The sequence below is a fragment of the Rousettus aegyptiacus genome, unplaced genomic scaffold, assembly GCF_014176215.1.
Source record: "Rousettus aegyptiacus isolate mRouAeg1 unplaced genomic scaffold, mRouAeg1.p scaffold_m13_p_1, whole genome shotgun sequence".
In the NCBI taxonomy this organism is placed as follows: Eukaryota; Metazoa; Chordata; class Mammalia; order Chiroptera; family Pteropodidae; genus Rousettus; species Rousettus aegyptiacus.
The window spans coordinates 102,132,096-102,414,386 of NW_023416284.1; the positions used below are offsets into that span (position 1 = coordinate 102,132,096).

General features: G+C 38.1%; 1 protein-coding gene and 5 pseudogenes across 3 annotated transcripts; 3 read left to right on the forward strand and 3 right to left on the reverse strand.

The window, feature by feature from the left end:
• Positions 1 to 5,540: 5,540 nt before the first annotated feature.
• Positions 5,541 to 235,248, reverse strand: RCAN2 (regulator of calcineurin 2). 3 transcript variants are annotated; one of them, XM_016158919.2, is made up of 5 exons: positions 234,953 to 235,248; positions 197,252 to 197,478; positions 27,905 to 28,078; positions 24,453 to 24,624; positions 5,541 to 8,096 (listed from the first exon to the last, which is right to left on the reverse strand). In XM_016158919.2, the coding sequence occupies exons 2-5, from the start codon at positions 197,474 to 197,476 to the stop codon at positions 7,936 to 7,938; spliced, it is 732 nt and encodes a 243-aa protein (XP_016014405.1). In that variant the 5' UTR covers positions 197,477 to 197,478; positions 234,953 to 235,248; the 3' UTR covers positions 5,541 to 7,935. The 3 variants fall into 3 exon arrangements, with proteins under 3 accessions (XP_016014405.1, XP_016014404.1, XP_016014406.1); XM_016158918.2 differs by lacking the exon at positions 234,953 to 235,248 and adding an exon at positions 234,472 to 234,743; XM_016158920.2 differs by lacking the exons at positions 197,252 to 197,478; positions 234,953 to 235,248 and adding an exon at positions 95,174 to 95,456.
• On the forward strand, positions 69,818 to 69,936 carry LOC118606736 (annotated as a pseudogene).
• LOC118606573 lies at positions 138,062 to 138,180 on the forward strand (annotated as a pseudogene).
• On the reverse strand, positions 140,390 to 140,507 carry LOC118605216 (annotated as a pseudogene).
• LOC118605546 lies at positions 148,739 to 148,857 on the forward strand (annotated as a pseudogene).
• LOC118606752 lies at positions 231,688 to 231,803 on the reverse strand (annotated as a pseudogene).
• Positions 235,249 to 282,291: the final 47,043 nt, after the last annotated feature.

Sequence of the window (282,291 nt, forward strand, 5' to 3'; positions counted from 1 at the left end):
CTCTATGTTGGAGGAGGTCATCAAGAGGGCGTGACTGCCAGTTGACCCGAAAGCTGGACCTGGGCAATTGGAAGCTCCCACCTCCCTTTCCCAGTCTTTGGATTATATGTCCTGCCCATCACTCCCATGCTAGGAGATGTTTCAAGGATGCGGCCTTGAGAGAGCAATGCATTGGTCACTGTATACAAGAGTGAACTCATTTAAGACCTCTAAACCAATGTTTAAGATTCTGACAGGTGGATGTGAAGATCTACTCATCTCACGGCCCCCAAGACAAGCCTCCTATGTATGTTCCCCTGCTTATTAAAATGCCATCTACCGATCTGGAGTAGTCTGTCTCTTTCTTTGGTCTCTCCTTGCCCATTGTTTATGGGAGACTATTTTGGATTTTACCTGGGAAACTCTTGAGGTCAAGAACCAACACTCTATAACTGGATTCATAAGTGTGGGAACAATAACATCATTTCCCACATTTGGAGTTTGGTATCTGAGAATAAGAAAAAAGCCGTGGTTTTCTTGGTTGTTCACTTATTCTGGCAGGAGGAAATATCTTTATTTTTATGTTAGCCTGGTATATACTGCTTGCTTGCTTAAAAACATCCTGTTATTCCCAGTATCTCCAGGAGCAGCGATAGCAGAACCCTCAGAACTCCTGGGGTAACTGCCTTTCTGGAAATAACACTGTAGCTTATTCGGAAGTACTTTGCCTAGAGATCCTTGAAATGGCCATTGGCAGAGCTTTATCAGAGCCGGAAGCATGGCAGAATAGACTATGGATAGCAACAGAGAAGGCAGCTTGGTCAAACTAATAATTACTATGGAAAGGAAATCGTATACTTTGAATATTTTTTTTTGATGACTACTGTATACATAGAAGCAGTTAAAAGTATCTGCTCTGCAGTCCTAGCTCTGCTAGTGGTATGCTTTAACCCTTGATCTTGAGTGTTTTTAAAACTATACTGCGCATAGGAATAATGAGAGAGAGGATCTTGTTAAAATTCAGATTCTGATTTAGGAGATCAGGGGTGGGGTGAGACTCTGCATTACTAACCAGCTCTCAGGGGATGTTAATGCTGATACAGACAGTGCATGGAACACTCTGAGTATCAAAGACATAACTCTTCTGGAATTTGATTGCCTCACCTGTAAAATGGGACATCAGTACCATTCTCATAGGATCACCGATAAAATTAAATAAGAATGTAAAGAACTTAGAAAAGGACCTGACACAGAGTAAGCACTAAAACAATGACTATTACTTATGAAAAATGGGAGCGATAAAATCACCACCATGAAGATTAAATGAGCATATGAATGTCAAGTGCTCCACATGGAGCCTAATGTATCAAAAGCATTGCTTGTGGACTTTCTATGTACCCAGCTCTTGATGTGTTTTCTCATTTAATCCCTCCTAACTCTATGAGATAGGTACTAATATACTGCCTCTTGGCAGATGTGTATACCAGCACTTAGTCTAAGAAACTTGCAAAAGACCACGAGTTTACTAAGCAGCAGAGCTGGGGTCATCAAAATTTTTGAATTTAGTCACTGATAATAATCACTACTGTTATTAGTATTTAGTACCTTATTAAGTCCTCATGACAAAGGTGAGGTATTATGCTCATTTTATAGGAAAGGAAACCAAGTTTCAGGGACTTTAGTAACTTGCCTAAAGTCATGTACACAATCTCTATCCCTTCTCTATATACAAGGCTGGGCTAAGGGCGGTACACAGGGCAGAATTTGGGTCCTGACCTCTGGGCCACAGACCCCTCTGTTTTTCAAAATGGCCCCTGACACCATCCTCCTCACACTGCAGCAGTGTGGGAGAAGACTTCCTTCCTTCACCGTGGGACTTGTTAGCAGCACTTTTCTACCGACCTTGCAGTTAGCCGTATAACACAGAGAAAGCATGGAATGGAGCTTTGCTGCGTTGCTTTTGGAAAAGCTGCTAACCCCTGTTATGACTGATCCATATTAGGAATACAAAGGCAATGGGTGGATGGAAAAGAGTTGTACAATTCCAGAGATCACGTGATGGAGAGAAGGCTAATAAAGATGTGTCAGGTTAGTTTCTCTGAGACACAGACTCTGAGGGGGAGATGTGAATTTAGGAAGTTTATTGGGGAGCCTATAATGTCCCAACTTGTGTTGGTGTGAGGGAAGTATGTTTAGGGAGAGGGAAGAGTTGAACTGAGATGCAGAGGCCTCACCAAACCCACAAGTAGCTCTGGGGCTGAAGGGGCCCTCCAAAGTTATTGGACAGAGACTTTCCACTCCCCCATGACCAGTCACTGCACGCAGGCTCTCCTTACAGTGTGACCTTGGGTGAATGGGGGATCTCTCCAGATGAGTGCAATGCCTCAGTACCTGGGGGCATAAGTGCCTCCACCCTGAAGGAGCATCTGGGACTCATACCACAGCACCCACTATAGCACATTACATGGTCTGTCAGGTGCTGAGTTTGGCAGCATTATGGAAACATAAATCTTGCTCTAAGAATAAAATGATGCCATAGGCAAATCAAAAGTCTGTTTGGGGAGCAATAATGATTTCACTAATGATTGCAACTTGTCAAGGAGGCCCCAAGTCCTACCCAGCCCTAAAAGTTTTCAAACTCAGTTACTGGATAAGAATTGAAAACAGTACAAAGGAGCCATGGGGGTATGACGCATGAAAACTTTTTTAGCACAGAATGTTTCAACCATTTCAACCTGTACTGAGTTTCTCATTTCTAACTTATATCAAATGCACTTGGACACACACACATGTGCACGCACGTGCGCGCGCGCACACACACACACACACGCGCGCGCACAGGAACACACAATCTTGGATGTGGCTTCCTTTTAGAGACATAAAATCTCCTGAATCAACTCCAATCACATTTCCCCAGACTTTCTTTGAAAGGAATGGATGAATGAGTTTGACAGAAAACTTTTTGCTTGAAATTTCCCCTTTCTCAAATTGCATAAATTTAAGGGGAAAGTCTGCCAAGTGTTCAGTGACGCTCTGCATGGTAGCTTCTGGCAGGAACACTGTGTACCAGCAGCTAAATGAATGTTTTCCTGAACCACTGACTTATCATTCTTTATCACCTGCTCTGTTCCCCCTTGCCTGCGCCAAGGCCTTCTAAATGACTTGGGGAGGGATAGAAAAAAAAGCAAACTTTTCTAGAATCGTGAAAAACATTGCATATTGTCATTGGTTGCTGAGAATTCATTTGGTAGATAAGACTGCAGTGATGAACACAGCTAATCAAAGATATCTTTTCAAGCCTAAAGTGAGCAGTAGGGGGTCAAGCCCCGATGCTAGAGTATCTAGACATTTAGGGCTATAGATTTGTGGTAGGAAGCATCCATTAGAACAGGATGCCTTACAAGATGAATTGAGTCATATAACTCCTCTCCTGAAGCCCTCCTCATTGTGTTTAAAATGAATTCCAAACCCCTAGCTTGGCCTACCAAGCTCTACAGAGCCCAGACCCGAAACCCTTCCCCAGCCTCATTTGGGGCCACATTCATTCTCTGTGCTTCTGCCATAGTGATGACATCCTTTAGGTCCCTCCAACATGAAGAGGCCTTCCTGAACCCATGGGCTTCATGCCTACTGCCTGGAATACTCTTCTAGCACTTCAGTGGACAGTTCCTTCAATGTCACCTCTTTGGAGAGCCTTCCCTAACCATGATCTCTCACTTTTATTCTCTATTCTCATAATGCATTCTTGCTTTTCTTCATTGTGCTTATCTATTAGAATTTGTAATTCTTTTTTGACTTATTTCTTTGTTTATTATCTCTTTCCCACACTCTATTCTATTTTCGGAAATGGCAGGGACAACATCCACCATGTTCACCACTGGAAACCCAATTTCAGGCACCTGGTAAGTTCCTGGTAAATATTCATCACCTGAATGAACAGTGCCTCATCCAGTGCTTAACTTCTATGCTTTCTATTTTATAAAATATTCATTTATAGATTTGAATATATGGAAGGCTTTGTATATAAGGAAATGTCTCATGGACATAAGATGGATGTGTTCTTAGGATGAGGGGACATTCCACATTATTTTCACTCTTTCCTTTTGTTCTCATAGTAGTTTTGTTTCAGTTGTATAATTTACAGATGGTACATTGCTCGCATTTTAAATGCATTTTACATATGTATACCTCCCTGGAGATCTAGATGGAGATGTAGACTGTTTACAGCACCTCGGAAGGGTCCGATGTGTCCCCTTCCAGTCAATACCCTCCAAAAGGTGACCATTATTGTAATTTCTATCTCTATAGATCAGTTCTGACGACTTCTTAACATCATAAATGGAGTTGTACATACATTGTATACTCTTTCATGTCTGTCTTTTGTTAGTCAAAAGTATAATTTTGAGATCCACTATATTGTTATATGTCTCAGTAATTTGTGTGTGTTTTTTATTGCTTTATAATATTCCTTTGTGTGAATGTAACACAGCTTATTTATCCCTTCTACAATTGAAGGACATTTGGTTTATATCCAATTGACAGCTATTATAAGCAATGTTGCTGGGGACATTATTATATTGTACGAGTCCTTTGGTAGAGACGAAAACTTGTATCTACTGAGTATGTGTCCTAGAGTGGAATGGCTCCCTGGTAGGCATATGTTTAGCCTTGGAATATACTATCAGTGTTCCAAGGTGGTGTTCCCAGCACAGACTCCTACTTGCTCTATATTGTCACTAGCATATTTTCCCATATTTGATTTTTGCCATTCTGATAGGTGTGTGGTATATACCTTTGAGATTTTGACTTGCCTTTCTCTGACAGAAAATGATATTGAACCCTTTTTTAATGTTTATGGGCTCTATGGGTATTTCAGATATGTGCATGCATGAATTGTCTGTATATGTGAAGTTCCTGTTTAAGTATTTTGACTATTTTAAAGAAAATGAAATGAATTGTCTTTTTCTTGTTGATTTGTAAAAGTTTTTTTTTTTTTTTTTTTTACATTTTGGGTATGAGTTATTTAACTACATGTATTGTAAATATCTTCTCCCAGTCTGTGGTTTTCCTTTTCATTCTCCTAATGGTGCAATTTAATGAGCAGATGCTCTTAATTTTAATGAAATACGATGTATTGATCTTTTATTTTATGATAGTGCTTTTTTTGTGTTTTAGGTAACAAATTTGTACCTATTTTGGTTCTCTTATAGTGTTTTAAGCTAAAGAATAAAGTTGGGTAGATGTTAAAAGAGGGCTCTAGTACACTTGAAGTGGTTTTTAGGAGCAAGATGGTGGACACATGACAATAAAACAGGGCTCTCCCACTTTCCCCTGCTGATCAGAGCCCAGCTGATCTTTCCAGGTCTTGCTCAAATGCCTCTTCCCTAGAGAGACGGCTGCCAACCAGCTCCCACTCTGCTCATTTCGGGAAGAACTCAGATGAGTTAACCTCATCTCTGGGTAATGTCTTAGAAAGATTATAGGCTGAATGCCACTCCTCCACAGTTACGACTCAAAAATTTTCATCTCAGGCCGACAACACAAAAATTACACCACATGGACAAAGAGTCATTCACCAGATATATTTGAAGTCTAAGCTCTTTGAGCTATACACGTGCACAAATGATTCAGTTGGTGGAAATCTCCCCATTCCCCGCCATATTTAAACTTTTCAAACTTAAAATAGTGCTAAAGAGGTTTGCATAATGTGCATCATGGAAATGCTGAGGCAATTCTGACATTCACAGTGCTAGGAGCTTTCAGTGAAATACTTCAAGGAATTTTTCCTGTTTCTTATCACTCCCCTGGGAAAAGTTCCTCTTCCTCCCTCCCAAAATCCAACTTAAGGAAATAATTACTGAATCTGAGACAGATTAACATTGCCACTTTGCATTCAAGTTCATCAAGACTAAATACTTGGGTCGTACACTCCGCTGAATCTTTATGACTAAACAGAACAGTCATTTCAAGTTTTACTAAATTTGGTCGGAAATGTCAGATGTTTCTGTTTTAAATCATTTAACAATCATTTCCAAACATTTTCTCATCCAGATTTTGTTAGAACCTGCATCCTAAAAATTCTGAATTGCTTAAAAATTCAATAACTCTCAGATGACAGATTCAGCAGAAAATGGCTGATACCCGCTGGTCTCCGTTCATCTCAACGGCTGAGGGCAACATTTCTTCCACTAGAGGGCAATATTTCTCCACTATTAATCTAGTCTTTCATTTGTCAATGAAAAACCAAAAATCTCCACAGCAAAGGAAAGTCAAAGCATTTGCTTATTAAACTCCTCAGATTTTATTACTAAAAGGAGCCTTCATTTTTCTTTTGGAAACTCAGGATTTTACAGGTAATGCTGTCCTCAGTTTCACCTGTACTGTGTCCAGTACTATATTGCTATATTCACAGTAGAACGGACTTTAATATCTGCGTGATCAGTCTAAGTTTCTGATAAAACTAACATACACCTTAGTCAAAAACCACAATAATCCTTCCATCAGTTGGCTGTGTTATTGTTCTTGGGTGTTTTTCTGAGGCTTGGGCAATGAAAGTATTTCCCCACTCTGTCGTAATTAGCATCTGCTTCTAAAGGAATTCATTAATGTACAGGAGTAGATGGCACATATAGCAGAAGGTAATGGTTCTATAGGTGTATCTTCTGTAATGCACTTTGGGCTAGAGAAATAGAAAAATCACATGTAACGAAAACTAGTAAAGTTTTTGAGCAATATGGGCATTGCATGAGTAGGATCAGCATACATTAATCTGTCATCCTTTCCTTTTTAATATGCTTGGTGGCTGCTACGTTCTGGAGATTCAGGTTCATCCAAACTGTCTACAACTGACATTTGCATCTTCACTTTATTTAAAAACAAGTTATCTTGATAGCAAAGATGTTGGCTAATCAGGTATATATTGGCATGAGAAGTTTTGTGATCTTTCAAAATTCAGCACTATCCATAATAGAGCGTAATATTATCAGATTATCTGTATTAGTATATGAAGTCATTCATAAGCAATGCACATATTATGCTTTTAAGCAGCTAACGGCTGAACAATCACTAAATAAAAAACATCCAGATTTTAAAAGCACAGCTGAAACATTTGTACAAATATACAAAGAGAAAAACAATCGTTCAGACACCATGAAACTTTTGTAATAAATAGGTTTGTCTGAAATCGGTCTCTATCACCCTGGACAAGCCTCCCCAGTGAGGCTGGGAAAGTCCTATATGGAAGTGGTGTTCAAAATCTACTGAGGAGTATCTTTGGGGCCAAGCTCAGGTTTGCCTTCAAGAATTTTAACAGAGTTGTGAAGTATTGACTCAAAATAGTGAATATACCCAGGCTTGTTGAGCTGGACGACACTGATAATTTTCCTAATCTAAATAGGACATGGCCGGATGCTGACAATCGGTGAGTTATAGTATCTCCTCAAATCATGAAAATAAATGCTGGTGATCATGCATGTCCTGGGAATGTTGGGATGCAGAGGACTGAGTGAGACCAGATAGGAATATCTCATGCAGTCAAGTTTACTTATGGTCCTACTTAAGTGGCCAGGAAAAAAACAACACATACACATCAGGACTGGGACCGAAACAGCTCACAAACAACAAAAGTGCTATTTATAACTGATGTCTCTGGGTTGGATCACCATGAGAGAATGAAGATATAGACTGTACTGATTGTTTATTAAGAAAATACTACTTTTTTTCCTATAACCTTCTAAATAATGGATTATACTTTATGAATATGATATGATCAGGAAACGCATCACCTTTTCCTAGCCCTTTTGTCCGAGAGGCTTGATTACAAGGAAGGAATCTCAAACAACCAAACACCCAGGGATTTAAAGGCAATTCTTTTTTTTTTTTTTTCCGACAAACAATAGAGGGGAAAAAGCATGATAAAGAGGAGACGGATATTATCATTGAGGCTGAGCAGTGAGCTCAGTTGGACACGGAGGGCGGCAAGCCAGGACGCCGGGTTTGGATGATTTTTGGCTTTGGGGACGTCTTTGGATCCTCCTCCTCCTCGATGTCACTGTCACACACATGCACGACGACACTTGGGGTGGACTCAGTCCCTGCATGGAGTTCATACTTCTCTCCTGAAAAGCAAGAAAAGTAGGGGTAAGAAAGGCGGTGGGCTTTAAAAACAGGTTCTTTGCTGAGGTTTACTTAGAAAGTGAGAACAATTTACAGTGTCTCAGGAAACCTGGGCTCTTGCCCACAGATAACACGGGGCACTGGAAAAGGAGTGAGATGGATCTGTCCTTGTATCCCAGCCCTACTACCTGTCAAGGATACAACACTGAATAGCCCCCTAAACCTCTCTGAGCCTCAGGTCCTTAACCCTGAACATCGAAAATGGCAATACCTTCACTCCATAGGGTTGTGGCAAGGACTGAAATGGGTCTGGAAGTTAGTTTTTGGTTTCTCTTCAATTTCTGAGCATTGCTGCTAATTGCTGAGTAACCTTGAGCCATTCTTTATTCTTTATCTTTTGGATAAGGCAGTCTGTAAGTTCTCCTCCAGGTGTATGTGTCTTATAGCAAGAGTTGCCCCAGAATGGAATAAGGTGAGATCATTGCTTATCTGGGATTTGCAGTAGATATTGGGTAGCTAGCTGGGTTAGATAACTATCAAGGTCCCTTCCAGTCCTTAAAGTCTATCATTCTTGACTTGCTCATCTTACAATCAAACTGCTGTTAGCAGACAAGATTCCTGTCTTTGTTTCACTTCCATAGGTATTTATTGAGCATCTCTCATGGTCTGGCCCATTGTTAGTCATAAAGGCTACAAAGCACAATATATATATATATGCTTTTTACAAAAGCACAGCCCAGTGGTGGCATCTGGAAATAAAAAGTGTTCCAATATTCCATGGTAAGTACTGGGATGGCAATATATGTCAAGGAGTATGGTACCAGATTGTAAGGAGAAAGTAATTCTAAAAGGCTTCCTAGTGGAGGTGACAGTTGACCTGGATCTAAGAGACAAGTAGAAGACCAAAAGGGGTTGTGGCAGGAAAAAGGGGCGTTCTCAGTCTGCATGCTCGTAACTTCTCAACTGCTGACATATTCTACTTAATCTTCTTCTGACATCCTATTCTTCAATCCCCATCCTTCAGGAATCAACAGAAAACTCTAGAGACAATGTCTCCCAGACATTTTCCTGCTCAGTGGTTCCCTGGATCTCACTAGAGATGGAGTCTTAATTTTTGAGAGTAGGACAGAAGACTCCACAGTCTTATCAATCTTTTTTAGTGCTGCCTCCATCAATTTCCTGTTTGCTTTGGTCAAACTGGTTTACCTGTTGGCTGGCTCCTAATCATGGCAGCCATATTTTTGTATCCACCAAACTAACTACTTTTATTTGGCATAGCATCACCTCTCTTTCTGAGATTCTCTAAATTCAGAACACCACCCGGTCTAGGAACCGTGCCTGTTATCCTTAGTCTGTAGTGGAAAGTACCCTTTCTGGGAGGCTAGAGAAAATGTTGTCAATTTCAGGTCCAGGGTACTATTTATGTGCTACTGTGTACACCTCTGTGATAACAGTAAACTCCTGCAATGTACATTGTTAAATTCTGGTTGCTGACATAAGGGAATGAGGAGCACTGATAATGCAGTAAGTATCAAAGCTCTTCTAAGTCATGCTGGGAAGGATGTAAACATGCAGAGTGAGCTATTGTTATGGGTTGAATAATGTTTCCCCAAAAGATGTTGAAATCCTAATTCCCAGTGCCTGTTAATATGGCCTTTCTGGAATTAGGGTCTTTGCAGATGATTAAGTTAAAATGAGGCCATTAAGATGGAGTCTACTTCAAAATGACTTGTGTCCCTATATAGAAGGGGAAATTAGGATGCAGGTGCTCATATGTACAGGGAGGATGCCATGTGAAGATCAGAGTTATGGCTACCACAGCCAAGGAACTGCTAAAAGCTAGAAGAGAGGCCGGGAACAGGTCCTTCCCTAGTATCTTCAGAGGGAGCATGGCCTTATCAACACCCTGATATCATGCTTCTAACCTCCAGAACTTGAGTCAATCAATTTTAGTTGCTTAAGCCACTCAGTTTGTGATACGTTGGTATAGCAGCCCTAGAAAACTAACATAGTCATACCCTGCTAAGAGTATTCTCTTTCTGTTAAGATTCGGAGACATCTTTATTGGTGAGTAGAGCAAAGACTTTCCAGGGTGAGGACAACAAATATTTCACAAAAATAAAGCATTACACCTACAGTATTTCCCTGGAAAATGGCAATAGCAAAAAGGGATAGAACTAACCAGAGCCATAGAAATATGGCTCAAAAAAACTACAATTTAAAGTCTAGATTTGGTGAAAATTGTAGGTAGAGAGACTTGTGTCAACAAATATTAAATCTCACAAAAGTGGACCAGTTTGGAATCAGAAGAGGACAGTGACAAAAATGGGGAACACAGAGCAAAACCGGGAAGGAGATACTTGACTAGATCATTCAAGCTACACTTTGCTCGTCCCTCATGGAGAATAAGAATTGATAGTTAGCACTCACCTAGCCACACTGTCATCCACTCTGAAGTTATTATCTTACATATACTTGGCAGTCGTGGTGCTATTTGTAGCTCATTTAATTGTGTTTGTTCTGTTCTCCTTACAATATTTTGTCATTTTTATCAAAATCCATTTTTATCAATATCTGAAGAACCACTTCAGATATTGCTAAGGAGAGGAACCTACATGAAGCTGGCTTTACCTGAGAGTTGCATACAAGGCTCTGGGCCAAAGGTGGGCAGAGCTGGTTGGTGGCATCTTTGAGCACTGATTCTCAAGTACCTGACAACTTACTAAGGGTGCTTGTTAAAAACAAAATTTATCAGTATGAGGATAAAACCCTGAAAATTTAAGTGACGTCTGCATTGGTATTCCACATTCCCAGGTGTTTCTCAGTGCTTCAGTGTCTGGGGGGGTCACTGTTTCAGGGCTTTGTGTGCAGGTGGGAGGGCACTGGAATACACCTGATGGGCCCCCTCCCTTATGCAGCATGATTTTTCATTTGAAAATGATACTAGTGGCGGTAGAAGGTAGTGCGGGGAGAGGCATCAAGGACACATAAAGGAAAAGAAGCAAGGAATCCAGATCAGCTCTGCAGCCACTCCCAGCCGCCAGCACTCCTTAACCTTTGGCGTTCTCATCTATGTTGCTGGAAGAACAGGAAGTCCCTCAAAATCCCGTAGCAAACAGTGACTGAGTTCATTTTATCCAGGGTTTCTAAAATTTTCTCTTTTCTTCAGGAGCGCGTTGCAATTCTGAATGAGAGATTCCCTCCAACAAGAGACAGAGGAAGAAATGGCTTTCGAGTAATTAAACGAGGTGGTCCCTGTTTTTGTGGGTAGGACTTGTTCCACATGTTTGGAGAAGCAGCACCTTCTGAAGGAACACTAGCGGCCTCCACAGCCCCATTCACGGCTCTGACAGTTGTGATGCGAGGATGAAGGGGATGGCAGTCTCTTGTCCTCTGATGTGGGGATGGCAGGAAAAGAATCTGCCATAGCAGAGTAAGTGTGGAGATTGTGGGACATGGGGGTGAGGGGGTGATGCGGGGAGCTGACCAGACACCCTGCCCTTTCCTCATCTGTCAGTAAGAAGCTAACTTAAAAAAAAAAAAGTAAAGTATACATAATAAAATAAGCCTTTTGATTAAATTATTTCTTTGCCCTGGCTTGGATAAAGAACATTCCCTTAAAGCCCCCTTTCGTTGTAATGTATTTACTGCTTCAAAAGCCGATGATTCCCTCTCAGTCTAGGTGTGTTGGGGGACTGCTCGGGATAGGGGAGGGGGCAAGCACAGGGCGCCCTGTGCAGATCAACTTTCGCATCAAGTTAACAAAGTCATATTGCTTGGTAGTAGAGGTATTTTATTGCTGTGGTCCCATTAACTTTGACATTTCACTGTTCTATTTTTGAAAACTCTCTTACTATCAAAATCCAGCAAAGCTTAACAGCTGCTGAGAGCCCACAAAATAAAAAGAAATAGCTTCGTCTTACTGGATGAAATTTTTCTTTCTTTCTTTCATCCCTTTTTTTTCCCCCTCCTTTCTTTCCTTTTGTGCTTCAGCTTATTCCTCTACCATAATGGCGGATGTTAATGCCGTCGCCCTGAGCAGGGGCCAGCAGGGCTCAGTAGGGGACAAGAGGCAGGTCGTGCCCCAGTGTAGTGAGCAGAGCCACGCAGAGCAGAATATCTTGCAAAGGACAAACAGTCACATATCTATCACACTCTCATTCCTCTAGTCTATAGTCTGTGAGCAGAAAGGAGGCCAAGACCAAAAGCCCTCAGAAAATGCATTGATCAGGGTTTTCCAACTATCGCTAAGAAACAAATTACCAGCCACGCAAAATGCAAAATCCTCTAGAACACGGTCAAATGTTAAATCCTCATTCAGCTCTTTGGAACTGATGTAAGCTTGGCCTCTGCTCAAAATAGATGTACGTGTGCACAATGTAGTTAAGTCACCAAGCATTACTGAGTATCACTTTGAAACATTCTCTGTTTGCTGCCTCCCCACATTCTGCTCGTAATGACTTATCCATGGTTCACCTCCTCCCATCCAGAAGACTCTTAGATGGTTTCTCACCACAGGGAGTAATCTTTCCTGTCAGAATAAACTTCCTAAAAACATTCGGAAACTTCGCCTTTTTGCTTACTAGTGACGTGACACCGAATGTTACATAACATTTCTAAGGCTCAGTTTCCCTCGTCAGTAAGATGGAAACAACCACTACATACCTGGGCCATTACAAAAAAAATATGTGTCAAATACTTATATAGCCTTCCTGAGATGCATGATATAATTATTTAAGGTGATATTGTGGTCAGAATAATTTCTGGTTTTCAATATGATGAATGAATCCAGTCACACTACACAATAAAGAACTATTAAAGAAGCAGCTAAATAATTGCAAAGAGCCTTTACTCAATGGAGTACGTATTGGAAACAGAAATAGGGGGTGAAGGGATCTCACAGTTCAAATAATAGTGGGGTTTTATAAATTCTGATCCTCAAAATTGAATAATCTTTTTCCCCCTTGACCACTGCTCCATTTCTCTCCTCATTGGTAAGTTTCTCTCATTTTTTTCTTTCTTCTCACCCATTTCCACACTTCTATTCCTATGAGAAGGAAAATCTTAAGTTGCCTTTTTAATGAGATCTCTGATTTTCTTTTTCTGAGACAGTGTGAATCATATATTTATAATGCTTGATTATATCACCTTTTGTATTATTCATTAGTCATTTTATCTGGTAATTTCTTATATTCAAAACTGCTGAAGCCAGGACTTTAACTTTGTGATTGCTGCAGCTTCGGGTGCATGTAAGTGCTCAATAAATATGCCATTTATTTATAAAAGCATTAAGCGTGACCATTTATGACCTACTTATGTAATGTCCAGTACATACACATACATGAATTTTTCTCCTGTAGTTAAACTAGTATAAGTTTTAGCTTTCGACTGAGCTGAAAACTATTTATGGGCAGCTATTTCTCTTTTTTCAGTATACATTCGGTGCTAGGATATAGGAGATGTCATAGAAACTTGCTATCTGCCTTAAACATAACAATTATTGACTGAGCACTTACCAAATGCCAGACACAGCTTTAAGTACTTCAGGTAAGTTAGATATTTAATTATGACAGCGATTCTGTAAAGTGGGTTTTATAATGTCTAGTTTATATAGGGGGAGGGTCAGATCATCATGTAGGTAGTAAACGACAGAGCCAGGAGTCAATGAAACTCAGGCAAATCCTGTCTGACTTCAAAGAATGTGCTCGTAATCACTCTCCAGCCCTACTTCTTGTTATTCGCACTGTTTTCATATTCTATAAGAGACTCTACTGAAAGAGCATAGTTTTAACCTTTACTTTTAATACATTTTCACGGCAACTCATATTTTTAATGAATATTGGTTCTCTAGCTAAAGAAAGACTATTGATTCCTTTTGCATCTTGCCTCCTTTTGTTTGGCCAATTGCTAGTTTTTCTAGGCATGGTCTCCTTGGCAACAAATTTTCTCAAAGGACAATGCTTAATAAATTATAAAAATAAAAGGACTACGAATTATATAGACTGAGTTAATTTATCTCTTTTGTGGTAGCTTTGGATCTGAAAAAAGATTTTCTCTGTTTCCTTCTTGCTTTAACTTTATTATCTCTCATGTTAAAGGTGAATTCTCAATAGGAAAACGATGTGTTGTATCAGATTGATTGTGTTTTGTGAATGTGGTCATAATATTTCCTGCCCAACATTACTCTTCGAGAACCTAGAATCTTGCCACTCCTTAATCAAGGACTGTCCCCCATGTGTTTCCTCCCCTCAAATCTAGGCAGGCCTTTATGACTGTCTTGACTAATACAGTATGGCAGAAGTAACCAGTGTGACTTCTGAGTTAGGTCACAAAAATGCTACGTACTTGACCTTGCTCTATCAGAACGCTCACTCCTAGAACCTCACCTCCATGTTGTAAAGAAGCCCAAGCAGCCCATGAAGAAGCTCACAAGGAGAGAAACCAGGGTCCCTGACCCACAGCCTGTCTGAGCTCTCAGCCAACAGACACCTGCCAGCCCCGTGAGCGAACCATCTTGAAAGTTGATTCGCCAGTCCCCAGCTGAGCGACAACGCATGCACGAAGCAGAGATGAGCTCTCCCCGCCCGAGCCCTGCCCCAAAAGTAGACGTGGAAGTAAAATAAACAGTTGTGGTTTTAAGTCCTTCATTTTTGGCTAGTTTGTTACATAGCAATTGATAAGTAATGGGTCATACAAATTCCCTTTGTTTGGAAGCAAGCTAAGCCACTACACTTGAGTTGAAATCAATGATCTTTTAGCATTCTTTCTTCTTTTTCTCCTACTCAAGTGCTGTGTTAGAATGGGTACTTCGCCAGTCCCAGTGGTTTCTTGCATGTGGAGGGAGCCCCATTAACATACCACAGGGACCTCTCTCTCTGGTCCCTCCCTTACTCTTCTCTGGTGGAAGAGGAGTGACACCTGATAGGTAACTTTGGGAAAAGAAACTGGAAATGCTCAATTCCCCCTCTCCCACCTTCTTTGAGCCAGCCCTGCCTGCAAAGGGCCTGTGTTCTGCTCTCAGCCATATGCTAATAAGCACAACAGAAAAGACACTGCTTTGTGTGGGGCAGCCTGACATTTTCCGTCTATGTGACAGGGTAAGTCAAACTGCATAGTTCTGGATTTCAGCATTAGGAGCTACTGCTTGACTAAACCACATTCTCAGCCGTAGTCTTTTATCAGACACAGAGCTGGCATTATTGAGCTCATCTGTCATACTTCTTAACTAACTCTCAGTGAGTTCTGAACCAAACAGGGAAAAAAACACATGTCTGTTATTAATCTATAGAGAATTTTAAGAATGGGTGATGGCTTATCAAGGCAAGTGCTGGGACATTTCTAACAGAATCTTTGAACAGAACAGTGCTGGGCTGTTTGCTGAGCACTAAATATTCGTTTGGATTAAGAATCTTTTATATTTGATTAAGAAGAATGGAAATTCCAATATTAAAATCATTTTAGACTTGTCCATGCTTAAAAGGCACTGCAATCTTCTACTCACAGTATTTTTTACTGTAAGTGTCTTTTTTTTTTTTTCAGGAGGAAGTGGGAATATCAGTCCTGATCTATGAAATAAGTAAAATGGAATTTCTATGTATGTTTCCTTTTATAGAACATGCTGCCTATTGGTGAGATTAAACACAGAGATTGGGAAAAGAGTTCAGAATGATTTGAAATGTGCTTGAAAGGTGTTCACATTTAGATTTCCTTTCCCTTCACATGTTAAGTTTAGGGCTTAATCAAATTCGGTAGGCGGAGAAAGGCCTACAAGGCTGCCACGCCCCAGTTCGCTGCTCCCTTGTCATTTGTAGAGACCACGCAGGTGCCTGACACTGATCCAGCTCTCAGACACCTGGGGGAGGAGGGAAAGAGAGTGACATGCCGGGAGCAGGGAAGGCGTGAGGAGTGAGGAGTGACTAGCACTTCCTTCCCTCTCCCCTGGCACTGGCCAGTATTTGAGCTCACCACGTCTTTAACTTTCTGTCAATCCTGGTAGGGCTAAATGCTGGTTTGGTTGGGGTCCAAAAGACTGAGTTATAGCAAAAAACATCAGGAAATTTCCCAAAGCTGCACCCCCCTCCCATCCAGATATGCTAGTTAACACTATATTTAAGTTATCTGCTGGCATTCTTGTCTTCCCATATTTTTCCAAAGAGAAAGTGTGTGTGTGTGTGTGTGTGTGTGTGTGTGTGAAGGGGGAGGGGAGTAGGTGACACTTCTCCAATTCTCTGTACTGTCCACTGTTCCCCTCTCTTCCTCTCTACTGTCTCTTCCACACTGGTACTTCCAATTCCTTCCTAGGCACCCCTTGCCTCTATGTCTCTGTCACATGTGGGAACCACATGATACATAGTGCTAAAGTATAATTAGTGTGTTTCTCAAATAAGGGGGCTATTTTCCCAGTGGTGTCTGGAAATGTGATGGGATTTTTTTTTCTCATAGAAAAGAGTGAGTGTGGAAACTGGAATTTAGTAGGTGAGGCCCAAAAATGCTAAGTGTCCTGCAGTGTGTAGGACTGTCAGTTCCAAAATATCACAATGAGCCAAGAGCCTAACATAGGCACTGAGATTTTAATAGGAGACTAAGATATGGTTTGAAAACCAAGTGACAATAAATAGGTAATGCACACTGAGCATTTACTATGTCCAGGGCTGGATATATGGATGTGTATAGATGATCTCATTTGAAGCTCCTAATAATCCAATTTTACCCTTCAGGAAGCTGAGGCACAGAGAGGTTAAGAAAGTTTCTGAAGGTCACATAGCTACTAAAAGGTAGAGTCTAGATTCAAACTCACATCCATGATGCTTTTTAATCATCATCCTAAAGCAAGAGAAACACCTCTCTTCATGTTGGAGCTTCATTCATAGCTACAAAAAAGAGGAGATGTTTCAGGGCAGAGCGACTTATTGGAAGCTTAAAATCACGGCTGTCTGGTAGCTGCCTATTCACAAGATCAGTATGAGGGGGGAAAAAGAACTATTTCCTAAGTAGAAGTAGGAGGGATTTAGGATCAAAAGAAATATTGCAGGGAGGAAGGAATACTACAGGGAGGGAAGTCCTTCGCAAAATTTTTTCTCTCTGATTCTTCTGTGTTTCCATGAGCTCATATTTAATTTTGGTAAGTCCTGGGGAAAACATTATAGGTAGACTTGAAGGCAGGACCAATTACCGAATAGCGACTCTGCCCCTTTTCCTTTGTGCAGCAGCTATTTCTATCAAAGAACGCCTCTACGCCTGGGTGCCAAAGAGTATAAAGTAAAGCACACACCAACCCAAATATTTCATTGGAAGTTCAGAGAATAGGGCCATTTAAATAACCACCACCACCACAAAGGTATGCTCATCGCTCTTACTGGCTGGTAGACACCATTCTGAGTGCTTTACATATCTCGATTCATATACTAGCAGAGGAAACATATCTCTGAGGGTACCTTGCTCAAAGCAGAATGGTCATCACCATGAATTTGATAGTTTCGATGTGCCAGCCCTTGGGCTAAGTGCTTTACATATATTAATTATTGCATCTCCAAGATGACCTTGCAAGTTGTCAAATAATCACCATTAAAAAAAATGCAGAGGGTGAAGTAAATTGCTCAAGGTCACCACAAACAAGTGGTGGAGCGAGGAGCCCAATCCCAGTCTGCTGAGGTCGAAGCATATTGCCTCTGATGTTTAGGAATAAGGTTGAGATAGTGCAGAGAAGACATCAGGGCTGCACATCATAGACTTCCCTGCATCAGTAAGTCTAGTATGAAAATAGATCTAGTGACCTATTTTCCTATAATAAGAAAATATTGACGTGAATGATTAGAGTCTTCCCCCATACCCCCATCCTCAGTCCTGACCAACATCAAAGTAGGAAACAAAAGGAGTTCTTGGTAAGATGAAGAGGGGCAGAGAGAGAGAGAGAGAAAGACTACTTCTGCAGTTTCATTATAAGAGGTGCTCTGCTTCAATAAAAGAAAGTTTGCTCATCTTCTGGGGGTTTCCATCTAAGACTGGACTAGTGCAGCCATTTTGTCTTCATTTCCTCCCAAATCGCTTAGAATCTAAAGTACTTTATAGAGACAACTGATTGACTGAGGGGATGAATTAGTGGATCAGACAAGATGTGGAGCCCTAGAAAAAAGGTAAGAGTAAGAACAGGTGGCAATGTCAAGGGAGACCAGAAGAGAAGAGTTCTCTGAAGCTTGTGAGGAGGGGCTCGCCCACGTAGGGTGAGAGGAAAGTGGCCGACATTAAAGAAGAAAGAGCTGTCTGTCTGAGCTCTCTGTATGCTTAGTCACAGAGTCATGAGGTTTTCCTCTCTGGGAATGGTTACCCTGTTCTACTTTCTCAATATTAGGGGCCAGGCTAGGCTGTCAGATGTGTGAGCACACTCGTATTTTGGTTGTGTATCTTTTTTATTTTCTACAATGTGCATATTTTACCTGTGAAATAAGAAAAAGAAGTATTTCATACTGCTGCTCCATAATGATTAAAAATAATTGTGGAGTATATGCTGAGAAAAAAAGTCCTTTAAAATTTTTCCAGGGAAAAGTCTTCAAAAGGAGATGGAAAATTATGAGCATGTGTTCCAGGATCTGAAATCCGTGTCCCTTTGGGGGAATGACACATAGAGACTGCACTAACTGGCACTCTGGAGACTGGCTGTTTTATTTGCTTTTCATATCTGTGATCAGAAAATAGCAATTGTCAAGCAAGAATAGAGTCTTATATAATAGTGATACCACATGCACTCAAAACATAGGTGTCCATCTATATTTTAAAAATGGAATTTTCTGTACCTTTTGAATCAATGAGCCCGGAATAGAAAATGTTTCTTCCTTTTAAGTTACATGAATTAATGAAATATATTTTCCATTTGGAGGAAACAATATATATTAAGCAGCAAAATGGCAAGATTGCTTTACTATGGCATGTTTTGATGGAGAAGAATTTGTTAAAAATCTAAATATAGCAAGATGCACGCAACTTGAAACTTGAGCTCTGTTTTTAAGCCTTCCTCTGCAGTTAACTAAAATTGATCTCCCTAACAAGAGCTAAAAATAGCAGGTGGAAAAAAGGGAATAGACAATGACTTTTCATATCACTCCCTGCAGGCATTTTCAGTGACAATGAACACGACCTTCCAGAGCCATTCTGGAGAGAAGAACAAGGCTGGCATTTCACATCCCGCCTCTGATTTACCACCCATTTAGTACGGTACATCTCTATTTTGCCATTTTTGCTGATTGGTATAGATAATCTGTTTTGCCAGGTTGGGTTTTGTTTTTCCTATATTGTTTTACATCCAAAAAAGAACACAGCACTATATCCTTTCTGGAGTCAGGAACAAAGGGTATTATACAATAAACCAAAATAAATATTCAATTCATTCTTCACCTGGTCAAAGTGCATCTTATTTGATGGGCCTCTTTAAATTCACCAGGGGGACTAATACAAATGTGGAAAGCTTCTGTTTTATAGAGATGATGACTGTCCTTTAAACAGAACAGAGGAAGATAAATTCTGATCTGCATGTCCCAGTGGATAAAAGAAGAAAACATCCAACATGCCCTAAAGAACAGGTGCAGTGGATGTGTTTTTTGTTTGGAGGGTAGTGCCAATAAGTAGAGAAACGAAATTGGGAGGAATAAAATGTGTTAGTTGTTTTGTATTTTTAAAATTTTCTTTTGCAGCGGTCTTGAATTTCTTCTGGAGAAACTAATTTTACTCTTCAAGAAACATCTGTGGTTTCTCAAGCTTTTGATTTCTCAGTCTACTTCTTGCCATTGGTAGAGGGATATATTTTAACTTGCCAGCTGTGCAGCCCTGGGCAAGTTACTTAATCACTCTGTGCCTTACATTCTCCAGCAGTATAAACGAAGAGAATAACAATGCCTGACTCAAAGAGATGTTGTGAGTAAGTTTTAGCCATTGTTTTTATTTAAGTACCCCTGCCCCCTTTCCTAATTTTCTGTTTTACTTACTTCTTGGATCTAAAACAGAACATACAGTCATGAGGACAGTGATTAAAATGTTTGAAATTGCACCCTCAAATTTTCCAGAATATAAACTTGTTTCCACTAGGATAAAGAGAACTGAGAGATGCTTCTCCAGTGTCATGTGGTCCTGGTCTCATGTTGTAACATCCTGTTAGGAATTTTAAAGGAAACTCACAGTTTTGAATTCATCATGGCTCCTTTATAATTGCATTGCTCTATCTGTTTCAGGAGCCTCTCTAGAAGTCCCAGGGTCACCCTTGTTCCTTTCTTAAAGAACAGGGGTGTTGTTTTACCTCTGCTTGTCTGAGCCCAGTCCTGTGTCCTCACCCTCATATTCATCCTTCATGAAAGGGTCTTAATAATGCACATCGCTGCCTTCGGTCTACAGCTAGACATAATAAAGCTCCCATAAGCCAGCCCTTTTGCTGACGTGACCCTGAGCCTGTGGACTCCTCTTCCTGGATGCCAGCTCCAGGATGTGCTTTCTTTAGACTCACTTTTTCTCAGCATCTTCAGATTTCTGCTTCTCTGCCAATTTAGTGCTAGTAATCACTCCTGCGAAGCAAAACTCCATTCCTCGGATCATTTGAGTTGCTTTTCCTTGGTCTCTTTCTAGTTTATTTCTGGACTCCTGAAACTGAGACCATTATCCTTCAACATGAATGAGTTATATATAATTTGTTACTAAAATGATTCTGCCAAAGGATTAAAAATGAATTTTACTAATTTTTATCTCAAATAGAATGTTGGAAGTCTTCTTGGCAGAGAATGCATTAATTTAGTGGTGCCTGGTTCAGTCTGCCTAAAGCCATAAGAAAGCAACAATTTGCCAGTGAAGAAATTATCTCTAGGCAGGCTAATAGCTTCATTCATTCATTCATTCATTCATTCATTCATTATTTATTGAGCATCCACCATGTGCAAGGTGCCATCAGGCACTGGGAATACAAAAATGAATAAAACATGCATTCTCCCCTCATAAAGTAGAAGAGACAGTAAGTTGAATGATAGAAAATCACCATAAGAAGAGTCGAATATTTGTGAAGGAGCAACTCCTTTTCTTGGCTTCTCACTGGGGAGGGGGCAGGGATGTGGGTGGGGGAAATGCAGGGTGTGGCCCTGTTCCCTCATCTTTGCAAATGAGACAGCTGGCAGAGGCCAGGTGACTACTGTAACCTCTGTGATATTTTCAGCTCAGTTGATGGATACAAATCATTCATCTGTGTGGGGTGAAGAAGGACACAGGAAAAGGACAAATGGATAACCAAATATAGAGAAAAAGCTTCAAATTGCTGTCAAGGAATGGAGAGAAAAGTATCCCAGGGAATACAGCCTAACTGTAGCTGTTCCATGGGACACGATATCAGTCATTCTTAAAAAGCAGGAGACCTTCATATTCACTCTTGCTCATGGAGTACATGGACCCTCATTTGCGTACTTATCAGACCCTGGGTTAGGCTTTCTGCAAGTTATAGTGGGGTTAGAAATAACTGTCAATTCAGGGTTAGGATAAATGTTGTGCCCATGTCAGAGAAGTGTAAGACTAAAGTCCACTGAGGCAGCCACTTATAGAAGGCCACTGGATGTGGCCAAGTAGGGGGTCAGAAGAGCCAGCTTTGGTATTTGCCTCTGCCGCCAACCAGCTGTGTCAGCTTGAGCTAGTATGTTCATCCCTCTACAGCTCAGTGTTCTGATCTGTAAAACGGAGATATCATTTGTTCCTATCTCTGTGCTTATTGCACGGCAGAGCACTTCAGAAATGGTAGACACACATTTAATTGGTAAGGAAAAGTAAAGCTCATAGGTTAGCAGCACAATTAAGGTTAAAGTCATGAATTTTAAAAAATATTATTGATAAGTTATTTGCAGCTCTACAAAGAACTCCCTTTTCTTAATCTGCTTCTTTAAGACCATTTCTTTCCTCCTCCTCCCTCCTTAGTGCCAGACTCTGTGAGCATCCCTTCTGGGGCTGAATTCCCACTCTGTCTGTCCCTTCTGCTTCCATCAATTCCAGGTCACACTGGTCCCTGGAAGTGCCTTCCAGGCCTGGATTCGGGTCCATTAGCCAGTGAGGGTGTGTGAGACTTGCCCTTATCTTGTTTTTGCATTAAGCTTTGTGAACATTAACTACAAATGAATTTTCTTTCCTGTTCTGAATAAAAAATGATTTGATTTTACGGAATTACCAGCTCAAAGTGAGTGGACCAGAGGCCAGCTGGGATCTGCTGGTCAGAAAGTCTGACTTGGCCTGAGCGTCCTTTACAAAAAGTGAATCAAGAAGAGCACTGCATTGGAAGCCTTGTTCTTGGCAAGTTATTTCTCACCATCTCTGGGCTTCTGGGTTTTTCCTCCTGTAAAATGCAAGTTGGCCAATGACTCGTAGGTTCTCTAACCAAGACCTTTGTGATTCAATGAAGACCTCTGTTTGCAGACATTCAAATAATTGCACAAAGGGTTCAAATGTGTTCTTGTTACTACCTGTAACAAGAATCAAACAGGCAGCTCCAAGAACCTTGGCTCTAATCAGTCCATTTTGGGCAGGAGTGGGGCAGGGAGGAGGGGTGCTTGCCTGCTTCTGAAATGTCCTGAATTACTGTCAGAAATGGTTTTACAAGGCTCAACTTGAGCAGACTCAACTTATTTTATACAGTCGACATTAATCCATATCATAGACCTGGCTCTCCTCAGACAGAGAGTACACAAGCTCAGGATTCCTGTATGTGAACCAGACTTTCAAAGAAATCACATTTCACACATATCTCCCTTATCTTTATATTGCTACTTTCATCGGCCCATTTTAGTTAGACACCTACTGCTCCTCACAATGGCTCTTTGATGGTGAAACCGTCTTTGACGGCCATTTTAAAGGCCCTAAAAGCCGAGCGACTTGATAGTGTTTACAAAGAAACCCCTAAGAAGCTTGTTCTTGAGAGTCCTATAATTCAGCTTCCAGACCACACAAGAGACAGCAAGTACCTCTCTTGCAGGGAGTGCTTTATTAAATCAGCCTCATCCTGACTGGAGGACCCCATTAGGTGACCAGCTCTTCCTGCTTTGCTTGGGGATTTCCTGGTTTTAGCACTGAAAGTTTCCAGGAACCCCTGAGTCCTGGACGAATGAGGAAAGTGGGTCACTCTAATACCCAGGTATCTTGAATTTCAGTATATGCAAGAATGAACATATGTGATGATTAAAACTGCAGATTTCTGAGGTAGGTGATTCTGGTCCAAATGTTTTCCTGACTATACTAAAGAATACTGGTTAAGTCTTATAAATTTGTCATCCATGGCATTTGGCATTTGGCTACTTGTTGTTCTAGAACTCATCAGCACCTCAGAATCATGTGGGAGTTTTTGAAAAATACTGATGCCTGGACTTGACCCAAATCAATAAAATTAGAATCTCCTGGAGTACTCTCAAGGCATTGGGATTATATTTTTAAAGCACCCTCTCCCATCAGGAGAACTACCAGTAGATAGGGTAGACGTAATGGCCATTATTTACCTTGGGATCCACAGTGCCTAAAACCTCAACAGGCAACTGGCCGCAGCCCCTCCTCCAGTTCCCACCATTCCCCCTCCTGCTATAATACAGGACACATACTTTGTAGTACAAGGTGGCAACATTTGCTGAAATTGAGGAGAATATCACTTCTAGGTATAAAACATAAAGCAACTTTTGGATAAGTGTATAGGAGATATGTATGAGAATGTTAAACTGTAGTTTAACATTCATGTAATAACAAGAAACTGAAAACAATCTAAATGTCTACCAACCCGAAACTGGATGAATGAAGTGTGATGGTATATTCACCCAACAGAATGCAATACTGCTGTGAAAATGAGTGAATCCAAGATACATATACTAGCGCTGGAACAAAGTTACCATAAGATTTTTCTAGTTAGAGGCTACTGTGACCAGCTCCATGGAGACTTAGAGACTTCACTTGGGCAAGCAGATTGTCCTTTAGCACAGGGTTCCTGACATCAGTAACACTTGGTTGCACAGCACAGAAGCCTCATGCCAGCTGGTAGAGCTCATTTTGCCTGTTCTCAGGAAACAAATTTCTTTTGGTATAGAGAGAAATCCCATAAGAATTAAGTAGCTCTTTGCAATCTTAAAATATCTGCATTGCAATCCAGAAGTTTCAAAGACTGACATTTTAGTGCTGGTTCCTGAATTGCTTTTAAATAGGTACAAAGTCTGATGCTGCATTCTCATTCATTATCCTCTCATTGTCCACACATAGCAATAGATCCATCAGAAATGAAAATGTGTCCTTGAACCCAGGATTTCAAGGTTGTTAATCTTATTTGGCTTTTCTAGGTTGCTGACAAATGTTTATGTTTAAAGGGCTCCAGAGCTTACCTGGTCCTAGTTTGGCCACGGCATAGAGGAGGTCGTAGTTGAGGACTGGCGTGGCATCGCTGATGGGCTGCCAGCCAACGGGAGGAGATGCAGGCGGTGAGATGAGAAACTGTTTGGCGGGCTGTGGTGGAGCCAGATGAAGTTTGTCTCCATCTGTCTCTGGAGTCTGAACCTTTCGAATAGAGTAGAAATGAAGACCCATGATTTATTACGGCCTCAGGTGTGCTATGTTGGTACACTAAGATAAAGAGCCTCACTCTTAGCCTGTGACAAAAGAAGCAATGACCCAGGCTGTAATAATAATAATTATTACCTCACACTACATGCTCAATTATCTTATTTCATCCTTAAAACTGTGAATCTTAGCCTTTAGTGTGCATCAGAATAACCTGGAAAGCTTATTAAAACACAAATTGCTGCGCCCCCTCCTGGAGTCTCTGATTCAGTAGATATGGGTTGGGGGCCAATAATATGCATTGCTAACCAGTTCCTGATGCTGATGCTGTTGGTCCTCAAACTTACCTTTTCCTACTATCCTCTTTTCCTCCCTTCCTTCCTTTCTTCCTGCTCTCTCTCTCTTTCTCAATCTCTCTCTCTCTCTCTCTCTCTCTCTCTTTCTCTCTCTCTCTCTCATTCTCTTTTGCAGTTGACATGAAATTCACATAATGTGGAATTATCCATTTTGAAGCAAACAATTTGGTGGCCTTTAGTACACGCCCAAGGTTGTGCAATCACCACTTCTATTTAGATCCAAAGCATTTTCATTACCTTAAAGGAAAACTTGCATTCACTAAACAGTCACTACCACTTCTGTCTCAAGTCAGAACCTGGAAACCACCGATGTGCTTTCTGCCTCTCTGAATTTACCTGGACATTTCATATAAATGGAATCATAGAATATGTGACCTTTTGTGTTTAGCTTCTCCCATTTAGCATAATGTTTTCAAGGGTCATCAATGTTGTAGCATGTATCAATACTTCATTCCTTTTTATGGGTGAATAATATTCCATTGAATAGATAGATCACAATTTAATCTATTCACCCACTGATGGACATGTGGGTTGTTTCTGCCTTTTGGCTATTGTGTGTAATGCTGCTATGAACATATGCGTGTACGTATTTTTTTGAGACTTATTTTTCATTCTTTTTGATATATACCTATGAGTGGAACTGCTGGGCCAGATGGTAATTCTATGTTTAACTTTTTAAGGAAAAAAGTCAGGTTTTAATAGATAAGAAAATTGAGATTTCTATAAGTCACCCAAGTAATTAGCAATGTGGGATTTGAACATGGGTCTGATGTCAAAGTCTAAGTTCTTTTTCTTTTTTAGTTTTTATTTTATTTTATTGTGGTAAGAACATGTAGCATGCAAGCTACCCTCTTAATCAATTTATAAATGTACAATATGTTATTGTTGATTATAGGTATGGCAGATCTCTAGAGTTTATTCGTCTTGTTTTACTAAAATTTATATCCATTGATTACAAACTCCTCATTTTCTCCTATTCCTAGTCCCTGGTAACCACATAAGTGGAATCATGCAATATATGTCTTTCTGTGACTGGCTTATTTCACTTAGCTAATGTCCTCAAGGTTTATCCATATCACATACTGCAGAATGTCCACTCTACCCAAAGTAATGTACAGATTCAATGCAATCCTTATTAAAATTCCAATGAAAACTTTTTTACAGAAATAGAAAACAATAATTCTAAAATTTATACATAATCACAAATGACACAAGTCAGCACATTTCCTTATTTTAAAATATATTAAAATCTACACATATAGAGTCAACTGATCTTCAACGTGGGTGTCAAAAATACACAATGAGAAAAGGATAGTCTCTTCAACAAATGGTGTTAAGAAAACAAGATACCTATATGAAAAAGAATGAAAATTAACATTATTTTACACCATACACAAAAATCAACTTGAAATGGATTAAAGATTTAAAATCTAATACCTGAATCTGTAAAACTCCCAAAGGAAAGTATAGAGGAAAGGTTTCATGACATTGGACTTGGCAATAATTTCATGAACATGACACCAAAATCACAGGCATCAAAAAACAAAAATAAACAAATGGGACTATATCCAACTAAAAGTCTTCCATTCAGAAAAGGAAACAATCCACAAAGTGAAATGGTAATCCACAGAATGGAAGAAGATATTTGAAAACTATATATAGGTCAAGGGATTAGTCTCCAAAATATATGAGGCAATCCTCAATAGTGAAAAAAACCAACAACTAATAACTGAATTAAAAAATGAGTTAAGGACTTAAATAGACATTTCTTCAAAGAAGACGTAAAAATGACCAATAGGAATATGAAAAAAATGCTCGGTTTACTAATTATTAGGAAAATGTAAATCAAAATCACAAGATATTACCTCACACCTGTTAGGATAATTAATTTTGAAAAAAACAAAAGACAACTAGCGTTGGCAAGGATTTGGTAAAGTTGAAATCCTGTACACTGTTGGTGATTCCTCAAAAAATTAAACATAGAACCACAATATAATCCAGCAATTCTACTTCTAGGTATTTATTCCAAAGAGTTGAAATTCAGCCCTTGAAAAGATATTACCACTTCCATGTTCACTGCAGCACTATTCACAATAGCCAAGATTTGGAAATACCCTGTCCATTGACAGATAAATGGATAAAGAAAGTGTGGTATGTACATAAAATGAAATACTATTCAGCCCTAAAAAGAACCAAAGTCTATATTCTTTTCACTGTATCATCTTTCCAAAGATGGAAACAATGCTTACTGACCAATAAGAGGTGAATCAAGATACCTAATGCCGAAATGAGGATACTGATAGAACATTATGCACACTGATTTTCTATGCTGTGGACTTTGTGTACCTTGCCAAGAATTACCATCCCTTTTTGGAATAGCCAGAATTTATTTTTTTGGATTAAAACACAAAATTGATTTCCATATGTTTGTAACCTTTTCTCATAAATGTGACTCACTGAAAAGGTATACAGTCCACTATCATATAATTTAAATTTTAATTATAACCCTTCCAGTAAGGTTAGGAGTAGTTATCAGAGCACTCTTGACAACTATTGGCTAGCATTTATTGTGCATTTACCAAATGCCAGGTACTTTAATACTCAATAATTAATTTAATCTTCAAAACAACAGTATAGGGGTGTATATCATCATCCCCATTTCATAGATGAGGAAACTGAGAGCCTCTGAGTTACATAACTTACCCAGGTTAGAGCCCAGGCTCTCAGCCTGCATAGATTGCTTTCTAAACCTCTATGTTGTCTCTGCCTGGGAATCATAATATAGGTTTGTTTGTTTGTTTTCCTCAGTGGGCTAATTATAGACTACAAACCAATATGAAAGTAGAAAAGAGTTCCATTTACAATTTTAAAAAGGAAAAAAAATAGGGCAAATGGCTTAACTTTAGAAAGAATTACCTTACCTGTGCAAAGTAGAGTTTTAATTTTTTCCCTCTAAACTGAGTTTCATGAAGCTCTATCCTGGCTCGGGCTGCAGATTTGGGATTGCTGAAGTTTATCCGGACACGTCTGAAACTCTTAAATAGCTGGAACGTCACACATTCATCATAAGTCCGGAACAAACCCTCAAATTTTTCCTGATAAAAACAAACACAGAGGAAAATTCATTGGTCTCATATCTTACATGATGCCTGATGTGACAAAAACAAATGTCTAAGTATATAAATAGTCTGTTCCTAACATAAAATTAAAACAAAACACTGGTTATTTTTTTTTTTTTTTAAACTGTTCATCTGTTACCAGGTGCTAAACATGCCTGAAGATTCAGTTAAAGGACTCAAAATCCAGGTTCAGGGATCTGTAGAGGATAAGCGAATGAGGTCTGAAGTGCATGAAAACCTGAAAATTATGCAAAATGTCGAGTAAGTTTCTGCTATGTGTTTCTTTCTGGGGAGAGATATCATAGCTTTCACAAGGTTACCAAAGAAGTTTATTATCTCCAAAATATTAAAGCTATTGAGCAAAGCACATGGAAGACATTATTAATAAGTCTCAATCTTGGAGGCACTTTTCTTGCATAAAGACATGAGTTGAGAGCCCACACTCTCCAAACCCTTCTAGCCAGACAGTGCCATGTGATTAGTCCTGGTCAATGAAATGTATGTAGAGATAGGAAGAAGCCCTTAAGAAAATTTTCAGTCTCTTTCTCTGAAGATACCATGTGATCCAGATGATATAACAGTCAGAAGCAGAAATTTTCTTCAGCCTGGCTTCATGAGTGGCTGTATGGAGTACAGATACGGTTCTCCCTGCTCGCACCCCATCCTATAGAAGACTTTGCCTTGACAAGGCAAAAAAATGGACCTCTATTGCATTAAATCACTGAGATTTCGGGGTCCTTTTATTCCTGCATCATAAACAAGCCTATCACAACACAAACCTATCATTTAAAATTTTAATTCAATGCAATTTTCAATTCAATTGAATAAATCTTTATTAAATGCTCATTTTGTACAAGGCTTGGTTTTTAGGCTTTAGGAGGATACAGAGATGAGTACCTTTTTGTTTTGACTCTCAATGATCTAATGATCTAATGTGAGAGGTAGACACAGAAACAAATAAGAGAATGCTCATATGACTTGGAAAGGCATAAAAGGAAAATTAGAGAATTTAAAATATATACGTATATATTAATGCCATCTCTCTGGTGATTCTTAGCTTTAAAAATAATCCTTATTATAAGTAACAAAACCAGTGCATGTTAAGTTACTGTGTGTTCTTAATGGAAAATTGCCACGAAGGAAATAACTTTTATTAAAAAAATAAAAGCTCTGATTCTTTTACTTTCACAATAAAAGATATTTTGTCATAAGAGTGAGTATAAGTGGGAATGAAGGTGCACAAAAGATTAATACTGCAAGATTCATTCAATTTTGATTTGTAAGGGATCTAAGAGATAATTAACTCAACCTTTCCCTCCTCACCTCTATCATTTTACAGGTCAGAAACCCTGAGGCCTGAAGAGATAAAGGCCTGTCCATGGCCACATGGCTAGTTAGTAGCAGAGCTATGACCCAGCCAATGTCCTTGTGACTCTGAATAGAGAGATGCTTTTAACTACAGAAAAAAATTACACTGCTAGAATGAGAGAAAGAGAAAGTTGCTCTAATAAGAACAAGAGATGGATAGCAATCAAATGACCCAAGGTTCACATGGACCACATCTAAGAGGATCAATGATGTGATGCAGGGCTCCGAGGTTGCACAGGAAGAGGCTCCCCACGTTAGAGAAGGTCTTCCTGCTTCTTGGGCATCCCGATGAGCTCATCTCAGACCCCCAAGCCCCTGGCTTTTGATCTTTCCAAATGCTGTTGCCCATTTCTGAGATTCCCAGGATGCGGCCCTCCGTAGTTCCCCCATTTTTGTCTCCTGTGTCTGCACATACGCTCTTTCATCCCATGTCTATCCAGTCCAGAACATCAAACAGTATACTCAAAGCATTTTTTTTTAAGTTTTATGATACATGTAGAGATTTGAGGAGTTCTTTCTCCCCTTTTTAGACCCATTCTTACACCCCTTTCTCTATCAAAAGTGAAACAAGAGACTCCTTTACTAATCCTTGGATAGTTGTTTCTTATCTCTCAAGGTTTGGATCAGCCAACGACCAGGCCTGGGGCCTCAGCTACTACTCCAAGTGGTCTAGTTAATGCATTCTGGTCAAATCATAGCTGGTGGTTTGATTAATTTGGGGAATTTTCTGGAATGGAAAGAATTAGATTAAAAACTCTTATTTCTACATAGAGTATCATCTTTTTCTTTAGGACAAAATCCCTGGGTATTCTTTGTGGCTCTCTGTTTTTCCATTTGCCATTCGGGAGCTCCACTTCCATCCCCACCCCAAGGCCTCCACACTGGCATTAAGACAAGACTTGGAGCGGGAGGCGCTCTTTTCCTTTGAGTCTAACTCACTGCTTTTTCATTTTATAGTTCTTTTGAATGCCTCACATTCTCAGTTGTTTAAAGCTGTTTGGCCTTAAAAGCCTGGAATAAGAGAAAGAAATCAAGAAGTCCAGGCTTTAGGCTTAGGAGAGGGGTGACAATAAATGGCTTGTGTGCTGCCTCTGTTAGGAGTCCTTGCCAGGTGTCAATAATGATTGCAATTGTTTTCTCCACTGCTCTTCAAAAGAGGGCTCCAGGCAGCACAAACATCAAGCTGGAGTTGGCAAATGACAGAAACCTTGTTGATATTCCTTTTTGGGCCTAGGCCAACAAGTCAAAAAATTCTTTTCACCACATCTGGTGCTCAGCCCAGAGCTCAGGGGCCAGGATATTGATTGGACCACCTGGGGACCAAACTCTATTACTATAATAATGATAATAATAATAAAGTAATATTTACTTGACCTGTCCTCTCTGCATAGGTCTTTCGGGAACTCGTGGGGGTGGGGTTGGGCAATGACACATGACCATGAATTAGGGACTTGCTAGCCATCCCCATTTTTTTCATAAATGACACGACAAACTTTTCATTTGCTGAGGCAATATAATACCAGACCAAATTGGGTAGAGGCAGATTCAGTACAGTGAACCTGCTAGATATCCCCTTAGGCAAAACAGTGATGTGAACAGAGTCATCCATAGGGTTCCTCCGCCTGCCCTTATAGCAAATCATCCATGGCTTTGATGCCCAGGTTCCGACCAGTACACAGTAATATTTTGCTGTCCACTGGCTGGCATTTCCTCTGGTGTGGTGCCACACAAACCCAATAAATTCCTCATTTCCACAATAGTTAGTTCTCCTTGTAGTCACTGGTTTGAGTAAAGTTCTACAGCAGCAATCTGAAAGGTCTCAGGACCTTGTTATATACACTCTTAAAATTTATGGAGGATTCTAAAGAACTTTTATTAATGTGGGTTTCATCTATCAATATTTATCATAGGAGAAATGAAAACTGAGAAATTTAAAAATTTTTATAAATTCATTTAAAAGTAATAATGAACTCATTATATGTTAAAATACTCTTTTTATAAAAAATAACTGCTTTCCAAAAGAAGAAAAAATTTAATAAGTGGCATTGTTTTACATTTTTGCAAATTTCTATAATTTGTAACTTAAAAGAAGATACCTAGAATTCATATCTGCTTCTGTGTTCAAGCTGTTACACTATGCTGTTTTATATGAAGAGTATGGAGAAAAACTGGCCTCACCTAAATATATGGTTGGAAAAGGGAGGAGTATTCTATGGCTTTTCAAAAATTATGAATATTTGTCCTTGATCCATCATTAAAACTAGATGAGCGTCAGTCTCTTAAAGTATATTGCAATGTTTTTACTTGATTGCATCAAATCCATTTATCTATTTTGCACTTTAAAGGATTTTTTTTTTTAATCTATGCATGATTTTATAACAGTGTGCAGTGGTCATTTGGAAAATATTCGTTCCCTGAGTTATGAAGCTTTTCCAAATGTTGACACATTTCATTACACAATATCAAAAATCACATTCATTGATATTACTACTTATCTTATCAAAAAGTCCTTAGAGATTGGAAAGCTGTCAGATTCATGTTGGTGGATACAAATTTTTCAAAATTATAATTTTTGCTTGAAAGTTCATTTTTTATTATTGGCAACAAACACTGTAGGCTATTTTCCCTGAAGTAAAATGCCCACTCATTCATTTTTGAGAAATAGCTGTCAAATATTAAAATCTGCATAATTCTTGTTTGTCTGTTATTTGTTTTTTCAAGTCAAAATGGTATTCGATGAGAAAAATTAGTGCTTAGTTCAGCTTAAAACATCTTAAAATGTTTCCTCAAGTCAAACATTGTATTTTGGCATGCTACAGAAGTGCTTTATGTGTACTCCTCATTTCATTATTTAGATTATTTAAAAGACACAAGGGCAAAGAGGTAATAAAATTAACAATTTCTGCTGCTTCGTCAAGAACATTCTTATGTAAAATTGGTATTTCCTTTTTTTTTTTTTAAACTGTGGGTTTGTGACTGTGAAGAATACAAATATTGCTTGTACAATATGGTGCCACCACATTGATTCATATCGAAGTTATAACTACTACTGCTTTTGTGCCAGGGGTATAAACGTCAACATGGTTGAAGAGGCAAATCATATCTTAGTATAGTATAAGGATAGTTTTGACCTCCAGGGAAATGGTCTTGGGAATTCCTAGGAGTTTGGAGCCTATCCTTCGAGGACTGCTTGGGGTGAAAACAAGAGGTCTAGTGAGAATCTTCAGGAAGAAGACAGATCATGCAAGAATGTGTGATGATAGCAATTGAAAGCTTCAGGGATGTAAATAGGATGAGGGTGGTCTTGGCAAATGTGAGGCCACTGGTGATCCTGAGAGCTGTGTGAACACATATGGAGGGGAAACAGATTATTATAGACTGAGGAGTGAATGAAAGGGAAAAAATTTAAGAAAGAGAGTTTGGCAATGACAAAGAGAGAGCTTGGATGATAACTACATGGGAAGTCAGGGTCACAAGAAGATGTTTAGTTGTGTGGGGAGACACTTATTGGTTGAAGAAATAAAGCTACCGATGAAGGAGAGAGAAGAGACTGGAAAGATGAGAGGGTAGTAGATGGTGGAGAAAAGGAGAAGAGTCTTCAGGGAGAGTTGTAGGCATTTCTTCTTATGAGAGAGGAGGCAACTAAGTAAAGGTGGATGAATTTGGACATGGAGCAAACAAAACTGATGATGACTTTTTTCTCCCTCAGAGAAGTGGAAAATGAGGTCCTTTTCTCAGAACAGGGAAGGTGAAGGGAGACTGAGGGCTTGAGAAGCTTGAGGAAGATTTAGTGGTCAGAAGTAAGGAGTGTCAATGTGGATAAATCAAAGGACAATGGTATGCATTAAATTATATCCCAGTACCTCCAGTACCTCAAAATATGACCTTATTTGTAAATAAGGTCATTGAACATGTAATTAGGTAAGTTGAGGACATACTAAAGTGAGTTGAGCCCCTAATCCAATATGACTGTTTTCCTTATAAGAAGACAGCCATTTGAAGACAGAGAGGCTTATGGAGAACATCATATGAAGATGGAGGATTGTAGTGATGCATCTACAAGCCAAAAAATGCCAAAGATTGCCAGCAGATTGCAACTTTCAGAAGCTAAGAAGAGAGGAGGAAAGATCCCCCTACATGTTTCAGAGCCTTTGTTACAGCAGCCTTAGGAAATTAATACAAGTAGTTATGCACCACTATATAACCAACTGAATCTGGGGATGATATAATCTTAATAGAGCCAGCCAATACAATTATGCCATTTCCCCCCCCCCCCCAGGAGAGTATAAGTAGAGAACTGGGTCATTCCAGGTGTATGTGTGTGCAAGGCAGGTATGTGTACGTGTGTGTGTGTGTGTGTGTGTGTGTGTGTGTGTGCGTGCAGGGGGGACAGAGTGGAACAAGAAGGAAGAGTGTTCAATGTATCCTACTTGATTGGTTGATACAAAAACCCAAGGTATTTTATAGAATATTAGAATATTAAAATATTACCTTTAATGTATCTCTAGACCAGGCAGGCTGCAGATAAACAATATCTTCTAATGTATTATCTCATTGAATTCTCACTTTTCTAAACAGAACCTCTGAGGGAGAGTTGGAATTATTATCCTTGAGTAGTATATGAAGCAACTGAAAGCCAGAGAAGTCAATGACCTCCACAAAGTCACTAACTGGTCAGCAAAACCAGAACCAGTAAGCTCAGTTGTCTATACTACATAAATATCACTGATGATATGCAAGCAAGTGAAAAGTCTGAAATACAAGAACAAGAAAACCAGCTTTCTTTGTCAGTCCAAAAAAAGAGAAAAAACAGTGCTGTCCAGGAAGATGTGGCTACCAAGGAATTCCATCTGTGCCTTTATCTGCATTCCAAACGATGCTACATGCTTTTATATATTTGTCAATTTTCTCACTTATGATCCCTTTGGGTATAAATTACCTTAATGAGAAATTCAGCTTCTCTCAAAATCACAAGGCTCTCATCTGTCAGATAATACTTCCCAGAAACTGCCAAAGAATGAAACAATTCATTTAGGTTTATCAGCTCTCAATGAATACCACTGACAGGTCATGTGCAAATCCAAGTTTAAGGATCACACTGAATTTTATAGGCCCCTCAGGAGGGCCTCCTGTCAAAAGGACTGCTATTGTAAATATGCCATAATTTCAGATTCTTTATGCGATAGCAGTAACCAGGCCTGAATGTGGGGGGTAAAAATCCATCTGGATTTTAACCTGTCAGGATTTCTTAGGTCAGGCAAACTTGTATTAAATCATGCTTTGTTCCATTAGTGGTCCTGATATTACCTAAATAAAAAATCAGCATGAAAATGAGGCTCTCAACCCTTCTTTACTGATAAAAAAAAAAAAAAAAAAGGAAAGACCTCATGTCACATAACTGCTTCAAGAAAAGTCCTTGTGAGAAACAGAGATCTAAAACTAGACCCCAAACTCTAAAAGGACCCGGTTTGTCCTAAAACCTCATGGATTCACCACTTCATTCCCTCAGCAGAACACTTTCCGTGGTCTGTGTTTGAGTCTATCCTTTCATTCCCAGTAGTGGCCTGAAAGTTCACAGTCACTGGATAACAATGCTATGCACGCGAGAGCACATTTTTACTTCTCTTTGGTTAAGGACGCCTTCATTTCTCTGATTCCAACGAGCCATCATCTATGCATTTAGAACTGGAAAAAGAAACCAAAGAAAAAAAAAATCTCCGAAACTAAAAATATGTACAGGGGCTATAAACTGGAATGATCTCTGAACAGGGTTGAATCTAAGGCTTGTGGAGCCTCCTGAAGCTTTGACAATTTGGGAAGCCCTCTTTAAACAAAATCATTAAAAATTAGGCACAAAAGTGAGATTTTGTTTTAGAATGAAAAGAAAAAATATCATAAGGAATAACTTTTGTACATTTTACAAAAAGAAATATGACCATGTGAACACATTGCCCGGGCCCTATTAGGGTTTTGGTAGAGGCCCATGCAAACGAGGGGTCCTAAAGCTGACGCTTCATTCACTTTCCAAGAAATGTGATTTAGAGACTGAGTCTACTATGTGATCACCAAGTACTCTGGAGTCTAGGTTTTCAGAACAGCTAAAACAAGTACAGTGTTTACATTATTCTTAGCTGATGTGGTTCGTTTCCCTAAGTGTTTGAATGAGAGCCAAGCAATTTGTATCTGCAAAGTTTCGGCCAAAGTATTATATTAGTGATGGCTGTGTCCCTGCTGGGATTGAATCAATTTTGTAGATACCCAAAAATGGAGGACTGAGGAGGAGGAGGAGTGAGTTAGGGGGTTGCTTGAAACCCATCTTGCAGTTGTTCAATAAGGAGTGGTAAGTGCCCTATGAGTGGACCAAGGGAGGAATCTACAAGTAGCACCATGTGCATGCATAGGACCCGTGTTGGGTCTGACTAACCCTGTGCAGGCGCCCACCCTTTGAATGAGCGAGACTCTCCTAGCATTTGAATCCAGGGCTGATTCTGGTGAGTCACCCTGCCCCACCAAGTGCCCAGGGCCTATGGAATGTAACTGTGCTAAGCAAGATGCCACTTGTGGAATCCTGCATGCTTCCTGCCATCACCACCACCCCCCCCCCCGCCCCAGGACACTCACAAGCCTCCCAAGGGGTCTCTGAAGGCCTAGGGAGTACTGGAGAGGAGCAAATCACACATACTAGGGGTGGGGAGGATGCACCAGGCAAATTGGAGACCTGTAAGAGAGTTATGATGAGCACAGATCTCTCTTGCATGCCACCAAATTGGACATATCTGCATGGTCATAAATAAAAAGAAAGGCTCTGACAGTCCTTTTATAGCTGCCACATTTCAGTTTACAATATCAATGGCTGCCTTAGTTCAAGGCATTTCCTGAGGGTTAATGACAGCTGCATCCTTCTCTGGGCCATCAACTCCTCTTCTCTGATCATCAATCGGCAAGAATGCCTGTGGCTGTCATCAGCCTGATTAAGTATATGCTCTAATTGTGCATGTGTAATTAATGAAGTGTATAACCTCCCTTACAGCTTACCCAATCTAGTAAGAGGACAGGAATTGCATTTTAAATTAATTTAAACATTGATTTATGTATTAGATATAGGTAAAGAGAAAGAGTATAAAGCCACGGTACTAGCACAGACCCTAGAGCCACTCTATCTAGTTCAAATCCTGGATTTGTGCAACCTTTAGCAGTTTAACTTACCTATTTGATACCTCAGTTTCCTTATCTATAAAATGGGGATAATAACAGCATTTACTTCATAAGGATGTCCTAAGAATTAAGTGAATTAGTATATTTAAATTGCTTAAAATGTTCTGAGCACGGTGAGTGTGTGGAAGCTGCTATTACTATGAATCCTAGAAGATAAACAATGTTTTGCTTATATATCTATATTTGGCCTGCTGGTTCTAGCTGTACAAATCTCCCTGTGTCTAAATTCAAGTATATCTATATGTATGCCTACATCTATCTATATTTATATCTATACCTGTACCTGTATCTAATCCTTAAAGATTATAAAGAGTAAATATGGGAATGTCCAGAGTAACATCTCATATAAAATTAAGTCGAATTATACTAACATGATTTTATTGATGTTATTATCTACTTAAAAAGTAGTGCCCAAATTAACCATCAAGATTTCTTTCTTGGCTGCTAATCTTTAAGAGAAAGAATGGTTCATTTTTTTGTCTCGTGTCTTTTGCTCAGGTGTTCAGTATTGAGTCCCAACTGTACCATGCAGGCTGCCTGCACTATGGAAATGAATAAGGCAATGTGTATAGAATATTCCTTCATTCTGCTTCCACATTACTTTTGGTGATGTTTTTCTCCTCTTCAAAGTTGCTCTTTAATAAAATCAACAAATATATACTGAACGCACATGGATTAAGATTCTCCATACCATAACAGGGATGCCAAAGATCAAATTGTATACTTTTCTTCCCAGAGGTCTTCTTGACCCCTTCTCCCAACATACCTTTCCTCTATCTAGGTTTAATCTTCACTTCCTTTAACTTTTTTAAACATTCTGAATGTCTTCTCAGAATACTGTTTTGAGGGAGGGAGGGAAAGAGAGAATGAAAGAGAGAGAAAGAAAGAGAGAGAGAGAGAGAGAGAGAGAGAGAGAGAGAGCGAGCGTGAGTGAGAGAGCGAGCATGCACCAGGGTCAAGAAAGACTTCAGGGAAGAAGCAGTAAATGAAAGATGGATGAGATTTGATGTGTGGAAAGAAGTGGTGGTAAAAGCCTTTAGAAGAAGCTTTTTGTTTTAGACAGGACAGCAGCATTATCAAAGGATTTATATATTTCTACTAACCTGATGCCACCTTTAAGAAAATGTATTTTTTTGGGAGGGGGCTGGTCTTAAGCCATGTTTCCCTAGGCATAGCCTTGCTGCACACTCACACTACTATTAAGTACTTAGAGAATTATAAAAAACATAAAACAAATGAGATTTGAAATTTTATTATTTTAAGGGTCAGCTCTTACATGTTTCTTACAACACTTCTTTTCCTACAATATGCTCCACTGAATACGTTTAATTTGAATTCTAAACTACAGGTCATGGGTCTGCTGATGCAAACAGGACAAACTGCTCACCGGTGAGAACACCGATTTAGGACATTATTTCTTTCCAGAATGTCACACAGTGTTGTAGTTGAAAGAGGCAGAAAATGTACTTCTAAAAACAAGTAGTGCTCTATCTTCTCAAGACTGAAGTGAAGCTTCTGTTTTAATATGAGGCTGTCAATAATTGATGAGGACATTTTTAGTATGTTTAATGTTAAATTAAAGGACAAATTCCTAAAATTGTTCCATATCACATCCTTCTGAAGATAGGCAATTTAAAATTTAATACATTCATTTTGCCATTTGGCATAAGATCAAAGTAAGCTTCTCAAAGGCAGCCTGGTAACCTCAACTTGTTTTTCCCACGGGATTGAAATAGCATTTGCATTCCTTTGAGATGCAGATATGAACAACTTTTCATGACTCAATCTTTAAATCTAGAAAGAAAGTGCAGTTTGTTTTGATACTGATATTCTTACTGTTCCTTTCCCCTCGTCTTGATTACACCTTTTTAACTTTGTTTAGGTTCTGTTCTCTCTGTTCTTCATGTAATGACATAAAAAAAACACGTTAATGATAAAAACCTTATATAAAATTTAATCTCTTATGTTCAAATTCCTTGATATTTGAAACTAAAATGATTGTTTCAACCTGTCAGAAATTCAGAATGCAGGACAGTTCCAAACTGAAGCATGACAGTCAACATCTATCGGGCAGACCAACTCTATAGTTGTAGTGAACACTGAGCATAATTTAGGATTGAAATTTTGCAGAGTGGTTACATTTTCACTTGGATATTTATGAGACAGCAAGTAGATACTGCAGGTAAGTCTAAGAAAGCTCCAAATGCTTTTGACGTGACAAGCCCTCCTAAGCCCCTTCCACATGATAATGTATTTCATTCTCACAATAAGCTTATGAGGCAGATAAAGAAATGGGATGAAAAAGATTAACGGTTTGCCTATTACGGTCAGCTAATCAGTGAGAGAATGCAGATGTTATCCCAGAGAGTCCGATACCTGGAATTACAGTCTTAATCTCCAGGCTACCCTTCGTATGGTAGAGAGAAGTTGGGTTGTTGCATCTCACACAACTATATGGACACATCTTTTGTCTTCAATCAGTTTTGCTCATGCATATATCACAGACCAGCAGCAGTGTGAAGAATTTCTATGTAACCCTGACAACAGTTTAGTGGTTACCAGAGGGAAAGTGAGGAGGGAGGAGAAGGGAGGTAGAAAAGGGAAAAGAGGGTCAAATATATGGTGATGGAAGGAGATTTGACTCTGGTGAACACACAATGCAATATATAAATGATGTATTATTGAATTGTACACTTGAAACCTATATAATTTTATTAACCAATGCCAACCCAATAAATTTAATTAAAAAAGAATTACTTTGTAATCCTAGAAAAAATTATTGGAACCCAAAAAGAAGCTTCATGTGTCAAAAGGATGAGTGCTTTACATAGGCAATTTAGACTAGAAGCATCTGCAAATAGTATCATAGCGATAAGACCATATTTCTTCCACAATACACACACGTGTGTGTATGTGTTACAAACAAAAGTTCAGGATTTTTAAGCATAAGCCTGCTTTAGGGCCAAAATCATTCCCAACCAAGAAAGATGATTTGACTGAGAATTCTCTTTTCTCAATGTGATAGAAAGTTGGGGAGAGGCAGGTAAATTGAATGAAGCCAGTAACTTGTCATCACTGTCCACTATAATTAGGACCCACTATACAATGTGTTGTTGAAGCCAGGACACTGTGAAGGTGGCGAGTGCTATAGATTTTGCTGTGACCTCAGGATGTCCTGGGCATACTTGATATGTGGTCACTAATTGGTTGGTGCCCTGAGTCACTGATTCTGAAACTGTGGTTCTCAGCACACTAGAAAGATGTGACAGTCCTCCTGATGGGCATATCTTGCCTGAACATATAAGCCTTCTGTGCAGTTCTTGGCAGCAAATCATGCACATACTATAGACTTTTTTCCTGTTAAGGGCTACTTATTTGTAACTTAACGAGAGAATTACATAATAAATTTTTAAGGGTTACTAAAATCCATAAATGAGTTTATTAAAGGATTATACTTAAGTATTCAAATAAACAATCTGGCTGATGTGCAACTCTTGGTACTACTGCACATGACGAGTTGGAATTCCTGCACCTCTCAGCAAAAACAATAATCGCTAACACTTACCAGACCTTCCTAAGTGCAGACACTGTTTGAAGTGCTGTAGGACATCATGACAATCCAAGCTGTGGCCCACAGATTAGCGACAGCAGGAGCAGCCCATGCTGCTTGTCAAGTAAACATGACCTCAGGCCCTAAGCCTCTCGGCATACTGATTTAGAATCTGCACTCAACAAGAGCCCTGGATGATCAGAATTCCTTTAAATTTGAGAAGTACCAGGTTAGAAGACACGAGTTGGACCATTTCAGACTTAAGAGCTTCCTGATTTAGTGAATAAACCGATTTATGTAATCGTGTTGCTGGAAATTATCAGTACTATCCTCAGTGTTAGTAGTTTTCAATTCTTTGCATTAATTCATACATTTATAGAATTACGCTTAGTAGTTACTCCCGTTGATTACTTTGTTCTTACAATCACTACATTGTTTTTATTTGGATTATTATTTTGTTCTTTGCAAGTTTTTTGTTTTCACGGGGTTCTTTTCCCACTATAAAGAGGGAACCCATCAGGTACTTGGGGCACTGTGTTGAAGGTTTCCACGAAAAAGTGAAGAAGAAAACCTGAAGAAATTTTCAAATGGTACAAGCTTTGATCTCAGATGATGGACGATGTGAACCCCAACCTGCCTGTGAGTATCCCCAGGACAAACCATTTCTGCTGTGTGTCGTTTAATCAGTACATTTGAGATCAAGCAGTATATTCATATGAATGATACCATACTTAGCTTTGCAACATGGATGCAAGCATCGAACCTCCTCATCTCATTAAGTTTTACTTACTTTTCCTGAAGGTTCTGTCCAGCATCGCTTTAACCTCTGATTTTAGAAGGGACAGTAGATGGAACTTACTTCAACCCCTTTACTTGAAAGGTGAAAGACATAAAGCACAGAGCAGTGAGGCGACATGCCCAAGACCTCAACGCTAGTCAGAAGCAAAGCTGCACTAGAACTTGGGACTTGAATGGACAGACACAATGAAACCCAAAGATGTTACAGCAACATTTAAAATCAAGAATCTCTTCTGATATAGTTTGACCTTGTGAATGATACAAGTCTTTAAATAATCCAAAGATGTTCAAAAGTGTCATGCTGGAAATCAGATATTCCTTAAGAAAAACAGGTATGCAATAAATTACTGTTTAGAAAGCCCCAAATATAAATTTCATTCCAATTTCAAGGCTAAAAGAGGTTAAGCTATTTGTTAAAGATTAAGGACAAATGGCAGTAATACCAGGCCTTTAATTCGCATCTGTTTGCCAAGTTCTACCTATGAACCATGTTGTCACTTGAAAGGATTATTGCTGTTCTCTTTAGAAAATAACACGGTGTAGACCAATTGAAAAATATACATAAATATATGAGACAAAATGACCCCATCCATCAAAGAGGATCACTATTAATATTTTATTAAATGAAAGCATTATACTTAAAAATTTTACTTAAATTTATCAGAAAAAAAAGATTTAAAGAAAAATAAGAATTGTGGACTATCAGAAAAAGGCTTCTTCAAAATCAGAAATATTATTCTCCTAAAGAAGTTTTCTAAAGTTTTAAATAAAAAGTCTTAAGAAAAATAGGTTTGTGTTTTCAGGTGTAAAATCTAAGTCAAGTGTCATGAAAATCAGAAGAAAATGCTGATATCTAAATAAAAATTTTAAACCTCTATCGTTTAATTTGAAAAAAGAGCCCAAGTCGATGTAAAAAAAAAAAAAAAAAAAAAAACAGAAAAAGGCACATGTGTAAAATGTTAGGTAAAAGTAACAAAAGCACTGGTAGGAAAAAAAGTGGCAGCATAAGAAAGCAACCAATACGTATCGTAAGCATAAAATCCAGTAACTAGAACTATTCGTGACACTCTGGATTCTCCTTACTCTTAAATTTCCTGAGCTGTGGGGGTTTGGATTTGTTGTTTCAGAAAACACTATTTCTTCCACTTCATCAATGGTACAATTTCCACTTGTTTCATTATAGAATCACGTCTGTCTCATTTTTCTTCTTAGAATTTCTAAATGCCTTTCTATTTTTATTGAAGAAAAGAGTCATAAGCTTCTATTTCATTATAGTAACACCATAAAATTATACTTCCAGGTTCCTAATTATATAATTCGTGTTGTCGTTTCAAATGTCTTCTCTAAATAATTCATTATAGAACCCTCTGAATTGCTGGCCCTCTTTCAACCGAGTAAGTTTTAGGCCTGTTGTACAATTGTCATAACAAGTGTTCTTTTTATTTCAATCTGGGGCTATTTCTACCATTTTATATATCTTCGTCTTTCTTGGAGTACTATTTTCTGTTATGTGGGAAAACATCTTCGAGTGGTTCTCCTTCCCCCACCAAGGTGACATGTGGTAAACATTATGAGTCACTGCATTGTCAGTACATATATATTTTGCTATCGCATTAGACTGATAGTCCCAACAAAGGCCTCAGCAGATCCTGTGGTAGCAATGGGGGTTGGGGTGGCCTTTTAGAGGTGGCCCCCATTCAGGACCTTTCTTTCCTTGAAACAGTCATTGGATGAGAGCTGTCCTTAGAAAAAGGAGGGGCATGGCCATGTCCTTGGTGAGATGACTCCCCACTCCCCTTGTCTGAGGGCTATTTTCACAGGGAGACTCAACTGAGAGCCTTCAGCTGCCAATACTAGAGAGACTGAGAAATGTGGGCCTCAGGTGTGTGGGAGGACCTGGAGGACTCAGGGTTTTGGGTGAGATGTCCTGACAGGCTTCAGGACACAGACACTGGGAAGATTCAAGAGAGTGCCAGACCCCAGGACCAGCCAACTAGGATGACTTTATTCTGTGATGGTACGAAGCCTGCTGTGGGCAGAGCTGCCTTGGAGTCATTTTGAAAGTTGTTTGGCCTCGAGATCTCTCCAGCACTGCTCAGCTTCTCGCTGCAGCCCCAACAACCCTTAAAGAGCCATATAAGAATAATCCTGCACGTTAATTAATGACTGTTTACTCACAGGTTCAGCTGAGGCTGAGAGTATAAAGGTAGAGGCCCCACCTCCTGCCAGGTAGCTGCCCTGTGGAACCTGTGCTCTTTCACCTGGTTAGCCTGTGTGACCCTCAGTGAGCTGGGCACTCCTGGGCGGGGGGTGGCTGAGACAACAGCAGCCATCTCTGCGGTAGCCTGCTCCTGTCCATAGGATCCCATCTGCCTGATGCCTTCTAGGACGTCTGATCTGCTCCTGGCACTTTCCCCTATTTCCAGCTCCATGGATGGCTTCTTATTACATTTTGTTCCTGCCATTTTAGAGAGATTTTGGTAGAGAGATGTTAAACACATTTCTAAGCCTGCTACGTTGAGCCAGAAGTGCACCAGTGACTTCTCGTTGAGACTATATTAGGTCGAACCACATGAAATTGTATTTTATGGAGATTTAAAACCTTCGAATCGTAGCAATTTCGTGTGGCTCAATCTAGCAGTTAGTCCACAGGGCATTGAATGAACCAGATAAACAAAGGAATATCTTTATAACTGCCTTTAAAGAAATAGCATTAAAGAATATCCTTCTTTTTCGTTCATTTATTTTTCAATTCCAAGGAAAGGAACTTATAATTTAGTTCCAATGTAATGTCAAACACTGTACTGGGAATTTTCTCTTCCGTTATTTCATTGAATTCTACAACACCGCTGTCATGTAAGTTTGTGGGGGCAACGCCAGCGACAGCGGAGTGTATCTTAAACAGCACAGGGAATGAACTGACACAGACACTCATGTGCTACAGGGACACCATGAGGGAGGTGGCTGTGTGTGAGTGTGGGACCTACGGGAGCTTTAGAAAGCTGAAGAAGCTGCCTCCTTGGGTCCCCCGGCCTGCGGTGGCACAATTCCTATAAGCGAACCCGCCTCATTCCCTCATGCCCCCTTGGAGAAGCTACTGGCCACCAGTAAGATTAGCTTGTGTCTTGTACGTGAAAAAATGCCCTCTCACTTTCAACAAAGACACTGCTAAGAACAGAAGTACTCAGCAGCCTGAGCTGGCTTTCCACCCTTCTCTGCAGTGTAGATGATAGTAACTAGAACTGATTCCCACTGATTTTAGTGTTAATCTCATTTAAAAAAAAAACACCTTAGCAGAAATATCCAGAACATCTTTGACTAAATATTTGGACACCATGGCCCAGTCAAGCTGACACATAAAATTGACTGCCATAGCTACCCAAGGTAAGAAACACACTGCATGAACTACGGCCAGTACTTAATTCCATTAAGCTTCTATTCCTGCATTTCCATAACAACAACTGTAAAGGTTACTATAAAAGCTGGCTGATAAGACATTTGTGCAGCACCTAACACATGGTAGGCAAAGTGGTTTCTTTATTTTTTCCTGCTCCCTTTCCCCTATGCATAGAGGTGGTGGTGGATCTAACTTGAATTAATGTTTATGATTATTCTGGGAAGTGGAAAGAAACACATCTCATGGTAAATTAACACAGTAGGACTCTACGTTTTGTATACTAGCCTCTTTTAAATTGTATTATTGTTTCCTTATTCTGGTGAGTGTCATATACAAAGCTAGAATGAACAGCAAAGTAGGGGTCCTGGAGCTACACTGTGGTGATTGGGCCAAGGTAATACCAGTCTTAAATACTTTTTAGGTATAAGCTTTAGATCACTGAAATTGCAACAGATATTATCCATTTTTACAGATAAAACTAACTATAAAGAAGTTAAGGGCCTTGCCAAAGTCACTCAGCTAGTAATAGTGCAGCTGGAGTTTTAATGCCAATGTTTGTCTTGGGCCCTTTTCAATACAGCATAATTTTTTCAAGTGCTTACAAAAATCTGTCCACTGTTATCCAAAATAGCTGATCCTGCTATTAAGATGGACATAGCAAAAAATACTAACATCCTAACTATCATCTGAAGCTTTGAAATGAAGTTAACATAGGTTATACCTTTATGAGGTCTCTCTCAATTTTTACTTGCCCCTTACCTCCTGATGAAACTATTGTATCTTCCTTTGACTCTTTTTTTTTTTAAAGGTTCTTTTGTTTTTCTCTAGCCTCATTGAAATATAATTGATATGTCATTGTGTAAGTTTAAGAGGTCCAATGTAATGACTTGGTGTATATGTTATATCGTAAAATGACTACCACAATAAGGTTAGTTAGCACACCCAAACCTTACATTGTTATCGTGTGTGTGTGTGTATGTGTGTGTGTGTGTTGAGAATTTTTAAGATCCACTCTTTTAGCAACTTTCAAATATACAATATAGTATTCTTAACTGTAGTCACCATGCTATACATTATATTCCTAGAATTTATTCATCATGTAGCTGGAAGTTTGTACCCTTTGACCAATATCTTCCCATTCCACACCCTGACCTGTCCCTGGCAACCACTAATCTGTTCTTCATTTCTATGAGGTCTTTTTGTTTGTTATTGTTTTGTTTTAGATTGCACAAGTGAGATCATATAGTATTTATTTCTCTTTGTCTGATTTATTTCACTTACGATAATGCCCTCATGATCCATCTATGTTGTCACAAATAGCAGGATTTCTTTCCTTTCTTGTGGCTAAATAATATTGCACTGTGTATAAATACCATGTTTTCTTTATTCAGTTATCTGCTGAGGACACTTAGGTTGTTTTCATGTCTTGGACACTGTAAATAATGCTTCAATGAATACGGGGGTGCATATATCTTTTTGAGATAATGATTTCATTTCCTTTGACTATATACCTAGAAGTGGAATTGTCAGATAATATGGTAGTTCTGTTTTCAATTTTTTGAGAAGCCTCTATCCATACTCTTTTCCATTAGTAGCAGTACCAATTTATATTCCTACCTCTCTGATGAAACTATAGTATTAGCCTCTTGAAATAAAGAACATTGACTTATTCCTAAGTAAGTGGGTAGGTTTAGAAGAGTTTACCCTATTATGCTTCACAAGTTACATATGTTATATAAATATTATATAATAAATTATACAAAAAGAAAACGATTGAAAGATATGTCAAGATGTTAAAAATGTTTCTATTATAAAATGGCTAATATTCTTGATCTTTTTTGGTATATTTTTCATTTTTCTATAAATATGTAATGTTTCTATTATTAGTAAAAACATAAATGTTATTAAGGATAAAACAAGACTCTTTGAGTTAAAATAATATTTTCAACCTGTGTCACTCCTAGAAAAAATTAGTCCCATAAGTTTATTCAAGATTTAATAGATACTTCTGTAAAAATACAGATTTTTTTTGTCCTGTGTTTTGCTTTTAAAAGTTTCAAATCGAGGTTTCCTGACTTTTTTATACTAAGCTGTTATGAGTAAGGGTTATGTTCACCCTCTGTGGGTCCCTTTCATCTTTCATTGTAGCATTTTTTGCTTGAGTTTAAGGGTAGCTAATGTTTTAAATGTTTTAGAATATTTTACCTGTCCAGCTTTACACCTTTGTAGGTCTTGGCTATATTTTTCTCAAGGAATGTCAACCAGAGCTGTGTCATTACTCTTTCAGGAGCTGGTGTTCCGAATATTAGACATGGGCAGTTCACGCTTCTACTGTTTTCCCCGGTGCCCTTCCAGATGGTATCAATATTATGCTGTCCTTTTGGCCACCAGAGCAAGGAGGCCAATAGGCTTTCAAAAATTTGTTTCTCCTGTTAATAAAGATGAAAGCATGAAATTCAGAATTTCTTTGTTCTCTCTGTGTCATCCATGAAAACACGTCTTATATACTACTACTAATGATGATGATGATGATGATGATAGCAGAGTGTTTGTATTGTACTTCAGGGTTTATACTTTGCTTTTACATATGTTATCTACCTTTTATATAGAGTATATTGTTAATGTCCACAAGCCTCGGAGGTATGTAGGGGAAGTATTATTATTATTATCATTTCAGATAAAGAAAATAAGACTTAAGGAGCTTAAGTGATTTTCCTTGGCTGAAGCTAATCTCTTCATTCTAGTTAGAATAACTGAAAGTAATTAACATATTTCTTTGATTACATTAAAAATGTACAGGATTTAAAAAATGTGTGGATCATATAATAAACAGATATAAATGAGAGCATAACTATCTCACAAACATTAAGGGATTTTCTCCTTATATAGTGCAGAAAAGATATTAACAAATGCAGACTCAGCTGAATGGCGGTATCCATCCACGGCATGGGCATTTTCTCTAAACGGATTGTGGCTATTGTGCTAATCATGATCATCTTCTCTTTAGAGAGCTGAAAGAATGTGGCAAAAAAAAAAAAAAAGTCATGATTTGTGTGTTTCTTTGGTGAACAAATCTAACTATTGCATTTGGTTCTTAGGGCCAAGTTGGACTGTAGTCAGTTCTGTGAAAGGCCGGACGCATAAAACGCTGATAAAGATGGTGACAAGAATTTTGGCCGAATGGGACACAGCATGAAGGTTTCCTGTGTACCATCCAGCACATAAGTGTAGACTGTGATTATTTTACCATCTACTTTCCAGCAGCATTTTAGCTGTCTTGCTCTTTGTGGTTCAAAATTAACACAGAGCTTAGTTCAACCTGCAAACCTTTGCTAACACAGGCAATGTGTTTGCTAAATTTCTGTTTTGGGAATGTTGGTCATATTTATGGAGGGATGTGTTAACCTTTGGATCTCATTACTCTATTCAGGTAGCTAACTGTGGGTCACCTACTCCTTTAACTGTGGGAACAGAAAACAAAGGAGTCAGATTCTCAGCTTTTGAGTTCAAAAGCTGGGGTCCAGCTGCTATTATAAAATATTTAGAAGAATATTTGTAGAGTTGGTTATTCCCATTGAAGAAGATATAAATTCTCTATGCTAGAGAGAGAGTTGGAGAGGAGAGTTATACAGTTATATGCAGGTATGTGTCTGAGTAAGGGTCCTACATCCCACCCTAATTGTGGTCAAAACCTCCAAGGGCAGAGTAGAATTCTGAGATTCCCCAAGTGAGTTTAGAGATCTGAGAACAGATAGCACCTGTGGGTGAGGGGTGTTTAGAAAAGCAGCAAGGCCCCAGAACCCTGCTCTTACACCCTAGTTTGTATAGGAACAATAGGGTAGACATGGCCATGTGGGCCGAGGCAGCTTCAGTGGATTTCCCATAGTTCTAGAATCGTGAAAGAGCTTCAAATACGTTTTTGAGTTCTTTCAAGAGGAGCAAAGATGTAGGCAGGGAGGCCAAAATACCCAAGGACCCACTCTGTGGTCAGGACAGGAAGAACAGAGTAGCCTCATAGCCTTTTAACAGGGGAACAGATGGAAACATGGGTACTTCATGCCAGGACAGATGGTTGCAGATGACTGGGGACATGCTGCCTGAGGAAATAGTAGTGGATATTCGATTTGCTAAAATTAAATAAGGCTACCCATGCTTTCGACAACCTTTCTCAACACTTTGACAATGTGTGAGGGTTTTAAATTCAAAGATTTGGAGGTGGTCCTGACTGAGAGAACCATGTAGCGATGAGAAAAGACAGAAGTGGCTAAGATTATGTTTTTATAATCAGCAGACTAGTGTTTCATGGTGGATATTATTTAGGCTACTCCAAATAAAGGATAGCATTGCTTTTGTATCCCCGAATCTATGGCCCATGAAGTCTTTATCTCTTATGCCCCTCTAGAGCTCATGATGAGAATGCAATCACAATTCAAACGGCTGGTGTTTGCCAAGATGGGACTTGGATCCACCATCTTCTCCAAAAAATGTTCATCAGACAGTACACATAATCACTGTTGTTCTTTTATCAGCTTGTCACTAAAAGTCATGAGTGCTTCTTTGTTAGCTTGGTATAAGCACCATCTACTTTGTAATTCTTGAGACAGAAAAACTATTTGGTTGTCAGAGGCCAGCAATGACAAAACGCTTATGGAATGACCACAGAACTAAGACCTTTACTCTGCTACCCAGCTATTGAGACCTTAAAGGTGAGGCTTTTCCTTCCCTTTCTTTAGCTCTTAGAGGCTGGTTAGTTTCTCATGCTCTGTGCAAGCAAATGGTAAATGGGAAAATCAGATGGGAAAATTTTCTAAAATATGGAAGATGTTCCGCACATGTAACTACAGTGGAGGAACCTCCACTATGACTGACTTCATCACCATTTCAGCGAGTTGGTTTCTCTTCCCAAATGAAAAGTATTCAAGAAAAAAAAATAGGGTAGAATTCTACTGGATATTTTAATATACCATAGAAGATTTCCTCAGGGTCAGACTGGATCTTGTAACATCTGCCTTCAGTTATAGATGTCCCATGGACGAGTATATGTTGCCACAATATAATCTTCGAAGAGAGACAAGCCACCTGGAATAGCAATTGTGTCCAGAAACAAATGATTTATAGCCCTAGCAAGGGGCTCTGTGGCTTGAGAATTTAAGTGTTCCTCCATCAAAAGAGGCATCCAGGGGACTTGTTAATCTACCTCAGCTAAAACAGGAAGAATGTGTTTACACTCTAATCCTGTCACAATCAAACTGTCCCTCTCTCATATCTTATGAGCTATACACAGTCTTTCCCACAAAATGCTGCTTTGGGGAACACTTTAAACACCAAAGCTTGTTTGTGTTTGAAAGGAGCTATCCCACACTCTCATAAATAATTTAAATTGCAGCCATACTTTTCAAAGCTGAAGCATGGGAGTTGAAATTGCATTGAAAACTCTCTGGACTGCATTAAATCACCCCTTTGGCTGTGTATCAGCTATAATCTATTCATCTTGATGGAGCCTGTGTTCCCAGAAGGAGTGTGTGCATCATTTTGTGATCTAGACAGGGGCAGAAGTTGGTTGAAAGCTAGAGAGGTTAGCGAATGGCAGCCTCCAACAGATATCTGGGCTGACTGTGAAACTAGATGTGAGTTTCATTAAATTCTTGAGCAGATACCATCAGTAGTATCGGATCCTTCGGTGGAAATGGAACACAGATGCAGGCTGAGAATGTAAGGCTTTGTCTGGAAAACAAGGAGAAAACACAGCTTTGTTCTATCAAAACCTAATTTAAAATAATGTTTTTTTTTTTTTTAAAAAGAAAGATCAACAAAACTTCTTGTTCAACTGACTTTCTGTTCTAAAGTCTTTCATTGTTTCGTTTGTAGAATGTGTACTTTCTATTTTATATCCATATCTGTTCTATCTCAAGTGGGCTTATTTTCCATGTGGCTATTTACTGGTTACTTTTTCTATTATGAAGCCCAATGATCTGAGAAATATACGACCCTTGGTGTAAATTCTTTTCCCTTAGGAGGGAAAATGGCTTTTTAAATTTTTTCCTACAGGCATATGACTATAAAATTTAATATCCAAACTGGGACATTTGGGAGTATGAAAGGAGATGTTGATAATCATGAGAGGAGGACTAGTATTCACTGGGACCACACAGGGTAAATTGAGATGTGTGGTCTCTCTACCCATGGGGCACAAAGAATAGTTTTAAAAATCATTTTCTCCAAAGCAGATAATGACCTTTGTGCCCAGAAATGCTCATTTACTTCGCCCTTTTCACTTTATTTCTAGAAAGTAGCTTATAATTTTATTTCATAATTTTTTATTTATAAAGAAAGAACAATCCTTGCATCCTTTTTTTTCCACCTTTAAAAAAATGTATGCCAGAAAGAGGCATAGAGGGGCAGAATCATCAATGGAATGTTTGTGTCCTTCCAAAATTTATATATCAAAATTCTGACCCCCGATGTGTGGTGTATAGAGCTGGGACTTTGGGGAGGTGACTAGGTCATAAGGGTGAAGCCTTCATGAATGAGATTAGAACCCTTATAAGAGAGACCATAGAAAGCTCTCTTATCCCTTTGGCCATGTGCAAAAACAGCAAGATGGCCAACTACACACTAGATGCTCTCGTCAGACTCTACATCTGTTGATGCCTTGATCTTAGCCTTCCCAGCCTCCAGAACTGTAAAAAAATAAATGTTTCTTGTTTAAGTCACCCAATATGTGATATTTTTGTTATAGCATTCTGAACATACCAAGGCAGGCAGGGTGTACTGAGTATGGGAACGTGTTTTGGAGGGTATACTTAACTGAGTAATCTATTTCTCTTTTCCTAAGTAGCTATTCCCCCATCTTCCAATCCTATCATATGAATAAAGAATTTAAAAAGAACTGAATTCTCTGAGACGAAGAGCTAAAAATAGCTGCAGCACTTAGATGACTAGGTCACCATAGTGCTGACTTAGATAAATCTGATTCAACATCAGATGTTCAAAGAAAGAGGATCTCTTAAAAGATAACTTAGCTTTATCAGAACGCCCACTTAGGGGGACTCCTAACTTAGAAGTATAATGGAATTTCCCTAATTGTAGAAAAAAAAAGTCTCATAAACTTCAGACCACCTTTTGTGCATTTCCATCCACTCTCTCTACTTTGCACAAATGATGTCACCTAAGTCATTCATGAAAAGTGGACACACATCTTAGTGCCAAAGGACTCCAGAGATAGGAATCCTTTTATCACCTTTTGGAGTATTTTAACTTCATGTTTTGATGTAATTTCAAGATTTACAGAAAAGTTGCAAGAATAAAGTACAAAAAAATTCCCAAATACCCTTTACCTAGATTCCCCAAATGTTAACACTTTATCACCTTTGCTTCATCCTTTAATCCCTCCCATCCTACACACATACACACACAATTTCTGAATCATTTGAGAAAAGTTGCAGATAAGATGTCCTTTTACTTTGAAAACTTCTGTGTATATCTAATAAAAACAAGGACATTTTCTTACATAACCACTGTATAGTAATCAAAATCAAGAAATTAACATTGACACAATAATCTACAAACCACTTTCAGGTTCTGCCAATCATTTCATTAGTATCCTTTATAGCAAAAGAAAATTCACATCGCGTATTGAATTCAGTTATCATGTTTCTTTGGTCTCTTTTTAGTTTGGAATATTCTTCGGTCTTTAACATTGGCATTTTTGAAGTATATAAACCAGATGTTTTATAGAATGTCCTTCAATTTTCATTTGTCTGCTGTTTCCTCATGATTACATTCAGGTAATTCATCTTTGGAAGGTTGTTACAAATATTTTAAAATCCCCTCTACTGGATGCTTAGTTTTTAATGGTAAATTATTATCTAATGGTGCTTTTTCATCCAAGCTTTATTTACCAACTGCTCACCTTGATCTAATACAGCAAATGACTCTCAATCTTGTCTGTGCCTTGGAACTACCTAGGCCACGTCAGACTGCATTGACCAGAATCCCTTGGGATGAGACCCGAACACTAGTATTTAAAAAACTGTCCCAGATGATTCTAATGTGCAGCAAGGGACTATTTTCTCCCTTTGAAAAGATGCTAAATTTTCTTGGTAAATATGAGAACTCACATAGAAGATCTTTCCATTCAAGCCATCTTTGCATTAAACTTGATTAATAAAAGTCTTGTTTGTTGGTAAGGGGATCAGTTGATTCTCACTGCAGGCCGCTTCCTGGCAGTTTGAGTTCTACATTTCCTGATGGACAGATATGGGTACTTTAGCAACCAGACAACACCAGATGAGTTCCCAGTTTCCTCCTTCTTTGGAAACCACGAAAAGAATCATCTTGCTCTAGAGCAAGAGGTTTCTCAGCCTTGGCAATACGGATATTTGGAGCCAGATAAGTTTTTGTTGTGTTGGGTTGTCCTATGTTTAGCGCCAGCCATGGCTTCTATCAACTAAATGTAAGTAGCATCCCCTAATCATGACAATAAAAAAATGTCTTCAGATACTGTCAAATGTCTCCTGAGGAGGGAAGAATTGTCCCCTGCTGGAAGCCACTGGTCTAAACTTCTCTGCCTCCAGGGCTTTGGTTAAACTACTGTTCACACCCTTCTCTACTTGTCTAAGTTCTATTTGTCCTCTAAGACAAGCTAGATTGGGGCGATATGGTATATATGTAATTATAAACTTTGGCTTGGTTATCACATTGTACTGGGTTCATTTTCTATAGGAGAGCCTTGCTATAGAAAGTTAGATTTTGTAACTCCCAGTCTTCTTTTCTGCAAAATGGGAATAATAACAATAGCTCCTTCTCAGAGCTGTTGTGAGAATTCAATGAGATATTGCAGCTGATGAATAGTAACTGCTCAAAGGATTGCTTAATGATATAGTCCTTGTAAAGAGATGTGAATATGCCTGGCAATGATAAGAACTCAGCAGATATTAGTGGTTGTTATCATCATCTTCATTGATGAATAGCACAGAGTGATTAAGAGTCTTGGTCAAGGTCACAATGCTGGTCAGTGGTAGAACTAGAAGCAGAACCAGGCCTTAGTACTCCCAATAAAATGCTCTTTACTCTCAACAGAGCTCTGAAAGTTCACGGACAATTCCAGGGGCGATGAAACTCTTAGCCAAATGAACTCTGGGCAGGGCTGTAACAACCAGGACTTGGCAGTACAGGTGAGCTGATCAATGAATCTAAATTGGAGAAGTCAGAACTGATGTTGTTCAAGGGAACATTTAAAGACATAGAATCACTTAAGTGCCATCCCATGAAAATAATTTTTTAAGAAAGGGAACAGAAAAATGTTAGGAATACTTCTAATTCTTCGAACAAAAAATTGGCATACCAGAACACCAAAGGTTGTTTTGTAACAACCCTTAACTGTTAAAAAGACCTTTGTCTATGGGGACATAGACAGATGAACATAGGAAAGATGAATTATTCAGGCTAGGAGACTATAAATAAAATAGCAGGCATCCCCAGGGATCCAATAAACAAAGTAAAGAACTAAGAAGGCATTCTCTCCCCACAGAGCTGTATTTTGACGGGCTTTCTGTTGGTTCCAATGGAGCCTTGGAGAATTACTTCTACTGCCAAAAGGCTGTAGTTTCTTGTTAAATAATAGACCAGAGAAGTTCATTCATCATAACCAGTGAGTCGACAGCCTTTATTATTCTGTTCTTTCTTCCCTTCAATAAAGAAGCTGGGTATTAATTATACTGAAAGATTCTGAGTAAAGTGGTTATCAAGCTATAGATGCCTTGGGAAGGTCTATGGGCACACAAGCATGGATATGTGTGGTATGGTATGGTGTGTGTGTGTGTGTGTGTGTGTGTGTGTGTGTGTGTGTGTGTGTTTCATCCAGAAACAGAGCTGTCATTTCCCTCCTATAATCATTTCTTTTCAAGGGCAATGTTAAAACTGTTTATCAATCAGTCCAGTTCCAGTTCTAGACAGACCTCAGTCACTTCCCTATCGTAGAGGCCTATGCTATAACAGGTTCTTTAGTTACTCATTGCTTGGGAGCTTCCTGGGGAAGGTCAAGCATCTGAGGCTTGGCGTGGGAGGGAATGAAAGAGGCAAAGTGGAAAACCCAAGGACTCCAGGAAATAGCTAATTGGGAATGGTGCTAAGGGATTAGCTTGATATTTTAACAGATATATTCTGGCTAATACCAGCACTGAACATATATCCAACTTATGGCATCTGCCTTTATTTTAGGCACAGGTTTGCAAGGGCAGCTCTCAAGAGCAGAGTTTCTCAAACTTGTGTCCATAGTTACTCTATGTGTGAGAATCCCTTTTTTTGTTGTTTGTCACAAACACAGATTTTTGGAGTTGCTCTCTGGAAATGTGTGTTTTAAACAAACCTCCCAACTGATACCTGAGCAGCTATAGGCTTTTTATCTATTCCTCAAACAATATATTCAAAGAATAAGAGTTTTGGTGGCTCAGAAAGATGGCATGGCTCCTAAATAAGTAAGAAGGAACATTTAAATTATTTAATGAGAAAGAGAGAGGAGAGAAAACCCAGATGTGATGTAACAGCTTTCAAACAGCTTTGATTAGCCCATGCTCCAAAAGGAACTTAGGGGATAGAACTGAGCTAAACATTTTCCTCTTGTTTTATTACTTTTCTGTCTATTCTTATTAGTGATGCTAATTTATTAATAATTAGAGATACCATGTATTAATACTTACTACACACAAGATATTATTCCGAAGGCTTTAAAAAGCATCGCTTTTTATTCGATTAGCAGACTTGTAAGGTAAATATTATTGCCCCCACTTTCCATATAAAGAGACTAAAGCTGAGAGAGGTTAAGTAACTAATTTGACCAAGGTCACACTGTTAATAAGTAGCAATCCTCCAGCGTTTGCACCATTAACCACCAAACTAATTGGCTTTATTATCAATTTTAATGATAACTTTCTTTCACTGAGTGTCAAATATACTGGAAGAACCATGAGGCCTGGGGCCATTTCTGTCTCGTTCACTTCCTTTTTCCCAGAGTCTACTAAAATCTTGAAATTTTCAATTAAAATTTTTAATTGAATAAAAGAAAATTTAAAATGTGTATTATAGAGCAAATAATTCACATTTGCCCTAATGATTTGAATATGCTTATCAAAAAGAAACCACTTAAAGAGCCAACATGCAACTTAGGTTACTGCTCTAGCCTTGTGGTTACTGATAACTCAAAATAGGTCACACAGATGTGTTAGATGTGTTAGGAGAAAATGATGCAGTCTTAACATTTTGGTTTCTCTGCAAAGAAGTCCTCTATCTTCATCTATTGAAAATGTTTGTGTTTACTTTCTAAATTACACCATGAAACCAAAACCTGCTTTGTGGACCACTGAGCTAGAGCCCCGGAGGAGCCATCCATCTTTATGATTCAATGACGGCACCATAAGTAATCTTACACTGAGAGTTATTGATGGGCCAAAGCCTACAGATCAACTTGGCAGAGGACTGCTCTGAGGCTCTTCCTGGCCTTCAATGCAAACAGAGCTTACCACCCTTTCCCAAGAGCCAATTTCAGATGCAAAGCCAGAGTTATGGCTCTAAGTCGAGCCTGTTTTTTTCCTCTAAATATTAAACATAAAAAATAAAACTTCAGGATTTTAGAGTTAGAAGGGACCTTAGGCATTATATAATCTAAACCTTCATTTCAGAGCTAAGAAATCTTAAGCCCAGAGCAGGATGATGCTCAAACTACTTACTCAGGGATTTTTCTCCGTGGGCACTGATCAATCAGAAGGGCAGGAAGTAAGCTTTTAGTGACTGGATCACAGGGAAATCGAGCAAGTTCTAGGAAAGCAGCCAAAGAGGCCTTGCAAAGGGCTTGGGCGAAGACTATTAGGCAAAATACAAAAGTATTTTAATAATTTAAATAAGAAGTTCGGACGTACCAGTTTGTACTGACTCAGATTTTGGCCTTGGCTCAGAGGAAAGGTGGTTTAACCACAGGAAGTCAGGGGTCAGGGACAAGAACCCTGGTTTTCTGATTTCCCTCCTGATATGCAGGTGTGGTCTTCACCAAGCTCACTTTGTCTCTCTGTCCTCAGTACTCGACAACCTTGATGATGGGTTGCCATCAACACAATACTCTGGTTATAGTTGGAACACTTTGGTTTCCTGTTGGCCTGGTTAACTGAGAGGTTAGAATTCTTCTCTACTTGATTATAATGTTGTATTAATCAGAGTTGCTTCTTTATAACTAAAGTGTGAAAGAAATGTGTATTAATTTTTTATAACAAATGTTGGAATATTTAGTCAAAAGGCTCTTAAGTGCTTCCCTTCCACACTCCAGTCCCTGGCACGTGCAAGTTCCTACCACTAGAGTGATGGCCACTCTGCCATGGTAAGGATATTGAGTCCTGGCAGAGCAGCCATCACTTAAAGTGGCCCAGAGGGAGAGAAAAAGTCACAAATGGCTAGAAGGGCTGGATTTGCATACGTGGACTTTAAAATTGGTAAAGGGAAGAAAAATAACTAATTTTAATAAAATTTAATAGATCAGAATCCATAGATACTGCTGCAGCAGACACTTGGTAAAGGAGAAACTGACATTTGAGTTAGGGCTCTTCCTGAATGGCCCTGAAGCTCTATGACGTGAGCAACTGCAATTTTGCTGAGGGAGTAATAGTGTGAGCCTGAGTCATGAGTGATGCGGGGCTGGTGCCCTGAGAGAGGCTGAGTGAATCATTAGGTGGAGAGAGCTGGCAACTACGTGGCATCTACAGCCTACATCACTTCGGTGCTAGCTGTTCCTGGTTACTGTATCCCTGGAACTCTGACTCTAAAGAGCTGATGAAGTTATTCTTTACTGTAGTTTATTTGCGAAAAACAATATGCCATTGCAATCTTCATGAATTTTGGCTGTGAAAAAGTATTAAATACCCACTCTTTAAGATTCATCTCGAGACACTCATCCTCAAGAAAAACTGATTCGACATCATGAATTTTTCTCTTACTTCTTCTAGAATCAGATAATATTTGATTATATGCTATGTTATAGTGTCTATTTATTAATCAATAATATGTATTTGCCTTGCTTTTTCAAATACTTATTGGTTCTCTAATAGAGAACAGGTCTTAATTTCTTTAACTTCACCAGGACATACATACATACATACATATATACAACCTAGAACCCTACTGAACCACTAGTTCTGAGTGTAATTGTGTCTAATGATAACATATAATGCTTAATAAAATGTATATCTAAAAATATAAATAGATCTTGATCTCTACACTAGTTCCAAGGATGGATTTTGGCACTCTAAATTTTACACAACCATTCTAAGTGATGTGATACTAGTGGTCCAAGGTCACATTTTGAGGAATAATAGTTATTTGATACTTGCTTTGGGCTTTGAAAAATTCTCTGGAAATGTAAGAACCACTTGGGAGAAAAGAGCTATTAACAATGCCAGTCCCCAAGTCACCAACATGGAGGTTCGAAGTGAGTGGTTCTGGATGGGGCCCAGATGATTCTGATGTAGGTGATCTCTGGGTCAAATTAGAGAAAGACCACTTTAAGAGATGCTCAACAAATACTTGTGTATTGGTAAGTTTTTCTAGCTACTGGATAATTAGGATTCTAACACTGAAGAACTGGGAACATGGCTACTCATCTAGGAACTACATTTCCCAATCTTCTTTGCAGCTAAATACAGTCATGTGACTAAATTAGGGCCCATAAAATGCAAGTGGAAGTGATGCATACAACCTCTCAATCTCATTTTTAAAGCAACCTGGTCCTCATTTCCTTCCCTTAGGCTGGGAAATGGAGTACACTGGAATAGTCAGCCACCTTGGAGTCGGAAGCAGAGCTATGGTATGGAGCATGGCAGGGCTCGCTGCTGAGATCCCTGGATGACCCTGTGTAGCACAGCTGCTGACCCACCATGGACTGCCAGCTACCTCTGAGCGTTGTGGAAAAAAGAACACTTCCTCCTCACTGCATCCTTAGTTCTCTTTCTACAATGTCTTAGCCTGTACCTTAGTATAGAATTTTATCCATCCATCATGCAAAATATTCAGGAAAAGCATAGAGAGTCAGAACTAATGCAAATGAGGAAAGAAATTCCAATTTCGTAGATGGAAATAACAATCATGATAGCTTGTGCAGTAAACATGGTATATCAGTGCTGAGATGATAAATGATGAGAAAGAGAAAATATAGAAAATTGGAACAAAGCTTACAGGAGGCCACTCTGTCTGTTGTTGGTTTATTGTTCTGTTCAGTGACAAATGAAACTGCAGCATGTAACTCTTTCTCCCTCTCTCATATTATTCATAGTCTCCCTTAAATTTTTTATGCATTACTGTTCCAGAACAATCTTAAATATTAGTAAATTGTTATACCTAAAATAATTAAGTAAAAACCCAAATGGGAAAAATATATATCTCACAAATCCAGGGAAGGTGTAGAGGGAAATGAAACATTATAGGAGTATTAATATGGTGCTGTCCAGTTAATAGGCATTAGCCAAAGATGTATAACTAAAACATTGAAGGTAGAAGCCTGAGAGAATTATATCTTATCCAGTCAGCTAAGTATGAGGAAATATAGAAGCAAGATCAAGATGATAGGATTTAGTAAAATTATAGTTGACCCTTGAACAAGCTGGTGAATAGGAGCAGTGACACATCCCTCTCCCACACAGTCAAATATCCATGTATAACTTTTGACTTCCCCCAAAGTTAACTAGAGCCATCCCTTGGTATCAGCAAGAGATTGGTTCCAGGGCCCCTGTGAATACCAAAACCCGTGGATGCTTAAGCCCCTTATATAAAATGGTGTAGAACAATGCATATACTTGGCCCTCCGCATCCATGGTTTTTCAAACACAGATGGAAAACTGTTTACAATCCACGTTCAGTTGAATCTGTGGATCTGAAACACTGGGGATATGGAGGGCTGACTGTACATTTATTGAAAAAAATTCACTTGTAAGTGGACCTGTGCAGTTCAAACCCATGTTGCTCAAAGGACAACTGTGCATTGAAGAAAATTATGAAATTTCTGAATGGAATTTGGAATCCTGATTAAAACTCATGAGGAATGGTAAAACTGATACACTATTTCCTCATAATCCCCAACCTAAAACATAAGAGAAAGTTCGACCAGGACTGGCCCACAAAGCTCTGCCCAGTAACTGTGGCCCAGTTACACCCTGCATCTAACAGGGTGCCAAAGTTCATGAGCCAAAAGAGCTAAATGTTCAGGCAAAGTGAATGTTGGCTTCCTGAGGTCTAGAAAAGGATGGAAGAGCACAAGGAGACCTTTCATGATAAAATTAGGAGAAATTTAATCAGTGTGTTTCTAGGAGGTCTTTTATTTATGTCTTAAAAACTCAATAATAGAGTAAAAAAAGCTGAATCCAGCTGAACCAAATGACACTAAATATAATTAACCAGTCTTTTCATTGGTGTTATTTTTGCTTCTTAAATGAAAGCAAGAAAGGTGGGAGAAAGGGAAGAGGTGAGGAAAAATGAGGAGAAGGAATGAGCGGGTCTTCATTAGGCTGAGAAATGTGTGGTGTGAAATGAGGCTGCTCTGGAGTAACACCTGGGCCCAGTGACAGGCACAGAGGCTGTCTACAGAGCCAGTGAATTAAAATCAGGTACCACAAGCTTCAGGAATTTCCCCCTCCAGGCATTGCAGTGCTTTGATGAAAACCTTAGAGTTAAGAAGGAAATCAAATGATAGTCAGTGTCTTTTTCTTAATAACTAAAAAAAGACAAAAATTGAATGCTATTTTTTCTATATTTTCCACCATAGATGAGGTCTTATTTACTTAGAAAAAAACTTTTCCCATGATTATTTTTGTAACTGGCAATTTGCATTTCTTAATAGTCATGGGGATGTAGAGTATAGCATGGAGAATGTAGTAATATTATTATAACTACGCATGATGTCAGATGGATAGCAGATTTATTAGGGTGATCACTTCGTAAATTTTATAAATGTCTAATCGCCGCATTGTACACCTGAAACTAATATAATATTGTATGTCAACTGTAATTGCAAAATAAAAATTTTAAAAGTCAATAACAGATTTTTAAAAATCAACTAAAACAACAATAATAAAAACTCTTTAGCCTTTTTAAAACCTCAAAAAAGAAACAAAAGCCAAACAACTTTTGAATTCATAACCAGAAATGTTCTGCAATTCTGTAGCCTTACTTTGCTAGGACTCTTTTTATCAATGCCTTTTAAGGATATACCTGGCCCTGAGATGTAGACTTACTGTGCTCTATGCATGCCTAAGAAGAAACCCTACTCATACAGTGGCATACATTCTTTAGCCATGAAGAATCGCTAGCGAACGTGGAGGGAATTTGAAGTGTTGAATGGTATTTTAGGCAGACGGACTGGCACTTGCGAAGACACAGAGGTATGAATGAGCAGACACAGTATTCAGCAACCAGCGATAATAGCTCATATCTTTCTAGCTGTTTATTGATGCCTAAAATTTCTTATACTCCAAAACTGGAATTAAAAGGCTTAAAATGCAAATACTCTTGAAACTGCCCCATCAGAAAACTTATTACACTAAATCGTGATTAGTCCATCAGGCAACTGGTATAATGCCAGTTTCCTGTTCTATAGGGAGGAGGAGATAAAAGGGTAGTGCTTGGAAAGCTACTAAGAGGTGAGGCTGTGGGCATTGACAAACTTGGCCGGCTCTCTACTTGAGAGATTGGCTGGTCTCCAAATCATTAAGCAAACTCATCAAGTAAATTATGGGCATGTAATTATTATTTCAATTTCCCCCACAACAAATGTGTTTTAAAAGTGAATCTTAGCTTCCTAATATTAATTGGTTTGGGGATATTCTTATCATGCTATTCTTTTGACAGATTCTTTAGAGTTGATTGTTTTGTTTTGTTTTTACCCCAAATGCACAGCAAAATTTTGTCAATGTCCCTTTTAGAAGTTTCTTTATTATTTTTTATTTTAGTATGTAATTTAATTGAACTGGTTGCTGAAATGACATAGAAGCATTCTTAGATAATAGAATGTTATGATCTGATTATTTGTGTCCCTCCAAAATTCATATGTTATAAGCTAATGCCCAGTGTTGTGGTATTAGGAGGTAGGGCCTTTTGGAGGTGCTTAGGTCATGAGAGTGGAGCCCTCATGATGATATTAGGATCCTATAATAAAAAAGATCCCATAGAGCTCCCTAGTCTCCTTCTGCCATGTAAAGCTGCAGAGAGAAGATGGCTGTTTGTCAAGTAGCAGGCTCTCACCAGATACCAAATCTGTTCATGCCATATTCTCAGACTTTCCAGCCTCCTGAAATGTGAGAAATAAATATTTGTTGTTTATAAGCTACCTAGTTTATGGCATTTTGTTACAACAGCCTGGATGAACTAAGACAATGGATAAATTTATCTTTTCCAAGTGAACGTGTTCTCTACTCAACAAATAAACTTTAGACATGTTTTCCATCTAACCATCTAGCCATCATCCTATCATCCTGCCATTCTCTGTGTTCTGCTTAGAATTAAGCTAAGAAATTAAATGCTGTGATAACTGAACACAAGAACTTGTAATTTCCAATTCTTTGTGTTTAATAGTAAATAAATTTTGAAGAAAAATCCACACCAAAATTTTTTTCTACAACTTCGTGAGGGAAGTATAGACAGTACATATATGGTAACCATACATTCTCTATATAAAGGCTTTAATAGATTAGAAAATACTATAACTCTACCTACTCAGACAGACAAAAGGCTAAAACACATTATTATAATATTCGAATAAAAAATTCAAATTGGAATAAACTTCCTGAACAAATACAGCCTTTTTAGATGGAGATAACAGTTTCATCCATTCTACTCTCTATTTCTTCAACCTTTATGGAGTAGTTCCTATCTGCTAGTGTTGGGCCCTGGGGAAGCAGAAATAAAAGACTTGCCCTCTTTGTGAATAGGAAAGACAATATAGTGTGGTGAGAGCTTTGAGAGAGGCTTTCCCAGATGCTATAACAGCACAAAAGAGGGACACACAATTCAGACCAAGAGGTGAAGAGCAGTTCACACCCAGGAGAGGTAACTCCCGAATGAATCTGAAGGTGAATGGGAGTTTGCTAGGCAAAAGAGGAGGCAGGTAGAGAATGGTTATTTGGGTTGAAAAAAAGAGCATGTTGAAAAGACATGAGGCATAAAGAACAAATACATTATTTTAAGAACTGGAAATAGTTCAGAATAGCCTGTGGTGTATTGTGTGCATCTTGGTGCAGAAAGGGCAGACAGTCAAGGGCAAAATAATAGGAGGCATTGTGTGCCAACCTAGGGGATTTCAACTTTACCCTGAGAGTTATAGGGAACAATGAAGGGCTTTTAAGGAAGGTTTACATTTTAGAATGACTGCTCATTCAAGCAAAATTAATAATAATAATAATAATAATAATAATAGAATAACTAAAACTTAATATAAAAACCAAACTAAGAACATGAATAGACTATTTACAAAACAACAAATGGCTATCATTAACAAACATATAAATACAGATTCAACTTTATTTAGGAAATACCAAGGTTTTATTTTTCAATTACTGAATCAGAAAATACATCATTTAAATGTGGATATTCAATTCTGGCATATGTGAATGAGACATGCATTACAGACAGAATAATTTGTTCCCTCTTTTCTGGAGAACAATTGGGTAAAACATATCAAAAACCTCAAAAATACTCATATTCTTTAACCCAATAATTTCACTTTCAGCAACTGATTCCAAGGAAATAATAAGAGGTAAAACTAACAGATTCAAGCACAAAGTTTTTCACTTAGTGTTAATTAAAATGATTTTAAAAAAATGGACATAATCTAAAAGCTCCACAATTGAGGCAGGTTAAATTATGGCTCACTTGTTTCATTTTCTAGACTACACTTTGGCCATTAAAGTAATATTTTAAACTTATTTTTAATGATATTTTAAACTAATTTTTAATGAACTATGTGTTGTGTGAAGAAATCGAGTAATAAAATGGGATGTGATCCCAGTGATGATTAGAAAAATTATATATGCTTAAAAAAAAACTGAAAGAAAATGCATCCATATGTTTATAATCGTAATACCTGAGTTTTAAAATGATTAAAAACTCATTTTCTTTGTTATGTTTCCAAAGCATTTTCCAAGGTTTAAAAAAAAATAGCAAAAAGAAAAATAGCAAAAAGAAAAATACCATAAGCATATATCTTGTTTTATGTTTTAAAGTTATTTTTAAGAAGGGCAATATTAGTTTTTCAATGACGTGGAAGCCGAACTACAGGGTGACAGAGAATGAAGAGAGGAGAGCGACATTCAGGGGCTGCTGTAATAACCCAAAGGAGAAAAGGTGTGGGCCTGGGCCGAGTTTATGACAGAAGCAGGGGAAGAAAAGAAGGATGTCAAAGGATGTCGAGGAGGAAGAACCCTCAGAAAAATCCACATGGCTTAGAATAGGGGCAGTAGAAGAAAGAAGAGTTCGGGGGCTCCCAGGTTCTCGTTGAATTTGGGGGAACAGCTGATTCACAGGAATAAAGATGAGAAACGCTACACTTTGAACATGTTTTTGTTTGCTATGCCTTTGGAATATTCACGTGGCGATGTCTAATAAACATATAAGGAATAAACATGTAAGTTCCCTCTAAAGATCTGGGCCTTATGAAACAGGTCTGGGCCTAAGAGACAGACATGGAAGTTGTCAGGATTATGTGAAATCCGAACTCAGAATTTGATATTAGGAACAGAGAGTTGAGCGCTGGCTAAGGATAGACTCTGGGAAGACTGATGTTGAAGGGAAGAATGGAAGCAGAGAAGATAAGAATGAAGGTGAGGAGTAGCTAGAGAAGAGAAAATCAAGAAAAAAGAGCCTGACAGAAGCCCAGGAAGAAATCCATTTCAAGAAGTAGAGAGGAGTCACCTGTGTGAAGGCTGAGGCAGGGACAAGATCTGGACTGAGCAGTGTCCATCTTAGCTGGCAGAAAGCAAAGTCGGTTTCCATAGGCAGAGGATGGAGCCAGGATTGCAGCAAGTTGAAGTGAGACGAGAAAGCAGAAGAAAACAGCCTACTATTCAAAGAGCCTTAATAGTGAAAAGAAGAAAAAAGATGGGAAGTTGCCAGAGGAGCATGGCTTCAAAAGTTTTCACCTGTTTTTAAGATGGAGAAACTTGAGCAAGCTTGCAGATTGAGAGGAAGGAGCCGGGGGAGAGGGAAGGTTTGAAGATTCAGAAGTAAGAAGGATAGTGATGGGTCCAGGAAGTCAGCAGGAGAGAGGATCCAAACACAGTGTTATTTTAGGCCAGTGAAGAAATACTTCTTCCAACGAAAAGGAGGGAAGGAAGGAAGGAAGGAAGGACGATAATGTAAAGAAATGAGGCGAATTTTTATTAACAGCAACTCTCATTGACTTGACTATCAGGCTAATTCTCATGCAATGGTTAAGAATACCCTGGAGTCAGACTGCCTGTGTTTGTATTCCACTTTCTCCACTTGGGGCGGGGGAGATATATGGAGAGGAAGGAGTTGTTTTTGCTAACACTTATTGAGCCCTTACTACATGGCAGTTATTGTTCCAAGACCAAACAATCTTACCAGGTAGGTCCTGTTATATCCCTATTTTCACATATTGGCTTAACTTAATGGTCTGCCTAAGATCATACAGCAAAGAAGCAGGGAGATGGTATAACTCAGTGCTCAAGCACAAGGACTCTGGAGCTAAACTACTTGAGTGTAAATCTTGCTTCTATCACACTGAACCCCTCTGGGTCTCAGTTTCTTCATCTGTAAAAAAATGAGTATGATATTGAATGGGTCTTTTATCTTGTCATGAGAATTATAAATGAGTTAGTACATGTAGAATATTTATGAGTAGTAAGTACCTAGAACAGAGTGAGCATTCCATACATGTTAGCTATTATTGCTGAAGTAGAGTTACCATAGTGAGACATTGAAAGTCACCTAAATGTTTCATAGAATAGGATTGTTTAAATTAATTATACAAGGATAAAAGCAAGGCCACAACCCCCAAAAGTTAAAAATCGGGAGTTCTTTTAAAGATTAAATTGTGGAAAGTTACCTAATAGCCTGGATATAATACACATAACTAAAATGTACCCCCAATATGGAGCCCTGGATATAACCTTGAACATATCTGAAGATGCTGCTTTCAAAATGAGGTCGACAGCATGCCCCAAAGGAATTAACAAGGGGTTGATTGTCCCTCTCAGCACTGTGTAGGGTCGGGGGTCTCCTATAAGTGTCCCCAAATATGGAAAAGGATACACAACAGTTATGATGGGTTAAACTGTGTATCACCCAAAATATATGTTGGTGTTCTAACCCCTAGCACCTCAGAAGGTGACCTTATTTGGAAGATAGAACTTTTAGAGAGGTAGTCAAGATGAAATTAGGTTATTAGGGTGGGCCTGAATCCAACGTGACTGGTGTTCTTAGGGAAAGGGGAAACTTAGAGACATACACATGCAGATACACTCCATGTCATGTGAAGATGAAGGGAGATATTGGGATGATACTCCTTCAAGCCTAGGAATGTCCAAGATTGCCAGCAAACCACCAGAAGCTAAGTGAGTGGTATGGAACAGATTATCTCTCACAACCCTGAGAAGAAAGCAATCTTGCTGACACCTTGACATAGCTTCCAGAACTGTAAGACAATATATTTCTGTTTTTTAAGCCACCTAGTTTATGGTACATTGTCATGGCAGCCTTAGAAAATGAATACAGTAGCCATAACACTAAGCCATTAAACACACATAGCTCTTTCTCTGGTTCTATGATCACCAAGCAATTGGGATTATCTCTGGCCTGCCATGTTAATCTCCCTACATGAAGAGCTGGCCAGAGCTTGTGAATACCTAGTTGCTTTGGTGGTTCTATTTTTCACTGCAGGTTAGTGAAATGGCCTTCTGGTTTATCAGGCTCTTATAAGTATGCATGTGGTCTAAAGCAGCGTTCTCCAACCTTTTTTGGCACTGGGGACCAGTGCTACTATGAGAATCTAATGCCTGATAATCTGAGGTGGAGCTGGGGTGGTGATGCTAACTCTGGGGAGTGGCTGCAGATGAAGATGAAGCTTTGTTTGCTCACCTGCCGCTCACTTCCTGCTGTGCAGCCAGTTCCTAACAAGCCACAGACCAGACCAGTATTGGTCTGCGGCCCAGGGGTCAGGGACCCCTGGTCTAAAGAGATTGAGCCATTTTTGGAATATTGACAATACTAACTTTCTGAGTCAAGAAAGTGGAGGGCCATTTGTTGAAATGTAATGCCACGTCACCTGGGAACACTTCTGGCTTTCTCTGATGGCATATTTTGGGATCAAATAGTTCTTTTCCATTTAAAAATAATTATACTAGGCAAAAGGTTTAATTAGTCCTTAGTAAATCTCATCTGACTTTGAACATATCTTTGAAGATAATAAACAAATAGATGTTAATGCTTCTTTTTCCTTAATGTTTCATTTACTTAATACATACTTATTTGTATGTAAAGTTCATATTTTATTACAAATTTTTAAATTTTAAAATAATTTATTTCACATACATCATTAAACATTAAATCATAATAAAGGGAGGAATAGTGGCATGTAATAAAGTCGTATGATACACAGAGGACATTTGACCCATAGTGGCCTCTAATTTGTACATAAATATACTCTGAACAGGTATTTATGATGCTCTAAATATCTCCAGGAAAAGATAAATGGCATAAAGAAATTACCAACCATGACAAGATTCATTCCAACACTGAAGCATCTTTTTATGCAGTAAGTTAAAAAATATGTATCTAACTGTAAATCTTTCCCACTACCACTTTCTGCTTTTAACTGGCCACATAGGTAACTATAAGACTAGCCATACAGAGAAGATGCAAAGCTAGGACTTGAAAAAGTCAGATCCTGTCTCTTTCCATTACACTCTGATGCATCCACCAAAAATACTCTAAATTCCTTCTTCATTTTCTTTCTTTAGAGTGAAAACTCTTCTACATTTTTTTCCCCTCGTTTCTAAACTCTCTTCAAGAGAACTTCGTGATAAAAGCTTGGTGCTACTTGTAGTGTCCCTTTATTATGTTTGAAGGGCCTGAACCTGAACTTGCACGGCTCTGCAGAACTGGCACCCTCTCACTGCAGCAGCCACCCTGGTGGGGCATCCAATTTTGCAAGAAAGGATTTCAGTGTAAAGGTTCTGCAGACACTGATTGACTCAGCATGGGCTCTGCCAGGTCTTTAAGATGAGAAGATGCAGCCTCTGTCACTTCAGAGGAAAGGAGGAAGAGTGAGCCTATTCTCAGAAAAAGAATAATCAGAATACAGATCCTTAGCCCTGGAATGGTGAGAGTTACATACAATCGATGCCTTTCCTTTACCTCCTAGAGGGTGCAGAAGTGCTAACCAAGCCAAAGCTGATAACCACTGAACAGTCTGGATGGGTAGAATTAACAACAACAACAACAAAAAAGTAACGTAGAGGAGAAATGCTAAGAAGTGCTAGGATTTTCTACAGATGGAGGCACAGAAAGGCCAAATTAAGTGTGACCTTGTCTGTGCATTCTAAAACATTTATCACTATGGATCTAATCATTCTGATAGAAAGAGAGAGAACAGTTTCTAATTCTTTGAGTTGATGAGAAAACTCCATTTTTTCCATTTATGTATACTATTTAGTAAGACAAAGAAGTATGTAACACATTTTCAGAAAGCTTGCCACTAAAAGTAGTTACAATAAAAAAAAATCCTAATATTCTGTGAAAATCACTTGGCTATCATTCTTTTATCCTGAAAACATTTTATAGAAAGAATGGATAGGGGAAAAACTGATAGTCTGAGGTGAGAACTTCCCCCAAAATGTGGAACAAAGTGAGTGCAAATAGAAGTGGAACAACTTGAAAGAAATTTTACCTGCTCAATATTCCACCAAAGTCAATCTGGTTTGAAAGCTTTAGTCAAATCCCAAAGGTCCAGCATACACCAGAAGAGCCTTGTTAATTTACGTAGTTGTATTACAAAGTCTATTTTATTGTTCAGTGGCAGAGTGCCTAACATTAATATTGTGGTTTCAAACTGCGATTATCCTCTTGACAGCTTACAAGAGAATAAAAATACTAAAATTAATTAATTTAGTAAATACCTTGCCTTCAATGCTGTGAGATATTTTACATGCTTTCTTAGCTTAGCTGACTTTTACTCCTAGCTGTAAATAGACTAATTTTATGTAAGTGTCATAGATGTTGCTGATGGTAGGGTAGTAGCACCATGTCAATGTTCAACTAATTAAAAATAATGTTGTTAGGCTGGAGACAGCAATGAGGGCAACGTCAAGCAAGCCAAGTACCATGCATGCTCCCTGAGGTCTGACTTGGGCTTATTGATTTTAAACTTTATTCTGTGCTAATGCCTCAATTTTTACATGGAGTAGATTCTCCCTTACTTTAACAAATACTCAAATTAAACACAGTCGGAGATGCCCTTGAAAGAGTTACCCAATTTAAAAAGGAATAGAAAAAGTCTTAGTTAGTTTGTGCTGCCATAACAAAGTATGGCAGACTGGGTGGCTTATAAACAACAGAAAATTTTTTCTCACAGTTCTGGAGATTGGAAAGTCCAAGATCCAGATGCTGGTAGACTTGGTGTCCAGTGAGAGTCTGCTTCCTGGTTCATAGAGGGCTGTTTTTTTCCCCTGTGTCTTCACAGGACAGAGGAGTGAAAGAGCTCACTGGAGTCTTTTATAAGAGCAGTAATCCCACTTATAAGGGCTCCACACTAAACACATCCCAAAGTCCTCATCAACAAATACCATTGCATTGGGAATTAGGTTTCATCATACGAATTTTGGGGAGACATATGCATTCAGTCTGTAGCAGAAACCAAAACATCACCCGAACCTAAGTGTAGTGCCTTTATAAAAGCTGGTTTCTCTGGGTTATATCAAAAATGCATATGGCTCTCAACAGCACCAGTACTGGTCCCTCTAATGCAAACATCTTTAGGACTTGCGGTTCATAACAGAGAAGATGCGAGATTGCTCTAAGCAACAGCAGTAATAATGTTATCATTTGGGTACCTACTCTACAACAAATATTTAATTTATATGATCACATTCAATATCATAATAACCCTGTAGGGTAAGCCCCATCTCCATTTGATAGAAAAGGTGAGCCTCGGAAAGATAGTGGGTCACTTGCTATATAGATCCAGGCTGGAACCAGAGGCCTCCAGAAGCCTCTTTGTAGGACTCTACATATGCCTGAAAACAGTAAAATAAAGTTCTCTCAACAAAAAACGGGCAGATATAAGTAACTGAACATTCTTTTCAAGAATTTTTGCATGAAGCTTACAATTTATAGTAGATAAGCAGTCTACGACCATACCACCCTGAACGCGCCTGATCTTGTCTGATCTCGGAAGCTAAGCATGGTTGAACCTGGTTAGTACTTGGGTGGGAGATCACCTAAGAATGCCAGGTGCTGTAGGCATTAAATAAATACATAAATACATAAAAATATATAAAGTAGATAAGCATTCGAACTACTCATCTATACTTCAGCAGTATCAGGGAACCTGACACAATGCCATCACATTCTGGAGGCCAGTGCGTCTTTGACCCGAAGGGTCCATAGACCATGTATGTATACAGGGGAAAATTCTCAAGGACTCTAGTATTGACTTAAATCATTTCTATTTTAATGTTATTTAAATATGCATGAATGTAGAACTGAGTATAACTACTTGCTCCTGTAAAGCTCTTATAAAATTATTTTAAAATACACACACAAATGTTCAAATTAGATACAAATTACGAAACCAGTACAGTTCGAGCGAGCACACTTGCTCACTTACAGCACTAACGGAATGCTGGTTTTTCCGCACATGGTCGTTTTTCTGTGGGTCATCACTACTATCTGTCCTGAAAACAGCTTTTCCTCCTTTTCTTGCATGAAAATTTGAGCAAATAAGAAGGCTTTATTCTGCTCCCGTGTTTTATAGATTAAATCTTATGCTGTTTTTTTTCCTAAAATAAAAGCAGTATTGCCACTTACTGCCTTGCAACCTGGGGTGAGTTATTTGACTTCCTTCATCTTTCTCATCTATAAAATGGAGATAAATAAATAGGACCTACCCACACTGAGTTGTTTAAGAATAAAATGAGTCAATAAATGTGAAAGTTCTCAAAATAGTGTCTAGGACACAGTAAATGCTCCTAATTGTTATTTATTATTATAATTATAAATATTAAGAAAAATATAAGTATGGAAACTGAAAGACTGTTTCAATGCTTAGCTAGTTAAAGGTGATCATACCAAGATACAGAATCTAATTATATTACATTTCTATCACATACATGAAGATACACTAGTTAATTAAAGGTATATATTATATGTATGTTGTAAACTCTAGGGCAAATAGTAAAAATTTTAAAAAGATATTAAATGAAACCAAAAGTTAAGGTAAAGTGGAATAAAAAAAAAAGCTCAATTATTCTAAAAGCAGGTGTAAAAAAGAAAAAAAAAAGCAGATGGAACAAACAGAAAACAACTAGATACATAGTAGACTTTAGGCCAACCATAACACTAATTACATTAAATGTAAATTATCTAAACAAATGACTTAAAAGACAAAGATTATCGGATTGGTTAAAAAAGCAATGCCCAACTATATGGCACCAAAAATCTACTCACTTTAAATAAAGTCATATATAAGTTTTTAAGTCAAAGAATGGGGGAAAAAAATAACATGCAAACGCTAATCAGAAAAAGCTGGAGTTGCTATATTAAAGTTTTATTATCATACAAGTGAATACATAAAAAATTAAAATCTGTAAGAATCACTTCTATATCTAAATCTCTTATCTCTAACTCTATCTCCCTACCGAAAAACTCATAGAACACTGAGAGATAAGACTAGGAAATAAAACTGAATTATCTTACTTAATACCTTGTCTCATATGCTATACAGATACTATATCAAATTTATTAACACTTTTTTATTTTATTCTTAGAAAGCATATGTTATGGTATTTATTTCTTTGGATAGAGTTCAGATAGAGAATAATTTGTCGACAGGAATGTGAGACTGAAAGCTGTATGTGAATTCTAACTAGCTAAAACCAAATTTAAATTCTTATCACTACTGAATAGTCACATATTTCACTATTAAATGATCACATTCTAAAGATGCTATTTAATTAGAAGAAGAAACTAAAATGAGACCCTATTTTCAGAATTTGCCAACTAATGCTGGGCCTTAATTAAAACAAAACCAAACAAAATAAATCAGATAGCTATCAAAAGATTTTTGTGACCAAATGAACAGCAAGGCACTATCATCATTTAAAAAGAAATCAGAAGTGCCAAGTGGGGTGGTGGTGGACTGAAACTAATGTGGGAAAGCTGCAACATCTTGTTCAATAATGAAAATCTGGGAAATCTGGGTCATATTTCATTCTTGTAGGAGGAAATGAGAATTGCAACACTAATGTTAAAAAAAGAGTAGGAGTAGATGAAGGAAAATATTTATCAACATGTAGTTAACACCATTGCTTTTAAAAGACAAAGATGTAGAGATGTTCAAACAAGAACAGATGAATCACATTCTGCTAATAGAAAATGACAGGATTCAATAACTGAGAATGCCCCTTGTTCACGCTGGGCCTCAGTGTCTACAGCCATAAAATGAGGACTAAGCCCTCTTAGGATGGCTGTTAGGGCAGCAAAGGTACATAGCAAGAGGCCTCCAGATGGCCACGCCTATGCTCAGAGACCCTGGGACCTTGGCCAGAGGTGAATGGTTCAGGGGTAGAGACTGTATCTTCCAAGCTGGGGCAATCAGATCCTTTCTGGCATTTAATATTTCACAACCAATTTAACACATTTGCTCATTCATTCCATCACTCAGTCATGCCTACACAGGCACTGTTCTAGTCTCTGTTGAACAAGACTGACAAAGATGTTATCTTCTTAGAGCTTGCATTCTACTGGGAGATATAGACGACCAACAGATAGATAAGAAAACATTAGATCCTATGTAATGGTGAAAATTTAAAACTGGTGAAGTGATGAGGAGTGTCTGAGTAAGAGCAGTTACTTTAAGTTGGGTGGTAGAAAAGCATCTCTAGGGAGATAGTAAAGAGAAGTTAATCAGATAGAAAATCTAGGGAAGATCATTCTAGGCAGAAACAGAAGACCAGTATGGCCTGAAGCATAATAAATAGGGAGTGAGTAAAATAGAGATGAGTTTAGACAAATAGATCAAGTTATGTAAGGCCTTATAGGCCATGGCGATGCATTTGGATTTTATTTCTAAGAGCAACAAGGAGCCAATGGAAGATTTTGTGTATAGAGTACATGACCCAATTTGTGGTTTCAAAGGTCACTCTGGCTGAGTGATCTAAAGATTAGGATAGAGACTGGATTACATAAGAGCAAGCATGGAAATAAGGGGACTTCTTAGGAACTGACTTCAGTGACCAGGGGGAAGGTGATGGGAATAAGGTTAAAGTGCAGGGGGTTGGAAGAGGAGTTTGGAGGTGAAATCAATAGGATTTGTTGATATGGAGAGTATAGTAAAGAAAAGAAAGACTGCTGTCTATGTTTCTACCTGAATGACTGGGTAGCTGATAGTACAATTTCCTGAAATGGGGAAGATTGTGGGAGGAGTAAGTTTTTTGTTTTATCTTTTAAACCCAGACCTCTGTTTTGGCCAGGTTGGGTAAGGATGCTGTATTAGACGTTGAGTGATATGTTGAGTCCCTGTACTGGGAGACATTAGAGATGAATCACATTAATGATGACCAAGAGAGGATCTGCAAACCCTGCTGCCCACAGGGTGGTCCTGATTTCTGCCACTCTGCAGTCTTGTTGTTTAGCGTTTCCCATGATTGCATAAGCTCCTCCTGCATCCTCTCGATAAATTACCCTTTTTGCTTAAGCTAGCATTTCGGCATCTATTGTTTGCAACCCAAAAGGGCCTTAACGAATTCTTGGTGATGACAAGATCATTTCCAAGTTTCTTTTCTGCTATTTTATAACTAAACATGATATCAACTGAAACTTGGGGGATTGATGGTGGGGACAGCAAGTACTGACTACACTAAGAATAACGGCTGCATTTACTGAGTACTGGCTGTGAGAGAGGCTCTACTAAGGGCTCTGACATACTTTATCTCATTTAATCCTTAATACCAGTGGTCCCCAACCTTTTTGGCACCAGGGACCTTTGCTCCTATGACAATCTAATGTCCAATGATCTGAGGTGGAGCTGAAGTGGTGATGCTAATGCTGGGGAGCGGCTGCAAATACAGGTGAAGCTTCACTTGCTGGCCCACCCCTCACCTCCTGCTGTGCAGACGGTTCCTTACAGACCATGGACCGGTACCAGTCTGCGGCCCAGTGGGTGGGGACACCTGCCTAAAACAACTCTGAACTAGTGGTGACTTATCCTATGTTAGAGAAAATTAAGGTTTGGGGGCTGATGTAACCTGTCTAAGGTCTCAGAGGCAGTAAGTGTTAGAGTGGGGTTTCAAACCCAGCTTAAGTTAACCCCTAAAGTGCATCAGTCACCACTTCACTGCACTATTGGGAGCAGGTTTCCAGTGAGGCCCTGAAAGAATACTCATGATCCCTCTGGTGGTGGCGCAGGAACTACAGCAACCTATTGCCAGGTTCACAGCAGAGTTGGCCATTACACAATCTAGAGCCATGGTAGAGCTCTAAAAAGAATGTGCAGACTTCCAAGCTCTCTCCAGGCTTCGCCTTGGGGCTCTGTGCTCCTCAGCATCATTCAGCAGAGCAGAACCAACACAGGACGCGTATCTTCATAATGGCCTTGGATGGGAAGGTAGTCACTAGGATCTTGTGATTGGAGAGGACACAGGTATCCTCAGCAATCAGTCACTTACAGATTGGGAAACTGAGACCTAAATAGGTTACTCTGCAGGATTACATGGCTAATTAGTAAAGATTTAAAATCTTCAGACCAGGTTATGTCGTACTCAATAATTTCAGTGTATGTCTTATTCAATAATTTCCAATCTCGTCATGGTGCTATTTCCTTTCTCACTTGACAATGAAGTCCTGAAGCCTATCCTGGTGGAAGGGTAGGGAGACGTCAACTTTTTTTTCTCAGCCTTGACCCTTATTTTCATTGAGCTATAATATACAAATATAAAATGTGCAATCTTAAGCATACAGCTCAGTGAATTTTTGTAGTATAATCACCATTAACGTAACTATATCCCAGATCCAGATATAAGATGTTTCCCGTACCTTAGAAGGCACCGTTCTGCTCCTTTCCAGGCAATAAGCATCTTCCCTACTCCCTGGGATAACCACTTATTCTGATGTCTATCACCATAGACTAGTTTTGCATGTTCCTAAACTTTATGCAAATGGTAATAAATTTGTACTTTTTAAATGTCTTCTTTTATTCTACATTAATTGTGAAATTCTCCATGTTGTGTATAGTAGCTTATTCTTTTATATTGCTGTGTAGCATTCCATCGTGTGAATATATCTAGACTTATTCATCCATTCTCCCAGTAATGGACATTTGGGTATTTTTTCCCTTTAGGACTATTACGAATAAGGCTGCTATAAACGTTCTTGGGCATGTTTTATGGTGGACATAAGCACTCATTTCTCTAGGGAAGTAGAATTACTAGATGGTAGAGTAGACATATATTTAGTTTTAGAAGACACTACAGACAATTTTCCAAAGAATTTGTGACAATTTGCCTTCCCACAGGCAATAAATGAGAGTTCCAGTTGTTCTTAATTCTTGCCAGCCCTGGGTATTGACTGTCTTTTTGCTTTTTAACCGCTCTGTCAACTATGTAATAGTATCTCATTGTGGTTTTAATTTGCATTTCCCTGATAAATAATGGTTTTGGCCATTTGGGTATCTTCTTTTTAAAATGTCTGTTTAAGTATTTTGCTGATTCTTAATTGGATTGCTTGTGTTATTGGTTTTTGGGATTTCTTGATAAATTCTGGAAACGAGTCCTTTGTCAGATATATGTATTGTGAATATCTTCTCCCAGTCTGTGGCTTGTTGTTTTATCCTGAGTGGTATCTTTTTGGTAAATGCAAGTCCTTAATTTTTAATACATTCCAGTTTATCTATCTATTTTATTATGGTTAGTGCTTTGTGTGTCTTGTTTAAGTAATATTTGCCTACCCCAAATCTCGCCTTTTTAAACTCAAGAAGCTCATAAACCATTTAAAAGTTATGTGTTTGACAGGAGTGGAAAATGCTAACAAATTCTTTTTCAGGCACGGGCAAGAAAAAACGTTGAGAGGTCAGAAGGGAAGAAGCGCAGTGGTGTCGAAGCTGGTAGAAACTTATGAGATGCTCTGGCAATGAGTAGCGGGGAGGCAATAGTCAATGACTAATAATTAAAGTTGGTGGGAGGAGTTTTTCTTGAGAGAAAGTAACAGTAGCAACCATCAAACAAATCAGATCTACGCTGAGCCTTTTACTGATACCATCCCCACACTGTTGATAAAGGCAACAGTCAAGACCTCCCTGAGAAGTTGCTGCAATTTTCTGACCAGGTTTAGAAGAGAGTCTCAGCACAGTGCTGCACAAATGGTAGGTGTGCAAACAGCCTTATGCCTTTCTTAGAACAGGGAGAACTATAAATAAATGTTGAATAGTCGCAAGTATCCAGTTTTGCTTTAGATACTTCTAGTGCATCACTTCATACCCTCTTGGCCCCACCAATCTCTTATCGTTTTGTGTGGGTTCTGCTCAGTTGCATGCAGTGTGCAGTCTGAGGGCCTTGCTTCACCTCAGTGCCTGTCTCTTTTCATTCCAGCCTTCTCCGCCGACACAGAGGCAGGTATCCCAACAACACACTTGGTATTCATGCATGCACAATCCCAAAGTGCAGGAGAGTTAACATTCTGTGGGAGAAACTTGGGCCCATGGTGGCTGGGAGCCAATGGGCAAATGCATTCCCTTTTCTTTCCCTTGACAATAGGTTCTGTCCCATATTTCATACAGCTTCTTAGGCTTTCCGTGGAATTTGGCAACCAATCACCAGAGCAGAGGCCTGCTCCACTACCCACAGACTAGTTTCCCTACCTTCTCTGCTTTGCCCACCTGGCCTCTCCTCCCACACCTTGGCTTCCCACCCCCAGCCCCAACCCCCAATCTCCAGTAAAACACTTGCACTTAAGCTTTTGTTTCAGGTTCTGCTTTCTGGGAAACGTAAGTGAAGAGGGCGCTCACTAAGACATCTGCTTGATGGATTTTACTTCATTAGATTTCAAGCATGGATCAATTTTACACTTTTATAACTTCAAAGGAAGACTCAGACCTTTCATTGGGAAGGTATCATTATGAATTAAATTCAACCAATCAGCTATATAAGTTCAGCTACATGGGAAATTTATTCAGGAATCAACATGATTCTCTGTTAGCCACAGAACTGAAAATATTTCTCCTTAGACATCTTCTGGAGAGGAGCCAAAACCAGAATCAAAATTTATGTTGGTTCATGAGCTAATCAAGGCATTGAACTCAGCTGAAACAATTTATTACACAAGAAATGTAGTAAGAAGTTGACTGTCTAGGAAATGTGAATTCATCATTGGCTTTTACAACCAGGGGACAATCCTGTTCTTAACTGGAGGCCTTTTTGGTCATGATCGCCACTGTATGGCTGATAAGCTGAGGTGCTCAGAACATGTTGCTGAGGTGGTCAAGAGGGAGCCTCTGTAGGCACTGCGAGAGGCAGTACTGAAAGTGAGCTGTGGATGGAGCCAGTCTGTTACAGAGTGGGGCCGTGGTGTGCAAAATACCACCTGATGATAGAGAATGTCACAGTGCGAAGTAGGCAGGGCACCAATAGCAATGTGACATCTGAGGAGGCTGTGTGACCCAAGATTGGCTTGTTTTCATGTCCAAAGAGCCAAATGATGAGAATTGTCAACAGATAGTTCAACTGAAATCACTTTCTCCCTGGCCTACCCGGTGTGTTTCTACTGCAGGAATTCCAGCTCAGGAGTGACAGTGTGTATTACTGAGTGGAGAAGGTACACACCAATAGTTCTAGACCAATGGTTATCCCCTAACACCCTCACGGTTCCTATAACCCCAGAGGACTACACTTTATAACTTCCAAATAAATGTATACTTTCCAGAATTACCATCTCAGCACCGTAGGCAATTTTAAAGGCTATGAGACCATGTAGAAGGCTAAAGAGAGATGAGGATGACGATGGCCCTGGGCACATTTACATAGCACTGAAAGTCTGTTCTCTATTCACAAAGCCTACTGGCATCCCATTTTCTTTCTGATCCTCTCACATTTATTATACTATGGTTGATGTGACAGTCTTCTCACTAGTGTGGAAGCTCTATTTTGGAAATCTCAGGTTTCCACATAGTGCCTTGCTCATCGTAGGAACTCGGTAAAGGTTTTTGGAAGGCTTCCGAAATTTTTCTGAACTGCCATCTTCTCAATGAGGGCTATCCTGGCCATCCGATTGAAAATTCCACTTCCTGCCCCCTCATCCTGGCCTGCTTTTACTTTTTCTCTTCGGCACATATCACTACTAGCATACTATATAAATTATTTATTTATTATTTTCCTGATCATCTCTCTTCCCATTAGGATGTTCCATGGGAGTCATTTTTGACTTTTTTTTTTTTTTCCTGTGATGCCTCCGCATATCTAGACCAGGTATATATAAATACTAATTGATTCCAAAATGGCAATTTCTGTTTCTTAAACTCACTCAGGTTACTTTGTGCCTCTTCCTGTGGGTTCAACTCGCCATTTAGGAAAATAGTATTTTTGATTCATTAATTAACAATTTATTAAGCACTGACTCTATGCTAGGCACCGTGCTGGGTGCTGGGGGAACAGACATGAAGAAGTCAGAGACCCTGCCTTCAAAGACCTTCGGGTTAGTGAGGCAATGTCTACAAGCATGAGCTACTATAATATGATGCGGTGAATATGATGGCAGAGAAAAACACAGGGTGCTAAGGAAGCACAGACAGGGGCTGAGGGAGGGGCTTAGGGCCTCAAGGAACAGCTACAGCTCTGGCATAAAATCAATCCCTGATGAGACGAGGCTTCAAGGCTGAGTAGATATTAAGTGAGAGAGTATGTATAAGGATAGGTTGAAGGAGACAAGGGGTCATGGTGGTAGACAAGAACAAAAACATCAAAGCTCTATGTCTATGTCGAAAAGGTAATGCAATTGCTTGATTATTGTAGCATTCATTTAGCATACATTTGCTGTGCTGCTATTCTGTGTTAAGCTGGGATGCAGCAGCAAGCAAAACACAAAAATATTTGCCCTCACAGAGCTTATAGTCTCGTGAGAGGACTATAATAATAAACAAAATAAATAAGTGAATTACGTGATATGTTATAAAATAAGTGCTATGTACAAAAACAGAGCAAGAAAAGGGGATGAGGAGAGCTGAGGAAAGGCACTGCAAAGCTTAGGGTCTGAGCACAGGCTCCTCTCTTTGGATCATCCCCTAATTTCCTCTATTAGAAATCTTCCTGGACATGATGAAGGCCAGCCTATGGTTTTAAGGGCTTTTTAAAAATATTTATTTAAATAGCAGGAGGAAGAAAAGAAGTCTTCATGCATTACAGTAATGATAGCAGTAATTACACTTTCTATTAAATCCCGTGAAAGCCCTAAAGTAATTATCCAAGAAATAAACAAATGAAAGGCCATTCAGAAACAGGCATCAGACAAAGATGTTGAGAGAAGGCCCAGTGCAGCGATGAGGAGTGCAGGCTCTGAGCCAGGCAGCCCCCCATTTGGATTCCGGCTCTGCCACTTCCTGGCTGGCTGACGTGGTCAGTTCATTAATCTCACGAGCCTCACACTCTTTCCAACTGTAAAAGAGGGATGATGCTAACAGTATACTTACTTTACATGGGTGTATGAAGATGCAGTGAGATGCTATGGGAACACACACTTAAGTTATAGAGCTGGCAGGTAGTAAAATTCAGTGGTGTTAAACATTACTAGTCTAGCTCAACATGACTTCTTCAATGACCCTAGAGAACATGAACTCTGATCTTAGACATATTGGCCTACTTTGTAGCATGAAATATGAGAAGTTTGAATTAAGGGTGAGGAGAGACAGATGTGGTTGGGTAGGGCTGGGGTGCTTTTTGGCATAGTCTAAGGTAGAACATGACTAAAGTGTCCAAGTGCAGGACTGAGGGATGAGGTGGGACAAGGAAAGATAGCTGCTGATTAAAATATGGTGTTAAGCTGGGCAGATCTGGTGGATGAAAGCAGCGGCCATGAGGCCATATCATATGAAGACTAACCTGCAGAAACTTCGAGTTTAGCCAGAAAGGAAGATCTGGGAGTGGGGAGAAGATTGAATATCTCAAAGAACAAGAATATATATCTGGCAAAGAGCACAGACTTGCTCTGTTTGCTCACAGAGCACACTACCATTAGTAAGACAAATGAGTTGAAGTTGTAGACTTTCAAGAAAAAAAGAATAATTGTAAAACAGTCTCGGTATGAAGCAGGGACTCTATCACTAGATGAATGTAGGAAAAAAATATTTGAGGGGCGATGGCTGCATTGTTTAAGTAGGGGACCCTTATTGTCTCTCAAGTCCTTTCCAACTCTAAAATCCTGAATTAAAACCTTAATTAAGGAGGCCAAAAACAATATGAAGCCCCAGAGAGCTCAAAGCTTAGAAATAATTTGAATAAAGTCAAAGTGATCAGTAAAAAGAGATGGAGGTGAGCCTGCTGACCAGGAGAAGTTTACAGAAATAAACTCAGGAGGTGACGATAATGCAATCCATGAAGCCTGTCCAAAGTGTTGTTCTGCTTAGTCCTCACCATAATCCTGAGAGTCAATATTACCCTCACTGCCCTTTCATCACGAGCAAAGCGAGGCCTAGAAAGCTCATCTTGCCCATGCATTTTGTTAGCAAGGGCAGACCTATAACTTTAGTCCAGTTTTCTGACTTTTAGTCCAACATTCTTTACAGTTCACTTTACAGAATTTACATGTTGGGTTAAGAAAGGGGGATAAAAAAAATTAAGAAATAGGTGTTTAAATAATTGTAACAGCCTTCTTCACTGATTTCCCTGCCCTCCCCAACTCCATCTTCCTGTTTTCTCCTTTCTCCTGTCTAGGCTGGACTCCCGGGATGCTCTGACCTTCCAAAATTATGTCTCTTAACACTCTTGATGATTCCCCATAGTTCATGGGGTCAATTGTGATGGTTTGATTGATGCTCAAGGTCATTCATAGCATGATCCATCATCACTCCTCACTTTACAGTATTATCTTTCACTACTCTCTGCATGACAGGGAGTAGGCTAAATGTATGCCAATAGAGAGTGGTAGGGATTAGGGAATGCTTGCTTTGTTGAAAAGGGCAGACTTAGCTCATCCGGAGCCAAGAAATGAAGTCACGAGGTGATGATAATGTAGTCCAGGAAGACTGTCCAAAATGTTGCTTTGCTTAATCCTCCTCACAATCCTGGGAGGTCAATTGTAGCATGTGGGAAAGGCAATTCAGTGATGCTAGTTCTACTAATCTTTCAAGAGAATCTGAGATGTAGATTTTAAATTGAAAATCTCCCAATTTTTAAAAGACCAGCAATAAATTCAGTCTAATAAAATGACACGATATATAACAAATAAAACCCACCTACGGATCTGGTTCACAGGTGGACATTTTGCAAATTCTGATCCAAAACTGTTACCTTTGAGATGAAGCTAATCCTCATTTTCCCAGCTTGAAGTGAGCCATGCTTCCTGGAAGACCCACATTATAAAATGTGTACCTTTCTCATGGCACTTAACGCTAGTCGGCCCTGCTACACATACATGATTTTGAAGTAGTGAGTTTTCTTCCCTTTGGGGAATACATGGTGTTCCATTCGTATTAAGTACTAAAAGGCAGTTTTTGAACTTGGATTTAGTAGAAAGAGACCTGAAATATTTTGTTCTGCTTATATGTGAAGTCCACAAAAGGGGTCGATGAGTAAAGATGGTTCCAGATCCCAAGCCTGGGTACTGACAATAACTGTCTGGAATAACTGCTTAGGTGGATCACGAGAAGGGTCCATCGAAGAAGGGAAAGTTGAGGCACTCAGGCTTCTTCTGTCGTGGTGCTCATTCAGGATTCAAGAGCTTAGAGTACTTTTGAGTTTATTTCCCTTTTATCCACAAGAAAGAATCTGGAGCCAGAATACCATCGAGAAGTCATAATTTTTTGTGTGTGCTTAGAGCTTCTAGTCTATAACATAAATCAGAAGGATTGAATGACAGCACATATTGTCCTGTCCCAACACGTTTGTTTTCCAATATTTGCAAAAATGAATAAAGACATTCATATTTCCTCCAAAGAAATCTCTTAGTTGACCTAACCTAACATTGCTGCTTGCTTCTTTCTCCTTAGTACTAGTAAATAAACAGCTGCTGTTTTGCTTTTGCCAGTGTTGAATTAAAGGAGCTGATATCATCAATATTAGTAACCTCACGGGAGAATTTAATTGAGTTAAACATTAAATTACCAATTTAATTGAGTTACCAAGTCTTGAAGTCTTGAAAGCCTTGCTGGATTTTTTCACTAAAATGGGTAATGTCCTATGTAGGAATTTTACTCAGAAATTGTGTGGATTTCAGAAAAAATTACATAATTTTGTGGATGAAGCTAATATGTGATTCTCAATATAACAGAACTGCTGTGTCTTTAACAGAGCTAAATCTCATTATTGGACTCAGTTGAATTTAAGGGATTTCATCATAAAAGTTTAGACATGCAAAAGGCAAGAAAAATAATGGTCATTTGCTGAGTGCCTATATGTTTTAAGTACATTCTTATTCCATTTACAACACTTGATTATACCTACTTTAGAGATGAAAAAACTGTGACTCAGAGATAAAGAAAACTTCCCAAGACTGCTAAACTGGTATCTATTAGGGTCAGGGTTCCAGCCCAGGCTGGTCTGGCTCTTTAACCCATTCCCTCTACATGCTGCCCACTGCTCACATAGGGATGTTTTGTTCCAATGGACTACCAGAGAGATTAAACTATTTGCCCAAAGTGAGTGGTCTAAAAAGTCCGCACCTGGAGCTTCTGCCTCATTCACTCCTCTTTCTGTCTCTCCACAGCCAATGGCTGTATCATGGTTACCACCATTGCCTCTATAAAGGGCACAAAAAAGCTGAAGACCTCTTAATACTCACATGGGCGGAACTTGCTGCCTTAGTTACATAACTCTACCCTATCCAAGGATTGCAAAGGATCTGAATAATACTCTGAATCTGATTAGAGGTGGTCTTGCTATCTGTTAATAAAAATCTTTCCGTAAACAGACAGAACTAGCTAAGTGGATGGCAGTAGAATGTAAGGCAGGGCGAGTATATAGAATGCCCTGTCAGTATGGAAGAACAGTAGGGCCAAGGCCTGGAGGTGCAACAGGAGAGGTAGCCCACTGGGCTCTCATGTCACTAGATGACCTAGAAAGGAGTACCTGATACCTGGCACACCTTTCAAACCCCAGATCAGAGCTTAACTATCTCATGAAACTTGACACCTCCTAAGGACTGTGTTTTGAGATTTTACTAATTCTTCTGGGATGTAATATAATGTATGTGAATTCTGGGACTTGAGTTCTCAAATCATTTATTTACAGGGTACATTTGTTATCTGCACTAGAACTTGCTAGCTGTCCTTCAAAATCTACCCCTTCTTTGTTTATAATAGAAATATGATATTTAGCGAGGCATAAGGCTACCAGGAACCAGGAACAAGGTGGTATTCTCAGCCTCTCACAATGGGTCCATGTGCCCATGGTCTGTCCAGTCGAATCTGAGAGGAAGAGATGTGTGCAACTTTTGGAGCCTGCCCTAACAGAGGTTAGCCTGCTCTAACCTCTCTTCTCCCTCCTCCATCCTGTACCTAAAATAAGGCCTGCAGTAAACTCAAGCATCATTAATTCATTCTCTCATCTAACTTTTATTCAGCATCTACTAAATGTAGACTATTACACCGAGAGGCAAGACTGCCGGCATGATGGCAACAGCCAACCACAAGGACATGGCATCAAACTTTTCTTTCCATTCATGTTGCATACTAAATAAACTCAAGGAACATTGGGCTCTATGAACATATTTTAGTGATGATATTGAGGATTTGGGGGGTGGTGTTTGCATGTGTATATGGTCTCATAAGGGGCCCGGAATATTCTAGGTTAATCACTTAAAATTATTGAATTTCTATTTCCAAGCTGTCAGAACTTCGAAGAAGCATTAGGGCAGACGTTTTGGATAAAGGACATCCGCCTGTGATTGTAAGTCTGCCCCTCTCACCCACAGACTAAGTGATTCCCAGGGAAGGGACCAGATTTAGAACCTTGACTTTAGACTCCTGGCCCTACAAGACAATCAGTACATATCTGCTGAATCGAATATCCTTCCTGAATACCCAAAGTGTGGTGGTAGCACACATGCCTTTCCCTTCCCCCAAATCAACCTAACGACAACCTCAACATGGTATCTCTTTATTTTGACTTCTTTCCTCTTTATGAAGAAAAGACAGAAGAATCACAAAAGATAATCAGCCTGATTCAAGGATGCTCAGACTCTGCAGCTGAGTCTCTCAGGCCCTCATCTTCTCTGGCTGGATGTGGCAGCCCCCTCCTCTCTCCTCTTTGCATTGTCAGCCTTGGTGCAGCCACAGTCACACTACGACCAGAGAGGACTTTGTGTCATAACAGGTGGATGGGTCATTCCCATGCTTAGGATGCCCAATCCAATTGGATTTGAGCATAAGGCCCAGACTCCCTCATAATGTGGGCCTGGCCTCTGTGTAATGCCACAACCACCCAGGGTTCTACTTCCTAGAAGTCACCAATCTCCCTGACATTTCTGCTTTGGTACAAATCCCCCTCTCTCCAACAGATACTCTTCCTTACTTCCATCTTTTCTTCTGTTGCTGAACACCTATTTACCTTTAAACTGCAACTCAAGAATTACCTCCCTGGAGAAGTCCTTCCTCACAATCTGAGACCACTCTCTTACATATTTCCATAGTATAGAGGGCTTGCTCAAACCATGATGTCTTCTAAATTCTATGTATCTCCTCACTACCTTCAGTCCTCCATTGGCCTATGAATCCCTGATGGCAGGAGGCATGCTTCCATTCTTGAATGCCCAAGGACTGAAGCAGTGCCTACTACCAAGCAAGTGCTCTGTCATTTTTGTTAAGTTTGGAATGAATGGATGAAATGCCTAATGCTATACACAGGTATCAGTGATAATTTATTGATCACCTATATCTTAACAGCTCTTGAACTAAATCTGTATCTTTTTTTAATATTAAGAAAGTCATAAATAAGAGGTGTTGCAAATATCTTTTTTTGAAGTCTTTTTGCTTCTAAAGATCAAGTTGCTTTCCACTAAACCATTACACCAAATTCTTGGTTCGACCTCCAAGAACTATGCAATAAGAATATGAACTGAAAATGAGCAAAATTTGATCTTTATATCGATTGGGTACATAGTTTGGGAACACTTCTAATATGATTTTCTCTTTGAAAGAATGCTTCCTACCTATATCAAAAGGGTGGTATGAGAAAGCATTCACTGAAAGAGGGTTCACATTTTCTGAAGCTTACTTAAATGTCCATTATTGTTGATAATATGCTAAGTGTTACTTAAATATAGAACATTATTTTGCTGAGCATTACACTACAATATTATTTTGCTGAGCACTTTTCTTTACAAAGTGAAATTATAAAATAGACCGTCCACTATCCCTCTCATTAATAATTCAGATATACTGCTTATTCATTCAGGCAATGGGTAGTAGGATTTCTAGCTTAGTTTTTTTTTTTTTTAATTTTTTTAAGTATCACAGAATTGTTTACTAGTTTTATGATACAAGTTAATAAGCAGTCAGAGGTAAGTGTATAAGGCAGACTACAGAGCTTCTAGGGCAAAATGCCTATACAGCAAAAGAGAAATTGAGTTCAGCTTGGGTGATTAATTTCCACCTATCTTCACAGTTTTAACATAGAAATGTGAAGTGAAGGTCAATATTAAAAGTACTGCAGTTATAGTTTAGTGTTACTGTGGTGAAACCTGCCTATAACTTCATTTAAAATTCCTTCTCAGAGACAGATGAAATATATTTTGAATGAATTGGTTCTAAGCTCAATCTCTTTTTTTTCCTTAATTGGCATCTTGCCTTAATATCTCTGTATTGTGACATATAAGCATGGCCTCGCATCTGGAAATCTAGGCCATCCCTTTTAAAGAAGGTGGTCTAACAGCACATTCAAGGTTACAGAGAATTGGAGTCTTTCATTTATTTGTTACCACACATTCTGTTGATGTTACTGTATGGCAGTCTGGCAGTCTCTAGGAACTCAAAAGTGGCAAAGGAAAAAGCTTGCATTCGAAGGCCAGGGAAAAGGATAGACAATAAGCTGATAAATAAACAGATCATGTCACCTTGAGATTGTGCCGTAATGGAAAACAAGGCAGAATAAGGGGTAGAGTATGACCAGCAGGCTGTGCTATTTTAGATTTGTGTGTCAAGGAAATGCTCTATGATAAATGAGGAGCAAGCCAGGTGGGCACCGGGAGGAAGAGCATTCTAGGCAGTGAGCACGGCAATGCAAGTTCAAGGGGATGCTTGGCATGTGCAGGGAGCAGGATGGTTAGTGCTGAGTGACAGGAAGGAATACACAGAGGAGATGAGATTGGCAACGCTGTTGGGGCAAGGTCTGATGGATCTTGAAGACTACAGCGAGAACTTGGTCCTCATTCTGAGTGAGGTGGGAGCCACTGAGCCTCTGAATTTTGGCCAGGTGGGTTCGGGGGGTTTATTTGGGCTACTTCCCTTTCCATGAGCTCAGTCAACATCAGCAACTTCCTTGGGGCTTCATCTCTACATGTCCCTCGCCCCCTACCTACCACAATGGCTGCAGAGTAAGGACACTTCCTGTCGATCCTTCATTTCCTGCTGTCTCCTACTCTAAAGGGCTCCTTGCCCAGGGACACTTAGAAGAGACAAGAAAAGTCTCAAACGAGGGAAGAGACCTAGCCTGAGAATTGCGGCATCCCTGCCACCTGCCTGGGTCTGGGATTCCTCACTCTTTTGCTGAGTCAGTTGCCTCACATTCTTGATTCTGTGACCTCAGAGTGTCACTGAGGTAGGTCACTGCTGCCCCTGTGCAAAGATGAATTAAAAACTGCAGGGGAAGAGTCTGATGCAATTAGGGACAGGTGAGGTCAAATGCACTGGCAAGAAAACTCAAAATTGCATATAAGAATTCTACTGATGATGATGATGATGATGATGATGATGATGATGATGACAATGATGACGATAAGGGCTAACATTACGTGTGCACATTCTGTCTGCCAGTCAGTTAAGTTTTTCACAGACTCAGACGCATTTAATCACAGCCAACCTATAAGGTAGGCACTATTATATTCTTCCTTTTGTAGTTGAGGAAATTGAGGCAGAGAGGTAAAGCAACTTGCTCAAGGTCACACAGTAAATGACCAAGTGGCCAAATAGAGAATTCTAACTAGGATATCTGACATGGAGGCTGGGCTAGCTTCCTTCTCACATGCACTATGTCAGCAAAGGAAGCCTCTTTAGAAGCTGAAACAGCATCATCTTTTTGGAAAAAAATGGAACTGATAGGAATGAAGTAATGGAACTGCGTAATGACAGAACACAGCTTTTGCATTCAATTGGACTGGTAATCACAGAGCCTCCTATGAGGCTTTGGACATGGAAGGCACTCAATACATACTTAATGTATAAATGAATGAATAAAAGCACTTTTTATAGTGTCTGACAAATAGTAAGTGCTCAATACATTATTGCTATTATTAAGTTAGCTCATTGCTTGCATTTCCTATTCCAGGAAAGGTGGCTTGAGATGATTGTCTTAGTCAATACCTAAAGGCACAGTGAAGTCGCAGAAGATGAAAGCAATTCTATCAGACATGCTATTGATACAGGCTATAATAACCCACCAAGAGATCTTGTGTTGTGTCATAAAAAAAATTCGGACTAAGTTTTTCCCTTATGAATTGTGTGATCTTGCTTACCCTGGAGATCTCCTGTGAGAAAGCTGAGTCTTGCATAATTTGGAAAGCACTATCCAAAAGTGAAATGTCATTATTATAATTAACACCTTCACCACCTCTGCTCTACAATTCTTCATAGATCACCCACCACTGACCAAGTCCACGAAAATGTTTGGCGACATCAGGAAAGAGATAGAACTCTCACGCCAGGTGTTATCAGTCTGTTGGTGAGCCCCTGGGTTTTCCAGCAGACTCTTTTCTCCAAACTAGATGGCACGGTTAAAACTTGGAACAAATTTTAAAACATAATCCAAAACAGATGCTATGCCTAGAATTGCCACAATGTTAAATCTATTGAGAAAAGTAAAATTATCTTAACTACTGATTATGTAAAAGTAGTGCTCCCATCTCTAATAAGAAATAAAAGACAAAAACAGTGTTTTGAACACTTAAATAAATATATAAGCTCAATGAATTATCCTCGAAGATTTACATCCTTCTCCCCTAATAACTGATTAACAACTTTTAAATTAATCCTTAGGAATATTTTGGTAGTAGAAAGTAAAACAGACCACAGTTTGAGTCTCCCTTCTGTTATTTACTAGCTGTGTGATCTTGTGTAAAATTTAACTTCTCTGACTAGGAATCTTGTTTAGAATGGGGTAGAAAAATAGATGCCTTGGACTATTACGGGATAACACGGAGTACCTGGTATGTGACGTGTGCCTGGCATTTAGGAAATGGAAAGAATTGTTATAATTTTTTAAATTGCCTTTTTTGATAACATATAATATTGATCCATTGAGATGTAGATCTCTGGGGGTTTACATTTGTCTTAATGCTTAATGTAGTAAGTGGCCCCCACAAAGTCAAATCTTTGGGGTACAGCATGGATACTGCTCACATATTCCTTTAGAACCACCAGAGATGGAGGAAGAAAATCATGACTAAGCAGCGAACTACCCTATTGTTGGGACACGTAGAACATGAAGGAAGATTCTCTTTGCGGAGATGAAAGCTGGTCCTCAGTTTGATCTAGCATAGAAGGATAGATGTGCTAAAGTCGTCTTTCTGGAAGCTCAAAGGTCAAGATCTTTTTGAAAGCCTAAAAAAAGACAATGTACACCTGAAAATTATATAATTGTATTAGCCAATGTAACCACAATAAAATTAATTTAAAAAAATAAAAAATAAAAATAAAAAATGTTTAGAGCTAGTATATTAGATTCTGAAGAGAGTAATTATGCTACTAGACTGTATGGGTGTAAACACTCCTTTGGTATTACAACAGTTTTCAAAAGGCCATAAATTTTTTAGTGTTTTTCTCCCCTGAAGGAATTGTTTAACAAATGTTTAGGCTTCTCTTCAACTATTTTGCCAGGAACCTTCTCCAGACTCTAAATTTCTAACATAGTTAAGAGCACACTGTTTCTAATAGCTAATTAGATAGGCCAGAGTAGAACAGAAAACACCTTCCATGACCATGGGGGAAAAAGACATAGTATTATACGTGTATACATTTTTGTATGCGTATGTGTGTGTGTGTGTGTGTGTGTGTGTGTGTGTGTGTGTATTATGTGTGTTTATATAGATACATTTTCCCCCAAAAGAGGACTATCGAAAGCACGTACAGTGAATATTTTCTAGGGAAGGCCTAACTTGGTGGATATTTTACTCTCAAATACTTTAAAGATAAATTCTCTATTTTAGATAAAGTGTAGCATATGTAACTTTTTACCTGCCTGAAATCCTCATCGAATGATTTCAATATTTTTTCAAGTTGTATTTTGGAATCAGGTTAGATATACAGCTGGGAAAGGACACATTCCCTTTACATAGAGAATACATCAATTATCCCATTACATAAAGAAATTCTGGGCCAGAAATGGGTTGGAGAGTTGATGACCTCCTTGGAAAGCTGGACTACTCACCACAGTTTCGATGCCTATTAAGCTCGCAACCTAAATACATCAAGCAATAATAAATGTTTTGGTTATCATATCCTTTCTTACCTGTCAGTTCTAAGCTTTATTTGAAAGCACTGAAACAGCTCATTATAAATTATTGATGGTGGTACTCAAAACAGAATCGCTAAGGATACAAGGTACTCTGGATTTTACATTAATATCTATTTATTTAGGAGAAAAATATTAATGAAGATGCCATATTGTTGTGCTTGTTTGTCAATAAATCTGACCGATGATGAGATAGCAACTGTCAGTGCCTCCGTTACTTCCCAACAATTAAAAGACCCTTTAAACAGATAAGCAAGTTTTTAGTTGACTTTCCTGCTTAAGTATGTCATTGGCTGAATACTGCACTTTGTCTTTCCCTAACGTGACAGATGGCTGTGAAATCTGCCTATTAACCTTCTCAGGGAGCATCTGTCACTTGCATAAAATCACTTCTTCTCACTCTTCAAACATCAAAAAGATGTTTGTTACTTTCTGCAGAGGCAAAAAATTCCGCACGTTTAAGAATGTTGTTTCTCAAAGTATTTTTTTAGGGTTGATTTCTAACATTGTTTTGCATAATTCATCTATTTTCAATTCTAGTTCATTTTATTATCAAAGAAAGAGAAAATTCTTTTTGTTTTGCTAAAGTGTTAGTATCTGTTATGAACATGCAACCCCTCCACCCCCTATTCTCCCCACACACTCCCTGTTGGTTTTCAGAAACTAAACGAGGTCCGAAGCTATGTAACAAGTATTACTTAACATTGTGGTCATTGAATAGAGAAAGAGAGATTCTGTTAACTTAACATTTCGGTTACTAAATGTTACCACTAATCTCTCTAGAGAGTTTCAATTTTTAGAACTAAATCATAGGCAATTCAAACTCTTCTAAGTTAACTGAGTGAGCACATGGTTTCTGAAGATGCTGAAAGAGCTTTCGAGCTCTGCAGAGTCGTCAGATCACGGTTGCAGCCCGATCCTCTCTCCGGCATGGAGCTTGACCAGCTCTCCTGACAAATAAATACCCACAGGTTTCTCTTCCAAATCAATTCCTGATACTCAGTATCCACATATTCACTTGTATCACTTGTCTCTCCCCAAAGCAGAGTGCAAAGTGTATTGCACCAACACTGCTCCACCTCCTCCTATGATTCCTGCCAAGCAAAGCAAGTAATTTGAAATTTCCAGTGGTTTAAATGACAAAGAGATTTCATTGTACTGAGGGACCACGATGTGCTAGGTTTTTTTCATAACTCACACAACGGCATGACACAGACTATGAGTCAGTCACATTATAGTGTCAGATGAAAAAGAAAATACAAAGCAGTCGAGTATTTTTATCAGTATGATTATCATGTGTCCAGAAGGGTTAAGAGACTTTCCCAAGGTTACATGGATTGGGAAGATATTGGGAAAGTCTCGAAAACAGAGGAGAGAAAGAAGGGCTGTGAGTTACTTTAAAAAGACCCTGGCTTTCAGAAGAAGAACCAAAAATTCCTAATATTCCAAGCATATGAAGAATTATTATGCTGAGAACAAATATCTGCTCATAATTCTCCCTCCCCAATGGGAATCAACAGACTTAAAATAGAGCATAAGGGAATTATGTTAAGCACAGTTTCTAAAAAAAAAAGAGCATCCTTAAAAAATATAAATTATGCCTAGGTAGGTCCCTGAATGAATAATGATTAAAATAGGTTAAAAGAAAGGTTGGGTAAAAAAAACATCAGATAAGATCACCTCTCTTTGCACCTACTGTCCCCCTCCCCCAGATCTACACATGGTTCTCTCACTCACTTCTGAATGACACCAGAACAATGACATTTAATAAACTGTCCCCTCCCCAGAGATGCTTCTTATGGCCATTTATTCAAAAGTGGCCGACGGAATTTCCAGAGAAAGATAACTATGGCAGAACTTCATTTGCCTGATTTCCTCTTCTTTTTGGTACTATGATCCAACAGTGTTGAATCTCAACATTTCTCACAGCTTAGAGACATTGCTTTCAAAACTGCAATCATCAAGTCTCCATTTGGGGATACAAATCAAAGTCTTTAAGCAAGAATCTCTAGGAGGTTCTTAACTGACTCACCCGTAATTACCTGTATCTAAGAGAGACATGACATTGACTTAATACAATAATCCATACCCAGGCTCCATTCAGATAGGGTAAAGTAGAAGTTCTGGGTATGGGGCCTGGGCATCATCAATGTTTTTTAAAGCTCTCCATGGAATACCAATGTGCAATCAGGTTTAAGAACCATTAGACTAAAGTAAAATATGAATTTCATTACCCATTTTGGATCCCTTTCATTTTCCCAAGGGTTTGGCTCCTTGGGGAGGAAAAAGAGTATTTTCAGAAATATATGAAAAATACTGAAGAAAATCAAATACATACACACACACACAGACACACAGATTTTACAGCTCGTCACATCATTTTTTTTTTTTTTTTTTTCTATTAAGAGCTTCATATTTCTTCATCTCTCTGGGCACTCTTATGCCATAAGACAGACAGCTAAGTTCTTGACACCACTAATGGAATTTCTGAATGGAAAACTCAGAATATGGTAGAACTCAATTTGCCTGATTTCCTCCTCTTTTTAGTATTATTGCTCTAGCAGCTCTGGCAAAATTTAGAAAATTGGAATCTGAAGGGCCTTTAATGCAACCAGCTGAGATCCACCATTGAAGATAAGGCTTCCCAAGTCAGATCAGACACTGGATTTGCATATGCCTCCACCCCCTTCAAATAAACCACTGCACTTATTATTCCAAAGGGGGCCTGCCAGTTGCCTAAGCTTGGGGTGGTTGCTTTCCCACGGGAGCTACATGTGGAAAGGAAGGGTCTGTTAAAATTGATAAAGCCTGAAATCAGGCAAGCTATATTTGTGCAGGTAAAACAAAACTTCATAGGGGCTTCCCTTTTCTCCAATAGTAAATATTAAAGACTTTGAAGAAAGAAACTCCTGGCTACACCATTTATCTGTTATTGGCAATTAATGAAGTTTACCTTTGGGGAAACTTTGTGGAAAGGAATTTCCACAAAGTGCCAGAATTTTATATTCAAAAATGACAATAAACAATGCCCACTTTTGAACAAGGAGCATATAGATTTTCTCAACAAACCTCTTCGGACAACCTTAATGTGTTCATTTTTTTCCCTTTTTAAAAATAAGCACAAAGTAGATCCTGACTTGATAATAATGTCACTGCTCTGCATTAAATGATTAAATGTCTGAAAAGAAGGGCCATGTTTTCTAAATTGCTAAAGAGAGAGAGAGAGAGAGAGAGAGAGAGAGAGAGAGAGAGAGAGAGAGTTTATATTTGGGGGAATGGGAGGGAAAACATTTTCAGAGTCCTGAATTGTCATCGTAAACTCATTTAGAATTATGGCATTCCAAAAAACTGTCCAAAGTCACCTATCACTTTCAGAGAATATCTAGAAAGATAACAATGATGATGATGGCAATAGCTAACATTTATTAAACACTAAATATGTGTCAGGCACTGTGTTAATTTTTTTACATGTATATAATTTTCTTTAATCCTCCTACCAAGCCAATGAGGTAGGAACGACTATTATCCCCACATTACTGATGAGAAAACTAAGGCACAGAAAGATTAGGTAACTTGTCCCAAAGAGACAAATCCACTGTGATTTAGAGCTATTTAGCAGTAAGGACATACAACACATCTTTCTGGTGGGAGTCTTCCCAGAAAACGTCATCAATTTCTGACGAGCAGTGTCAGTTGCTTTATAATCTTATTCTGACTCACCTCCTTTTCCTATTTCCCGTCCAACCTCTCAGAATCCTACTGCAGTCAAATGCATTGACTCACTGGACTGCAAAATGGAATGCTTTCCCATCCCCATGATTTCCCTCTTTCTGTATCCAAATCTACCCATCCTCAGGTTCAAGTACCACTTTCTCCATGAAGGCACTTGAGTACAACCAGCTGTAAGAATTTTGTGTTCCCTTAAATCCATAAGACACCCTCTGTCTTTAAGAAATACTGGGCAAGTAGTATTTTTATGTCTATCTTAAGATATATATGTTATATAAGCCCATCTTAAACTCCTTCCTGTGTAAACACAATACCTAGCATATTGCATATACCTAATAAATGTTTTCTCACCATCATTTTTGGACCAAAAAAGTTCAAATAATCTTATGATGTTTGAAGGGCAAGCATGTAAACAACAGAGACTGTTGAAGACAGAAAAGAATGATGAAGTTTTAATTCTGTTTCAGCAGTTAGTAGAAGATGTCTCTCTACCCAGTTAGCCATAGTAAACTTTAAACTGGGTTTAAACTGGAGGGGCTCTGATGACTGCCCTCCCTTCTGGAGTCCTTATGGCAGGTACAACTGGGAGGACTGTGAGCCTTTGCAGGCATGTTTCCATTCTAGATGTAATCATAGGCAGCAACAAACCACTATATTCTTATTTTCTGAACTCAATATGACAGGTGGTAGACACTTCCACAGAACTGGCATAGAGTTAGTAAACACAGGGCCACACAACTAAAATATGTAGGAACAACAAAGCAGATTTTTGATTCCATTTCAATAGTGTTCGAAAGCACAATCTTGAATGACAGAACCATGTGTTGTGCTAGTGAAAACATAAATCCCCCACCTGAGAAGTACCAGGGTGTCACCTGCACACCCAACAATGAAGAATTCAAGGTCTTCCTTTAAGGAAAGACTAAAGCAAGGGTGGAAATGATTATTCAGTGTAATTCCTTTTTTCTTCCTCTCATCACACAATAAGCAACTGTCCTTTGTGTGTGTGTGTGAACTGTTTGAATAAAAAGCTTCTGCTAGGTCTTATAATAACTATAAGAGAAAGAGAGACAGAGAGAGGGAGAGAGAGAGAAAGAAGATATCAAAATTTCTATTTTATAAGCCTAGAATCTTTTTCAATATAAAAGCAATATAAAACCAAATGGGAAAATAAAACAGAATGAATATCATCAGGGGGCAACTACCCATGACAATTAAATAATTGCTGCAGACAATCAGCGAGGACCAGCACCTTAGAATACTAAGTCTTCAGATGCAAAATTTATTTATACCTTAACTTTCTTTATGGACAGCTGCTCAGGAAAAATGACTTGCTTCCTTTCTCTGACCAAATAAATAAAAAAATAAAAGATAAATTTAAGCGGCTACTCTCCAACTTCGATTTCTGGAGAGCTTGAGATTGAAACTGCCATCTGTAGAATAGCTTTTGTTCAATTCGAAGACCACAACATGGCATATTTAAGTAACATCCCACGAGCAGGGTGCCCTGGGTGGGATGTTTATTATGTGTGCTTTCTTCATTTAATTATGGATTCAAAACCCCTCTCAACATTAAGGTTTGGATATCCTCCTTATTGACACAAATATGAGACTACAAAAACATATCTACATTTTTTATGAGGTGACTGTGGGTCACCTCATAAAAAGGGCAAGAAAAAGCAGACAACGGTAGACCTCATCACATTCAGAATTAATGTGCCGGTCCCTCTTCTAACTTATTCTAATTAATACAGTCATGCACTGACCACATGCATTTCTAGCATAGACTGTGAGCTGAAAACTATTAGCCAAAGTCTTGTTTCCTTAAGCTAAAAAGCCTCTGCCAAGCAGCTTCGGTAGCAGCAATAATGAAAAATAAGATTGCAGGTGCATACCTTAACCTCCTGATTGGTAAAGACTTCGACATCCACCACACAGGCAACCAGAGTGGAAACATCACAGTCCATGCTAGGGGCTGGCATTCCCCCTCCTGGTTTTCAAAAGAGTCAGGCAGCTTCTGAGTTGTGCGTGACAGGGTGACGGGAAGAGCCTCCAGGTGGATGAGGCGGTGGCCTGCCGGGGCTGCCTAGCCCTGGGGACCACTGGAGCTCAGCACCTGGAGTCCACTCCCGCTGCACACACGCAGCCCTCCGCGTCTGAGGCAGCACGGCAGAGTAACGAAGGGCTGGCTTTCTCATGGCAATGACATCACCACAAAGACTGACACAAGCTGAAGCTATTTTTTCCCCCCAGCCTTTTATCTCTAGGCAGTGCAGTGGAGCAAATTGAACATGATTATGTGCTAAATCTGAACTCAGACTAAATCAATTCAGGCAGAGCTAGCTAGGAACTGAGTCATTGCTGTTGTTTCAGCCGAGTGCTTATGTTTGCAAAATGCAAGGGGGAGAAGCTAACACCAAAGGCTCTATTTGGAGGAGGGGGCGTGGGGGGAAAATTATTCTGCAGATGAGCCTCCTGAGGTTAAGGTGTGACAATTTTCTGTCTCAGAGACAAGCAGGAAGTTGAGGCATTTTGCAAACGCTTGCCCTCTGTTAATTGCCCTATGCTGCTCGAAGAAGCCACACATGTTCCGGGCATCCTAATGCATCCCGGGCATGGGCTGAATAGAAATCCATTCTTGGAGTGACTAAAGAGCTGGTCGTCAGTCATTTACACAGACTGGTAAGAGGAGATAATTAGAGGTTTGTGAAATTCTATTTGAAGCACATAAGTGCAGACCAGTAATTCTAAAAGCACCCTTCTAAGCCGAGAATTTCAGACCATCTTCAAGGTCATTCGAATCCAAAGCGGCCCGTGGAAAGGAGTTACAGCAAATGTCTCATGCGGGGACAGATGGCAGAGTCTAATGGGCAAACGCACTGATGTGGGTCACTGTCAGAGCCTCGGGCTCTATTTTGCCTGAGACTTTGAACACCCCAGGATTGCTTTTTTCAGTCACTTTTTCTGACTGTGAATTCCTGGAGGGCAGGGCTGTGGACAATTCACCTTTATATCTTGAGCCCTTAGCAGAGTGCCTGGCATGAGAAGGCAGTAATTGTTTAATGAATGAAACAACAGAACAAGAATGGCTTTTTTCTCAGTAGCGTAAGCAAAAGAGAAACATCAGATTCATTTTTATTTTATCATTAGTCATGAAAATACCAGTAGAACTCACTACCATCCTAACAGGATCTATCCCAACAGGAGGACAGTCGCATCTTCAGTGGTCATCAGAGCGTCGTGATTTGTGACAGATTGGAGTCTTTTGAATACATAATTGTATTGTGTACATTTCAGCACGTAGATGAGAAAGGTGACATTTCAGACTGAAGGTAGAAGTTTTGGAGTTAGTCCTCATTGGATGACATTTGAGCCCAGTGTTTCCCTTCAACAATGCATTTCTCACACTAAACGAAATCAGTCCACAAATACAAATATTTAGACTGATGAAACTCTGTGTGTGTGTGTGTATGTGCGTGCGCATGTGTGTGTGACTTAACTATGCTGTCCAGGGCACTGTGGGGAATACAAAATCATATCTGCAGATAATTCAACTAACACTTACTGAGTGATAACTGAGTGTAAAGCTCTGCACTAGATGCTCTAAAACAAGGGTCCCTAACCCCAGGCCACCAACCGGTACTGTTCCAAGGCCTGTTAGGAACTGGGTTGCACAACAGGAGGTGAGCAGCCATCCAGTGAAGTTTCATCTGTATACGCAGCCACTCCCCAGCGCTAGCATTACCACCTCAGCTCCACCTCAGATCATCAGGCATTAGATTCTCATAGGACTTCCGGTCCCTGGGGCCAAAAAGGTTGGGGACCACTGCTCTAAAGGATAAAATGATGAAAACGCAAAATTCACTATCCTCAAGGGGCTTAAAATCCAGGGAGGAGGTAAGACACGGAGACAAACACCTACATAGCGAGTCAGCGGTGATGGTGGCTGAGGAGGTACAGACAGCTCCTGGGGGAGGCACTGGAGAAAGAGCAATGGATGCTGAAGGGAGCTGTGGCAGAGGAGCATCGAGGAAGACATGACCTCTGTTCTGACACTAGAACATGGGTTAGACTTTGTTAGACAGAGAAGGGGTGAAGAGAGCCCTCCAGGTAGCCACAGCGACTAGAAACGTCCAGAGGGAAAATAGAATAGGGTACTTGGTGGGCAACACACATTGATGGTTAAATTTGACTGGCGCCAGGGAAAGATAAGGCAACAAGAACCAGATGACTCAAATCCTTGAGGGGCCCTTGGTGTCTATCTGGTTAACCATGGAATGACAGGAAAGTTTCTGAGAAAGTAAATGGTGTCTATACACACATAAAAACAGCTAAATTATAAAAGACGATACTATTTTAAATACCATTAACCTCTATTCATGAGGCAAAAAAAAGAAAATGACTTATTTTTTCATATGCCATGGCATATGCTAAAGTATACTTTTTTAAAGTTTCACAGCAATGGCATGCTGGTAAGTGTTTGACAATCAGCTCTCTGAAAAGAAAAGCCCAAAGTGTAGCGTTTGCTGATTTCCATGGTGTAAACAATCTTATCATGGCTGATTTCAAGCAACCAATATGAAGTCACTCAAAAGCAAAGTTGGAAAGCTATGCCTAAAATCTGTTCACACCAGCAGTTTGAGCTGCCTCCAGCACGCTACTGTTTCATAGTCATGAAAATGTTGGTCCAGAGAGGTTAAGTCCAGCATGCATATCCAGAGCCAATCAAAGAGCATCAGGGCCGCAGGGGTAACGCATTATAATCATTGACCTTGTGAATTATTTTACACTTGTATTTAGGAAAGAGATATTAAAAGACACACATGCATTATTTCAAGAAAAAGAATCTTGTTATAATAAATCTTGGCAGAAGGACATTAGTCTACCCAGGAAACAAAGCCCCGCTCAAAACAGGTAGTTTTCCCTTTATATCTTCAGTTATTCCTTTCTAATTTGTTTCTGCCCTGAAGATTCTTTCCTATACTCAAGAGAGCACTAACTTAACATTTTCATCTTTTAAAATATGTTTTCAAGGACACAGCTCTCAATTCATTTATATTAGCATGAAATGACTGAAAACTCATAGTGTTACCCACCACGGAGAAATCTCTATTTTATCAGGGGAATGAATCTTAAGTTGAATACATAATGTTTTTAGGATGGAATGATAAAGTATCAAAAGCATATGGTGATTCTAAAATACAATTATTATTTTTTTAATAGGCGGGTTCAACAAATTAGATATGCAATTCAATTGCCTATCAAAAACACTCATTTTCCTATATTCTGGAGTATAGGGTACTTCCCTGTTTTAAAAAAAGTGCTTGTTTCTCTAGATAAAATGTACTTCTTACAGCTGGGGGATGACTGGCAGACCTGGAGGTTTCTAGAGTATGTATGTAAGCACTCTCGTTGATGGCTACAAAGCCCTCCATACACTGGCTCCTGTCTACTCTCCCATCTCATTTCACACTATTTTCTCCTTTGCTCTCCATGTCCTAGACCCACTGGTCATCTTGGCATTCCAAAAAAAAAAAAAAAAAAAAGACCAAGCTCTTTCTCATCTTAGGGCCTTTGTACTTGATATTGACTTTGAAATACCAAGACCTTCTCATGGTGGCTGTCCCTGACTCATCCAGCAATCAGCTCATATATCATCTCCTTGGAGAAGCCTTCCTGTATAAAATACATGTGTGGACACATAAATAAAATGTATTATGTGCACATGTGTGCATGTGCACATACATACATACACACACAGAATCAATCACTGTCCTGGCATCTTTGTTTTAATTTTATTCATAGTACTTTTCACTATTTGAAATTAGTCTGTTCATATAGCTATTTACTTGTTTATTGCTTTTTTTCCCCAACTAGAATTTAATCTCCATAAAAGCAGAGATCTTTGCCTATCCTATTCCCTGCTATATTCTCAGGGGCTAGAAAGTGCCTTACACTTAGTAAGTACTCCATTAAATATGTGAAGTATGAATGGGTAAGTAAATAATGAATCCTAAAAGTAGAGAGACTGAAACAAATAAAGGCATTCCTGATTTAGGTGTTACAGGGAAGTCCTTACAGAAAGATACGTGGGTGTCTGAGTTCAGTAATTACCCCATCTCTAACAGCTGAACCCCCGGCACACAGCTCTGCTCAGGATCACCTTTCCCAGTTGGAGTGGCCAGAAATTCTTAGGATTCATCCAAACCACTGCTCTTCCAATGATTGACCACATTAAGGAAACAGATGCCACATGATGCACACCCCTTATTCAAAGACCACTTCTTTGCCCCTTAGTTCTCTAAGAGGACTGACAGCTGAGCTGATGCACTCACCCCACAGTGGGCAGGAGATGGGCCCCTTTCAATCCCAGGGGCAGTAGCCAAATCTGTTTTGTTAATGAGCATAGATGTTCCAATTCCAACTATGGATTGTCAAAGGCTTTGCTCCTCTTGTGTGTCTTTCTGAATCTCTTAAGTTTCTTTTTAATGTTTATTATAAAAAAATTTCAAACATATTCAGAAGTAGAGAGAATATGATAGGGAGCTTTCATGTATCCACTACACAGGTGCAAAAATAACTTGGGGCTAATAGGGCTTCCTCTCTGCCAGCGAGTCTCAGAATGTGGTCCCCAGACCAACAGCATTAACATCATCTGGGCACTTTTTGGAAAGGCAAATTCTTGGACCACATCTTAAACTGAATCAAAAACTCTGGAGGTGAGACAGGTATCGTATTTTAACAAGCCCTCCAAGTAATTCTGATGCAAGTTCAAGTCTGAGAACCACTGCTCCATGTCCCCACCCACTCTTCCACTCACTCTGGGTTATTTTGAAGCAGATGTCCGACATCATATCATTTGTAAATATTTCAGTATATATCGCTATAAGACTAGGGTTCCTGTTTTGAAATCACAATACCTATCATCACGAAATCCTAAAAGCAAGAATAATTCCCCAGTATCATCGAATATCCTGCCAGTGTTCGCATTTCATCAACTGTACTACAAATGTTCTTTTTACTCCCCATGTCCTCCCTGGCCTCATTCTGCTGTCCCTTCCTTTCTTCTTTCCTTCTTATAACAGTTTGTTTACATTGGGATCCAAACTACTGTATCTCTCACGTCTCTTAATCTATAGCATCTTCCTCCATCTCTTTTTCTCTTCCTCGCAGTTTGTTGTTGATGATGACGTTCTGTTATTTGCCCTTTAGAATTTTCCCTAGTCTAGATTTTCTTTATGAACTCAGCATAGCATCATTTAACTGGTTCCTCTGTTACCTTTGCCTCCTGTTAAATCCATTGGCTTGATAAACTCAGGTTTGGCAAGACTCCTTCCTAGATGGTGTTGTGTACTTCTCCCAGGGGGTATGTAAGGCCCAGCTGTCTCTCTTTTGTAATATTAGCAGCCTTTCATGCTCAAAGTCTAGATTCATACCTTCATGAGGAGTTGCAAAATGACAGCATTCCTTCTTCATTTATTCGTGAAATACTTCCACCAGGAGAAACTGCTTCCTCTCTACTATGTAGTTACTCTGAGCTACATTTTTGCAAGACAAGCAAAAACCACATTTGATTCCACTCCTTTATTAGCTAGTTTTCTTTTTTTATGATTTGTTTTCTTTCTATCCTTCGAAGAAGACCATTGAGGACTTTTTTTCTTTTTTAAGTATCACTATGAATTCATTAAATATATTTGATAGGTTTAAATCCATTGTAGTTTTGTAATTAATGCTTGAATTGCCCATCTTTGGCTGGTGAGAGTCTAATCACGTTGGCTCCTGTATCCTTTTGACACAATCCCAGTTTTCTTTAAGGGTTACCTCACCTTCTGGCATGGCAAGGTGTTCTAGGTTCATTCATTCATTTCTTGCCCCAGATGAGGAATCAGCCATTTCTTCAATGAGTGTAAGTTCCAGTTAGTATTTCAACATATTTTAAGATCCTATTCTGTGTATTTAGATATATAGAGAGAAGCTTTTTGCATTGGGTTGGTTATTGTTTAGAAACTTTTTGTAGTGGACAGAGCTAGGAAGTACATAAATATATTTTAAAGATAGCATACACCATGAGTTCAGACTCATAATTCCAATTCAAAAACAGGACCACTGTGCTTTTTCTTGCTGAAACTTAACCAGTCTTACATCTACATCTTCTTTCTTCCACATCAAATATATTGGTTCTTACAACAGCATAATTGCTCAATTGCCTTCTTCCATACTATACACACAGCAGACTCAGAACCACATTATTAATACTACCAGGAACAACTTAAGATTTTTTTCCAGTTTTCTTTCTTTTTGGTCCTTTTGGGTATAGTCCATAAAGGAAGTACAAATTTCTGTGTCTTACAGTCATTTGGAATAGCTGCTCATTCTACCGAGTTAGGTTCATTGGTTTCTAAAATGTTTACTTTTAGAAACATTAACTTTTTTAAAAAATCATTTGTTTATAAAATATTTCTAAATTTGTTTACTTTTTAAAAAGTAAAATCTTTTGACTCATAAGGATTGCCGTTCTTTTAATTTAGTTTTATAAATATAAAAAATATTACATGGCACAAAAATCAAAACCAATCTATAAAGTAATCTCCCTTCTACCCTTATCTCCTCCAACCCATTCCCTCCCTACCACCCATACAGGTTATTGTTATTTTAACTCTATTTTTAAATCCATTCTCTCATTTAAAAAAATACAGATAAATGTATATGTATATTTTCTCCCTCCCTTTCTTAGACAAATGATTACATACTTTGCACACTCTTCCCTCTCTTGCTTTTATCGCCAAAAACTGTGACCCTAGAGATCACTCCATAGTAATATGTAGAAATAATCTTATTCCTTTTTATAGTGATATAGTATTCCACTATGTGGATTTACCAAGCACGTACAAAGAGTCTCTTATTGATGGGGGTCCTGTGTCCAGTCTTTACCATTAGATAGTGAAATGATGGTTAGATTTTGTTCATGAATTTTCATATTTTGCCATTGTATCTTTGAGACAGATTCTAGAAGTGGAGTTGCTGGATTAGAAGGTGAATGTACATGTAATTTTGCTAGATTCAGCCAAATTCTCCTCCATGGGAGCTGTATTATTTTGCTTCCCCACCAGCAATTTATGAGAAAGTATGTTTCCCCACAGCATGTGTTGTAGAATGTGTTGGATATTTGCCTATCTGGTGAGCAAAATGTGGTTATCTCAGTGGAGCTTTGATTTGCATTTCTCTTATTATGGGCACATTTAAGGATCTTTCTATTTGTGAACTAGTGCAGCAATGTTCTAATCAATATCTCCTTATCTTTTCTCCTGCTAATACAGATTCTGTTTCTTACCTGAGCAAGCAAAACACCCACTAACTTTCTTTGGTGAGTTTTAGTTTGCATTAATTCATTTATGAGCTAGGTGAAACATTTGTTCATATGGTAAGAGCCATTTGCCATTTTTCTCCTATGGCCCCTTACTGAGGTCTGGTCAACACATGCCAAACACATTCTCTCTCAAGGGATCTTGCACTTGGTGTTCTCTTGCCAGGAATGCAATTTCTCCTGATCTTGACAGGACTGACTCCGCCATAGCATTCAGCTCTCTGCTCAAATGCCCCTGCCTCAGGGAAGCCTTTCCTGATCCGCCCATCTAAAGAACGCTCTTCTCACTATCTCTTTGCCCCATTTTATTTTTCTTCAAAGCACTTACCACTAACTGATGTTATATATTTATTTGTGTAGTTTCTGTCTATCTCTCCCTTTGGAATGCAAGTTCCATGATGTCAGGGCTCCTGTGCCTTGTTCACTGCTATGTCTTGCATACTTGGAGCTCAATGAATGTGCATTGAGGGAATGAATCATTGAATGATTGAAATCCTTCTGGTTCTGAGAGCCAGATGCTGGGGACAAGACCACAAATAAGTCTATCAAATGGGTCCCTATACAGGACAGTGGACCTGAGAACAGGGAGAGTAAGGCAAATGAAGGTACCTTGGGTCATTGGGCAATGGGAATGGTGAAGTGGGGATAGGAGAGGTCCCTAAGAAGTGAGGCCACTGGAGGGGGAGAAGGAGGGACACAAAATGTAAACTCTCCCATTCCTCAGAAATCCAATGCTAAGTGGCAGCTGCAACATGCAACACCCTTGGTCAGACTGGGGGACTGTCCTCATTCCACAACTGCTCGGTTAGCACCTATTGAGGCCCTGCAAATATCTTACAAATAATCTCCAAGAGGCACTTTGAAAAAGCCATCATCATTTCTTCTTGGCCTTACTCTCCTCCCCAGTTCCCACGGTTTTATCCCTGCCTCAATCCATCATTTAGGGAGACACATTTTGTCCTTCCCATCCTCCACACCTGAACCCAGTGGTGCATTTTATACAAGGCAGGATTGTGCTTAAGAAGTTGACATATTTGAAAAATTACAGGGATGAGAATAAATAGGGTGTTTGCTTCACGCTCCTGACTTCTGGGTATTGCATTCTCTGGGAACTGTTCCTCTTCCTCCCACCCAGATTCATCTGAGGGCAGCCCCGACCAGGCCAAGACAGAATTTTCATAGGGATTTTCCACACCAGGTGCCAGTCCTTTGTGGTTGCAGAAGGTGGGGACTGTTGTAGGTCAAGTTTTTTTTTGTTTTGTTTTGTTTTGCTTTGTTTTTGTTTTTTTGTGTGTGTGTTTTTTGTTTGTTTGTTTGTTTGTTTTACCATAAAGCCAAATTCAGACATAAACAGAAAGAAAAAGTGGAAAAAAGAAGTGCTGGAAGCACTGGAGTCCTTATTTCCAGTGACAAAGATGGATTTCTTAAAGAGGTGGAAGATCTCACCTAGCGGCAAAATCAAGAGAGCTTTTAAAGAAAGTAAGGCATTTAACATGGATGCCGGTAGAATGAAGATGGATCAAAAAGTATTATGCGCAAGGTTAGGGGTTTGTTTAGGAACCAGAGACCAGCCCATTTAGTTGGAATATAAAGTATGAGCAGGGCAATAGTGAGTTATAAAATTGGAAGGGAGGGTTATGGCCACACAGATGAAGACTTTGAGTGCCAAGATGAAGACTGAGTATATTTCACTCGGTAAGGTATGGGATCTATCAAAAGTTTATGAAATGATCTGTGCACTAGGCTGGAGTGCAGAGAGACTATAAATTTTGGTAATTATAAACGCTTGCCAGAAATCCCTGATTATGGATATGAGAAGCACTATGGAGATAGAAGGTTCAGGATATAATAATTAACTGGCTATCAAGGTAATGGTCTGGATGGGGAGTGAAGTGAGGAGGAAGGCAGGTCGAAGGTATCAGAAAAAGGGAAAGGGAGGTAGGGAGGTCAGGAAGAGGCAAGGAGATTCTAAAGTTCCAAGCCTGGGTAGATGGAGGTAACTTTATGTGAAACAGCTTAGTTACGTAGGTAACGAGAGTAAATTGTGATCAGTTTTATACAGTTATGGTGGTGAGATACATGTCTACATTCATTCACTTCAATCTTTAGCTATTATCATTAATCTTCACATTAGGAAAAAGGCAAAAAAGAAGAGTATGGGTAAAAACTGAGATTATGATTTATAGTGGCAACAGGCAGTAGTCTTATATATATTGATTAAGGATGGATGTGATTGCAAAGCTGTTATAGCTGCTAGTAATCAAGGCTTTAGAAATGATTCCTTTTCGTTCTATTCCCATTATCCCCATGCTAAAACCTACAGCACGGAAAGAGTAACATGCAAATCTATGAATAGTAGTCCTTCTATGCAATTGCTTCTAGTCTCTAAAAAAGGTCTAGACTTCAATCTGAGGTTTAAATACCTGAAAGTATTTGATGAGTCTTACCCATTATTTGAAATTAAAGAATTATAAAGCAAAACAAACAAACAAACAAACAAACAAAACAAAAAAACAAAAACTTATAGAAAAGAAACTGTAACATTTTTGGATCTGAACCTCTAATCATCTCACCAAGCTTGTTAGTCTTTCGGTCGTGGTACCACCTTCCACCCGGTCACCTTGCATCATGGCCTCGGTCATCTTTGACTTCTTCCATTGCAGTCCATAGCTTGACTAGGGTGCAGAGCTGGTTGATCTAGAAGATCAGTGAAGTTGTCAAAGGGCCCTCTCTCTGACTTTGTCTTCTGAAGGTTATTGTCATTCTAAGAGGAGTATCTATGTTTGCCATAGGGAGGGTAAATTAGAAAAGCTTTTCCTAAGGAAGGACCATTTTGCTAAACCTTGAAAAATAAGTCAGACATGGTTCCATAGTGCAGTGGTTAGTACGTCTGTTTACATGCAGAAGGTCCTGGGTTCACACCCCAGTGGAACCACTGTCCATGGTCTATAGCCATGTCACTCTGAACAAGTCCAATGTCTGATCTTGGAAGCTAAGCAGGGTCAGACCGGGTTAGTACTTGGATGGGAGACCACCTAGGAAGACCGGGTGCTGTAGGTATAAATAATAATAAATAATAAAATAAATTAAAAATAAAAAAGAAAAATAAGTCATTTTCTATTTTTCTAGATGGGAAGACATGTAGGGAGATGACATTTTAAGTGTAGGCAGGGGTGTGCAATGATATGTTGAAGTAAGAGATACTATGAGTGGCCCAATATTGCAGAAATTTCCTGGCGGAGCTAGGAATTAGGAGTGGAAGCCATGGAAAATGCAGCAAGACTGTTAGGCAATGAAGAGCTTGTGAGTTATGCATAGGAATTTAAATTTTGTCTCAAAAGAAGAAAAAAAACAGTGAAGGCTATAATTATAGCATCTTAACTCTCCCTGCCTCTAATTTCACTGCTATTTAATCTATCCTGTAAATAATCTGTGGCCAGAGAGACCTTTCTCCTGAGGACATATGATCATATTATTATCTTTGAAAGTGGAGTGGAGTATAAAGTTGGAATCAGGGCTGCATATGTGCAAAGGATTATACAGCAGATCCTTGAATAACAGCATTTCTTTCAAGGTGTTTCATTATAACATTGATGAGACAGCAAAAATTCCTGTCTGGGGCCACGGTCTGTGGGGAGTTTGTACGTTCTCCCCATGTCTGTGTGGGTTTTCTCTGGGTAGTCTGGTTTCCTCCCACATTCCAAAGATGTGGTGTGAGTTGAATTGGGTGTCTACATTGACCCAGTGTGAGTGTGGTATGTGTAAGTACACCTGTGATAAAAAGGCATCCCGTCCCTGGTGAGAGCCTTCCTGGTGCCCTGAGCTCTGGCCACTACGACCTGGAACCAGAATAAGCTTCTCGGAAAATAATTCTATTTGTTTTTTTATTAATCTTTCTTAACTGTATGTACAGCTCATATTTATTTTGATATTAGAAATGTTTTGGGTCTTTAGAAGTTTGGTGATGTTTTTGTGACCAGAAATATGCTTTTAGAACTTGATTCTTGTTTATATTAGTCTGTTGTAAAACTGGTTTCAGTATGTGTCGTTTTGCTTAATGTTGCAGCTTCCAAAAACCTATTGATGATGCTAAGTGAGGACTTTCTGTAATAAGGAAATGTTAAAAATCCAATGGGTAAATAGACCTCTGAGACCCTGTGCTGGCAATTTCTCATGCTGCCTTAGTGGAAGGCCAGACTCCTACCCTAAAATAGTACAGATTACTTCCACGTACATGATGCATATAATCTATTATAGCTCTTACTCTTTCTGTATCGTCTAAATGTTTTATCATATCCTCAGCACTTAGCACATTGCCTGGCAAAATGCAAGTAAACAAGATAATATCTGATAAATAAATGAAAGAATGCATGAGTAAAAGACAAGAAAATCTAATGCCACCCTCGTTTCTTATAAATGGATCATTGCTAAGCCATTCTATTCTAGTAGCAGCTCCATTTGCTTTAGCTTTTGGTGCTTAGCATAAAGTCTCCTACCTCATAATTCTATTCCTTAGAGATTTATACCGGAAGAACTAAGAAGCATAGCCATGAAGCCTCAGGTATATTTATGTGTATAGAGATGGCTAAAAGTCCACCAAAGGTTGTGCTCCTTCCATAGTATAAATCTGTTTCTGGCAAGTGGTTTCACAATCAGGGTTACAGAGTGATCCTGTGGCTGAGTTCTGGCCACTGGAGTAGGAACAGAATTAAGGTATGACACTTTTAGGCTTGCCCCATAAGGACTCCCTGCAGGACCCTTGTTTCTCTTCTTCAAATTGCTCTTTGGAGCCAAGAGTTGAAGATGGTAGAGCCTCTATTAGCCTAGTCTCTGACTGTGTGAAGCACACTCCTATTTTCTTCATCTTCCTCTCCTGTAATACTGTCAGTGGAGTTTCATATGAGGGGGGGAAAAAACCTATTTTCTGGTAAGTCTCTGAGATTTTAGGGCATATCTGGTACAGCAGACAGCATTACCTTAACTAATAGAGCATTAATGTATACTTGTGTTGTTAAAGTATGCATTCTCTGAATGCAAAATCCAATTTTATACAGGATCAAAAACCAAATGGAGAAAGAACCAGAAGAGAATTTAATCCTTAAATGTGTAAATCTTTCATTTTAAATTTAATTTGAATGCCTTAAATTTGCAAGAGCAGGTAATATTGTTATTTAATATATAATAGAATGTTTTGAGGCAGAGACCAAGGGAGAAAATGGAGCTTGAGAAAAGAGCTAGAAAGCAAAAGGGATAAAATGAATAAGATCAGAAAAGATTTTAGGTGAGGTTCATAATTTTTTAAACAGCTGAATTACTAATAGAAACTGATTGTGATTGGTGAGGTTTCACATAAATGAATAAATCATCAGGATTATATATAAGAAACATAAATTAGAAATAATTAGATATACATTATAATTATGTCACTGCATCTTGTCAAGCTGCAGACTGCTAATGTCCTGTATTTTAAGAAGATTCCACCTGCCTAAAAATGGCAAGTAAGAACATCAAATGACCCAGTCTTATTTCAAATCATTCTACGACCAGCCTAAGAAGGAAGGCATCTAAAAACCTCATGACCCCTGTCTTTTATTTACTCTCCATTTTCAAGAAGTAGTTGTGGTAAATCAAAAAGCTAGGAGAGAGGAAGGTAAAGAGAAAGAGGTAAGAAGCCACAGAGAAGAGCACAAAAGGGCAATTTCTGTTATAAGATATGTCAGACTGATTACACACATTCATATCACCTAAATTGGGGTTTGTGCTGGGGGTGTCTGTTTGGCTTGTCCATACTTTTGAAATTTCCAAACTTTGAGAAATTACATTCTTTCCTTGACTGAGATATGTCTTTTGAGCATTTCCACCCAGTTGGGGTGTCAAAAGTAGAAAATCAAGAATCTGGCTATGGAGGACTGGCTCTAGGATCAACAGAACAAGATGCAAAGAGATTTTCAAGTTACTTTTCAAAGAAGCCAGACTATTTCATCAGAACAGGTAGGAAGAAAGAGTCTTAAGGCAAATGTTCTACAAAATAAATATTGTACATGTGGATGGAGTTTTTTTATGCTGTGTATTTGGGATACCCAGTATGAAAGGCAATGTGAAAAAAAGATATAGCATTCCAGTAGTAGATTCATAAATAAACTTATTAAAGATGAAGTTTTCAATAAGTATGACTCTGAGATATTTATTTAAATATTTGGTGTTTTTTTTTTTTGGTGGAGTATAAATGGAGTTTTCAATAAGCTGTTCATGAAAATGTAACGTGGAACAATCTTCTGCAATGCAGAAGCCTTTAAAAAATAAATAAAATATACAGAAACTTTCACTTCTAGTTAAATGTAGAAAGTTGGAGGAAACTACTGTGCCACTCTCAAAAAGAATAAGCTACTCACACTACAATCATAGATTGTTGACTCCAGAGAACTAATGGGAAAAAAAAACCTAAATGAACTAAATCCCATAAAGTAATGAGCCTTTCTCATGAAAACAGAAATACATATCTGCTTTCATCTGTCAGATAATAGTGGGAGAAAAAAAAAATTCACTAGAGACAGGTGTAAGAAGGAACCAAATGAACTCTTAACAAACTTTTATAGTTTCATGGGGGTTGGGATCATGGATTAGAATCCCATAGGATACCAGACAAAGATCAAGTCTGTAAAGCCTGTACTTTATCCAGACCAAAACTAAAATAAAGAAAAAGACAGTTTACAGCCATGCCGCCCTGAATGTGCCCGATCGCGTCTGATCTTGGAAGCTAAGCAGGGTCATCGGGCCTGGTTAGTACTTGGATGGGAGACCAGGTGTTGTAGGTGAAAAAAAAAAAAGATAAAAAGATCTGTGGGACAATATAAAGTATTCTAACATATGTATAGGAGTCCCAGAAGTAGAAGAGAGAATGATGCAGAAGAAATATTTGGATGTATAATGGCCAAGATTTTCTCAAAACTGATTAAATCCAAGAAGCTCATATAAATCCTGAGAAGACCACACCTAGACACATCATAGTTAAACTCTTAAAGTTTAAAATTAAATTAAAAATATTAAAAGTAGGAACAAGAAAAGGACATGTTATATACAGAGGAACAATGGTGAAAATTATGACTGACTTCTCATGAGACACAATGGTGACCATAAGAGAATGAAACAACATGTTTAAAGAAAGATGATAAACTATCAACTTGGATTTTTATATCGATCAATAATGACTTTCAAACATGAAAGTTGGTCTTTAACTGTTGTTTATGAAGATATAAAATAGTGCTGCCAATTTCATAGTTTCTTAAAAAGCTAAACATAAAATTAAAATGTTACCCAGAAATTCCACAAGGCATCTAGCTTAAAGAATGAAGACATGTTGACACAAAGACTTATGTGTTCTTGGTAGACTATTATAATAGCCAAAAATTGGAAATAATATGGTCATTCATCAAATGGTGCATGGATAATCAAAATGTAGTATATTCATATAATAAAGTACTTACTACCTATTCATCAATATAAAGGAATGAGTTACTGACATACTGTAACATAGATAAACCTCATGAACATTATGCTATATGAAAAGAAGCAGAAGACTATATATTGCATAATTCCATTTATACGAAATGTCCGTAAAAGTAGATAGGTGGTTGCCTGAAACTCTGGGTGAATAAGGGGCTTGTTTGCAGATGGGCAAAAAGGACTCTTTTGGAGCAATGATATTCTAAAACTGGCTTGTGGTGAGGATTATACAACTCTGTAAATTCACTAATAATCATTGAATGTTATACTTAAAATGGGCAAATTTTACAGTATGTAATTTATGCCTCAATAAAGTTATTAAACACATAAAGTTGTTAAATACAAAGGTAAAATAAAAACATTCAACAGAAAAAGTATGAAAGAATCCATCTACTGCACATCTGAACTACTAGAAACGATAAAGCGAAGAGTCTTTCTACTAAAGGAAAACAATCCCCAGTGGAAAATCAGATTGGCAGAAATAGATCAAGAATACTTGAAGGGGTTAATTCATAGGTATATTATTATTATTATTATTATTATTATCATTATTATTATTATATTTATTTTAAAGTAATTTAAAAGACTTAATTATTTAAAGTAAAATAACAGTGAATTATGGAGTTTACAGTCTATTTCAAAGTTAAGTATATAACAGTAAAAACACAAATATTGGTAGGTGAGAAAGAAATACTGTTGTGATGTTCTTTGTGAAGTAATATAATATTACTTGAAGGTAGACTACACTGTGTTAAAGATGCATGTTGTAGTCTCTAAGCTAGAACAACCATTAAATCAAACACAAGGAGAACTAACTAAAGAATATGCAGAAGAGAACTAAATGGAATAGTAAAAAAAAAATAATTGATTTACCCAAGAGAAAGCAGAAAAAGAGGAACAGAGAAACATAAGCCAGATGGAACAAATAAAAAGCAAATGCTAAGATGGTAGACTTAAATGAAACCATACTGATAATTACTTTAAATGTAAATGATTGTAAACACTTTAATTAAAAGGCAAAAATTATCAGACTGAATAAAAAGCAGGAAAGTAAAAATTTCTCTCTCTCTCTCTCTCTCTCTTTCTCCGCCCCCCTTTCCACTCTCTCTCTCCATCGGAATTTGTCAGCACTAAAGAAATACAGATCTACAACCTCAGTTGGATATTTTAATACCTCCCTCTCAGAAACTGACAGAAAAAATAAAAAATCAGTAAAGATAAAGAACATTTGAATAACTGTACAAACCAATTTTACCTAATGGACATTTATAGAACTCTGTACCCAACAATTGCAGAACACACATTCTTTTCAGAGGTACATGGAACATTTGTCATGAGAGACTATATGCTAGACTATAAAATAAGTCTCCATAAATTAGAAGGATCAAAAACATGTAAATTAGAGTTCCTCAAAAGCTCTAAGCCCGTGTGGTCCCTGAGATGCTTTTCAGAGGTCCATAAAGTCAAAATTATTTTCAAAATGTTGAGATATAATTTCTTTTTAATTCTCATTCTCTCATGAATATACAGTGAATTTTTCCAGGGATTGAATGGCTTCTGATATCACAACAGACTGAATGAATAGGTAAATGTGAAGGTCTCGTTGCTTTTCATTAAGCCATACATTAAAGAGATTTGTAAAAATATCAACCAATTTCACTTTGTTCATTACTTTTTGTTGCTCTGAAAAATATAATTGTTTTTCATAAAAATATTATTTACATTACAATATTATTTTTAAATGACTTAATAACTTTTTTAAATTTCTGTTTTAATTTCTAATGTGGTAAATATGGACAAACACAATCATATAAACAAAAGCTCTTTGGGGCTTCGGGAATTTCTGAGAGTATAAAGGTGGTGAGATAAAAATTTTGATAACCGTTCATATAGAATGTGTTCTTTGACCACAATAAAATTAAATTAGAAATCAATGAAAATATGACATCTAGACACATCCTTTCCCCAAGTATTTGGAAATAAAGCAACTCTCTTGAATAATCTTTCAGTCAAAAATGAAATCTAATGGTTTCTTTTCAAAATTTAAAAAATATTTTAGGCCAAATAATAATGAAACAACATATCACAATTTGTAGGATATAGTTAAAGCAGTGTTTAGAGGAAAATATATGGCTTTGAAGGCCTAAGTTGAAAAGAAGAATAAAATTAACAAAATGAGCACCAGTTTTACACAAAATCTTTTAGAAAATAGAGAAAGGAGAAACACTTGACAACTCATTTTGTGAGGGTAGCATAAACCTGATGCTAAGATATAAAGATAAATATGCATAATTTTTCCTGGTAATATATTTAGAAATCTCTTCAAAGAAATTATCAGAGATACAGATAAATATTTAAGTGTAAGAGTTATAACAGTAAAAATTATATATTCAATTATTAGGAACTAGTTAAATAAATTATGACAGGTCTATAGGATGAGACATGGACTTACTAAAAGTATGTTCTCAAAGGAATTAATGCCATGGGAAAGACATAAGTTAAGTAAAAAAATGTAGTCTGATCCTATTATTATATGTAACATACTCACATATAAAAAGCCTGGAAAGAAATGCATTAAAATATTAGTACTGTTTAATTCCAAATCGGAGAAATTGCCGATCATATTTGTTTTTTTTCCCTTTTGACATATTTTGCAAATCACCTGCAATGTGTGTCACTTTAACAATAAGAAAATTCAATCTGTTGTTCTAAAAAAAATTTGGATAATGCAACACCGTAATTCACAGAATTATAATTCTCCGAAGAACCTTTAAAATTCATTGGTCCTATGCTTCCATTTTATAGATGGAAAAAATTGAATTCCCCTTCCCAGATGGACACACATAATGTACTTCAGTCAAAAATCAAGTTAGTGATAGAATGAAGTCTCAAATTTGGATCCCCTTCCTCCTAACAGCATGCCTTTCTCTTTAGGTCACAATGTAAAGAAAATGACATCATCATGTACATAAAAATTCTTGAGATTTAATCACTGCTCTCCAGCTGCTGAGCCCATAAGGCTTATTCTGTTTTAAGCCACAAATTCAAATGTAGAGTATTTGAATTTATCATTAAAAGTATACTATTAACAATCTCAACAAAAATACACAGGATAAGTATTTTACAAGGAGTTGAGTATTTTTCCTACCTGAATTTTAATAATATTTTTCCATGTTATCTAAAATATTCTAATTCACCAGAATTTCAAATTAAGGTAATTCATTACATTTAGAATTATCAACTGCATAAAAAAGACTCAAAATTCTATCAAAGAGTTCTTGCAAAAAAGAAAAGAAGAAAATGAGTCATTGTTCAAAGTGTCCAGATTTCACTCAATGGAAGGTTCAACTCAAAGATCACTTTCACATGCAAAATTTGACTTGACTTACGAAGAAATATCTCTTAAATAGAAACTTGCATAAAGAACAAAAGGTATATTTCTTTCTTGACATATTAATGAATAAATCAAGTCTGTGTGAAAATAAATGATCAAGACCTTTTTTTTTTTTTTTTTTTTTAGTAAAATCTGGAGAAGATGGCTTATTATACATGAGACCTAAGCAGAATACTATATTGTAACTTAAATCAAAGCATCCATTATTTTTAATCATAAAGACTAGATCTCTAGTAGTGGCACATCTAGTAAAACATACGAAATGTTCGTGTCTTTTTCTGTGTTGTGGAAATTAAGTGGCCATTTTGTGGTGGATTCAAGGTGACTGAATCCAGATACAGTAGGCAATGAGAGGGTGCTTTTTAATTTTGTGAGTATTTCATAAAAGGAGAAAAAATATCCACATCCAATGTCAGGATTAGTATGTCAGATCACATCCTTCATTATTGAATTGGATAAAAGAGGCTAACATTTACGACCTTTGTTCAGGGAAGAGAAAGAGGAAAGGAAAACAGAATAACTAAAGGTTTCTGGTCTAAGAAATTTTAAATCCAGTGGCAAGAAAGAGAGACATAGATAATACATGTGGATATACAAATGTCCATCTCGGAGAAAGACAGAACTATTAACCCTGGAGTTCTCTTCATCCCTCTCTTTCTATCTCATCCACATCCAACCTGTATGCAAATCTGTTGACCAAACTTTCAAAGTCTATCTTAACCCTGACCATTCTCGACTGTTCCACCCCTTGCCCTGGTTTAAACCATCATCTTCTCTCAATTGGACTAATGCCAGAGCTTCCTGACTGGTCTCCTGGCTTCCTCTCTAGTTTTAATATAGTATATGCCTTCACTGAAACCGGGATGACGCACCTTTTAAAAAGCCAATCAGTTGGTTCATGTCATTCCTTGTTCTCACCTCCCAGTAATTTCCTATTACACTGAGAATGCGATCCACAACCTTCATCATGGTCTATAAGAACCTATGTCATCTGGTCCTGGCCCCTACTTGACCTGATTTTCCACTGCTCTCATCCTTTACTATGTTCCAACCATTAAGATGTTCTTGTTGCTTTAACTCACCAAGCACACTCCTGCCCCAGGGCCTTTGCACTGTTGTTCCCTTTGCTTGGAATGTTCTTCCCTCAGACCTTCGCATGACCTCCTTCCTCACTTCATTCAGGTCTGTCTTCAAATATCACCTCTTCAGGGTAGCCTTTCCTTACCATCCTGCCTAAAATAGCACCTTCCCTAATACCTCACCCTGCTTTATATTTCCCTGTTCCACAACATAAATCTGTTTATTTTTTTATTTGGTTTCTCCATTAGAATGTAAAATCTAAAAGGGGAGGAATATTGATGGTTGCATTCACTGCTGTATCATCAGCATCAATGGTGTGCGTCAGGCATATAGTAGCTCCTCAATAAATATCTGTTCGATGAATAATGGATGAGTGAAATTAGGAGAGAGCTAGAAATAGGAGAAAAACGTGATATTAAATAAGGAATATTGTGTGTGTTTCCACTTCTAGATTATCTGCCACAGTAATGGCCTATGTTAAAAGATTTTGCTTGGTTTGTAAGCATGGTGAGCAAGAATGGATAGAGGTGCCTGGAGAGTGATTGAAATACAGGTGGCTGTCTCATGATGAAGGCAGGTCCTCCTGGGTCTGGTGCACAAGTGTCACCAGCTGCATAGTTGGAGGAGAGTGAGTGATCCCAGAGACATAGCATTTGAGGTGATCCATTTGGTACAAATTACATAATTTCTGGCCATTTAGGTCTATGTTCTTAAGAGAGGAATGGTAAAATTGATCTAATTTTTTATATGCAGAGGCAAGCTGTGGGCTGAACAAAGTCACTGAAAAGGATAGATAGGAATCACTGCTGCTACAGGAATTGAGTTGAATGGTTCTTGTTTCTACAAGCAGCAATTTGAAATCCAGATGCTGCATGCATCAATGACATAAGGTAAGATCCTACTTCCCTGAGTGTAAAATACTACATGGGAGTCTTTACATGGCAGGCACTATTCTAGTCTTTTATACAGCTATTGAACAGTAGAGTTGGGAGTGGAAACCACAAAGTCTGGCCCTGGAATCCATCCACTTAACCATGAGCCATGCTGCATCTCATGAGAATGCCAGTTAACTCGACCTTCGGCAGGTCATCTTCTCTGTGCCTCAGTTTCCTATGGTTAGTAAAAGTATTACCTCTTAGAGTTGTGAGGCCTTAATGAGTTAACCCATGTAGCATGCCCAGAAAAAGGCCTGGCATACAGTAAGCATTCTCCTTTTATCATTATATCTGTCAGATCAGCTCCTAGTAGTGGAATTACCGGACCAAATACAGATCTTAACTTTCCCAAAGTCATGTCTCTGGTAAATGAGGCCAAGATTTAAACCCAGCTATATTTGACCCCAAAGCTCTTGTTCTTACACACTTGCAAGCTATTTTCAGCTGTTTCCAGTGCTGGCATCTTCCAGGCGTTTGACAATTCTCAGTCAAAGTTTTCTGCTCACTCCCTTTCAGGCATTTGTTCGTGATATCTGAGTTTTAATTTTGTGCTTAGAACCTGTTAACGATTTAACATTCTGATAAAAATGTTTTAGCCTGGAACATGTCTGGTTATGGTGGAGTGCTGAACCCAACAGGGCAGCTAGTGTGGATGTTAGATTTTGATCGTCATCTGAGATTCCTTAGCAAGGATTTGAAGGAAGCCATGTCCTTGAAAGTCTCTCACATACCAATGCTCCACACTCCAAGAGGCTTTATCTTCTAGCTGCAGCTCTCACAAGATACACAGGTGAGAAATTTAATAGCTCCTTTAGTAAACAGCACACACTGCCAAGTTGGCAAAACAGGCCAGCTCATGGACAGGAAAATAAGTGATTCAGCGGGACCCAGATAATAAATACCTTTGGCAATGATTGATGAACAAAACAAAATACACCTGCATGCAGACTAGATGGTCCAGGGAGTTGATGGTGCAGATTGTTTTTATTTATTTTTATAATTAGGGTAGAGTGGGTGGGAAGCCAGGAAATTGAGAAGAGTGAAATTTTTCTGTGACAACCAGCTCTCCAGACTTCCCTTCCTACATCCTCAGGAACTCAGTGTAGTTGAAGTATTCTTTGTTCAAGAAAAGGTCAGACACTTTACTTTATGCTGTAAATAAATCATTCTTAGCAATAAAAAAATGTCACCCATCTCAGATTATAGCTGGATTTCGATAGGCTCCCAGTAAGCATAAATGATGAGCATAAAGATGTACATTCAGGGTACCATGAAAGCATTCTTCAGTGGGGGAAGGAAATTCTGGAGTAGGCCCTTACTGGAGTCTCTGAAGGCACAGTAATAAGCTAACCACCCCCTCTCTGTTCATAGGAAAAGCTTGAACTAATAAACATCCCAAATCCTGTTGGCTTAATCCAGCTGATCTACAATAATCAATATGTTCCAATGACTTTACCCAGGGTACTATAAGTTTAGAGCTTTAAGTCAAAAATGATGGATCAATGGATGGAATAAAGAGGAGGAAATGATTATTTGTACAAAAATCTCTGAGAATAGCCCTTTCCCTTTCTCCCATCATAACTTCTTCTCTTCCCAGGACTGATTTCAGAGGTGTGGGCCCAGAGCAGTAGAGTTACATAGCCTGGGTCCAGAGACTCCATCTGCCCCTCCCCTTGATTGGCATATTTAGGGCTCCATCATAGTCTGTCCAGGGTCTTCAGCAGACCTCTCTGAGCTCCAGTAAATGCTATTTTAAACCTAAATCTCTCCCTAAAACATTAGATAGAAAGAATAGTCTAAAAACTCTCTCTGACTCAAACATTAGTTGTGCTCTATAACTTCATGGAACTCATCCAAGTAAAATTCCCCTGGGGAGATCCAGGCTCTGGGCCAGGAACAGGAAGTTGTCAGGGTAACATGGGGACATGTTGTACCTTGGAGGGATCAGGGAAAAAGAGGGGCTGTGTGACTGAAAAGGAAGACACATCGAAAGTTTGTTTAGGGAGGCCTCTGAAGACAAGAAACATCTGTTCTACATATGAAACCTATGGCCATAATTTGCTTCTTGGAGGAGGCAATCTGAAAGACCCGCAGAGACCAGTATGTACAGACGGTGCAGTTGGAGGTGAGGTGGGTGGAATCTCATGAGTCCTGCATGGATAACTCTTAGCAAATAAGTTTCAGACACGATGGCAAGGTTCTCCATCATCTCGACGAAAGTTTCATCCCAAATAAGGAGATATCTCCTTTGTGTATAAGGTGAAGGCAAGTTATGTACTCTGATCCATGTTCAGCCTAGGGTTTGTTATGGTTATAAGTGTCCCTATTTAACCTCACAGTTAATACCTGAGAGTGGACACTAGGATGAGATGTGAAGTTTATTCATTACTCCCACTGCTTAACTAATATCCATTTCAACTCTTTTTATAGTGAAAAAGTATGGAAGCTTGTCCAGGACAGTGTTTAATTTCCTATGCAGCAGAGAGGAAACACTGATTTACAAAGAATGGTGGAGGTTTACACACATTTGAAGCATGATCAATGAAAATTTTATATACATAATTATGCACACAGATGTTTTTACCATGTTACCAGACTTTAAAACTGAAATTATGTCTATAAATGACATTTTCAAAGCCCATAGAATTTTCTTCTCATTTTTCATCTGGACTTTCATTCTAGGAGTCATAAACCCTAGTTTACTTTCTCAGGTACCAAAGACATCTTTTGTTTGACATAGGATCCAACAGGAATATATTTATACAATTGCAAAGTGCAGCTTTCCAACAGTTAAGTTTGCTTCTAAATGTTAGTCACTTTATTTCTTTTAGGCGAGGCAACCCTTAGTTGACCTCACAGATTGTAAGGACCTTGTCAGTTTACAATCCCTTATTTTTTATTTTTCATGCCTACAGCACCTGGTCTTACTAGTGGTCTCCCATCCAATTACCAGGCCCAACCCTGCTTAGCTTCTGAGATCAGATGGGATTGAGCTCGTTCAGGGTAGCACAGCCATAGACTAAATGTTAGTCACTTTTATCTACAATCTGTTACTAAAAGTTTTAAGTGTTTAGGATGTATATGTATGTGTGGCTTAAATTTGGACATATGCATATATGTACAGTGTGTGTGTGTGTGTGTGTGTGTGTGTGTGTGTGTGTGTGTAGAATAACAGTCTTATGGTTGGTAGGGATGTTAAATGGCACTCACAGCAGAGGTTTTCAACCTTAGCTATTTGGTAGAATTACATGGTGACCTTTTAAAAATCCTGATCCTCTAACTGATGAAATCTAAATAGATCTGTGGTCTTCTAATTAACATTATGATTCCAATGTCAATTTCTTGACTTTGATGTTGAACTATAGTTATGTGAGGTGTTACCACTGAGGAAAGTGGGTAGAGAGTACAAGGGACTTCTCCGTATTGTCTTTACAACTTCTTGTGAGCCTATGATTATTTCGAAATAAAAAAGGTTAAAAATGCTGGTGCATAGGCCATTTACTGGACTAATTAAATCAGAAGGTGTGGGGTGGGACCCTGGAATCAGTCTCTTTTAAAGATCCTCAGGTGACTACAAAGTGAGGCCAAGGTAGATAGTCACTGATTTTGTCTACCTAGATTCCTGATATTTACATGCTTTACAATATCCTCACACATTGCTTACTATTTTAATAGTAATAAAGCACATTTCGATTATGGAACAAAATATTTATTATGAGCTTTCTAACATTCTAGGAAACCTGCAATAATTTCTCAGGGGAAAGATTGTATATATGTTGCAGGCAGAATGTTAACTGTAAATAATTCCTAGATTGTATTTGAATAGACATAAGCTAAACTTTGTGGGAATTGCAAGAATACAACATGTTATTATGGTATAAAAATATAAACACTTTTTCCACAATTAAAACTGGTCCTAATTAAAATAATGTTCCATTTGTTGTTTAATGTTTGAACTTCAAAATTTTTTCAGTGCACAACTGAAGTTTGTCTCCCCAAACACCCATAATAAAAGTGAAGGACCCTACTTAGATATTAGCCTGAAATAAAAATGAATTCGCAAAAAATTATTTCTCTATCTAAAATTTCATGGTTCTGATCTTGAAAGCTATGTATTAGACCTATGTGATGTTAGTTATTAAATACATTCAGAAAATCCCCTCCATATATCTATATGCATGCAGACTGAGAAAAAATATTGTAATATAAATGGAAAATCATACAATTAAGGAAGTTCATCATTTGGTCATTGCCTCCTGTATTGACAAAATAGGGCACATTTCAAACATTGAAACAAGTCTTTAGAATGACTGTTACATCTGTCAGGAAACCAACAGAGGCTAAAGAGACTTAAGAGACTAAATTGGTCACATAACTTCCACTCACCGCTGGCTAAAAACATCTGTCCGGGAGGGCTCTGTATAAGCAATGAATCAGTCTTCCACGTGAGAATGTACAACGATATAGGAAGTAAGACTACTCCGGAGGAACAAAGTGAAAATTGGAAAAGAAAAGAAATTCTTTTTCCACAATAATAACTGCTACCTGTATGTCCATGGACATGATTTGAAAGGTAAGCGATATAAAAGAAGCACAGCTTGGTATCTAACAATTTATGCTTTATCTTAACCTAAGCCTACACTGACATCAGTCACCACACGAGTCCAAGGTCAGTGACTGTTCATAAGACCACCACAGAAGTAGTCCTGTTATTTTTTTAAGGGCAAATGATATTTTTATTACAAGCTCCCAGGGAGGCAAATTTAGGACATACAAAAGTAGATATGGTAACCAATTCAAAGGGGTATTAAATGGAATGATTTCACCTATATTCATGCTGTCTGAGCCCAATTTTAGATCTGACCTCTTCTTCAAGTTACCATAGGTAGTTAAACCTGGGGCAGCCAAATCCTCTGGGATCAACTCTACCTCTGTGGATACCAAACACAAAGCAAAATAGTTTGAAATGCATAAAAAAACACCCAAGTTACAGGGTCTGTAGTGAACAGGTAAAGTAGGGAGTACAAACTTGAGGATTTTTTTTGTTTGTTCATTTGTTTTTAAATATTTTATTGAGATATAATTGACATATATTGGTTTCAGGGGTAAAACATAATGACTCAATATTTGTATACATTGTGAAATGATGACCACAATAAGTCTAGTAACATTATCACACAGTGATGAGAACTTTTGTGAAGAGAACTTTTAAGATCTATTCTCTTAGCTTTCTTCAAATATACAATACAGTATTGTTAACTACAGTCACCACAGGCCTGCTATTTTTAACTCAGGTCCTCGATCATACACAGCCATGCTTCTCGTATTTTATTGCACCCATATTCGCCTGAGGATCTTGTAAAAATGCAGATTCTGGTTCAGCACTGAAATGCTACAATTTTAACAAACTCCCAAGGGCTGCTGCTGCTACTGCTCCAGGACCAAGCTTGGAGGAACCAGGCACAGTCTGGGTAGCCGGCCGGCTAAGTGGTGCCCTGACACTACCTGAGTGGCCAGAGGAAGGCTGCAGCTGCCCTGAAATATCTCATTACAGCTGCCCGTACAGAGCGTGTCTTTCTAACAGCGGCATCAATAGAGTTATATCACAAGAATTAGGCAATATGGTAGAAGAGAAAATAATAAAGCCAGCCCCAGGTTCTTTTCATAACCTTAAATATGTTTTGTTTCCTCTTATTACCAAATTAAGAATTGTATCTTTTTTTTTTAAAGTATAGCGGCAGAAATCTGAAATTATGGATTATTCAAAATCTTGAAGCTTGCCATAAATTCTGTGCTTTGGTTTCTTATGCACTTTAGTGCTTCAAGATGAGATATCCTACTCTTGGTCAAAAACAAAAATGATGTTTTATGACTTGTAGAATTGTAGTAATGCAATTATTACATTTTTAATATGTCACAGAAATGTCCACTAATTGTTGTGAATGAAACTTGCCAAAGGTCAAACTGAGTAAATGGGAGAATGAGTAAAAGGGTAACAATGAGTAAGTGGGAGAAGAGGATTCTAACTCAGGGCCTCGCTTTTCACACACCAGCACGCTGCCTCTCTGCAATAAGCACTTACAGATGACCACAGACATCACTTCCCCCTGCATTGACCAGACCAGTCTTTCAACTGCCCTGCAAGATAAACATTAAATTATACCCCTGTTACCAAATAAGAAACCGAAGCTCAGAGGGGTTAAGGGACCTATCTAACAGCTAGATAATTAAGTAGAATATTCCGTTCTTCTCAATATTTACTTTCTGAGGCCAGCCTTCATTTATTCAATTCTCCTTGTAATTCTGTTGTGATGTACTTGCCCCTCTCCTGCCATGCAAGTTGGTGATTGCCAGGGACTTGGGTCTCTCGGTATTAAGAAGTAGAGCAGGCTCCCATGTCATGCTGCTGCCAAGACATGAGGTCCCAGCTGGCCACGGGCTGAAGACTAGAGTGCAAAACTCATCCCCGTGTTCTTAGGACAGTCTCATTATAAACACTGAAAGTCCCACATTCTGGAAACCACCTCTTTAGTTAAGCAATTAGTCGCATTTAATTAATGATTTTAAATATACAACGGTAATAAACATAAAACATTCATATTTTTCATACTGCATGCCAGGTACTGACTGTTTTCAAACTCACATTAACCAGTGAATCCTCTCAGGAGCCCTATGATGAGGGCACTTGTGGTCTCCGTGTTTTAGAGATATGGGAGCAGAAGCCCAGAGAGGCTGACATGTTCAAGGTCACACAGCTAGTAGGGGTTGAGACTGGGACGGTTTTAATTGTCTTAAGGACTTCTTAACTAGGGCACGAACCCCCTGGCAGGTGTTAGCAACAGGAATTGCAAATTGCTTGGGAAATGCAGATGACATAAAGAGGCCAGGACAAGGAAATGTACTTCACCTTGTCCAGGGCAGGAAGGCTCAGGCAATGTCTCAGAGTCTCTCCCAGCTCCCAGCCAAGATATTACCTTTCTCTCACCAGAGGGCGCAGAGGCTTAATGTGAACTGGAAAAATCTATCCAGTCACTTCGGAACTAATTTTTGTATAAAATCTTTAGTTTATTTTTACGACATGCAAATCAGAGGTATAGACGGAAAATTCAATAACGTTATAATCCTGGTGATGCCTTAGGTCTAGGATGACATTTATCCAGGCAAACGCACTTTTGTGGTCCTAGGAATGATGGTTGTGGCATTTTAAAGCTGCATTAGGCCCTGCTGCAGAAATCCTTTACTTTTGTAAATCCTATGGGGTAGACAGAATTTATCAAGCCAATGAAAAATATGTTTCAGTAATAATCGTACTGTGTGTTTGGGGAGTCCTGTCTGCTGACTGGTGTGAGCACAGTTCAAAAGAGCTTTGCTGGGCAGCTCGTTTGGGGCAATGGTGGGGGCACCGGAGGGGAGACACCCCTACCTCTGTGAGGGAAGGCCCCGGGCCCCGAGGCATCTTCAATGGCCAGTCAAAGGGTCTGGGATTCTTCCACTCCAGACCTTCTTCTCCACCCTTTATTGAGATGTTAAGTTAAAATTTTAGTGCCCAACGTAGTGGGGACATTAGCGAACACCGATGCCTAAATATGGACTTTGGGGAGGAGTTTTTCACATTTCCTCGTCTATAAAGTGAGGCATTGAACTTGATGAGGGACTCAGTCTCCCCTGTATATCAGGGAAGAGGCCCTTTTACAACCTGCAAATGCCCAGGCCCCCATGAGATTTGGTTTCAAATGGCCTGGGGCAGGGCCCAGGGATTGTTAGAGACCCCAGGTGTTTTGAATATGCTGCCGGTGGTGGTCTTCATTGGAACCCCCAGCCTAGGTCATACATTAAAACCACCTGGGAAATTAGAAAAAAATCCCAGTGCCCCAGCAACACTCCAGGCCAATTAAATCAGAATCTTCCGGGAAGACCCAAATAAGCAGTACCATTGAAAGCTGCCAGGTGATTCTGATCTTATGCAGTCAAGGTGGAGAATCACTCAGCTAGATGGCTAGGGGACTATTCCAGTGGGAAAATCCTGCTGTATTTAGAGTCCTGCCGTCCCTTCCACATTTAGCATTCTGCAGCTCCCTCTAATGCAGTTCGTTCCCAAATCTAAGCTCCTCAGAATCATGAGTGGCTTGTAAAAACACAGACTTCTGGTCTCTACCCTCAGAAGTTCTGTTTCATTAGTTCTAGGGTGGGATGCAAGAATTTGCATTTCTCACAAGTTCTCAAGTGATGCTACTGCTGGTGCAGAGATCACACTTAGGAAACTACTTCTCCAAGGCATAAAGGGCACTGGTGATGAACCCAGAACAAGTAATTTTTGTTGGACAAAGATAATCAGATAAGGAAAAATAATTACACAGGGCTGCCAGCATCAGCACCACAGGCAGCTTCTGGACAGTTATGGTATGATACAGAGATGCTAACTGGATGCTAAAATGCAAAAAAGATGATGGTCTGAGAAGTAAGAAGATAGCAAAGACACTTCACCTCTGTCAACATTTGGCCTATAGCCTAGAGCTATTTGTCAGTTAAATCACAGGAAAGTAGAAATGTTGAAGCATGTGCTGATTTCATCAATAATTTCATTCTGTTTACACTCTCTAGTGTATTTGCTTACAATCTTTCAACTATTTATATTTTATGAATTGGGTTATTTATAATATTTGTTTTCTGGATGCATGTATTTAGATATATCCAAACCATGTCTGAACACATAAAAAATGCATAATTATTGCTCTCAATGGTTTGGGATTCTCAAAAGACAGAACTATCAGGAATAGGGGAAAGGACTGTGGTAGGGGATGGACAAGGAGACTAACATCAACTTGGATGAGTACGACCTATTTGTATGAATATATCTGGTTTCGTTCTCACACACACAAAAAACAGTGAGATAACAGAAGTTACAATGCACAGATGCTAGAGCCAAGACTCAGAGAACATAAATCATTTGTCTAAGTTCTCAGACCTCCAGGAAGAAGAACCAAGATGTGCACCTGGGTGTGTCTGACTCGAGGCGCGGGCACTGTCCCTCACACCTATACCTCCTATCCCATTATTTCATCAACTCTGAGGCTCTGCTAACCTTCCTAATCTATTGCTTCTCAAACTTTAATGTGATAAGAACTCCAATTGTTAAAAGTGCACATTCTGGGGTAGGGCCTATGATTCTGCATTTTCTTTTTATGTCCCCCCCCCCTTTAATCACCACCCTGCCACTTCCACCCCTGACCAATGGATGTAGCCGTTTCCCCTTAAGAACTGGATCTCTGAAGGTGGGGCATCTTTTTCCACAGGCTAGCACGCTCACCCGGGGCCTGGCACTCATTCTGCATCTTCAAACCAGCTTCCAGATGTCACAGATGCTGCTGGTCCAGGGACCACATTTTTTATATCAAGGTCTTAGGAGATGTGAGTTTCAAGAAAGGTTTATGTGAATGAGAGGGGACAATAAAATTCTTAAAGAACTATTTTGAATAAGACATTGTAAGTCTATAAAAACTGGAGGATAAAAGTGCACAGATGCCGGACTTACAACATACAAAACAACTTTGCACTTTTAAACAGCCAATCACCACCTGCTTGGTACCAAATGGGCAAATGAACCATAATCCTATTGCTCAATCTAATGAATTTTCACTTTCCTACAGTGGTGAAGGGTTTGTAAAAGAGGCTTACTTGTTGATAATAGAGAGAGAAATGCACTCTTATACATGGTTCTAATGTATATTTAAAAATGGTCATTTAATTTGTGCAATGGTAGCTGGAGAGTAATGCTATAATAACAGGCCTTCCCTCCATTCCAATGTATGTGTAAAACTGGACTTGGATTTTCAGAGCAATGATTCGACTATAAGTTTTCTCCTTCTGCCCCATTTTGCAGTTCTCTGAACAGAGACTGTCCGATTCATGAAATGTTAAATAAAGTCTGTTTGTAACACCCAAATTGTCTTCTTTGATCATTTTTAACAATGGAACATGCAAAAGGACTTCTGTTCATAACACATGGGGGTCTCGTAGAGAGAAGCCGCCATCTCAAAATGTAAATTATTATTAGTATGGCTTAAGAAATGCTTTAAGAAATGGAAAAGTCTCAGTTGAGTGTACCATCAGGAATGCATTTTATTTGATTATTTTTCTTCACAAGCCATTGATAATTCTAGGCTTATTAAATCACACTATCAGGTAGAATTATTGTTGTTGTTGTTGTTTATCTTTTTAAAGAAGGTTCAGAAGAACACTTGTTCTTGCCAATAAGTATCCCAGATATCTCGTGATAGCCTGAAGGTTGCATGAGGTGCTGACCTATTTAGAAAGCTCTTGAAGCCCCAGCATTAAAATTACACCACTGTGGAACTTCAAAGGCTTGGTGAGTTAAGATGAATGTAAAATGTCAGTTCAAGATCAAGTAAAATCATTTAATTATTCTGACCCATTGTTTTCGGAAAAGACGGAGAGTCATTCTTTCATTTCTTTTTCATACCGTTGGATCTCTTACAACAGTAACAGTTGATCTACTCTATACATCATCTTTTAAACTAAGTATAGGGATTTCTCTTCTTGATTTATTTTTTCTTACTCTTCAAATACATATAATCTCAGATTATAAGATCACCAAAATAAACTACATGCAGGCTGATATTTCTTTCTTCTCTTTTCTGTATACATTGTAATTTCCAATTTTTGTTGACATAGCTGGCAATTAATTCTAGCATTTTGAAATGCATGTGTGAGGCAAATGATAATTAACAACCAATGTATTTTGGCTTACATCTCCTAAATTCATCTTCAATTTCCATCGGCTCCAACAAACTTCTCTACTCTCTGCTCTAAATTGCACATAGTGTCCAGATATGCAATTTAAGAGCTGTTTATCTTTCAGTCTAGAGCAGGGCGGACAAATTTTTTTCTGTAAAAGCCTTCTTGGGGCTTCATTATTCCACATGCAGATCACTTTTCTCCTGGGCTTGACTTTGGCACGTATCTCTAGTCTATGCCCAGTGACTACCACCCGGCTAGTGCCTCCTCAGCACCCATGTGCTCCACTCACACTCCTGACTTGACTATTTCTTTAGTTTTGCCTGCTCCTCTGTCCTGGTTATTCTGTTTGCCTTCTATAGCAATCCTCTACTCTTCTCTGCCCTGCCGTGGGTACCAGGAAGCTGCCGCATGGAATGCATCATCCCAGCTCCCTTATCTTCCGGCTTCCGGTTGAGGTCAGCCAATGGGAGGCTCCAGGAGGAGATCAATGGGCAAGGAATAAAAGAGTTGGGGTACGTTTGCGTTCTTGTGTGATGCAGCTTCCTCCTGGCAGACTATCCCAGCTCCTGCTATGCCTCATAGTGATGTTGCTCCTCCTTGTTTCTTAACCCCAAGGCTGGTAGCACCTCCCGCCTTTACTAGCCTTTGAGTGCCTCAGTACCCTGGTTAGTGATTATAGTGCTGCCTTCACGTCAGTGAGAAATCTCTTCAGTGAGTCTCCGTTTAAATCTTCTGAGTGATTCCATTTCCTGCTAGAATCTTGATTGATAGATGTGCTAAATCTCTACTTTTGCAGTACCTGCAGAACTCAATCAGTCCCCAGGTCCAATCCATAATTAACTTTCCACATCGGACGTGCTTTGCCAATGTACCACTACGAGTCACCTTCCGCATCACACTGCTGTCCTCTGTAGGCTTCCTTCTTCTTCAATTTATACTGACTGCCCAATGAGCTACCTTTTCATGATTTAATTGAGGGGTCTTAATCTGACATAAGTAGATCTGTAAGGGTTACATAGGTAGATTTGGAGGGGGGTACATGCATACTCTGACATTGTATAAAAACTTAGTATTTGTGTAATTTTCTGGAGAGAAAGTCTGCATCTTCCCTCAGATGCTCAAAGGACTTATGATCTAAATGGCTATAAATTAATTTTAACTAAAGATGGAAAATTCTGCAAATTTGGAACAACTTTACCATTTCAATTAGTGATGTCTGATTCTTATAGTGTTTTACCATAGCCTAAGCAGTGATTTCTGACAATTTCCTATTTATACAGAGAATCAACTCTGCTGGGTGTCCAAAATACAACCTCAGTTCTAAATAATTTGGAGAACAAAATAAGCAAGTATAGATGGTGGCCAAATTGTAACTCTTATCAATCATAGAGGCTAGCTAGCTTAATGTGAGCTAACTATCTCAGTAAGAGATAAATGGGTCTGGCCAGACCAACTTCTCCAATCACAGGCAAAGCTGGGTTGGGCAGACTTTTCTACAGTAAGTTTGTGCAGGTAAGACTTACACTGAGGACAGAAGAGAATTCCTGCTTCATTCAGGCAGAATAAATAAATAGTAAGCTAAGCTAAGCACTTCCAATTCCACACCTCCCCGAATTTACCAGTTAGATATGTGACTCTACTGCCTCAGAGGTGAGTGAGTAAAAATGTGTAGAGGGGCAGCAGAATGCCCTACAAACAAGCTATGTTGGTTTTCCTACTCCGTGTCCTAAATTATACAAGATTTTGTTATATTAATACCTACCATGTGACACCTCAGAAGTATAAGCATAGGTCCGCTGCTCATACCTGTGACTGTGTATTAGGCTTTCATCATTTTATTTCATGGTATCTCCAGGCTGGTTCTACTCAACAGTCATTTACCACCCAATATTAAGGCAATTTATGAGAGGAATAAAGATGCTAAGTTGAAAAATCAGTGTCATTTATAAATAAAATTTATTCATGCTAAGTGGGAGTATCAGAACACTTTTGACTCAAATAACAGAAAACCCAACTCAAATTGGTTTAAACATCATGTAGATTGTTTAGTTTGCATAGCTTGGAGCCTGGGTGCCCATTAGTAAGCCGATCACCAACAAACAGGATAGGTTGACTCTTAGACTAGTCATGCCATGGTGGAGACCAAGATGGGGTCAGCATCCCCTGAAGCACATGAACTGAATGTGAGAACACTGAGTATGCCCCTCAAAAATGAGGTTCTCTAGGAAGAAAAGGAAAGTGAATGGCGGAAAACCAAGAAGTCCAATACAGTTGTTGCATTCAAAGTTGTTCCTTTTATGGCATGTTTCCGTATAAATAACATTTCAGCCTATCTAGTTTCAATCAGTTGAATTTCATAAACCAGGAATAGAGCACGGACTTTCAATAAAAATATGTTGAATAGAAACCAAATGTACTAAACCATTGTATGCATGGCCTGGAACTGGGGTTGGACTAGATAATCACAAAGACCTATTCCAACTCTAACTCAAAATTAACTTATAGAAACTCTATGTGCTATAATCAAAGGAAGAATTCTCTCCCAGACGGCATGCCCAAGGATGTTTCTTATTACCCATGGAAAGGGTAATGATGAAGACTAGTACATGATTAAAATAATTTCCTGGACTGGAGACACAAAACAGATGGGATGGAATAAAATGGTCATGACCACAACAGCAGCAGATATCATTTGTCGAGCACCTCCTCTGTACCAGGCTCTGTGCTAGACATTCAGAAACATTTTATCATTTAATTTAAACACTGCAACAATTCTATGAGCTGGGGATTATCTCACTAATTTACTGACCAGGAAATGGAAGCTTGGTGGTAAAGCACGTTGCCCAAGATTACCTCTGAATCCAAGCATGCCATTCTGCAGCCCGCAGACCAAGAGCTGTGCACATAAAACAAGACCATTTCGGGGATTCTACTCGTTACAAAAGAACAACTCCTCAAAAACCATGCCAACTATCATCTGTCAAAAGTAGTGCTACCTGCAGGTCCTGGTTAATGTCCTACTGGATCCTTTAACTATCAGAAGTATAAGTTGCTCTAGTTGTAAAGTAAGGAAAATAATGTCTGAGCCAAGGATACTGTGTTTTCTGAGCTTACAGGAAGATAAAAATGAAATGGTATTTCAGACATGTAAGAGGCAGTAGAGATCCTGAGGTCAAACGAAAATGAGTTCCAGAGAATTGGAGTTTCTTGTCCCCTAGTGAACAGAGGAGCTGGGATCAGCATTCAGATCTCACATTGCTGGGCCAGTGCTCAGTCTGTACATCATTAGTCACAAACACACCCTAGAAGTGAGCTATAGTGAGGCCATTGGACAATTTAGCATTATTTCATGAAGATCATTTTTTTTGAGTTCCTAATAAATTACTATTAATTTTTGTTGTAAACAGGCAGTTCGGTTGTTGACAGATAAACTAAAGTAAAGCTACAGGGTTAAGAAACATAAAACCTGAGACTCTTCTGCTGTATTAGGTTGGTATTTTGTTTTTCACACAGTAAGAATTAACTAGTCATTAAGCAAGGGAAAACATACCGCTACATTTGCCCCCACATTTTTCCTTATCTTTAAATAATTAATCAAAGAAGTCAGTGGTGTGGTACTTTACATATCTCGTAAAACACAAACAAAGAAGATAGGGGCCCCTAAGAAGAGTAGCAAACACAACAGAGTCTTAAGGTAAAACTTATTGATTGAGATGTATGTATGTATGAGGAGACAGAAGATGAGCCAGACTCTGTCTCTGTCTCTCCCCTCAGTCAGCCCCACCCCAAAATTCTACCCTCATCTCACCTCTCTCCCTCCCCTTAGAACCAACCCCAGACCGGTCAAATACTTCAAGCAAAATCTGTCCCCTGATGTTCCAGCCAACAGATGCTGTCACAGCAACATCCCTAAAACTCTACTGCCACCATGTCAACCCAGCACATTGAGACTGCCTGCATATACTGTAATTATTTCATTATTTGGCCCCCCTAGGAGACGGTAAGCCCCTGGGAGCAGGGATCATGTTTTATTCTCTTGATTTTTTTCATTGTATAGTACACTGTTTAGTATATAGAACATACTAATTGTAGGATATGCGAACACCTCAAAACCTGCCGTGGCTCCCCCAGTACCTATTACATCAAAATTCCTTTTATTTTTCACCTGCCATGCCCTTTCCCATAGGACATGGTAGGAGAAACATGGTTTTTCCTGCTAAAGAAACTCGTCTTCCTTGAATCTATCTCAGGGCTCCCCAATTGCTCCCTCTTCTAAATTTCTATGGCACAATTATGTTCTACTTTGTATTGTTATTTTAATATTTCATACATATCACTCTAGATCTTTAACAGAAAATTGTTTTTAAAATTTTGTCACAGAGCCCCATACAATCTACACACACACGCACACACTGATGCTTCTTATTTGTTGTACAAATGAATGGATAAAATATGAGACCAATAGATTATAACATCACAACTATTTTCAGCCCTATGAATCTAGGATTTGATTTTTAAAAACTTGATTTCTAGATCCTATAGGTTAACACTGTAGAGAAGCCTGTGTTTAGACAATGAAAATAAATAAAACCAGTGTGAAAATTTCACTCTTCCCATTTTAAACTTAAATTCATCAAGCCTGCCTGTTTGTTCGACACAGCCCAGCACTTTTCCTTATCAAACCATCCTTGTCAGAGTATTGTTTAGAAGCTGTAGAAATGCGATACTTATTTTTCAAATAGCCCAGTTACAGAAAGATGAAAGAAAATACCTTTGCTGAAAAAGAAAAAAAAAAATCCACTTCTAGTACTTACAAAGTTCAACTCATGAAAGTCCATGAAAAATCACCACATGGTTCTTTGGAAAAATGAAACTGGCCTAGAATACTCTTCCCACACCTACCTGTTATACTCGTCTTCCTCATTTTCTCAGCCTGCATAGTCTTCCTCCCAAACACATACACGATCATGCCTTGCCCAGGATCACATTGTTCCCCTGTTCAGAATTCTTCAGTGGCAACTCATTACCTGTGAACTGAAGTCCTAAAGACACGCCTTTCAAAATCTTCTTAAATGTGGCCCTTTTTTTTACCTTTCCGGCATATTCTCTGCCTCATGCAACTTAACCAGCCAATCTGCCGCTAGGAAGACAACACCTCATATTGATGCTTCTATGTCAGTGATCAGCAAACTTTTTTCTATGAAAGGTCAGGGTGTAAATATTTTGGGATTTGCAGGCCATATCACCTCTGGCAAAATTACTCAGCTCTGCCATTGTAGCACAAAAGTACCTGGAGCCAACATGTAAAAGAATGGATGTGGCCGTGTTCCAATAAAACTTGATGGCAACAGAAATCTGTATTCCATATAATTTTCACATGTCAGGGAATATACTTCTTCAATTTTTTCAATCATTTAAAAGTGTAAAAATCATTCTTAACACATGGATCATACATTTGGCAGGATGGAGTCTACTGGCATAGTTTGCCAACCACTGTTCTATGACATCGTACCTGTTCTGCCTGCCATGTTTCTTTTTTTCTCATCTATGAATCCATTTTCATTCTTCAATACCCAACTCAAATGCTCCCATGTTCCCAGGAAAAAATATCAATTCCTCTCAGTGGTGACTTTGTGCCTCTTCCTTTCTGCTCCCCATAACCTTGTGGTTATACCCCTAACAAGGAACACGATGCAGTCGGCTTTGGCTGTTGTTATTTGGAACTCACTAGATTATGATTCTTTGTGATCTTATGTCTAATTCAACTTCACGTGAACTTCACACCCTCCTCCCGCTGCTATATAATGCCTAAGAGAGAGTTGATACTCAGTAAATGTTAATTTAATTCTAAAAATTTGTTCCTGCCTCTTTCCAAAACCTACATGGAGTATTGATAATAAAACCAAACTCGAGCACCAAGATCATGAAATCTAGGGTGAGCAGATCCTAAGGACTGATGCCATCATGGAGACGTCAGTCGAGGTATCATTAGAAAGGAGGAAGCAGATCACATCTTCAGCAGAAGCAAAGTTTTGTTTCTTCTTTCCCTCCTGGCATTAACTTTTAAAGGCAGTGGCTCATATGGAAATTTGTGTAGGGCATTTGGCAACAGGCTGGATATTGTCCTCTGTGACAATTAATATTGCAAATAGGATGTGATTTTTATGTGGCTGTATCTCAGAACAACTTGGGAAATGCAAAGACAACTCCACCAGGAGAAGAGGTCTCAGGATGCTGCTTTCCAGAGCTATAACTTGAAATGGTGACAGAATTTAGGATATACTCAAGGCACAGTGGGGGACCCATATCCTCCAGCCTATCTTCCCTAATGCCTCTTCTGTAAGGTTGGAGGCCCATGTTTGAAAGGCTGAAAGCCGCAGACTAGATCTCTGGGCTAACTTCTAAACGAGAGAAAGGTAGAACTGACATTCTCTCTTGAAAAGTGGAGGCGCTGAAACACACTGTCCCCCATTTGGATGCTCAGAGGAACATGCCAACAATGTTGTCGGCGTGTTCCAGTGGAAGCCTGGATGCTCCTCAAGCACTGGTTCAAGGATTTAATTAAGACCCCAGAGATCTCCTCCAAAGAGCTTCGTGGAAGTGACTTTAGCTTGGAAAATGTTCAGAGTGGGCAGTGGCCCATCCTGGCATAATGCTTTCATAATGCTTTCTTACAAGACTGAATTGGAGTAGCAGAATTCTCAGAACTGGCAGGGTGAGTCAGCTATGAAGTGTAGCCCAAGTTAAAGAACAAGGGACTTGGTGTACAGCGTTATTTATTATTAATGAACTGAAAAAGACCATCAAAGCCAAGAGCCCAGCTGTCTTTTTCTGGCAGAAGTTAGCTAATGGGGCAGAGTGCCTCTTGAGGTCACTCCCAATTTGTGCTATCGATACTATTTAGTCAGCATAAATAAGGACCTTACTTCTTGCTTGTTACAAAGCATTTACATTCATTTTAGCTAAAATCATATTAGCCCATTATACTAGGAGTTATAAAGATGGGGGCTAAATCCTGACCAGCCTATGAGGTCAAGGAGGGAAGGACAGTGGAGGGTACTAGTTCGGTTTTCTCATCTATGAAATAGAGATACTAATAGTGACCTCATAAACTTGTTATAAGAATAAAAAAATCACTACATGTGTAATACATGAACACTCAGAAAATGTCAGCTGCTCCTGTAATTATTTGCACCCCGCCCCCCCCCCAGTATCTGCCATAGCAGCTTGCACACAGTAGGCACTAGCTAAATATTTGCTGATTAATTAGCTAATTTCTTGCAATTAAGCTGATGACCATTCATTTGCTAATCATGATGCCAGTTCAGAGAGGCTGAGATTTGCCTCACAGATGCCATGAGTTTCATGATCTGTTTATAAATAGTAAAAGCTTGTCACTTAAAAATGGCTTCTTATGAGTGAGTAAACACAAGAGAGGGAATGGAATGTGATAAAAGAGAACTTAACATTGTTTAGCAGTGACAACTGAAGCCACAGGTTGCTCAGCAAGCTAATGAACACCTGGCCCAAGGCCCGAGGCACTAAAAAAACTGTAATGCTGTTATTATTACCTTTATACTTCATGATCTTGAGATCTGGCTATAGCAATTCTGTCTTGATAGAAATACAGCGTTTACAAGAGTATTAATAACTTGGGATTTATGTACATCCCATACATTTTAGGATGTATGGACCTGATGATGGCAATGAGTCCTATAATCTAGGAATATTGATTTGTAAAGTGTGAGACACGAAAATAAAGCTGTCACATTTGGTGGTGCAAGCTGTACACTGCACAAGCCTCAGGACACAAGTCACACAGACCAGGATGTCCCTAGAGTTATGAAGTGTGCAAATCAGTCTTGCTGCAGTCCCAATAAATGGTGCTCAACCCTCGTATCTGAAACCTTCTTGTTCCTCACTAAAGATACTGAACCTAGAACAGAGTTTCTTAAGAACAAAATTGGCATACATTTTGAGGAGATATTCAGCAAATGAATCGGCTGGTAGTGTTGATGGAGCAGAGTTATTCTTTATGAAAAACTGGTTAGATTATACTTTGGTTCTATCTAAAGGGTTCTAAGCCTAACGTGCATATTGAATCAAATTCTTTAAATAGTGACCTGACATAAAAAAGAGGCCTCCCAGAGAACAATAGCCAAATAGGGACGTACTAAGCTTTTATAAGTTGATATGATTAATGAATCAAATTAGTTCTGGCCCTAGTTGAGGAGTGCGCATGGATCTAGAGAATAGAAGGCCGGTGAGCAAAAATTATAAAGATGGAAGAAGTAGGTCTCCAAGCGGGGCCGAGGGAGTTTGCTGATTATGTGGTTACAGGAAACCTGCTGGGCCTGAAACACAGGAAACAAAGAGGCTCTGCTACTGCGCGAGAGGCTGGCTGCTTCCAGGCACGACACTCTCTGGACGCGAGATACCAAAGTGAAAAGATTTACTCTCTGAAAATTAACTACTCTGGGTCTCGCAAGCACCATCCAAGAGTGAAGGGGTTCTGGAAAACATGGCTAGGGACCACAGCTACAGCAGTTCAGTGACGGAAAAACTCAACGATTCTAGGAATAGAACATAAAATTATAAGCACTAGATAAAAGAATTGTGAGGGTCTAATTTTTTTCCTCTGTAACTCATTTTAGCTCAGGTAATTTCATGTAATCCAATTACAAAAAATGTTAGTGTTTCCTGATGAATATGGTTTTTATGGCTTTATAATAGCACTAAGAAGCATTCTCATTTAAATGAAATGATGTTTGGGGGGGTTGAATAATTGTCTCAGATTTAAGCTTGACTCATTATTAAATAAAAATACTAAACTTTCCTCCCCTTCCCCTTTATCCCAATCTGCAGCCTAATGGCACTTTATTCTCAGGTAGAAAATCAAAGCTTCAGAGAAAGCACAGTCAAAAGCCCGAGTGTTGTAACTGATGGTGGCCCTGTTAAATGTAATTAAGCTTCAGGAAAGATTCATTTTGGATCACTGTGTCCTTGGGATTTTCCCAGGAAATTGGGGAAGGACTGCTCAATACCTTTCCTTGCAGTTCAGCAGCATTTCTGCAGCAGAAAGACAAAAGCTTTTGAAAAAATCCTCCAAAAAGTGTCTCAAAAGGTATATATCTAGTTCAAATGTGTTGGCTATCTAAAAATGGCTTTTTTCCCCCCCCTTTGCGGCAGTAAAAGCAAAGACCACAATCTCTTTTGCCCAGTTAGTACAGATTTACAGTCCCTTACCTGAAATATTTGGCACTAGATATGTTTTAGATTTCAGAGTTTTCCCAATTCTAAAAGGAATTACAGTATGTCTGCCATGGAACGGGCCCCAGGAAGGTCTGGGACACCCCTGTAATCCAACATATTAACATTTCTGCAGCAAACTGTATGAACAGTCACACCAAGGGATAAAGACAGACTAATAATAGCCTCACCTCAGTTCAGGTCAGGCGTTACTGCCAAATGAGATTGCACCAACCCTTCATAAGAAAAACATTCAGTGTTCAGAGCTTTTTGGATTTCATTACTGCAGATGAGAAGCTGACTACCTGCCAAACGTTCAAAGATGTTATGGCAAAGCTACAGAGCAGTGGTTCTCAAAGTGTGGCCTCCAACCAGCAGCATCAGCATCACCTGGAAATGTGTAAAAAATGCAAATTCTCAGACTCCATCCCAAACTTACTGAATCAGAAACGCTGGAGACAGGGCGCAGCCTTTTAGGAGACTCTGGAACCCACTGCAGGGTGAGGACATTACATGACTGCAAAGGTTCAAGCATAAGCACTGGACTAGGAATAAGGAGAACTAAGTCCTGGTTAACTAGCCATGACACAGAATCTTTTGGGTCATTTTTTTTTTTTGTAATTTGGTTTTCAACCTGCAAAATGGGGCTTGAATCTACCAGCCCTTTTCTTTAGCAGGATTGTTATGAAGCTGTCAAGAGATAATGCATGTAAAAAGGCTTTATAAATCATAAGGTACTATATTATTTTAAATAAGAATAAAATTATAGAACATTATTAAATGGAACAAAACATAATTAAATGAAACAAAACTTAATTAGCAGATCAATGATATCTAACAAGAGAAAGTAAATAAATTAAAACGTACAATGGTACTTCTGTGCCTGGAAAAGCAATATAAGAAAAATTCACTCACAATGTTATCTTCCTCAGGTTTCTTGTCTCTGGGAGATGCACAGTCATGTTCTCAATCAGCTCAAATTAAAACATGACGATATGTGAATAGATTGAAATAGTCGATGATGTACACATATGAATGCATTTTCATATGCCCTACCCCGTTTCATTCCAGAAAAGATTTAAGACCATGTTGAACATAGGTGGCATGTTCTGCTGTTTGTATTTCTGTGCTATGACCAGCAAAGAGAACAATCCAGACAGGCAGATGATACGATGGGAAGGGCCTTGAATGGAGACTCAGAAAACCTGAATTCTAATCCCAGGTCTGCCACAAATGAACATGTGACCTTGGACAAGTCCCCTGAATCTCTCCAGGCATCAGTTTCCAGCTCTAAGCACTGCTCTTTGGTTCAGTTCACTTACCCACCGCTCTTTTCCAGTTCCTGGAATTAGACTTTATAAACTGAGGGCAGGAGTGGCAATACATGAATTTAATGAAAATGGACATGTGATAAGCTGTCTCCCTTTCTACACATCCAGGTGGTGGTGGTGGGGGGAACACAAGCTGAATTGGGTTTTAGGGTACTGAGCCTTCATAAAGTAATCCTACCATATGTTCTGGTTCCCCGTAAAGGCCAAGAGTATTATTTGCAGTGAGTTTCCGTTAATGGCAATTATTTCTATTAAACAACACTTCTCATTAGGGAAAGCTCAGCCCATACGGGAATTCTCCTCTCTGCCATGGCCATAGCCCAGTGATTAGACTTCAGCCAAAGTCACTGCATCTTTTTCCCACTGCTCACCTTCGATCAGAGGTGACAGCATACAGCTGTCCTCTCCAAGCCCTTTTGGCACTTTTTATCTTACCTGGCAAAGCCGTAATTTTGGGGGCTTCTTGGCTGAATCAATTGCTTCACGAGGTAAACAGCCCTGCAAAGGCACTGGCTTATATTTACCAGACCTGTGCTTCTCATAAATCCACAGATCAAAAGGTCTTAGAAGCACCACCACACTCAGAGCACAGCGGGTCGCCTGGAAATCAAAAAACTGGCCCCCAAGCAGCATAACACACCTTTTCCAATTTTCCAACACATGATTTCCAATTTTTATAAGCTCATGTGGGAGGCAGTGAGGTGATTAAGAATAGGACTGTTGGGTATCAGATTGCCTTCCAACGGTTATTTATATCTCGGATAATTCATTTAACTACTCTATGCTATGATTTACACACTGATAAACTGGGAATACTAATAGCTCCCATCACAAAAGGGGACCAGGAGTACTAAATGATATTTTTTGTTAAATACCTAGATCACTTCCTAGAGCCGCACCTCCCATGTAACAAGAGTTCCCAATCGAAATTTTATCTTCCAGCTGTTCTCTAGTTAAGTCATGGAAACTACATTCGGCTAAGCCCTGGAACGTTCAGAAAGCCATAGAGGATAGAAATATTTCCCCTCGAGCAGAAGATCACAATTCTCAGAAGAACAAAAACAGTTCCATTCATAGTCACCAAACTCAAGCAAATACAACGGCACAAGTGCAAATACTATAAACCCAGCAAAACAAACTCCAGGTCAGTTTAGAAAAATCACAGTATAGTCTATGGCCATGCCACCCTGAATAAGCCCAATCTGGTCTGATCTTGGAAGCTAAGCAGGATTGGGCCTGGTTAGTACTTGGATGGTAGACCACCTAGGAAGACCAGGTGCTGTAGGTATAAAAAATAAAAAATAAGGGATTGTAAGCTGACAAAGTCTTTGCAATCTGTGAGGTCAACCAATGGTTGCCTTGTCTATAAAAAAAAAAAAAAAAAAGGAAAGAAAGAAAAAGAAAAATCACATTGTCTATTTAGGGTGGTTCTATTAATAAAAGTGCTCCGGTGCACAATTTAGTTTAAATACTGCTATACTCATGCTGTGTTTTTCTAAGATTGTATGTTTTTTAAGTAAAATGAGACCATGCTGAAATTAATATAGAATATTATGTCAAAACAAATTCTAATTGTACGTGATTAGAATGCTCCATATATGGCAATGAAAATGAAAAGCAAGTTTTTCATTACGGTTGCTTCCTGGAAATCTGTCAGAAAAAAAACCACGTGAAAAAAAACACTTCTCCTTGAGAGATCCAGCATAAAGTTATTTCCTGTGTCCACTAGATGGCGGACTTGGGTTCATAGGGTAAATTGTTCACCCATCAACAGCTACAGGTGTAGAAACTGAAGGCTGGATCCCAAGCACAGTCTTCAAACGATACAAAGAATCTATTACGTGCAATATTTGGTGCTGAGTTCTGTGGAACAAAGAACATAACCAACCTAAATTCTCCTGTCGAGGAGCTAATAGTCTAGTAAAAGAGAAATAAATCCAGATAAAGTGATGGCAGTGGAGATGGAACACCAGAAGAGTTCAAAGGAAGGAAGATAGTCATGCAGCAGAGCAGTGATGTGGGGGTGGGAAGGCTTAGTGGAGGAGGAGGCATTTGAAGTATGCCTTGAAGGAGGAGTAAAGTTTGTATGAGTAGAATGAGAGAAGAAGAGAAGGGGAGGAAGGATACCCAGGAGTCAGGAACAGCCTAGATAAAGGCTTAAAGGCAGGCAATTCTCTGCTTCCTCTTCCCACAGCCTTTACTCGTTCTAAAGGAAATAACTCTTGTGACACAACTTCTTAAATCTTTCTTGTCGGACAAGAAATGTTTGAGTCCCTCAAGATAAGAAGCGCAATTCTAGCCCTCCGGGTGTTCTCAGTTCCTGATATGGTATCTGTGTCACACCAGGTGCTCAAAAGTGCTTACTGAAAATATACATGAAATTAATTAAAAAATGATGTTCTACAAGTTATGCTCTGCAATATGGCAGCCAACTAGCCATTTATTTAAATTTAAATTAATTAAAATAAAATAAAATTTAAAAATGCAGTCTCTCAATTGTACTCTCTCTCTCTCAAGTGCTCAGTAGCCACACGTGGTCATGGCCATCGGTGCAGATGCACAGTATTCCCATCATTGCAGAAAGTTCTATTAGTCAGAACTATTCTAGAAGGTAAAAATTATCTCAAGAACTAATTATTACCAAGTGTAATTTTCCTTATCTCTCTCTGTGTATATATATATGTATATATATGTGTGTCTAATGCTTTTTTTTTTGCCTAAAAATACTTATTTTCCTTTGATCCCTGCCTTTCCTTCTTGCTCAGTATTGTGGCTCACTGACTCCAGCTGCTGCTTCCAAGGCTCCCTGGACACTGGATGTGTTAACAGAATTCTGGATGCAGGGAAAGGGGGAGGGTCTCTCTCCACACACTGCCCCATGTTGGCTTTAGGAGGTAGCACTGTCCATGGCTGCATCTCCTCCATATTCCCAGCATCCTCCCGCGAGGTTCTAGGACCCACTGGTGGCCTTCGCTGCTGGGCACTGGGGATATCACTTCTTCCCCACAGCCCTTCAGCCTTGGGGGTGGGGGTGGGATGGAGTTAGTGTCTTCTTGCTTTGTTAATCTCCGGTTTGTCTCTCACCATTGCCTGTTCGACTTCCAAGCTTGTTTAATGCCTTTAAACTGATTCCCAGTATTAAATTCCTTTCCTTGGACTACCTGGCATGAAATCTGTTTTCCTGACTGAACACTGACCAATATATTATGCCTATCCAGGTGTCACATTTGAAAGCAAGAAGTTATTGGTAGAAAACTAGCAAATTTGGACTATCTAGTCAGATAAGAAGCAAACCTTGAAGTTGTTCGTGTTCCCATATCCCAGGTGCAGCATAATTAGCATTACTTTGCATTAAGGAGGGCATTTCTATTATCCTAAAGCCCATTTAATTTTTTAAAATTTATTTATTATTTTTTTAGGCAAGGCAACCTTTGGTTGGCCTCACAGATTGCAAGGACCTTGTCAGCTTGCAATCCCTTATTTTTTTTTTTTTTTTACGCCTATAGCACCTGGTCTTCCTAGGTGGTCTTCCATCCAAGTACTAACAGGCCCGCCCCTGCCTAGCTTCTGAGATCAGACAAGATCAGGCACGTTCAGGGTGGCATGGCCGTACACAGCCCATTTAATTTTTTGTTAGTTTTTGTTGTCATTATTTTTCCATTTTCCACAGAAGGCAGATGAGTCTCAAAGAGGACTCATAACTCACCCAATGACAGATAGATACAAAGAAGAGAATCTCAAAGCTAAGTCTGTCACAATGATGAGAAACAAATGAAGCCTTGCACAAAAATAATATTTACTATATATTCCATTTATACGAAATTCTTAAACAGGAAAAACTTATCTAAGGTGAAATAAGTCAAATAGTGCTTGCCTTTGGGGGATGGGCAGATTGCTTGGAAAGTGATACAAGAGAACGTTTTGGAGAAATAAATACACCCTCCATGGTGCAAAAGGAATGGGACACAAAACCGTACATATTTGTCAAAATTGTAAAGTTAAGAGTTTTCATTACAATGTATATAACTTATCTGGCAAAAGATGCACTGGAAAAAATCTAATCAAGCATGAGGAGGGGGTAGAATTACGGATGAAGCAAGAACAGCAGAATGCTGATCATTGTTAAAGTTTGGGTTCATCATACATATTCCACTTACTTTGCACATGTTCGAAATTTCCCATAAGAAAACATTTATTTTTAAATCATAGCAAGAACCTCTAGATTTCTCTGACACCAAGGCTCAAGCTCTTTTCACCAGCCACTTTGCTTGAAAACAAATTTGTAAGTATATGCACGCACAGGAGAACAATTACAATCCAAGGAAAATACAGAAGAGAGGTACAAATTCACAAGGAGGGGGATTGGGCAGTCAGTCAGAGCATAAGCAGCATCCCACATTAGGCCAAGGAATTGCATTGATAGAAGAGGCACCATCACCTTGCTCCTACTTTGCATCTTCGCATTACCACTATAAATAACGCTCAGGCTGGAAAGAGCAGAGCACCAGTGGTACGAGGAAGCAGAAGTACAAAACATATGAAGACATGCAAATGAAGCAAAGTTCTAGAGGCAGAAAATTCTTTGAGCAACTTTGGAGGAAAATGAAAAAGAGAGAGAAGGCCAGAAGACTAAGGTCAGGCAAATACAGTCCTAATTATTTAAGAGGAAAAATAACACTTTTGAAAGTTTCCCTGTGGCCACAGCGTACAGTCTGGGTTCCACAGGAGGAATACAAGCAATGTTCTCTGTGAACTGCTCTGCAGCTTTGTCTCCTGTCTCTCCTGGCTCCTTCTTTGCACTCTGATGACAGCAAATTTTTTGTAGCTACCTGCACTCCACCTGCTGCTGCAGGCCTCTGCAGGTTTTTTTTTCATGCTGTTTCCTCCCATTGGAATGACATTAGCCTCCTACCATTTACTCTTAAAGACTCAGTTCAGGAATTACTTCCTTTAGGAAGAGTCCCCAGAAGCTCAGGCCCCTCCTTGATGCTCCCACAGCATCTTGCCTTTTTGCCTCCCACAGCACTGATGATAGTTAAAATATCTGATTGGGTACCAACCTTCCCACTAGGCTATCATCAGCTCCTCCAGGGCTCCATCATGTGCTATTCATCTCTGCACTCCCAGATCCTAGCCCAATGCTTCGTACTCTGCAGGTGCACAATAAGTACTTGTTACACCGTAATATAGCTGTTTTGGAGCTGGTGATTCTATGTGGCTTGCGAATACAAAGAAAATAGTAGCAGCCTTATAACCTTCCTGAGGCTGCTCAAGACTCATCCATGTCCCCCACCTGTTGTCTCCGCTGGGATCAAGAGTCATGCCTTCAATTAGGTTGTCAGGTTCTGACAGAGCGATGTTTCAAGTGGGTATTGAGATTATCAAAGAGCCTGTAACTATCACAACCAGGTCAGATGATTTTGGAATGGGGGCTAAAGGAATGCTGGCAAAATTCCTCTATCATATCACAAAAAGTAGTTTTGTCAAACATCTACCTCAATGATGATTGTTAACCTTATGAAATGATAAGAACAAAGAGAAATAATCAAAGAACTTTGTTATTTGAGAACAAGAAAAACTGGCCACTCTCTTTGAATAAATTCTGGTTAAAATATTTAGATGTGAAATGTTCGCTTGATGTTAAAAGCAAAACAATTGAAGATATGATCACAAGAAAACTAGAGGAGATTGCAAGGTAATTGGTATCAGAGAATGATCTTACTGAAGTAGAGGACTCTTAAAGAGAACTCAGGGTAGGGAGTGAAGGCACAATCTTTGGCATTGATTCTGTAATATTGTAAAATTGTTCCAAGTCCTACTTGACATCTTTTTTCAAAACTGGTAATATTCTATAAATATTCCTAGACAAATGGAGCACCAAATATACTGCCTGACCAGGATAATGTTTTCACTGCACCTGTGGTCCTTTGAGAATACAGATTCAAACTCCAGGGCTGAAAATCAAACTCCAGTTAGAAAATCAAGTCATTTTACTTTGCTTTGCATAAGACATAACTCTAGATAGGTTCTCTGTGGAATGTGACATTTGGAACTTTCCTATCTTCTTTTATCTTTTATGTAATGCATTGCTGTTCAGTTTTTGACCTGTTATAATTAAAAATCAATCAAACAAACAAAAAACTGTGATTATCACAAATTTACTTTATAGAAGTCCAGTTGAGCCATATTAACCTCATTTCTTTAGGACTACTAGCATAAAGGAATGTCATACACAGTGTTGGGTATAACTTTAAATAGAGAACCAAGGCTTAAGGAGTTAAAGGGGAGTATAATTGGGACTCGGAGCAATGAAAATCATTTTTGGAAGCACATTCATCTTGGGAAAGTTTCTTTCTCCGTTTCCCGATATATAAAATAGTTATAATAGCAGCTCCCTTGTAGGAGATTGAGTGAGGAAACATATGTCAAATGCCCAGAGGCGTATTTGAATGTCATGGCAGCCACACAAATGCCAGGAGGGATGAGTATCTCAGGACATCCCTGGACAAAGGAGGTTGAGGCAACAACCAGCCAGGCCTTGAAACGATAGCTCCCATGTCAGAGGGAGAGGTGCGTTCTGTGGAGTCAAGCAGCCTAGAGCACATCCCAGCTCCATTTCTCAAGCTCTCGGACCTGGGCACATTACAAAATTGCTCCACACATCAGTTTCCTCGTTTGCTATTAGAATCAGTCCCCTGAGTTGCTTCTCCTATGATAGAGTTTTCAGACTAGCTGGTGATAATAACAGTATCTACACTTCATTAGGCAGTTGTGAGGGTCGATGGAGATTATGAAAGGAAAGAGCCTGGCACATTACGAGGTCTCAAAAAATGTGGCTGTTTAACTACAGCTGACAAACTGGAGGACAGGCTGGTACAAGAGGAGTGATGTACTAAACCGGAGCACTGGGGAAGAGTTATGGTGCCTGACTCTGTCAGAAGCTGTATGTGTAGTGTGGGCATCTTCACCTATGAGGTTGACGTGAGCAGCAGAGTATGTTACCTGTTTTCCCTCTTCAGTAGACCATCTACTCTGTTCTCAAGGCCACAAGCTAACAAAACAGTGAAATAAGTATCTTATTCCATCCTAAGAACTAGATGATAGTGAACGTTGGAGACTTAATAGTTGATTAAGCTAGCAGTCACAAGAATAGTGATTGTTAGAAGATGTCAACTCAGAGGATCGCAGCAGGTTAGAGAGTATGTTTACTGTGTTCACCGGCAACACAAAAGTGGAGGAGGAAGGCTTGGAAAATGGGGCCTTACACTTTGGAGATGCTCAGAAATTACTGGTTGCATGAATTAATGAAAGAAAAATCAAGATTTAAAAAGCTCTCAATAGGCTAAATGACAGGTCAAAAATCAGGATGGAATATAAAGGGGATAAATGTTAAGTTTTGTCAAATGGTAGAGATATTTTTCTGATAGAAATAAATGCAACAAAGGTTTAGGAGTTGTCATCAATTACCAGCCTAACAGGTAACCATAAAAGGTGACTTAAAAATGCAGACTGAAGCCATAAGATTCAGAGAGGAAACAGGCCCTCTGAACTGGCCATCGTCATACCTTGTGGTGTCCTGTATTCAGTTTTAGAGTAATGCTTTAAGAACTTCATTTATGTTCTGGAGCAGATACAAAGGTGGAAAACCAGTAAGAGTCTGAAAACTCTATCACATGGAAGCAATTCATGGGACTGATCATTCTTAGTCTCGAAATAGAAAGAAGACTTACTGAGGACATGAGAGCTTCGGAATTTAAATATCCGAAGTGTCGGCAAGTAGAAGATAAAGATGAATTAGCTTTATTAGTAAACTGATAGAATATTTATTGAAAATCTATACATTTTACAAATATGGATTGGCCGCTTGTTCTGTGCCAGGCAGGGTCCTAGATGTGGGGGGAAAGGTCTCTGTCCTTATGAAGCTAACGCTTAATAGAAGATGGGGAAGACAGTCAATAAACAAGTAAAAGATGAATAATTTCTGATCGTGGAAAGATGGAACTGTACATGCTGTCTGCCTTCATACATCTGCCTTCAAATCTAGTAGGATGTTCTTACCCTTTGTTGTTCCATTAATTAGATAAAGAAACATTGTAATTCAATGAAAGGAAGAAATTTCTCCCAATAGAGCATGGACTCTGTCAAAAAGTGATGGAATGAATTCTATCATCGGAAATTTTAAAAACAAATCTGAATGGCCAACTCTTAGGGCTGCTGTGGGGAACTGCTGAGTGAGGAAAAATCTAGATCGATGGTGCCAAGAGCTCTGGATTTCTTTGATCAACACGATTGAAAAAATGGTAGGTGGCAACATAAGATTGCTAATTGTTTTAATATTTCTCAGTATGTTAACAGAAACCATACTATTATTAACATCTTTTAATTACAGAAAGGTCATTTTCACACGACGCAATATTGGAATAAAAAGTTCTCTAAGTTAAGTAAATTTGGTTATATTAATACTTCATAACGTTGGCCTTACTTTTCTAATTTTGCAACAGACTATCAAAAATTTTACCATCAGGCTAAAATTGCCCAGAGACTGCAATTTGAAAACGGAACCAGTAGACCATTAAGTTCTTCCCCATATTTTAAAAATGTTTATGTATTATCAAAAGTTAGTATACTGTTTATGTGTGGCTTTGAAGTTATGTTAATGAATTTAAAACCAAGGCTCAAACTAGCTATGAGAAAGTTATTTAACTTCTCTGAATCTTAGTTTTTACTCCTGTAATCTGGAGATAATAAAATTACTTACTCATAAGAATTCACTGCGATAAAGCGAATGAAGTGCTCAGTATAGTGAGTGACGTGCATTAAGTGTTCAATAAAAAATGACAACTAATAACTCTTTCTTTCAGATCTTCTGCAAGAAATGATGAGGTGGAGGGCATTTCTTAATGATAATGGTGTCAGTACACACCATTTTCTAAATACTCTTATTCCTCATAAAGAATAGATTGCCTTATTTAGCATGTAGTACTTGAACCCTGTCCCCTACTGACATGAGAGTAAATAAGCATCCCAATTAGTTACTAAAAGGATGGTTTTGTCTTTCTCTCCTATATTACTTGTTTTCCTAGGCTCCTACTTCTGACTGCTCTTACCTACCTTCTCTGGCACTAACCAGGGTCTCCATAGAATGCTGGACCACTTACTACTTTTTTTTTTTTTTTTTGCCTCCTCCATTTTCTCTTCCACCTGCCTGCTTTCTTATGAATCTACCAATGGTACTGCTTTTCCTTACCTCCTCCCCACCCTGCCTGCTACTGCCAACACGACCAACACTCTTAGCATACTTATAGAGTAAATAAGAAACTTTGACATTAATATCAATAAATCTTGCTTCATTTCTCTAGTAGGCAATAGAATTTGTCTGAATGCTGCTATGGAAACTTATATCCTTAGGCCTATGACTTCAAGTCTGAATGCTCAAGCAATATGAAAGATGACTGATGTTTGGAAGTTGAGCTACCAGTCAACCTGCCATGACTCATGCTTCTTGACAATGCCCAGCAGTGTCTATTCAAAAGAATGCATTGTTCTAACAATAGCTAATGCTTCTCTGGTAAGGAAGTGATATTGTGGCTTCATTAACAGTGATCAGATGTAAGTCCTTGACAGGTGCTGAGCACTCTAGAATTCAAGAACTCTATTTTTCAGCAGCAGTAAATCTAGACAAAAAGGTGCTGAAATAAGATCTTTATATAGAAGTCTACTAAGAGACGTCAGTGGAGCTCCTATGATTTGGCATTTGCTAAAATGTGCTGAATAAGTCCTGAATTACTTTTCATTACTGCCTATGCCAGTTCCACATTTATGACTTATTAATTTAAAATGTGGCTGGGCAAGTGAGAATAATAAAAGCATAGAGTGGTATAATTAGTGAACACAAGCTGATTAATAAAAAACTGCTCCCAAAGTCAAGACATTTGAACTTGTTTTAGAGAATTCTTATTATAGACATGGGTTATGTCTAAGCAATTCTTCAGGATCTTAGTAAATAAGTAGAAGTTCCTCCTTGACTGAGATACTGCTATACATTTTACTCATGCCCTCTATTTTTCTTTTCCCTTTAAATTTTCTATATAAAAAGTAGACCACATGGGACCTTGTGGGCCACTGTAAAGCTTTTTGCTTTTATTCTTGGTGAGACAGGAGCCACTGGAAGGTTTTGAGCAAAGGGGAGACAGGATCTGCCTTACTTTTTAACTGGATTTCTCTTAATGCTTTATGGGGATCTGAGCAAAGAAGGCAAACCAGTTAATGGGCAATTGCAGTAATCCTGGCGAGGGATGATGGTGGCTCAGCCCAACCAGGGTAGAAGCAGTGAAGATGATTAAGTGGTAGTAATCATTTATTTTGAATTCATTGATTAGATGTGTTTTACAAGAAAAAGAGGAGTCATGAATGACTACAAGACTTTTGGTTTGACCAACTAGAATGCAGAGTCACTATTTCCTGAGGTGGGGAAGACTAGAGAGAAATAGCTGCTGGGGTGCTGATAAGGTGGTGGGAGGGACAGACCATGAATTTGACTTTAGATATGTAAAGTTTGAGAGGTCTTGACATCAAGTAGGGATGTCAAGGAGATGAAGATCCGAGTTGGGAGTTGGGAGTTCAGGGCAGAGATCCAGTCCAAATACAAGCATTTGGGAGTTGTCAGTGCATCTGTGGTGGTTAAAGCCATAAGATGGCATGCGGCCAGGGAGAAAGGAAAGACAGGTTCAAGGCTGAATATAAGACATTACTTGAGGTCAGGAAAAGGAAGAGGAGTCATCAAAGGGGCAAGAAAAGGCCATAAGTAAGGCAGAGTCCCAAGAACCAGATGAAGAAAATGTTTCAACAAGGAAGGAATGATCATCTGTCTCTAAGGCTGATCTTCATAATATTCAAAAACAATTTACAAATGTAATCAAATTTTTATTCCTTTCAAAATTAAATAACACATGTAATATTAATTACACATTTCAAATCAAAATTTCAAAGCTAATTTGTCAGATACTCTAATATGTCAGACTGTTTCAAACATCTTTAATAACAAATAAACACAAATGAAATTAATGGTGACAAGATGTATTCCTAAACTTAACACAAAATCTTTAAGGCTGTGGAGGCTGGCTCATTTCACTATCTCTCTGCTTTCTTTAGCGTCTTCCATGGTTGTAAAATCATTTTTCCAATTCAGGAGGAAACATTTATCCAATCAGGGGTGCCATATTCATTAGGTCAAAGAGTCAGGACTCAGACATACTTAATTACCTGTCGAATTCAATATGAAGACAGGTGATCTGGATACTGTGCACTTCTAAGTCGATTCTTCCCAAATTTCAGCTGAATAAACTGATTCCTTTCTAATCATTGACGTCTGTGTGCTATCTCAGCAGGGGACTCTATGCGCAGTTATTCCAGCTGAAGTATAGTTTCACAGCTCTGCCTATCACACATTTCATAGAACACATTTCAAGTTACACTGTCATTCAGTTTTTATCATAAGCTTATCTCAACGTTTTATCACCAAATTAAGGTGGAAGAAATTTTGCATCTTTAACCAAGTTACAGCTTTTACCTTCAATTAGATTCAACTGATATATTTGTTCCCTGATTGAATTCCACTTTCTTTTCCTATTTTTCTTGTCTGAATCTTGGCCATATGCTAGAATCATTTTTATTGAAGAGAAGATTGAATTTAAGGTCCATGGAGCAGTGGGACCAAGCACATATTGGATTTCTTTATTCCAGCATGTAACACTGACAGCTACTGCCCCAAGGTTTGTTAGAATGGTGTTCAGAACTGTGAAGGAGCCACAGCTTACACGTCCTTGGCTGTAAGAATACCACACAGGGTCTACAGCCGTGCCACCCTGAACGTGCCCAATCTCGTCTGATCTCGGAAGCTAAGCAGGGCTGGGCCAGGTTAGTACTTGGATGGGAGACCATCTAGGAATACTAGGTGCTGTAGGTGTTAAAAAAAAAAAAGAATACTGCATAGAAGAGCTATAGACTTAGGGACAAGGTCTAGAGGGATCATAACCCCCTAACCTCCAATGGGTTGGTATTAAAAAGGTGGAGTCTTTGAAAGGTAACTGTGTCGTGAGTGTGGAGCCCTCATAAATGAGATTAGTGTCTTTATAAGGAGAAACACAAAAGCTTTCCCTTTCTCTCTCTCTCTCTCTCTCCCCCCCCCCCCCCTCTTCTCTGACACAGCAAGAACACAGCCATCTGCAAAATTAGGAGGTGGGTCTTCACTAGAAACTGGTTCTTCCAGAACCTTGATCTTGGGCTTCCCAGCCTTCAGAACTATTGTTAAAGCCACCCAGTCTATTATTTTTGTTATAGCAGCCTGAGTTAACTAAGCCACACCTACCATTTCTCTGGCATTGTGCTAGGTGTTAGGAAGGGTTGAGATGCAGCTGTGTCCACCAGCATGGCTGTGCTGGTAATTTACAGCTGGAATTTACTCTGATTGGTCAGTCATTGTTCTATGTCGGCTGTCACATATAATGAATATCATCCTTGATGCCAACGGTACTAAAGTGTATAGAATACATTTCTGTCTTTCAAGGATTTTTGTTTTAATGATCTTGCAAAGACAACTGTCCCTTCTGATACCTATTACAACAACCTTGATAACCAAATAATAAACAGTAATCTAGGATATGCTTTTTAGAACTGTTAAAGTTACTGTGCTTACCATTAAATGCCCTAGTATGACTCCACTCTTGTTACATTCTAAAACTGACAAAATTAAAGATATGGGCACCAGTCAGTGTTTTCCAGGGTTTCGCTGAAGGACTATATGGGGTCATCTAAGGGAGTTCCCTTGCAGTGAGGGAACAGTTCTCTATGCTGATTGTAGTAGGAACACAAATCTCCACATGCAATAAAATTTCATAGAACTACACACACACACACACACACACACACACACACACACACACACATTGAATGTACATAGAAGTTGACGAAATCTGAATAAGATCTGTAATCTACTTACTAATATAATCCCAATGTCAATTTCTGGTTTTGATAATGTACTATAGTTAAGTAAGATGTTACCTTTGGGGAAAGCTAGAGGAAGGGTACATGGGACCTCTCTGTACTATTTTCCATCTTCTTGTGAGTTTATAATTATTTCAAAAAAATTAAGAAAAATTATATATTAATTCATTTAAAATAATAATAGGCCCTTTATGTATAAACAAATTAATGTGCTATATGATATTAAAGCTTTTTCATTCTAAGTCAGCTCTTCCTGTCCCAAAGTAGCCAAGAATGAACAGTTTTTGATGTTCACTTAAGCTCTGCATCCTCATCCAGCTATGACTTACCACCACTTTATTTAACTCAACATGTTTGATTCATAAAATTTTCATGTGCAATAATCTTTTAAACTTTGCATTTTCTTTAACACAGAAGCTCTAATGATATGAAACTTTCCTACATGTAAATAGATCATTATTTATGTGCACCAAAATTTAAGAAAAGCACACTCATCGCAGCATAGCTTATGATGGCAGAAACCTAGAAAAAAATCTAAATATCCAGAACAGGTGACAATAAGTACCTTTTAAGAGATACCCAGAATGACAAATTAAAGACAGTCAAAATGTTTTTTGTAGAAGAATACTTAGTGATTTGGAGAGCTGTCCTTAATATTTTACAAAGCGAAAAACATTCTTAAATAGGGTATATAACAATATATATAAATATGTATTTGCATAGAAAAAACAGATATTTAAATGTTAATGGTTCTATGCATGATGACATTACAAATAATGTTTATTTTCTTCTCTTAAATTAGCTCAATTTCTTAAAATGTCTACAGTGAATTATAATAACTATAAAATAAAAAATACTGCATATTTTAAATCGAGTTCCTTATAGAACAGTGTTTCTAAACTGTAATGAGAGGGTAGAATTCCAAAAATGTTTTCACAGTGATCTGCAACTACTGCTATGAGAATTTTTAATGTGGTGTTTTCCTTAAGCTGTTAACTTAAACAAAATAATATAGATATATTCTGGATCAACTGGATGATCACAGTATGTCAGAGATGACCACTGCCCATATTTGTGTTTATTTTGATGTCTGCAAAGTTGATGAGCACTACTATCCTAAATCTTACAAACTAATGAGAAAAAAAAAAAAAAACAAGGCAAATGCGACAAGCAATGTATTCATAGCTTGTAAAGGTCACGGCCCACTTCACAAATTAGGGTTTGCAGAATTTCCAATAGAGAAAGTCCTGGGAGAATACCAGGCATGCAGAACTCAAAAGAACTTGCCCTAAGCAATCAGTATCCAGTTGACAATGTAATCAGTTGTTAAACTTTAACAAAGAGTATAGTCGGTCAGCGTTATATGAAGTTCGTTTTTAGTTTTTATTGTATTTAATTTATACATTTGTTTTGATCTTATATAAAAGCCATAACTATAGGTATTTTGTGCCTTTTTAGTTTTGTTTCATACTCATTTAAGTATTATATTGTTAAAAATATTAAATTGACTGGAGTCTATACAAATATTTTTTTTTGAAAGTGTCTGAACCTTGCTCAAGTATGTGAAGCACAGTTCTAGGACCAAAAGTATTCCCCGTGCATGAGCAAGTACCTTAGAAGCCACATAAACTCAGGGCATTAAGATGCTATTTAGTCTTGTGTACTGACACTCCTAACAGGATGCCACAAACAGAGGAGTGGACCTGGTTTCAAAAGTTTATTACTAAGTTGATTATTTGGAACCCCAAAAACATTTTCCCCTGACAGAAATTATATTAAAAACAGTGTTAGACTCCCAGGTCAGCTGACTAAAGCCCTTTTAATATAAAATGTTCCTGAACCAGGAAGAACGATACGTCCTGGTGATAAGGGGACATTTTTAAAGTGTTCCCTGCTGCAAAACAAATGCTATCATATGTTCATAGAATCTTCTGAAATTTGCAAACACCTTCACACAGCCTGTCTGTTTTAATCCTCACATTACAACAGTTCAATAAATAACATCACAATTCTCATTTTATAGAATTGTAGGAATGGCTTCTCTCTGCCTTGGCCCTCTATTGCCTATGGCAGAAAAGCACTTCTTAAGATATGCCCTCCACGGATCACCTGAATGAGAAATACCTGGGAGAGTTGTTAAACTGGAACATTTCTGAGCCCCCGTCTTGGTCACTGTCAGAGAATCTCTGGGAAAGGACACAGGACTCTGCTTTCAATAAGTTTCCTAGTGATTATTATACACACTAAATTCTGAGGACCACCAGCCTAGTATAATCAAAAAAGTACAACCACAGCCATGTTTCCTGGAGTTAAATTTGGCGCTGTCAAGGATCTCGATGCCCACGTCAGGTTGAACATTCTGGTAAAGTTACTGCTTCTTCTGCTCATTCACAAAACCGTTTCATGCAGTCCACGTTTGCCCACAGGTTCCAATAAGAGCCCTGGAATTGCCCCCTTTCCCGCTCTTTCCTTCCAACGTGGGCAGGACCCAGCCCACAGTTTTGTCTCTTTCTGCTTATTTGAGGGCACTTGTTGCCCATTCCTACCACTAGGCCTTTGTCGGCACCCCCAAGGGTCTCCTTACAGTTTGAATTTGGGGAAAGGGTTGAATTTGGGTTTCTTCCCTCATAGAATATCCTTGGATTTTTTGTGCATTCCTCTCAGAAGTAAGTCCATTCCTCTCAGAGCTCTAATTATCAAAAGTATTGAAAGGCGTAGAGAGAAAAAAGCACAGTGAAAGTCCTCATACTGTTTCCCTGGGAGAAAGTGTTCCTGCTTCATTTTTATTAATGTAACAAAGGAAGCTGGTCCACAATGCCCCCATTTTGAGTATGCTCAGTTCTGTTTTGAAGTAACTTGTAAACTACAGTGCAATTAGCTGGCACTAATTTAATTTCTCCCTAACATTTCCCCGAAGCTTTCTAAAGCCTTCGCAATTGTTGGCACATCTTTCTTTATGTGGCAAACTATGTCCCTTAATTCTAAATAACAAATACAGTAACTCCTTGTACAATGAAAATACTAATAGTCAATTCAAATGACTTCTTTCCATTCCCATGGAACTCCAGGGATATAAGATACCTGAACTTCTGCCTTCGTAAAGAGGAGACAAAGTGGTGTTCCCCAAGGATAGCCCGTCGAGTCCCCCAGAATCAGAGGCTAACAAAAGCTCTGCCACAGGACTTACAAACTAGGGCCAAGGCAGCGCCAGAAGCAAAGCCAGTGTAGAGTTGGGCCACTGTGTTGGAGAACATGTACAGAGGTATATGTAAATAAATAAATAAAGCTGAAAAAACATAGTGGATTTTTTTTAATCTAGGAAAATAGGTATTATTGCCACTAAAATATTAAGAATGTAAGAACCTGAAAAGCCGAAGTAACAGAAGTATGAGAAACGAAGACAGAAACTTGAAAGAACTTGAATTCAGCTTACCAACTGACATGTGCTCGCCGAGTCCTTATATGCTATTTAAAAAAATAATTTATGTGTGTGTTGTATGTCTAGATGTGTGTGTGTCTGCGTGTCTTGTGTGTTTTCCAAGGCCTGCTTGGCAGACTCAAGTTAGCAGGATATGCCAACAAAGGGTTGAATCCAGAACATATTTTTTCTTTCCTATCTATCCTTACCTGCTCCCATACTATTTAAAGTAGATCTCCACACAAAGGGAGTTGTTAACAAGTTTTACAAGAAAAAAAAAATGTGAAAGTTTTTATCCCAAACTCCCAGGAGAGCAGATGTTCTGGGCCTCTGAGGTAAAGACAGGCTACTTTCCATTTGTATTTGGGGGACATGCAGGGAAGGGAGCAGTGTAAGCTTAGAAGAGATGATTTGGAAGAGGAAAATGATCACTCTTTTGATCATAGACGATGATGCCTTGAAATATTCATCTTCATAATTCATAACTGCCAAAATTTATATCCAAGATGATACATAAAGGTAATTTGTTGTAGGTAAAGTAAGTACTTTAGTATATTTTTGTTCATGTTATAGGAAACTTTCTTATTAAAGCTGTTCTTGAAACTTTACTCAACATTTACACTCCAGCCAGGTCTAGGGTATCTTACTACCTCTATACTAAATTCTTAAATGTGGATTGAAAATAAGTTATTCTCCAAATTATACCCATGAAATAAGGATACCTTTAATAATTTAGAAATGTAGTTCTTTGGAATGTACCAAATATATCAATTTCATATCTGCCAAATCCTTTTTAAATGTAATACAAATAAATTGTTGGGTGCTAAATGTTGCTAAAGTGGACAAAGGCTAACCTGGTAGCGAGCGGAGGGCAGGACTCAAGAAACCTCAGTGTGACACTAAGCAGATTGATTACCACATTGCTCAGGAAACCTTAGTGTTACACTAAGCAGCTTCCTTGTGGCAGTCTGTAAAGAAAGCAAAATCCCACAGAAGACTGTACCACAATTCTTGTTTCCTTTTCCACATACCGGGAGGAAAACGCTTTCCCAAATTTTGAGCAATTTTTCTTCAGAATAAAACTATATTCTCACAAGTGTATTGCAAAGATTAAACAATAGCTGGATGCAACCCACTTCACAATAAAAGATAGCATAGATCAATAAATTGTAATCTGTAAAGATTTGTACTACCATTTTATAACAGGCTTGGGGAATTTGGATGAAAGGATCTCCATGCATACTCAATGTAAAAAATAGACATATTATCTAATTTTCTCAAACAAAGCCATTCCTTGCAAATGTCATTAAATTCTGGCAGAAATTTCTTGGTCTGTTTTCATTTCTTTCTTTCTTAGGCTTCAAATGTGTTTATCAAAGCAATAAACCTTTAGTTCAGTCACTGATCACTCAGCCTTCTCGGTATTAATGATTTCGAAGGGAGACAAAGAACAGCTGTTTGAGTTTCAGGACAATTTCAAATAAATGTTGTCAGCTCTTTTCTTTAATGCTTACGAATGACTCAGAGAGAAACAGGTCTCAGCCCCCTGCTTTTAGTAAACTCTTTGCTTTAACATAAGTTGGCTGTGAACACTTTAAAAGACAAACTTTCCTCTCATAGAGGCTACTTCCTTGAATGGTTTGGCTACAAATTTTGGGGGAACTATCAGTGTAAATAACAGCACTTTAATCCCTGATGTTTTGTGTTTTATCCTCATTACTTTATATTTCAAAAAAACTAGACAAATAGCTGATAGTTTCTCGGAAATAAAAATTAAAGTACTTCAGTTGGAAATCGGGTGCTGGGGTATCAGCAACAAATATACACAATCTGGGTTCCTGTTGACCTTCGCTGTTTAATAAACGTGACAGACCTCTAAACTTGACTCTAAACCCCAAAGTCTGAGTTACTGGAGAATGAGACTGAGACTGTATTGTATCTAATTGCTTGGAAGGCATTCAGTGGCTCTTTTTCTGTTCAACTCATATCATTGGACTGTTTGGTAAAGTAGCCACACACTGGCATGTGGAGGAGGACGAGAGAAGAGGCACCGAAGGAGATAAACATCAACAACAGAAATGCAACACGGGGAATGCTCCCTTTTAGTATCTTCAGTAATAACTAAATTGATGTGAAACTAGGCCCAAAGCAAATGAACTCATGAGTTGATAACAGTATATACGGCTATTTTTGTCGAACTGCATCTTTACTATATAGGTGGCAACCACTCAAATACAAAGATCTTAGTGGAAATGAAACTTTGATTTCTCGTGAGAAAGAAAAAAAATGATGATTGAAACATTTTTAAACAGCTGCTTTCTGTAAGTTCCCAAGAAGACTCAGGCAAAGCCGCCATCTTCAAAAAGTCCACATTAGAATGGTAGTAAGAACAAGAAAAGCACAATACTTTGATGAGAAAAATGAAAGAGCTCCTTTTGGTGTGGGTAACTGCTTCATGGGGAGAATGCTTGAGGGATGAAGATTTTTTTCTTTAAATGGAGTGAAGTTGGGGGAGAGGAATCCATTTGAGGTTTGATAATTTCACATTTTAAGTTATTTCAGTGATTTTATTTTCAACCAAGTTTAGATACCCGTACCTTGACCAATAGCTGTGGTTCTTGAAGTGTGGCCCCTGGACCAGTAGCATTTGAATCAGTATCAGCTGGGAACTTGTTCCACCTGAAAATGCTCAGGTCCTTTGGCAGAGCTACTGAAGTACAATTCTTGGGGGGGGGCGGGGGATGGGGCCAGCAATCTGTATTGTTACCGGTGGCCAGGCAAGTGAGATACAGCCTACAGAGATTTAAGAGGTTTAGACCACTTGCCTACAGAGACACCAAGGTTCCTAAAGTACCTCTTCAGCTGATTCCTAGGAATGCTGGATAGATGAATAACTTAACAGTACTAGATAAAAGTGAGATTATATAATCTCACAGAGGCAGATCTTTAGAAGCATGCTTCTAAAGAGACCAAAAAAGAAAAAAGATTGATTGAGGACTACATAAAAGTGAAAACCTTTGTGTGTCCCAAAGGGGTATAAACACAAGAAACTGGAGGTAAAAATGGAACCATTCTAGCCGACACTGAAATTGCCCATCTGGAAAGAGGCAGCTTTGGTTTTTCAAAGTCATCGGTATGTTGAGATTGATATTCTCAAACCATGATTATTCTCTCAGGAGTGGAGCTGTTTATAAAACAACTTCTGAGGATTCTCCGGTCAGAGCCCTTCTGGAATCACAGATATTTTGTTTCCTAGGTGGACTCTGACAGATATGTGAAGACATAGCTTTTTAAAAGTTATTTGGCGATGTTCCTATTACTTCCCCACGGGCCATGCACACTGCTCTGCTCTACATTATTTTGTTCAGGTACCTGTTTACATGTTTAGATCTTCAGTATGGAGCTAAACATCTGTGATGTCTGCAGTCTCTTCGTGGCAACCTGCTGCATGCAGATGGTACCAGCTGGAGAACTGCTCAGACTGCAACATGAGTTCTCTTTCTCCTGCTGTGGAAGATGGTGACTAATTAGCTAAGGATTTTAGCTTGACCTCTCTCTACTGTAACAGAGCTGGATGTGCTGCCCCTCGTGCACAGAAGATTCTGCTGGGAGGGAAGCATGTGTAGTTTAAATATTTCCAGCACCGTTCCCATTTCTGGAGATGGTGACATATTGATGCTGAACTACCACTAGGACTCCTAGGGCAGTGACCAAGGTTAGGATGCAGTTCCTGCCAGCAAAACAGAGCAAAGCTTCCAGCCCATGCAGAGAAGAAACTCAGCTCTTTGGCCTCTCTACCCAACGGAGTTATTCGATCACTTTGAATAACCAGATAATAAGGAATATGAAAAGGATTGGTTAGGGGCTTGGCAAGGAAATAAAATTTCTACCAAATTGTTGCAAAATTTTTTTTCCAACAGGAGATAATTTGGCAAAGAGGAAATACCATCCTCCTAAGGACACGTGGTACCATGTGTACTCATGCACAGTACTTTTATGTTAGAGAGCCAAGAAGAATCTGAGAAACGGCTGATCACCACATAAAATCTGGGGTCCTGGGAGGCATTCCAGGGTCCACAGATTTCACAGAGATATATCAAAGTATGAAAACTTGAAACAAGATAATTTGCTACTAAGGTGTCTTTTAACGATGCTAATAAAATAGATTATTTACATGCTTGTTTATTGCAATGAAAAAGTTGTATTGGTGTCTTTAGGGCCATAGGACATAAATATTAGAAATTCTGTGTAAAGAAAAGGAATAGTCTAAAATAATTTCTCAACGTTCTCATCCAATCCCAGAGTATGAGTGATTAACTTTCCTTTGTGTACAATTCTACAAACAAATGTGAATTCAATAACTAAAAATCACATTTAGTAAATATAGGGTTATATAATAAAATCAGAAATATTATTACACTGTGCTTACATAATTATTCACCTTTTAAATGTTTATTAAGTAGCTCATGGGCTTCAAATACCACTTAATCAATTTTGACAGCAGTTCAAGTCACATATTCAATTGACTTCTGTGCCATTACATTTCTAAAATATATGCTATAGATAAACAGCTAGATTCGCTCCATGCTTTCATTCCACAATGTCAAAAGAGTGGAGAGCAAAAAAGGTGGACTATAGTTTTTGTCACCATGAAAGTAGATCACTTTTTCCAATATTACTTCTATAATTGGCTCTTAAATGCACCATTCATTCTTTCACTTTATAGAGAGATCTTGTTATATGTCAGGACAAATTCTATTTTACATTTACACATTCTTTAAAATTTTTTTCTCCATGAAAAAGTTCATAAAATATTCTTGACCACAGTTTTGAGATATTAGTTGATGTGCAATATATTAATAATAGATCCTGTCTTATTCGAAGTTGATTAGGACGTGTCAAAAAATCTGAATAGGATTTGGTGAGAAAAATCCAGAGTAGGCAACAGCAGTGAGGTATCTGACATGGTATGTCTCCACCTTCTGGCCACAAAGCAAAAAGGCATGCCTGAGAAGCAGTCAACCGCTTCTGGGAACAGACCACCTCCAACAATCTCTTGCCCGTTACTACAGTATTAAAGTATTTCCTGAATGCCTAGTCTGGGTGAGGTTTTAGATATGAAGCAGCCTCATCAGGACAGCCTGAAGGAAATATGATTCTTTTATTTGATGAAAAATTCTATCTTTTAGAGTGTCTGAACAATTCAAAAGCACATTAATTAATCATGTTATTTGGGGGAAAAAATTAATGTTACAAGGATGATGTAATCCAAAGCTATTTGTCAATTTGTGGTTTTCAAAGGTCTTTCATATCTACAATGTTGGTCATCCTTACCAAAAAAAAAAAAAAAAAAAAAAAGTAGCCGATGCCTGTAAGAAGCTGAGAGTGCAAGGGAGCTCACGGACTTCCGACTCTGGGGCTTGGTCTATTGGCAACGCCAGACCTTAGCCTGTAACTTTGAACAAATGCCTTGACCCTTCGAAGACTCACTTCGAATATTGAACAGTGACATCAAATATGGTTATATCACATCAAATATCACACACGTTTCCTGGGAAGCTCATACAAAATAATATATTTAAAAGTGCATAGAGAGCCCATCAAAAAAAGAATGAATAAACAAGATGTGGTGTGAGTGTGTGTGTATACATACATACATACATACATATATAGAAATATTATCTTAAAAAGGAAGGAAATTCTGACAAATGCTACAACATGAATGAATCTTGAGGACATCATGCTAAATAAAATTAGCCAGATACAAAAGGACAAATACTGTATGATTCCACTAATATGAGGTCCCTAGAGTCATCAAATTTATAGAGATAGAAACTAGAGTAGAAGTTACTAGGGGCTAAAGAAAGGAAGAATGGGGAGATAGGGATTTTGGGGGGGGTAGGGGAGGAGTTAGTTTTAATAAGTATGGATTTTCAGTTTGAGAAGATGGAAAAAATTCTGGAGATGGATAGCAGTAATTGTTGTACAACAATGTGGATACCACTGAATTATACACTTAAACATGGTTAAAACAGTAAGTTCTATGTTATGCATATTTTACCACAATAAAAAATAGTTCACAGAGATACCTGGTCCATGGTAAGTGTTGAGGAAACAGGAGCTCCTAGAAGCTATAACAACTCTCATTCTCTGCTACCATAGTCATTGATCATTTAACAAACAATGAGACGAAGGGTGAGATTTAAAATGATGGGTCTAAGCCTACCCTCTGTGGCAAAGTGTCATCAGGATTAACTGGATTAACTGAGATATGTATTTCCGTGGGAGTTTTTAATGTTTAGGAATAGTCTAACAGCTTACACCATGATGTAGGTAGGATATGACATCTAAGAAAATAGGGGTCATGCCAACTAAAGGCAAATTTTAAAATTTTGAGCTAATTTGAAAAGAGCATGGCTTCCATAGCTTGTTATAGCTTTGCTTTAGGTGAGATAGGTTTTTAATGTAATAGAACATCTCCAGCACTAAGACTCTGACACATATAATGAAGTGTGATATTATCTATTTGGCTGGCATCTCCCTTTGCCATATATAAACTCAAGTTTTCAAATGGCAAAGTCATCAGCTGAGTCAAGGTTATGGCTCACTCTAAAGTGTAATTAGAGTCCTACAGTTCTCAGTCATAGAATTAGGATTAAAAGATTTTTTAAAAAATAGTAATAAGCCAGACTAGGTTTCATTAAGAGACTAAGTCCCTGAGTAGATTTTGAGTAACTTGGTTGTTATGTCAGGAAAATCATGAAACTGCAATACTCTCTGAAAAGGCTGGTGAGGGAGAGACTGGACTGGAATGTGGTGGAAAACAAAGTGGAGGGAAGTATATCTGCAGCATTTACTCAAGGTGACTAAAACACCCCTTTGGTATAGAATCAATAGGGGTTGAACGGGACGTTCAGTTTACTCATGTAGAGATGCCCAGTAATTTCACTGCAGGATTCTAAGGTTCTACACAGAATAAGTACAAACCTCAGAAGAGCTAAATTAGTGACATAATTGCTACCACAAACAAAACATATTACAAAGAGTTTCTTATAATTGGTTCATCCCTTTATCATGTTGTCTGTTTAAAGAACTCTGAGTGATCTTTGAATATTTAAATAAAAGTATCAAATAACTGTTCTTTTTTATTTTAATTTTAGCTACTATTTATTGAACACTTATTCTGTGTACTTTTCCTACATTTCAACTCTCCTGACATTTGACATATGAAGGATCAAGGGTCAGAGATACTAAGGAACTTTTGCAAGGCCACACGGTTACTAAGCGGCAGAGCTGGGTTTTCAACCCAAGTCTGCCTGCCCCTAAAGCCTGTGGAATTATCTACTGAGTCCACCCTAGGTCTTTAGTGTAGGAATAGACTCATTCTCTAGTATTCAAAAGATACAAGGTTAAAAGGTAAGTGAAAACATGGCTTTCCTCCCTAGGTTTAATTTCAGAAATCAAAGACAGAGTCCTTTTGCTCTCTGCATCTAGCTCGGTGTCTAACACAAAGGAATGTTAGTGGAATCAACTGATTAATCGATAGGCTCCACAGAGCTAAATGAAAAGTTTGTTGCTAGAAAGTACTCATCAATATAGGTCATGAACAGCCACCTCCAAAATTAATGAAAAAAATTCTAGTTTCTGCCTTGGGCATATTTTTATGTTGGACAAATATTATGCGCTGACACCCTTGCTCAAGGACAAAGTGGTGCGAAAGTTAGCAGTAGCTGGGAGACCTGAAGGAGATGGAGCAAATGGGCAGGAAGAGGAAGCTGCAGCAATAGCCCTGGTTCCTAGCACAGTGCCTGGCACGTGTTGAGTGTGCAATCAATATGTGAATAATTCAATCGACCTGGGAGCAATGGGAGGTCTGCCCTTAAAAAGACCATAGGGTCATAAGAAGCAGTAGGCTAATATAAGGGCCCCCATTCCTCCTGCGGGACAGGGACATCTTCCTGATCACCCTTGAAGAGGCACAGTTTAGGTAAGAAACTCTGCTCAGGGACCTGCTTTTGTCCAACCTGCTCAGCTAATCCTCAAGTTGCAAAAGACAGTAAACAAAGTTATAAACAAAGTTTTTAGAAATTCAGTAAATTCTCAGTTATTTAAAGGCTGGTAATTTATTTTGTGGATTACTTGAGTTAACGTTGCATTTTTTTCTGCTTGGGACATTTCATTGTTCTTTGGTTCTCTCACTATGACAGGGGAAAATTCAATTACATCTAAACTGCCAGACGCAGTAGACATTTCAAGGTGGTTTTTATCCTATCGATCCCCTCCCCAACTCGATTCAATAATTCGTAATGGCTTACTATTGTCATTTTATTACAATTTCAAGTCCTTCAGACTAACATGTAAGACACTGTCTAGTTTCATGGTTTTTTGTACCAAACCATTGTTTTTTGCTGTCTATTGCTATCCTTGAAACAAGATATGTGAGTACATTCTCATTTTGGTACACTGGCCTATTCATTCATTCATCAACAAAATGGATACGGGCATTGGAAACAGAGCAGAAAACAGTTCAGACAAGGTCTTTCTCATATAGAGCTTGTTGAGAGAGACAGAAATGAACCAACCAACAAACCAGCAAATCATAAAATAAATCATTTTTCAAATCATATCATTTTTAATTAGAGAATGAAAAAAGAGGGATGTGAGAATAAGTCCTACCTAAGAAGGAGACATTGAAGTTGAGGTCTGAATGTAATTAAGTATCCAATCCTATAATGATTCAGAGGACGGGCATCCCCAGAAATCCCAAAGAGAAGAGCTGATTCAAGAAACAAAAACAAGAGGTTGTGTGGCAAAAATATAATGGATGAAAAAGAGAATAGTATGAGATAAGATTTGAAAAGTTGGCAGGGCACAATCAAAGAATGTGAATTTTATTCTAAGTGTGATGGAAAATGATTGGAGGGCTTTAAATAAATAATTGACATAATCATTACATTTGTGCTTTGTAAAGGTCTCTCTGGCTGTGGTAAGGAGCATAGAAAGTAGACAGCTCAATAGTGGAAGTGGTAACACCAACTAGGAGACTACTTCATGCCAAAGATGATGGTGGCTTGAACTAAAATGATAGTGATAAAGACAGAGTAAAGAACTGTGATCCAGGATTTTTAAAGTTGTAGATCTTACAGGATTTGCATATAGGTTATATGCTAATGACAGGAAAAAAGAAGATGGATTTCTCTTAAATCTTTGACTTGAATAACTGAGTGGATTACAATGTTTATGGAGACATTGTGGGGCGAACAAGCTTTCTGAGAGGTTACCAAAAGATCTGTTTTACCCATGTTAAGTTGGAGAAAGAGAAGTTTAAACTTACATGGAAATGTCGAGTAGACAGTTAAATCTTTGAGTCTGACATTCTGGGGCATGGTCAAGTTTAGAGGCAGAGATTGAGAGGGTCATTGACATTGAGATGGCTGGATGAGATCATCTATGGAGAATATGCAAATAGAAACTAGAAGTAGCCAATAACTTACCTAGGGCACACTTCAAGTTCAGCACAGGAAAAGGAGGAGACTAGGACTCTGAGAAGAAGTAGTCAATGAGGAAAGCGAAATGGAGATTACTATGCCAAGAAAGTCTAAAAAGTTTTGAGAATGAAGTATTGGTTACATTAGTCAAATGTTCTTGAGAGATCAAGAACAATATGTGAAAAGATGGCCATTGGATTTGACAACCTGATGTCATGATCACTTTGGTGAGAGCTATCTTAGTAGAGTGACAGAAATGTCTGACTGGGAGCAGGCTGAGGAATCAATATGAGATGAGGAGACAGTGATTATAGAAAACTCTTTCAAAAAGATTTTCTGTAAAGTGGACAAGAGAAATAGTTGAAAGAAGACTTAGGGAAGAAATGGGAGTGTTTTTTTAAGGATGGAGACTTCTTTATATGCTGATAAGGTAACCTAGTAGAGAGAAAGTAATTTGTCATGTAGGAGAAAAGTCTCACTTGTAGATATAAAAAATCTGGGAGGCAAGTAGAATTGAGACTCTGAGCACAGTGGAGGGTCAGGCCTTTGCTAGGAGCAGAGATACTTCAGCCTTTGTAAAAAGAGAGAATGCAAACAGTGTGGGCTAAAATGTAATTGGATTGGTAGACGTGGTGGTGGGAAGATGAGGGTGGCAAGTTCCTGCTCATTTCTGTACTATCAGTGAAGTGTGAGGAAACATCATCATCAGAAACTGGGAGGAAAGATAGAAAAGTGTGAAACAACCATTTTAGAGAGTAAAAGGTACATATCTACAATAGAAACACCAGTAGTACAAGAACTGTTAAATTGTGTTTTATTGTATTGAATATAAAGTGAGAATAGTCAGTCATTTGTATACTTTTCTCCTCCAGAAACTGGACAGAGGCAGATTCATGAATTTAAATAAGCTAGGATGATGCCTCTCCCAAGAGAGTATAATAAGATACCAAGAATAGTAAGGGTATTCTGAAGGAGGCTATAATGGTGGGCTAAAAAAATTTAAGCTGGTAAGGAAGGTAGTAAGGTCATGAAAAAGGATGGATACCCTAAAAGACTTAATGGTGGCACTCAAAAATTGCCTAAGTGAAAATACATAAGTAGATAAAGGATAATAAAAAGCAGAAGGTTTGGAATGAAAACTTGAAACTTAGGACATCCTCTCAACAAGAAATGACTTGCTTTATTATATCTTCCTAGTGCATCCCCAGTTCTAAACAATATGAGATTGAATTTGACTTCTCTGCTTACTTTCTGTATGCCCTTGGGCAACTCATGGAACATCTTTGAGCTTTTATCTATAAAATAGAGATATTTATCTCTTCCTATTTCTATGAAAGTTAGAGATAATATATGTGATGCAGTTCATACATAGTAGATGTTCAAATTTGATTGCTGTGTATAATTATTTCCATTATAACCCATAGACTGGAGGTTGTCCCTACATTATGTGGCCACAGTTAATTATTCTCTTGTAACTCATGTTCCTGATTTTTTGCAGCCTTTCAATCTTTTCTTGTCAAACTTGTAACTGTCACTCCTTGAAGCTTTCATTGTTACTGCATAAGTAATTACACTGAGGACCTGAAAATTAGATTCTGAGCACCTATAAGTGCAGGCAGCAGGAGATAAGACCCTTCAGTGAGTCAAGCTTTTGTATATGGACTTTGCAATCCTTCTTTCCTTAGTTAGAAGTCTATTTTAATGGCTTCTGGTCCTCCTATGTTGTGCCAGATACTTGAGTTTTGCCTTTGGGAAGAGTTACTATTGTCGTTTTTCGCTATTCTGCCATCTAAAGCAGGATCTTATGTAGGTATGTGGAAAATAAACTAGAAAGTGCCTATACATTTTTAGGTATATTTGATTTCACCAATATTAAAAAATGAACACTGCATAAAAGAAATAAATGAGATGTGAGTATAATGTTCTATGACTTTGTTGGCTAAAATGACTCATTTAGGCCCTCTGTTGGGTGTCCTCATGGCCTCATGGTTATTCTTATAGTATCAGTGGCAACTAAAGCGCTCATAGAATGGGAATGAAGCTTAGGTTTCTCCTAGTCTATTACCAACCTTTCTCCATCCCTAGCTGATATTACAATTTATTTCCTCAATTTAAATTTAGCCTACACAGTTAACAAGAGGAGTTGATAAAGTTATTCATTCTACTTAATTTTGCAATCTCTTCAAATTTCTAATTAACTTAGAAAGCCAAATGAGCTAAGAATAAATCATGAAGCACTCTCTTAATTTTGTGTTCTTACGCTTACTCTTAATCCCTTTTCTTCCTATTAAAAAAGATTCTTTAAATAAAATCATTGTTCTAATAAGATGCAATAAATAAACTGGGTAGTATTAAAGATTTAACTTTTATTAAGTAAAGCACTTTTAGCAATACCGAAAGAATACAGAAGTAGAAAAAGAGAAGTAAAAACTTCGTTATATTAAAAAAAAATTTTCCTGGGCCGAGAGAGACACAGCAATTGATCAAAAGTTCTCAGAGACAAATTGAATGCAAAGAACACTAGGGCTGAAGTGTATGTGTCTTTTAAAGAACAAATTACATCCTGGAAACATGACAATGAGTCAGTACTTAAATATATTAACTGGGCTAATTAAATTAGGAGATATGAGAAGTTCTGCTGAAAGATAGACTTCCTGCTAATATTTTTAGATGGAAAATTCCCTCCAGTTCTATAGGGCAGTTAAGAATCCTCTTATGACTTATGAATTAGCTTAAATGAAAGATGTCAAAGGAAATCATTAGGATGGAACAACAGCGTGAGTGCAGTTTCATATATATGAGCTTTTTCCCCCCTAAACTCAGGTGTTATAAAAAACCTTTAAGAGCATATGCTCTTTAAAAATATATATTTACTATAGGTTGATGGGTCTTTTAGATCAGAGCTGACTCCAGTAGTGAGCATCGAATGCCCTGCCTTTTCTCTTTGCCACCTGCTGAAGATGCTAACTTGTGCATATCCTGGAAATGACATCTCTCTTTGGTTACAGAGCAGAGCACACAGTTCTGAACTATTCTGCTCACCAAACTGGGCACATCACATCAACTCCTGGCAGAGCAAAAGCGAGGCTTCCTTGAATGAGAGAAGTGCTACCTGATATCACTGGTAGATCAGAGTCAGGTATGGGACTAAGACAAAACTTGGTTTCCAGTCCTACAGTTTCCTCCTCCCCCACTCCCTCAGTTCGATTCTAATAACAAGACCATGAAGCCAGCCACTTAGCTTCAGAAAAATAATTAAGTGCCTATTTAGATGTTAAAATATTCACAGATATTAAAGGTTAGCAAGGAGGTGGGGTAATCCACTAATCTATGGGGGCCCTGAATATTGTATATTAGATACCAGATTAGAGATTAAATACCAATACGTTGAAGTATTTTTCAATGCTAAATATATTTATTAAGTGCCCATTTTGCATAGTATCCTATGCTGGTATCATAATTATACAAAGATTAATGAGGTGCAGTGGCTGCCATTAATCTAAGTGGGAAATAAACATGTGGCAAAATTGCAAAGACCTTGTACAGTTTGGTAAGTGCTGGAGGTTTCCAGACAAATATGAGAGTCCAAAGGTGGCAAAGGCTACTCATGGTTAGAGAAATGATGGCGACTTCCTAGAAGTCTTGAAAACTGGCCTATACTTTAATTAGTAGAGATGGAGGAGAAATAGAATGATGGAAATAAGCACACTATGATGGCTAAGAAAAAGGCGTGTATTCGGGGATCATCAGTTCTCAAATTTGGCTGGATTATAGGAGAGTCGCCGGGCTCTCCAGTGGTATGTATGCCTGGCAAAGTAGTTGGGGCCAGATCATGTTTGTCTTTGATTACTGAGCCAAGAAGCTTGAGCTTTATTTCATGGAAAGTTTTGGGAGCAGACGAGCAAAACTGCCAGGACCATCACCAGGAGGAGGAGCCTGGCAACAGCATGGAAGACAGACAGATGCCCAAAGACCAGTGCACTACCTACATGAGAGGCGCCAAATTATGAGGGCAAAACCAGGGCATTGGGCATGGGAATGGCTTGAAAGGTATGGAATCAAGATGCTTAAAACAGACAGGGTGGTAAAGGAAAATAGAATCAAATGTGCCTCTAGGACGTCTATCATGATCAACTTACAAGACTGTGACACCATTATTCAGGTTAGATATACATAAGGGAGAGCAAGAATGAAGCTGTACAGCAAGGAGCAGAGACAGATAAGTTCACTTGTGGACCTGTGAGCTTTCAGGCATCAGTGGTCCATGTAGGTGAAGGGATTCAGGAGATACATTGGGCTGAGGTGGATTGAGGGTATCTACACAAACAACCTAGTGGGGACAATGCTGAGAGTAAAGAAGTTCAAAGATATTGATATTTGAGGGCTGGGGAGAGGAACAAGACCTAGCAAAGAAGACTCAAAAGGAATGGCAAAGTAAAGGTAGGAGAACTAGTGCCATGGCACCCAATAACTAAAAAAAAATTAATAAACAAGGATAGTGCCTACAGATATTTTTTTAAATTAAAAAGAATATTTCAAGAATAAAGGAGTGCTTGTATATTTTTAAAGGGTTTAAAGGGTGAATTGTAACTAAATAAAGCTAGTATCAAAAATGAATAAGGCAGTAATCAATTGTGTAAAATGATGTAGAGAAATTAAGTAAACCGAGGGCTGAGAAGAGGCCTGTAAAGTTGACAATTTAAAGCACCAGTAACTTCTAAAAGAGCAATTCCAGCAGAAAAGAGACAGCAGAAATCCAACTGTTGTAAGCAAAGAAGGTGGTTGAAAAGTGGAATGATCTAGTACTGTACCTTTTTCTCAATAAATTCAACATCTTTTAATGTTATTGTAAAGTATATGGAAAATGTAGAGAGACTTACCAAAAGTGAACAAAATGAAAATCATCTGATTTTCTACAACACTGATAACAATGGTTAATGTTGTGATAGATTTATTTCAGTAATTTATTTCCATGCTTATTATGTATAGAATTGAGATTATGTAAAACCTTCTGTGTGTGTGTGTGTGTGTGTGTGTGTATACATATACATATATGTTTTTTTTTTTTAATCTAGTCTTATACCATTTACCATTGTATGGATGGGCCATCATTTTAAACCATTCTGCTATTGCTAGTCTTTGATTTATCTCCCTTTTCTTATTTTGCTATTTTCATTGTAATAAATACGCTTTTCCATAAATCTTTGTCATATACTGTTTTACTATTTCCTTAGAATATATGCTTAGATGGGGAATTGCTGTGTCAAAATAACACGAGTAGTGTTATGGCTCTTGTATTATCAAATGGTTTTTCACAAAGATTGGACCAATTTGCAAGAATTCACTGCATGGTCTCCCTTATTGAGTATTATCATTTTCTTTTCATTCATTTTGCCTTTTTGAGAGAAAAAAAACCCGATATCTCACTGTTGGTTTAATTTGCATATCTTAGCTCAAAGAGCTCTCAAATAAGATTTCTCCTTTAAGATCCATGATTTGTTCCTAAGACTCCTGATTAAAAAAGCAATAGAGAAAAACAAATTGATGAAGAAAGATTACAAAAATTAACTCAGATTAAAATTTAGTTCTATAAAAACAACGGAGGAACATATCAATTTAGACGAAGAAGGAGTTCTTTTATGACAATCAATAAATGCAGGAAAAGACTCTCTCTCCCATTCAAGTTACCATTAATCCTCTGGCCATTTTCTGAAGTCTCTCCTTCCCCAAACAATCATAGGAGGTGGAAAAATACTAATGCACCAGTTTTCTCTTATTCCTTATATACATCTCGTTGACATAATCTAACATATTCAGTTTCACATTAGGGTGGTGTATTTCAGAGAAGCAGGCTCAAACTCTTTTCTAAGTATTTGTGTTCAAAGTCTAATGATATTGGAATAAGAATAAAGCTGCCATTTCCTAAGAGCCAGGCACTGTGCCAGGTGATTTACATCCATTAACTCTTATAACACTTACTGGAGGAAATTATCAGGCCCGTTTCACTGATGGGAGAATGAGGCTCAGAGAGATTTTGCTGCTCCCTGAGCCACGTGACTGTTAAATAAATGATCTAAAACTTGCATCCAGTTGTCTGGTACTAATGCCAGTGCGCTCTCACACAAATCCCACTCTTGTTTTGTATGTCATTTGACATTAATAATCTGTAAGACAATTGATTATCATTGTGCTTATCAGAACTTCAAGAAAGGAAAATTATGAGAATATAGCAATTTAATAGTACCTCGACAAAATATCTTAAATTCTGTAGCTAACTAAAGTTGACTATTGTGAGATCAGACAAAAATAACCTGAGCTTTTAAAGCAAACACTTCAAGCATCCCTCTCTCTGACTTTCCAGTGAGTCTTCTACTTCATTCAGCCCTCTAATCATCAAAGTTCCCATGTTTCCACTATCCAGAATCAAAACATTGCTATTTCCTCAGTTCCTTATGTAACTTGGATTCCATGCCCCATCATTATAATCAGAGCCTTGCCACACCCTTAATTTCTACATAAGTCTCTTTCTCCATTATTCTCACCTCACCAAACTTAGGTGCCCCAATCAGCCATCTCTTCTGCACCAGAACCCTGGCAACTCAGTGTTACTAGAGAAAATGTCAAAACCTCACCTCTCACTTTACATTCACAACCAAAAATTTCAAACGGCCACTTAACCTTGCACAGAAATTTTAAATATACTTTCTAAGAATATTTATTTTTCTCCCACCCCCTAATGGCTACCTCTCAAATATACAACACCCTTCCCCAACCTCTAGGCTAATGGGCCTGCCTCATTTAACATGCAGAATATAGAAAGCATCAGTCATGCAGGAACTTGCTCACCGCCGCACTCCCATAATAACTGCCTGCGTTTGTATTTCACTGTGGCCTTCCCGGCTGTCACACTGGGTGAGCTAACCCTGCTCCTACCAAGGCAAGTCTTGCGAGGTGTCTTTGAACCCACCTTTTCCATGGCTGAAGTTTTTTCATGGTTCAGGGCTCAGATCAAATATTACCCCCTATAGAACCTCCTTCACCCAACCAAACTAAACACACAGTCACTTTCTAGCCTTCCATTCTAACACAGAGGTTCTCAGTATGGGCCATGGAATAGCTGCATTGGTAGCACCAGAAAATGTTAGCGATACAAATTCTTGGACCCCACACCAGAACCACGAAACCCACTCCAGCCACTCTAGGGGTGGAGCCAGTTTTGTGCCAGAGCCAGCTCCTACCCACGCAGGAGAAGAGACTGTTAAATTTTCAGGAATTCTGCAAACTGATTGTTAAACACAACCATTACTAAACATTAAATTATATATAAGCTTTGAAGTAAGTAAATTATATTTAAAATGGAAATAATAAATATTCAGAATTCAATGCTCTCAGAAAAAACAACTATATTTTACTATCTTCAATGCTTTTGAGGTTATTTGCATCTAGTGTAGACGTATGGTAGAAATGCTATTATAATGGTGTATTACAGTGCATCTCCTCTTGACTCAACATTTAGTGATGCCATATTAGCAGCTCGAAATCAGCTGTGGTGGGGGGATTTATACCACGGGTCCCCAAACCCTGGACCGCAGACCCATACCAGTCTGTGGCCTGTTAGGAACTGGGCTGCACAGCAGAAGCTGAGCGGCAGGCAAGGGTGCAAAGCTTTATCTGTATTTGCAGACACTCCCCAGTATCACTGCCTCAGCTCCACCTCAGATCATCAGGCATTAGATTCTCATAGGAACACTGGTCCCTAGTGCCAAAAAGATTGGGGACCGTTCATTTATATCATGGAAATCAACAACAACTGCTACAAATCAGGGTCTTTTTTTTTTTAAAGACCCAGTCATTAAACATTTTCCAGTATATCACTGGACTGACCTAATAATATTCCTTTGAACAAGCCTTCCAGGGAATTCCAATGCAGCTAGAGAGCCACTGTTCAAAGAGGCCCTTCCTGCCTCTCTCCCATCACCTGGTACCCTCCTCTCACCACTACCCATTCTAACTTCTCCTTCACGCATACACAGAGTACCTAAGTTTGGACCTTGATTCACTTCAAATCTACCTCAGCTTCATACAAACCCATTGTCACCCAATGGGAGTATATTTTCTATAGGAAAGATAAGACTTTTCTTGGCACCCCAGGGTAAATCCCTATTTTATTTTATATTTATGTCCCAGATTCTAGAAAAAGACATTTTATAAGTAGTTCATTTGTCATCTAATGTCGTTCTAATATTTACCTCTATTTTGATAACATAATGAAATTGCAAAATGATTTTTTTTTTCTGAAAATAACATCTTACTGAATTCTGTCCTCCATCATTTAGAAGTTTGCTGCTGAATAAGAAAAACCAGCAGATGGCAGCAGGGGCTCTTGGAAAGAAAGCCTAATGTGCTCAAAGCATTTTGGCTAAGAAAGAACATAAATTGTTATTGCAAAGTCAAGCACAATTCTAAATAGTTTGCTTGTTCATCATATTCTTCGAGTCAGCAAACTGCTCTTTAAAATGCAGGTTATATTATATTCTATGATTTCATAAGAACCAAAAAAGCCATTTACTCTTTTTATGCAAATTGGTCCATGTCAGATAAAAACAGAATATCTGGCTACTTTGTGTTGTCAGGTTTAAAATTTTCAAATTCTTATGGATTTAGATTTAAATTATTTTACTTAATTAATACTGTTAAGTGTCTTTTATTTTATTGCTTCTACAACCAGTTTCCTTGTAAATTCAGGAGACACAATATGCAAATAAAGAATACAGATTATAAACCACAGAACCTTTGCATTTTTAAACAAACATGAAAGACCAGAATGTTTAAATAGATTCTCTATGTCTGAAATATCAGATAGCATCGCTGAAAGCCATGAAAGGCAATTAAATAGTCTGATATTAGAATGATACAGATGATACTACTGTAGTCTTTGGTTGCATAATTAAGGGAAGTTGTATCAAGGAGTATTTCTCTATTTACACAGCATTGACTGTTAAGACTCCATTAGGAATCCTGAGGTTCCAGAGTGTTTGGCAACAGTAGCAATCACAACACAAAGAAATGATTTTTTTTTTTTTACTGTTGAGCAGCACGTAGAGAAACAGTGTCAGCAATGAAATATAGGGGCAAACTATCTTTTTTTATGACTCAGTCTCAATGTCTTCTGATCAAATAATTTCTATTGGGCACATAGATAGATGAGCAGACACTAGGGAGGAATATTTATTGGATATCATCTTTGAACTGGCACTTTAGTCATCACCGAGGATGCTAAAATGAACAAAATGTCATCTCTGTTTTTTCTAGGGGCTCGCAGACTACTGGATTATAAATTTAAGAGATATTCAGAAGAATATAGTATTTCTTTCACAAGATTGTTTTGATAATTGGTGAGAAACCAAAGAAAAGCACTTCGCAAACTACCTCAGCATTGAACACACGTCAGTTTGCCACCTTTTTGAATAAGTAAGTAACAAGAATCAAACTGGTGTTCATAAAAGATTGGTATGGCAAAATTTAAAAGACAGATTAAATGGATAAAGTAACCTAAAGCAGACTGACCAGCGAGGAGTCCACTACAACAAACAAAAGAGGTAACAGAGTGTGAACTGACTGGGCAGTGGGAATGATTGAATGAAAAGACTGAGGAAGAACGCAGATGACTTCGTGTCAGATAGTAGAGCAATAGAGAGAAAAGGGACAAAAATGCTTAAATTGTATTTTCTGGATGATTGAAGAAATAATAAAATAGGAAAGTCAAGTGGGTGATATGATTTAGGGAGAAAGATGGAGAATTTGACTTTTCACGTGTTAAATTTGAGGTCGCAATAAACATCAGGGCAAAAACAACAGAAAGAAGTTTAGAGATATCACAGCTCACACACTCCTGTTCAAACTTTGAGACCCACTTCCCTCAATCTCTCATCTGTGAAGCCTGTCTTTGATAGCTCTCAGGGATTTAGTTACTTCTCCATATTCCAAAAGCAGCATTTTTTTTTTTTGGATACTATATCTCAGCACTTGTCATATTGGGTTGGCTTTATCAAACAGGCTTTATCACTTCAATTAGACTCCATTGGAACTGGTGGAAGGTAGAGAGAATCATCCATCCATACCCTTAGTGCCAGCACTATACACTATTCAAGGTACTCAATAAACGTCTAGTGATGAATTTGCTGATGAAAAAAAAAATCTAAATATCAAAATGTAGAATTTAGAAGTCAACTATTTAAAGGGAATGTGAAGCCGTTAGTGGATGCAATTTCCAAGGAAGAATATTTGGAAAGAAGAAGTGAGAGCTAAGGACAGGCCACGTATAGGGAGTTAAGAAGAAAGAAAAGTTAGAAAAAGGAAAGGAAAATGAGCCAAAGCCTCTGAGAAAAAGGATGCTATGTCTCCGACAAAGGTTTAAAATGCTGCTGGCATCTAAGGGAATGAAGATAAAGAAGGAACCACTGAATTTCAAAGCCAAGTTTATTTGAGAAAATTCAGGTTTATTTCACCAAGAACAAAAATAAGGACAATGAGTAAATGTTCCTAATTTAGTGAGGAACCCAAGGATATGGGAGTAATCTATTCCTGTTGTTTATATGCTGTATGAAGAGTGCACAAGACTGAGTGCAGGCTGGGTGCATATCGCAAAGCAAAGAAGTCAAAAAATATTAAAAGGATTAAGAAGCTAATTTTAAAATATAATAAATAACAGGAACGTTAGCACAGCACTACTGATGAGCTACCGATGAAGGTGAAGAGAATAAACTAAGCTCTCAAGGGCATTTTTTTTCCCCCAGGGAATGATGACTGTGTCAAGATAAACAACTGCTTGTTAACTTCTTGTTAAGTATGCATTCCTGTAGGACCCTACAGACTTACCTCAGGCTGTCCCCTCATGGCTGCCTGCCAGAGGGTCTTTGTTCCTGGGGCTCTCCAGATGTTTCAACTGGGATATCTACTGCCTTGCTGAAGGGGTGGGTCTAAGCATTATGGCTAAACCATCTGGATTCCTAATTTCATTCCAGGAAGTCATAGTATTTCTGAATAAATGAGTTCCGAGAATCAGTCTAAGAAGGAACTTTAAAAATAATTAATTTGCCATGCTTATTTCCAAATGAGGAGAATGGGATCCAGGAGGTCAAGTGACTTTTCTAGGGCTGCATGTTGGCTACAAAAGACCAAGACTAAAACCCAAGTCTCCAGACTGCCAGTTCTATGGTCTTTATGTTTTACACTTTTCAATATTGTGGGAGATGGCGGATGAAAAAAGCAGAAGAGGAAAAGAGACACAGTGTGACCTTCCAACCTATGAAGACCTGACCTCTTCCTTGTGCACTATGGAGTCATCAGCTAAGGAGGGAAGATGGACCCCTCCTCTTAGGAATCAGTGAACAGGGTTTTGTCTTCTTCATATATTTTCTGAGAGTACTGTTGTTTCATTGTTTTTACTGTGATTGGATTGTCCTATTTAAAATACCGTTTTCTTAAATAGCTATGATTTTTACCACATCTTCGAGTGATTTTCTCCAACCACTGAAGAAATATTTTGATGTTGCAGTCTGAACTATGCTAAGTACTTACTACAGTCCAGACACTTTTCTAAACAGTTTATATTCATTAACTCCTTATTTCCCATGAGTCATTGAGGTCAGTACTCTTATCTTCTTTATTTTATAGAGAAGGAAGCTAAGACACAAAATGGTAGGTAAATAGTCCAAGTTTATACCACCAATAAGTAGCAAAAGTGCAAGAACCTTGTGCTAACCACTCTGCGCCACCATCCTAACAGCCCTGCCTCTGATTCTGTTGAAACTTGGATTCACCTCTTTTGCTCCCAATCAACATTTATGAGTCCCAGACAATGACCAATATAAAAAGAAAGTTCATACTTACATAGACATATATAGAATTCACTGAGTACAAGGCACTGTCTGAAGGTCTATACATATCTTATTAGCTCATTTAATCTCAAACAATCCTACAAAGTTGATTGAAATATTATCATCACACTTTACATAGAAACTAAGGTACAGGAAGCTTAAGCAACTTGTCAAAGGGTACACAGCCAGCACGAGGAAGAACCAGGACTCAACGTTGGGCAGCCCAGCTCCGGTGTCCCCGCTTCTCAACTACCGTTGTGTTCTGCCTCACAAGCAAAGAGCAAACAAGTCAGGAAGCGGCTTGCCTGTGTCATCAAGTGAGTTGATCAGCCCAACTCCAGAGCCTCCTTTCTGACCTGACCTTGACACCAGATTCTTGTTGTTCTCTTCCTGCACGAGTTCACCAATCTGGACTGAACCCCTTGTATTTGTGATTCCTACAACACCTCTACTTACTTGGCCATGGGAGCAAATAAATAACAGAGTTGTTCAGGCGGAGAGCAGGCAATGAGGTCAGCGGACCTGTGTGTCATTCATTTGCTGTTAATGACTAGTTGCATGACCTGGGGTGAGTAACCTCACTACTGAAGCATGGAGATAACAACAGCACCTCCCACACAGGGCTCCTGGGAATATTAGAGATAATGCACATAATAAGATTAGCACATAGTAAACAGTTTATAAACATTTCAATGTCTTGGTTTTAAATCCACTCATTCAATAATACTTATTGGGGGCCTACTGGATACTGTTGTAAGCACTGGAGATGTAGCAGTGAATGAAGCAGTCAGAGCCCTTACTCTCAAGGAGCCTAAGTTCTTGTGGAGGAGAATGAGAGAAAACCTGTGAGACAATAATTATATGATACATATAAAGTAATGGTATTGATAATGAAAATTAAACTACTAGAGAAGGCCACGTATGCCCTTCCTAGTCTTCAACTGACTAGATATCAGCAGCACTTGCAAGATAATTCCCTTATCTGTCTGAAGCTATTTTTCTGTAGAGCAGGGTTCTCAAACTTTTTGGTCTCAGGGAACTGTTATGCTCTTTAAAATTACTGAGGATCCCAAAAGTCTTTTGTTTCTGTGGGTATATCAGCAGATATTTTCCATATAAAAAAAATCAAGCAGAAAAATTTAAAACAGAATGCACAGAATATGTTATGCAAATTATCTCGCTGAATCCTCACTCTTAGTTAATCTTGTATTTATTTGACAGCGAGGAAACTGAAGCACAGAAATATTATATAACTTGCTCAAGTTCAGTCAGTAAGTGGTAGAGATGGGATTTGAACTCATGCAAACTTGTAAAAAGTCCACCATAGGATTTGAATCAGCAGACCTCTTGTTACCTCTTACTAGCTATGTGACCTTGGGAAAGTTACTTCACTTCTCTAAATAGAATGGAGATAACAATGCCCCTCCCGGGTAGGATCACAGGAATATTACAGAAGGTAGAGGCATAAAGGGGGGACTCTAGTACCAGGATGGTGTCCTGAGCCCCAGAAATAATTAAAACTATTTTGAATAGCATGAGTTTAGAAATCCTAACTATAAAAAGTCTTTTTATTCCTCCCCCCCCCTAAAGAAAGCCCCTTGGGGCAAACTGCTCAAGATCATACTGTAGCAAGTGGCAGAGCTGACTTAAGCTGTGCTGGGTGTCTCTAAAGTCTATGTTCTACCTGGCTCTACTGCTCATTAAATTTATTAAACTGCTTGTTTTTTAAAGAAATAACAAATCAAAATTATTTTCAAGACCAACAATTATACTAATAATGGGTGAAAATATAGAGTAAGCAGTCACCAATTTAATTTCCCAAGCTGAGGAGATTTAATTTCCCAAACTGATTCAAAGATTTAATTGAGTAGAGATGTATACCAAGATCCAGTTCCTGTTTAGCCATATACTTTTCCTGAAACTAACAAAGTTCTCATCACTTTTTTTGTGGCAAGGTGTTGTTAAAAAAATTGCGATGACATTTATACCTGTTTTATACATATATATAAAATATTGATTAACGCTTAAACATTTTTTAAAGATTGACTAAATCAACCCTGTAAACTAAAATCTCAGGGAAATTAAGTGAATAATCACAAAGAAAATATAGTTAATTCCTTTTTAAAAAACTGCATTATTATCTATTATTAAGTCCATTTTGCATTTCTTAAAAACTGCTATTTATTCTTCTCAGCAGCCCAGCTTAGTGGTTATGACATGAGCTTTAGAGCCAGATTCTCTAGATCCATATCCTTACTTGATCTTGGACTAGTTAGTGGTCCTGTGTCTCAATTCTTCATTGGTAAGTGAACATAAGCAGTAACGCTGTCTGCATTGTATTGTTATTAAAGTTAAATTAGTTAATATATGTAAAATACTTAAAATAGTACCAGGCACAAAGAGCTCAATAAACACTATTAATTATTTTTCATTAAATTGTTTCCCAAGAGCTTTGTACGTATCAAGACTGGACGAATATTCGTACTTAACAAATAAATGACGACGTACTCATCAGATTAATATAACCTTGTGTATTCCAAATGCTTATTAACATCCTACTTCCTTAACCCAGCTTCCAGAGTCACATGGCCTTGAAGGCAATATATCTCTATTGATATATGATCAATAGTAGGCTCTGGATTTTCAACAGAAATGGAAGAAATCAAGAAATAAGCAATTGAAAATTGCAAGCGATCGAAACCTAACTTTGTGGTAGACATTATGTGATTCTACAGAAGCCATTCCTTTCACCTATAGCCCCATCTCTCAAACCCTGTAAAAGAGTCCCAATTTACTCAGGACCCAGTCCAGGTACAGGATGAACCCTGTTAGAGCTAAGCCAGGCACAGCTATCCCATGCCTTTTTGACAAATGCTTGTGGTTTTAGATTCCTTTGCACCTAGGAATGCGGACTGATAAGAAGTGTGCTAAGGGGAAGGGGAAGTAATTCTGGGATTTTTACTTCCTGATCAATGATTAGAATGATACATGTGTTAGCTGAAAATCATTTCTTTTTCCCCCTACCTTTTACTGATTTTATAACTTCTTTACTTTGCTGTTGTGGTTATTTATTTCTTTATGTGTTAATTGTCCATCTGTCTCTATTAGGAGATAAGCTCCATGAGTGACGGCACTGTGTTTTGAACAATGACTAGAACATACTTGAACAATGACTAGAACATATTTGAAGTTCAATAAATATTTGTCAACTGGATGAATAAATAAATGAATTGTCTGTGATTTTCTCTGGGGCAATGGCTTAGAATTTTAAGAGAATATGTTGTCTCTCGCCTGGAAAGTAATAACCAAGTTATGAATATTCAGGAACTGGGACAGGAGAGGACAGTTAAACTGGCACTATATCCCCCTTTCCAGCCACGCAGCTCACCCATTCCTTTCCCTGTCTTTGGTGTTCCAGAGCCCAGAACTCTCAGAAGTTCTGTGGGCTTATTTGTTTTCTACGGTCTCCCCCCACCCCAGGGAGGTACTTTAATTTGTAGCTCCCTCCACTCTATGAGTCAAGTGCCATTCTTTCATCTGTTTTCTTCTCAGAATGAGTTGAAATCTCTTTACAGGTGATATCTTCTCTCTATTCTCTTCCATCATGCAGATTATACCTTACCGTATCTTTACTACCAAGAGTAAAAGAAGATGAGTTTATATGGTCAAAGTATCACCTTTAAATGGAAATAAGAACATAAATATTTAGAAAGTAAAGGCAGAGAAAATATGAGGCAATCAATTAAGTAAAAGCTTGTAATATGATATAAATTAGATTTATAATTATTTTAAAAAGCAAACCACAGTATGAATAGAGGGAAAACATGATGATCTAAGATTATAGAAACCAGAGTCTGTTATGAGACTGCACCTAACGTATCCCATTCAATACAGGGGAGCACAGAATGCGAAACATAAATAACAGAATTGCAAAAACATGCCTATGGGATATACTCAGAACTACTTTAAAAGCCAACTTAGCACAACAGAGGCATTTGGACTTGGAACCAAAAAGACATGGTTTAAGCCCTGATTATGCGAGATCTGAATATTAAAAAATTACTACAGCACTCCACATCTTCTAACTCACACCTTCGCTGTAAGGGTCAAATGAAATAACGCAGTCCTTTATAGACAACAGCAAACTTTCAGAGTTTTTTTAGTTATTACATCGAAGAAGGAAAACATTATCTTGAAAGTAATCAAAGTTTAATTTCAGAAAGAAATAGATCAGTTCCATGTGAAATGTATCTATCAGTACAAGCAGGATCTGGAGGGTCTGATATATAATGATATATGTCAATTTTTACATAGAAAATATAGAAGGTATCACACATTCATTTCTTCAATGAATGTATATATCAGGCACTGTGCTAAATGCTGGAGAATGGCAAGTAGGGCAGACACAGTCCTGTTTGTGTGGACCCTAGATTGTAGTTAACAATCACATAAATAGATATATCATTCATAGTGAGATAAGCACTCTGAAGGAAAGAAACAACACACTATAAAATTTTTAAAACAGAGGAATTAATAGGGTCTGGAGATAACAAAGGAGGAATAGGGATGGGGGTGTATATGACAGATGCTGGCAGAAGCAACAGCACATGCAAAGGCCCTGGGGTACAACTATGAGTTATATGTACAATGTCATGGGTACAACCCACAGGTCATGAGTATAACTATGTCAGTGTTGGTAAACTGAAAAACAGGAAAGTTAATGTGGCTGAAGGCAGAGAGCCTTGAGCACTACACTGTGAAGAAAAAGCTTTAAGAGGAGTGCAAGGGGGCGGGCCTTGAGGGCTCAGGCTAAGAATACTAGGAATTAAAGGATAACTCCTTTATTTTCAAAAGAATGAGACACCTTTGGTGGGCTTTATACATATCAGATTCGAGTTTTGGAACAACAAGCAAAAAAAAATACAAAGACTCAAGTCTACAAAGTGAAATGGCCTAAAGAGGAGCAAGAGGGAACTAGTCAGAGATCAGGACAGAAGCAACTGCAATAGTCCGCCTGAAGCTTAAGTGAAAACTGTCAAATAGCAGGGCAGTTTAGGAGGTAAGATCATCAGGATAGTTCCTGATGGTGAGGGTGAGAGACAGGAGAGTTTCTGATCTGAAGAACTGCGTGAAGGGAGGTTCGGTTCAGGGATGCAGGCAACAGTGGAAGGAAACCTGGTGAGCAGGAAAGAGCAAGAGTTTAATTTTGAATGTGCTGAGTTTCCATGTCATGAGACATCAAGAGGAGATGTCGGATACTTAGCCCAGAGATGTGGTTCAGGTCAGGGACGGAATTTTGGTAGTTATTAATTAGGGTGTAGATGCAATTAAAGACTTGGATAAAATTGCTTATGGGGAAAATAAAGAGGGAGGGAGGGGGAATATCCGAGTGAAAATGCACACGCATTTACAGTCTAATTCAATCCTCTTAGTCTCGTTAACTTGGTTTAAAATTTGCTTTCTCTTGGGGAGTTTGTATTTGCAACCCTGTATCACCTACTAGGTGCAGTTTCACTTCTATTTATATTGACTGAGAAATAAAAGGTTTCTTCAAAGGGAAGGGCAATAGCAAATTCCCCGCACATTTGTAGCAAGAATATGAAACAGATAAGGGAACAAAGTGAGGCTATTAGCTATAGTGTCTAAAGGTTATTAAAAAATGAGGGAGGAGGAAAAAAGAAAAAAAAAATCTTCCCTGATACAGTCTTTAAAATACTTTTGCGTAGAGAGCCCCAGATGCCATCAATCAGGAAAATGATCTCTGGCAGAGAAGAATATGGCTGGTGTAAATAATTAATGAATGAAAGCAGAAACAGAATATGGAAGCAGGATATACTCTTGGAGGGACTTTCTGCTGGAAAGTTCAAGCAACAGCTAAATGATTTTCTTTTCACTGATTGTCATCCCAGCATTGTGTGTGTGTGTGTGTGTGTGTGTGTGTGTGTGTACTTTTATTTTCCTGGTTAAATTTTGGATATCATGTAAAATCCTTATTAAAAAAAATACTTGCTTTTAAGGGCTAATGAAAGACACTAGAGAAAAAAATGACATTATATACAAGTTATTATTTAATACATACTGGCCCTCGATAAATTCACTCAGAGAAAAACAACTCCTTTTCTTGGTAAACACTTAACAACGGTGAATCCTGTCAGTGATTCATATGTCTTCACAGTTCTCTCAGGTATTAGAACAACTCAGATACATTTATTCCTAGAGATGATCAAAGTGACTCATGTCACATTATTAGAATCATTCTCTAAATTCACAAGAAGTACAGATATCAAAGTCCTCCCATAAGTAAAACAGCAAACCATTTACAAACTGGTCTCCTTTTATTTTCTCCCAACATCTATTCAAAAGTTAGTTAAAAAGGAAAGAAAACCATACTTTTAAGTTCACCCTGCCCAGTGTTTGATCTGATAATTAAAAGTTGCGATTAGTATTAGAAGGAATTTCTCCTTTCAAGTATCAGAATAATTTTATGTCATTTCTAATTAAAATGGGGAGGGGGGCCCTGATATTTACTGACTTTGTATTACAAGCTACATCTGTACATTTACGTATCAAAGTCAGGGCAATTTGATCAAAATCAGATATATGGAAGACCAAGCATGGAGACAAAAATGTTGTGATGAGATAAAAGGTTTATAGTAAATTCTCTCAGTTATTCTGTTACCCAACTTTCCAACTAATGAATTATACACTGTTCTTCAAGATAGTTTATAATCTGTACTTTGTATCAGCTAATGAAAGATAATTCCCCATAACAACTAATTTTTGTGTTAATTTTATCATCTGATCTTATTTTGTGTGCTTCATCAAAAGCCATCAATATCTTCAGAAACAATGTTGTACATGAAATATCAAAAAAGCAATTCCCAGCAAATTTGGCAATGTGTTCATTTGACTCAACTAGCATTATATCTGGCAATTAATAAATAATACAGATATTAACAATACAAAAAATCTGTATTCGTGATAATAAACAACTTAGCTGAGGGCTCTTCTGACTTTGTTATTTTATCCTTTAATCATGAGAAAGTGGGAGATACGTTATTCTAATCTAATAGTCAAAAAGTTTATTTAGTATAAATGGAATGTGTTTTGTAACATTTTGAACAAAATTATCCCTAAATCTATAAGTATATTTATTTCACTTCTGCAAAGGAAAAAGCCCAACTTGGCTCATCATCATTAAGAAAGTCCTAAATTATGAGCATTCTTTAGATGGGTTTGGGTAATTAACTTCTTTAACTCTATGTGTCTTTAAAAATTAAGTTAATAATAATGATGATGATTAGGGATATAATAACAAATCTTAGTGTTCCTTTTTACAATGCTGAAATCATGGGGATAGGAAGAGAACTGGAAGACGGTAGATGTTAGTCCATGTATAATCTTCAGATTGGCCCCTACTCCCAAATCCAAAGAAACTCCCTGGTAAGTGACTTTCAGGGTGTGGTAGACAGAACAATGTCCCCACACCCCTAAAGAGGTTCTTGTCATAATCTTTGAAACCTATAAACATTTTACCTTACATGACAAAAGGAGCTCTACAGAAAATGATTACATTAAGGGCCTAAAGATGGGGAGGTTATCTTGGATTATACAGGTGGTCCCAATGTAATCACAAGAGTTCTTAGGGAAGCAGGCAGTGAGAGTTAGTTAAGGAGGAGAGAGGACTAGGGTAAAGGAGAGAGAGATTTGTTATAGCAGCAATAGGAAGCTAATACTGTAGAAAAACAAACAAACCTGATTTATAGAGCTTGCTCATTACCATGATGTAAATACTCCCACAACCAATTTGAAGCCATGTCATTAAATGCTGCTCACAGCCAGTAAGAGGCCACTTCAACATACTACTGGGTATAACTAAAAAATGCACTAATAACATAGGCTACCTGTAAAAAGCTGACCCAAAACTTTCACATGACTCTTATAATGTTATAATCACATCATGAAGTTGTTGAGCCTAATCACATAAGTACTTGGTCCAATGATAATTCAGTGAACAAATATTTTTTCAGACAAAAATCTGCATTGTCCTAAATGCCACAATTCCTGGCATCCTAGGTGTGAAGGCGGCAAAGCTAGCAGCTGAGAGGGAGGTATCAGCGAAGCCGCTCAAAAATAGGCCTCTTGTGGTCCAAGGACAAAAATATTTGGAAGATGTTACAAAACAGTTTTTGAGGAAGGGTTACTCAGAGGGCTGCCTTTCAGGAGCCTCCGTGTCACTAAGCCAAAACCTGTCCAAAGAAAATTTATAAAGAGAAGACTGGAAGAACTTTGGCCTCCTCATTTGGAATGGAGGAAAGAAAAGGACTCAGAATGTGGTGTAAAGAATTGGATAATAACTTTTTTTTTTTTTTTTTAAGTACTGCTTCCAGGGAACCATCCAAGAGATTTTTATCCCATAAGATAAAGCCGGAGACTTGGTATTAAGAAATGCTCAGGGCAGTTCCTTTAATTTGTTGCTAGGAGCTATCAACTAGACCAGTGCTTCCCCACCAGCATGACCTGCCCCCAGGGACATTTGGCAGTGTCTGGGAACATACTTGGTTGTCACAACTAGCAAGGGATTTTACTGGCATCTCGTGGAAAGAGGCTGGGGATGCTACTAAACATCTGACAATGAAGCCGCCACGACAGAGAATGATCAGACCAAAATGTCAATCGTGTGAATCATGTCAATCTAGTTGAGAAACACTCGACTAGATCAGGCCATGAGAGATTCTACACTTCCCATATTATTTCTATTCCTGGCAACAAAACCTCTAACAATTAAGCATGCTGTTGCAATGCATTATTTATTAATGATGACATTTCTGTATAGATCAGAATATAAATCCTCACACTTTGTTTGTGCCAAGCAATAATTACTATTACACGAATGACAACCTGAGTCGAAGGAAATTTTAAAAGGTTACCATAAATGGCATGAATGATATCATTCTGTCTACACCAATTATATAGGATTCTCTAAAGAATTATTTTTTCAAATCTCTACTGTAAGTGTAATAATGTCATCCATACAAATTCAAATCCTTTTTATAATGGTTTCTCTTCCAAAGCGATGCCCCTTTTCATTTGTTTATTTTGTTATGTTTCCTGTACTCTTTTCTTCAGAAAAATGTGCTTAGATTAAGTGAAGAATCTTCTAAGCAAAGCTCTTATAATAATGCATATTTTAGAAATTCATATTCTGATTTTAAAGGCTCTCTTCTCATTTACCTTCTCTTTCTAATGTAAATGTGATTCCTTCTAAAGTAATTGGGCCTGCTTAAATTGCCGAGCACAATTAACACATTCTTAAATTGAGGAAGAAACGCCAGCAGAGAAAAATATCTTGTATTCAGTAGACTGGTTTCCTGAAATTAAAATTTGAAATGACTTTAAGTATTCACAAAGAAACCTTGCTTGACCAATACAATTTTCTCTGGAAACCAATGAAAAGAGAGACCCAATGGAAAGAAAATTAGGGAGGCAAAACTAACTTGTCTTTTCAGAATGTCTAAAGACCTTGTTCAGACTGTAACATAGAACCCAATATATACCGGGCTTCTCATATAAGTATATAACGTGGAATTGCCAAATTACTAAATCTAGTCTTTTTAACTTTACATTCAAGATCAAAGAAAATGAACCTTCTAGTGAGTCTTAGGGGAACGAGGACAGAGAATTGGCACTTTATTGGTGCAGTCTAGAAATGTGTGGTTGTTTAAGACACTGTAGGGGAGCTAGCAAATGGGCTTTCCCCTGGGCTAATTCTTATGAATAAACTGGTATTTGTTAAGATTTCAAAAGGCAGTCATCTGGTTCATCCCCAGTCTTGATTTAGAAGTTCCTCTGAGGGTAGAGAGAATAGACAATGGAGGCTGACCCGCATATTGCTCTATGGTGAGTTATGCAACAACCACAGGCAAGGAAAGCAAAAGAGTCCTCTGAGTTTTAAATGATGCAAGACGCAGATTAGACTGATAAGCAGAAATTATTATTATTACTAGCCAACATTTCCAGTTATTGTGATCAAGGCATTGTGGATTATATCACATATCTTCACAGCAACCTTACAAGGTAAATACTATTTATTACTCAATGCTATCTTACAGCTGAAGACACTGAAGTTTGAAAAGGTTAAATACATCACCCATAATTACACATATAATAAACAGAAGAACTGGGCTTTGGACCTAAACTTACAGATGCTAGAGCCCACTCCATCACTATGCTAGACCTCCAGACACAAAAGGTACACTGAAACATAGCATTAAAAAACTGCCTCATTTTATTCCAAGCAGCTGCTTCTCTTTATGCTTCAGTTAGGATAGCATTTGGCTATGCTCAGGAGCCATTAGTTCTCCTATGGGCTTGAAAGTGTTTCATAAAATAAATTGATCATATTTGGGCATATGCTCTCAATAGGCAATGGAAAAACCAGCTTCAATATTAACCCACCAGGCTCCATTTCTGGGCTTACTCAGTCCTTTTTATTGTCTTGTCATCAAGTTCCAAAATGGTTTGCAATTTATATGCTTATTTTGTTTAATAGGCTATAATAACATTTGTTTTGGCTGCTTTTAGTAGATCTTGCATAGATGCCAACAGTAGTACTACCTCCTCCCCATCCCTTGTCCTAATATGAGGGATCTAGAGTCACTTAATCCATAAGATACAAGGCAGGGAAATATATCTTTAAATGTTTAAACATGGGTAAAATCACTGATTAAGCTAGTCACAAAACAAATGCACATTGAGTACAGACAATAAGAAGTCTTTGAAGAGGGAGGTCTTTTTACTTAGTTGTTCTCGTTCTTATTTACAACAATAAATATGTTTGCTAAAGGGTTGAACAAATTCAACTGAGAGCTCCTGACAAAGGTGTCGTGCTGACAATCCAAAAAGGCAGAATGTTTGGGAGGTAAAATTCCACAAAATGTGCCCTGAACCTGGAAATTAAGAAAGCACTCCTTTCCAACAGTGGAGCGGTGACAAGATCTTTATTGAGGTGACTTTCTGTAGAGTCCAGACACAAGGGCTATTCTTAGAACAACCAAATAAGCATGGAGCTGCCTAAAAATAATGATGATTCAACACCTAAAGGCGTCAATGATGTAATGTTGTCAAAGGACACCCTCTCCTCACAGGCTGCAGTTTATAAAACAAGCAAGCTCACAGCTCACCTTCTGAGGAAAGCAAAAATTTCACAAACCCAAAGAGAAAATTAGGATACATGGGTCTGAGAACGTTCCATCCATGTATCTCCCATCACCGTGCCTTGGTTTACTCGTGGAAGAAGAAGCCACTGCCAAAGTCAAAGGCAATTCTTTCCCTCTGCCACCCTTACTGATCAGTTGTCCTTTCAAAACAGGCCCTGTGAGACAGGACAACAATGCCGATTACACAAGAAGTGGGCCTGAAAATGCCTGTCCTCAAGTCACCGCAGCCAGCACACTGCATGGCAAAGGGTGGGTCCACTTAGAGATTCCTGTACAGGTGCAAGGTACCACTCAAAACAAAGAACAAAAGCATATCCCAGAGCCTTGTTTCTCCTCTCTCAGTTGTACCAAATCCCAATGCTCCTATAATATGCTGCAGACACCTCAGTCTCTTACTTTACCTAATGCGTACTATAATTATCAGACCCCAGGAAACATTGGGCTTCATGAAGTCTTGCATCCCATTCATCTTTGTACTTCTGGTGCCAAGAGTAATACTTGGGACACAGTAGATTTTCAACAATTGTTAAATAATTGATAGCTGGATTGATCAATTGATTGATTGATAAATGTAGTACTTCTCCCCCTTCCTGGCATATTTATGAGTCACTGCCCTTCCCTGGGTATGTAGAGCTTATATCTTAGGATATCTTAGGATATATTTTAAGTATATTTTAAGATATAATATCTTCTAGGAGTATGTTCATTAAAAAGATAATTCTTGATCAGAAAATAGTCTTTTAGTTCCAAAGGACTGTAGACCACTGTAGGAGGTATTTGGGGACAGGAAGTTCCTCACATCACAGAGTCAATCTATTTGTTCTTATGGCTTGCTCTATTCAGCAAGGAACAAAGCTAGAGATAGGGGTTTGAGAGTCAGGGCTGGGTGCATTATAATAGGTATAATTTAAAAATTCTACATCTTATTTAATACACTAGGTCTTACACATACAACTGAATGTTTCTTTTTCAAAATAGTGACCTTGTTGCAGCAATGCCTTGATCATCCATTTCTGGAATTGCCAGAAGTCATTCCCCAACTTCCGAAAGAAAACCATTCCTATTATTTTGTAGCTCTTTCTCATTATGGCATTAGTATGTGTTACTTTTAAATAAAAACTATTTTAGGAGGATTGGTTACCCACCTGAATCACCATAGATGTCTCTGAGTGACCTGTTTGTTTTCACAACTTCAAATCCACCCTAAATATCAAGGCTTTGCACCCATCAAAACATTGCAAAGAATGTGCTATCAGTGATGCCAACAGAGCAGTCCCTTTGAAAGGGACCCTACTTTACTTAGTTAGTTAGATATGTGAATTCTGAGGTGTTTGTTTAGAGGAAAGACAATCCACTGGAATTGAGAGCCCAGTTGTCAACAGAAAGCAGGTCAAAGGCAAGACTAGAAACCAAATGTACTCCTTTTCTCCTCCTGTTTCTAAAGGAAGAAGGGGACATTGCTGTAATGTCCCCATCCTCTCAACTCCCACATTTAGAGGAGAACTATCTGTAGGAAACAGATTTAATGAAAGCTAGTTAGCAGTGCCAAATTTATGACATCAAAGACTCATTTCTCTGAAAATTTCAAAAGAAGTTATTTGAAGAGCTTAACCTGCTTCCTTGTCTATACTCCTTGCAAATCCTTGAACTTCATCAACACAGTGGTAAGTTTTAAGCGGACTTCTGGTCCAAGTTTTGCTGCTGGACAGAACACAATATTAAGGAGGAAAACAATCTATTTGAGGGAAAGAAGAAAAATCTCAAGTGTCATTTACTGAAACTATTCCTGAAATAATTTGGCTCTAGGCCTTTAGGGTTCAAAATTAGACTGATTTATTATAAGGACAAACTTAAATACACATATTCTCACCAATTAGTTTTAGAATAACGATCAGATTTAATAATCAAATTTAAGGCATGATTATGTGATCAGGTGCTTTTCTAAAAACATGCAGCCCACAGGTGCTGTGGAAGATGTGAATTGTGATTGCCAAGTTATACTTTTTCCTTAAAGATGTTTCAAAACAATTTTTCCAAACAATTTGAGTTATAGCAAAAAAAACAAACAAACCTGTTTTTAAAAAATATATAATCTACTAATTTAGTTGATATTTTTCTATTCATAGTGGAATTTAAAACATCTGCAAGATACACCCTAGTGCCTTTTAGCCGGACTCCTGATGTGTTGAAAGATGATGATTAAAGTCATAAAAATATGAACAAAGTTTGATTGGATAATTCAGATAATTTTCTTGTATTATACCTATATATAATTAATATAAAAGAAACACAATATCAAGACCAATAAGAATAAATAGACTGGTTATGACTGAGTATTAATTTTTAATTTGAGCTTTCTGAAAGCCAAAACACACACACACACACACACACACACACACACACACGTTACATAATTTTTCTAGTGTGAAAAATACTGGTTCACCAGAGTAAACAAAGTTTTCTTGGTCCTATGTTTTACAAGAAATGTAGTATATGAACCTTATATGGGGAACAGTGAATAACGTATCCTACAATGAATGAGGAAACAGTTTTCATGCGGCAAAGGCTGAAATTAAACTTTCTTGAAGCCCAAGTTTATGATATAAAAACACAACTTCATTAGGATTCTATAAAGAGCTGGCTAAATTAAGCCTCTCTTCCAACTTCCACAGCATGTGTGCCATCTAGGTCTACGTGTTTTTAGAAGAGCTCCTTCCTTCTTTGAGCTAGAGACAAGTCACAGGCTTGGGTGGTGGGGAGGGGAATGAAGAATGAGGAAGGGAACCAGTGTGTACCAAGGTGTAGTATTGGGCCACCTTCTCTACCCATTTCACCTCATTTAATCACATAACAAACCTATAAAGAAGGTATAGCTAACCTCATTTTATGAAAGAAGGAACTGAGATTCAGAGACGTTAAGCTGGCCAGGATCACATAGTTAGTGTGCAGTTGAGGCAGGATTTAGACCCATCGCTTCTGAATCCAAAGCCCTTTCACTGGGTCCTTCTGTCACCTTGTTAGTGCCCATGTGACGTTTAGAGCTGTGTAAGACATTACAGGACACAGAAGAATCCCTTCTGCCCTCGAATTACTTATATTCATCCAGCTGAAATATAAGACTAGACTATCATATGAGGCAGTATACTCTATGTATATATAATAAACTAAATAATTTGGAGTTAATAATAGCTACATTGGGAAGGGTGATTATAGGCTTTGAACAAAGTACAAGATGTGATATTTCAACATGTTTGATGGAAAATTTTCACTATGCTATGTATCTGATCACTGGAACTCTCCCTCCAAACACTGATAGAGATCAAATAGTATTTGTATTTAAAATTATGGTTATGTTGTATCATACAACATTCTCAGCAAAATATAACATTAAAAAAATATTACCGGAAACTGACCAAACTTAAAAAGGTAAACTACACATGTTCTGTTTCTATATATCCATTCTGCTTAAGAAGCAGAAGTATATGTATTAACACTGACTGCATAAAATTATAAGTAAATAGATAATCATGAAATATAGCAGCATGCTAATAACCCCACTCTCATAGAGTAAATATCACACAATGTTACTGAAATTGGCACTCAGCTCATCTATATCACACTGATCTCACCCACTGAGCTAAATGTCAGGCCTGCTGTGAAGGCTACCTGGTGGAGTTTGAAAGTTCACATGCAAACTCTCTGTTTTCTCTGATTATTTTTAAGTTGGTCAAGAATTTCAGGACTACCAAACTGAGACCAAAATAGAGGAAGTCAAGAAAGACAGGGTGAAGCCCATGCCATTTCAGCTGGTGAGAGCAAATCATCATCATCATCATCATCATCATCACCAGCAGCAGCAGCAGCAGCAGCAGCAGCAGCAGCAGCAGCAGCAGCAGCAAGCTTATTATTTTCTCGCTCCTTCTCTGAAACCACCTCTGAAATAGGAAAGTTCTTAAGCAGCAGAACTCAATTGTCATCCTTGATTTATGGATCCTTTTAAATTTGAAATAATTGAAAATTATCTCATTACGACCGGGGCTCCTGTGATAACTGTGTCTTTGGTAGACTTCTTCAGGGCTCCTGGCCCAGGAAGAGAACAGAGGATAAAATCCAGCCTGCCCTCCACCTATTGAGCCACCCACAACTGCTCAGGTCTTCATCCACCTCTTCGGCCCAGAGGAAAGGGCACGGTTTTTTCAAATTCACCTAACTTTCTCCAAGTAGTATACCCTAAGACTGCTTCTGAAGTATGGCGGCGTCTTCTAAAATTCAGAGTCACTCTGTTGGCTAGTAGCAACTCTGATGCAAACCATATAAGGTAGCTTCCGAGTATTTCCATTTTTCCAAAAAGCAAAAAGAGGTGCATGCCCCTCTTTAATATCATCTCAGACTAACTGAAACACAGCAGTGGTTTTTTCCCCGGGTGCCATCAAGAAACCAAATGCTCTCAACTCTATATGCTTTGGGCTTAATTCTTTCCACTGCCTCAGTTATTTTCAGGTGGTTAAGTGTGGCATTTAAAGTAGCTTGTCAGGCTCTTGAGCCTCAGGAGTCACTTAGCTCTAGAGAAGCAAGACACCAAATATGCCTCTGGAATATTTTAGTCACTTCAAGAAAGGTTAAGGTTCCAGGAATGTCCTATAGCAGCTTTCAAATCTGCCCCACGCTGGGCCTCTCATCTGGCAGGTGTTCCCAAGTGATTAGCTGGTGACTAATTATGGTTCCTAGTCATTGTCCAGAGAAAAGAGAAAACAGGACTTACTTACTGAGTACAATGACATACCCTGTTTTTTAATAAGGTAGACATTCTGTAAAACAACAAACACATCTGGAAATGTCATTTCTAACTATGAAAATGGAATAACACAAAAGAAACAGTGAAACTTCTAAGTATTCCTTAAATATCTTATGTGTAAATTTGACTGTTACCTGCTTAATATTTAAAACGAATGCTTGGTTATCATTTCCCCACCCTCGGGTCACAAAAGTTCACTTCACTTATATTGTTTTCAACCTATATTCAGCAACACTTAACCTATAGTAAGTTATTATCTGCTTGTTCATCCTTTGCTGCATATCCTTAGCATGAATTTTTCAACCAGCCTTAAATCGTCTCTGTCGCATTTCCTAAAGTTTTCCAAAACGCAGGGGTTCAGCTTTCCTTGCTGCCTTTTTCTTTTCTTACTTCTCCTTTTTCTTCTTTAAGAGTAATTATGCAAACAAATGTGCTTAAGACACTTCTAATTTTTTCCTTACTTGGCTTACTGAACAGGTCATTCACCTCTGAAAAATTTAAACACCACGTAAATATAAATGGACATAAAATAGGTTTACTCATATGAGTATTGTATCTTAACTACAAGAGTAATTTGGGCTCAGTGTATTTAAGTTTAGCTTGAGTCTTGCTATTGATCACCTGAGTTCTCTTTGCCTTACATTCTTTTGAAAGTTCACGCTGATGGATAGCCAATTTTATTTCTAGATCTGTCGGCCACAGAATTGAGAGATGGAGAGGTAAGAGAAATAATGAACTAGACCTAAAAGTCAAGAGGCCTCGCTCTGCTCTTTGCTACATCTCTAATCGGCTGATCTTGGCAAATTCATCCTTCTGTGTCTTAATTTAGTCACTATTAAAGCGGAAGTTCAATTCAATCTTGATTAAGTACCTACTGTGTGTCAGGCCTCATGTAAGGTGCTGGAAACAAAAAAAAGAGTAATACAAATTTTGTATGTCATTCCTTCAAAGATGTCAGAGTCTGGAGAGAAAATAAACGCAAATGAAGAGAAACAAAATGTTTTACAATAGATGCTCCCTGGAGTGAAGAAAAACACATGCCTGAAACAGTGGACTATCTCTCTGATTGAGTGGGCGTGTCTCTGGACCCAGACCAGATCATTAGTCAGGAAAGAAGAGAAGGGGTGGGCAGCACAGCAGTGACAGCAGGTCAAGGCCAGAAGCTTTAAACTGTAGACACTCAAAGGAGGGGACTCAGAGACTGTCAGAGTTTGGCTTGGGAAGGTGCACAGGTAGTATCCATACACAGTGCTCAGCCTGGCTCCAAAGTGTCCGTTCTTGCCAATAAACATGAGCATCTCATTATGGGAAAAATATGTTTAATCACTCTATGCCATTGTCATTCCAGATTTCAGTGATGCATTCATTCTTCTTTTTGAACATGGGAGGCAGATGGGTGCATTTTTATATATTCTACAGGTCCACAACCTGCTGTTTAAGACTCATGAGGCCTGATATGTTTGGGATTCAGAATTTGGGGATCTGGAAATGCAATGTGGTACATTTGTCTCATATCATGTAATGCCCCAGTAAGGTCTGGGGAAGCCCCTGGCAGTTAAAGACAGAAATATTTCTGCAGAGAGGAAGATGAATATTCATACTATAGAGAGAATTTTCCATCAGTGCAGGTTAGATTTTGAATGAATAGGTCAAGAAAGGTTTTGTCTCAAAATAAGTTATAAAGAAAGTCTCAGTTATCAGAGCTTTTCAGGTTTCAGTACTGCTGATAAAGAGATTGAAGATCTGTAGTGGTAAAGCACAAAGTGCACGTTCACATTTCCCTACACATTAAAGTGGAGGCAAATCCTCTGTGGGGAATAACGTAAACATCATAAGTCATCAGCTATAACTCTAAAAACCCTTGAGGGCGCCCTCATGCTGTTGCCAGGGTGAGACTAGATCGGTGCTTCCTCTTCTGAGCTCGAGAAGAAGGAACTGGTTATATTTCGTGGCCATGTCGAATGAAAAAAATACATCATTGAACATCAGAATCACTCCAGCCACTCTCAATGTATTGAGATGATCCATTTATGAGAAGTACAAAGCCTAAGAGAGCGGCAGAGTTAGGTCTCTTATCTTATGCTCATTCTGGTGGAATATGTTCTTTAATGGTTGGCAGAAATGCCCCCTTACTGAAAACAAAACAAAACAAAACCTAACAAAAAAATCTTGTGCATATTTGTGTGTATATATATATGGACATGTATATGTATATGTCTGTGTATTAAGGCAATGAAAAATAGCTGAAAAGATATATTAAATGCCCTTTTGATTTAGCATCACTTTGAGCATTTGTTATGTTTATTTGTTTGCTTATTTCGAATTGTTTTCTCTTGTAGACTTTAAATCCAGTGAGTTTATGCTATCTGGTTCACCACTGCATACTCAGAGCAAAGTACCATACCTGTTTTCAATAAATATTTGTATATCAAGAAAAAGTATTGCATAATGTTTACAACCCCAGACTCTGTAGCTTGACAGACAAGGTTTGAATTCCTGCTCTGCCACTACTAGCTGTGAGACCATGGACAACCTCTCTGTGCCTCAGTGTCCTCATATCAAAAATAGGGATAATCGTACTTACCGTATCAACATAAACGGACTAATTGATACTCTAACAACAAACCCTTAAAACCCAGTGGCTTAAATCAACAAAGGTTTTTGTTTTTGTTTTTCTTCTTGTCACATTGCATGTTCATCATAGGTTGGTCAGGATTCTCTGTGTAATTGTCATCATGACCCAACTGTCTGAGCAGGCACTACCTGGCACAAAGCCAGTTGCCTTGGCAGTGTGGAAAGAACATTCTTCAGGGGCAAACATTGATAATTAAATGCTTGACCTGAGAATGACACAGGTCACTTCTGCTTACACGTTGTTCAGAACGAGCCAGAGGGGTCCAGGGAACACAGTCCTGCCAACTGTGCCCAGGAAGCAGAGAGGCAGAAAGATACGACTTCATAGGGTTAACATGGTGATTAAAAGACTTAATGCCCATAAAACATTTGGAAGAGCACCCTGCACCTTGCTACATGCTATACAAGTGTTTGCTGCTGTAATTATTATCATTATTAATGAATTCATATTTTTGGAGGCCATTATAAAGTTACCTTTCATGCTTTTTTTTTTAAATTGTATTTAGCTAATGTTTCACAGTGTTTGTTTCACTGTTTTTCATTAGCTATCAATGAGTGCCAAAGTCCCATTGAGCAGACTCTTACATATCTTCAGCACAGACAGAGGTCAGCCCATAAGATGTCCCTTCAGCCTCACCCATCTCAAGATGACTTTTGTGGCCCAGCTGGATGCAGAAAGGTAAACCCAGGGGATCATGCCAAGAGGAAATGAACCCTAGTAACTTTTAGGTGTTGCATGCTGTGAACATCCTAGCTCTTAAATATGTTTCACAAAAAAATATTTGTGCTTCAAGCTGGAGCATGCAAACAGCAATCTGCATTTATTGGTTTCAGATGCCAATTTCCTCCAGTTCTTGGTTCCCTTTGCATCGTATAAACAAATCTCAACCATCTGGACCCCCAACAAGCCACATTAAAGTATGTGCTCACTGCTTGCAAAAGCATCAAATCAAAATACGATCTCACAGCGTTCTGCCTAATGAAAAAGAAGTGAACACCATGGCCCTCCCAAAGCAGAGATGAGCCCATCAGAGTATTTCACTTCGATAAACACGAACATATATAACCAGAAGATCATAACCTGCGGTGTTACCTTTATTAAGAGTAGTCCAATTCAGTACCTTCCAAACTGCCTCAAAAAGGAAAAGAGCTTAGAAACAGTGTCTCAGACAGGTGGAAAAATAGAGAAGAGATTGTTGCAGTACTCATTCATGATAGAATGCAAAACCTTTAATTTCTATCCTGCTAAGGAAGTTAAAATGTATGCTTTATAATATTGCAAGAAACAAGCTAAATTTTAGCCCATCAATATTAAGAAACAATGAATCAAAAGTAGAAAGTGGATTGTGCCAAAAAAGAAAAGACTCTGCCAAAACTAGCTAAATATGTTACCACTTAACCCACCTGGACCTCTGAAATGAATACTAAGATCATTTCTGATGTCTTATCTCCCGATATAATTCCAGGCTGCTGAAGACATCTTCTCAAAGCCAAATATTTTAGACAATCACCATGGCCAGCTCTGACCACAGGCAAGTACAAGTGCTAAAAAGGATTCTTGCTTTTTTTCCCCCTCTGCCTAAAAATATCTCCCCACCAATTTAGCACAATCCCCAAAATGTCCACCCTATGAGAAAGATTACTATCATCAGCCTTCATGGCTCAGATTCATGAACTTTGAATGTTATGGTAAGAATATCCTGAGAGAATGGTGTATAAGACCACAGGTTTTATTAACATAGTGAAAAAATGGAAGTAAAGAGAATAGAAAGGCCTATAACTTGAAGAGAAACATGTGGGGGTGAAAAGGAGGAACCACTAAGACTCTTCAAACAATTTTTTTTCCTAGAGTTTCAGTGATCATGCTTCCTGGCTACTGCCAACTCATTTGGTATCTGATGATTTTGCTTTGTCACCCTCAAACCATGCATATTATAATTACATCTAAACAGAACCTACATCAAATTATTTGATATCGGAGAGACTCTCCACAAACGAAGGCTACAAAATCACACCAAGGTGGAAGACTTTCTGTCTGCTTTAGTAAATTTAATTATGTAGACATTGTCTAATTATAAAATTGAACTTCTTGGCCAAAAACGTGATCCAAATAATTTGAACCTGGTTTCATTGAACTACATCCATCTTATTGATTCCCCTTAAAATTTTATCAAGATCATTTAAAAACCAAATGCTACTTGGCAAGATGTAATGTATTCAAATTAAATGAGAATATTATGTAATCCACTATTCAATCACAGATCAAAATATCAAAACAGATGTGGGCAAATTCCCATGAACCCTCCCCAAGCCTCTGTCTTTTTTCATAGGGAATTCTGGCTCAGTTGATCAGCCATACTTGAGCAGCTTTCCTGAATGAGATTAGCTCTTTCCTAGGTCTTTTTGTTTTAATCTACCAGGAAATATTTAATCAGGAAAGAATCAAAATCCCCGCTAAACCTCTGGGGAAAATCCTTCTGATTGTTGATATTTAGATAAGTAGATGATAAAATGAGAAACATGGAAACTTATTTCATAGTTAATGTCAGGTAGATTTCAGGAGAAATTACTTGCTCTGTTTACATTATAATCTCTGTTATAACCTGATTATAATCCAAGTGCAAAAGTCTCAGTTTCTGTCAGACAGGCTATGTGTTATTTGTTTACTTCAAAATATCCAGTGACCACAGCACTGGAGTTTCTAATCACATATAAGTCCTTGGATTTCAAACTATTTTTAGCCTATTTTTTTAATTGTGCAACTCCGAAACAATATTATTGTAAAAATCTTTCTTTAAATGGCTTGAAAGCATTCCTAATCCTCTGGGCTATCAATTGCTTATAAAACCAATAAAATCCAGAAAAAAAAATATTTCCAGTAATCATTTTCAAACAGTGAAGTTTAGACTTTATCAATTGGCAAAAATAGCCCAAGCTTGTGAAACAGCAATCATAAATCCTACTCTAACATCTCACACAGAGCCACATATTTCAGTTTTTAGAAAAATGTTGGCCATGTTTTACAACATAGTATTATAATGAATATTCACAATTAGAAACCCATGTCCACAAGGGAAGATTTGATCTATTTAGATATCCCACTTAAAAGGTCAGAGAAATCTAAAATGAAAGATCTCCAAATAGAATATTTACTCTGTTTCCAAGAATATTTACACTAAATCAAGTTTGTCTCTTGAAATGGGAAGTTTCACTTGGAAAATGCTTATAAATAGACAACCTCATTCTCCAATCATTTCAAATCAAGGAATTAACCACTTTCAAATTCTTACAATACATACATAACAATTCCACCCACTGTAGCACCAGTGGGCAAAGCAAGACTCAGAGGGCCAACCAACATACCTTTAAACTGCAGCAGTACTTGGATTACAGCTATTTTTAGAGTACTCATCAAACTGCAGGAGGGGTAGGGATGAAAGAGAGCTTGTGCTGTTTTGAGAAAGGCAAATTATGTTTTTGGCAAAACAGGGGAAAATAATTTCTCTTTTCTATTTCTCTCTCTCTCTTTCTCTTTCTCTCTCTCTCTCTCTCTCTCTCTCTCTCTCTCTCTCTCTCTCTCTCTCTCTCTCTCTTTCTCTCTCTCTCTCTGTGACATCTGCTTCATAGCTCAAAGGATATCTCCTTGCAATCACTATTCCTCACACCACTTGTTTTGTTAGATAGACCTACAAGTCACAGATGACGAGATCTCATCTCAACACAGTCTCATCAACAACCTTGTCATAAGCACCTCCAAACTTGGCTGATAAAAGAAAAGGTTTTTCTCCTCCTGCTCTCATGCCAAGAATAAAGCCAGATAAACATTTTTAAAAAATTCAAAACATCAACCACAAATGAGCCATGGAAATATTTTGGGATAATGCCACAGCCTCCCATGTTTCAGGAACAGGAAAGTCTTATTACCTTGCTCTCTTCTCCTTCAAACACTGATTGGTGAACGTTGCATGCAAACAACGAGTTGGGAAGGTCGTTGAAGTCAGTGATTGCTTGAAAAGCTTCCTCTGCGAAACACCGAGTTACAGCCCAGTCTCTGTCTATACAGCAGAGCAAGAAAAGTCCTCCATCTTCTGGGAGGCACCCTTGCTGCCCAGGGCTCCTCATTCCAATGAAATAAGATTCTCCTCTCATTCCTGAGGATGTAAAAATGGACATGTGTTAGAGTAGCACTCGATCCCTTAAAACTTGGTGTTTAGCTCACAGTTCTACAGTGCCTGGAGCATACCAGGGGGTACGATTAGGAGAAGAAGCAAGGGTTATAAGGGAGAAGACCCGGCAAGTTCACATTATCCCCTTGATCTCCGAGACACAATTTCCCATGCAGCCCTACTTCTGGGCAAGCATCTAGTCAGTGTTATCATCAAAAACCTCCCACTTAACCAGGATAAGAGTTGGAGGTCGAGGGCTCTAGCCTAGCTTCCCAGAATTGACTAGAATTGGGACTCAAGAAAGTTATATGTTATCTAAGCCTTTGCTTCCTTACGACAATCAAATGGACTCAAACAAAAATGCACGTGGGAAAGTGCTAAGTTACATGATGAGTTACATAATACCACCACCACCACCACTGCTGCCACCACCACCACTACCAATGCCAATTCTTTACTGAGTTCCAGGAACTGCTCTAAATGAGTTACATACATTAACTAAACTATTTCATTTCCATGATAGTCGATGAGATGGGTACCAATACTATTTCCATTTTACACAAAGAAAAACTTAGGAACAAAGCAAGTAAGTAACTTTTACAAGGTCAATGACAAAGTGGCAGGACTAGTATTCAAACTCAGGGAGTTTGGCACCAGAGCTCATGCTCCTATACCACAGAAATGAAGCAGATCAAAATTAGTACAAGTCTATATCTAAGGAAGTACAATCTCCTTCATTTCCACCTGAATCCTGATTATGGTAACTCTAATAGATCACAGTTTATCCACAATGAGGACACACACACACACACACACACACATACACATCGTTTGCATGGGATGATTAGTCTTAGTAATTTGTGAATCTTGGATCCTGAAAATCAGTACTATTTGGTTGATTCATAGTATATAGATTCCCCTCCTTCGTCGCCCCCATTAGGAAGCTTTCCAGAATTAATCTCATCTAGCTGTGTTGCATCATTCTATTATTTCCTCACCTCTTAGATTCAAAATTCTACTCAACTGCAACCAGTTGGAGAGTTTTTCCCTTTTTTGATACTGGTACATAATTTAGTACATTTTATCTGTCTCCCCACATACTTTTTTAATATCGATTTTCATGCCTTTCATTATATTATGTTCAAACCTCAATTATTAAAGTCCTAGAAGGTCAAATACCTTGCCCAAAGGTATACAGGTAAGATTGACTGGCGGTTATGACATGGCTACTGGATCCTCTGTAAGGTCCATTTTCCCCATTTCCAGCACTGGAGAACCTCAGAGCAAAGAACAGAAAGGTGGGTACCACGGAACGTCACACAGCCCTCATTAAGTTTAAACACAAAGTCTGGATCCCCAGACAAATATAAGTTTCAGCTTATGTTTCTCTTCAATTCGGAATGTCTCATGATGATAAGGTTATGTTTTTTATTTTTATTTTTCCTGGAAACAAAACTCAAATAGTATCCTGATAAGTATTATATGATGGTAATATAAATAACACATTACATATAAAATCTTAGGCATGGCTGGGACAGAAGCCAAAAATTAAAGAGTTTGAGATTATAAATCTAAAATCAGATTGTTGTAATTGTGGTAAATAAAAATTTTATTCTATGTAAAATATAATAGAACCATTCTTATATCTAAAGTTCTTAAAACTCTAATTAATTCAACATTTTCTGTATTGAAATCAACAAAATATTTATTTTAAATAAAAATACAGTATATATTTTAAGCTTTGTTTTATTCTATAATTAATCCAAAATATATGAATATTTTTAATTTGGAGAAAAAACTTCAATGAAATACTTATGTGAATCTATTTTCTTTTATTTCAATTATACTGTTGCTTTAGATATTTCTGTAACATGCATAATAACCATCATTTATTATTAGAGTACCAATTATTTTAATAGTAAAAATAATTACTAAGAGCATTAAAATGGTATTATTTGGATTAATGGATTATAGGAAAACCTTTTGATAATGAAGTCATAATCATCCAGTACCACGAAATATAGATATGAAGTGTCAATTCTGATCATAATTCTGTCCTTCTTATTTAAAAATGTTTAAATTAATCCAAAAAAATCCCAAAATTTTCTTAAATGGATCTGAGAATACTTCAATTATTCTTTTTCCAAAAAGAATTAAAATCTATTGCTGAACTAATTAATTAAATAAACCAAATAATAAGCCTCACTCGGGACTCATTTTAATCTACTCAAATGGCCTTAACTTCTGTTCTAAACTGTAACAATAGGATTAGCTTCATGAGACTTTATTTTAAGCTCATTACTTTCAGTGGAGATTTAAAAGGTGAATGCATTTTTGGCCAACAACCTATTCTACTTCTATGCAGAAATATTTTAGAATTCAGAGCTTTGAACAAAGGATACCTGATTTCTCTTTCCAGTTTCATTACTGACTCACCTCATAATTTGGAAAAGTCAAATGATCATTATATGAGTCAGTTTATCATAAAACAGGAACAAAAACTTCTATTCTGCCTCCCACAGTAGAGTAGGAAGGGGCTGAGGAATGAAATAGGAATGAAAGAAGTGATCAAAGTCAGTATTAACCACTACATAAAAGGATACGTAATACGAAATACTATAAAAAGACATCATTACGATAATCTCAGAGCAAGACTATTATGCTTTCATATTACCACTAACCTTTAGTAAACCCCAATACACAGAAAGAAAGGGAAACTCTGAAGATGAAAAGAACTCTCTAATAAAGAAATATGAAGGTCCTACAGCCAGAAATAGTTTATTTTTTTAACTTAGAAACTCCTAACAACTGTAAACATCTTTGAGGCAACAATTGCATAAGAAGATTTGCATGTGTTGTCCTTATTTCTAAATCTGAGGTTGGTTATCCAAGAGAGAACAGCTGTCTTCAGCTCAAGGCAACTCTCCTGGGAAAGCTTCCCAACCTCTCCCAGGGCCTATCCCTCCTTTGCACCTGAGTGTCCTGCCCAGCCTTCATTCATGGATCATCCTGCACTGTAATGACTGCTTTACTGGTCTGTATTTCCAGCCAGATTGGTATTTTTTGAGGGCAGAAACTGAGCTGTATTCATCAGTGTGATATATTATATTTCATCTTCAGCCTGATACAGATAGGAAGCCTTCACAATGATGTTTGAATTAATGAATTATGAAAAAAGGAGTCACTTTCAGGAAATAACAGACCGTCAAGAGAGTTGTAATGGACAATTTAAAATATAAACACTAATAACATACCATTTATTTCAAATTTATATACTAATAATGAAAACTACCTATTCGTTTCCATTTAAGGTTTGATTTATATAATTTTATAAATCAAAGATTGCAAACGTTACTCAAAGGATTCCTCTAGCTAAAATTAAAAAAAAAAATCTGCAGACTATAATTGAAACAACACTTATGTTTTTTGATTATATGAGTTCACTGAAGAAAAAGATGGAAAAAAGAGAAAGTTATAAAAAAAATAAAGGAAAATAAAAATAAACCGTAATCCTACTACATAGAGAAAACTGCTAATATTTTGGTATATTTATTACCAGTGCTTTTTTCACATGTAATTTTTAAAATGAGATTGAGATCCTGCTGTTTAGTATTCCACTTCTTTCTGAAAACACTAATATAATCAAGAGCAGTTCCCTGCATCATTATATATCCTTTGAAAATGTTTATTTTAATAGCCACATAGAACCCACTGTATGGATCTGTCATATTTATTTAACCACTCTTCTGTTGTTTGACATCTGGAAAGCATAAACTTCACAAGCATTGAGAAAAGGAAAACCACTGCCCACTTTTAAAATATAAAACCTCTCCTGAGAGAACCTCAAAACTTCTTTAGATGCAGAGAGGAGACCTCTTTATGAAATACTGGAAAGATCCCTGGTGGCATACTTGGGTTCTAGCCCTTCTATAAAATACAAGCCTTCTGGGCTATGGTTTTCTTGTCAGCAAAATGGAGAAACACTATGGTCCTGTCTAGTGTGACCATCAAATGAAATGAAGCAAGCGAATGTCTCTTAAAGCCTCCAAAATGACATCTGAATTAAAGTTATTCATTACCATGTATCGGCTCATCAAGAATGAGTCGATAGATATCTGGTAGTACAGAGGTGGTTGCCATCTACTACTGTCAAGGGTGTAAACAAGTTTCAAACAAGTTTCATACAATAAAGACTGTCCATGAGGGTCAAGCCCATGTAATTAAAATGAGAAAAGAGTAGAAACTGATATTTGGTAGGAGCTTGGTTGAAAGAACTCATTAGAAGGGAAAGATATTCCTAAGGAAAAAGAGAATAATTAACATAAAAACAAATACCTCTGCCGTAAACATCACCAACAATGGTATAGTTTATTTAAATATTACAAAGTTAGTAGCACTGAGAGTATAAATGATTGAACTTGTCTGTCTTTAGCAGAGGGGGAAGCCTGAAGAGAGGAAGATTTTCAACTACTTAATTACTTTGCTATAATGGGAAAATGATTTCATCCAAGATCCTCAGATAACCTGATAGCACTTATTAAACATTAAAAAAAAAAACAACAACAAACTTAAAATGGTGATAGTATAGTTCCTACTGTGAAGACTAGCCATCTGAAACTTAAAGATGCCTATTTAGCATCAAAGAAGAAGCAACTAAATGTTTGTTACATAAATAAGTGAATAAATTCTCTCCTTTGAAATAAATTTGGATTATCTAGACATTACTGAGTTTTTGCACAAGGAATTAATCTTTCCAAAACTCACTGCTTTCATTCCTAACATTTATGTGGTACAATTAAATCCAAGGCATCTGATTCTGTTGGACATCACTATTGTCCCAGCATTAACAATATGCATGAGATTCGGATTTCTGAATTGAAAAAGCCTAAAACATTACCCTTTCGAGGAATAAGATATAGCTCATTAGAATGGGGAACCATGCATTTGCCAATAGTCATTCCGGTCTGGAAAGTCTAAAACTGTGTATGAAAGGAAGGGGGAATCACAAATAAGCTCATGAGAATGGCAGAGAGCCATGGCAAGACAAATAAAATTGTAAATATCCATGGAGATGCTCATACTAGCTTCACTATTACATAAAATCACTCTGCTAATAATGTGATATGTGACCTATAAAAATGGTTAATGCCACCTTGAAAGGGTGATAATCTCATCTTGAGTCCCCTCAACATGGAGAGAACATCACGGCCAATTCTGAGAACCACCCACTACAGAAAATTGCAATTTTTTTCTAAGAAGACTGGCCAGTCTTACTGAGGGGTCAAAACTCATGTCATCTAAGAAGAAGGGAAGATATAGCATAGAGAAGAAAAGGAAAGAAGTCTTGAGTGAAATCACAATTGCCCTCAAATTTTGAAAGAGGAAATGGAATTTTTGTGTATGGTGCTAAGAGACTAGAAATCTAACCAGGGAGGAGGAATTCAATTTAATAAAAGGAGCCATGGATCTTTTAACAATTCAGGTTAAAACAGAAATGTTCTGCCTCAAATCTAAGCGAGCAACTCGTATCATTGACAGGCAAACAGTAAGCTCCATAGAGCAATTCAGTCTGGATGGATGTCACAGAGGGAATCCAAGGACCAGGAAGATGGTGGCTGGCATTTCCTTTAAGGTCTCTTCTCACTTTGAGATTTTTATCTTTCCAATATTAGAAGAAAATACACAAGAAAATAGGCACCTGTCTAACTTTGGGCTTAAAGATGCTCTAGAAGTGGGAACTTAAAACCTTTAACAAGAACTTTCTCAAATGTTGAAATTTTTAATTTAATGTCCATAACATACCTGCCTATGTCTTTCAACTTCTAGGTTATTCAAACTGGAACATGAGGTTTTTTAAAAAATATATGAAATAATGATCCAGAAAGGGAGAAAAAATGAGCAGAACATACAAAAAGCAACTTAAGTTTGGATTTATTTTTCCTTAGACAAAAGAATGCTAAAGATCCAAGACATCTTTTTTTTTTTTTAATATGCTTTTTAAATTAAGAACAGGGATCTAAAACTTTTTGCAACAAGGGTAACAAAACAGGAACAAATGTGCCTCAATTTATGTTATGACCAGCTGAGGAGAATAAATAAGGAAATAGGATAAATAGAAATGATTAATGAATAATTCATTCTGGCTTTAAGTTCAGTTTTGATTGGAAAACAGTAAACAGATTGTAAGATATTAGTGTAAAGGAACCTAAAGAAGATAATGTCAGCTTGAATGTTATTGGTAAAAACTAAGAATGCAATGTTGTATTAATAAGTAGTAGAGAAGAAATGCCTGTAGCTATTCTTAAATTGAATATAAGCTTAAACGAATCCAGTCGAAAGTTTTAAACAATAGAAACCTCAACTTAAAGTTTTGCACTATTTAAAATTCCTTGAGCTGTAAAATTAAATGATTCTTTAATGATACCTGAGACAAAACGAGCTTATTAGATAAAAATGTTTAAGTAAATAACAATAACAATTTTACAACTAAATTATATTATCAGCTTTCATTTTTTTGTTCTGGCTTTATGGGTGAGGTCCTTTTGTCATCTTTTGGTATTTTAATATTTAGACCCTCTTAGGGATAAGCAAGGCTTTCTGCCCGTTTTTGTTCTTACAAGGAGATTAAAGTATAATATTAGTAGCAAAAAGCCATCCCAACTATCCTGAGATACAAAGGAGAGATATGATATTCTTAGGCTGTGCTCCATGAAACCCATTAGAGCTTTTTCTGAAATATAATGGAACCTATTTAATTCAGCTGCAGAATTCTCACACCTGCTGAGCTGTGTGAACCTCATGCTATTCTTGATACCATTTGGGATCAGTCTTGAAAGAATAAAGAGCATGCAGTTTTCAACTCATGGGCTTCAAAGGAGATTATCCACATTCTTCATTCATGGCTCCCTTCAGGACACCTTCTGAAGCCTCAGTCCACCTTAAGCTCCCACAAAGACAATATAACTCAATTAATTCAATTCCCCAAGGAAGCAGGGTCCTATGAATTTTTACGAAGTTAAGGGGGTGGGGAAGCAAGTTTCCATGATCTCCTTTCGTACCGAATTCTACAGCAGTGATAGGCCAACAAATTTGCCAATGGTAATGTCTCTAGCCCTGTAGGGTTTTAATGCCCATAATCTCCTAGGAGGGTCTGAAAATCCTGTTTATCATTCCCATGGAAGAAATAAAAAGGGAAGGAAGGCCCTTAAATTTACCCAGGGTCAGACAGGAAAAGCAGGACATTTGTATTCCATTCCCACAAACCTAGCTGACATTATCAAGATAATGTGTTTCAAACAGGCTGGCTGCAAGAGAAGAGAGTCAGAGAGAGGAAACATTATTTTTACAAAGGGTGTGAGGGTGAAGAGGTTGTTCTTAAAGAGAGAAAAATACAAAGCATGACCAACGATGAAGCATAAATTCATTATATGAAACAAGTAATATGGGAGCACTCACCCAAAAGAGAAGAGCATTGGTCATTGTGTTAGTCAAGGTTCAGCCAGAAACAGATGGCATGCTCAAATCCAATAGTTTGAAAGAGTTTAATAAAGGGATTGTTTACAAAGGTGTGAGCATGGTGTAGGGAAACCACAAAAGATAGTGCAAAATCCTGGGCTAGCACTATCCAGATGCTTAAAGAGGCGAAAGAAGGGGATGTGTTTCCAGAACGGTTCGCCACCCTAAACTATGCTTCTGCAGATAGAGGTTACTATAAGATGGTTATTTCAAAACAGAAAAGACTCTGAAAAAACTTTGACCCTCTCCCTAACTGCCTAAGAGAAAAAATGTAGGGGACATGCTCCAGGAATGGACCTATCATCATAAATAACCATAGTTTAATATGAACTAGTATGATAGACAAGGAGGAACCTATCAAGGCCCATTTGATCAAAGTCCTCTCTGTGTCCCAGCAAACATTTGTTTACAAAACACTTGCTTTTCTATCTCCATGAAAATTACCATCCTACCCTTTGAAATCGTGCTCCCCCCCACCCCTGCCTCCCCACAACCTTTCTCCTTAGTTCAATATGGCACTTAAGGCCCAACTGCCCGATTTGTCCTCTAGTTCCATATTCTTTTAAATTCCCCATATATGTATATACTTAATGAATTTGGTTAGTTTCTCCTATTAATCGTTCTCATGTCTATATGACCACTAGACCAGCCAGAAGAACTTAGAAGAGTGAAAGGAAAATTACTTTTCCTCCCTATGAGGAGAAGCCCCCTAACTAACCTTTGTTTGAGGGATATATCCCATCCACGGTCATCACAAAGACGGTGCCAGAGGAATAAATATCCTCACTTTGCTCTCCTTCTCTAATCTGTTGGCACCTCCTATTGGCTAAACCCACCTGGAAACCAGAAGGCAAAGGAACTGTGATGGGGAGTGCGTGGGGCACATTACAGAATGGAAAAGGCTAGAGAGAGGCTCTCTGGGATCAGCTAAAGAAACTTCATTTCCAACAGGGTAATAGTCTAGAAATGTCATAGGTTAATTTCAATAGAACTTAATTTAAAATTTTAAACCTGAGTTATTTGTAAATTGACAACTCAAATCAGAGCCAGTATAATGTTGTCATGGATTCATCATTTCTGACTGCGTTTTTACGAACAAAAAAAGTGGAAGGGGAATGAATGGCTCTGTGTGGTACCCTATGCCTGGACCATTGTGGAACAAGTATTCTTGACTCCAGTATGGAGGCGGAAGACCATCCTTTCATTTATTGCCAAAAGAAGCTTAAAGAAAACCCCAAACCTCTGGAAGAGCCAAGAAATTACATGGAAAATAACTTTTCACTGGAAGATGACACTTCAAAAGTGAGCAGCAAAGCAGGTGAAGGTTGCTATAGTAGCCAAAGTAAGATTATCCTGTCACCTTCTGCTGTCAGATGGGGCATCCAGTGCCTGGGAGAAACAGAGTGAAAAAGAAAAAGCGTAGGGAGTGAGACACACTGCGCCTTTGAGGAAATTCCAGCCAAGAAAAGCCCCACAAGAAGGCTTCCTGCAAGGGTGGGGGTGGGGCAGGGGAGGGGGCGAGTGGAGAGCTGATCAGAACTCATTAGGAGGCCAAGGAGGAAGGTTTCCCTCCTCCTGATAAAATTAGCAGATAATGGTTGGCTTCCTTATAAGGTTTTTTTTAATGCAAGAAGAAAAGGAAGGAGGAAGAGTGAGGGAAAAAAATCCTCACCGTATGCTACTTTCTTTCTCAAATACAGCTAAATGTTCATGTAACTTCCATATTAAAAATCTTCTGCCACTTCCTAAGTTCTAATAAATTCAATAAAAACAGTTCTTCAGCCCAGGAACCTGAACACCCACAAGAAGATGATAGTCTTCCTATCCAAATTTATCTACTCTCTCATTAGTGCTAAGAAAAAAGCTCAGTCTCAGCATCAAGTTCCAGTTCTGTCAATAATGATAAAAATAATAGCAGCAAACAATTATTGAGTGCTTCTTTTGTTCTAAGGGCTTTATATGCATCAAACTTACAGACAGCTGTGTGGCCCTGACCAATTTGCTCAAGCTTTCCTCAATTCTAAGCTTTTCTCCCGCTGGCCCGATCCCCACCTGTCAACATTCCACTCATTCTGAAAGCCACTTCCTGGGCCACTGCCTTCAGGCGCCACTCTGAGCACCACCTGCACCACCTTCACCCCTCTCCATTGTGTGTTTGTCTTCTCTCTCAGGACTCTTTTTTTTGCCTCTCCTTGTACTTTTCCTATTCTTACCTTCCACTCAATGTCGAGGGCAGGGGTGGTGTCTTCCCCACCTGTAGTTGCTAACCAGGGCCCTTACCTTCGGAAGATAACCTCTCACATTTCTTGAACTGAATGGAATTCGAGGAAATCTGAATTTTATTCTTAGTTCCTTTTGTGTTAGGCCCAGGGTTTGACATAACTTTAAGACCAAATATTAGGACTTTGAGTTTTCTCAGTCCATGTACTTAGCTTTCTAATACACATTTTCTGCTTCAGACTTAAAGTTTCACTTGCCACTCTCTTACGTTTCAGCACCATTTTCCAAATTAGATAAAAATGCCATCAGTTCTTAACCAGAGGCTCCAGCATACTTGACAAGAAGGCTCTCATCTCACCACAACCCCTCCAACCCCAGCCAAGCATCCTCCACCCTGGGAGGGCCGCCCACTGCCTCCTTTCTGCTCTCCTGTCTGCATGTGTGTTGTTATTTACATTTGGCAAAGAGAACTCATTTATTGACATTTTTACATCCCCTCCCATATGTTGGGCATTCTTGCTTCTTCCTGTAATGGCTGGCAGCAAGCACAGCTCCAGATTTCACGGCATTGGCAAAACAAATGAAATGTAACACCACCAACCTCTACCCAGAGCTATGACTATTTTTCTTTCTTTCTTTCTTTCTTTCTTTCTTTCTTTCTTTCTTTCTTTCTTTCTTTCTTTCTTTCTTTCTTTCTTTCTTTCTTTCTTTCTTTCTTTCTTTCTTTCTCTCTCTCTCTCTCTCTCTCTCTGTCTGTCTTTCTGTCTTTCTTTCTGGCTGTCTTTCTGTCTTTCTTCTCTCTCTCCCCTCTCTCTCTCTCCCCTCATAGATGTCTCATAGTTTTATTAACCTTTGATTATTATTTTCTCAACTGAATGACTTCCCGAAGGCTAGATTTTCATTGTCTTCTGCTGTATTAAAGCCAGAAGGTTGCCCATTCTCACCCTTCCTTATTATTCATTCATTGCTAAGGGTAATTCACCAATTCACTCCTGGGTTGATAGTCTGTCACTGCCCTGACCACTTCAGGTCACTTTTTAAATCCTTCTCTTTTTTTTATAGCCTTTGGTTGAAGTTGTTCCTTTCTTTCTCTTTCCCTCTCCTTTCTCTTTCCCTTTCCCTTTCCCTCTCCCTCTTCCGCCCTCGCTCTTTTAAGCTTACAGTCACAACATCTGTAGGGCTCCTAAAGCAGCAAATGCTGACTAGACTTCTACACTGCAAAGTAGAGCATCTTTCCTCTTCACTAACAGAGCTTCCTGCCCACAGCCTGTTCAACCAAGGGCCCCAACCGAGAGGCTGACACCGGCTGGGCAGTTTTCCTCCACATTGTCAGGAAGTCACAATTCAGGATGATCCATAATTAGTCCCCCACTTCTGGTGCCATGTGTTGTTTACAAGAAAGAGCTGACCCAGATTCTAGCTTAGGAAGAAAAAAAAAACCTGAAACCTTTATTAACGTCCTTTCTGGCCTGCCGCAATTGGGACTGGTTATTCTGAGGGGCCAATTCTCCTTATCTTTCACTGTTCCAGCAACCGATCAAGGAAGGGCCAGGCTTACAAGGATAGAATACGTTTCTGAGGAAGAACTACTGAACCGGTGGAGGAAACAAGTAGGAGCAGCCAAGTGAGTGTAATCACTTATATTCCTTTAAGAAGTGGTGTCAACCCTTCCTGTTCATTGTGAGGCCTCTACACTGACTTATGCCAAAGACCACGCTTGAAATGAAGCGAGAGGTTGATGTCCAAAAGATCAGATGGAAACACTTGTAACTCTAATGAACCGAACCATGACAATCATGGCAGATCCATCACCGTAATCTTGCAGACTCTTGACAAGCACAAACGGAACAGCATGAGGAGCCTGTTCGACATTTCACGTGACACTGGAAGCTTCTACCCAGAGCTGTGGCTATTCTGTCTTTCTCTATCTTTTTCTTTCTCTCCCTCTCTCTCTCAATCTCTCTCTCTCTCGAAAACCAGAGGCCCGTCACCTTCCTGCTCCTCTAACCAATCCCAGCACCATTCTACACATTTAACTGGAAAAGCAGCCAACAAAATTGAAGCTTCGTATTAAAGGGAACCAAAGTTTTGCCACCCTGGAGCTGCCTTTTTGGGATACTGATCTTTAAGCTTTTTATTACGAAACACGACGCAGAAAAAAATTTTTGGCCCTTCCCTTTTTTTTTTTCTCCCCAAGAGATTCAGACAGAAAAACCTGTTTCAGGAAGGAAATCTTAGGATGTTAGCCTTCACCTAATTCAAATTAAGTATGATATATAAGAGAGCTTCAGGCAGGGGCCCTGTTAGCTAGATATCCCCTGTGTCCCATTATTTGTGAGTTGCCTAGCAAGAATTTTCCTGCCGTATGTGTTCTGGTCTTCCTCAGGTGCCTCTAAGTGGCCCATTCTCACTTCAGAAATTGAATACCCCATCCCCTCTTCTTTCTTCTTTGTCCAAAAATGTCATGAACACCCAAGGTTGCAAACTGTCTTTGGAATTCTAATGCATATGTGAATTCTCCATGCGTATGTATTAAAATTTGATTCTCTCCTGTTAATCTGTCTCTGTTAATTTGATTAGCACAGCTAGAAGAACTTAGAAGCTCGAAGGAAAAGTTTTTTTTTCAGCTTTCACTTTATTAAGACGTCAAAATCAGTGCTCAACACTGGATTCCTAAAGCCTAATTCAGTATCGGAAATGGGGCTGTATGAAAGATGAGAAACATTATTTTAAGGTAGCTTGTTTTGTTTTTTTTTTTTGAGATATTGTTGCTGTTTGTCTCTTTATATAGTTACCTAATAATTCTACCTTTCAGATGACAGTGTCTGTCACATAACAGATGCTCAAAAATATTCGTCATGTAAATCTAGAGTTCTCTATTTTCCTTCTTGCCACCAGTTTGCTTATTTCTCATCTCTGTTTCTTAAATCTAGTTTTATTACTGTCCCTCTTCCAAACAGAATCTTAATAGTCTTTTCACTTATAATGCACGATTACCTCAAAAACTAAATATGAAACACTGAAAAATGTAGTAACCACATGAGTCTTTAAAAAGGACCATCACATGCATAATATGAAGGAAAAAGAAAGCAAGTCTAGTTGACTACATAAACATGTTTGCCCTTGGCTTAGACATGGGATGGGGAGTGTGTGGAGAGGTGGGGGGAAGTGACATCTGTCCATAACACGTACAGCTCAGCTTTGTTCCCTTCCCTCCTGGAGTTTTCATCCCTTGGCACTTTTCGGCACAGTCATCCTTCACATATTCTACCAGTCTATTAAAACCTGTGTAGCATGACTATAGTATAGGGCTTTTGTTATTTTATATAGAGACATCAGGAATGTGTCCTTGAGAAAGAAAGAAGGGGTGAGCCATGTGGGTATCTAGGGGAAAGGCTTGCTTGGTAAAGAGACTGGCAGGAAAGAAAAACTGGACAGTGAGAAGAGCTCGGTATGTCTGGGGAAGGGCAAAGAGGCCTCTGTTGGTGAAGTATGGTGAGGAAAGGAGGGTAGTAAGAAATGAGTTCAGAGAGAAAGCAGGAGGTCAGAAGCACCTTACAGGCTGTGGAGAGGACTTTGCTATTTACTCTGAGATGAGAAGCCACTGGAGGATTCTGAATAGAGGAGTTTCACAAACTAACATGTTTTAAAATAATTGCTCTGGCTGCTGTTTGGAAAATAGACCAAGAATAGCAAGGACAGAAGGAGGGACCAATTAAGAAACTATTGACAGTAATTCAGGCAGAAGGTGATGGTGATAGAGACCAGAGAGGTAGCAGTTGAAATAATGAGTAGCAATAGAGTTCTGGATATTTTTAACACACTAGCAGTATTTGCTGATGGACTGGATATGGAGTAGGGGGATGCAAGGATAATGCCGAGGTTTCGACTTGAGTACCTAGAAGCCCAAAGCTGCCATTTACCAAGGTGGAGAAGACTATGGGAGGGACAGGTTTCAAAGGATGAACTCAGATGTTCAGTTTAAGACACGCTGAAGATTTCTATTATTCACCTAGGGATGGGCAGTTAGTGCTAGGAGTCTGGAGTTCAGGGGAGAGGGGGATGTCATAGATGATACTTAAAGCCATGAGACTGGATGAGGGAGTTAAGTGCAAGGAAAGGCTCAAAGTCTGAGCCCTGGAGCACACCAGCCTTTTACAGGAATAACAACATGAGTGTATCATAAGGTTTTGATGAATACACATAAATCACTTAAAATAGTACTGGGAACCTTCTTCCACAATTAACAACCACACACACACACACACACACACACACACACACACACAAACACCTTTTACCACCTGCTAGTCCCTACCTCTACCAGAGCCCCCATCCCGGGTCCCAGGGGTCTGGACCAGGCCGGTCTTCAGAGCGCTCCGTAAGAAGTAGGGTGGGAAAGAGGAAACCTTGTTCTCCCCATGAAGGCTGCAGAAGGGAAAGTGCTCTGGCTTGCATTCCAACCTGGAATCTGGACATTTTCCCACAGCAGCCTAAACAGTTTCTAAGCTCTCCCAAACCAGAAATCCAGCACTTTATATCTCGAGTACATCATGCATATAATAGCCTTTTGGGCTAGCCTGAGGACCTGGTCATAATTTATGATTCTTCCATGAGAAAACATATTCTGAATTCCAAACAACCCAATAAAAATCTGTCTTTAAGAGGAAAGAGATTGCCTCCTTACATAAAAGCGCACACGTATAAATTCTAAAGATGAATATATAGGGACTTCCTTTTAACAGCAACGTTCTGCAACATACAGCTATATTTTGGACATCCAACCACGACAAAGTCCAGAGATAGTCCCTTTGTAGCTCTCGTGTTAGTTTAATCCTTGTCATATCTATCTGTGACCCTCCCCACTTTATCCCCAGTACTCAGCCAGGCAGTAAAAAAGTCATTGAAAAATTTTAACTCAAAGATAAATTTCCCATCTTGCTGAACTGCAATTGTTTAATTACCTTCTTTCCAATTAATCCTGCAAATGTTAGGCTGTGTCTGTCTTATTCACATTGCATCTCTTGAGCTCAGCATAGGATTGGCACCTAGTAAAGAATCGCTAAAATTTCTTGAACAAATGGGGAACTCGAAATTCAATCTTGGTCCTTGCCCACTCCAAGACACATAAGTCTCCTTGAAAAAAGAAATTTAGAGGATTCTTCTAAATGTGTTAAGCCAATTAACCTGAGAAGGAGGATATAGGAGCACTGGGCCTCTTCTGCAATAATAAGATACAGAGATTTGCACCCAAAATCAAGCTCCTCAATGTGATTTTTGGAAGCCCAGAAAGAAGGAAATCTTTCATAGCATCAGTCTCAGGGCTGTTTGAGAGTACCCAGTTTATGTTTTGAATCTCCAGTTTTCCAGAAAATCATATCTTTTAGCTTAAATGACAATGTGATTTCCCTAGTCTCCACAGCCCTGAACTCTTAGGAGTCATGTTTTAGGACTGTTTGGTTAGCTACATACATGCATGCTTGTCTGTTTTTATAAACCATATTTATTATTTTTTTTTAGAAACCATGTTTAAATATACATATATGTTTATGTGTTCTCCCATTAATTTGCAAACTCCTAAAGCATATCCACACTCTCTTCTCCTTTCTTTTGCTATATGCCATGTCTTATGGTACACTGTTTGCTACTCCATGATGATCAATTATGACTTTACACTATAGCTTCTCAATAGCAAGGATCAAAGAATTACATTACACACACACACACCCTTATCTTAATACCCAGCGTAAAACAGGCATTCAACAAATGCCTAATGAACGGAATTGTTTAACTGGCTGCCTGGACTATTTTTTCCTTCTCTTTACTCTTTTTAATGATAAACTATAAATTATAAACCACCAATAAAGTCTCAGAATTCTAATGGGCTAAACAATTCCACATAACCACCAGGAACCAAATGTTATAACAACAGAATATAAAACGCACTGATGGCAGCGCTAGCGCAGTGTGTGCTCAACTAGCTCATGGCCTCAGTAGTATTTTCACAGATGAAACCACAAATTGTTGTATAAACCAAATTTGGGATTTTTTAAACCTGATACTTATAAGATCAATCACTGAAATATTTTAATAGCAGATAATTAAAGGCTGCTCGTTCCCATTCAGGTCTGAACATTTTATTTAACATGTCCATGGGGATTAAACCATTTTATTCTGTAATTTTATCCTTTTGGGGCACTTTTTACATTACTTTTCATGAAAAGAATGAGGATGAATTTGCAAAACGGATAATATTTAACGTTTTGAGTATTACATATAAACTTGTATATTCTTCCTTTAAAATTATGTATTGAGAACCTACTATGTGCAAGCTACCGTGATGCCTTTTAGATGATTCAGAGTTGGACCGAAAGACCCACTCTTGAGCAGGTAGCGGAGAAGAGGCATCATTATTATACCAGGGACACACAGGCCTGGGATGGAGGGAGCAGTGGAGCAAGCACCAAAAGCGATGAACGGGCAGTGCTCTGGGGATTCAAAAGAGAAAAAGATCCAGCTGGAGGGGAAAACTGGGAAATAATTCAGGAGCAGGGAGTACTGGAGAATAGAGAGTGAGAAAATAGCATTTAGAGAAAGGGTGGGCAGAGGGCAGAGAACATTCCAGGCTAAGGAAATTCTTGAGCCAATGCATGGATGAGGAAGAGCTCAGGAAACACTTAGAAAACTACAGGATCAAGACTGACCATAGGAGAGAGGTAGGATGAGGCCATATTTTCATGTACCATTCAGAGACGTAAAATCCGCTTCTCACTGACTGGTAAAAGCCAGGGGTAAGGAATGCTGTTGAAAAAGCAGTGTGCTACCATCAGAAATTCATTTGAACAAAATTCCCAAGCAGCTAAGATAAGAGTGAGAGTGTTATACGCCTGGAAGATCACCTAACAGCTATCAATAGGGTTCTGCGAGAAGTGCTATGAATTAAATGCGTCCCTCCAAATTCACATTTGACTATATTTGCAGATGGGGCCATTAGAACGTTATTAAGGTTAAATGAGGTCATAGGGTGGGGCCCTGATTCGATAGGAGTATTGGCCTTATCAGATGTGGAAGAGAGCTCTCTCTCCATGCATGCATAAGGAAGAGGTCAAGTGAGGACACAGAAGGCAGCTGTCTGCAAGCCAAGAATAGAGCCCTTACCTTGACCTTAGACTTCTCAGCCTCCAGAACGATGAGAAACTTAAGCCACTCAGACTATGGTATTTTGTAGGGCAGCCCAAAAAGACAAACACAAATTTTAGTATTGAGAAGTGGGGTGCTGCTTGTAATAAATCCCTAAAAATATGAAAGTAGCTCTCAAACTGAATAATGAGGTAGAGGCTGGAAGAGTTTTAAGGTGCACGCTAGATAAAGCAGAGCTTGCCATGAAGAGGCTATTGGTAGAAATGTGGATGTTAAAGGTGATTCCAGTGAAAGCTCAGAAATAAAAGAAGAGCTAGGAAGAAAGCTTCCATGTTCTTAGAGAATATAGCTATGATCATGATGCTAATAAACATGCTTTATCCTTTAAGAAAAGGGAAGAATCACTGTGAGACAACTCAGAAATCATCTGCCACCCCCGACACTGTCCCAAGGGCAAAGCTGATTCCTCCTGGGTTTCGGAGGACCAGGCCCAGACACATTGGGGAAGACCTCCCAGAATGTCGAGGTGGTGGTACTCTATGGAGATGAAGGGACAGGGCCACCCCACAGAGCCATGAGGGTGACATAACCACCTCAGTGGTCCTAAAGGACAGATCATCAGATCAAAGAGGGTTATCCTTGAGCCTTAAAGATCTCATGGAGTTTGCCTTGTTAAGTTTTGTATTTGCTCAGGACCCATCATCGATTTCTTCCTTCTGGATTTTTCCTTTCGGAATGAGAATGTTTATTCTATACCTGTCCCATCATTGTATTCTGAAAGCACATAACATGCCTGCTTTTACAGGTTCATAGCTGGAGAGGAGCTTTGCCTCAAGATTATTTGACCTCAAGTATCACACATATCTGATTTAGATGACACAAAGACTTTAGACTTTATAGCTGATGCTGGAATTAGTTAAGACTTTTGGGGCTATTGGGATGAAAGGAGTATATTTTGCATGTGAGAAGGACATGAATTTTGGGAGCCCAAGTCAGAAAGCTATAGACTAAATTGTGTCTCCCCCTCTCTTCCTATATTGAAGCCCAACCCCCAGTGTAGCTATATTAAAAGATCAGTCCTTTAGGAGGAAATTAAGGTTAAGTGAGGGCATAAGGATGAGGTCCTAATCTGACAGGATCTGTGACCTTATAAGAGGAAGAGCTCCCTCTCTTCTCTTCCTCTTTCTTTCCCCGCCCCCTCCCTGCTTCCTGCTTTGTCATGTCAGCCCAAGCCTACTGACTTGTGAAAAGCAATAGTAGATTTGAAATGCAAGAGGGAGCAGGGATGGATAAGGAGGGAAATCAGGTGAAAACCTACTCACAGAAGAAAAGGGAGTGGGTTTGGGGAAGGGAAGACGGTCAGTGGCATCTGTGCTGTGTGAAAGTTGGAATAACTGAAGACTAAGAAATTATTGTGGTTTCCAGATTGGGGGTTCCATGGCCTTCAAAAGAATAGTTCTAAAAAGGAGGAGCAAAAGATAAAGTGAACAGGATAAAGGAGTATGTACCTGAGAAAGAGACACAGGCAGCAGAAGGTGTAGCATTTTCTTTCAAGAAGTGAAATGCCAGAGCCCCGCCACAGCTTTAGGAGAAAGTCATGGCTTATCTTTCTCTAGTTGGCTATGTCTTACTGTTTTAATACTTTTTTTTTTTTTTTTTTTTTTTGCAAAGTAGGGAATTCTTTTAGGCACTGTTGGGATTTCTAAGGATTTGTTTTATTTAGATGTTTTGTGATATTATTCAATTCCCAACAAATACTAGATTAAAATGACTTTCCTGTTTTTCTGTATAAGAATTTCGCAGCAGCTTTGGAAATGTTTCTGCTTCGCCCAGGAAAATATCTGGAAATCTTTTATTTTAAGCTGATGTTAAAGCAATTTTCAAAAATTCCTCAGAAAGCCCTGACAAGCATCTATGTCATTTGTAGTTGGGTAACTTCAAAACCTGCTTGAGAATACAGTACCAATCTTGACTTTAGAAATTTCCCTCTTTGTACGTGGCATCATTAACATCTAAGCATCTCTAAATATTTCTTTTACCTCTACTTTAGTCCATTTTCCAACAGGGAGAGGCCCCATTTGACCATAAAATGAACATAGTTTGGGCCCTAGCACCTAGCACATGTCCTAGAGGGAGGTCAATAACCTGGCCACCCAGAAATCAGGTTGGGGTGATGTCATCACACACACAACTGAGGACTCTTTCTCAGGACTCTATGACTATCAGTTAAAGATGGGAGAAACCCTGTAATAGAGCTGTATGTTACTTTCCACCACTTCTATGGCAGTCAAGAGTAAGCACGAATAGGATGTTATAGAAGCGTCTCTATCACTTTCAAAAAATACTCATTCAAGGATGTTTCTGGTAGTTTAAAAGTTATGTTCCACCCAGGGTGACAAATTTCTTGACAGTAAAGACCAGTGACTTTTTTTAACTTCAGGCAGGCAGTGAATTGTAAAATCCATTGGGTTTGGGTGGGGGGTGTTTTTTGTTCATTCGTTTGTTTTTTTAAAGGAGGTGTGAGCAGGTCGCTGGCAGACTAGCTGCTGCACCCATTAGAATTCTCTAGTGTCAATCCAGTTGAAGGATGATTTTTAAGCCGTCACTTCTCTTCAAACAGGCAGAAAAGCTGTAATTCAGGCATTCTTCAGTTATTTCGATTCCAAATTTATTTTGCTACGATCACTTCTTTCCCTCCACTCTGATTGGGCCTGTATTTACATGAAAACAGAGTAGTCAAAATGCTATACTCTCCAGCATCTGATGATAATTCTTGCTTCTGCTCCTATGCAGAGCAGAACGGCTACTTGATTATATGAGGAGCTAATACTGGAAGTCAGGAGTTATGTTTATTCATCCAGGAAACAAATGCTGAGGATCTACCATGTGCTCGATGCACAAAACAAAGCAAAATGAACCAAGATCTCTGCTACCATAGTTTTCAGAGTCAAAAGGGGGTGTCATAAATCACCAAAAAGAGACTTCTTTCTCTTTTATCTTTTCAGTGTTCATCTAACAGGGATTCTCATGAACTACCTTTTAAAATTTGAAGCTAAAGAGGAAGTATGAAGATGGCTGAAGTGACATCATTAAAGAATGGGGAATAGATAATGAAAAAGCACTGTTGAGTGTTACTGAAAATAATGCCTTTCATCTATTGTCACAAACCTATTATGGTATCCGAACCTCCACACAACCTCATGAGATCATAGGGTAGTTATTACAATTTCCATTCTACAGAGCAGAAAACTGAGGTTCAGAGAGGTTAAAGGTCTCATAGCTAGAATAGCAGAATCAAGACCAGAATGAAGATCCTTCGAATCTTGATTTTCCATTCTTTCCATTTCACCAGGCCAAAATAATGAGAAGAAAAAAATTTTGTACACTGGCATGCATGAAGTAAAACAAATGCTTCATAAAGTTTGTGAAACATTATTTCGATGATTAGGTAGAAAACTACCCAGTGAATATTAGTAATAACAATTAGAATACCATCAAGAGTCATCTAATCAATCCAAAAATTCCAGTAATATGTCATGAGGGCTTCTTATGTGCAAGGTGCTCAGGCATGATGTACACACAATGAATCACAAAACATGGTACCAGCCCTCATAGATGTAAGACTCCTGGAGGTGGCAGGTTTTTTGTCTTGTGCTCCTTACCTCGCCCAGGTTATACACTCAATATTCTGTGTGTCGAATGAGTGATCATTGCAGGCCTTTGTGGTAGGGAAGGCATGAAAGTATTTACAGAGAAAGAAGGCAAAGTAGGCCTTAGCCACAGTAAGTGCTCAGTAACATCTCTACTTTCATAGAATCCTCCCCTTCTCCTTCTCCAACTCTGGAACAAACACTGTATGTATTCATAATAACTTATTTACCAGACATAAAAAGTCAAAAATGGGAGAGCAGGGACAAAAAGTCTGAGCGCCAGTTGATCTTTTTTAGGATGAAACTGATGAGTTCTTTAAGGCTCAATTTATAAAAATGATAAAATTGAATTCATAACATTTTCGTTAATACATATAAAAACTAGCATCAAATATGGTTAAAACCACAGATACTGTAGCTCTACGATTGGTTTTGAATTCCAGCTGTGCCATTCATTAGCCACGTGACCTCAGGCAAGTTATTTAATGCTTTGTGCCTCAGTGTCTTTATCTGTCAAATGTAGATGAAAATATTATAATAAACAAATGTAATGTTATGGGCAAGTGTTTAACATCTTGCACATAACAAGGGTTAGGTAAGTGTTACCCATTAATACAAATATTAACTGCTGAAAAGCAATTTGCCAGATAACACACTCAGAACTATGATGAAGTATAAAAGAAAGATAAAGACTGATTCCTACAAAATCAGTGCTTTCCATTTCTCCCCATGGTCAGTTGAAGACCTGGCTAAGATTTAGGATCCATCCATTTTGCCATCCTTAGGAAGGCAGAAGGTAGTACAGTTAAAAATAACCTTAGAGAAAGGAATGACGACAGTCCCTACTATAAAATGGATAACTCTAAACAGACAGAAATGTTTGATGAGCTTTGGGCTCAAGCTATCCCTAATGATGTCCTGAAAAGCTCTATCATTAAAGATGATGAAATAATTTCCATAGCCCCTGCCTAAGAATGGTCCTGCATTAAAGATGAACCTTACATAGTAATAATAATAATAATAATAACAAAAACCAGTGATCAGTCTCATTAATGAAACACAAGCTCTAAGGATGCTATAATGTTATTTTGCAAAGACTAGAATACACAAAGAATGAAAGAACTGGCAGGAATTTCGGTGATCATTTTGCCCAACACTTTAATGATGTAAACTAGAAAACTGAGGCCAAAGCGGCTAAGGGAGGCACAATCTCTCACGGGGAAATCACAGCCAACCCGGAATGAAAGCCCAGCTCGTATGATTTCCGCACTTTGCACCCTGCAGTGTTCTCTTTGCACCATGAAAATCGTCAGGAAATAATAATCATGATAGTGATAATAATAACAACAAACACTTAATGGGCACTTTGATGTGTTTGACACTTTTCCACAATTTATTAAAACAGAGAACATTTATTAAAATTTTAAACAAGGGAAGGACGATGAATTGTACGCGGAAAAAACTGCCCTCTTTTTTAAAGGCTACTCAAGGTTGGCACTGCTCTTATTCCAGCCAGCCTTTACTTCCAGGTTTCCTAGACCTTAAGCCCATAAGCTGTACTCCATGCTCACATGCTATAAAATTATTCTCTCCTCTCTTTGCATCAGAATTCACTGTCCTCTGTTCCAGTGTTCCAATTTCTTACTAGGAATTCATCAAAAGGAATATTAAAGAGCTAAGGATAAATACATCATCATATATCGGCCCCACTCTGAGTGTCTGCATTTAACAGAACTTACCTTTTCTTTATCTAAAAGGGTAACTAATGCAATCATTTTACACAAACTCAGAGACCTTTCGACCAGAAGCCTTTTAAGTTCCCATACATTGTCACTATCTTCTCTCCTTAGATAAAGCTTGTACTACTTCCTAGCCCTCATTCACAATCTTTATGGTGGTGAAGGGAAAATAATTATAAACCATGGGTAATGTGCATACACAACTGTCAACTTTCAGAATCAGGACAAAGAGTGACAAAGAATCCAAAAGTAATTTGATTGACATGGCCAGTCAGAGGAGAAGCACAGCAATGGAGAGTTTTACCCAAGGTCATACCTTAACCTTTCTAGATACCATTTACAGGTTGAAAGGAAATGTCAAAGCCTTATCCTAGGAAAGATTTGGCAGGCCAGACCCCTGCTGCGTGGAGGAGCATTTTTTTGAAAGGAAAGTTCTCATTATGTAATGCAGAGAAGTTCGGTTTGCTCAGATTTGAAAAATGTACAGACTACTTTTGTTAAGGAAAAAAATTATACTGCCTCTCTCCCAATTTTGACTTAAAATTTTTTTTACTGTAATTATACTTAAATATGTACAAATGTAAAACTAAGTTCTCATTTCAACTCCTTTCTGAAACCATCAAACTCCAACTAAATTTCTAATCATACCAATGAAATTTAAAAACCAATCCAATTTGAACTAATAACATTGACTTTATATTTGGATGATGATGTTTTGTAACAGTAACCCTCCATTCTCATGACTTTGACACTGAAAACTTCAATGCAGGTATTCTGGAGTTCAGAATGGTTCTGCCACCTAACTTATAGTAGGACCCGCCTCTCACATTTCTTCACTGACAGTAAAATTAAGCATTACTGGACCAGAGCTCCACACTATCACGTAGCCTTCACTTAAGGCAAATTTCATGGTAAGGCCACAAGTTCATGCCCATAAATTCACAATTAACGTAGTATGGTACCAACTTGATCGTAAATTAAAACAACACAAATCCACTCACCAAAATCACGTGGCTTTATTATTCATTATAGGGATCATATGGATGATCCAGAACATGTTACTATTATTTTACATTATTACTGAAATAAAAAATAAAAAAGAAACATTACCACATAGAAATCCTATGCCCCTCCTCCATGAATACCTCTACAAATCCCACCTGGACAAGGAGTGGTAGGCTGTGGAAGCATAGAGACCGCTAGTGAGTCCTGGCTCCACCACTGATTACCTTTAAGAACTTAAGGCCATTTACTCAATTTCCCTGAGCCTCAGTCTCCTCATCTAAATAAAACAGGGATAAAAACAGAACCTACCTCACTAGGCTGTTGAGAGGACTAAGTTTGAAAACATGTGGAAAGTGCTTAGCCCAATACCTGGTATTTAATTGGTGCTCAGTAAATAGCCACAATATTTCCTTATCAGTTGCTTTACATCCAAGCTCCACACAAGAGGGAAGGTTGAGCTTTCTTAACAAAACTGAAGCATTTCAAAATAATTCGAGTTTGAGACAGAAGCCTTTAATATGTCTGCCTGAGGGAAGTACAGACACTGCTACCAATCATATTTGTGCTTTGGTATATAATAGAGATGGGGCTCTAGATCATATTCTGAGAAGAGGCCTTTTGACACGCAAGTGAAAGTAGACAAATTTATCTTGTGGAGTTACTGTTATAGTTAGCAATTGTGTAAGGAGAATGAAGGCTTCAAAGACATTCGAAGTTATTGAAATACTTAATCTTGTGCTTCTGAATTTTTTAGAATAGGTGTAATAATAAGTTCATTTTATTGCCAACCAAGTGCCCACCACATACAAGCCACTGTAGTATGTAGCAGGGGTCACAAGGATGAATGAGGACACATGGTCTTCATTTTCAGAACATTTACCATCCAGAGCAGGTGTCGAAAAACAAGTAAGAAGCTTGAAGTCTACTGGACTTTGATTTCACTAAGGGACTATGTTCTTCTGTTTTTTTTTATACCCCAGTGGCCAGCACAACACTTGGTGCATGAATGAATGAATGAATGGATGAATTTATAAATTAATGAGATATAAAGATTAGACTATGTATGTGCCATAAATACAAATTCAAAAAAAAAAAAAAAGAGCGATGGCTCTTTTGAGGGCTCAGGGAATGAGGAAATCTTGAAAAGATGAAACTTGAAGAAGACAAGAATTTCAAAAAGCTGAGATAGAAGAATGTCCAATTATAATTTCATACAATTGCAATGTGCTTTAAAATAGTTCTCATTAATAAAACAGTTCTCATTCTGATTATTATGTCAAGCATTTTTATAACGTTCTATATTCAGAACGTTAATTGTATGCAACTATAAATTGTATGCAACTGCTTCTTAGTTTGTTATTTATTATAAGGGCTTTTGATTTATTTATAAACAACTTGGTGGTTAATTATTTATTAGAATAGGAAGCTGAAGAAATAATATCTGGTCTCTAGCAGCCATGTCTCATTAATTGCTATTGGTCTCTTGTGATTCTCTAATAAGTAGCCATAACAGAGTCAATTTGCAGCTAGGAAAAGAAAGGTGTATATTTGGCAGCATTTACATTGATATGATTGACAATAGACATGACTGACAGAAACTCTGCAATGTATGAAGAATAACCTCATCACGATATTAGCATATCGTCTTAAAAATAAGCCATTACCAATCCTAGGATGATAAAAGCAGTACAAGAATATTTTTTTAGCAATGATTAGGATACTATAAATGCTGCATACAAATATCTCAATAGTCGAAACTCAAAAGTGAAGAGACATGATTTTACTGATACTTTTGAAAAAATCACTAGAAGGATCAAAAAAAGAATAGTTAAAACAGTAAAAAGAAAACTATTATTTCAGCAATGATCTTGTACCAAATTAGATAATGAATCATTTCTACTGTGTTCTTAAGTCTAGATGAACTTAAATGACTACTAGTCATTTTTAAAATTATTTTTAATAACGATGAATTTTTTAATATTAAAAAGTTATTCTTTAGGTCAATGTTTATAGTCTACTATCTGATTATCACTCCTTTTCTTTTGCATGAGGAAAAATATCTATATTTTTTATCTATCTATTTGCTTTTACACTTCTTTAAAAGGAAGTATTATTTTAGCTTTTCAAAGCTTATGATCACTGAGATGAGGGTGTCTGAGAAGATAAATGAGGACAGATTCTAAAGGGAAAATGCCTTAACAGAATCAGAGGGAGGATTTTGCCATAACTTGGAATCACTCCTCTGGAAATGGAATAATTCAGAGAGCTTATGGTTGGAGCGGGGAGTGGAGCAGAAACGGTGGCATCTTGATCATTTGGAAATTAATCCACCATGTCAGACTCCCAGGCATATTGGAAACACCCCCCCAAACACCCGTTAGGTAAAGGCCTCTGATCTTTATTACTCTTCGAATTTTCTTTCCCATAAGATATGCCCTTGAACTTTATACTGTCATAAAAATACCTAGGATTGGTTTTCACATATATGCATATATTAAGGTGCTTCTAATTTTGTTCAGATAAAATAACCTTCTCATAGTATCGCACCTTGGCTTCAATTGTAAGATAAAAGCTAGATATGGTTGTGAGGACATCCTAATGGTTGAGCTAAGAGGAAGAGGTTGAATTAAAGGGGAGAAGAAACACTGAAAGCATGGTATTATGTCTGAGCCTTCTTATCCAAGACAAAAGCCTTTGTGGTAAGTATAGTTATACTTAAATGTGACATTTTAAAAGCAATTTTAAAGAATAAAACTAGAAGCCTCACGAGGAGCTACTGCATTTGGAGATTTCCACATTTGGAGACCCTCGAAGACCATATCATGAATAATACAGGCTTATTCACTATAAGCACTTGTCCTTGTGGCCTCCAGGGAACTGTCTAGGTTAATTTTTTTTTTAAAGTAAGAAAGAGCAGAGCACCACATGTTCACTTGGGTTTTGTCCCATGTCCCATTAACGATTTCACTAGCACATAACTGAGCCAATCTAGAGCCATCCTAAATTTCTTAATGTCCTCAGTTTCCAGTTAATGTTTTGAGCACTTTTTCACGCAGCCTGAAGGAAGTGATTATGTGCTTGAATCCAAAGTAATGCGGATTTTGAAGAGTTGAGGGGAGAGTTCAAGTTTACCATTGATCACACCTCCACCTGGAGACCACCCTTCCAAATTGGTCTGCTCAAATCAAATGTAGGGGCTGTGAAAACCTTCCTGACCTTCGGAAATGACACCAGACCTCCCAGTGTGGTTGCAAACCAGAATGAGAAGGAGAGCCCTTCTCTCCATCCATGATACCTCAGGAGGCCAAAACCAAACCACAGTCCAGGTCGTGAGCCAAGAACCCCAATGGAGTTGCCGTGAGCTGTGGCACTTAGACACAAGGTCAGAAGGTACGCCTTGGAAATCTGACCAAGCAAATATTTCAATTCAGAGCTTTACTTAAATGTCACCCTGTCAAATTTTGAAGTTTAATGCAAACAACAGCTGTGTGTGGAACAGAAACTACCAAGAGACAGAAAAATAAGAAAATAAAGGACACCAAATAAACACATTTATGATGTGTCAGTTGCTGAATGTCTTCCCTGACCAAAATTTAACCTTTTTATAAAAGGTTGTTTGTACATCATAAAAGATCAAATGACTATTATTAATGCCCACAGCAGGAAAAAATTAACATATTCATGAATTAGTACTTTGCTTTCACTTGTCAAGGCTGAGACTTTGCTCTTGAGCAAATATAATTTTGTTTGAACTACCATTAATCTAAAGTTACCATCCTCTATACCAAAATTTATGATACCTGTAATCAAATAAATAATTTCTTTATGGGCTAATTATTAAATCTCAAAAGAGAAGTATAAATTGGACTTTGATTTAATTTACCCCGTCTTTCAGATAATTTTATGGAGGGAAATAATTCAGATTGGCTGTTTACCTCAATAAGTTGGTCAATATAATCAACTTAGTTGATGATAACCTAGTAGTTAAAAGCAGAGACATTTTTTGAAAGAGTAATTTGATTAGTTGTCAAATTAAAATTCCAGAATAATGAACATTTAAGTGATATTTAAGGAGATTCCATTTGACTATCCTAGTTATTTATTCAGAATGTTTCATTCTGCATTGTATCTCATTTTATGTAAGGAGAAAAAAGACATACCTGTTTGGAGCGTGCCTGAGAAGGCTGCCAACAGTGAAAGGGGAACCAGTCAGAACCAACTAAAACAACAGTAGAACTAATGTAAATAAGCACTTTTACTTGCTATTAATATTTTTCAAGATTTAAAAGGCAAACTGAACCAGTTCTTACTTGGGCAGAGGTTGCTTCATTTTACTTAGTTTAAGTAAGCTTCAGTAGCTCAACAGGCTGCAATGACAGCTGTCACCCACACGGCCCATGGCATCCATATGCCAGGCTTCTGACAACAGAGTCACCAGAAGAAAAGCTACTCTACTAAAGTCAACTTTCCGATAAACACTCTTTTACACATGTTAAATCTACCTGATCCCCATCCGCCCATCCTCAACTCCCACAAAGAAAGCTCAACATCCTTGCTCCTTGAAGCGATTTTTAAACAGGAATGTCTCCAGAATGGGGTTATATCTGAAAATCACTAATACCAGCCACCCTTTATCTTTACCAAAAAAAGTACTTACAAGCAGAGCAGAGGTGACACCTGAAATGCTTGCGGGAATGTTAATTAGTATAATCTTCTGGAAAAACAGCTAAAGAAATAAAAATATAGAGAAAACCTTAACAAGGTCCATCTTTTTGAGCCAATAATTCCACCTTTAACAATCTAGCCTAATAAAATGACCTAAAATATAGAAAAAAAATTATAATCAAAGACGTCTATCAAAGCATTATTTTTGAAAAATGAAATCCTACCACTTTCAATGATGTGCTTGGACTTAGAAGTTATTATGCTGAGTGAAATAAGTCAGAGAAAGATAAACACCATATGATTTCACTTATATGCAGAATCTAAAGAAGAAAAAGACAAACTGATCAAAAACAGACTCACGAATACAGAGGGCAATCTGGTAATGGACAGAGGGAAGGGGGTCTGGGAGAATGGAGTGAAGCGTTAAAGAAGACAAATTACAAATTACGTGGTCATGGAGATGGGAAGCACGACATAGGGAATGCAGTCAGCATTAATATATTGGCTAGGTGGAAAACCAGAGGAGAGAAGGAGCGATTAGGGGGATAGTTTTATAAATTACATAAATATTTAACCAATATACCATATACTTGAAACTGATAAAATAATAATAATAAGAAGAAGAAGCATTATTTGTGATATTTTGGACAACTGAGAACCATCTAAATGTCCAACAACAGGAGATAAGGTAAATGGTTAAAATTATACATGGGGATGTTATGCGGCTACTGAAAACTATGTTCATGAAGATTATTAACTTTGCAAGAAAAGTTATTTAAATGGTGAAATTCACAGGATACAAAATTCTATATACAGTAAGATCCAAATTCTACAAAAATATGTGTAAAAAAAAAAGACCGAAAGGAAATATGCCAAAATGTTAACAGTAATTATCATTTGCTCATAGTAAAATGTGATTTTAATTTTCTCTTATTATATTACATTATTTATAATAATATTTATATTATTCTGCCTTTTCCAAAGATTTTATAGAAAGCACATACGTCCAAGTAACAGAAGTGATTCAGATAATCAGGGCAGAGGGTCCCTAGTTTTTCTGCTGAATGGACAGACCTCAGCAGACACTGGGAAATACGATGAGCCTCTTGAACAGATTCCACATCCTACCTGTCACTCACACTGGACAGAAACTCTGCAGATAACTTCTTACATTCCCCCTCATGCCTATGCCTTCCTTGACTTTGACTTTGACTTTCAGCCTTCTCTGTTTATACTGAAACATCCCTCTGGCAGTTACCTCCTCTATGTAAACTGTGCTCTCCTCTCCCCTTCATCAGTAGGACACAGTGCCACAGCCGCCTCCTGGCCTGGCCTAGTGGAGTCTTGGTACTGACATCAAGTAAATTACCCTTGAAAGAAACAGGTGTCGTAAACGACCAAAGAATAAGGCAAGGAAATACTGTTTTCTTAATGCATTCTATAAAAGCCTCTTTTATATAGTGAACCTCTCTCCCCTCCTAGACCTGGTGCTATACCAGGCCCAACTATAACTGACCTCTTAGGAGGTCCCTACTGTAACAATCATTTTTCACATCTGTGCAGAGCAGAGGATAAGTGCAAATTCACAGACTCATAGCATTTCAGCCTCACAACTCTGTAAGATGGGGAAATCAGGTATTATTTTCCTAATTGTACATATAAGAAAATTGCAACTCAGAGACCCAACCCTGAGTGGCTTACTCTGCCTGATCCTCAAGGCGTGCTTATCTGTAAATAGTGCTAATAATACCCACATGGTGGAGTTGTTGTAAGGATTAAATGAGATGACACATGCAGTATGCTGAGCACAATGTCTTGAATAGGGGCAGCATTCAACAAATGCCAGCTCCTGTGACTGCTAGGTCAACGGGAAGCTCAAGGTTACATAGCTGGGATTTGACAGTGCCAGGACGGGAAGCCAGGCCTTTTAATGCCAAGTCCATGCTTTTTATACTTTAGTCCCAACACTGTAAGAGGAGTATTAAAGCATGGCCCAGGCCCTCAAAGAATTTATAATATTTTCTAACACACATATCTCAATCACATGAAATAATAAAGTGGTTATTCCCACAAAGAACTAAGGCAACAGTAATAAAAACTAGAATATAGCTGTCAACTATACAATTCTTTTGTCTAACAGCTACCGTTATGATACCTTCTTATGCATACATTCCAAAGCTTTGGAACCCAAGTTTCATCCGTTTCAAAGTCAGTTGTTTATAGGGAAATCGATAAGAAAATAAGTCCCTCTCCATCCTTACTATAGAAAATTATTTCTCTGGGCATTCTGAAATGCAGAAAGTTTGAGCTATTTTGGAAACTTTTCTTTAACTTTCAGAAAGTACCATTCTTAATTACACACTTTTTATTTTATTTTTTATTTTTTTAAGGAACTTTAAAAAAGCTTCAGTTAAGTTTAAGGCTGCTTCCATCTTTTAAAAAAATACTGAACTCGTTTAATTAAACCTACAACATATGACACCTGACAGTTGGTAGCACAGGATGAAAGACACAAGGGCAGTAAAGATTTATAAGCAAAGTAAGAAAGTTCATGAAGATAAAAGCACAGTCCACACACAGACGCATAAAAGTTGGAAGTTATTCCATTTCCTATATAGTTGATGCCTTCATAATGGAATACAGGATCACCAACCCTGGGCAATACTACTTCTATATAGCAATCTTGACCTATTTAAAACTAACAAAGAGTTTAAAACATTGTGTTGAAACTTCTTTATATCTAAGAAGGTAATTTATTAATAATAAATTGAGATTCACATTTCAAATGGCATTTAATGTGTTGTATGCTTTTATATTTGCATTATATACTACTTTCTAAGATAGACAGATGTTCATTAATGTTCATTAGCAAAACTATGAGTAGAGAGAAGTTTTTATTCAGAAACGCTCTACCTTCCTTCTGTGCATGTCTGTTACCCTGGGGGCAAGGGGCGAGACTCTCATTTACCGAGCATCTTCAATGAGGCAGACTTGTGTGTTGTGCCTGCTTTACATTATCTGTTTCACTCCCTACAACAGCCTTCCAACATGTGTATTAATCACCCCAATTATTCAGAAATGAAGAAACTAAGTCTCAGAATTTGTGACAGGTCTAAAACAAAGAATTTGGTCAGTGACTATGGAGATTCCTCTACTTTAGTGTTCATCTGGGTTCTACTCTCCAAACAGGGATCCCTCCAACATCAGGCACCCTGAGCAGCACCTGCTCCATGAACTAGTTCACATCAAGCTGTTGAGGACAGGCCACCATTAGAGTTCATCCTCTTGGAAATATTCCCATTCTAAAAGTGACCAAGAAGTATGATTTTAATCCAAATCAATACTAAAATTTGAGATAAGATGGAATAACTTCAGAATGCCACGACTCTAGAGATAATTTCATCTACCTCTTCTCTGATTAACATGCAGATTTAAAATAATGAAAGTCTGAAAGGGGATGTGACTTTGCAGAGGTAACATAACAAGTCAGTTATATTCCCAGATGAGAGTCAGGGTTCCTAACTCAGTCTTGTTCTCTTCTACAGCATCAGCCACAATATTCAAACAGGGTCCAAAACACATTCTAGGCTAAACAGAAATTATTTCAATGTTATTAATTCATGCTGGCAATTCAGAGTGTTGGTCAGACTGCTTGAGCCTGAACCCCAGGTGCACCTCTTACTAATTGTGTGGCCTAGATAAGGTCTCCTCTCTTTGCCTTAGGTTTCCTATTAATTATATGAGAATAACAATTGTTTCTGCCTCATAAGGTTATGTAGAACTCTAACTTCTTTGTGCTCAGCATATAGTAAGCAGTGAATAAATCTTATTATTATTAATACTATTATTAATACTACTAGTTCAGATAATTGGCATTTAATATTTTCACTTTGGAGGAAGAAGGTAGAAAAAACTTCCTGCTATCAAATTCTCTCCCTGTTCTCCAAAGGTAGCCCTAGACAGTGTCAGGAATGAAGGTGAATGAAATGAGTAGAAGGTTAGCACCAAGAATAAAGAAATTATCTTTAAAAGCTAAAAGTGCCTACTGAGCATTTTCATTTGATGTTCAAAGTGAAAATTCCCTATCTATCTCAAACTATTCTTTCTTATTTACTTTCTTCCCCTTCCCCTTCCCAGTTTTATAGACATATGATTAATATATAATATTGTATTAGATTTAGGTGTACAACACAAGGATTTGGTATACATATATATGGCAAAATGAGTACCGCAATAGTTGACATTCATCGTCTTCCCATAGTTACGTATTTTTTATCCTGATGAGAACTTTTTGATCTACTCTCTTAGCAACTTTCAGTTATACAATACAGTATAATTAGCTACAATCACCATGCTGTACATCACATCCCCAGAACTTATAATTTAAAGTTTGTGCCTTTTGACCACCTTCACTCATTTCCATCTCCATCCCCTCTCCCCCACCCCACCACTGGCAACCACCAATATGTTCTCCATATCTATGGTTTTTTTTTTTTTAGATTCCACATATAAGTAAAATTATGAAGTATTTGTCTTTCTCTGACCTATTTCACTTAGCATAATGCTCTCAAGGTCCATCCACGATGTTGCAAATGACAGGATTTCCTTCTTTTTATGGCTGAATAATATTCCATTTGTCCACTGATGAACACTTGGGTTGTTTCCATATCTTGGCTATTGTAACTAATGCTGCAATGAACATGAAAGTACAGATATTTTTTTGAGATAGTGATTTTGTTTTCTTCAGATCAATACCCAGAAGTGGGATTGCTGGATCATATGGTAGTTCTACATTTTAAGTTGTTGAGAAATCTCCATACTGTTTTCCATAATGCCTACATTTTCACCAGCAGTGCACAAGGATCTTCTTTTCTCCATATCCCCACCAATACTTCTTATCTCTCGTTTTTTGTTTTGCTTTGTTTTGATACTAGCCATTCTAATAGGTGTGAAGTGATATATTTTATTGTGGTTTTGATTTGCATTTCATTGATGATTAATGATGTTAAGCACCTTTGAATGTACCTGTTGGCCATTTGTATGTCTTCTTGGGAAAAATATCTATTCAGTTCCTCTATCCATTTCTAAAAGCAGATTGTTTTTTTGCTGTGGAGTTGTACGAGTTCTTTACATATTTTGGATATTAACCTCTTATCAGATACATGATTTGCACCTATTTTCTCCCACTCCATGGAGTGCCTTTTCATTTTGTTGATGGTTTTCTTTGCTGTGCAGATGTTTATTTGATGTGTAGTCCCATTCGTTTACTGTGCTTTTGTTGCCTTTGCTTTGCTAATGAATCAAAAATATCATTGCCAAAACCAAGCTTACCCCTATATTTTCTTCTAGGAGTTTTATGCTTTCAGGTCATACATTTAAGTCTTTAATCCACTTTGAGCTGATTTTTGTGTATGGTGTAAGATAGTAGCCCGGCTTCATTTTTTTTTTTTTTTTTTTTTTTTTTTGCATATGATTGTTCAGTTTTCCCAGCATCATTTATTGAAGAGACTAGTCTTTTCCCATTGTATATTCTTGGCTCATATTTCATAAATTAATTGACCATAGAGGCATGGGTTTATTTCTGGGCTCTCTCTTGTCCCATTGATCTATGTGTCTGTTTTTAATGCCAATACTATACTGTTTTGATTACTACAGCTTCATAATAAGTTTGAAATCAGGAAGTGTGATGCTTCTGGCTTTGTTGTTTTTCTTGCTTTTTCTCAAGTTTTCTTTGGCTATTCAGGGGCTTTTGGGATTCCATACAAACTTTAGGATTGTTAGTTCTATTCTTGTGAAAAAGGCCATTGGACTTTTGATAGGGATTGGATTGAATCTGCAGATTGCTTTGGGTAATATGAACATTTTTAACAATACTAATTCTTCCAATCCATGAGCATATAATACCTTTTCATTTATTTGTATATTCTTTAATTCTTTCATCAATGTAATGATTTACAGTGTCTTTAACTTTTTGGTTAAATTTATTCCTATGTATTTTATTATTTTTGATGTAATTGTGAATGAGATTGTTTTCTTAATTCCTCTTTATGATAGTTCATTATTACTTTATAGAAATGTAACTGAATTTTGTATATTGATTGAATTCTGCACTTTTACTGAATTCATATATTAGTTCTAACACTTTTATGTGTAATCTTCAAGGTTTCTATACATAATATCATATCATCTGCCAATACAGACAGTTTTATTTCTTCCTTTCTAATTCACTTATTTATTTTGTTATTTATTATTATTATTTATGCTTACAGCACCTGGTCTTCCTAGGTGGTCTCCCATCCAAGTACTAACCAGGCCCAACCCTGCTTAGCTTCTGAGATCAGACATCGGGCTTGTTCAGGGTGGCATGGCCATAAACCATGGACTGTGGCTCCACTATGCCACGAACCCAGGATCTTCTGCGTGAAGAGCAGACATGCTAACCGCCACACTATGGAACCACGTCCAAATTTCTTCCCTTCTAATTTAGATGTCTCTTATTTTTTTTTCTTGCCTAAATATTCTAGTTAGAATTTCCAGTACTATGCTGCATAAAAGTGGCAAGAGTGGACAACCTTGTCTTGTTCCTGATCATAGAGGGAAAGCTTTCAGTTGAATTTTTTCATCTTTCTAAAACCTACTTGTTCTCATTTACTTCCTTACTCAGTTAAAAGCCCAACCATATCTAGACACCTATTCTTATCCTTACACACCACCACACACTCAATGACCTAGTGGACTGATCCTCCCTCTTCAATGGCTCTCTGTAGATTTCTCCTCTCTTTCACTATTCTACCTGGCTCAGGAACAATTAATTTCTTTCTTTCTTCCTTTTTTTTTTCTTTTTTCTTTTTTTGGTCTGGACCACTCCAATAGTCTAAAATCTGAGCTCATTCCTCTTTTAATGCCACCTACTCACCACCTCCAAAGTCACTTTTGCGAAACACAAATTAGATCAAATCATTTCTTCTACGTAGTTTCTCCTCCTCAACAGGGTATAATCACAATCCAGGTGAACTGAACCACTCCCTCCCCCTGCCAAACTCTCCTGCCAAATCCTCACTTCAGAACACCTAGACATTCTTTGAACATGGAATTCCTAGTCTCCTCTGTGGAGGACTCCTAGTGCCTACTGGGATCCAGTCCATATGTAAAGTTCTCTGCAGGCTCTTCCAGATTCTCTTTACCTTCCGTTTCCTAGGTTCCCACTGAACTTGTTCTTGTTTCCATTAAACACTCACCACGCTGATCACTATCATTTATTTTCTTATCCTTATCTGCTAAATCGATTTCCAAAAGGCATGGACTTTATTTGTTTAGTCTTTAACACAGGGCCTACACAGCACATAGTAGATGCTTAATAAATAACTGTTGATAAACTGAGGGCAAGGTACAGAAAGTACAAAAAATGAGACCACAGCAGCTATCAAAGTTAGTCTCAACAAAACTAGTTTCTGCAATATATATGACTAGTTGCAAATGATTATTCAAGTGGTTTTTAAAAGTTTGATATCTACTTGCAAATGACAGAGCTCTCAAGTTCCCACTTATGTCTATTAAATGTTCATTATTAGAGAGAGAGCCACATCCTTCCAAATTTAGTTGGGTTCTGCAGGACCTGCACACACATGCCATTTTGAAAGCTCTTCGAATCCTGTAGCTCGAGTTGAGGACATTTTTCTCTCACAAAATTCTATGCGCTGGACTAAACTAGCAGATATGATCACAATTGCTTGGAAAGCAAATTACAATTCACATTTTAGACAAATTCAACTCAATGACTGATCATACTTAAGATAATAGCTCTAAGGCTAAAGAAAATCAATGCATAGACTGAAAAGCAGCCAAATGTTCACCATCCTGCCTTGTTCTACAGTCAACCCTGACCTGCTTCTTGATCCTTTCCAGCTTCTAGGTTTTTCCAACTTTGTTGTGTCCCCAAAATGGAGGATGGGAAGTGTTACCAAGTGTTGCCCTGTGCCTGTGATGCATTCGTCCTGTGTTTTATAGTTGATGTAATACGTGTGAAAGTTTAGTTGGAATATTTTAAATGTCCTACTTTTCCTAAAGCTTCCCTCTGCATGATAGGTTAAGTGGTATTCTTGCTGAAGGAAGGGAGAAGTGTGGGCTGGAATGCTCTAGCATCCTTTTATCTCCAATTATGAGACTGTTATGGTGAAGGGAGCCCAGAAACTTTTGTTTTTACTAAAATGATACTTTTAAAAGCTTTGGCTTCTGAAGTGTCCTCTGAACACTTCTATTCCAAAGTAGAAAATAGGAAAGATTCAAAGCATCCACTCTGCTATATGATTCCTTTTGGGATAAGAAAAAGACTGCAGCGCCTTGGAGAATAAATCATTAACTAAAAGTCAAACCGAGACACCCTGGAAACCAGTGAGACCAAGAGGCAGCAGAGGGATCAGGTGGCTGAGATTTGCCTGTTCCCTGACTTCTAGTACGAAGCATCCCACAGGCAGGACGAACTCAGCACACTGCGCTTCCTTCTATTTTACTTTTCAAACTCGAAGTTATTTTTAGATGACCCAAGACCGCTAATCCCAGGCAGGACAATTCCCGCGGCTCCTCAATGCACCTTCCTCCTCCCCAGCACTTTCCTTTAAGCACTGGGAAAGGAGTCTCTCTGTTTTTTCCTCTGCTCTCTGCGTCCAGTCCATCTCCCCTAACCACCACTTCAAATCTCAGTCCCGGGGACCACAGGCGTCTTTCTTTATCCCTCACTTATGCACCTGCTGCTGCTACTGAGAAGGCGAACCCTGGGGCCACTAGGAATAGGGAAGGGGCTCCTAGAGACCCGCGCCCTCTAGAAGGGAGTCAAGGCATACCTCAGTCCCCAGAGCAGCCTCAGGGGCTGATGTCTGGATCAGAGACCACTCGCAAGCCCTGCCGCCGCCCCCTACTCACTCTCTAGCCCGGTTGCGCTTACCCGCCCCCTGCCACGGTCCCGCGGCACGGCCAGGGCGCGCCACAAGCGGCCCTGGCAGGACGGGGTGCAGGGGTGAGCGTGCTGGCGCGGTTACATAACCGACCTGCTGAGAGTCTGCGATGCGCCGAAAGAAGCAGAGGCGGTGGCTCGGGTGGTCCACGGGGGCCGGTGACTGCGGGCGCGGCGCTGCCAGCTCACCTGCCCGCCGGTGCGAGCGCGCGTGGGGGAGGGCGCGGTGCCCGCGGGCCTGGGTGTGGGGCCGTGCGCCACGCGCCCCGCCTCACAGTCTCCCGGTCCGTGATTCCGTGGGTCTCTGCCTCCTGCCCGCTCCTCCCCACAACCTCCGCCGCCGTCACCCGGGACAAAGCGGCTCCGGGGAGGGGCCGAGCCAGCGGCTCTTGCTGGAGCCAGCAGAGACGGGCGCGCCCCCAGCTCCGACTCATCGGGCCAACCTCCAATCAGACCCCAGGAAACCGAAAGCCCCTGTCTGGCCTCCTCCCTTCTCCTCCCCCCTGACCCTGCACCCTTCCCGGTCCCCCATGCTCAGCACCTCCCGGGCTCCCACTCTGCCCTCAGCTCCTTACCTTCTCTTTTCCAATCGGAGTGTCCGAGAAGGGATGAAGACCCTCTGGAGACCCAGCTCAGGAGCCTGTCCACAAGAGTCCCGGCCTCAGCGGGGAGGTGTTCCTCGGGGTCACATCCAGGGTGGGGGTCTCCTTGGGGTTCGGGCTGGAGAGGGGGCTGATTCTGAAGCTCAGGGAGATTGGGCAGCGACAGCTGGAAACTGGCCGAGAAGCAAACGGGGTAGAGAGTACTGGAAGAGAGACAGTGCTTATGAGCGGACTGAGCCCCCAACCCCCGCTGAGAAAATGTCGGGAAGCCCCTAGAAGGTCCTTACGGTCGTTTGCGCGGGGTGGGCGCTGGCGCCCTCTGGCTGGAGCCCTGAGCCCGCCCTGCCCCGCCCTCGCGGCTGAAGGTGCCCTGCGCGGGCTTCACCGCTTTGCCAGGATTCGTAAGCCACCAGACCTAGGGACAGAGGGCTTCAAGGACTCCTATTGTGTGAGAACCTGTGACACGAGGAGTGGGTGGCTGATATCGCTGATATCGTAACAGTAAACGGTTGCCAGTGAAACAGAATCTAGGATAGATCTGTTGCTCAAGGAACTTAACCCCAGTAGAAGTCTCTGCCTTATAAAATAAAGCAATTCAGGGCGAGGAGGTAGCTTGTGGCTTAGGGGTGGCACCGATAGGACAGGTCTGACTGAGTCTCATAGCAAGAAGATGTCCAAACTGTAGGGAAAGTGAGGAGGAAATTGACAGAAGAAAGGGGAGCAGAGCGCAGACCACCTGAGGGAGGAAATGAATAAGAGGTTTAAGTCATTTTTGTTCCATCATTTCTCTAATTGCTGCATAAATCGAGCTTATTTCTTTTTCATTTTATGCCTGCATTTACTAAAACAATTTTAAAATTCCATTGCAGCAATCTATGTGTTTTGCAATTATTCTTCACTCGCCTAAACACCACATTGTCCCCCTCCCGACCCCCTTCCAAGGTTAACAGAGAAATCAATCTCTCTTTTTTTAACAAAAAAGGTAGACCTTGGCTCTTTGAATAATCTGCATTAATTTAATAGAGACAGAATTTCAGAGCTGACATTGACCTTACACTCCTACTCTTCCAAAATTCATTAACACTGATTTAGATGAATTAGAGTAGTCCCTCCTTAGTCACAGTTTTGCTTTCCACTATTTCAGTTACCCGTGGTTAACCACGGTCTGGAAATATTAAATGGAAAATTCCAGAAATAAATAATTCATAAGTTTTAAATTGTGGGCCATTCTGAGTAGTGTGATGAAATCTCCTGCAGGTGGGCTCCCTCATGCTCAGGATGTGAATCACCACTTTGTCCAGTGTATCCACACTGTATTCGCTACCCACCAGTTGACTGGTCATCAGATCCACTGTCACAGTGTCCCAGTGCTTGTAGCCCTTATTTTACTTAATAATGGCCACAAACTGCAAGAGTAATGATGCTGGCAATTCAGATATGCCAAAGGGAAGATGTAAAGTGCTTTCTGTAAGTGAAAAGTGAAAGGAAAGAAAAAAATCTTATGCTGAGGCTGATAAGATCAACTGTAAGAACACGCCTTCTATCCATGAAATTGCCTAATTTATAAACTTTATCATAGATATGTATGTATAGGAAAAAAGATAACATATGTAGGGTTCAGTACTATCCATGGTTTCGGTCATCCCCTAGGGGGGCTTGGAACATAACCTCTGCAGATAAGGGGGGACTACTGTACAAAAAAGTACGGATAGAATTGTTTGAAAGAACACCCTTATATTGACCCCAAACATGTCTTTCTAGGATTTTTGCTCATTTAGTTTACTTTTTTAGTTAACTCTTTGAAGCTATGGAGAGAGTCCAATTCTTTTTCCAATTGACTGCCTTTCAAATATGTGAAGACAGCCATCATGTTTCACTCACTCCAAGTCCCCCATCTAAGTAAAACATCTTCAATTCTTTACACAAAAGCTCACTTACACTAGTCCCTAGAATCTTCTCCAACCTGAAGACTTTCCACTTAACAGGATTTTTTTAGTAAATCTACGCTTACAGATACCATTTTCTGGTTATAGAAGTAATACGTTTATTGTAGACATTTTGAAAAGTCAGAAAAACAAGATTTAATGTGAACATTAAATACAGTAATACATATAAAACACTTAGCACGATGCTTGGCCCATGGTACCACTCATTATGTTAGCTGTTACAAAAAATGGACAAGGTTATTCCCCTACCACTCAGACACAAGTATTCTTTTTTTATGTAATTTTATTTTTTAAAGTTCAAGGTTCACTACAAAATTGAGTGGAAGGTACAGAGATTTCCTATATACACTACCCCACATATGCATAAGCCTCCCCCATTGCCAACATCTTCCACCAGAGTGGTACATTTGTTACAATTGATGAACTTACATTGGCACGTCATTATCAACCAAATTTATATTTTACATTAGAATTCATTTTTGGTGTCTACATTCTTTGAATTTTTGACGTGTGCGTACCGACATACCCATCATTGCAGTCTCAGACAAGATAGTTTCGCTGCCCTAAAAATCCTTTCTGCTCTTCCCATTCATACTTGCCTCCCCACTAACCCTGGGCAACCACTAATGTCTGAACTGTTTCCATGGTTCTATCTTTGCCAGAATGTCACATAGTAGGAATCATACAGCGTGCAGGCTTTCAGATTAGCTTCTTTCACTTAGCAATGTGCATTTAAGGTACATACATTTTTATGGTATGATAGATCATTTCTTTTAGTGTTAAATAACATTCAATAGTCTGGATGTACTACAGTTTATTCATCTGTTCATCTACTGAAGGGCATCTTGGTTACTTCTAAAGTTTGGAAGTTATAAATAAAGCTGCTATAAACATTTGTGTGCAGGTTCTTTTGTAGACATATTTTTTTCAACACGACTGGGTAAATACTAAGGAATGTGATTGCTGGATCATATTGTAAGAATATGTTTTGGAATAAATCACCAAAATGTTTTCCAAAGTAGCTATACTAGTTTGCATTCCCACCAGCAACAAATGAGAGTTCCTGTTGCTACACACCCTCACCATAATTTGATGTTGTCAATGTTTTGAAATTTCAGCATTCTAATAGGTGTGTAGTGGAATCTTATTGTTTTAATTTACAATTCTCTTATGACATATGATAGATATTAAATATTTTATATGCCTATTTTCCATCTATACATCTTCTTTGGTGAGGTGTCTGTTGAGGTTTTTTTGCCCTTTCTTAACTAGGTTGTTCATTTTTTTATTGTTCTTATAGTTTCTTACTATTATTATTTTAAGAAATCTTTTATATTTTGAATAACAGTCCTTTGTTAGATATGCATTTTGTAAATAATTTCCTCTACTTGTAGCTTGACTTTTCATTCTCTTGACAGTGTCTTTCACAAAGTAGAAGTTTTTAAAATTATAAAGTCCAGCTTATTATCGATGATTTATTTCATAGATCATGCCATTGGTGTTTTAATCTAAAAAGTCATCATCATACTCAAAGTCATCTAGATTTTATTCTATATTATCTCCTAAGAGTTTTACAGTTTTGCATTTTAGATTCATGTTTATAACCCATTTTGAGTTAATTTTTGTGAAGTGTGTAACTTCTCTGTCTAGATTCTATGGATGCTCAGTTGTTCCAGCATAATTTGTTAAAAAGACTCTCTTCTCCACTGTATGGCCTTTATTCCTTTGTCAAAGATCAGTTTACTATATTTATGTAGGTCTATTTCTGTGCTCTCTTTTCTGTTCCATTGATCTGTTTATCTTTTTAAAAAAATCTATACCACACTGTCTTGATAACTGTAGCTTTATAGTAAGTCTTGAAGTCAGATAGTGTCAGTCTGATTTTGTTCTTCTTCTTCAATACTGTGTTGGCTATTCTGGGTCTTTTGCCTGTCTTTATAAATCTTAGAATTGGTTTGTCCATATTCACAAAACAACTTTCTGGGATTTTGATTGAGATTGTATTGAATCTATAGATCAAGTTGGCAAAAGCTGACATCTTGACCATAGTAAAAGTCTTATCCATGAACATAAACTATTTCTACATTTATCTACTTTTTCCTTGATTTCTTTATCAGAGTTTTGTAGTTTTCTTCATGAAGATTACATAAATATTTATGCTTAAGTATGTCATTTTGGAAGGCTTCGCCCAGTTTTAATTGAGTCGTGTGTGTATATGTGTGTGTGTGTGTGCGTGTGTGTGTGCATACACGTGCATGTGCGCAGAGTTGTAAGAGCACCTTATATGTTCTGAATATGAATCCGTTATCAGATATATGATTTCCAAATATTTTCTACCATTCTGTGAATTATCTTTTCTCTTTCTTGATACTGTCCTCACATGAATTACAAAAGTTTTTAATTTTGATGAAGCAACATTTATTTATTTATTTATTTATTGGTTGTTGCTTAGGCTTTTGGTGTCAACAATAACATTATTTTTTATGACTACATAGTATTCCTGATAGCTGTACTTTTTCCCTTTTCTTTTGAAAAGATTTCAAGCTTACAGAAAGTTTGCAATAATACAAAGAACACTTATATGCCCTTCACCAGAACCCTTTTTATAAAATATCCAAAAGAAGATACTGCCTTTCACCCAGTTGTCATGTTTCTTTAATCTCCTTCCCTATGAAACAAAGATCTTGACAGTTTCGAGATTATGGGCCAGTCATTTTGTAGAATATCTCTCCACTTGTGTTTGTCTAGTGTTTCCTCATGATCACACTGAGGTTACATGTAATAGGCCAGAATATCACAAAAATATGCTTTGTGCCTGCTGTATCTTACGTGCGACACATGATGTTGATTTGTCACATTAATTTTTTTTACTTCTATCATTTTTTAAAACTAATTAGTTGACATTCTACTGCAAGAAAAAGTTTTTCTTCTCATTTATTCATATTGTAATATAAATATATACTCACAGAGTCCTAGTTTATTTAGTGGGTCATAATCTGTTACTATAAATAGTTACTTTGATGCTCATCACACCAAATTTGGCCAGTGGGATCCCTTTTGAGCTGGGTTCTATGTCCATTGACACATCCCTATAATTGAGTGTTTTCTTTCTTTCTGGTACAAGATATTCTAGGCTCGACTTATTTTTTTCTAAGCCCAAGCCTTAGAATCAGCAATTTCTCAAAGAAGTTCTATTTGTTTGTTTATTCATTTGTTTGTTTGTTTGTTTTTGGTGGTGGTGGTGGTGGTGGTGGAGAATGGTAATTAGAAACAAAGATCTGGGTGCTAGGTATGATTTGTTGCTATTCCAGTGCTACTATCCAAAGCCTTTCATTAACAGAGCTGGGAAATAGATATGTATATTTGTATAATACACAATATACAGAGAAAGACAGATGTAATTACATATGTATGTATACAAATTCGCACCTTTATTTCTACATCCATTTCCTTACATTGAAAACCAAAAATTTACAACAGTTCTGAAATTCTAATCTTACATCATAGGGTTTATTCTAGTTTTTCCCTTTTATAATTGTATAATTCCCTCCTCTAACAATGGGAAAACAAGCTCCCATTATCCTCAATGTATTTCTCTATTTGTCCAATTTTCTACCAAGCTATTTCCCTTTTTACACAGGTCTCCATTCCTACTGAATCACCCTCACTCAGATGGCCTTCTCTCATGTTTCAACTGCTTTCCCATTAGAAAGGAAAGAAAGAAATAAGCTGGCTTTTCAGTGAAGAATTGTATACAAATGTCCATGTAAAGTCTAATCAAAACAAGGTAAAATGGGCCAATCACACACATCATCCTGATGGTTATTTTGCTTTCAAATCACTCAATTAATTCATGTTGAATTTACTGTCTACTATACTTTCTCGATTGTTTATATACTTTATTGTTAAACTATATTTCTGTCCCAAAAATCACTCACATTCTCTAACTCTATAGTGGTATTCTTATACAAAATAGTTCTATTAGAATGACTTCACCAGCTGAGATCATTCAGATCCTAATTTTTTCTTCAACTTCTTCAGTGTCTTTAATATCTTTTATTCCATTCAGATTTGTCATTAACAAATTGTGTGTGTGTGTGTGTGTGTGTGTGTGTGTGTGTACATATATAATCTCCTTATCTAAATCATTTATAAAATGGAAAGAGGTTAAAGACTGGGGACCGCCTCTTGAAACTTCTATCAATGTCAGTGATTGTCAAAAGACAGATGGAGTCTATGCTCACTTTGGGTGAATCAGAATATCTAGGAGCTTTTTCTCAATGTAAAATCTCTTTGCTTTTCTGATATCACCCCCCCCCCAAGGATACCCATTATTCTCCTTTGCCCTTCCATGCTATGTTGAACCTCATTGCTCTTATAATTGAACATTATTAATATAAGCACATCATATCTCTTGGATCTATGGGGGAAGATAGATTGGGAGCTATCACTATTAAATTAGAACTCTTTGGTTACAGAATATTCAAAGTAGTGGAAAAGAATTAAAGTATATGTATTTGTCTAGGTGACAAATATTAATTTATTCATTTAACAAATATCTGTTGAATACCCACTATGCTGCTGTTGGTGTTAGAGATACAGCAATAAATAAGACGAAGTCTTTGTTCTCATGGAACTCATATTCCTGAGTGAAATGTTTTCCTCATAGATTTGCCTAATTCATTATTCTTGGCTTAGAAGAAAATTTAATTCGTCAAGTGTTAATTTTATTAAAAGTCATTTGTGATCCTAGAAGGACTTCAGATTTTCCAAAAATACATGCTCAGATTTTTTTTTTTTTTCAAAAAGAGGACTTTGGACTCTTTGCTTCCTCATAAGGAGAGATTATAGTTTAGATTTGTAAGGAAATTTGAAGATGTACTTATCACTACCAATAGAAACAAAAACAACAATATTAAATATGTTTTAAGTGGTTACTAATCACTGTTCTCTACATTTGTATAGATAAATCAATGTATCCTCATAACACCCTATGAGATAGGTACAATTATTTTTTTAAAACAAATTTTCAAATACAGTGGACATTCAGTATTAATTACAGGTGTACAACATAAGGGTTAGACATCTGTATAATTTATTTAAAGATCCCTCTGATAAGTCTGGTGACCACCTGACTTCATATATAGTCAATATGATTGACTATATTCCCTAAACTGTACTTTACATCCCTGTGATCATTTTGTAATGCCAATTTATGCTTCTTAATCCCGTCCTCTTTTTCACCCATCACCCTAACCCCTCTTCCATCTGGCAACCATCAATTTGTTCTCTGTATTTATGAGTTTGTTTCTGTTTTGTTTGTTTCCTTATTTTGTTTTTTTTTTTTAGTGACACAATTATTATTTCCATTTTTCAGAGAAGGAAACCAAAGCACAAATAGATCATCTCGCCTTGGTAAGTTAACTGAAATGAAATCTAAGTAGCCTAGTTTGAGACCTTGAGGTCTTTTAATATGTAAGAGTAATCATTTTCAGTAACCGAGTATGGTGAATAAGGCTTTCATTTTCAGTGTTCCTTTAGCATTTTTTCACGTGTCCCTGAATAACACCTGTCACATATTGTTTGCAAATTATTGATGGATGGCACAAGCAACTTATCCTACTATCTGGCATGGAGTGTACTTTCCATAAATTTTTAATTGTTGATAGGAAATTTAGGCTTAGAAAACATAGCTTTCCTGAGGTCAAAGTGATGGTTTATGAAAAATTCAGATTAAAATTGCAGTCTTCTCAGTCTCAATTAAGTAACTGTTCTTTTCTTTGCATCAAGCTGGCCCACCTGGTGCCATATTTATTATTAGGAAAGTACCTTGTAGCCTATCTAAATTTCAGGCTAATCTTTATAAAATTTAATGATTTGTAATGCCATGTAAGAAAAACGCATGTTCTTTTTGACATAGAAGCCTATGCTTAGTGGCAAAACTTAAAATGAACTGGATTTTAAATCAAAATAAGCTGGAACAGATTCGGGTTTGAAAGTAGAGGCTACCATACATATCATTCTGGGTTCACAATATTTCATGTCAAGTTATGGAAATGGAAAAAAAGGGAAAAAACACTTCTCAAAGCATTCTAAGTTCATTAGATTTTCATATGTTTTTTTCTTCGTCATATTTAGAGTTGGGAAGATAGGTGAAGAGTGATCACCAAAGCAGGAAACAGAGTGAGCGATCCCATGACAAAGTTCTTAGTTATTCTCAACAGCTCTAGAGACTTTTCTTTGGGGGGGAAAGGAGAATACATATACTCCCTGGGGGTAAAAAATAAAGTCAAGATGCTTCAGTATATTTCTAGTAGCTTTAAGAATCTCTGATATCAATGTCCTCCAGCCAAAGACCACCAAGAACACACCCATAGTTAAACAAGTTGAGTTTATTACTCATTTGCAATAAAGGAGAATGTGCACCATGGAGACTGGGGGTGGAGTGAGGGGGAGGGCGCATGGCAGTAAGAGAACCTTAGAAAGAACTCCTCACAGGATTTGGACTTGTCTTAAATGATTTGGGGGAGTGCTCAAGGAAGCCATGCTGTGTTCTAGGTTAGATGCTGTTAGAAAACAGGGGTAATTCTTTGCTTGGGTATATTAATGAATATTATCTCTAAGGCAGGATGAATGAAGCAGAGTTACAGCTGTAATTGGTAAAGAAGCAACAATCGTCTCTTTGAACCCGGATAGGGAACCGTTTGATCATTTTTGTAGTTTGGACATGTTCACATTCTTCCTCTGTTTTGATATGGTTACAGATCTTGTGCTTGTCTTGATTCATCATGGTCTTAGGATGTTTTGTAAAACAGTTTATATTCAACAGAAAAACACTGACACCAAGTTGATCATGGCTATGTGTCTGATCATAGCTGTTGGGGCCACTTTTCTCTTTCTCACTATTGAGTTATTGTCATTGTGATAGATAAGTACTCCCTCACCTTGGGAACCTCACATAGTTACCAGCCCATCACCAATACCTAATAATAATCAGCAAAACCTTGGACTTAGTAATTTTCATAACATTATCCACAAGTAGAAAATAGCAAAAGTAATATGAGTACTTTCAAAGCGCTTTTTTAAAGGAAAATGAGTAAATATAAAGCTCCCAGTACAACCAAAGAAAAATTAAATATGGGGCTGTGAGGCGGACGTTGAAAGAAAGGAAAGTTTCGTAATCACCAGAGTGGTACGCAAAGATGTGATAGAGGGTGGGACTTGGGCTAGGCTTCAAAAATGAATGGAATTTAGAGCGAAAAATCAGAAAGTTGTGGACCTTTCAAGTGAGGAGAACCACACGAACTCTGAAGAGGATGAGAGTTGGCCCTGTTAACTACTAAAACACAAAGCAGACAGATGGAGAAGTAGCCAGAACAAGATTTACCCTTAGGGCTTACCAAGCATGGAGATGGGAGAATAGATGGGGACAGAGGGAGAAGGAGATTTCTTCTAGCACTGGACCAAATCCAGTGCACTGTGGTCCCAAAATAACACCACAGCAGACAAAAATAACTGTCTAAGCACACTATTACCAGCAAGAAGTCTCACATAGAGAAGTTGGGACTTATCTTGACAAACAAAGGCTTAGAGCGATAGAATACTGGGTAAAACAGAGACCCCACTACCAGAATCCTAAGGTGGGGACTGGTGCTTGGAAATCAAGAGGCTCAGGAGACTCTAAGGATAGTTTAATAGTAGATTGTACCAATGAGGTTGGAGCTTCTTATGACATTTCTCTCATCTAAAGCTTAGATCAATTCTAAAGACCAGGATAGGGTCGAATTGCAGGCAGGGGTCAAGTGCACCAGGTATGAGAAGTGTAGGGATAGAAATACTGGAGCACAGCACAGCTCTGAAGTTGGAATCTCAATTATTCTATTTACTAGCTGGATGTCTTTTAATAAATAAATCGCTTTATTCCTCTAAACATCTATAAATTGAGGATCAAGGTAATCATACCGTACATTGTGGTAAAAATTAAATACCATAATGCTTATACAAAATTTAACCCAGTGTCTGACCTCTATAAACTTTAGCCCTCATCATCATCTGCTTCATCAGCTACATGATCATCAGAAAGAGAAGAATGCCCTAAGGCAAGGGTCCCCAAACCCAGGCCACAGACTGGTACTGGTCTAGTCAGTGACCTGTTAGGAACCGGGCCGCAGAGCAGAAAGTGAGCAGCAGGTAAGCGAGCAAAGCTTCATCCCCTCCCCAGAGTATTTGCAGCCCCTCCCCAGCGCTACCATCATAGTCCCAGCTCCACCTCAGATCATTGGGCTTTAGATTCTCATAGGAGCATTGATCCCTGGTGCCAAAAAGGTTGGGAAGGCCAAATCCTGCCCCCATATGTTTTTGTAAATAAAGTTTTATTGAAACACAGCCACACTTATTCATTTATGTATTGTCTATAGCCGCATTTCCTACAACAGCAGTTGAGTAATTTCCATAGCAATCTACATATACGAAAATACTTGCTATGTGTCTCTTTATAGAAAAAGTTTGCTGACTTCTGCCTTAAGGCAAGAAAAAGCAAATGCCCACGGCTATGTTGGAAGCTATGAAGACTCCCATGTGAACAAAGACGTAGCAAGGAAAAATTAAACAGGCCATTCAATGTATACAAATTTGAAAAAGAACAGCCTTAAAAATTAAGAATTTAAAAAAGATTATGCCATATCTCAACCATCGTAAGTCAGTGAACTAACTTTCTATCTAGAACCAGCTACATAATTTGGGGGAATCAGTGCAAAATAAAAATACAGGGCCCCTTAATCAAGAAGTATTAAGAATTTCAAGATGATGACAGCAGAGCATGAAACCAAGCACAGGGACTTTCTGCACAGGATACGCGGCTCCGTCTTTCTCACGGAGGTACACACGCACATACGCACGCACACACACACACCTTACACTCACAAAACTATTCTACAAATGAAGAACAATGTAAAGACAGCTAATCACAAACTTCGACTTGGGTTTGCTGTCTATCTGCCAGAGCATTTTCTCCTATAAATGATTCTCTACACCCACAACCTCCTCCTCCTCATTCAATTTGGATGCAACAATAAGAGCAGTTTCCAACTCTCCCTCTTCATTTTAGCGTGATATATCCATATTATCATTTAGATAGCAGAACAACAACAACAAAAAATCTACCTGTCTCTAATTTCTCTCTCTCTTTTTAAAATTAGTTAGAGCATGCCACGCCCACAATAGTTTAGCCTGCTTTCACAGTGGCCCAGGTTTACCATGCCAGGATGAAAGCCACTGTTGCCATGTTGGCGCTGGAGCGTCTGGAGTGTGTAAAGTTGTACAGTTAAAGTGCTGGTAGAATGACATGTACAAGAACAGCCTCAGGGCAGCTAAGCTGATCTGTGTTTCCTTTACAAAAAGAAGAATGTACACGGGGTTGCAACATGGAAACGGTGTCTTAAACTAAAACTCATAAATTACTTGGTTTGTCCAAAAATGGAAAAATAATCATAAAAACAAAAACAAAAAGATGAGCGGATTGTGTTTTGTTTTTAACGCTCTTTTGACAGTCCATGGAGAGGAATATGTGTACGTAAATAAGTCTTTTGTGATCTGTAGTGTGGAAAACATTCATAGATAGATAAATATGATCTTACAAACCTTCCAATGTTATTGTATTTTTAAGTCTGCAAATAAAAGCAAGATGCGTTTGGGTATCAGTAGTATGAGTATGCAGATGTCAATAGGCCAACTCCAGGTGTGATCACAGATCCATAAGTCCCATGGACAGGTAGGTCTCCCCACAGATGTTTGCATGACTGAATACCCTCAAGAATGCCTGTGACTGGTTAGCATGAGTCGATTTAGCAAAGGAGCACCAATCTACTAGGGTCATCCAAATTTGCCAGGTATGAGTCAGATTCCTCTGGGGTTTGACAAGGTGACAGACTATTCTATAAATTAATTTGTGCTAAGGTGTTAATGGCTGATAAATCTCTGGTTACCCTCAGATAATGTCTCTACTTAAATGGGGCCAGGTTCTTTAGTTTGGAGGCTACAATTTGTCATCTTTGCCCCGCTGTTTCTCTCTGTTTCTCTCTTCCACTGGCAGTTTCTCCTAAATGAGTGCCTTTGCCTGACAATCTCAAATTCTTTCAACAAAGATCAACTGTAAATAATAGCAACAAATGCTGTTTAATATATTCTAAGGCAATGATTTTTAAAGAGCTGTCCGGGACTAGCAGTATTGGCATCACCCCAGGAAATAATTAAAAAGTAAATTCTCAGGCCCACCCCATATCTAGTGATTCTGAAACTTGGGGTGGGACCCAGAAACCTATGTGTTAACAAGACATCCAGGGGATTCCAATGCATACTAAAGCTCAAGAACACTATTCTAAACATTTTACTTACATCAGCACATTTAATTTGCAAACCCACACTCTAAAGTAGATATTAAGATTGCCTCTATTTTACAGATGAGAAAACTGAGCATGAAGAGTTTAAGCAACTTGACAGAGGTACTAAGCTGGCAAACAGTAGAACTGGGCTTTGAACCCAGGCAGCCTGGCTCAAGAATGTGAATGTTACCCCAGCTATTGCAGGCCAGCTGTGTTACCCTTCAAATCAATGCTTCTGTGAAGCCTTTTGTGATTCCAGTCTCTCAGATCCCACCAAACAATATCGACAGCTTCTGTATCACTTCTCTTATGATGCTTGTGTTTTTCCCAATGTTCTATTCCCGATACCCAATACCTATATTGCAGAGAGCAAACTTTGGTATATGATGAGAGAATAAATAATTGAATGAATTGATCGGCGAATCAATTGTCTTGAGTCAAAAGTAACTTAACTGAAAACAACAACAATAACAACAACAACAGCTTCTAGAATCTCATTCTTCACCTGCTTAATCAGAGTCTCTAGGAGCATTTTCTGGAAGTCATATTTTAAAAAGTGAAACCAAAATCAAGAACTTGATTTAAGAAAAAATGTGCCCAACAAATTGATTCTGCACACATGGATCCCTTGCCTTAACTGGCAATGACGATTCAGATAGTTTGATAAGACCAAGGTGAAGGCACAAATGCAGAAAGCAGGGGATTTTCAGATGCTTAAAATCCTACCCTGTGGTAGTAGCTGATGCTAAAGCCAACACTTCCTGGAAGAAAGCCTGAACATGCTTCAAATTTGACATATTATATGATATTTCTTGAATAAGATCAGTATAAGAAACACTTGCAGTTGGTACCATTGAGCTGTACATGGGAAATTTTTTCACCCCTGGAACAGGCAGTCCTTGGCATATATATATATATATTTTGGGGTCATATTCCAAAAATGTATTTGTAAGTCGAGTTGTTTAGAACTCAGACAACTCTTTCCCACAGAAGTAATATTAGAAAAGAAGGTTCCATTCCTCTGCCAAAACACAAAACCTGATTTAGAACACTCTGTCTCTGAAATAGCAGTTCAGATGGGCTACATGGACATTCATGGGAAATGTGACTGGGATCCACCCAACTTGGAGCTGGGAATTTTGGGAGCATAGTGACTTCTGGGTAAGATTGGGCTATGACAGCATCGTAAACATTTCTTTGTTCTCCTCCCTCAATACATACACACAATACACACACACACACACAATTTGGTGGCTATTAGTCAAATGATAGAAAGACAAATTTATCACTCAAGGAATACTATTTGGAATCCAGTGAAACCCTTACTCCCTTCACCTGTACAGTCAGGCAATGCCCCAGACCTTAGCACAGAGTTCCCCAGATCAGGTATGAACAATCAGCAGTGCTTATACCCTAGATGATATTCTCTTACCCAGGTTTTGGAAATATTATACAATCTGTAGTTCAAACTTCAGGGCAACTGCAACCACCTTCCCTAGTATACCTAGACTGTTTTGGGGATGAATTTGGGATAAGGGTCATAAACAAAATTGCTGCTAAAAAGCGAAAAGAGAATTAAATTTCTAGTTTTTCCTTGGCCATTAGTGAATTAGTGATATGACATCAGGCTAGGTCCTCGGTTTCTTCAGTTGTGAAATGTTGGGGAAGGGGAGCAATTTATAAATTCTATAAGTTTTTCTAGATGTAATATTCTAGAATTTAATAAAAATAGTTCCCTCTACTTCCTTGTGAAAGGATTTGCCAGTCTGCCAACTGCTTCCCTACCTTTCCTGTCCTTGGTAGTGAAATACTGAAAACTCATGTCGTCCAATGCTCAAAGATACACTAAGAAGAAACAAGACTAATAAGTTATAATTTTATTTCCTCCTCATTAAATTAAATTTATTTCACTTAGTTATTATTTTCCCACAGCCAAACTTCATTTGGGCAATAGCTCACCTAGTTTAAGTCCTATACTCAGGGAGGCATTGAAACACTCTTCTCGGCACATAGCAAATTAATAATGGTAATAATAATAATGGTAATAATAATTTTATCTGAATTTTGACATGGAAGGCAAAAAGAGGAAAAGAATAACATAATTTAAGAAAATTTGAAGTTATCTCAGAAAAAAATTTTTAAAAAGAATTAACACATTCAATCTTAAAATGCACCATCATAGACTTAAATTTAACTCAGAGCAAAATATATAGTTTCTTTTATAGATCCACCTTTTCTCAAAGGTAATATTATCTAGAGGAAAAGAAGTCAGGAGATGTGGTTATTAATAACCAGTTATGGTTTGGGATTGGTAATATTTGATAGACTTTAAACCCAGGCACTCCATTTAGCTGTTAGGATAGTGTGTTCCTACCTGCTGGGGATGTTCCCGGAGCTGGCCTTAGGAACCTCAGGAAGATCCAATTAGCTTCCACTGCCATGTATCTTCAATAAGATTTAGTTCTCTAACCAGGATAAGAACAGAAAATTTTGCTTTTACTCCTTTAGAAAAAAGAAAGCCAAAGTAAAACAAACCAAACAAAAATAAAAATTATTCCAAATAATACACAATAAAAATTCCTCAAACCCCAACATCTTCCTAGCTGGCTATATTAGAGTATTGGGGAGTTGTTTGGGGTAGAATTAAAAGGAAGTCTGGTTCTAGAATCTCTAGAATTTCAGATCTCAGAACCAATGATTTAATATAAATAATAAGGCTTTATAGGCCTTCTACTTACTAGGTGTCAGACACTATGCTGAGTGTTTTAGGTGCATTTTAAAAATTTCACTCTTAAGACAACCTATTGAAGTATGTGTTGTTACTACTTTGTTTAGTAAGCACTTACCTTCTCATTAGAGAAGAAAAAAATCAGGAGAGCATGAGCAAATGACCCAGAAAAAAGACAGAACTGTGTGTACTCAATCTCAGTCATGTAAATAGCCCAATGTACCTGTAAAAGCCTCAGATTTCAATCCTTGCTCCACCACATCCTATGACATAGAGAAAGTTTCTGAGCTTTCTTCTTTCTTAAAATGGGAATAATAATAATGCCTACCTGTCAGGTCATTATAGGTTTCCAGTGAGACTCTACACATAACAGACTTAGAATAGCACCTGCCAGACAGTAATATTCAATGATTGTCAGATAATACTTTTTACCTGGTACAGCAATTCCATGTGCTCCCACACACCAGAAGTCTGTTGAAATCTGGGCAGAGTGCAAAGATCACATACAGCCTAAGGACAAAATCAAAACACTGAAAACAATTAATTCTTATTCCAAAAGAATAGATCTTGATTCTCAAAGTGTGGTCCCTGGACCAGTAGCATCAGCATCACCTGGGAGTTTATTAAAAATGCAGAGAGTCAGGTCCCATCCCACACCTCCTGAATCAGATTGTGCATTTTAACAAGGTCTCCATGTTTTAGGGAAAAGTAGAACTGCATCATACACAATGTGCCAGACTGCTGGTCTCTCTCTCTCTCTGCCTTTCCTGTTTTGCTCTTATTAGTTCAGAATGTCCTTCATCATATAATCTACCTGGTAAAAATCATCATTCAAAACTCAACTCAGGTATCATGGAGACTCTTCCTATGTGCTCGCTTCCTATTTCAAGAGGAAATTCATCACTTCCACCTTTGCTTACCCATTGAATATCAGACCAATGGTGTTCAAATTTCTTTGATTATAATCCATGGTAAGAAATATATTTTATAGACACAAACACACAACTTGAATATTGCTGAAATGAAAGTTTCATGAAAGAATAATTTTACTTACTGTGGACAATGGATTCATAGTTTTCAGCACCAATTTCCTCTATTTCATATATTATAATGCTATATGGGTCATAACTGACAATTCTTAAAACCCTGTTCATAGATTTTGTTTCATGTCTATCACCTCTTCTGGATGGAGAGGACATGATGTGAGATTGGCACATATAGGGACTCAGCATTTTTCATTGCGTAATAATGAATGGGTGAATGGAGCTTGTTATAATAAGCTAGTTTTCACAGCCTACCACTACTCCACCCCTTAACTCCTTGGTCGCACTGCCATAATTAATAGAGGAAAACTATGAAGGCCTTATTATGTAATAATTTATCAACTACTGGCCATAACTATAAACTTATACCATGAATATATTTGTATGCTTCCAATAAGAATTTTCAAATGAAAAATGGTTCTACAGACTATTGTGTTAATAAGACGAAAGAGAAAAATTGTGAGTTTAAAGAAGAATAGTTTAGTTTTTCAATTTTTTGGATTTTTTTTGTTGTTGTTCATGCTGATATATTATTAGTCTTCCCTTTGTAAAATAAATGGAGCTCCAGTCTCTGTAACTGAGACACATTTAGAACATCCTGTGTCAAGGAGACGCCAGCCTGCCATTTGAACCTCTCCATGATACTCTGCCAGTTCACCTCCATTTTTCTTTCAACACTTCTGCTCTTCCAGCAAGAGCTCCCTTGGGCAGAGGTTTATGATAGAGAAAAATGATGACCAACCACATTCATTTATCATTTATATTCCGGGCTTGGATATGACACTCTAATACATAAGACAGGAAGGGAGTTTGACGCTAAGTGTCAGGACCTTCACTTTTGCTTTCACAGGTCACATGACCCTGTATACATCCCTTCTTTCATTTATAAGATTTGGATGGAAAACTTGAGGACCTGGAAAATAAGTCTGAAAGGAATAGCAATGTTTTCAGTCTTACCTTCACTGCAACACAATAACAAAACAAGCCACCAGATAATCCTTTCATTTCTTTGCAGCTTATTCTCAAATATTGCATTTTTGTATAACATTTGAGAGTCTGACTATCTGGGTTTTGAATCATGGCTCTTAGCAGGTGACATGAATGTCTCCTACCTTAATTTGCTAATCCATAAAATGGAAATAACAGTAGTAACTGCCTCACAGAGTTTACATGAAGAAAAATGATAGTTTATGCCTAGCACATAGTAAGAGTTAGTCAAAAACTGTATATGTATATATATATATATATATATTATTTTTTTACCACATTTAGACATTTGAAGTAATGAAAAATCTCCAAATTAAATGCTACACATACTAAGTGCAATGTGGTTTTTTGAATTAGAGCCTGGAACAGCTTCACATAGACCCTTGTTCTCCATGATTAAACCTACTGCTTAATTAGTTAACACGTCTTCACAATTCCTGCTTTCTCTAGTGGTTACTCTGCCTGGTTGGTATTAAATGGGTGGAATTCTTTCTGTGTTGGAGGTGCTATCTGATTCCTGATTAGTGCAGATATAAGCTTTATTAATTTATTAATTTTTTATAGGTTGTGGAGTGCAGGAGAAAAAGCATGGACCTCATAATCAAGCAAAACTGAGATCAAACCTAGTTTCTTACCAACTCGGGCAAGTTCATGGAGCCTCATTTTCCATTGTAAAATGGGGGAAAGAATATTGAACTTGTTGGCTGTTATAATAATCAGATGATCAAACAAGATAATGTCATAAGGACCCTTGGCCTACAATAGGCAGGTTTTATTACTACTAAAAATTAAATTACTATTATTATCATTATTAAAAATTATTATCATTAGAAATTATCCACTAGGCACAAGCCCTGGCAACCATACTGGCAGCTCAAGTACTTATTCAATTGTCAAGTACTCATTTCACTTGTCTAAGACCTTGCTTTGGAGAGTCCAAGACTGTTTTACCAAATGGAGAAGATGGCAGACTCCACTGGGGAAGCTGGCATAGATTAATAGTATAGCATAGGTTAATAGCGTAGGCTTTAGAGCCAATTAGCCGGAATTTAAATGCTGGCCTTTTTACTTACCAGCTTGCTACTTGTATGCCATTAGTTAATTAATTTAACCTTTAAATGCTTCTGTTCCCCTTTCCATAAGAATTCACACAAGTACAGTCTCTAGAACAGTGCTTGGCACATAGTTTGGCACACACTCAATAAATAATAGCTATCGCCATTATTTAGCAACTGTTTCCTCTTTTACATAGATTTTCAATATTCTCTTTTGTTTAGATATGGGGATGCAAGTTGCTAGGGAAAAGGGAGTTTTTTATGTTAGCCCCAGGGCATGAATCCTAATTGGTATAAACCAATCAGAATAATCCTTTCTTTTCCTGTTTAGATTTGAGTATGTGGCTGAAGTCTGGCCAATGGAAGCTAAGGGGAAATCTGCTGGTAGCTGCTTTCTGCGTTGAATGCTGTCATGAGGGGATCTGATGGCAGTCATCATATGGCCATGAAAGGAGCCAGGAGAACCACAGGGAGGCTACCTCAGAGCCCAGACATCAACGAGCTGCTTAACCATTTACCTTTGGACATCTTGTTATGTGAGAGAATTAATGTCCGGTATCATTATTCCCAGTATCATGAATGAAGAAACTAACTTTCAGAGAGATTGCAGTAATTTTGCACAAGGCTGCACAGCCAGTGAAGAGCAGAGTGAGAAGGGAGTAAATACAAGATTTTTATCTTTATCAATTGACTTTTTTTCTTGGTCCATTAATTTATTCAAAAAATATTTATTGGGCCTATAAGGCACTCCAAAAGACTGTTGCAATTTCTGGCTTTGGGCTGAGTGGCGTTTTCAATGGGCAGAGCAGGGTAAGGATATGTCCAGAGGCTGCCCCTGCAATGTATGGATGTCCAGGCCTTTATAAGATGTTCAGGGAAAGGTCTGCCACTAGATAAGTGATAAGTCTCTGGTTAAATAAGCTATTTCCAGGAGGTCTGAGTTGAGAATTTTGTTTCCTGTATATTTGAAAAATCAGAGTCCACAGCTGTTTAGTAATTAATTATTAAAACTAATACCAGTCTGACGAGATACTTGATCTGATGCCAACTTATCTTTGGAACATTAAAAGACAGAATTAGATAGGAAAGAACCTGAGTCACCAAGTGTAAGCTCTTTTCTCTTTTTTCAGTTTGGAGAGCTTTCTTGTACTTCTATCTTTAAGAATAACTTGGATCCTCCAGCCTGTTTACAGCTTTTCATCTTATTCATTTACTCATTCTTTTATTTATTCATTCATTCAATTAATATTTTCAGGTAGCTGTTTCCCAACCAAGTTGGGGACAACAGTTAATATTAGCATCCGCTGATGGTTAAAACCAAGCATAATAGTGTCACGACAGCTATGATTTCTTGAGATGCTGTATATATGTTATTATTAATCATCTAAACTATTTTTCAGGATAAGCAACATTGTTTCCAAAATTGTGGTTGAGGTAACAAAGTTTCAGAGAAGTCAAAACAATTTTCCACAGAGTTATACAGCTAGTTAAGTGTAGATTAGGGTTTAAAACTGGGTCATTCAAACTCCAAAGGCTGACCTTGTCCACAGCATGAAAGTGGTGAGCATAGCAAAGAGTGGATTTGGGAGACCAAGTCTTGGAAATGCTGTGATTTGAAGTGAGAGTTCTGAAAAAGGAGTGAAGCTCAGGCAGGGACATAATCCAGCTCTGTGGTGGAAATGAGAAAGGTGTGTGGAGGATGGGAAAGAAAAGGGACAATGAGAGGGGAATCCATGAGAATCATTACACTAAGGAAGATATCTAGAGTTAGCTGATCACAGCCATTGTTGGTTGTTACAGAGGGAAGATAGCCCATTTTTTTTTTTCTGAGAGATGGAAGAAAGAAGGCAAGGTAGAAGGATACACCAGAGAAGCCATATTACCAGCAGCTCAAAACCCAAGGGTCCAAAGGCATCATTTTTTTTTTTTTGGCCAACGTAAATTATTTACCAATACTTAATAAGTGGATTTATCATAAAATTGTACATTTTCAGTATCTCTTGAAAAGAAAATCAGAATATCTGGTTCTGGTTTTATAGAGCCCTCACTTCTGGCAAGTAATAGGCAATCTGAGCTGAATAATGGCTGACATCTTTAGCCGGCAATGAGCCCGCCCATGCCCTACTGTTTCACTCTCAACCTGCTTCACAAATTTGTAATATCTGATTGGGCTCTGTTGGCATTTTAGTTGGCTACCCTTAATAATCACCAAAATATTAACTGTGGGTATCTCCGGATAGTGAGATGGTTGCTGATCTTATTTTTTAAATCACCGAGTTACCTAACTGCATTTTCTGAATTTCCTCCAATTGTTGCATATTGCTTTTATAATAAAACAAAATATGAATGTTATTTTTATAACTATCAATTCCACAGATATTGAGGGAGGAGCTGTGGCTTGGCAGGAGTCCATGTGAAAAGATCCGGGGGTTTCATTGAAGTCAGGCTCAATGTGAGCCAAGAACGTGACACAGCAGCTAGAAAACAAAACAAAATCCTAACCAATCATTGGAAGCCATGGCCTCATGGTGCTCTGCATGGGTCAGGCCTCGTGGAGCATAAGCCACATTTTGCTGGAGAAAATAGTAAACTAGAAAGAGTTTGTTGCTGGGAAACTAAGATAAAGGGGTCTAGAAGTTGAGTTATATGAGGAATGGTGTGGAGAAGATGGACATTTTTAGCTCGGGCTTCTGTACAAAAATCAAAGAGACATGTGATGACTATCTTCAGGATTTGAATAGGTTAAATGTGGTCAGGACAGTGTTCACTTATCCAACATTGATGCAGAAGGCAGGGAAAGCACCAGTGAGAGTAAAGCGAAACAGATTCCACTTTTGAAAAAGAAGGATTTTAAAATACAAATTTATGCAGCAGTGAGTTGGAAAGCTCCACCTCATGAGAAATCTTCAGGTGGAAACCATATGGCAGTCTATTTTAGCTGGAAGTTTGGACCAGCCAACCTCAGTGTGCCCTCCAGATCTGGAGGTTCTCTCTTCCTCTGACCAGGTCAAGACTGTTCACAGCCACTCAAGTGCAGACCACTGGGTGATGATAAAAAGAGTTGGTAACAGTTAACCTTCAGGAAATCATGAATTAAGACTACTGATGGCTAATTCACCTCTGTTTCCCCAAATTAGTCTTCTTTTGTGAGACAGAACATAGGTTATTTTCCAGAAATCAAAATAAGCACAAGGTACATAAGGCATATCTGTGCTGAAACATTAAAATACCCACAACATACCTACTGAGGAAGGGCTCAGAGAGCTCACACTCTGTTAGAATTTATAGTGTTAGTAGTTTTAGGAAAACGATAGTCCTTAAGTGTAGATTTCACAGGGCATTTGTTTCCATGGTGAGAATTCTGATTTTATTTTCTTATTTAAACTTAAATCCTAGGGTCTTGTGCTTTTAAGATGCTAGTCCCTATAGCCAAGTAGTCAGTTCTCCTTGGAGCCCAGATCTCAAAGTTTTCCTGAAGGACAATCAGTGTCCTTCAGATGAAAGAAAGTGGGTCATATCTAAGGAGTCCCTGCTAATTCTCCTTCTAATCTAAACAATTTTTCTGGTGAAGCATCGAATAAAAATGTTCTGAATTTCAGTACCAGTATGATGAGATGAGTGGTTCCAGGGGGGAAGGTTCACCACAGAGACAAACACCTGAAGCTACAGATTCAAGGTATCTGAGAGTCAACTGCTAAGGGAGAGTGGTCAGTCAAGTTCTCAGGGGAGCAGTGTCTTACCTAGAGGTCTCTGACCATGCCCACTCCTCATAAATAAGAAAGGTAGGTGGAGGCGTAGATATAACTTTTCAGATTATTTAGCGCTGAGTTCAGAAACTGACATACATAGCTGCAGTGCTTAGTTACTCTTCCTCTTTTCTTCTGCATCCATTCCTGCCCTCTCTTCCTGGCTCTGTGTCCTGGCTTCATCCCATACTGGTTAGTTCCTGATTCCCAGTGGGACGTACTGAAAGATCAGGATGTAGAAGAGATAAATCAAGGGATCTCATCCCCATTCCAGGCCTCTCTGTTTCGCAATTTTGGCAGTGTTGATGTTTCTCCATCACTACTGTTCCTGTGATTTGGCCTTTCCTCTTGGGATTTAGCTCTTGCCCTCAGGCCCCAAAGTGGTCCGGTGTGCCTGGATTCCCAGCTCCTCAACAGCTTTTGCTGGTCCCTTACCACTGTCTGCACCTCTACAAATTATCTCATCATTAGTCTCTAACTACCTGAGCTAGATTCTGTTTCCTGGCAGATTCTGGCTGTATAGTTGCACCCTGGTGTGTGACCTTAATTAATTTGATTCTCAGATACTTCATTTGTGAAATTGAGATCAAACTTGTTATGATCAATTGTTGTCTAGGTCTTTGACTTATTTCTTATTTTAAAAGCACCTTAAATTTGGGGTGGAGGGATAAACACTTTTTTCCACAGTGAGGTTTGAGCATATGACTGAGAATTTATCTACGATCTGGCCAATAAGAGCATCAAATCTCCTGGCAACAATGATTGGATCGGTTATGATCATATGATTCAATTAGGGCCAACGCATACTGTCTAAGATTTGGGCCTATTGAGCAGAGGACTTGAAACTGTAAAGATATAAGAATGAAGCTGCTGGGGTCACTCCTGGAGAGCACCTAACAAAGAAAGAGTAGCTAACAAAGAAAGAAAACATAAGTAAGAAATGAAGAGACACCGGATGCCAAGAGGGTATTTGGACCCCTGAATGTAGTTGTGCTTGCCCTCCATAAATTCTGCACTTTTCATTGAGTAAGCCAACAGATTCTCTCTTTCTGCTTAATAAAGTCGGAATTGGATTTGTGTCACTTGCTACAAAGGGCCCTAATTGATACAAAAATACATATTTAGTAGATTTTCAGTGAAGATTAGAAATAAAATGTGTAAAATATTCATTTTGATATTGACAAAGACTTCGTTATCATTCTTTCAAAGGCACGGAGACCTTATCCACTATAAGAAAGAACTGTATCAGAGACATTTTGAGTAAAAAAAAAAATTATAGAAATCATCTGGAGTTGAAGAGAAGGGGTTGAATAGTATTTTCTAAGGCAAAGAGGTCATTTATCTCCTTGAGTGGCCTTGATTTGGAATCCTAAATCTGGAATTGTAAACTATAACCTGATCTGAAATTCTCTAACTGCCAGACCAAAGTACCGTGGAAAAGGTAAATATGTTTAACAGGGGAATGGGCCCAAGAAGCCTGCAAGTACTCTTCAACTTCTAGAATGTCAAGGTAAGAGTGCGAAGGATAACATATCATTTACAGTAGCATCTCAGCGGTGTACCGACAGTAATGAGTGATTTGAGAAAAGCTCCCACCAGTGTTTCAAAGCTTGTTTAAGTCTTTCCTCTTTTCCAGTTCATCAGATCATTCCACTGAACATATTCTTTCCCCTGTTCTCCTAGTTCACTTCCTAGGTCCTTCTGTTACAACATTGTGACAGCCTGTTTTGTGTTCCCATACAGGAAAAAGAGCCAGAGGAGAGCAGGGGCAACTTAGCATTCATCTTCATATCATTTTCTTTATTCATTCATTCATTCATTCAATTGTTCATTCAATTACTTATTTAAAAAGCATGTATTTATTACCCACCCCCTACCAAGCACTATCACAGACCCTGGAGCTACAAAAAGTATAAAAGATTCACAGTTTCTATGTTTATTATGTAGTGAGGGAGCCCAAAGTAAAGGAGTAAACTAATAATTTTAATTGCATGACAGGAGTTTTGAACTCAGAAAACCATTTTTAGAATTAAATTGTTTTGAACTGAAGAGTAGGTTCTGATTCTAAAAAGTTAAACTCCTGGTTTATCCATATATTCTAGTCAGAGGTATTCCCAAGGTAGCTGGACACTTGAGACCAGAGGGAAAAGTACAGTTATTAAAGTTAATTCTGGAGTTACACGTGGAGAGAGGACATTTGGAAGCTGAGAGTGATAAGAGATCTCTGAGGCAAAGAGTTCAGAAAACAGGTGGGGGGAGAAGAAAACTACCTTTCAGGGTCAAAGGCACAGGTAGTAGCATCATTAAAGTATGGGAGAGGTGGCCCTATGTCTTGGAAATTGTCTTCAGACAAAATATCATGACAAAAATATAAATTCATTTGATTTATGGACCAGAATTTAAGTAGCTGGTTTCACAAACTTCAACATTTCTAACATGTTTTTGGTGATTATAGATAGACATAGACATAGACATAGACATAGACATAGACATAGACATAGACATAGAAATAGATAGATATAGATATAGATATAGATATAGATATAGATATAGATATACATATACATATACATATACATATACATATACATATACATATACATATACATAGATATAGACATAGCCATAGATATTCATACAAAATGTGTTGGACTCCATGATCCCCAGGAAGTTGCTGACATTTCTGCTCTTCTTTTGCCATTTAGAGTGTATGAATTTTATTTCCCGTGTGATTTCACTTAAGTGGTTAGGCAGAGGGCAGCAAGGTGGCACGGAAGGGACCAGTGCAAGCTGTTTTTCCTCAGGTCTTTTCCCTCACACACACACACACACACACACACACACACACACACACACACACATGGTGTTCTGGGACCTCCTTACCTGCTGACTATCTTTTTCATCCAGAGATATCCAGAACACAGCATGGAAGTCTGAGTCTTGGAAGATCATAAAAACAATAATAAATGATAATAAAAAAATTAATATATGATTATAATGATAATATTGACAATGATAGCACTAAACTTTACTGAGTACATAGTCTGATATGCCAGATCCTGTTCTGAGCATTTTACATGTAGACTCCACTAGTGCTCAGGTACTAGAAGAGGATACAGGAAGAAACTGAGGCACCCAGACTTAATGACTTTTCTGAGGTTACAGAATTGGAGAAGTGGCCCTTGTTCCTGAGCCATACCTGGAGCCCAAATCTACACCACTGGTGCTCCTGCTGACACCTCCTACTCTCCACCCCCACAGATCATCTGCACTGTGCTCTCCTTCCCCAGTGAACACCACTCCAAAGCACTTTCTCTGTGGGTGAGTGACAATCCACCTTCCTGCCTGTCAAGAACACGCCTGCACTGGGGTTGGGGTGAGACTCTCCAATAGCTGGAGGAATGCATTTGCTCTTGTCAGATCCTGGCTAAATTTGTAAAAGCATTCAAAGCACTAGCTCAAAAAGTCTTTTTTGTTCTTGGAATAAAGTACAACTATTTCTTTTTCTATAAACATTCATAAAATAAAAAATGAGAGAAATAATTTAATACTTTATTTTATAAAAGTAAGTAATCGAATTCCTTCTAAAAGGAGAGCATAACTAGATTTTTTAATGTTCTTACTACTATTTTTAGCATTTTAAAAGCTCTATGCACAATCTCCTGACATTTCTTAATTTTACTGTTTGAATATTTAGAGTAGAAAATTACATTTTTCTCATGTTTTCATTCCTTTTATAACTCATATGAAAGACGTTTGATACTTCAACCTGCCAAATCTGCCCTTACTTTCTTAATTATTTTTCAAATAATACTAGAACATTTAAAAATGTTCATATAAATATTTAATTACATAAAAAATGTTCTCCATATTCTAAGTACTAAAAGTAAGTTTATAAAGTTCTCTATGGTATGATACAATTTTATTTTGTAAAAAGAGTTTAAAAACATATGAATATATACATTCAGAGGAAGAAGAAAATTGAAAAAGATGCATATCAGAATATTAACTGATTATATCTGAGAACTATGTATGTCCTTATATATGTTGAGAATATGGAAGATCTTTAATTCTTTATATTTCTTTGCATCTATTTTCTAAATTTTCTGTGTTACTTGTACAATGAGAAAAGAAACATATTCTTCTTTATAATAAGAATTAACATTTGAGTGATAGGCACAATTCTAAAAACTTTACAAATATTAATTTGTTTTAATTCTCACATCAACCCTTTGAAGTGAACAGTGAGTGTTATTACCCTCACTTTATATATGAGGAAACAGAGGCAAAGAGCGGTTCTGTAGGGCCAAGCAGCTAGATTTCAGACCTGTGCTGTGAACCACTTCAGTGTCTAGACTTACTGAAGCAATGAGACTCCCACTTATGTCCACTTTTGTTATCCAACCATAGGAAGATGACAACCGCTATGCTCTCCTTTCTTTTAGAAAGTCCGTTGACCTGGTATTTAGCTTACAATATCTCTGAGAAGTAGAACACTCGGATATAAAAAGACAACTAATATAACAGAGGAGCAGATGCCAAGTTCTAAATGTAAGTGTTTCAGGGGTCAGAGGAAGAGAAGAAAGCATGAAGAAAATAAAGATCACTACTACCTCACCATTCAAAGATACCCACTGGTGATGTAGTAAGTAGTGTACTTACTTTCCATTCTCTCTCTTAACCAGCCTTAACATAATGTTGATCAAGAAGTCCACTTGTATATTTTGAGTATTTATATTACAATTTCCCTGAGAAGGCAGGATTTATTCTCTCTCCCTTCCTTACCTCCCATCTTGCTCTCTCTCTCTCCTGTCTGATTATCTTTCCATCTATCTATACATTGATCTTTCTTTCTATCTATTTTTATAGCTATACCCGTCAAATATATTTTCTTTTTAAGTTTGTTTGAAAATAATTTCAAACTTATAGACATGCTGTAACAAAATGATACTCTCATAACAAAATAAAATATATTATACATTAGGTTTTGTAATCTGCTGGCTTCATTTAATAATATACACACACGTTTTCACAGTCATGATTGTTGATTTTTTTACAGCTTAATCTGAACATTAATAACATCATAGTACTTCATTATTGAGATCTAAAACTAATTTACTTTTACAAACTCATTCTGTTGAGTATTTAGTTGCTTCTGTTTCTTTTTTTTTTTTTTTGCTATTGTAAGCCATAGAATAATGAACTAATTTGAGAATAAGTTTTTTATATATTTATGATTTTGTTCAGATAATTTTGGTAGATTTTAATAGGCTTTGCCAAACTGCCTCCTCAAAACGTGTAACATTGGACCCTCACCTTTTTTATTTCTACCATTGGGCATTATAATTTCTAAAGATGTTGGACCAATTATGAATAAAGCTGCTATAAATATCCATGTGTGGATTTGTTGAAGAAATTGTCTTTGCTCCATTCGATTTTCTTTGCTCTTTGTCAAAGATCAGTTGGTTATATTTATGTAGGTCTATTTCTGGGCTCTCTATATTGTTCTGTTGATCCATGTGTCTGTTCTTTCACCAATACCACACTTTCTTGAATACTGTAGCTCTACGGTAAGTATTGAAGTAGGAAATGTCACTCCTCCAACTTTGTTCTTCTGCTTCAATATCGTGTTGGCTATTCTTGATCTTTGTCTCTCCATATAAACCTTACAATCAATTTGTTCATATCCACAAGATAACTCGTTAGGGTTTGATTTAGATTGCATTAAATTGCAGTTCAAGTTGGAAAGAACTGACTTTATGATTATATAAAATCTTTCTATCCTTTAACATAAACTATACGTCCATTTACTTAATTCTTTTTAATTTTTTCAAACAAAAGAAATTTTTATAGTTTTCCTCATATAGGGCTTATACATATTTGTTAGATTTATACCTAAGTATTTCACTTTGAGGAGTATTAGTGTAAATTGTATTGCATTTTTAATTTCAAATTCCACTTATTCATTACTAGTATATATGAAAGCAATTGACTTTTGTATATTAACCTCGTATCCTACAACCTTGCTATAACTGTTTAACAGTTTCAGTATCTTTTAATAGATTTTTTCAGATTTTCTGCATAGACAATCATGTCACCTGTGAACAAAGACATTTTTATTTATTTCTTCCCAATCTATGTACATTTTATTTCCTTTTCTTATCTTATTGCATTAGTTAGGACTTATAGTACAGTGTTGAAAAGAAGTAGTGAGAGGGGACATCCTTACCTTGTACTTGATCTAAGTGGGAAAGTTTCAAATTTTTCATTATTAAGTATAATATTAGCTGCAGAGGTTTTTTCTTTTTTAAAAATATTTCCTACCAACTTGAAGGAGTTACCATCTATTCCTAGTTTACTGAGAGTTTTTATCATGAATAAATGTTGAGTTTTGTCAAATGTTTTTTCTGCATCTGTTAATATATATGATCATGTGATTTTTCTTTTTCAGTCTGTTGATATGATGAATTACATTAATTGTGTTTATCTTCCTTTGATTTTCTGTGAAGCCTCAGCCAAGAAGCTTGGTACACACAAGTTACTAAATGGTCTAAAATATAAACTCAAAGGCTCTCTTTACTTCAGCCTAAAGTTTATTTGTTTCCTCTAATTCTTGGAAGATACATTCTCTAAGCATTTTAAAAGTTCATATTGTAAAAGGTAATAACTATTGATCAAGGATATTTTATATAAGAAAAGCAAGTTTTTCCTGATGTTCTCAAGCTCTACCTCAATGAATATGTCCAAGGTGATGCATGATAAATAACAAAATTTAAAAGTTGATGAAAATAGATTCCCTCTTAGTTATATTTCCTCCCTCCCCCCTTCCTTCCTTCTTTTCTTCCTTCCTTCCTTCCTTCCTTCCTTCCTTCCTTCCTTCCTTCCTTCCTTCCTTCCACCTTATCATCTTTTTTTTACTTCTTTTCTTCCTTCATTCCTGATTTAACTCAAGTCTAGAGAAAACTTTTTTCAATATCATATTTTATATTAGAAAATAAGATTCCAAAAATTTAGTTGAATTTTTCACCATAAAACTCCATAGTTTTTTTTTTTTTAAAAAAAGTGAACCCAACTCTTTGGAAATATTACTGTATTAGAATTTCTTCAGTTATCATCTCATTTTTTTTTTCTGTCCTTAGCTAGTCTCTGAAATACCTCTATCATTTAAAACTTTAAAGTTTCTTATCATTATTAAATTACCCACCCTGGATTCAATTCTAAGAACTTGAAACATTGATTATTTTTGATATTTTATATATATTTGAACTAAGCAGGCAAACCATAGGAAGTGCATTCTATGTTTACAAAATTAATTGAGTCATGGAACTGTAACAGCACCTCCAATATGCATGTCCCTTTTCTTCTTTAATAAAACAATTCTTATTTTTACCTAAACAAATTACCATTCAGCTAAATGGTCACATTTCCAGGTGTCCTTTGCAGCTAGATAAAACCACACCACTAAATTTTGACCAATAAGAAGTGAGCAGGGGTATTGTACGCTACTTCTGGGGAAGCTCCTTAAGAAGAAGGCTGACTATTTAGGGTTTCCTCTTTTCAGTAGATGGATTGTGGTAGCTGCAGCTCAAATGGCCATTTTGGATCATGAAGTGGAAGCCACTTACTGGTAATAGTGGAGTCAAAGGGGAGGAAATTCACCCTAGCATTATGGAGCCATTTTGACTACATGTTTCTGGATTCCTCTTATGTGAGAGATAAATATATTTGTGTCTTACTTAAGAAATTATTTTATAAAATTGAAAATGATATGTGGCCATATCTCATTGTAACTAATATAGCTCTCTACCTGGTCCAAAATAATTCCTCTTTTCTCTTAAAGGTAGTTTGAGTATGTTAACATCACTTGCAACCAAGAAATCCTCACTGAGTTAGATATATGCTGTATAATGTAGTATATAATTATGCACACTTATCTGCATATGCACATATTACGTGTATTCATTCATTCAAACTCTTCAAAATAAAAGAGCATTTATACATACATACAAATATGTGTGCATACGAGGTTTTGTGGTGAAGGAAGTCCAGAAAATTCAAGGGAACATGCTTATTTCCCATCTTGGGAGAAAACTATGGTAACAATAGTAAATAGGTGTATATGTATGCATAATAAAATTTAAAAAATATATAAATATATAAAATAATTATATACACTTTACTTTTGAGAATGCTAGAAAATATTCATAAGGGTTCGAATTTATAATCACATTAGAGTCTGGGTCACATTTTAGTTTAGTTAACCTGTACTAAAGTCAAAGGGAGAAGGTCCACTAGTCCATTCTGATGGTAGCTGTCATTTCTTGAGGCAGTTTGTATCCCCATGCTCTTCACATTGAATCCCTTTCTCTTTATGACAGCCTTATGGGGCTGGTACTTTCGCTCCATTCTCAGGAATGGAAACAAGCTCATAGAGGCTAAAGTACTTTTCTAAGGTCTAACAACTAAGAAGAAACAGACAGAAATAGGATTTTACTCTTTCCCTAATTAACAAACATTTCTTGAATACTTAATATGTAATATGTGCACATTGCTATGTAAAATATAAATGAAAGCTAAACTGCAGCCTTTACAAACAAGGGACCAATAAGCATAGTGGAGATACAAATTAAGGAACAGAAAAGGCGGATGAGCCAGCGGTCCCCAACCTTTTTGGCACCAGGGATAAGAGCTCCTATGAGAATCTAATGCTTGATGATCTGAGGTGGAGCTGATGTGGTGATGTTAGCACTGGGGAGCAGCTGCGAATACAGTTGAAACTTTTCTTACTTGCCAGCTGGTCACCTCCTGCTGTGAGGCCTGGTTCCTAATAGGCCACGGACTGGTACCGGTCCATGACCCAGGGGTTGGGAACTCCTGTGCTATACCACACCAGGCTTAACTTTAGAGCCAACAAGTTCCAGATAAAATGGAGAGATGCAGGATGAATCACCAAGAGGGCTTTACTGAGGAAGCTGGTCAGCTGGACCTGGAAGGAAAGGTGAGGTTGGAATAGAAGAGAATGGATATTCCATGATAAGCCTTATGGTCTAAAGATATGGAGGTAGTAATGAGAGCAGTTTGGGTACCAGACAATGAAGAAATGCTCAAGCAGGTCCACCAATACAGGGAAGGCAGGTAGGGCTGTTGGGTGAGGCCATTTTTGTAGGGCCTGGAGGATTCAGCAGAGCTACATGGGTTTGAGGCAAGGAACATGTGGTGCCCAAAGACCCGTTCTTCATGTATGATTAGAGAACCAAGGCATTTTCATCTCATACTCTAAGGAAAGTGGACATTCCATGTTGACTCAGGTTTAAGATAAATAAAAAAAGAAATCAGCTTAGAGGTTTTAAAATATTCCAGACTTTGTTTATACAAGGAAGGATTATTCAAAGGTCAAACTTCCACTGAAGTAATCACCTTTGTGTATCTATATTCAGTATTACTTTAGTTCCATAAACAAACTGAAAATAGGAGTTGATCATACCACCAGATTTTAAAAGGGGGAGAGCTATACTTTTCTGTATATCCATGGCCAAAAGCTTTTTTTTTTAAAGCAAGCTCAGTAGTTTTGGAGAAATCAAATTTTTTAAAACAAGTTTAAGCAGTTCACCAGGAATGGCTGTAACTCCTTTTTTTTTTTTATGTCAACTCAAGAATGAGGTTATAGAAGTATATGCATTCACATGAAAATTCGCTTATAAATATTGACTGAAAATAGCATACCATTAAAAGAGCAAAATACCATATTTAGATTAAAAATATATAAATATATATAAAATATATATATATATTATATAGACAGGATATGTGGAATATATAGCCATGGTTTTCTCCATAGAAGGCTTTAATTTTCTTTTTTTTTTTTGTATTTATTTGTGTTTTTAAAATTTCCACAAGAAATATATATTCCTCGTGCAATTTTTCTTCAAGTTAGTGTCTAAAGGCAAAAGAATTTAAGTACGTATGAGATGTTGAACAATGATTATGTTCAGGACAATATTAGAAAAAGATTTTAGAATTATGGCAGAAGGATGGGAAGGATAATATCAACATTTTTCACTAAAAGAACGTGATAGTAAGATTATAACCTTACCATTGTCTCATATAAATAGTTGCGTAGATGAGCTTGGGTAAATCATCTAAACTTCTGGGCTTTATTCTCCCATATATATAATAAGAACTAGGGTAATCTTAGCATCCTTTTTAGCTTGAAAAAAATTACTATGACTGACACTTTTCTTGGAACTTGATGAACTAACTCCTGCCACCTTTCCATCTTAGTGCTAAAAGAAGGTCCTGGTCCTCACCTTCAGGCCCAGAAAAAACGGCAACAACAACAACGTTATCTAAGAGAGTTAACCTTAGTAAGGAGGGGCAGCCAGTAGGACCTCTCGTGACCTGAAAAATTCCTTAGGCCCTAGAATAAACTCAACTATTGCAATTGCTAGAGAAAAATCAAGTTAATTATTGGATTTTCTTGTTTTAGACAGCATTGTACATTCTTGTGTGAATTTCTTTCCCTTTTGTTTCAGGAAAATTCCTCAACCTTGGATATTTTCCCAGTGGATTGTCTTTGTCCTTGGAGCCACAGTTTGGCAAGGTTTAACCCACCAGATAAGAAGACAATGAGAAACCAATGTCCTTACCCTCTGTCTTTTCATATCTTTTCCTTGACATTCCTCGATTGTTATTATATTTGTCATTTTTGTCCTAATTCTTCCTGCTTCTCAAGGCTTAGCATTCATTTTCCTCATGAAGCATTATGCAAGTTATTTTGCCCATAAAAACCTCTTCTTGTAGGAGTTTCTATGCACTTATTTCCAATACCAGACAAGTTAACACTTTTACTATCATCTTGTCTCTTTTATTGACAATTCCTTTACACAAGCCTTTTTACTCTCACTGGAACATAAAGAACTCAAAGATAGAGACAAAGTCCTTAACTTTTCTTTCTTTCTTTTTCTTTTTCTTTTTTCTTTTATTCTTTTTTTTTTTTTTTTTTTTTTGCACTAATTCCTAACATATCATTTAGGTCACAGAAAATGGTAAAAGATACTTTTTGATTGAAGAAAAAGTCACCAATTAATGATCAATTTTATTTTTAAATCGCAAAAACTAGAATCTAATATAGTGCTTGAAGCAGATATAGAAAAATACAAACACTTAGAACTAAAGGTCTAGCCTCACAATTTTTGCAATTCAGGAAATGGGCTTTGTCTCCACCATCATAAATACTACCTAACTTCTCTTGATAATCCTAAAGAGCCCTGTGGAGACTGGAGTAATTTGGGCTTCTTGTTAAAACTTAACAAAAAGCAAACTGGTAAAGAAGTAGTATAAAAATAAAGTACCCGAATTCCTTCAATAATCAGAAAAGAGAGATAAGTTTATGGATTTTAGAACATGATAGAATCATAAAACTGGAAGATATCTTAGGAATAATCATCATTTTACAGAAGAGAAAAGTAAAAATCAGAGAATAACTTGCCTAAGGTGGATAAGTGGTAGAATCAATACTGAAACCCAAGTCTCTGGCCTCCTCAGTCCAGGATTCTTCCTACTCTGATCATGATTTATTTTTCATCATATTTTCCTAGTATTCTGACAGAATGGAATGTGCTCAACAATTGTTCCCATTTTCTATCAGAAAGCAATGCATCCTAGAAGAAGGAAGGATATGCAGTGGAATGTTCCTACTCCCCCAGTTCCCATGATACACTGCTTCCCTTTCTTCATGCCAGTAGTATGACTCCATAGCTCTGAAATCAACATTAAGATTAAAACTAAACAGTGAAACCAAAAGAACATACCACTAGTTCAACTTTGGGTTAATATTAGGAATGACTCATGAGGCAATTCCTAAGAAGTGAAAACATTGTGTGATATGATAGTGTTCTGTACAAGTGGGCTCAAAATCCTTCACGAATGTTCTCTGAGGCCTAAAACTATGGTTTGTTAAACAATCTTTTAAAGTGGTGTTCCTAATTTAATCAGTCATTTTCAAAGTTAAATTATTGTTGAATTTGGTTGCGTGTGGTCTACTGGAAATAGTGTAGTCATCTAAGACCTGGGCGGGCTGCCTCTTCTCCATGATGCTGTGGTGGGAACAACAGTTGGAAACTGCCCATAGTTATCATACAACTGATATGATGAATTCAATCATTACTTGTTGATGTTTTCTTTAGAACATTTTAGGGAGGTAAAAGAGACTATTTTATAAGCCAGCATCTTCTGTTAGCTTAATCTGGGTGAAATTGCAAAGTAAAGTGTCTTGAGAAGCCCTGGCTCAGAACGTTGACTACCCTACATGGTCCTTGCTGAATAGCTTATTTTGTACCTATAATATAGGACACGAATTTTACTTCTTCGCTAATTGATTCAATAAATCAGCACTCTCTGAGTCATCATTGTGGGAACAAACAGCAAACATTCTGTTTTTTCCCATTGAATCTCCACTGGGGAATTAAAAAATCTTTTAGAGGGAGAATATATAGTCCTCAAGCAAACATTTCAGAGAGGCTGGAATGATACTCTTTTTTCAAGCCCTTTACATTATCTTGACTCCTCCTCTAAAAGGCAGGATATGATGATTACCATCCATCCTTCTTTTCAGATGAGAAATGTGAAACTTTGAGAATTAGAGTAATTTGCCTAAAATCGCCTCTAGTAAGTGATGAAGTGATGGAAGTGAGTGTGGGATTCATATGGAAAACCTCAAGTGTCTGCCATATTTTATTGATTGCTTTATACTAAACTGGACTAAACCAAAGGCAGATCTGCCTGAATGCTGTTAATTCTTATGAAGCAAAAACAGAAGAAACCAAAATATATTCCCCTTTCACATCAGACAACTTAAAAAAAATTTTCAAGTTGCCAAAAAACTAAACATGAGCAACTCTTTTATTGTTCAGTGGGTTTAAAGTGGGTAACATATGTAAATTGCTATCTAGAGCTTATTTTAAGTTTCTGATAAGTCTGTGTAAAATATCCCATCTTAAAATCACAAGGCTTACAGGCAGAGGATTATCTTCCTCCTTTTCCCTTTGTTCCTAAGTTCTATCTTTAATACTACACCAGTATTTTTCAAACTGTATTTTGATGTTAATAAGTATACAGAGAGAGGAAAAATTAAATTTAAAATAAAATGTTGAAAATTAGTGGAGAAAACATCAGGATACACGTAATACATGTTATTCTACTTTTGGAGTTCTCTGAGGCTTTAATACACCAATGTTCCTGGACTAGTTCACAGGATATTTGGCCACAGAATGTTTATTTTTGGAAGGATGCGTCTATAACTATCTTATGTCCACTAGGATATGCTTTAGAAAACATTACCCAATAAAACAATTTCATTTTCCCTGGAGATCCTAGAGCCTCAGGATTTGCAAGTTTTGCAAAATCTAGGAAAAGAGCCACATCTGTGACTAAAACTGTGTGATTATTAACTGAAGAAAATGCTTCCAAAATGAACTAAGTAGAGCTCTATTAATTTAAGTCAAATAAATGTAATGCAGTGTTTGTCGAAGAAATTTTCAACCGTAAATCTAGATTATCCTATGACTAGTTCTTCTTTATCACTCAGAACTTCTATGACCATCTGATCTAAAGCCTTTTTTTGTGCTCTTCACATTTCTTGAGTCAATTTGTATCAAATAATCCTGTTTAATTTTTCTCATAGCACTTAATCATAATCTGAAATCATTTTGTTGGTTTGTCCATACTTAGAATCTAAGATTCATGAAAGTTAGTCTTATTTACATTTTGTGCAACTACTACAGTGCCAAGAATATATATAGAATAATGAAAGTTGTTTCATTCATTTACGTATTTATTTATTCAAAAATTTTACTGAATACTTTCCATGTGCCCAAAAACATTCTGGTTCTGGATGCAATGGTAAGTAAAACAGATGTCAGTTCACTGAATTGTTTATACACTGGATTTTTTTTTTGAAAATTAAATAAGAAGTTGCATTTCTTTTGGGAATAGAATATTTTATACATTTATTAAATCAAATAATTATAATTATTATTTTAAAAATTCAAATTATCAATAACTTATTTACCCAATTCTGAAAACATGAATTTCCATATGATGTTTTTATTGTAGTTTGTTTTTACTTGTTTAAAGTAGAAGGGATAAAGTATTTATGCATATTACCTCATGTAATCCTGAGAGCCACCTGTGGAGTAGAGACTATTACCTCTAGTTAATACATGGAAAAATTGAGCTTATGGAAATGACTTATTCAAGACACTTAATTAGTAGGTAAGTATTACCTGAATATAAGACCAGAAGATCTGAAATCAAAGCCCACTTTCTTCTCTACCACAACCACTGCCTTCTTATGATATTAGTATAATTCAACAATTATTAACAGAGAAAAAAGTTAAAAGCACCAAATAAATGACTGAGACCATGGGACCCTTGTGTCCCATTTTGTAACCATGTGAATTCTCTTGATTTTTTGCATTTATGCTCCCTTTCTGAGCTTGGGGCAGTGCACATTGTTACATTCCAAAGATCTTGTCAGGGCCCTATGTAGATGCCTGCACCACCTCATTCTGTCATTCTGACACCTACTGTCTTCTTGATGCATAAGACTAAGCAGTGCATTTTATTACATGGCTGCTGCAAAGGGAGGACAAAACCAACAAAAGAGCTGAAGGAAACCAGACAAAAGAAGAAGATAAGGAGAAAAAAGTCAAGTTCAAATGACCTAGTTTTAGAAATTGTTTGGTATTTCATTGTTCAAGTTACAAAATTTGTCTTGTTTTCTGACTGTTCAAGTTCTGCAGTAGTTTGATGTGTCGACTTATCAGCTCTTTTTGCCCTTCTAGGTTGATGACACTGTGGAGTGTCACGCCAGTCCTGGACTGCTACCTCAGGCATTCTTAACATGAGATCATGAGCTCTGGTATGTTTACATCACCGCTGTTTTGGAATTTTCTGTTACATGCAAACAATTATAAACCCAACTGAGACAATTGGTGTACATTTTTAGTATTAAAAAACTAAATTTTGAAAGAACATCTTGAGATTTGATTGAACGCTTAAAGAATTGGAAAGGGGGCGATGTAAACGGTAATGAGAAAAAAATAAGAGGAAGAGGAAGAACAACGATGACAACAGAAACAGGAACAATGGCAGCAACAAAAACATCAACAACAAACAACAAAACAAGAAGATGCCTTTCAAATATAGACTGAAACTCTTCCACTGACATTCGAATAATATTTGTCAAACTTTGCAGGTCCCCTTATTCATTGAATACAATTTTCCCCAAAGATTTTATTATTACATTCTGTTGTCATTCCCATCAAAACCCATAAAGTCAAGGTTCAAAGTTCTTATTGCATATAATGGTCAGTAATGGCTTTACCTTTTAAGTTCACTTGATCAAACAAATAGCTCATTTGTTAATTAAATTTTATTGGTTACTACTTACTAAACTTAGTGTTCTGCCAAGGTTTCTTCTTTCCTCTCTGAGGCCAAAATTTCCTTGGGGTTTGTATCTGACTTTAATATATTTTTTAAGCTTCAAATCGAAATTCCTGCAAATCAAAATCTGCCTCCTTGATGATCCAATCTGGAGTAAGCTGGCCCTCTAGTTTACAGGTCTGAGCTCGTGTATAGACTAGTTAGAAGGAGCTTGTGACAGGATGATAACCATTCCTTAAAAGAAGACTATTTTTCTCCCCACACTGATATTCGGCTAGGGTACTTAATTTGCTTTCACCATTAAAATGGGAGAAAATAAAACTGGAGAAATATAAAGGTTTCCCTTGACCCCAGATTAGTAAACAATTCTCTGGCAGAAGAGAAAAACTAAATGGAAAATAACAGAGATAGGCCACAGAAAAGAGGAAAGGGGCGGTGGCGTGACCTGAAAGGAAATGAAGATGGTCCAGCCTCTGCTCTATCAACACCTTGCATTAGGTACAATTGGGGACCAAAAAGGAGCCAAGTGAGTGCCCCGTGCCCCACTTTTGTGAGCCCCGTACATCTTGTCTACTCAAGAGCCACACTAGATTTTCTTCCTGCTGGCCTAAAATAAAGATGTTCCTTAGTGTCTTTGCTTCAGCCAAGTGCATTGTGTTAATAATCACCTACCCTGTTCTCCATCATGACCACATCCACCACTCACTGCACTCAAAAACCTCATGGGTTCAAATAGCTCATGGGTGGAGAGATGTTATTGCTAAGGGAAAGGTTTTGGGCTTGGGACTTGGGTGGGCTAAATATATTCAGCCTGAGATTGTTCCTGAACTAGCACCGTGGTTGCATATATCTTCGTTAAGCTTGAATTTCACCATTGTTCAATCTTTTGGTTTGGCAGCAGTCCTCAGATTCATATGCACTATCTCTCCTGCAGTAACTAATCCCTGGCTTCATGTGCAGGTTCCAGTGCCTGCAATGACTACACCACAGCATTTTTTTCTTTTGTACTTGAAGTCAGCTCAATCCTGGGTCTGCCATATTTCTTTGCCTGCTTTCTTTTCTGCAAATGAGCCTTTTTTTTTTTTTTGTAGCATAAGAATTCAAGAGTTAATCAATTTCTGAGCACTTACTAATCACACCTCTGCACTCATGCTCTCTTCTTTAGTAGAGCAGAAGTCTTGAGTAAAGAAGAAAAATAAAAGAAAAGAAAAATAATGTTTAAGAAAACTGTCCTGGAGTTTTATGTGCGAAATCTTGTTTGTCCAAATCACAGAGAAGTACTGCAGCTGTCCCTTTTCTCCTCAAACTATGCTGTTTGGGGTTTTTGAAGCTAGTGGTTATATTATTATTGATTTGTACCAAATGGATGCCTAGCAACAATCAAACTGCTATATTAAATATAAAGCCTCTTTCTGAAGTAGCTCAGAATTACAAAAACACACTCGTTGAGACAGCTCTTAAAAACCCATATAAATAGAACATAAAAAATTTTAAAATATGTAAAGAGATTTCATCACATTCCATTTATTGATGGATGAACTACAGTAAACCAAATCAGATAAACTTTTAATCTGGTTTGAATTAATTTTGTTTCATGTTATTTTATAGTACTTATACTCCAAAATAAGAAAACTCAATTTGTTTTCTTCATAGTATGGTAACAGAAATAAGTTTGAAATGATGTTAATTTAAAACATATTTAATTCTGATCCAAAGGACAACACAGCATTTATGTCGTACAACTCTTACATAAACATATAGGGTAGGTTATCTGCTGGAACTAACAATCTCAAATTTTGAGGCTTTACATGGTAAAAGTTTCCCATCTTTATATTTCAATGTAGGTTGGACCGGACAGAGGTACTTCTTCTCCACAGAGTCATTCAGAGACTGAGACTTCTTGCATCTGTGCCCCCACCATCTCTTAGGGCCTCTGAGCCATTCACTGAAACCCTGATGGAGGGAAAGAACACAGTGGTGCCTGGAAGGTGTTTTATAGGCCAGAACTAGAAAGAGTGTCCACCACTTTTGCCCATGTTTTATTGGTCAGAACTCAATCACATGGCCACATCTAACTGCAAGGAAGGCTGTGAAATGTAATGCAGCTATGGCCCCAGAGGAAAGGGAAATTAGTTTGGAGATCTCAGTGAAGATTGGCCAATGCTCTTTGCTCAGCAAAGGTATTCCAGGGTTAGAAGAAAAAGGGACTGTACGAAAAGGAAAAGACACAAAGCAAAGGGTGACAACAATGCATGCCCCATATTTCAGAAAGTCTCAGGAATATGTGGCCTCTGTGCATGTGTGTGTGTGTGTGTGTGTGTGTGTGTGTGTGTGTGTGTGTGTGTATTGGTGGGAGTAATGGGTGACTATTGAGAAAAGAAGCAGATAGTGGATTCAAATATACTAAGAGGAATATTTCACAGAAACTAATCATTTGGAAGAATATGTGGAAGGTTGAATAAATGTTTTTTCTCCAACTATGCTATGAAGCATTATAAATGTTATTTATTGTTTAATGGTGGCTATTTTGTTAGAAATGTATTGAAATTCTGTAGCATCTACTATACTTGCCATTTACCACAAATTGATCCTGGATATTAGTCCTATTGGCTAATGGAATGTTGATGGGATTCAGTGGATATTTTCAGAATGAAATCACTGGAACATTTTGATAACATGGCTAACAAGCCAGACAAAGTGAATGCTTTTTATTATAGTTTAGTCCTCTTTCTCCGATTATGTGTTATTCCTCCCAATGATGGCAGTGATAAGAAGTATGAAAACATTTAGAGAGAACAGATTTTAAAGTAAGAGCTAAAAATCACTAAGTCATCCTCCCAGTGGACAGCACCACTCCAAGATATTTGAAAAGTCTCAGCTATGTTCGGGCTTATAAATTATTGGAAGAGATGATTGCCTCAGTGCTTAGAGTTGTGGAAATTTGAAAGGCTTTAATGTAGTATCTCAAACATATGTATGACTCACTCTGTTGGAGTAAATCTCTGACAGTGATCTATAGAAGAAGCAAAGACAAAATTAACAGCATAGATTCTTAAGTCAAAATGTTACTTGTGTACCTTTAGGAAAGCTATTCAATCCCCTTGTGAGTCAATTGCCTCTTTTGAAAAATGGAGATGATATAAGTGCCCACATCATAGGATTGTAATAGGTATCTGATGTTAGAAGATCTCCTGAGAGGGAAATAATCTAACTCCTCTAATAAAAGGGACATCATTGAGGGCAGGGTACATCTCTTTATCTCTATCTCTGTCTTTGTCTCTGTTTCTGTCTCATCTCTATCTCTGTCAGCTCTAGCTCTAGGTCTAGTGATAGCTCTCTCTTTTCCCAGTGCCTGGCACTCTTTTGATTCATTTTGGGTGGTGAATGAATGAATAAATGAATATCCTCAAAAATAGTTTTTGACTTTCCGTGAAGCCATCTTGAATGACATATTATAATATAGAAAAAGCTCAGCAAAATCTCAATGTGTAGAATCTGACAAATTGGATTGTGGTTTGGAAGCTCATCTAGAAATATTTTTATGGAATTTAGTCCATTTATGTTTCAAACCTGGACCTATGGCATGGGGATAACACCTTATTTTTATTTTATTTTGTACTTGCTTTTCCTTTGGGTCAGATGAAAAATTTAACACAGCATGGGAAAGAATGCTGGGAATGCAATTTGGGGCTAACAAGTTTTTTTTTTTTTTGGTCTTTTATGTTTGGTTTTGGTCTTTAACGGCCCCCAAAGAGTATGGAAAAGGCAGCTATAGGATTCACTATGGCCTCTTCCACAAGAGAAAGAAGAGGGCATAAAGATCTCTAGAAGTGAAGTTAGGAAAGAACTGAAGTTGTTCACAGCAAGCTAGTTGAGGAGAATGTGAATTACATGGTCCTCAGATAGAAGGCTTATTTGTCTAAAACTACAAGTAAGAGTCAGGACATCTGTGACAGGAAAAAGCAGAGTGGCAATGCTCACAGCTACTGAAGAAAAACACACTTGAGTTTCTGAAAAAAATGACAGCTAGAAATTTCCTAGGTCTAACAGTGCTGAGAGCTGCAGTAAATATTGACTTTAATTTGCAGGGAAGCTTATGGGGCTGGGGAGTTGATTCAGATATGATTTTAATCATTATTTTATCTTACAACTGTATGTCATTCCATAGGTTATATAGAAGTTATATAGAATTTACACTGTATTTCAGTCTAAATGGTAGAGTAAGGTAGCTATTGTCATTGTCCTTGTTCGTATAGGCTAGGAAACTAGGCTGAGTGAAGTCAAGTGTAATAGAGCTAGTACATGCATGAGCCAGATTTAGAATGTAGAGGTTTGGATCTAAATTCAGTGTTCTTTCTATTGCTCCAAACTGCCTTTCTTTTTATTCCTTTCATGACAAAAGATGTGTAAAGGCTCATAGTTGTGACTTATTTACCACACAACTTCTGCGTCAAAGGGCCCCTATGAATGCAGTATGTATAGCAATCCGAGGACACAGGGCTTCTGGAGAGTCTTACAGCTTCTCTAGTCGAACCCAGTATTTTCATATTACACAGAAGAAATCAGATCCATAAAGTATGATTCAGCTATTAGCCAGTTTTTCTTCTAAGCCTCATGATTCTGTGTAGAACTTAGGCCTCCCTTTTTTTTATCCTGGGCTTTCTCAACAGGAGAATGAATGGAATCATAAATGGAATCATAATATGTGGTCCTTTGTGCCTGGCTTCTTTCACATGTTATAGCATTTATCAGTATTTCATTTCTTTTCATTGCCAAATAATATTCTGTTGCATGGATATGCCATGTTTTATTTATTCATCTATCTGTTGATAGACACCTGGGTTGTTTCCAAATTTTGGCTGTAATATGTTGTAAACATTTGTGTTAAAGTTTTTGTTTGAATACCTATTTTCAGTTCTCTTGGGTATGTATCCAGGAGTGGACTTTCTGAATCTTACGGTAACTATACTTAACCATTTGAGGAACTGCCAGACTGGTTTCCAAAGCAACTACATCATTTTACGTTCCTACCAGTAGTGTATGAGGTTTCTAATGTCTCTGTGTGCTCAAGAACACATGTTATTATCTTTTTGAAGATAGTCATCCAAATAGATGTAAAGTAGTATCTCATTTAGATTTAAATTTACACTTCCTTGATGAATAATTACATTGAGCATCTTTTCATGTGCTTATTGGCAATTACAAATCTTTGAAGAACTGTCTATTCAGATTCTTTGCCCATGTTTTTAAATAGGTTATTTGTCTTTTTATTATAGAGAATTACATCATCTGTAAATAGTGACAGTTTGACTTCTTCATTTCCTATTTGGATGCCTTTTATATCTTTTTCTTGTCTGATTGCACTCGCTATCGCCAACAGTGGCCTTGTTCCTGATCTTAGAGGGAAGGTTTTTAGTTTTTCACCATTAAGTATAATGTTGGCTGAGGGCTTGTTATATATGGCCTTTATTATGTTAAGGTATTTGCCTTCTGTACCGATTTTGTTAAATGTTTTGATCATAAATTTGCTGTATCTTGTCGAGGCTTTTTCTGCATCTATTGATATGATCGTATGATTCTTATTTTTTAATTTATTTATGTGGGGTATCACATTAATCGATTTGTGTATGTTGAACCATCCCTGTGCCTCTGAGAAGAAGCCCACTTGGTCGTGGTGTATAATCTTTTTAATATGTTGCTGTATTCGGTTCACTAGTATCTTATTTAGGATTTTTGCATCTGTGCTCTCGAGAGATATTGGTTGTAGTTTTCTTTTTGTGTGTTATCCTGACCAAGTTTTGACATCAGGGTAGTATTGGCCTCATAAAATGAGTTGGGAATTATTGCCTCCTCTTCAATTTTTTGGAAGAGTTTGAGAATAGATATTAAATCTTCTTTGAATGTTTGGTAAAATTCACTGGTGAAGCCATCTGATCCTGGGCTTTTACTTTTTGGTATGTTTTTGATGATTGTTTCAATTTCCATACTGCTGATCGATCTGTTTAGATTTGCCAGTTTTTCTTGATTCGGTCTAGGAAGGTTGTATTTTTCTAAGTACTGGTTCATTTTTTCTAGGTTATTAAATTTGATGTTATATACATTTTCATAGCATTCTTGCATGATCCTTTGTATTTCTGCAATGTCAGTCATAATTTCCCTTCTTTCATCTCTGATTTTGTTTATTTGTGTCCTTTCTCTTTTTTCTTTAGTGAGCCTAGCCAGGGGTTTGTCAATTTTATTAACCTTCTCAAAGAACCGGCTCTTTGTTGCATTTATTTTTTCTATTGTTTTTTTGTTTGTTTGTTTGTTGTTTTCAATTTCATTTATTTCTGCTCTCATACTGATGATTTCTTTCCTTCTGCTGACTTTAGGCTTCATTTGTTCTTCCTTTCTTCCTTTCCTAGTTTTTGAAGATGAAGCGCTAAGTTGTTTCTTTCAGGTCGTTCTCGTTTTTTGGAGGTAGGCTGTAATGATATGAACTTTCCTCTAATTACTGCTTTTGCTGTGTTCCAAAAGTTTTGATATGTTGTACTATCATTATCATTCGTTTCTATGCATTTCTTGATCTCTCTTTTTATTTCTTCTCTGACCAAGTTATTCTTCAGTAGTATGTTGTTTAATCTCCATGTATTTCTGGCTCTTTCTCCTTTCTTTTTACTGTTGATTTCTAGTTTCAAGCATTATGATCAGAGAATATGGTTGGTATGATTTCAATCCTCTTATATTTGTTGAGGCTATCTCTGTGTCCCAGTATGTGGTCAATCCTTGGGAATGTTTCATTTGTACTAGAGAAGAATGTATAAGCAGCTATTTTGGGATGAAACACTCTGTAAATGTTAATTATGTCCAGTTGGTCTAATGTGTCATTTAAGGATATTATTTCCTTATTGATTTTCTGTTTGTATGATCTGTCCATTTCTGACAGTGGAGTATTTAGGTCCCCTACTATGATAATGTTTTTGTCTGTTTCTCCCTTTAGTTCTGTTAGTAATTGCTTTATATATTTCGATGGTCTCTGATTGGGAGCATAGATATGAATAAGTGTTCTGTGTTCTTGGTGCATGATTCCCTTTATCACTATAAAGTGTCCCTCAATATGTTTCTTTACCTTTTTTATTTTGAGGTCTATTTTGTCCGATATTAGTACTGCTACTCCTGCTTTTCTCTGAATGACATTTGCTTAAAATATCATTTTCCACATTTCACTTTGAGTCTATATTTGTCTTTGGAACTGAGACATGTTTCTTGGAGGCAGCACGTGGTTGGGTTTTGTTTTTTGATCCAATCTGCAACTCTGTGCCTTTTTTATTGGTAAGGTCAGTCCATTTATATTTAGGGTGATTATTGAAATATGAGGTCTTCTTATAGCCATTTTTATCTTTTGCTTTCCGGGTAGCTTGGTGTTTCCATTGCTTCCCTGTCCTTGTGTTTGTGTTTTCTTTATTTTGGTTGGCTTTTGTGGGTTTTCCCTCTGGTCCTTCTTGTTTTCTGTTATGTAGTTTGGTTTTCAATCTTTGACATGCGGTTACCATTATAAATAGGTAAAGGATAGTTACATATATACAGTTATCCCCCTTCTGCACGTGACTTATCTCTATTCCCCTTTGTGAATTTGGATCTTTGAATCCTCTCCTTTTCAGTCATTGTTATCTCAATTTGTCCCTATGTATGCTGAATGTTCATTACTAACTTGCTATAGCAAATCTCTTCTTATTTTTAAGCTTATAATGTCCTGTTCCTAGTAAGGGTTGCACTCTGCTCTGCTTTCATCAGCCTGCTAGTCACCTTACTCCTAATTATGTATTTTTTTTTTGTCATTTTGTTTTAGGTGAGCTGACCCTTCTCAGTATTTCCTGTAGTGCAGGCCTTATAGTGGAGAATTCCCTCAATTTTTGCATGTCTGGAATGTCTTTATTTCTCTTTCATATCTAATGGAGAGCACAACTGGATACATTATTCTTGGCTGGTAGTTCCTTTTATTTAATAGTTTGAATATTTGATTCCATTCCTTTCTGGTTTGCAAGGTTTGTGCTGAGAAGTTTGACGATAATCTAATGGGTTTTCCTTTATAGGTTACCATCTACTTTTCCCTGGTTGCCCTTAGAATTCTGTCATTGTTGTTGATTTTTGATAATTTTAATACAGTGTGTCTTGGTGAAGGCCTTTTTGGGTTGAGATAATTGGGTGTTCTACTAACTTGAATTCCAGCTCCAGCTCATTCCTTAGATTTGAGAAATTCTCATCAACTATTTTTCTGAAAATGCCTTCTATTCCCTGCTCCTTTTCCTCCCCTTCAAGAATTCCCATTATTCTATGTTTCTTCTCCTGATGATACCAGCTAGTTCTTGTATTTCTTTCATTATTTTTCATTCTTCAGTGTCTCTCTTCTTCCTTCTGATTTATTTCTACATTTCTGTCTTCGATATCACCAATCATCTCCTCCATGTGGTTGACTCTATTTCTCAAGCTTGTTATTTCATTTTTCAACTCTTACAGTGTGTTCTTTATCTCCAGAAGATCTATTTGGTTCTTTTTGAGGGTGTCAGTCTCCTTACTAAAGAACTCATTCTGCTCATCTAGTTGTTTTTTCAATTCCTGAAATTGTTGATATGATTCTTTTTGGATCTAATTGAGTTTTTTCAGAAGTATCATCTTAAATTTTCTGTCATTTGTCACATATTTCTATCTGTAAGCTTATTTTCTGGAGATTTTTCTCTTTCTTTCTGGGATGACATCACTTTGGTTGTTCATGGTGTTTAATGAACTATTTCTCCCCCTGGGCATTAATGGAAATGCACTCTGCTTCCCTCCCCCGCCTCGCCCCCGAAAGAAGTTTTATTATATAATGGTCCCTAGCCTGTTGCAGAGAAGGTGTTTTTCTTTTGGTTTCCAGTAGCCTCTTGGACCTCTGCTCTATATAAAGTCTTAATAATGTCTTTTTTTCCTTATAGATGTTTAATCATGTTCACTACCCTCAATCTCAGTTCCCGTCAGTGTTAGGACAGTTTTGGTAGTGTTTGCTCAGACTCCCCTGGGGCTCCATGGTTATCCTTCTCGGAGGGTATGGGGGAGGGGTCCTCTGGGTTGGGGGATGGGGGCTGCAACCTGGCCCAGGTTTTGCAACTGTAGCCCGTAAAAATCAACTGTTGTTTCTCTGCCACCCCTGCTTGTCTGCCATCCTGTTTCTCTGCCTTCTGCCCTGATGACTGGGCATTGCCACTGACTACGTGGAGCTCACATCTCTCCCAGGCAGGGCTGTTCAGGGAACTCCCTGCAGCTTCTCTCCTCCCCCTCCTCCTATAGGGAGCTGTGGTGGCTGCAAGAGGCAGCTTCTTTGTTTCTCCCAGTCCCCCTGCTCCTCCCTGCCCCAACACCTGGGGTTCTGACCCGTAGTAGCTTTTATGTGTAGATCCCATGCTCAGATGCGATGGTGTGCAGTTTGAGCATTTTTTGTTGAAGTTTAGATGCTTGCCTTATTGTTGTTTCAGGGGGAGAGATCTGGGAATGTCTCTCTGTCTCTCACTCTGCCACGTTTTCAAATATTAGGTTTTCAACATAACAGTTTGAGGTGGACACAAACATTCAGACCATAGCACACTCTAAGTGTTGTCTTTTAACTCTTTTTTCTTTCTTCCTTTTTTTCTTTTTTATCTTTTCATTTTCCTGTTGGTGTCATTTGGAGTACCAAAGTTTTTAATTTTGATGTTAAGTTTATTTTGTTGCTTGTGATTTTGGTGTCATAGCTAAGAAATCTAATCAAAGGTAATATTTACACCTATGTTTTCTTACAAGACTTTGTAGTTTTAAATTTTATTTTTAGACCTTTAATCTATTTTGGGTTTAATTTTGTATGTGGTATGAGGTAGGAGTCCTATTTTATTATTTTGCTTGTTGATATCCAGTTGTCTCACACATGTGTCTTTTGAATTAAGATTATGTACTATGCCCATTTAACATGTGAAAAAACTGAGGCTCAGGAACTGG

Coding starts and splice junctions, on each gene's coding strand:
- RCAN2 (XM_016158919.2), bottom strand. CDS start 197,476: ATGAGAGGAGAATCTTATTTCATTGGAATGAGGAGCCCTGGGCAGCAA. Junction 28,079..197,251: donor TTGAAGGAGAAGAGAGCAAG/GTAATAAGACTT, acceptor TGTTTTTATCAG/GAAAAATTTGAGGGTTTGTT. Junction 24,625..27,904: donor TAAAACTCTACTTTGCACAG/GTAAGGTAATTC, acceptor TCTATTCGAAAG/GTTCAGACTCCAGAGACAGA.